The following is a 269,242-nucleotide window of genomic DNA, read 5'->3' on the forward strand; positions in this document are numbered from 1 at the left end:
TTCACTCTATTTTTCTCTATTTTTCCTACTCTAATGTTACATTGTGTACAACTAATCAGTGTTGAAATTGGCAGGAGGAGAGTTAGTAATGTTACCTGTTAGAAGCCGGTGGGCAGCACAGTTCTGCTTGGCTAAATAATGGAGCTACTTACGTTACATTATGATGCGTTCAAGCTCTGTTCAGTAAAAATTAGTAGTGGGCGAAAGTAAATTATAACGTTATTATGATGTTTTAATCAAAGCAAATATTAAAATAAAAATACAATAATTTATTTCCTAATCATTTGAATTTTGTGTTTTTATGCAAATAACCACTATAGATGACAAAAAACAAAGTACAATACAGTACTGTGTACAGTACCCTCCCACCAACAAAAAAATAGGGCTCCCCCGGAAGCTAGAGTGTAATTTGAACACTGGAATTTAATATGCATATAATGTTTTTTTTTGTGTGTAAAATATATCGAACATTGAATGACATCGGTTCTAAAATTATTCCTTAGTGCATGGATTTCAAAAGTGGCAGATAAAATGTCTGAGTGGCAGACAAAAAAAAATACTTGCGTGCCACAGTGGTAGGCTCTGAAAAAAGTTAATTTCAGACCCTGGCTGGATTCATGCAAGGTAGTATCCACAGTGGAACACTGAAACAAGCACTGATCCCACTTCCCAATTAATACATATTTTATGAGTTGAAATACCAACTACTCATATCATTAATCTTTTTGCTTGTCTAATATAGTGAACCCTCTGCATATGTTGTATTCATAGTATGCAGGTACTACAAAGCTCTTTTGAATAACTCTGAATTATGTTTAGTTTTGCACAGAACACTGTAGATATGTACAAGTATCCGATACTTTCAAAAGAGTTTACAGAAATATTAAATCAGCACTTACATATAGACTTTGATACAGGATTCTGTAATATCTAAAATATTGTTTTTTGTTTTTTTAAGTACAAATGTACTCAACAGGTTTGCCACATGCCAATGGTAGAATTAAACTGAGTGGATCAAACTGACCAAATGGTGGTGTCAAGTCATATTCAGACTAAAGTTTTAATGAAAACAATCGCCTTTAAAAGTGTGTCTCATTGGCATTTGCATAGAAACTAATCACAGTACACTTCTGCATTTAAGTGCGTGTGTCCATAGTGCAAGGACTGCAAGACCTCCCATATACTGTAACACACAAGTGTCTTGCAAGATATATGCTAGGGAGGTACATTCAAGTCATTCTACAATTATATATTCAACAATCAATCACCAAGTGAATCCAGGCAGCATGACATACGCCATAATTGCAACTGTGTGCGAGATGTAGTGACTGAGCAGTACTCAGCATATCATGAGGTAGTTATACTGAATAGAAAAGGGACACATGAAATAAATTCTGAGCATTGTAGAACATGGACATAATTCTTGGGCCTGAAAAGTGGCATTGTGTGGGAGGACTGAAGTCCCACAGGGCAGCCGATGATGTGAATAGTGACAGATTGTGCACATGCACATGACACTTTGTTAATAATACCCAAGTGGGTTTTGTAGTCTGAGACGGAAAGGATGCTAACCACCTCACACTTGATTCTTCCTATAATTCTAGAGATTGTAATGTCATTTGACAATAATAATGGTCCCCTACAGTAAGAGCTGTAGTTAAACTGTAACATGTGTGAAAAGAATATGATTGAATGGAATGCATCCAAGAACCTCCTTGAAATTGTTTTACGAAGCATTTGCCTCAAAAGGAACAAACAATTTGGGTTAAAAATAACAAATAGTATTTTTGCATTCATACGTATATCACCCTAAGAAGGACTAAATGAACATTTGTTTTTCAAAACAAAGGGAATCATTACAACCAAACTGGAATGTGCACTTAAAAGTAAATCCATTTTACCTTTTACAATTCAACCAAGAGTTGTATCTTAGGGTAGACAACATTGGACAACATTTTGTGGTTAAGGACAGCTTGCATTACCTGACCCTAATTTCTGTCTTGACTTGTCCAAAGTGACAAATTGTCTTTTTCACACTCCAACACCTGTCAACAAAAATTCAACACATTTCTAATAATAATCGGGTTTTATGAAACAAAGTCAGGAGCAAAGAACAGCAGTTAAACCGTGGAACACCCTCTAACAGTAGGGGGCAATGATGCTCCATAATGACACTACCGATGTGCCAGTCCTGAAAACGCGTCTGTGACCCTTTTTACACTTGGTTTTAAAATGCGTCTTGGGCGATCACATCACAAGTGGACGGCGCTAAATACAAGTATTAACCACCAAGACAATGTGAAGTGTGATCCAATCACTCAAACCACTTGCCGAGGTGGCCTGGGACGCATTTGACCACATATCTTTTGTAGTGTAAACGCTAATGTATCCTGATGCGTCCCCGATAAGGACATAAGAGTAAAATACGTCATCAAAACCACGGCTCTCCTTTTGATCCTCCTTTTTCTCATCGAACAGCTGATGGTTCTGATTTTTTTTCCAACTACAATATGGATAGATACAAAATCAGCTCAAAGGCATATGAACTACATGCATCTTTTGTTTGAGCTTACATGGAAACTTGTCAGCATTTGTCAATGAAAAAAATGTTGAGCCAACAGGAGCACTGAAGACAAGGCACAAAGGAAAGAAGTGTATTCCAGACTCCAACGCACTAAAGGAAATGTGTTTTTTTTGTCATGTGTCTTTTCAAAATGCCATTTTACACTGGTACAAGGTTATAGCCTTGAAAAGCTATGGACTGTCTTCCAAACAAAAGAGGACCCAGAATTGAGTATTAAATTCAATGCTCAGACGAATAAGTCAACAGGCTCACCTGACGGCAATCAAAAGAAAATATGACAAAGTAGGGCTGCACTGAATAGTTCGAATAGTTCTTCATTTATAACGTTGACGTTTCAATTATTGTTATTAATAACTTACAGAAAAATGATCTTCCACCTTCTCTTCCACCCTCTCTCTTTAACACACACATAGAGCGATGTAACTGCCTCAGTCCAAAAGTCAAAATTGATTGAAAAAAAGATAAATGTAATACTTTCCAAAATTCCCAACATCCTTTTTATCTAACGAAATATCTGCTTCAGTCCATATTTGTTGGCGTTTAGCCTGTCAAAAACAACATTTTCACTGCAGTCAAAAAACGTTTACTCTCCCGCAGGCAGCAAACGGGGTGGTCTAGCAGCAATCCAAAAGCACCATAAATTACATTTATATAACCACAATAACCCAACATCTTATTCTCCACATTTTTTAGGGTGATAATGTCATAAAATATGACAACAGACATTCGAAACCTATTGTGCTCTTGGGTTCACAGTGAATGCGGTGGGAGAGGAGGAGAGACCAGTGTGTATGTTATGTCTCAAAACTCTGGCAGCTGACAGACCCAACAAATTAAGAGGGCATTTAGAAACAGTACATCCCAGTCACGTCAATAAAAAAGTGGTTTGTGGTGTTAGGTTTTTCGGTTGTATTGGTGGGCTGCCAAAAGAATCAGTTGAGAATACAGCAAAATTATTTAAAACCCTACATTATACAATTTTGTTTCAAATTTCCGTAGACCAGGATACACCGATTGAAATCTTAAAACTCTAAACCACCTGTTTGCTTGCTATTGTGACTTGCAGTTCACAGCAACTGAGCACTGGGCACGTCTGTTTGTATGTGCAGTAACCTGTAATCACCGTATGTGCCGAAGACTCTCCTCACAACTCCCAGTTCTCTTATGACATTTCAATCTTCCCTCTCTATCAACACTTAGAGGCAGTACTCATCTTTAAACTTCCACTAAAAACATCTCTCTCCAGTCCACGTCTCTCTCCTCTTCTATAACCAACACATACTGTCTGTGATCCTGTAGTTCTTGACTGTTTTAAAACAATTCTAATCACTCTATGGTACCAGAATATTGATTCATATTTGATCAGCGCTGCCTAGTTTGACCGTTTGATCGGAGTTCGCGAGTGATTGACAGCTGCTCAGAGACAGCGGCCGGACAGCTGACTCCAGCTCGGCTCTGATTAGTTGTTTTCCTCCGGTCTGTCAAATCTTGCAGATGCCGTTAGGAGCAACGGAGGACACAGAGGCACATACTTTTTTTCAGATTACTTGTCTCATGCACTACTGTCAGGATATAGTGGCCGTTTTAGAAAAATTACTTTTTTTAAAATCATATTTTCTCCATTTTTCCCGCTGCAACTTTAACTTAAATTGCTGTATATTTCAAAACAAAATCAGAAAGAAAAATGTGTATGAAAGTTTGAAATTTAACGATGTTGATTGTGTGATGATGCTCATCTGTTAATTTTTTTTTATGTGACATATTTCACTTACTTACTAACTTTCTGTTACAATGGTAAGAATTATATCACAGTCTTTTGCACTTATGAGTCACTATGAAGTGAGTGAAACGTTTAACGCCTTCTAATTACAATTTTTTCATTTGGTGTTCTAACACCGTGCGCACTTTGCCACTTGCATGTCAGTCTTCAGAAAGCCTGTCATGTCTATGCATACGTTAATTAGAGTATAAGGATGTGCTTTCATGTGCAGCAATTTAGATTGTATGTGTACAATGGATCAGTGGGATTTTATGTGCAGACACTGAAACAATTGTAGTCAAAAGCAACACTCCTTACCTAAGGACGGCTTAAGGCCTATTGGTGCCTTTACAGGTTACTTAAGCCCTGCTATATAATTGATCAACTTTTTCTGGCCCGTTAGGGGCAGCGAAAACAAGCTGCAAACATAACACCGACATATCATCACCTTTTAAGATGGTGAGCTTGTTTGCAAACAGTTTCCCATTTATATATCCAGGAGATACGGAGTAACATTAGCATTCATATTAAGTCATATTTCTGGCAAACTAGCTGAAAAATTAAAAAGGAAAATTTGCAGATTTAAAACCTTTTCTCCATCTATCTGAGTTAAGGATATAGTGTAAAAAACGCCTGCCGTTGTTGCCGAGGTTCTCCGGAGCACAGCTGGGCGCAGCTGCAAAATCTGCTGTTCTTCCTGCATCCAGGGGCGTGACAGTGACGTAGTTGTAGGCAAGGAAGAACTACAAAGTGCTACTTCCACTTTGGTACTTTGGACAAGGATTTGTTACAGTGTACATTTTACAGTGTTTTTGCTGACTGGAATATTCAGCCGTATTCAGCCGGAGAGATGCCGCTCGAGGCTGCTGCGGCAGAGGGGAGGATATGGCCGGCTGGGACCCTCCAGAACCTGAGCTACCAAGACCAAACACCGATTGGTGGAGCCTTTGCTCAAATTGTGCTCCGATGCCAACAGAAACGGAATCATTCTGCTGTGATGAATGTCAGAGTGGGCCGTTTTTGTTGGATGCTGTCGTTGACGACAACCCCGAGAGAGGAAGCCGTGTGTGCGTTACTATGCATGAAAGTTTTCCTACTCACTGGAACAAAGGTATGCTGGAGACCTCCTTCAGGATCTCAAATATAAACTGGAAAAGGTAACCAAGACCAGCAGAGCGATTTTTGTCATTGGATTTTGCTAATTTAATGGTCTGCCTCCGTAGAAGGAGTGAGAGCTGCCGATGAGCCCCTGTAGCGGGGCAGCAGCTCAGCGGGCAGCCGGCACGACCGGAAGAAACAGCGGGGGGAAACAGCGTGCAGAGCCAGCACATCTCACTATGAAATAAGAATTTATTTCAACCAAACCAGAGTTGCTGATTGTTGGAACAGTGGAAAGACTAACCAAGATGTGTGAGTTATATTTTGGGTCTGTCCAGTTTGATAAAGTGTGTTTTACACTGAGTTAACAAGGCAATTAAGCCCGTCTTAGTTTGGTGTAAGAGAGAAACTTGAATTCAGAAGGTGTACGGTTGAATTTTTCTGTTTAGGTGTAAGAATATTTCCTTTAATGACATTTTGTGAGTTTATGTTGTTTATTCATCAGACGTAGCGAACTCGCCGTTTGCGTGCAAAGCATCCTGGTACATGTAGGCACAGCCGGCACGGCTCCGCAGCAGGATAGATCAGCTTTCTCGGTCAATAGAGCACGCAGTGGGGAATTCATTTCTTCAGTGGACTTCATTTACCATCAGCACTAATTAGACATCCACCAAAAAACGTGGCAAATGTTCCCTTTAAGTCCAATATTCACTCTCTTTTAGCTCTGGTTTTGGTCTCCACCATCTCCTGAGGGAAATCTCTGTCTCTTTAGCTGCTAAATGCTCCACTATGTTCAGTAGCTAGTCGCTAACTTTGTCTGTCTGCCATTTGGAGAAGGTTCTGTATAGCTTGTTTAGAGCTTTTCTCCCTGAAAACAGCTGCCTGCCTAGGGCTTGAATAACGTTACGAGAGTGATGAGTGTTTCCTTTTTGTTTAGCTTATTTCTTTCTTTTTTTCTCGCTTTCTTTTGTACTGGAACTGAGCTACCACGCTGTACCAAAACAAACCACCAACTCTGTTGCATGGCAATAATAAAGTATCTAATCAAATCTAACAGTAAAGGTGTGTTCCCAAAAACCTAAACAATGAGCTGAAAGAAGCTGTAAAGCTTCAGGTGATTATTTTCTGTGAGTTCATCACTACAAGCGACCTTTTTCACATTACACATGCTCATTTGATCCATTGTTACACAGTAAAGTCAAAAGAAATCAACATTGCACTGAGATCAAATTTGACCAACTGTGTGAAGATGAAACAACTCATTTTTCCTGGAAATCTGAGGCTTGCATAATTGGCTATTTGATTATTACTGACCCCCTGGAGGCCAGAAAACCAGTTAACTTTTCATTTGAAACTTCATTAGAGAGAGTAAAAGTTAGGTATCCTGTGCTTTGAACGCTGACCATCCACTACTATACATGTTAAAATCAACTTGTGAATTTTCTTTTTTAATTATGTTATTACTCGAAAACAGAACCCTGTAGTTTTCATTTATTTCTTTTATGTATTGCAGAGCAATGGTAAAACTGGCCCATTTTAATTTTGCACAAGCAGTATGAAACACTCTGGAGTGACTGGAGACTTATTAGTGCAGCCTCTGTCACTTGTTTGCCATGCATTTCAGTCGCCAATGTAAGCATCAATTAGAATCTGGATTTTCTTGAGTTGAGGGCAGTGCTGGATAACTACTAAACTGTCATTTCCCCAAAGTTACATTTTTATAGGTGAATGACAATGTGTCATGGTCTTTTCGGCCCCCTCAAAGCTCCGAATTAGGCAGCGCAGAGTAAATAATGCGCTGATAAGTGTCAATTGAGTTCTACCTTTTTCAGTAAAGGTCAATTTGTGTTGAAACTGGTATTTGCTACCGTGGCCTCAACAACACATTAATGTCAATTATCTGGCCACTGTGGAAGGAACTCACCTCACTGTCAAGGCCAATTTAAAGATTTACTTGTTGGAAATGAAAGAGTCTGTACTCTTACCAGGACTGGTCTATATATATATATATATATATATATATATATATATATTGGCTCAATAAACTGTCCAGCTTAGTGAAGACCATTTTCACTTGGTGGTTGTCTGGCCTTTCAATGTGTAATGTTGTACTGCTAAGTAATTCTGTCAGTAGTAACACAGCCATAACTACACCCTTGGGGATCACAATAAAATTAAATCATAATTGAAAAGTATTTTTTGAACACCGAGGATCATCAAATTACTCTAACTTCAACTGAATTCCTATTGTAGGTGGAAAATACTGAGAGAAATACTCACTATCCCAAGTTACAGTGCCATATTTAACACTTTAAAAAGGGTTACATAAGTATAGAGTGCCAATTCGACAGTCAGAATGGCTAGTAACAGTGTTGATAGATACATGCATTGTCAACAGCATGTCAGCAAAGCTTTTCATTCTCACGTCAGATCAGGGAATGCACCAGTTTTAAACGGCATTTATTAGTCTTCAAGCTGAGGCCTGCAATTGGCACTTGGATTTTGTAATAAAAGGGGCTATCTTCCTGTGCAGTCCTCAACATGACTCACATGAGTTTCTTATTTATTAGGATGAAAAATCTGTGCTTTTAGCTAAAGCAACAGAAGTATATATATATATATATATATATATATATGATTGCCCTTGTAATGTAATCTTATGTATTCTTCACATTGCAAGCAACATGATCAATATGTAACCCAGAGTTCATTCTGTACAATTCCTATAGGAGTGCAGTGGAACTTTGACAATTTCATCAACAACATTTTTGGCCAAGACAAGTTGTCCACAGCTCAACAGTTTCATGTCAAGATGTCATTCAGGTTTCAGCAGTTCCTTGTATCCATATAGCAATGATTTTTTTTTTTTTTTTTTTAAAGAAAAATTGTCCTTATAGGCAAGTGAAAAACGGAGGACATGTTGGAATCAATGAAAAGTTTTTGAAAAGAAATGTTTTGTTTTTTTATAGTCACTATGCATGGAATTTTATCCTCAATAAATTTGCAAATTAGGTTATGATAGAATGGTGTAATGACACCAAACGGACACTGTCACAAGGAATAGTTTATAGAAAGCAACACAGCATGTGTTTACTCTGTAGACACAGGTACATTTTAGAACCTAGTAGTAGTAATACATCCAGGTATTTGCACTTCTGACTATATGAACCTCAACCAATACGTCTTTGAGAAACATAAGAGCAGTATATCTTTTCAGAAACATTGTTCGGTTGCTCAGCATAATCCACAAAAACGGCTGTGGACAGTGTTCAAAGTTTAAAATGAAAACTGTTGAGGCTAACACATTTCAAATTCTGCTCTCATTGTCACTCGTTGTTACCTAATTGTCTCTTGCTTGCTTAGAAATGTTAGCTCATCACAATGATGTAACCTTAAAAAGTGTGCCCTTTGCCTAATCAACATTTTGTATCTGCAGACCACTGCACCACACTGCAACCATCGTCAGAATAGAGCAACACATAATCCTAGTTGAACAGGGGGTCAGCACAACATCCACGAAAACCCAAAAATACAATAATATAGAGTAATATTTTCTGCACAAAGAATGAAATTCACAGTTTAGACAGAGTTGTCTGTTAACTAGACCACAGTTTAGCGTTCTTTCACAAGGTATTTATACATGTGAGATGAGATCCTAAATGGCTGAAACGTGTCAGCTCTGCTCTTGACTTAATTTCACTTGTACATAGATCATTGATTGTAACATTTTGTATTAAACTCTGCACGCCTATTTCAGGAACAATGGCTTTCCACTTCTTTCAGATTGCAACATTTTCTTCACTGCTTTTGTTTGCTGGATATATGAAGTATATTACAGTATGTCAGTGTTTCTAACAGAAGCTCTGTTATAGCTTTTATTCTGAGTGAAACTGCATGCTTGTCTGTGTGGGAGTTTCTATTTACTGTATGAGTGAGTGTGTCTTTGTGTAGGCGTTCATGTGAGGGAGAGCATGTTCTCTAGTTGGGGTGCTTATTGCTTGACTTTAAATCTAGGACCCAGTGACTGTGAGACAGTTAGTCTATTGCCTCATTTACACTGCATGGTTCGGTTCAACTCGACTCACTTTTGGTACCAGGTGCTTTTCTCTACTCCATTTTCCACTGCGGATAGTTCCCCCTCAGTGTAGGTGGGATTCTCAGCTGTTTGCCATAGTGATGCCCGCGTGAAACTGCTGTGACATCATCTTCAACACAACATTGCTGAATCCTTTCATCGGCAACTTCGTCGACTGTACGTCGTTGTTTTGCAGTCGCTATTTAAAAATGGCGCGTTTGTGCAAGATGTCCCGTGTCGCACAAGTGACGATTCTCTCTGACCAGTCAATGCTCTGCACTCTGCAGTGTTTTAATTCCACCTTCTAGTATCAGCTCAGCTCGCTTGGAACCTCGACCAAGGTGGTACCAGAAAAAGTACCAGGTACTATCCACAGCTTTTTGCTAATGAGTCGAGTTGAGCCGTGCCGTACCATGCAGTGGAAATGCGGCATATGACACGATTTAGAAGTTTTTTAGATTTGAAATAATAAGCACGACCACATATAATTACATCAGTGTCATTCTACAAATGCTCATACCTATACTTTATGAATGCCGACTGTCTAAATGTATTGACAAGCAATACAGCAAAAAAGGCAGGACGTTGACGGTTTAAATGCCACATTTTGGCAAATTTTCCAGAGTTTTGCAATGGTAAATCATAAAGCAGTGGAAGTTGTTGTTGTTACGGACAAGTTGCTTTATTCAAATGTAATTTACAAATAACACAGGTGCTCTCCAATTATTGCATACTGAATATTGGTGGCCAAGCCTTTAATTCAAAGCGATCTGGCGCACTGCTTTGTCTGCAGGAGACGACGTCTGTGAATGTGGGTGGACATCACTAATCCTGGTATCAACAAGCTATTATCTTCTTCCCTCCTACCCCCATGAATATGTCTATATGCATAGTATTGTCATGAGGAAAATATTTTATTTGTATTCTTATGTGTACATCACATGATATACGCTTAGGCTTAATGAATCCCCTGTTGTTTGTATTCTCCCCCATCTGTTGCATGTGCCACACAGTAAAGAGCCCAACGGGGAAACACTGCAACTATAATTATCACTCACATGCAGACAATTCACTGTTGGCTACCTTCCGTTGTAATACTCATCGTCATTGTTTATTGCTTTCGGATCTATGTATCTAATTAAACTGCAAAGACAATTGCCCAATTACATTATTAAAAGAACACTCAGACATTTTGTGAAATGTATTTGTCTGACATCGTACATAGGTCTCAGGTGTGTTTGGCCTATCTTAAACAAGCGAAACAGCTTAGTTTATATTAGCCTACTGTATATCAAATGTGAGAAAATATGTCTTACTTAAATGTTGCACTCTCGGTGTGGGAGGATCCTCTCGTGGGACCTTTCCCCGGCGCAGGCTGGCCCTAGCTGGGCGGTGCACAGCAACCGGCTCCAGGTCGGCTTGGAAAGGTCCAGGGTTAATTTTGCTCTCAAAGTGCACCAGATTGATACATTCCACTTTAACTCTAACTACATTTTAACTACAATTTTATTTTCTCAAAATGTGCATGTTCCCCTCGACCCTGCATCTTGTTAGCTATAAAGCTAGCCACCAATACATTTACTTCACTTTAGTCAGAAGAACTAATGTTTGAAAGCTGGTAACTTTGCTGTGAGGACATGACTTATGAGATGCTGCATATAGTCACTACTGCACCCAGCTGTTAGAAGAACTCCAATGTTTCAATTTGTAAGGAAATCGTTCTTACACCCAGAATGGCTTGATTTCTATTTCTCCATGTGTTAAATACAAAAAAATAGAGTCTTTAAAGAGGACCTTTTATGCTCATTTTCAGGTGCTTGCTGGTCATTTGGGTTGCTACTAGAACATGTTTTCATGCTTTAATGTTCAACAAACATTTTATTTTTCTCATAACGGCTGTTGCCTTGGACTTTGTGCTTTGTAACTTTGCAGGCCTTTTACATCCACAAAAAAACTATATAATACACTAAAGGAAAGGGGGAAAGCACAAAAGCAAAATAGGTTCTCTTTAAGAAAGCTTTTCTGTTTGCCGCTGTCTTTTATTAAATCAAATAATTATTCATTTCTTACACTGTACTGTAACTTGTATTCTTGTATTTTATACCTGTCATCTTCTATTTTAGCTTGTTTTAATTTTCTATTCTCTTGGCTCTTTAATTGTATTTGAATGTCCTTTTGTGTTTGTGTTGCTTTTGCACTTTGTCTGGATGCTTTTGATGTTTTATGTAAAACACTTTGACTTGCCTTGTCGCTGAAATGTGCTATATAAATAAACTTGCCTTGCCTTGCCTTTGGAGATGTTGAAAGGAACTGCTGACGAAGCTACACTAACCATTTCCTCATGCTTACAGTCCTTTGCTAAGCTGAGCTGTACTGAAAGCATTCCCCAAGTGTTGGAGTGTTCCTTTAACAGCAATGTTCTATCTCTAATGCTGTAAACAACGATGGTACAGACCTGTGTCAGAGTTACAAGGGTTTTGTAGAACATCTGTGTCATTATGGGAAAAGCACCTAAGATCAGAGGACGGCTGTTTGGCCTTGGGAAACACAAAACTGCCAGGCAGCATCAGTGTGAGGCAGTTTGGAACTGTATGGGTATAAATCCAATCTAATCCAAATGTATTCATAAAGCACATTTGAAAACAACAGTTGACCAAAGCTCTATACAACACAACACAGTAAAAACACAAAAGACATGTTTAAAAGACAAATGGCTATAATATAAAATGGCAACTCTAGTGAGTTAAAAGCCAGGGAATAAAAATGTGTTTTAAGACAGGCAGTGTAGGGGGCAGCCTAACATGCAGAAGCAACTAATGGTAGAGTTTGGGGGCTACAACTGCAAAGGCCCGGTCACCACTGTGCTTCAACCTTTCTCTAGGACACAACAAGGAGCAGCTGGTCAGCTGACCTGAGTGACCTTGATGGGTCGTATGGTTGTAAAAGGTCAGAGAGATGGGTTGGAGCTAGTCATTTAATGATTTGTAGGTAAACAATAACATTTTAAAATCAATCCTATATCATACAGGGAGCCAGTGGAGGTAGGTTAGTACGGGGGACATGTTCTCTCGCCTACATGTTCCAGTTAAAATATGCGCTGCGGCATTCTGGACCAAATGCAAGCCTGGGAAGGAGACCTGGCTAACACCAACATAAAGGGCATTACGGTAGTCAAGTCCTGTCCACATTAAAGCATGTATAACCCTTTCAAAATCACGCACATGATAAAAAGGATTTGACCTTAGCTAACAGCCTCAGCTGGAAAAAGCTACATTTTATCACTGTATTTATCTGCTTGTCCAATTTAAAATTGTTGTCCATTATCACACCCGGATTTTTAACGGTAGATTTCACATATGGTTCCAGTGAACACAGGTCAATATGATGGGCATCACAGGCACTTGGTTCAAATATCAGGATATATGAGGAGAGACCACAGCTTAAATCAAATGGACCACCTTCTTTGAAAGGTGATCCATTGAATGAGATTGGGTGTTTGTTTTAATCTACTGATGGCCAGGTGACATGGCACATATCTAGTTTGCTGCTTGAACTAATGTGATGGTTTCTTCCTGTCTAAATGGTTTTTCATGTTGCAAAATATAAAATGCCAACAGTTTGACCCTGCCTCTGCTATGATCCCAGCAGTAAAAATCAGTAATGTGTTGTCGGTTAGTCATCTCTAGCACGGTGCACTACTAAATGGTGCAGTTTTGTCCTTTTAATGTTCATCTACAGAGCACAAATGACTGCTTATGCAGAGAGTGATCCATTACAACATCCTCCATTCAAGGTCGTTTTCAGCACACTTGGCTTCAGTGTTCTGATATCCATCTGCATGGCCTATAATGGATGTCATTTGATGTTTTGTATTGCATTATCCTCATCTAGTTTGAACCTAAGACCATAGCTTCCAAGGTTCTGGTCTAACAACTGCTGATTTCCAGTTGTTGTTGGAGCTAAAGTAGTTTGTTGCTAATTAAGTTACAAATATCAGCCAGCGCAGTTTCTTTCTAACGGACATAGGCTCTTTTAACTTGAAATGAATATGTTTCTTAACAAGTAAAATGGAAACTAATTAGCTATTTTTAACACCACAGAGGTAAAAAAGCTTTTTTCTCTCATCCATTTGACCTACATTATTTTTTTTTTTTATAGCTGTAGCCTGTTAAGTGTCGATTTGACAAGCATATAACGTCTGCATGGCCATACTTCACATCTGCAGCACAGTTTACGTACAAAATGCTTTTGACCTCTCTTGGCATGAGTAAGAATATTGATCTTTTCTTCTTGATGACAACCAGGAGTCAGCTGTAATTGATCCAAATCAATTAGAGCACCAAGTTTCCTGATAGCCATCAGGAAACTTCACAGTGTGAAAGCCAATAGTATCTGAGAATGCACTCATTTACTTGTGTGCACACACAACTCTTCGCTGATGCCAAAGCACTTGAATTGATAAATTATCTATAAGGAGGGCTCAGGTCTGAGCACACAGGGCAAAATAATTGTTGCACCAAATTTGATGCAGGAGATCAGAGATTACAGCAGCACTTGTACATGTATTGAGATTACTGCATCGTATTCTTTTTTATTTAATTTGAAATGTAATGTTTCATGAATATATTAGATAAAATTGGGATCACCACTACCTGTGGTATATGGTATATCTGGTATATCATCATCTACAAACAGTATATGCCTGGACAAACTTGTTTAACTATACAAAAGGAGAAAGAAAAGGAGGAACCAAAATGAATCATAATTGGATATTGCCTGCTGTAAAGTTGCTCTCTATAAAGATACAATCCATTAACGTGATTCTTAATATAATCTGTGCATCTGAGCAAGAATTGAGAACGTTTTTTTCTGCTGATGCTCAAAAATGTAACCAAGCAGAAGTCTGACATTTCAGTTAATTACATCCATTAATTGCTTGCTTTGTGTCTTTCCTACATGGATAAAGTTTTTTGGGGTTTGATTGCCTGTACAATATTACTGAAATATCCCATTATCCCATTAGGCCACCTTTATTTGACTATATATTAAATCATCCTGTTTTATCAGAATTGCATCTAATACCTTGAAACAGGCCTTTTTAGATGGTTAGATCTGCAGTAGCACACTCTGTAGGCTACAACAGTATGAACCCAAACAGTATTTTCTAATTTCTAAAAGCACACAACAAAACCTAGTGATTCACTGCCAGAACAGACGTACTCTGTTTATCATTGCCAAACTGTTTTTGGTACCCTGATTCATCCTTCCCATATGTTAATAAGGTCTGCTTGCACACACACTTTAACACTTACTAATATTATTTTTTTGTGTTCACATTACTGTGGGTTCACAAAGGATTTGCTGTATTTCAGATATAGGGATTGGCTATAAAACATTTACGAAGAAAAAATCTCTCCCCATTCTAGTAGGATCAACGACTATGTGCCACACAAGCAAAGATCATTCCAATGCAGCAGAAGCATCGGAGGCAGAGGCAGACCACTACAGGCTGTCCATTATCATTGTTTTTGGCTGGTTTCACACGTCTTCAGGCACGAAATATGTTTACAGGGTCAATCACCTGCCACCTACTCAATCTGAGTAATTGGAAATGACAACTGTTACATATTGCATTTCCAGCAGAGAGGAAATTTGGTTAGTGGTTCTGTGCTTCAGTAAATACTTATTGCATCAGCTGGGTCCTTTGCGTTTTACATAAGCAGCTGCTCAAACGACCTCAAGATGTTGTTGCAATAAATTTACATTGCATACTGCGTCTAAAGGTGGCCAATGAAAAAGCTCAGAGGAAATCTTGACTACATGACAAGAAGTGGCTGACAGGATGCCTTCTTTCAAAAATCTATACCTGCAAACCAAATACTTTGTGAAAAATGACACTGTAAAATGTTATTGTTTTGGACACTTTATGTCAAGTATGCTAAGCTAGCTTCAGCTATCTCTTATTGCCTCTAAATGAAGCAGTTTAAGTAGATCAGCATATTTGATAAAGATTACCTTGCGTGATTCTTGCAATCTGTATTGTTGTACGCTACGCGCTTGTTGTTGTACTGGTTGAATGCACTTATTGTTAGTCACTTTGGAAAAGTGTAAAAAAAAAAATGACAGTGACTAAACTAAATAAGCAATAAAAAGTCTTATATGACGCCAAAATATGGTCTGACATTACATTAAGAGTCCTGATTGCTTTTAGAAAATGTAGGTAAAGAGGAGCAGCCAGTCACATCTTTCAAATTCTATTGTCGCTGTCACTGAAGGAAGTCTATCAGTCCAATCTGTAAAATTTAAATGATGAATGAAAATAAATATTTGCAGGAGCCAGAGTGTCTCATAAATAAAGAATGAAGAATTAACGGAATGCAAAATTACAGAGCCATTTGCCTAACATTAAAGAAATGACTTTGAGCGAGTAGTTCAACACAGCATTAACAAAAGCTTTGGTACACGCTAGTTCAGCTTTTAGAATAATGAAAGCTAATCACAAAGATTGTGTGTGTCCTTCACTTTGCTCCCCTCAAATAACATTAACAGCCCCGCCCAAAGTGAACAGCAGTGCTACTTGTTTCAATTAGTGCTGATGTGCACATTAACAAAAGCAATGAGAAGCACTCTTCAATTTTGGTCCATATGTACTGTAGGTTAACAATGAAAACATGACTTTGTTAATAAGCTAATGAAATTAAATTTATTGGTAGAGTTATCTTTGTGGGAATTGATATTTAAACAAAGAGCACAGAGGCAGACAAGATGTTCACGCTCACTGTTCACAGAAATTATGATGTCCAAAACTATCTTTATTACATATGCTTTTTCAATTCTCGTGTGTGAGCTTTGCTTGGAAGCTCCTGCCAGCAGAAGTGGGCGTGTTTCAGATGGTTAAGCATGCATGGATTAAACTGTGTCAATCATTTGATGCACTTTAAGTAAACAAGCTTAGACACTATAATAACAGCAGTGCTATCTTTATGCTGCAGGTTAGTTTATATAATAGAAGTGAAAATTAAGAGAATTTACTGTAAAGTGACTAGTGTTTCATTAATGTATGGAACAGAATAGATTAAATGTGGGTGCAAACAAGGCATTCAACATTACAGAAGTTAATGTATCATAAGATGTCACAAGCTATTTTTATACTAGCTTCTCTCCACTGGACTGCAGTATGCGTCAGTAATCTGTCATCATTTCACTGCTCCATAATATGTAGTAAAGTCCTGTCACGTAATATAATTTGCTGCTAAAAGAAGAAAAAAAAAAAAACCAGGACATCCTTGTGGCCTGGTTGTCAAAGGCAGGCACATGTCATGTGAAATGTGAATCAGGCCAGGGAATTTTATTTTATGTCACTGTTCTTTCTCTACATACATTTCCTGTTTTTGTCGATTGTCATCTATCCAATTAAAGGGCGGGTCCATCTGTGTTCTTTTCAGGGGTTTACAAATGGAAATGCCTAACTCAGCGGTTAACAAAAAGCAGGAGTTTTTGAAGTGGGGCTGTATGTATGTTGTACTCCCATGTTCTGCAAGTAAAATTACTGTTTTTATTAATGGAGTCTAATGGCTCTAAAGAGAGCGATATAACTGCTTCAGTTTCCCAGTTGGAAATGGCTGTCTGACAGCAAGATGAAACAGCTGTGGACGGGAGCAGCAGCCACCTAAAAAAAGGCCCACATAAAAAAATCGTCATTTTAAGTGTACACTATATTCCGAATATTTTCACCGCTTCACCTTGCCATCATCAGCCATTTACGTCAGGTAACTGAAACTGTTATCTATGCTCTCTTCAAAGCCACCAGACTTCATTAACAAAAACAGTCATTTTACCTCGCAGAACACGGGAATTGCCGGTTTACCGCTGCATTGACACAGCAGTATATTGCTCAGCTGCCGTGGCGGTACTCCTGTCTGTTTCTCCAAACTTGGAGCATGCTGACCACCTTTTAAGTTAATATATGCAATGCACCGACTATACGGATGTATACTGTATATGTAGCAGCGTCATCATGCAGAAACCTACGTCAGGTCACATGGGAAAAAGGTTTTTGAAGGGCCTGGGGAAATAGCATTTTGATGCTAAAACATACATACTAGAATCATATTAAAAACCTCAAAAAACAAAAAAAATAATGGACCCGCCCTTTAAAACAAAAAATATCTCCACAAAAAGATTACATCACCTAAATGTCTATGGACAAGTGCAGCCATAACAGACAGTAAGATGATCTATGTTACTAAACTATGCTTACAGATGCCCGCAATTTAGAGGAATGTGATTTCCTTTTTAGTCTGGGCTGTTAAATGAATAAATTACACTTAATATCTTGAAATTCATTTGTTTGAGGGAGCATTTTTCACACTGCAGTGATGAAAAAATGCAAGATCAAATGAGGATTTTCTGAAGTGGAAGAATAATTATTGGTGCCTGTGGTGAGCAGAACTGAACGCAAAGTATATACTGGTATATTCCTCCATTACAAGTGTATGATTTCTGTATTTAGTCATTTGATAAAAGTGTGACAGTGCTGCCTGTTTCACCTTTCCTTCCACGTATGCCTAATGAAAATAAAAATGAACAACATGACAATAAAAGGACCTTCATGGGACAATAAAAAAATGGCAGATTGACTACTCAGGATATTACAATGATAAGTGGAACAAGAAGAGAAAGAGATATGAAGGGTAAAGGATAGTAGGACTTGAAGTTATGGTATTCAAGTATGATTTTTAAGTAATATCAGATGATCCCTGATATATTGTAAAAAAATAAAAAAAATAAAAGTGTATTCTATAATGCAGCTTTCAGATTGGAATCAGGCTGTTAAATAGAACATGTGGTGTGACATATTATAGTTATTACAGGAGTAATATCTTATCTAACGTTAATATCAGCACAAGAGTAATATTAACATCAGTAATTTGGATGAACCAGATCTGAGGGTGGACAAGGTCACAGCAACCTTTTCAGCTGAATCCATGCATATCGAGTTTTTATAGCAGGGCTGAGTCAAAGACAGGTGTGAAATTTTAACCAGCTGTGTCAAGGGCCAAGCTCCCCAGCTAAAAAGTCCCTGTTTTGTACCATCAATGTGTTGCTTTGAGCGCTGCTGCTAATTTCACATTTAAAAACATAAATAGTAAGCAAAACTATTTCACTAGGATGTGTTACTTTATGTTTTGTTTTTCCAAACTGTTGCACAACTCATCATCCACAGTTTTGCCACTTCGCTCCTACTCTGAGTAGCTCTTTCATTTCAGTTGTGCACCCAGTTGTGAGACAGCAGGGTCAATCAACACCACACCCACACTCAAAATATATGCAGGTAGGACAGAGCTTTACTTTATATTCACTGGTATTAAGATTTTTCTCCTTTATTGTTAAACTTACACAACTGTCAGCAATACACTTATGTACACACATAACCTACTGTCTTACCATGAACTTATTTATGAATATATAACTTACATATTATGGCCTTTATGTACATCTTTTCAGTCTTTATAGCGAAGAACATTTAGTCTATTGTCTATATTTTGTGCGATGCATCCTAAAATACAAATGCAGATGTTTTCCAGCTACGGTTTTGTATTCCAACCACCACTGCTGGTCAAACATACAGACGTAGGCAAAGTTGTTGGTAACGTTCCGTTAAAGAAAGAAAAACCAACAATGGTCACTGAAATAACTTGAAACTGACAAAAGTAATAATAAATAAAAATTCACTGAAAATTAACTAATGAAAATCAGATATTGTTTTTGAATTATGGTTCAGCAGAATCATTTAAAAAAACAAACTAATGAAACTGGCCTAGACAAAAATGATGGTAACATTAACTTAATATTTTGTTGAACAACCTTTTGAGGCAATCACTGCAATCAAGTGATTTCTGTAACTCTCAATGAGACTTCTGCACCTGTCGACAGGTATGTTGGCCCACTCCTCGTGAGCAAACTGCTCCAGCTGTCTCAGGTTTGAAGGGTGCCTTCTCCAGACTGCATGTTTCAGCTCCTTCCACAGATGTTCAATAGGATTTAGATCAGGGCTCATAGAAGGCCACTTCAGAATAGTCCAATGTTTTGTTCTTAGCCATTCTTGGGTGTTTTTAGCTGTGTTTTGGGTCATTATCCTGTTTGAGGACCCATGACCTGCAACTGAGACCAAGCTTTCTGACACTGGGCAGCACATTTCGCTCCAGAATGCCTTGATAGTCTTGAGATTTCATTGCACCCTGCACAGATTCAAGACACCCTGTGCCAGATGCAACAAAGCAGCCCCATAACATAACCGAGCCTCCTCCATGTTTCACATTAGGTACAGTGTTCTTTTCTTTGGATGCTTCATTTTTGCGTCTGTGAACATAGAGCTGATGTGACTTGCCAAAAAGCTCCAGTTTTGTCTCATCTGTCCAAAGGACATTCTCCCAGAAGCTTTGTGGCTTGTCAATATGCATTTTGGAAAATTCCAGTCTCGCTTTTTTATGATTTGGTGTCCTCCTGGGTCGTCTTCCATTAAGTCCACTTTGGCTCAAACAGTGACGGATGGTGCGATCTGACACTGATGTACCTTGACCTTGGAGTTCACCTCTAATCTCTTTGGAAGTTGTTCTGGGCTCTTTGGTTACCATTCGTATTATCCGTCTCTTCAATATGTCATCAATTTTCCCCTTGCAGCCACGTCCAGGGAGGTTGGCTACAGTCCCATGGACCTTAAACTTCTGAATAATATGTGCAGCTGTAGTCACAGGAACATCAAGCTGCTTGGAGATGGTCTTATAGCCTTTACCTTTAACATGAAGGTCTATAATGTTCTTTCTGATCTCCTGAGACAACTCTCTCCTTAGCTTTCTGTGGTCCATGTTCAGTGTGGTACACACCATGATGCCAAACAGCACAGTGACTACTTTTCACCCTTTAAATAGGCAGACTGACTGATTACAAGTTTGAAGATACCTGTGATGCTAATTACAGGACACACCTTAGTTTAATATGTCCCTATGGTCACATTATTTTACATCTTTTCTAGGGGTACCATCATTTTTGTCCTGGCCAGTTTCATTAGTTTGTTTTTTAAAATGATTCTGTTGAACCACAATTCAAAAACAATGTCTGATTTTCATTAGTTCATTTTCAGTAAATTTTTATTTATTATTACTTTTGTCAGTTTCAAGTTATTCCAGTGACCATTGTGGGTTTTTCTCTCTTTAACGGAACGTTACCAACAACTTTGCCTACGTCTGTAAATGAAAAGAAAACAACTAATTTATGCAAATGTTCACGTTGTTAGCAGTCTAATGAATTTTAATGCAGGTTATCAATTCTAGAGCAAGCAATTCACGAGAAAATAAGAGGCTTTGCCTTACTAAGCTGCTGTCTGCTGTGCAAGCTATCAGTCAAAGAGGATATTAACAGAGCATGGGGAACCTCTTTAATCAAATTTTGTCCAAAGAAACACAAATAAGATCATCTGCTGTCTTTCTTTCAAACTTTCATACTATCCTTGAACCAGTTATTTTGTGTGTTATGCATGGGAATTTGACAACTGCATACACAAAACAATTAATGGATTGTCCTTACCATTAAGATGAAAATGTATATTTATATAAATTAGCATGACAATAGGGGATATATGATAAAGGGTGAAAATTTGTCAAGCGCACTAGATTAAATCACCACAATACTGTTTTAATGGGCATAATAAGGGGGGAAAAAACAAGCACTAAACACAAGAGCTTTTCCCCCTCCTTAGACGTTAGCTCTGATGTCTCTGTAGATATAGAACTCTATCCTAAGGATACCCTGAAGCATGTAAACAAGCAAACAATAACTCATTTTCTAAACAAAAAGTACTGATTACTAACTGTAATTAACTTCATTTTTTCTGCTCATAAAGGCCACAAGGGAAGTCAAAGTCTTTCTTGTTTACCCAGTAAAGACCAAAAGAAAAGGAAAATGTTTGTTATGGAGGTTATGGTGCAGTGGTCCAGAATATTTAATGTTAATAAAGCTGCCAACCACTTAATCCCAGGGGAAAATGAAAAGTGACTTAACTGCTGTGGGGGAGGGAAAATGGGCCCTCGAGTTGTGACTATGCATGATTATCAAGTGTGGATAAGGAAATAAATGATTGGCCTAGGGATAGGCTCTATTATTTATGTGGATTAATTATCAGGTTTGTAATGGGAACACTCACTTAATGTTATTGTAATAAATTGGAAAATCACTTATTTAAATCTTCGGCTTAGGAGTGTGTTTTATACAAATACTAATTTATCAGAGGGTGAGGTAAACTTCATGAATGCATCAGTTCATAAAGGAGGCTTTGTAGACAAAATAAAGTCATGACAACTCTTGACACCGGTGCTGCTGAGAAAACAGGTAGAATTTACACACGGGTATAGTCCCAGCACAATACCTCAAAATATTATTAAAATGTCATTTGAGGTAAAGGATTTTTTTCCAATTTGCTATTAGTCTCTTACTCTTGGACTGGGTGACCTCTAGCCTTTAATCTGACCACTCTTCCAAATGAAAGACTTAAGTGATATGATGGCTAAGGACAACAGGCTAAAAAAAAAAAATGGGATAAATGCACCAAGACAGAAAGAGTCCTCCAGTAGTGAAAGAGTCCTCCAGTAGTGAAAGAACATCTACAGTGTATTTCAAGCTACAGTAGCTTTTCTCTATGATCTTACAAGCTCAGCAGGTTAATTTAGTTTATATGGCTGTAATTTAATCAAAGAACTTATGTTGCTAAGAAGTGAAAGTCAATTGTTCGTTACATTGCAACATCAGCGCCCAGCAGCAAAGCTACGCTTCCGCCATTTTGGACTGAAAGCGACTACCGGACACCAGAAAAACGTCCGCTTTCAAAGTGCTGAACAAAAGTAAAACAAAATCATTTATATGTATATGTGTCTCTACCGAAATGGTCTGTTGAACAATAAAATATTTTAAATATGCATACTATTATAACTATTTATTCACTTACTTACTTATTTATTAAAATGATTTGCCCAGCCGCATCCCTAAGAAGCATAAAGTGAACGTTGGACATAAATGGAAGTTAGAAAAATACAGCTTTTCCCATTTCAAGGACCTCCAAAAGCGATCGTACAATAGACCACAGACCATGGATGTACAAGAGGTTGTGTCCTGTGCTTTTGCCCTGCGTTTTAGTAAATAGCCTACAACTACTGTACATTAAATTCTGTTTATGTCGTGCTACTAGCACTGCTAGCTACTGGCCGTTAGCCGGTTTTTGGGGAAAAGAGACGTTAATACATCCACCACAGTACAGGCTTACAGCATACAGCCCATGGGTGTATTATAAGATAATAAAAGTGATGAATTGCAGCCAATATATCCATTATTACAGCTGCATACAGCTAGCAGGAAGCTGGCAGAACTGGAAATGTCATATAAGCGTGCAGAGCGGTGCAGTCCCGTGGGTCTGATGCACGTTCATTATACTGAGGAAAATAACTCTGGATTCGGCTATTAGTTAATTTAACACCTTTTAGGACATAATGATTTAAATTAAAATTCTCTTCTGATTTACAGACGTCTCTTTATACATCCATGGCGATGGACTCATTGGCGTTTTCAGTCCAAAATGGCGGCAGCACTACCGCAGCGCCATCTAGCGGCTGTTGTCAAAAAAGCAGTTTTTCCTCTTGGCTTCTATACTCTTTGGTTTAATTGTTTCAAACCATTCACTCTGAAATGATTTCCATGACAACAGCAGACATGTCCATATATGTGGTGCACTGATTGGTTTGACTATTTTGCATAATGCAAGGCAGCAACACCCTCTGAGTGTGGCCAGACATATCTTACGCTGTGATTTAATGGCACTGCTATGCCAATGAGTCACATGTTCAATCTGAGATTTACCACTCTCTTTGTGTTTGGAGGTTACTCCACTGAAGCACAGCCACAAATAAAGAAAGACACAAACACTTTTCTTCTTCTTGTGACATAGTACTCCCTCTCACTATCTAGTCTCTCCTCATCATCTCTAAAGACATTGCTTCAGTTTTATGTTTCCTGAATTGAGCAGTGGCATGGGGGCAACATCTTTGTTTTGCACTCTAAATAATGAGGCCAGGACAGATGATTGTGCTGATACCATAAAAAACCATAATGCTACTCTTCACTCGATTAATACTGTATGCATTCCTCATCTTGACAAATAGGGTCGACAAAGATTTCTTCCTATATTTGTTAAGTGTGCCTATGCGAATAATTGTATTTGTCCTTTTTTTGAAAGTGTAGTTTTGGCTTGTACTGTCCTATCCTTTCTCAGTGGAGATGACCTTTTGGTGTATGTAAAGCCATTCATCTGTAGCGCCCTGCTCTGACACGAGAGCCGAATGATAATGCATTGATGCTGTCAAGCAGAACCTTTTATAATAAAGTTGAACCACAGTGCAGTGATGATTCAAGTTATTTGAAGTTACTTTCAACTTGTATGCAACTATGACACTGCTTATACTACAACATTCCCTATTATGGTTGTTGGTTCGATACGGAGACAGTCACTATAAATTTACTTACATTAAGTATTTATTCACTGACATGACTGCAGTCCGCGGTGGTGTGATGTTATGGAGAGAGGTAGCTACTGTAGCTGTATTTAGGGAGCTAGCAGACAGGCTGTTGACCGGTGTTTTCAGTAAGGTAGTGGGGCGTGTTTCCAGAGCGTGAAAGGAAACATCCTGCACTCCTTACTTGGATGGTCCCGGCTCCAAAAGGAAAAGATGACACTGACTGTAAGCTACAACTCTGGACTCCAAACCGCCTCCAGTGCAGTGCTTGAAGTGGAAAAAAATAAGTGCCAGTACTCCTCTTATTCACATGCTGGCGTGTGTATTGGCCGGTATCAGCAATCTCTTGCGACTTATTCCTATTTATTCATTATTTCTTTCAGCATGTTATACTGTGTCAGTCATAATCAGCTGTGGTTTTATTGCTATTATTATACTTCATAGTAGGCTTGTAATACTCCAATATATATTCATATCATCTATATTCTTATTTATCATATTTATATATCAATATTCCAACTGGAACATTAAAGGATTAAGGTGGTGTGTTTAGTACTAATAGTTAAAGTGCTTTCCTGTGTTATTTGTAGCCTATAGTCGGGGATCATTCAGGTTTTAGGAGTAGTGTCCCAGTCAGGATGCTCCTACATATTATGCAGCAGGATAAAGAGACACATTTTGAATTTCAACAGTGAATAAAAGATACCAGGAGTTATTGGATTTGGGGGTCCTCCCCCAAGAAATTGTGAAGGTTTTTGACTTAAAACTATGCAATTTTACATAATTTTGGACCATTATTATTACTAGTTGAATTATTATTTTATTATTTACACATATCACAGTCTTCGTCTGAACATTCAATTCTTCTGGAAAGGTTTGCCCAAAAAGAGCAGATTCAGATAACTGTTAAATAATGTTCCATTAATTATATTTGTTGACAAATAAAGAAAAGTTATGATGAACAGTTAACTAATTATTTTGCAAAAAGGACGTCAACATTGTACTGATGAATTACAGCACCGTCGTTCTTACCTCACCCACCCACCCACCCTCCTCCCCCAATGCGTTGGCTCGTCCAGATGCTCCCCACATGGTTTTTATGTTCATACGGCTCATGAGGTGAGGCGCAAATACGCTGGCGCTGCGCCGTAATGAATCGGCATAATGAATCTCCCAGAGAACCTGAGATTGAGAGGGCAGAAAAGAGTACCGGCAGCTCGTGAGAAGTGCCGGTGCACAAGAAAAACTCACGGTACAAGGAGTAAAATGAAGAAGTGGTGGGACTGCGTACCAGTGAGTTTCGGCCCAGTTGGAGCACTGCTCCAGTGCAAACCGGTGGGTGACATTACACCTTCCTACGTCCATCTTTGTAGAGTCTATGGTGAGCAGAAGTGGCACATAAAAAACTATTTTCAACATTGTCTTTTATTAAAAATAGATTTTACAAACACACATGGAACGTGCCATGTAGTGCTGGCACCTTTTGATAAACTGTTGTTGTTCACACAAAGTCAAGTCCTCTGTCTTATAAAAACTGTTCTTAGGACACAGAAGGTGCCATTATTGCTCAATCTGATGGATGAGCTGTTGGCTGGAATGTGAAACTGCCCTGGCCTCCGCTTTGGTTCAAGAAAGTGCTATTCCTCGAGGGGAGACATGCTGTGATTGAAGTATTTACGACAAGACAGAAATGTGATGGCACAAAGAATGTGGGTGACAGTGACGCATGACTGAACAGATTACTGTGTACAGACTGTAGAGCGGTCCTTTGAATTGTGATGCCTCACTTTATTGTGCTGAGGTTAAAAGGCTCACCTCTCAGGGAGCTGCATTACTCTACCCCCTGCTCCTTTTGATATAGCAAACCAAAGAACAAAGACCATATCAGCAAAGTCAGACAAACCCCAACGGACAGTTTGGTAAAACTAAAAATGCACTGTGACAGGACACTGACCAAGACTGATAGAAAGACAGTTTCTCTAACATCTAGACTAGAGGTCGTCTAGTTCAGGATAAAATATGCCTGCCTCAGAGCACTCATTATTTTGCACAACCACCAACAGCCTGTGTTTAATATAGCCAGTGGAGAGAAGTGCTTTCCCCAGTACAAGAACCTGTTATAAAAGCAGGAGATACTACTTAATGCAATACAGCGCTTTTAGCAAATTCAGATGACTACTTGAATAAGTGCAGTTTCTCCAGCTCTATGGTTAATATTAATCATGATGAGTAGCTTAAGCTTTACTGAAAGCAAACAGAATAACCGGATGGAAAGTCTTACGGTTTCTCCAACTCATAATTCTGCATATTCCCCTCTCCTTAATTCGTTGTGCTCTTAGAATGATTTAATAAAGAATAATGTTTCACTGATATCCAGGAGAGTTAAAAAAAAAAAAAAACTACATTAGCATTAACCAAGTGCAGGAGCTGATCCAATATCTTGGCACTATAATCATCAATATGACTGAAGAGATACGTGACTCAGATGTGCACTCCTGCTCTAAAATATCCTACCAAGAATACCAAGACACACTTATGAAAATTGCTTGTGGTACCTTGGTATAATTGCCAAGGGGAAAACAACTGATAAACCATATCTTATGCCAGTTCTATTCTTTCTCTGGAATGTTTTTTTTTTGCTTTTTTTTGCTTTTTTTCTTAGAATTAAGACTGCATTTCCCATAATGTTGGTTATTATTGGTGTCATTTTCTATGCACCTTTGGTTGGTGTCAAATGCAATTTTTGCATTTTCAAAAAATAAAGCAAATAAGCTGTCCTGCACACATTTTGTGCAACAAGATAAATCCCTTTTACCATATATTTGAAAGACAAGCATTTAATACAAAGAGAAAGCTAATTTTCTACATCTTCCAAATTCAGAGTTGAGACATTACTCATTAGGAAGGAGAAGTAAATGGTAAATGGACTGCATTTATATAGCGTCTTTCTAAACTTCCAACCCCTTACAGCGCTTTACACTACATGTCAACATTCACCCATTCACACACACACTCATACACAGATAGCAGAGGCTGCCATGCAAGGTGCAAAGCTGCCCATCAGGATCTAATCTAAATACTCATTCACACACTCCAATGGCACAGCCTTCAGGAGCAATTAGTGCTCGAGTATCTTGCCCAAGGACACTTCGACATGTGGACCGGAGGAGCCAGGGATCAAATCGCAGACCTTCCGATTGGTGGACAACATGCTATTCCTCTGAGCCACAGCCGTCCCAAAAAGTAGAAAAGGCACAAGAATAAAAGGCACAAAAGTCCCATCCTCTCACTGCAACATGCGACACTACTTATCAAGACAACTGGTCGCACCTTCACTCATTCACTAAATGTTAACAGGAGATGTTCCATCCGGAAGATTTTCTGTGAAATCTTACCTGGTGGCACACAATGTAAAATCACAAGGAGAGGAAGCTGATCTTCTCAATATTGGTCTGCTTTGATTGTTTTCTCAAGGTGAATATAATAATTATTTATTGGTGCTAAATTACATGTGGCACCATGAAACAATTTTGTTATTGCATAAATAGTCAGATCCCTGCTCTATTTGACGCAAATACCACCTAACATTTTACCTGATGACATTCAAGCACTGTCCATTCCCATTATCAGACACACAGTAACAATACGAGACAAGAGATTAAATACTTTCTGACATTACATTTGTTTCATCATTATAATGACACTGTTATTTGGACAAGCGAGAGGGTCATTACTGACTGATTGGCTGTCCTGTCCATTAGTGACAAGACAAATGGACCCGGCAATTTCAGTTCTACATCTCAATGTCTCATCTGTCCGTGGGACCCCTATCTTTCTGCTTCATCTCCTGTGTCATAAAGATGTGTGTATAAAATATACTACCTTTGAAAGAAGAGCACTATCCTCCCTTCAAGAATACAAGTGCACTTCTTGTGGAATTTGCACAGCTGCAGACACATATCCGTCTGTTCCATTTCAAGGGAAGCTGATACAGAATGATGTACATATCAGTGTCAGGATATAAATCCTGCTGTCAGTCTCAGCTGTTGCTATCAGTTTATGTCCTGTGAAAATGAAATGGTTACCTGAGCAGATCATCACTGCTTACACTGATTGTACACACTGTTACGCAGCTGTGATCTCTCTCCCTTATTGCAGGGCACATTTTAAATACACTGGCAGTAAAGCGTTTTCAGTATTCGCCAAGGCCACGACGACTCTTGACTTTATAGCTTTTACTTCCTGTACAGCATAAGCTTGTGACGGACATTGCTTATTGGTTTCGACAGTAGGAATGTGACGGTACACAAAAGTCATGGTTCGGTTCACACCCCGGTTTAGGAGTCACAGTTCGGTGCGAGTTCGGTACAGCAGGGGGAAAAAAAAACAAATAAGGATACGTTTTTTTTTAATTTATTTTGTACAGACAGACAAGAATCCTCTTGCTGGGGATTGAGGTAGCATATTGCCTACTGGATACTTTGGTAAAATAAGAAACATTTACTCTATGAACACTGAACAAGCACTTTCCCAAAAGGCAATAGGTCACAAGAGCCTATAAAACTGAAAAGCATCTCTTATACTATGAAATGCAAAATACATAGAAAAATAAAAGTTGCTATATTCAAATATTCAAGCACCCAAACATTTATTATCCCAGTGATCGGCACCATCTGGGTGAGGGGGTTGAATGTGCGTTAGCATGTTCGATGCGTTTCCATTCACAATGCCTACAAGAGTGGAGCAACGGCAACACACAGTCCCTGTTTTATACACCATTCTCTCTCCGTTGATGTTGTAACTGACTGGGACTTCCAGTTCCGTCATTTCATTTGCACTCATCATAGTGTGACTGACTCGTACTCCAGTCAGCTTGTTGTGCTATCCTCAGCATATATTGCTAACTGCGTACGGCTAAAAGTGTCCAAGCTGAGCTTGCGCTTGTGATCTTTGGTTCCGCATGACGCACATCAAGCTACATACCGTGTATTCTGCGTGCGGCTGCGTGCACCGGACCGTGACCCCTGTGCCGTGACGGTTCGTCACAAATACATGAACTGTTACAGCCCTATTCGATAGCCCTGGCTGCTATAATCATATTTCTTTCACATATTTAAGTCTATTTTATGAAATAGAACAAGATAAATCATTGGGTGCAAGTCACACTCAGCAGGATACTGAATTAATAGAGCCCATGGCAACTGATTTATCAAATGGACAACCATGTCTTGCTGACCTGTTTTACTTTACTATCCCTGTATAAAAATAATTCCATAAACAGATACTCTTACATGGTTATACATCATCGACCTGTGATGCTCAGTGCATTTCAGGGGTTATTTTGTGATGAACGGTTGTAATTTACTTTTTTCTTGGTATACCCCCTTTTCCTCTACCTGCCTTATCTACTTCAGTTAGTGATTTTGTACATCTCCCAGACTATTGACGACCTCCTGTGAACTTAGGTGTAGTTGGGGAGAGTGATAGTGATAGCGACAGCGACAGTGATAGTGAGAGCAAGAGATCAGATTTTTCCAGTGGAAAAAAAAGTAAGAGTCATATCCCTTACTCACACTGTATCATATCTTGTGTCTGTATTGCATTATGGTCTATTGAAGCTACTGTCAGCAGAGAAATTGGTATCTCTGCCTCTCCTGCCATGGATTTCCTTCCTGCATGATAGCTGAACATCAGTGCAAAATAGTGAAACGAGAGAGAAGCCCTTGGTATTTGATTCAATCTGACGTTCACCATTTACTTATTTAAATAAGCTCTTAAACTCACTTTACGCCAACTGCCCAGCGCAAAACAGCAGACAGACAAGGTTGGCGACTACCTGGTGAACATAGTGGAACATTCAGCTGCTAAGAAGTCAGATATTTCTCTCAGGCGTAAGTGGAGAGAACAATATAGTAACCCATCTACTGTGCTTATGGGCCCTTCTGTCGGTCCTATCAGATCTGGGAGGGAACTAAAAGATAATGCAATCTGTCATGTTACCTTGCGATTTGTCACCGTTCTCTTTTTTCCCCCCTATTTCTCACATTGTGACAAGCTGACAATGATATTTTTGGCCCCGAGACATATCTCTAGGTAATTGGTTCCTCACCTCTCACCTAATGGGAGGTGTGAGCTGTTCTGCTGCCATCACATGCTCACAAGTTTAAGGTGAGCTGCTGTGGGTCAGGAGCACCTCATGTCCTCAGATTTAAAGCAGGGGGCCCAGCTGCTTATTATCTGTTGACAAGACAACAATGTGAGTGACAGCCAGTGATGGGATTGAAATTTATTTAATTATAAAATGAAAACATCTGTGATCTTGTCCTGTGTGTATGTATTTCATTCTCCCTTACCAATAACTAATACCAACACTAGTATTAATACTGATAATACCACTGGAAAATAAATCAAAATCTGTCATTTGTCTCACTATGAAATTATCTACATTAGAACAGTCATAGTCATCATTTCAGAAATCAATCAACAAAATCATTAACAATTCTGCATATCAAGAAAAAAATACCATACCCATGCCTATTCAGGTGATCATCTAAAAATGTATTCAACCACCTACCTAGTACAGAAAATACTCACCGTTCTGCAGTTTATATTTAACTGCAGATTCACTTTTAATTCAATTATAAGTTCAGTGTGTTATCTGTAGCTATAGCTGGGATTGGTTTGGACTCAGAGGCAGCTGAATTCAACATGTGTTTTCTCCTTTCCTTTTTCATTAGATTGCTTTCTTTCAAGAGTAGACAGGCAGTGAGGGGAAATGCATTACCACTGCAAGATGAGTCTTCAAAATATATCCAGTGAGGGTTTCCTGGGACGGATACCTGTTCACGTTCTGACTGCAGAATTTGTTTTGAAAATCTGGGGTAGGCACCAGGATCTGATCAGACCTTTGGTGAACGGGTGTGAATGGTTGTTCTACTCTTATTCTGACTCTCAAGCATTGCAAGGATTGAATAATGCATTAGCTCTCAACAGGATGATGCGATAGAAACCACAGTCTGCCGAAGCCATGTCTGGTAGGCTACAAGCCTGATTCAGACTTGGTTTTTATTTACACATATTTTTCAATCAATATGAATACTAAAGATAGCCTGATATACAGTACAAATCCTAAAACTACATTAACTCTTTAAGCTAAAAAGGCAGAAAACTAAACTAGTGTAAGATTGTATATACTGTATTTATCTATTTTAGTTAAGTTTCCAAATAAACTAATCAACTTGTGGTTTCAAATCTTTAATTATATTTCAGATTACAACATTTTTTAAAGCCTAGTTATACCTTGATTTAAAGTTTTTGTTTATGAATGAATTTAACATTGATAAAGATAAAATGATAAGAGGAAGGTGCCATCAGTACATGCAGTGGCTGTGAATGCATTGAAATCCCCAGTTTGTTTGAGTAATGCCGCAGTAATTGCATCAATCTGCATCTCATCCTTCCTTCTCTAATCCCTTTACAACTGTTGTCTTGTAATAACATTCACTGACCCACTCATGCCTGCTCTCCTTTCCCCAAGATGCCATGTTTTTTTATGACTGTTTCATTACATACCCCAAAGTGAATATAAATAAACCATAAAATATAATAAATGTAAGTTAGTAAAGACAATCCCACCAGTGGTTCCTGTATAATTTAAAAACACATCATACAAATAACTGACAATGATCATAGACTGAAAATACAATAATAGCACAGCAGATAAATATTTGCTAGAGGTGCGCTTGACACAGAAACGGTTGGCAGCAAAACGATTATACTATCAGTAAATTCAGGAATTTTAACTAGCTGTTGTCCAGCTGTGATAACAGATAGAAAAAAAGCTCTGACTGAAGGCATTTTGTCTTCCCTAGCATCCTGCCAGTTTTGTTCCACTGCCCATTTGTCAACAGTGATGTCCAATCGCTCAGTGCCAGGCGGGCAAATCAGCACCTTGTCACTTTCGAAATGACAATTTGATACTCAGTCAAGTCTGCAACCAGTTTGTGCCTTACAGCCACTCACTACCTCAAAACAAGCACTAAAAATAAAGCCAGCCAATCTGAAAGCGCAGGCTTGAATGCAATCTACAAAACTGACCACATTAGAGCTCGGAGGTGACTTTGAGATTGAGGACATTTCTTTTCATTTATCAGCAGCAGTAATGCAAAGTTAAATCAGAAGACTGAAAACCTTTATGGGAGCTTATTGCACGGCTTGACGTAATATCGGTTTCATCTCATAGCAAAATAATCTAAGAGCTAGGGGATCTGTCATGGTCAATCAGCCATGTAATATAAGCAATCTAAGATGAATATGGAGCCCCAGTAGTGTTAATGCCCAAATTGAAGACATACACTATTTTATATGATGCAAAAGCAGATCTCATTGTGGCAATTAATGTTGAGGCCATCCTATGATTACCATATCAGTCATTCCATAAAGTCATTTTGTCACTTATAGTTTTCCATGTCCTACTGTGATTGTTATCATAACTTGTAAATATTTCACAAACTGCTGTAAGCACGTTCAGTAAGAGTCAGAATTAATAGACAGTAGTGCTGAGAAGAGGATAGATTCAAACACAAATGCTAAAGTCTGTTATCTAGAAGAGACTAAATGTGCAATTGCCTGGTGGCACAGTTTTTTGATCGTCTGACAGCGAACTCATTAAAAAGCCTCTGGATGTAATATATGTTGCAAAGAAGCATTTCAACACTTCTTTTGTATCAAATATTGTTAATAATGAGCTGTTGTTACAACAATAGCAGGAATCCTTTACAACCATTTGAAATCAAATAGCTAAGCTCAGTCTTTTATTTCCCATCAGTAGTGTATAAACAAAAAGAGGATCTATTGTGATTGCAGGCTTTTCTGTAGTCTTCCTTTGATCGTCTCAGTATGAAATTCTGATCTATAGCTTTACTCCTGCCCTCCCCCCCACCTACAGATACATGTACTTTGTATGATATTTCTGAAGCAGCTGGTGTCCACATTGCACACAGTGATGCAGTGAAAATACAGTGGGTGTCATTTTTACCACCTACTACAGCCCTGTGCTTGCTTTGATGAGTGGTCTCATTTTGTTAACAGAATACACTTTAACTCCCACTCCACATCAGGTCTGACTCTCTCTTGACCGCTTTCTATTGTTTTACATTTCCTCCTCTTACCTGAAAGTTAGAAATATGTTCCTCACAGCTCAAAGCGGTCTATGAATCATTGCTAAAGACTACCGATATCAATGTCAGAAGTTAAACAACAGCAAACCACAACGATCTCTAGGCTATGTTCACATTACAAGCAAATGTGGCCCAAATCCGATTTTTTTTTTGCTCTCATGTGACACAGATCAGATTCTTTCAGAGTAGTTTAGACACAGAAATCAGACTTTTTTTTCCAATCAGATATGGGCAGCTTTCATATGAGGTCCCAAATCCAATACATATCCGTTTTTGGTCATTCGACTGCTGTGAGAACGGTCATATTTCACTGTGCAGGTGCAGATCACTAAATGGCAGTCCGTCATTGTTTATCAGACACTGATAATGTTTGTTACCTGACAAAAAAAGACTTTTTCTATATTACTGAGTTATTCTGCTAAATTCGACGTCATGTTTCACTCAGTAGAACTCCGATTTAATAAATCAGCAATCATAAAAATGTGTAAACTGCATAGTTAAGGCAGACAAACTTTATCTGGGAAACATCGCATTTATTCACTTTACATGGAGCTAAAATTAATACTGAATTATGTTAAATCATGTTCGCCAAATGAATTAGTGTCCGTTTATGAGTCGTAAGAAATCGTAAATGAACTTTAAGAAGGAGTAGAGGTTTTCTGGCAAGCTTGAAAATGTAAATTAACTTATCAAACAGACTTTTTACAACTCACTCAGTTCTTCTAATCTTCATTAAACTCTGATTTAATGAAATCACGTTATAAAAATTGCGTGGACGTGCTAACTGGTGGTGTTTCGGGATGTCAAACAGTTTAGCTTATCTAACTTGGTTCACAGAAGAGCTGTTAAAGTTAAATATCGAGATGAAAAGTCTTTCTTTAGGAGTCATACAAAGTCCTACATTATGATTCAGGAGTATCACCTGTGTAATGGGGAAACCAGATCTGTTATTATGCGTTAACGGAGTCTGGCAGTCACTACTCTTCAACAACTCCAGTGTTTATTTTCGGACCAATGGGCTGTCCTCCGTGTGTGTGTGTGTGACGTTATTGGTTGCATGTGAGGCGTTTCAGGGCAGAGATCCGTTCAGACTGATGTCAGATATGGGTCACTTCAAACATGAATGTGAACAGTCTCAGCGGAAAGACTGGATCTGGTGAAAAAAATCTGAATTGAGCATTGAAGGGACAGTTTGGGTGTTTTTGAAGTGGGGTTGTATGAGGCGCTTATCCATAGTAGGTGTATTACTTACAGTAGATGATGGTCGGTGTGCCCCCCCAGCATAAAGAAACAGACAAGAACACCAGCACCGGAAAAAAACAATAGAGTGCTGTGGACAAGGACGGCAGAAAACATATTTTAGCTACCTAAAAGAAAGGCTCACCTAAAAAAATGTATATCAGTGTACACTATATTTAGAATATTTTCTGACGGCGAACTGAACTGAAAGAGAAATCTATATATATAGAAATAATATCTATACTGTTTATGTCATCTGAGCCTGCTGGCTTTGCAGAGAGCATACTGTTGATTAGTTTTACTTTCAGTTCAGTTCCCCGTCGGAGAGGAGAAGGAAAGGGCTGTCTGACGGCAAGACAAAACAGTGAAAATATTCTAAGCACTGTTTTGCTTTGCTCTGGTGCCGGTGCTCCTGTCTGTTTCTCAATGCTGGGGGGCACATCGACCATCATCTACTGTAAGTAATGCACCTACTATGGATAAGTATACAACCCCACTTCAAAACACCCAAACTATCTCTATGAACTATAATGCTCAATTCCAATTAATTCACCAGATCCAATCTTTCTGCCTAGACTGTTGACATTCATGTTTGAAGTGACCCATATCTGACATCAGTCTGAATGGATCTCTGCCCTGAATGAAGTAATACACCTACTATGGATAAGTACCTCATTCAACACCACTTCAAAACACCCAAACTATCTATAACTACACGGAGCCACAGGGCATAGTAATTAGGTTGAGAGGACATCATCTTTCATTATCCATACGGTATGTTAAGTGTCAATCAAACCTGTACTTACTGCACATTTGCAGAAATTGAAGGAAACAGATGTTCCTATTAATTTTACATATATGTAAACCATATTCAAACCAAATCATAACATGACCAAAGCGATCCTACAGGCTTAATCAAAATAATACAACCTACATCCAATCAAAACAACTCACCCCAACTTTAACTAAGATTATTTTACCTACGGTGACTCTTAGAAACAAAATATCTATAAGAGTAATTTTGTAGCCATTTGACAAATATACATAATCATAGCATTGTCACAAGAATGACATGGAAATTAGAGCTTGCCTTAGGAAATCATGCGAATCAGTGTGAGTAGGATCAGAAATGTTTCTCAGATATTGTTAAATATATGTGTGAGCAGTCAAATAAAGCCTGCCAACCCCCTTTAGTCCCCTTCGCTAAGCACTCAGTGGACGCGGTTGTTCCACTCACAACATAAGGACTGAAGGCTGTCTAGGGGTAAAGGTGAGCTTTGAATATTTCACCTGAAATTAGATTTATGTAAATGCAAAATGGGTGCCAAACACTCTGCCGGGCTGTTTATTCATCAAGTAAATTGGTTGAAAATGAATGATGACATGTGCTCTAGCGGTCAACAAGGACCCTCGAAGAGACCAGATGATTGATATGCTCAATCCCACTTTATTTGATTAACTTCTGTTCTCAGTTTAGAGAGAGACATTTGAGACGTCCCCAAATTTACAAAAAGGAAAAGAAAAAAAATGATTAATTCTGTGATGTATTAAAATGACCGCTGACATCTCATAAAGTAGTATAATCCATAGTTTGACATTAATGTGATAGGTAAGACCTTTGCCGAGCATCCAAATCAGAGTAGCAGACAAGAAGGCAAGATTTCTCCATTTCGCCAGCCTGTCAAGCTTATGTTTGCTAGTTTGTTAGGATTTAGAAATAAAAGTTTTTCTTGTCTGAGTTCTCAGCTGGTAACGGAATTAGAATGTTTTAACTGTTGTGGGAAATGCCTGACCATGTCAGCCTTTTCTCAGTCATAAATGTATGGTATTCTTTTATGTTTCACATTGTTAAATCATAAAGTAGCTGTATGATAACACAAACTGTCTTTCACCAGTCCCACTGTTTATTAAAACTGTTCATTTCAACATGGGGTAATAATAACAGACAAATTCATATTATTAATACCATACTCCTATTTTGCAGACTTCGACATGGCTTTTTGTCATGGCAATAATCAGTGATATTGCAAGATACTCTCTGATCTCTACCAGAAATATAGTTTAGGATAGCTTATAATCAAAGTAAATTATTATTGGGAAGAAGATTGACAGTTGTGAACAGGCTCCAATAAAAAGATTGAGCAATGTGATTAAGAGAATGAACATAGCTGAGCAAAATTTATTCTAAAATCCCCTGAAGACATTTATAGTCAGACAAAATTAATATAATCTAACAAGACAGCAGACATTGATTACTCTGTTGCACCCAGCTATAATGTCCAACTTCCTTCACAGAGTTATGTAAAACATCATGTAGCAAAAAGTATGAGATGAGCACAAGATGTTTGGGAAATGAATGTGATTATAAAGGGCATATAGGGCATTGGATAACTTCTACTTTTGAATGACAGAAACTTACCCATGAGAACATGATATTATCCACCAAACTCCAAGTCTATCATCCTCTGGCAACTCAGTGTCCAAAACCTGAAATCACCACTGACCTACATACAGAAAAAGAAAACACATTTGTTAGTATTTAAGTATAAATGTATGTATTGTTTTTCCATATAATCATGACTTTAACTTGAAGGAAAATATTTTAAAGAAGCAAACATTTACAGATAACAGCTAACTTTAGCTAACCTATATCATTAAAACAACAGGTGGAAAGGCTGGATGTTGCACTGCTAAATACACAATATATAATTTAGTTTTCAAATATGACCAAGGCCATAGAGAAATAAATTATTCTAATGTTCCAGGAGGTTTGCAAACATACAATACCTTGCGTTATAGTTAAGCTAGCTGCTGTTTATGCCTCATATGTTTTGTCATGTGGAGTCACAGACAGCTAGCTAATTCTCGTTAATGCCACGCACCTGTTTTCATCAAACACAAATACACAACCATCTTTCAGAAACCCAGGAGGGCGTTAAACAACACGTACTGCTGTTTTGAAGGTATTTCCAGAATCTTTAAAGACTCTTCTAACCACCTAAATCAAAAATACTCCATCTGCTAAACCACGAAAAACATTTATAACCCGTTTCCCAAATTGTGACTCTCCAAACAAAGATGTCAGCCAGAAGTAACATAGCCCCTCCTGCGCATGACCTGCTTGCGTCATAAATGAACTGGAGACAAGTAGGCTACAGCCAATTTCATTTGGATTAAGAAATAAAAAGGAAGTAATTTACTTGCGTAAGAACCAATTTACACTTGGCTACTGTACAAAGATAACATCAATGTGAAAATGATTCATCTTTTACACATGTGAAATATAAAGTTCACTATTGGACAAGTTGTTAGCTTTAGGTAGCCTACTCCGTTTTTTCAAGGTTTTCTGTTGCTTAACAAGATCTTAAGAAATATCTTTAAGAAACACAGACTAACCAGCCACAGACAAATAGGCTATTTTCATATTATTATAAGTTGAACACATTTAGACAATATAAACAATGTGAGCTCCTGGCAATTGGAGGCAATTCAGTTCAGTGATGTGTTTTTAATGATATTTCAGGAATGGGCTGTTAAGGTTACAATTTCCACCCTCATTGCCATGCACTTTAAGCTATTTTATACAGGACAGTGTAGAGTGGTGTACGTAGTATGTAGTATGAATGTCCATTTTATTAACTAGGCTGTATAAACTGGTCAAAACATGGGAGCCATACTGTATATATCCATTTGCATTACATTTATTCTCCATTTATATTCCTACAATGAAGACATGTTAAACACACATCATACCAAAATATATCGACAACAAACCAACATTTGAAAATGAATACATTTGGCCAAAGATCTCTCTTCACGGTAAATGATTTGATCTTGTACTTTATGATGGTACCTTGGGTCAGTGTCTAAATCATGGCAGAGAACATCCTTCCAAAGTAACTTTGATGTTTACATTGTGGTGCTTTGCCCCAGCAAATGTGATTCAGAGAAGGATTCATAGACCCCTTGTGGCATGGATAAAGTCTCCAACTAGAACTTTCTGGCCCTAATGAGGCCAGTCTCACAGCATATGAGTATTAGCATCCTTGATCTATGAACACATCACACTTCAGTGTGATCGTGCACATCAGAGTGGAGAGAAGCTCTAAAAGGAGTCAAAGCACTGGAGCCAAGTCGCCTGCTCATATGCTTGTTATGGCTGGGGCAAAGAGGTAATCCTTATCACCCAGACTGCGAGGGATGGTAGCTTGATGTTTTCATTGCATAATTCACAATGTCATTACATCAATATTCAATTTACAAGTCTTATTTTGTTTCCAAACTGAAATGACAATGTTACCATCATTGCATGTAATGGTCAGGTTCAATATTACAATGAATGCTTGATTTAGTTATGACAAACTGATGGTGATAACAAGATGATTTCCTCTGTCAGCAGGCTAGTATGTTGTTCTGCCATTACCATGCATTTATTCAGTACCAGGTGTTCGGGATTTCTTTTTTTCAGCGAGGAACTCAAATGAGAATAGCATTTCTCTCCCTTGGAGCCAGGCTCATTAAAACATCACTTTGTTAAATTGGAGAGCCACCAGACAGGCCCACAGCCCTGGTGAAGGCCTGCGTGGCCTGCTATGGCTGTTCGCCTAAATAAATAGCCTGTTGAAGTGCCTTATATCCTTTTGAAATTCAGCTCTAATTTTCATTTCCACAGCATAGTGATGCAGTTAACGCCCACAGAGGAACACTGAGTATTTACCTGTGAAGGCTCGAACCACATTTTGGATAAATCTGTTACAAATCATCCACTTATGGTGTTCATACAACATAAATTACTGTCTTAATGCATTTTACAATAAGCACCCGCATCTTATTAGGTTTTATAAAAAACCATGGAAAAATGTGGATCTCAATATAACATATTATTGATATGCTTTATCTGGAAATTATATCAAGTCTGATGAGAGAACGGGCTAATGTTTTTCATTACATTTCTTGATTTAGCTTCTCTTTTTTTCAAAACCTCGCAGTAATTGGTACATGCAACAACTGAAATCTCAGAAAAAGGGATTGACAGTCAACACATGCTGCATACTATAATAAAGGCATGCATATGTTTAACTTGCACAGATGGAATTACAGGGCAGAAAATAGGCTTGTCAAGGTGAATGACACCTCATATTTCTATAATTCACAGCAAATAAGCACCTGAAGCTTTACTGGAAATGAAGACAGGGTGCCTCATTCCCTCTCGTATGAAATTTACATTTGCTTCTTTTTCCAATTGGCCAAACATATCTCAAAAAGTCAAAATATCCAAGAGTGTGTCTTATAATTACAATAATTATTATTATAACTTCATGGATTCTTTCACTAAAACTACAAAATGAGATGAATTTGATGTCTAACAACAACAAAAGACAAAGCAAACAGAGCAGAAAGTTTTATTTGTGTGATAGTTTTTCAATATTGATTGTTTAACTGCTAATCTGGCACCACAGCTTTTCAGCAAATGCACAGATCTGGAGTGACACCACAATCTGTGCTCCATGACTGTCACATCAACATGCTGTCAGTCAGCCTGTCAGCAGTGCAACAGTGCCATCTATGGTGGTATGGCAAATGAACCTGGTCATCCATGACATAGTGATGACTTGATTGGACTGCACTCAGTTCCCAAGTCATTACCATGCCAATGAAGAATGGTTTGTCCATATTAGTAAAATGAGTGTTTTTATGCCTGACAAAACCTAATGACATAGAGAGGTGTATGTAATGTGCTGGAACCCCATTATGTCTTGGCAACACATCTTAATAATATCTGGACATTGCCCCTCTCTTTGCAAAAAGGACGTTCACCCTCACCACCCTTTATAAAAGGCTGCTATTAACCCCAGGATTACAGTGGCCATGAGCTCTTTTTATGCCTGGACATAGTAGGAAATGTGAAAGGCTGTGATGAGATTGGCGGCAACTACAAGTAGTAATGGAGCATACAATTTTGCAATTTGCATGCTGTGATAGGTAAAGAGACATTGTCATTCACTTATTTTCAAGGTCATGGAGTACTTCCTGAAATATGGGTTGGTGAACTCTGGAATAATCATGCTCATGCAGGGTAAGAAATTGCTTTTACGCCCTTGCACACAAAAGGCAGTCAAACTATGCTCCCACTAGGGAGGAAGGGTATTCTTAATTAAAACAAAGTTACACAGTTATGTAATTAAAGTCAGAATACTAATACGTTCTTTAATTATGAAGTTCACTCAGTAAGGTCTCACTGATAAGATGCCCAAATATGGATGAGATTAACAAGATGTGACACAGACAAAATAGACACTGGATGTGCTGCAACTCTATCAGGAAATATTCCTTCTCTGGAGTTTAAAGGCTTACAAGGATTTGAGGGGATATTACTCATTCAATTTTAGAAGAGTGTGAAATCCCTCTGCAGGTAAATGAAACAATTAATGTAAAATGAATAAACCTTTTAAAGGCATATTTCCTAATGATTTCTTGAAATTCAAGAGAAAGAGCAAAATGTAAAATCCATATAAAATGCATTGTATAAAGCCCCTCCTCACACCTCAAATCCCCGTTTTCAAATCCAATTTGAGGTTTAATCAGAGATTGTTCCATAACCTAGTAATCATCAAAGACGAACAAAAAGCAATTATCAGCCATTCATACGCACTGCCTTTTAAAAAAATAATTTGACATTGATTACATAAGAAAAATGGAAAATGCTTAGTTGATTCAACATCTTTCATTATCACACTCATGGATATACAAATACCAACTGCATGCAGTTAACTGAAAAAGCAGGAGACAAGCGCAGGATATATGTGCCGCTCGTCAATGCTCATTAACCTTTACATATGAGGTCACATGTACACTCAATTTATGATGGCGATGAAACAAAAAAATATTCCAGTATTGACCTTATAATGGAATTTCAGGGCCATTGGGGACTGAATGTTGCCCACCCTACGACAGCATAAAACAAATCCTTGACCAAAGAATGGGTTTGCTTTAATTCAGTCCCATAACATACTGAAATCCAACCCAGATATTGCTTCCAGTGGGTGAAAGAAGTCCATTAGGCTGCAGCAGATGTATTCCAGCAGCTTGGAAACCCCACCAAAGACATCTTTATAAGCGTACATTTTTGCAGTGCATGCTTTCTACCAAATGACCTTCCCTTCACACTGTATGAGTCCATACTGAGCAGCAGCTTTTACAATCATATTCATGAGGCCTGCTTTATGGCACTCATAAGGCCACCTTCATCCAGGAGCATAATATGTTTGTGTGAGGGATATAAAGCGCATAATGTGCAATAAAATATGTCCTTTAATGAACTTTATAGAAAGATTGAAGCGCCCACACTGCCGTAAGTATGGGGCACATAAAATATGGCTAATGGCAACTTCCTGTACAACTGCTATTAGGGAAAGTGATCTGTCTGGTCTTCACCTCTGCACTGCTTTCCCATTTAAAAGATTAGAAATCCAAATGTGATGCTTGTCAAGGATCATGCATCCGTTTTACAGTAAAGGGTGTCAGCGGTTAATTGTTGAAATGTTTGACTTCTACCACAGGTCCACACTGAGGCTTCAAAATTTGCATAGTAAAATTATTCATAATTCTAAGTTGATGAACATGACTGGCCCAAAAAAATAACATCACATCACATGTTTAATTTTGAACTCCATTTACAGTTTGCTTGAGTTTGATCTGAAGTGAAATCTGTTGCATGCCGTGAATCTGGCCGGCATATGATGGATGATAGTGGCAAAGGAGCTGAGAGGACCGGTGGACAGGGCAGACCCTTACACCTGAGCAGCCAGGGATAGCTTGGCCACATGCTGTTCGCATCATTACACAGCCTCAGCCTAGACCTCTGGTGCCGCCCTGATTGATGGGCTCCACCAGGCCAAACGGCCCAATGGAGGCGTTCCATCCAGACTATAGCCCAGCCCATCCATCTTGAGTCCCTAGTAGAGAGTCACGTTACTGTAGCCTACGTCTCGTCTGGGGCTGGGCTGCTCAGCCTTAATCCCACTCCCTGATTAAATGAGCCGCTGGGTGCAGTGAGGGCAGGATTCAATATTGTGCGCTAAATTGCCAGTGACAAACCAGGAAGTGGGAATGAATGCAACACAAAATGAATAAAACACAAAATGACAGTTTATTGTGAACATCACATGCACCAAGCAATTCATTGTATCAGAGAGGCTGGTGTATATATTTTAGGATGGCAGTGATCCACAATACTCTCAAATAATTAAGATTTTCATTTAAGATCATTTCCAGACCTAAAAGTCTGCTTCAAGGATAGTGGCATAATGTGGATAAGAGCCATTCAAAAGAGCCTGATGATGGAAACAGATGGGAATGCAATGTCTTTGGGGAGAAAAAACTGTTCCAATTTGTTCAAAAGAACAAAAAACAAACTGTTGTTAACGAGAAAAACTTTTAACTAATTAGTTGAAAAGGTCATTTTGAATTTAATTGTCAAATTGTTTGCTCCTGCAGATGTTCAGGGCTTGGAACCATACATAGTTTGTTATTGGGTACAGTATAAACATAAAAACAAATGGTATTAAATGAACCTGATAGATTTTTCTATTTGTTATTTGTTTTTTATAAGCAGCATGCACTACATCTGTGGTTGAATGTATGGAAGACACTGAAATGCTAATGACAATAGCGATGATAAGCCAGTTTATCAAATCAAGGGATATGATATCAAGCATATTAACTGTATGAAATTCACAGTGTTGTGTATTAGATAGCATAATGTGTTTTGAAGCAGCACATATGCTCAAAATACAGTTAGGTTGCTGCCTTAGTTGAAATAATACAATTTCTGCATTGTTTTAATGCAGAGCCAAGTTTGGCTGCTCTCTGCGGCTGATTTTTTTAGTTTTTTGTTGACAAAATAAAATATGAAGATTTGAGTCTGTGAAAGTAAATTAGCATGAAACATTAACAGTTATCATTTGATACTATGTTCTTAATTTTTTTTACTGATAGTCAGACACTTGGAGTTATATATGGGTGCTGGAGTCTACTGGTCTGACTTCGGTCTTTTTAGGAGTCATAAATCGGCGCCAGTGTCAGGGCCTTATGGAAAATGCCATATTTGCGGGCCATGGTGGGCCAAGATACACGGTGCAAGCATGATGCTGAAACTATCAGCGATTGATAATATCTATCTTGTGCTCATCTCTTAACACAGAGGGAGGGACACAAATTGCCCACTGAAAGTCATTCCCTCAATTTACCCTAAATGACATCTTCAAAGTTTCTGACAGTGCACTTAGTATCCATCGCAGTGCACGCATCAATATGCAGCATGTGAGATCATTTTCAGAACATGACAATTACTGACAAGCCATTTCTCCATCCACAGGGAAGGAATGGCTATAACAAATGAATGACTTCCCGCCTGCCCCTTTGGATGTTCTGCCACTGCAGCCAGATGCAGCAACCAGATGCACACAGCTTGTCTGCTACCTTGCCGCTTCAATAACTCTCATTACGGTAATTGTTGCTTAATGTTTTCATAATCTGCTGCTTACAGGAAACTGTTTTCCTTTCTCTAATACCATAGCTGCCTCCCCATGGTCCTATTCGCAATGCTATTTTTTAAAGTTCTTTATCTATTTTTTGCTTCTTTTTTTTTCCCATGCTAATAATGAATCGGGAACTGTCCCAGCTGGCTGCTTTCCCCAATGGAAGAAAGTCTCGGGCAGAATGGCTGCTGCTGGTTTGAATGAGCGACAGAGCCATCAGAGAAAGGCCAATGGATTTCACTCTTCTGATTTAATGAGTCACTCACATGCCATGTTGGCACCAGCTCACAGCATCTGGCACTTGGGTGGCCGTGCACATTCACAGAGTTTACTTACATTTCACCTCTGCCGTTACTCAGAATGAGTGATTGCCTACTTAGCCCTGCTCTACAGGGCGTTTCCATCCTAAACACACACACACACAAGTGTTTGGTTGGAGTGATAATCTCAATATCACAAGGTAGGGTTGAAGTCTATTACAGCCTGCATGAACGGCCAAAAAATGCTTTATTTTCATGTGAAGATTTGTGTTCACCCAGGAGGGTTAATTAGTGAGCAATTACTGTTAAAAACCTCTTTGCAGTACTGACAATTACCCACTTATCAGCTTCATAATCTGTGATTCTGAACAGAAAGTTTTGCCATATAATAAAGTATATTGGAGCTAGAGCGACTGATGCTTTGCTTTTGCAAAACTAGTGGAGGCTATTGTGTAGCACTGCATGGCAAGGCCATAATACTTTGATTTCTTACTCTGAATTTACCCTTTATTTAAAATTCAAATAGACACCCAACATACACGAACATCAGCCAGATACCAAATCCATCTTGATTTTCTAGATGGATGTATAGAATGGACAGCACTCTGTTATGTACACCTTGCTTACTGTTGTTTAATTGTAATGGTTATTACAATTACTCCTCACACATAAATATAACTATATTTAAACAGTATAGTCTCTCTGTCAAAGGCATTTACATGTTCCAACTGTCAGATTTAACGCGATAATAATGCGTTAACACAAATTCGTTTTAAGGCCACTCATTTTTTTAATGCATTAATGCAATCAATCTTTCAGAGGTTGTAGCGGGCTCAGTTTCAAGGCTAGAGTAAAGATACTGGTATCATATGAAACTAGAAAAACCTAAGAAATCCATTGGTACCATGTCATACTAGCTTGGGAAACAGGAAAATGACAGGAAAAACTGGCATGGCCATTTTCAAAGGAGTCCCTTGACCTCTGACCTCCAGATATGTGAATGAAAATGGGTTCTATGGGTACCCACCAGTCTCCCCTTTACAGACATGCCCACTTTATGATTATCACATGCATTTGGGACAAGTCATAGTCAAGTCAGCACACTGACACACTGACAGCTGTTGTTGTCTGTTGGGCTGCAGTTTGCCATGTTATGATTTGAGCATATGTTTGTATGCTCAATGCAGTACCTTCTGGACAATATTTGTCATTGTTTTGTGTTTTTAACTGATTTCCAATAATAAATATATACATGCATTTGCATAAAGCAGCATATTTGCCCATTCTCATGTCGATATAAGCATTAAATACTTGACAAATCTCCCTTTAAGGTACATTTTGAACAGAAAAAAAAGATGCCAATAATTTGTGATTAAGCATGGACAATCAAGTGATTAATCGCGATTAAATATTTGAATCTATTGATAGCCCTAGTTCCATCATTTCAACTCCAACATTTCAACTCTTGAAGCTTTTACATCTGTAGAATTTCCACTCAACAAATTCTACTCTGCGTGCCTAATGACAGCCTAGCTTATTAACAAGGATTAAAGCATGAATAGTGTGAGATTAAACACTTACAGTAATTGTGTGTTCTTAATTAACGTCAAATGGCAGCTCTGTGTGTACAATTGAATACAAGTGAATACTTTGCCTGCTCAGCGTTTTGTTCAGTCCAGAAACTATTATTTGGGTTTTACTGCAATTACCTCACACAGCAGGGCACCAGGGCTGCGGTTGTAAAGTTTGCAGACTTTTGGCATGTGTTAGTAGCTCTATTATGTGGTGCAAGTTGTAGTTTAAAAGCCACAATTACAAAACATATGCAGGTTAATGTTAATTCGATTGGATTTTTCAAGTTTCCAATAGTGCCAATAGTTTTACTTTTCTAATCATTACATTTGAGCATCGACCTGAATATTTTCTGAGGATGGTATTTGAAATCGGTGCTATTGTTTCCAAGAAACCCCTGAGTTTGCTAACAGCAATAATGATGACTGACCAATCCATCTGCGGATCATTCATTTCTCTCTAATTATCTCACATGTGCATTCTGCCTGCCCGTGATATTTAGCAAGGGCTTTTTCAGTAAGTCACAGGGTGGGCTGAGATGCCATTAGGTGATAAGGTTCATTTATTGTGGGGCTCTCATCAGCACATTTTCCTGCCTTAAGGCGTAAAATACAATCCACACTGATTAGCATCAGCCCCATATCAGGAGAAACATAATAGCCCTGCTCTGAAGGTGAACCTTTTGAGGGCACAATCTTTACCCAATGCAGACAATTGCCACAGATTTTTTGCAGTTAGTGGATTATCTCTCCGGCTTTGTGTCCAGAGTGTTGCTCACACACATGGAGGGGGTGGAGTTATTTTGTATTCACATAATGTCAATGTAGAATTCTGTAATTAAACCATTCAGTAACGGCATGTCCTTCATACTTATGGTTTGTACCTTGATGTAATGTTGCTGTCAAGGTTTATTAATTGATATAAAGACAAATTAGAATCGAGCCAAAGTCTTTCAAAAGACTCAGTAATTGAAATGACCCAGCCCCCCTGTTTGCCCTTGGGAACCAAGACCTTAAAAATAGCTGTAAGTATGTTTTCACCTGCAGCAGCACTGATAATCTTCCTGTATCTGTATGCCATTCAAATATGACATTACAGAAGATTTAATGATACAATATGCCATTTTCTCCCACTATGCTTTGCTGGCTTCAGATGTGATCCATTACAAGCTGCAGTGACACAGTCTAATAATGAAGTTTATTATGTAAGAGAAACCACCTCCAGCGGTTGTTGGTGGATGTAATGGTTAGGATAGCTAATTAGTTGGGTTGGTTGTCTTTGATTTATATAGTCTTTCCTATCATTCCTTAATCAGCTGAAAGCAATGATCCATGTGAAGACAAAACCCATTTAATTACAAAGCCTGCGATCGTGACAGAAATGCCAAGCTCCGAGAGGGGTGTTTAAGACTCACGTAAGATTGTCACATTTTCTTCATTGATAATTCAGATAATTGAGTTGTAATTAGACATATCACATTCTTTAGGGAGTATCAGGACAAACATGCGAGAGAATCATTTACTAAGGGCAGGATATAAGATGACATCTATAAGATGCGTTTACAGCAAGTTGAGTATGTGAAGAACATGAGCCAGCCACTGTATTGATAAACAAACTCAAACTTAATCATGTGATCATAGAATCATTTTTCCTTAGACCTGGAGATACATTTGAAAATGTACTATTTTCTTGTTTAATGTCGCACAATATGGATTTAAAAATTGTGGGATGCTTCAATGTAAAATGCAGTTGATTTACAGTATACACTGACATATGGCAAGTGGCAATGTTACATATCTGAAATCATTATGCCACTGCTAACACAAAACAAACAGAACCGGCTGCCTGGGAGGGTCTAAAAAGAGAAGTCAGGAGGGACATCAGTTCGATCAGTGGTGAGTGAGCAGAAAAAAGACAGAACATGAAACTGAAGGGATGTATTGAAAAAACCAATAAGCAAAAGAACTGCTGTGAACAAGTTATGACAGATGGACACACTCTCTCACCCAGACTGTGCAAACATCTCACTGTTGTGTTGTTGAGCCAAGTTTGTTTGCTGTTATCCTTTTGGAAACCATAACCGTACGAGTACAATATGTTGGTTTAGATACAGATTTGTTTTTAGAATGTTATGGAAGGGGAAATAGATTCTTTCTTTGAAGGGCTAAATCATTAGAAAATAAAGCTTGCTAATTGGGACTCACAGCACGAACATGATCTGTGCATGCTATGTGTAATCTATTTACAACCAAGACAAATGCACATGATAAAACTGCATATGCTACAATTCAGTTTGCAGCTTGGATTGTGTCTGATTTCTGACAAATAATTGATGTCTTTTGCTTTTATCACTGGAAAAATAATGCTTCTTAATAATGCTTCTTAACATCTTATCTCTAACACACAAAAATGGTGTTGAATATGCACAGAGGCTTTTAAACTCACAGCTCAGAACAGTTGTAACCATAGACTGTATATACCATAAGAAGTGGACGTAGTCACCGTGATGTCACCCATTGGTTTATGGACTGCCATTTTGAAGCTTCGAGTTCAGCATTTTGGCCGTCGCCATCTTGGTTATTGTCCATTGCCATCTTGTTTTTTTTGCAACCCGAAGTGACACGAGAGGGTGGAGCTAAGTACAAACGAATGCTGAGTAAGACATTTTTAGGTAACCAAAATGTTACAATTAACTTTCATGAACTGAAAACACACTGTGAAAGGGAAAATTCAGACTACTCCCAGACCGGACAACGCCGCGGTAGAGACCTGTCAATCACAAGGTAGCCACGCCCTAAAGCATCCCCTGCTTTATGGTCTATTCGACTCTAAATGGGACCATAATTTACTAAATGAACATCATGCTGTATTGAAGAAGACTTGAAACTAGCGATTGAGATCATAAACTCATGTTTACAATGTTTACTGAGGTAATAAATCAAGTGAGCAGTAGGGCCATTTTCTCATAGACTACTATACAATCAGACTTCTTTTTGCCAACAGAGGAGTCGCCCCCTGCTGGCTATCAGAAAGAATGCAAGTTTAAGGCACAGCCTCACAGGCTTCACTTTTCAGACCCAATGGTTGTAGCCTAAAAACACCAGAAATATAAAAACACCTGTATGATGCAATGCAATGCAATACACCCTCATCTGCAAGTGATCAATCATGTGATTGGTTGCTTTTTCAAGTTCCTGTGCTTCATATTTCCAGTTGATTCTCTCTTTTGGGGAGTTCTTTTCACATCTGCTTCATTAAGTTATCCACAAAGTGTAAATCCACAGTGTGCTCTCATCGTTACTCAAACTGTAAGCTCCTCCAGGTGTTCAAGTCAAAGCCAGTAAAGCAGCATTTCCTCACCGTGCAATATCCGACAGCTATTCGACAGCCACATCAAATTAGATTTTGCTTAGAGTATATCACCGGGGTTAATCCACTGCAATAACATTTGCTAGATGAAATAAATAAAAAGATGTTTCACATCAGGCATTCCGGCATTTTGAAAACAATTGCCCATTTTTTGCCTAAAGGCTAATTTCCTGATGGCTTACGGAAACAAACCTTTTTTTCCTGAGCAAGTAGTGACGGCTTAGTGTTGGTCTGGTGGGAATAAACATATTTGTTTTTCAAACAGTCAGTAACCATGGCGAAGCAGACATCATCACCCTCATGCCAAAGCATCTCTCATTCCCCGCAGCAGGAAGCAGCAGGGCATAGGAAGACCAGCAGACCACGAGTCCTCCCACTGTCTCTCTGCTGCTCAGAATACAAGGGCACCTCTGAGCAGAGGACAGCCTGCCTGTACAAAGGAAAAACCCAACAGAACACATTGTTAAAAACACACCCATTGGCAAGTGTTCACACACTCCTTTTTGGTATTCGCTCTTTGTAAACGCGATGCTACATTGAGATATTTATAGTTTGATTTATTCAACAATAAATGAGCATTATGTTTGCTAAAACATAAATGCAAACATCAGGTTTTGATGCCACAGCCTCAGAATCAAGGAGCATGGGCTCGTCTCTATCATTATCATTGTGCACTGACGCAGCCACAAGACCCTGTGTTTTGAGTGGGGGGTGTGGCTGCAATCACACAGTGGATAGCTAGCTATCCTCTAAGCCCATGCAAACACCTTTGATTGAATGTAACAAGTTCACTCCAGAGGTTGTTTGAAGTTCTGCAAGAACCGTATGAAATTACAGCTGAAGTAGTAGTTGATGAGGAATGTTGAAGGAAAGTGGGTTCACTAAAAATAGTAAACTCCAACACTTCAATACACTGAACTACACAAACTGAAAAAATGTTAAGAGTATCACAGGGTGGATATTTTTTCCTCCCATTTAAACCAGCACTCAGAGCCCGTTCCCTTGATCATTCATTTTCATCCACGGAGTTGATGAAGCATTATTTGTTCATGCTATTATTAGTTCACGCTTTCAGTTTCATCAGTAACTCCAAAGCTATTTCACGATAATCTCTGGGATGACATTGAGATGATATTACGCAGTGTGCTCCACACTCGCACACTGCCAAAGCCTCTATGGCGAAGCAGTACAATGCATTACAGTGCATGTAATATAGCCTGCACAGCATGGGTATCACGGAGGGGATTACATTCAGAGACATGTGGCTCATTAAATTGTAATGTCATATGTATGTGTACAATTCATTTCAAGTGAAAATGTCCACCTTTGATATTGTCTTCACCTACTGCAGCAGAGGTTTGTGGGAGAACACTAATGGTCCGTTACTTTGATTTAAATCTGTGACAAAAGCCCTTTTCCTGTTATTACCTTTTCTAGAAATATGCAGTGGAATTGTCCTCTGTCTACTATAACTGTGTAATTTCTATCAATCATGATAGAGAGGGTGTCAAGTGAGGCAAAAGGATATGAGAGAAAGGGATCAGGCAAAATCCTGGGAGGACAAAGTCATGTTTATTGGTTTTTATCTTATTTCTGTAACTCATTACATGTCAAACATCACCTGCAGTGACATACATTACAGAAATACAGTGTGTCTGTTGAATTGAGTTTGTTTTCTAGCGTTTGTACTTCATACATTATTAATGCACAATCTCTTGATTTTCATTAAAGGTGAGCGTGTTCATTTGCCCTGCCCCCTGCATTTATCAGACAAAGAGTGATAGCGGCGTGTCCCATTACAGTTTTAAAATAGCCCTTAATTAAAATCAACGCAATTCAATTAAGATGAGCTTAAGATTCATGTATGTTAATTACAAAATTAAACGGTAGGTAAGCATTGTCTTCCCAAAAAAGGAAGAAAAGCCTCAAGTGCTATTCTGTTATCACTGCCTGTACTTCAATTGTTTCTGGAGACATTAAATGTCATGATAACACCCACACAATACGAGAATAGACAATGTGCAAATATCACATCGTCACATTTTCAAGCACAGGACAAACCACCACAAATGATTCCCCAGTTTTATAGGAAAAATATCATTTTGATGAGGTTGATATTTTACCAACATAATAATTACATTATATATATATAATGTCATCATATTATTACATCTCTAAATCATTCAGTACACTAGTGGAATTACAACACTTAGTTTAGCTTAAAAGGCAATCTCATGCTCAGGCAGAACTCCTCAAATTAAAATGAATAGCAGTAGAATATGTCTCCCATAACACCTTTGACTGTGCCATCACAGTACAGTTAATCCTTTTCTTCATGAATGTCAGCTACTTAGAGAGCTTTCTTGCAAGTTTACTAATCACTGCTACATGAACGCAACATTTTGCATCCAGTCGTTACGTGTGAATATTCTCAAATAACATGAGCTTTATATGCATACCCAGTGAATGGTGACAGAAAAAGTGACTCATGCTGTTATGAAAGGCAAGTGCAGGTGTTACGAATGTGACACACCTCTGAAGTCATAGAAAAGTGGCACGGTAACTGTTAACTAACTACTGGCCCAATAGATGCCATCCCACTGCAGATGGTAGAATAATGGTGGTGATGTATTGCTGCATTTCACAGTGATGTTAGCTCTGTAATTGTTTTTCATGGCTGAGTAAGAATGGCTATAGAGTAGATCTTCAAATATAGTCATATCATATCTGACTGTAGTGTAAATTTCATTGTTAGATGATTGCAACTGCATGCAAATACTCGAGGTTGAGTTTTGTTGCCTAAACCTGTTTTTTTTTTGCCTAAACCTAAAGAAGTTGTTGTTTTGTTGCCCAAACCTAAAGAAGTTGTAGTTTTGTTTCCTAACTGTTTTTGTTTGCCTAAACTTAAATAAGTTCCAATTTTGTTGCCTAAAACTGTTTTTTTGCCTAAACCTAAAGAAGTTGTAGTTTTGTTGCCTAAACCTAAATAAGCCTTTTTGTTTGTGTTATAAACATAACATTTCATTCAGTTCTACAACATGTTACAATGTGCTGCTTTTAAGTTTCACTTTTACAAAGTATACAGGCGTAGTAGGCCCCTATTGACCCACATCTATGGTGCTTATAGCAACTGATAATGCCTATTTGATGGCCACACTAGAGCTTCAATACGGACTACAGAGACATTTTGGATAAAAGTGTTGTGTGTGACGGTTATGTGACCGACTGAGCCTGACCCAGTTATTAAATGGTTTTGGCCTTTCTACGGATTTTGGATGTTCCTCACATGTCTAAATGGTTTCTTCTCACTATCCACATACAAGTGAGTGGAAGTGTGTTGGGATAGGCTGGGGCCTTCTTAGATTATAACATAGAATGAAGATGTATAGCTAATGGATGGATGGTTATACAATAACCCTCATTACATAGTCTTCTTTTTTTGCTGTTGTAATATTTTTCTTTCTGAGTATATCACTGATAGACACAGGCAAATTGAAATTCATTTCACCAGCCCTTGGGTTTTCTTTCCATATTTGTATTACATTTGCCCAAATTCACACCAGCAGCCTATTCAGCCATGGTTTTGCAATCAATAGAAAGTCCCAGAGAAATTAATTAATAAGGTCAAAGCTGGGGTTGTTTTGAGTTCAGCCTTACCTGACCAGAATTAAGTGGCTGAGGTGAGTCAGAGCTCTCAGTTTGCTCCATAGCTGGAGGTGCTGCGGGCAGACATAAAGGTATTTGTAGGGCAAGAAGCCGACAGTTAGTTGAAGTAAGTTTTTAGCCTATTAATGAATCGGAAAATCGAAGAAAAGAAAGAAGGAAAACAAACCGTCAGTGAGATGATTGTGCAGTCTTGATACTAGTTTCTTTCTATAAGACTTCAAAAGAATATACAAGAAGAATTAGGCAGATTTGTTCTTTTTTAACAGAAATTCAAAAAATGTATAATTTAATTTCAAGTCATCAATATGGCCATACAAGGAAGTCATGCAGGCTGCATATAATATTATATTAAGATGATTGTTTTAGTCAGTATGTCAGGAGATCAAACAAAATAGAACAAGGTAAAGTCTGCTTTGACATTTACAATTCATGCCCATTTGTAGCTGTATGATTTTAACTGGCATGTAATAGGTCAAAAGTGCAGTCTCCGATAACAAACTTAGGCTTCTGTGGAGTGTTTATGGGCCTTTCCTCATCAGTATGTTCATCGGTACTTCCTGTAATATCTAAATCAGAGCAGCTCACACTGTGCCATCCCCCCCCCTCGCTACAGAGAGGACACTCGCTGACCTTCTCACTGTGTTCACTATCATAATGCGATCTGAAAAGGTCACAGAGGACTACACTCATACTAATGATCCTGATTGATAGGATTTGAGCTGTAGTTACACATGAAGCTAAAATGTTTTCCAGTTAATATTTAATGAGAAAAGATTATCTTTTCTCTAAAAAGAGATTCTATTATGTACATAAAAATCAAAGGTAGGCTGTCAATTAAACTATTCACCATAATGAGGTCAACTTTTATGGCAGGAATCCTATTTTGTTTTTGTAATTGTCGGCCTCGAGTGAACCGGCTTTAATTTGGCATCATTTGTATGCAGTTTTGCACGCCTGTGTTAATGTCAATAGAACACATTAATGCGCCCTCATGTTGAGGATCAGATGCTGATGGTTCGAGGTTTTATTTGATTAAGCGTTTGACAGATTTACTGGTTTGGGATGAAGGTTTATTGATGAGTCAATAATGTTGTTGCTGTGCATGTAATGCCTTGTCTTACTCCTCATAGCCATTTTTATATTCATCACCCCTTTGGCTGGGTTGTGCTTCTCTTGAGGTGACTGCACCCTTCATCCACAGAGTTTTGTTAGATGTGTTTGTTTCATTACAGTGAGAGCTTTAGGAATAGGTAAAAACATGGGCATCGAGATGAGTTTCATTTTCAATTTAACTAGTGCAACATCTGTTAGATTTACTTCATTAAATAGAGCCCCGAAGCATGTCACAACTGGCAGTTGTTTTACAATAATAACCTGGGATCAAATCCGACTTTTTAGCTGGGACCAGCAGCTCTATAGCTCACAGTTTTTTGCCCTAGGAGGGTGAAATTTGAAATGGAGGTCAAGTGTGTGGGTGTGATGGTGTGCGTTTGTGTTCACGCCATATGGCAAAAAGTGATGTGGCAGTGAGAGTGGCCTATAACAAAAAGGCGCATACCTTCTAAATGGATTTGCGTACCACGGCCAAACTCATGAACCGTTTGTCGCAGACTCTTGTGGGAGGCATTATTGCACTCAGCAAAGAGTTCCTCTTTCATTGGTTTGGGTTAGCCCAGTTCCCTATACTTAAGCCACGCCCTCTTTCATAACTCAAGAAATGTTTCTCGTAGACGCCTGTGGGAGGCATCAAAGGCCGTTTTTTCACTATCGGGCCATTGTGAGCTAGGGTGATCTTCGAGCCAGCCGGTGTTCCTTGGGCCTCTAGCTGTGAGAACAAAAACCTTTTGCATTCCTACTATTGCCCTAAAATCCGCCCCTTAACATGCCGCCTCAATGTAAAAGTCACCCATCCCACTCCGCAGATAACATAAACAGTCTTGTCAGACTCCTGTAACCTAAAATAGCCATACTGATGGGGGAGATGTCAGCGCAGCAGCTCATTTCACATCAACCCGGTTTTATCGCTGAAGAACGACGGAAAAACGCAAAATGTACAACAACCGACAGTATTGGTCAAACGGGAACATTAGACCGGAAGTGACAATGGAAACTGGCCTTGGCACGCACAAGCTCGCCCAGGTTTGGCGCGATAGTGATAAAGCGACTACCGGTATCAGCAGAGAGTTTCTGTTTCAATGGCGTGGGTTAGCAACTTGTCCTGCCCCCTATCATTGCATTCAGATGCAACTTTCTATCTATGAGGCTGATATTTGCCATGGAGGTCAAATGTTAGTGAGGTTATGTGTGTGTGTGTGTGTGTGTGTGTGTGTGTGACTGCATACACACATGGATGCATGTGCATATCTGGTCGCAGCTATTGGGAATTCACGCTTGTTTTCCTGCAAAGTGAGCATCTGGTGTCTTGTTGCAATGAAGATAAGACACCTTTAGAAACTGAGAATGACTTTGCATACTGGTGACAATGAGTTTCATATAGTGTATGCTGTATAACTGTATCTATATATGTAGATTTTTACCTTTAACAAGTTTTCTTTTTATTAAAGGCCTTGGTACTTATATGTCCTGAAGGAATGACTGTAATTGTAAATAAATAAATACAAAAAGTTAAATAAAAAAAAAGAAAGAAAACATGTTTGATTGAAAAACACTACGTCAATCTTTTGGTTTTCCCGGTGAATGTAGTTTTATTCTTTTGAGTGTATCATTTTCTTCAACAGTCTTTTTCTTTTCAAATGTTTTCCTTTGTCTGTTTTATAAAACACTGCCATCACAGGCAAGCCTGCCTACGTGTCTTTTCCAAGTTGATTTCCAGCACTAGTTCTGACTGAAGTGTATAGCTACGATGAGTCAGCCCAAACCAGCCCTATCAGTAACAGAGACAAAGGGGAACATAAAACTGTGTGAGGTACCGCCCTATATCAGGGAACTGTTTTGATAGATAAACACCATTTTGATATGCCTTGCCACTACTACAAACCCCTGAAAATATCTCTTCATGGTTTTGGATCTTAAGGTTTCAAAATATTGAAGTATTCACATTTTGTGTAGCTCAATATTCTACACACAAGGGGCTCTGCTAAAATGAGCCCTGTTCTTGAGTTTGTTCCAGTTAACATTAGCACATCAGACATTTAAGAAATATGAGTAAATTCAACACAGACTCTCGGCAGTTCATGAAATAGTCACAAAATTGAATCTATTTGATTCGTGTACATAGACATGAATTTCCCTTTATTTAGTGACGCTCAGCACGACTTTCAAGAGACGTATTTTTGTGCGTTGTCCTACGAATGTCCAGCAACACGTGACGCATGTGTCAATATCTGCTCCAGTCTTTTCAAAATAAAACTACTTAGATAGGTTTGGGAAAAGATTGACTTGGTTAGGCTTAGGCAACAAAACTACTTAGTTAGGTTTAGGAAAAGATCGCAGTTAGGGTTAAAATAACTCCGGAAGTGGCCTAACTTAAGTATGGAAATTACATGACAAATAAATCAACTTTGAACTCTGGTTTCACATGGGACACAAACACCGATCTCCTGGACAAAAGTCCTGTGTTTTTTTGAGCCACCCATCCATCCCGACCTCCAACCTACGCAGCGTTTGCCGCTCTCTATACTTCCCGGTTAACAATTACGTGGATTACATACGAACTGATTTCGTGCTGACCATCACAGAATTTTTTTTAAATTCGTGTCTATGTACAATAATCAATACATTAAATTTTGTGACTATTTCACAAACGACTGTGCAACTGGGCTGGTAAATTATGATGCTAGGTCATTTTCAGTGTGGCCTCTATGATAACGATATGCAGTGCAGTGTTTGGTTTGTGTGTTGTGGGTTTATTGGTTGTGGGAGAGTTAGATAGCAGAATGCATACTGTATACAGAGGATGGATACAGTAAATGAAGGAAATGCACCTACTGAGAATGTGACTGTAATGCAGCTGTTAGTCATTTGTCTTTGTATGGTCAATGAACCAGTATCGAATGCAGCTGCTCGACACAATTTCACCTATTACACATCTGCTTTGGAGTCGGTCTTGCACTTGGTAAGCCAGCATAGTTTCTGTGGAAGAGTTTGAGATATTTGTTAACTTTTGAGAGAGGATGTCATCAGGCGCAGAACTCTGCTTGAGGAAATTCTACTTGTTAAATGGCTGTTGGAAAGAGAAATAAAATAAATAAAGTTGATTTCCTTTTTTTTTTTACACACACCTCATAGAGGAAATATTCTCTTGCGAACTGTATTCCACAGCACTGAGCACTTATGAAGCATATCTTTCCAACATGTAATTGTGTTGTCGGAAACTAGTAATAATTATTGATATCGCTGGAGAATAGGCTGTCTGGTTATTTGGAAAGCCTAGAATTATTTTTTTTCGGAGGAAGGCTAATGGAACAATTTACCAGACGTGGAGAAAAACTTGGCTGGTCTATATGAGTTTTTTTGGCCCCAGAAATACAATCAGTACACGCAGACATCTCCTGGGACAGAAATGCTAATGTGCTTAATCTGCATACATTAGCATATCACAAAAACGAACAAGGACATTAAGAGGCACCGTGTCTTTATAACTTTATTGCTTTAACTCTGGATGGAAATAGTGATTGAGTAAATATGACTAAACAACTATGACTTTTGATTAATTAGTTTACCTGAATATCATATTAGAGCCAATAGGCTTCCCTGTAAGTTTTGATTTGGTGATTTGGTCAAAACTGGTCTAAATTTGGTTGAAAAGTCTCCAGATGTGAGTTACATTAAACCACTGCTTCAACAACATTTAAATATCTTTTGAATTTTTTATATAAAAACAGGTCCTAGATGTTGAATTATAGCCATTAAAATGCTGTTGAATAAATATATGTAACCTACTGTACATATTCAAAGACATTTTAAACCAGTTTTAAAAATATTTATTTGAAAAGGTCAAGAGGAGTATTTTCTGCAGGCATTAGAAATGCACACTTTACAAGAACACTTTAGACCTCATTATTCAAAGGCAGAGTTAAATTGTTGGACTCAATTTACTGCTTTTCTTAAAGGTATTTAACAGTACAAATTGTGTTCTTCATCACTGGACTGTAAGCCATATTTGCTGTTGCTGCAATGACCCGATTTCTCCTCGAGGATCAGTAAACTTTATTTTAGGAGAGACACCCCAGGCAAAAACATAATTTTTCATGCACTGGTCAATTTTAAGATTTTGGGCTACTTTGCTTCCATAACATGTCTTCTTTCAGACTAGTGGAAAGAAAACTATAAAATACACATTTAGGTGTTTATTTCACTGCACTGTGACTATTTGCATCAGTAGATTTCTCCTTAATTCACCAAAAGTTAGCATTAGATAATACCTCATTTGTATATTTAAACATAACATTATAGAAAACTTGTGTTTTAAATATAAGTAATGAAGAGGGGGAGTTTCATGATGATATTTAATTAAAGATCTTTACCCTGTGGCCTGTAAAATGTGTGGAATTTTACAATTTATACCTTTAAAGGCTGTGTTTCTCAAAATTAGGTTTTTCCTCAAACGCTGATCCAGAAATCTCCACTTCAGTAGCACTTATATACAAACTTTCCAGTTTCATTCCTATCGACATTCTGAAGGTTTTCATTCGAGTGGTTTGTTTATATATCCTTCATAGCCTGATTTATAGAACATTTTATTCCTAAAAACATGGTGAAAATGGATTTTGTATGGCTGTTGATGGTATTTTGTGATTTGTGTAGTGATAGAAATTCATTCAGTAAAAACCTTTGACTCTAACATGTCAACAAAATGAAACAAGAATTTTGGACCTGGCGGTTTTATCAATGTTCAGATTTCTGTTCTGTAAATGTCTGCAAATTGGCATAAATTTGATTAGATAATTTCTCATTTGCATGTTTTAACATAAATTCTCAGAAAACTCGTAATACAAAAAATATCCGGGGAAGTTTCATGGCGATATCTATTAGTTCAATTTTTGTTACCGTATTCACCTGGGGTGTCTCTTATTATCTTATCCCAGCCCGTTCTCATTCCCAGGGCGTCAAATACCGACGCTAAGTCATGTCTGTCGCCGTTAGATACCGACGCACAAGCATAGGCGCAGTTTGAATTTTAAGCTTGGGGGTTCACAAAAAAAAACGTTCAGATCGCCTGAAAGTTTACATAGGCTACTGTTGGCTGTATTGTATATTATTTTCTTCTTAATTTCTGTCTTGTTGGTTTCTTATTCTGTCAAGAAGACACATCAAGGTCGATATTATTCATCATTATAATAAATTATTAGTTCTGCGTTATTATAAAAAAAATATAAGATGCATTCCTAGGGGGTTCAGTGAACCCCCTGAACCAACGCAAACTGCATCTATGCGCACAAGGCACCCTTGAGCGTCGGCATGAGATGCACTGAGCTTTCCATTACCTACAATGTAAACCCATCCGCATCCGGAAAGTGCATCGGGAGTGTGGTGATGTAGTTTAAAGAGCGAAAAGGACACAGGGTGGGCGGGACGGGAGGTGGATGGGTCCAACAAACACAAGGCTTTCATCCAGGAGACCGCTGTTCATGTCCCGGGCGTCAGCTGTTCGTTCGTGTCCCGTGTTCACAACGTTCAGTGTCATTTTCACTGTACAAACGTGGTAGTTTTCAGCCCAACCGTGTTGTTTTTTCCTGAACCTAACCGTAGGGGGTTTTATTGCCTGAACCTAAGCAAGTGTTTTTGTTTAATTCACAACATTAAGTACGTGTTTACTGCGACCGAAAAGTGAGGGCGAGGGGTCGAGGGACGAGTTGGGATGAGAACGCGTTGCTTATATCCTGAAGGAACTGTACAGTATCACATTGAGAGACCTTACTTACGGGGGAAATCACAAAAGACACAAACACAACTCGGTACCCTCAGAGTTGATGTCTTCGATAGTCAGAATCCTATAAATTATTTGAGATCATTCCTCCTTTTATCTTTTATCGCTCTTTTAATAGTGTACAGAAATCTACATTTCAAATGAGACAACACAAAATGTCACAAGCAGGGGTTCTCTCTCTCTCTTTCTCTTTCTCTCTCTCTCTCTCCATGAGCAAACATCAAACGTTGACGCAAGAAACAGACACAAGATAAACAGTTCATTAAAAACGGGGGCATGCCATCATTCAGAGAATCGCTCCGCTCAACCTGCACCACGGTGCAGAAGAAATAACAAGGCAAACAAACAAAGCAGTCGCATCCAAGGATACACCTGGACAGAAGAATTTCTTGGACATTTGTCAAATCATCTAAACAGCTGAGAGGATTAAGCGATGAAAGCCAGAAACAACAGAAATGTGCTCCAGCAGAGGACAAAAACAAAACTAAATCCTAAAAAAAGAGGCCGTGTTGTTGCATGACAAAAGCATAAGATGCTCCAATATGATGTAGAACCACATTTAGATTTTAACAACTTGATATACAGTACATTTAATACATATTTATTCTTGTGATGAGACGGAGGCTTATATAATGTCTGTAAGCATCTCGCAGATGAATAATTTAGTTTTCAAAGGCTAAATATGCATCTTATTTCTGTTGAATTACAACCAGATCTTGTTTATTGTCCTAGCAGAGTGGACAAGAGAAGACCCCAGGTATTTCAATACTCTGTAATTGGGTTGACTTCGATGTAAAGCTGAACAAACGGAGCTGGGGGAGTAGAACAAACCGCTGTCTGGACCGTGTGATCTTTGGTGACAGAGAGTATACGACATAATGTCGGTCACAGGCTTTGTGCTGCTCCTGAGGGGAAAGTGTTTGTGAACCAACGTGATTAACATCACCTTGTTTGGCCTGATGTGGTGGAATATTCTGTAATGTGTGAGGTTTGCTCCTTTGGTGGTTTCTTTATGTAATTTGTGTGTGGGTGTGAGATATGGGCCAGTACCAAACACAGTTGATGCAGTAGGGCTTGCCAGTCCTCACTGGGAGTTGGCCCCATCCATCATACTTTTTGGACTTGCAGTAGGCTCATCGCTGTGTCTCTTGGGTGTCTTACACTGCACCAAAAGGTCACCCATAGGTGACCAAAAGAGTGAGATTGTAGATGCACATAGCCAAAGTGCTTCATAGGATATCTGGGTTTAGAAAGAGGGTTATGCCTAATTTATACTTGGGCAGAAAAGCTTGCGCAGAACTCCTGCAGAGCCTCAGAGCTTGCAGCAGGGCCGGCTCTATAGCCCTTTTGGTGCCCTAGGTGAAATTTGGATTTGGAGCCTATCAAATAAAATCAAAGACCGCCTGACAAAGGATTTGAAAACTGCAGGTTCTATTCAAAAAGAAATTACATGCTAAGCAAAATCCGCTGCAGTACTGTATACATGTATGCCTACACCAGCCCGCACAGACCGCGTAGGCACACAGCCGCAGGAGTATAAATCAAGCATTAAGAGCTTGAGCATCCAGAAGGAGCCTGGAGAAGAACCCCTGCTCCTTCACATCGAGCCAGTTGAGATGGTTCAAGCATTTGATAAGATGTTTTCATGAGCCCTCCCTGTGCAAGTACCTCAAATATCTTGGGCAATTACAATTAAGATGAAACACATGTCACCTGGAGTCCCCGATAAGAGGTTGACTTTGCTCAGCTTGCTCCCAGCATGACCTGACCCAGATAAGAAAGAATGGATAGATGTATGTATTAGTCAATAGATGGATAGATAGAGCAGGGGTTCTCAAACTTTTTGGGGCCAGGGGCTTCTTACAGGGGGGACAACTTTCCAAGGACCCCCTCATAATCGTAACACCAATAAAGCATAATGATTACTACCATTTTGCACTCTTAGATGACATTGGAACTATTTGAATTCTAAATCTTTTCAACCTAAATACTTCAGACATGTTTGATAGTGATTAACAGAAACACATTTCAGTTTAAATCATGTTAAGATAAGATAATCCTACATTAGTCGCACAGCGGGGAAATTTGCGATGATATTGGATGTTAATACCACTTCTATACTTTAAAAAAAGAGGGTGATTTTATTCAAATTGCATTTGGACTCAACTGGACAGCATTTATAGCCTCCCTTTCAAGTAATTGATCCAAAAAGCGTTTAGAAAATGAACAGCAGCAAGACTGGCATAGTCCTAATACATCCAGATATTTAAACTCACCAGTCTAAAGCAGACTTTCAGTAAGTGCTTCAACTTAAAAATAATGAACTTATTTCTGTGTGTCACAATCATATCAGAGTTTCTATTGGCCCAAATCTAATTTGAATGGGCGTAATGGACACACAATGCTTGTTTTATTGGTGCAAATGGTGCCCATCTGTAGATATGCACTTTTTAATGATACGTCGCAGCTTTATAATTATAGAAAACTATTTCACGGACCCCACTTTGAGAATCACTGGGATAGAGGGTCAATGCCAGAATCCCATACCAGTCTAATATGTGTTACCTTTAATCAGAACATTCCCACCTTAAAAGTTAATGATTTAATTTTTGCCAAGAAAAGGATTTTTTTTTTTTTTCAAATCAGAGAAAGTATTTATGATCATATTAAACTTAAACTCATGAAAAATGTCATACTGATGAAACTTGTTTTGGGTTAGTGGCTCTTTAAATGACCAGTTATATTTTGGACATCCAAATTACAGATATATTGGCAGCAACTGGCCAATGCTATATCAAAGACAGATATTAGCAAACCAGTATTTCAGTCTAACACTAGTTTACACCTGTAAACAAGTGTGGTAGCTGTGAGTACACGGCCTCAAGCTTTGTAGGTCTTTAGCATCAGATGATGGTGCAGTGGTGTCATTGCAGTAATGTTTTATATCAAAACTCTTTTTCAAGGGTTGAGAAAGGCCAAACCTTGCTATGGGAGTGACAAGATGAAAATAGATGTCCCCTAGATTTTTCCTGAAGATAGTCTGATATCAGCGTGTCTGGCGTCCTTCACCCCCCCATCCCTCCCAAAGGGGAGGCTTCAGCAATTATGAGGGAAGAAATCGGTGACAGGTAATGGGATTTTCTGTGCTTTTAAAGATTATAATGCTTCTCAAGGGATGTGCAGGTGGTATAATACAACTTCCTCTCCTTCAGATGATAGGCACATCATTTATATCTTTAGATCCGATCCTGCCCTCGGTATGATACAAAGACAGAGAGGCTTCACAACGTACTTCCATCCTAACATCCGTGAACATTTGCATCTGGCAGTAGCCAGGGAGGAAATTTATTTTACAGGATGTTATGAGTCATAAGTCAAGACATTCAATAGAGAGATAATTGCAGCAAAAAAAAAAAAAAAAAAAGAAACCTCCATAACTGAACAGCTCTGTGTACCTTGTTGGCAGACAATTTTAATGATTTTCACAAAGTAACATCTATATTGAGGTGAGAATGTCACGTTCCCATTTTGCATGAAGACAAGCAGAATTCACAAAAAGAAGTGTTATCATACCGTGTGCAGTGGCAGACTTGGCTGCATTAAATTACCACAGACAGGCTATACATATCCAGCCCTCAGCGGAGGTGTTATGCAACAACCTTGTTTCTTGAGTCTGTTGCTATACCTAAAGCCAGTAAGTGATAATAATGGAAATGAAATGTCGTGTTTTGTTGTCTGCGCTAAAGGTATTTGACACAACCATAGATGGAATGCATTTCAGATTCAAATCTGAGTGTGAGAGGGTGCAAGGGCTCGAAATGGTATAAAGAGGAATGGGACAGCACTTTGTGACATATAACGTTCAACATGTTAAGTACAATTATGGGTTTGGCACTTTCTATTTGACATTTTTTACCTTATTCAGAGCCAAGGCAATTACAGTTTTTCTCATTCGCTTTGGCTCAATTCTCGAATGAAAATTATTTTTTTCAAAATAATGAGCTCAAATCTCTGAACAATTAGTTAGTGGTTCACAACAGATTATAATTTCTCATTCATTCAAGCAAATGCACGTGTTTTTGCACATGTATGCAAAAAGTAAGTACAATTGTCTACAATTTGCACAATAACCACTTGCACATGTTTGATGAAAACTGATGAGTTGACTCTCAGTGAGACTGTCGTACTCTTCGCAACTTCTAAACACCCTTTCATCATCGAAGCCATCACATGCAAAAGAATCCATTCAATTATCAAAATTCAATTCAATTTATTTTTCTATAGGTCGAATCATAACAGAAGTTATCTCGAGACGCTTTTCATATAGAGCAGGTCTAGATCGTACTCTATATTTAGATACCCAACAAGAGATCCTCCATGAGCATGCATTCTTATTAATTTCATTCTTTGTTGTTTTTTACTGAACTACTGCAGCTTTTTTCATTGTTGCAGGGTTTTTAATTTGTTTGTTATTGGCATGGATGCCATTTTGTGGCAAATTTTCTGTTCATTGGATATGACTTTACATGAAAGCTCAAATGTGAATTTTCTGTTTGCAGTACATGTAACACATTACTACACGAATACTTTTACTGTAAACACAAATGTGCATATCCTGTTTCTGTGTACTACTGTATTGTAGACTACAGTATTGACTTTTCCCAGTAAAATTTTACCTGCTGTTGAAATGGGAATCTAAAAAGCTCTGTGCGATACACAATAACCTTCAGGTAGACAAAACTGGTGTAGTACAGTAAATAGTCAGTGTCAACAAAAAGTAGAACAAAACAGATTTGTATAAGAAACATTTCCAGGGTTGACTGCCATTATGAAAAAATGCCTAAATGTCTTTGACAAGTACGGCTCACACGATGACGAAACAACATTTCATTTTGGTGGCATTGGCCAACTTACTGACACAATAACTAGTTTTTGAAGCATGTATGTAAATGTTTTGGGTCAGTTACTACCTTTTGCAAACATGCAATAGAGTTGTGATGTCCCATCAAACAGTTGCGACAATTGCCCTTTCAGTTTAAAGAAAGTTAAGACTGTTTCAAAAAATGAGTCAAAGCGATTGAGAAAATCTGTAAGGGGTTGGTCCCTGATTTGCACATCTTCCAGGATCTTGCCTTACCGAGTAGATGAGAGGTAATTGTGAAATAATGAATTTGCTCGTTTTTATCAACACCATCATTAAACAAAAATGAAAAGAAATGGTTGATGAATAAAATAGGTGTGATTCCATGTGTTTTTAATGTACCATCTTAAATCCTTGTGTTTCTTTGCAAATGTAGGCATACCAGTGCACCCAATAGGCCAGGCTGAACACCCATATGCCTTGTTTAGCCTACTGTTGTTTTTTTTTTACCACTTCCGGGCTTGCCCTGGTAACCTCGTATTTAACGTCATAACGCTATGAATGAATTCCTGCAGGCAAAATCTGCAGAGATGCAGACTTATGGAAAGTGTGCATAAAGGGCTCAAAATGTCTGCAAGAGAGCCCTCATACACTTGATGACTTGACAGTGGGACAGCCCTAAGCCCTTGCGGACTTTGCGGGAACGATCGGGTCTAAGTGTCCCTGCTAATTTTGTTTGCCGTTGGCAATTAGAATGAGTGCTTTTTTCATCACTCGCTTATAATTATAAACATGATTTGGTCATCATCCATCAGGCAGGTGAGTGTGAAGCAACAAGGGAAAGGACAAATACAGACAATTGAGAAAGTACATAAGCTTACCGAGAGGCAGGCAGGCAGGCAGGTACAGGTTCCAGATTTCAGGGTAAAAGGTTCAGGTTGCAGGTTCAGGGACAGATGACGGGAAAACAAAGGCACAATCTGGGAACTGAATGAGGAAAAGGGGCTGATGAGGGAAAGTGGAAACAGGTGAGCTGGTGGGCGGGGAAGGTCAGGTGGTGGGAATGGCTGGACAGTTACTGCAGGGCAGGAGGGCGTGGCTGGATGTGAGTGTCAGGTAACTGGGACAGGTGGAGAAGTCTCAGGGCATCTGGTGGGCAGTAGTAGAGGAGGAAGGTTGTGAAATGAATTGAGTGAGAGGCATAATGTGACAGTTATGTGCATATTATTTTGTCAATATGTATAAGAAAAAGAAAGAAAGACTTTTCACCACTGTAAATCTCGTTGTTGTGAAACTGACTCTGAAACACTTTAAGCCTTGGTCTTAAGTAGTCTTTTTTATATATTTATTGTTATTTTGTTATTATATATATCTTGTTCTAATTGTTTGTCATCACTTATGTAGTCATATTATTTCTGTATATTAATCTTATGTTCTCTATAACATTGTGAAATTTGAACACTATTAAGGTGGAGACTTCAAATAAGTCCAGTGGGTTTTCTTGCCTCTTCCTGCACTGTATGTTAGTTATGTTTGTGTAGTCTTAATTTATGCAAAATAAATAAACATAAACAAAAAGTCAACAATATCAGGCACCAATTGTTTATTCATATTATAACGAATACAGTTATTTATAAAAATCCTTATTTTTGTCTTAAAACCATTGTGATGTGTGTTGCAATTTGCAGGGCTTGGGTTACGGTTCTGGGGGTTGAACCCTGTCCCTAGAACGACGCTGACGACGGCAGGGAGTGGTGGCTCCAAATCCAAATTTTGCCTAGGGCACTTAAAGGACTGGAGCTGGCCCTGGTACCGGGTGTGTAATGGCACATGCAGAAGACGTCACGTAAACAATGTCAGTATAGTTCGTTCCACAACTCATGTTGTTGTTGGAAGTATCTGGATGGAACTTGGCTCACTGAGCCACTGGACATGCCTCCCAAATCCATTTCCATGCAGTTAACACCAACCACTGCCACACAGTGCTGGAATACAGCAGAGAAAGAAAACAAACAGACAAGTAGATAAATAAGCAGTCACAATTTGTTTTATCCGTAAGCACTCGGGCGAGGCATCAGGCAGTGCACAGTTGCTTGGACTGAAAGAGACATTGCTAATTGTTAGTATGTTTGAAATTCCCTTTGCGCTCGCTGCTGTCACCTGCTTAGCTTAGAATCCTGCACTGTTGGTTTATCCACAGAAGGCCAGTGCCAAAATGTTGGGAAAAACACTAAACTTCACATTTCTGCCTTGCTTATGCAACACGGACACGCTTTTTACCCTCATGAAGATAATCGGGGGCTTATGAGAATATGCAAATCCTGTCTACATGTGTTTGGAGGATTTGGAGAAGGCTAATGACCGTGTTCCCTGAGGTGCTGCAGGAGTGTGGCGGGCTGAGATCACCAATAGTTACGCACTGTCCCCTTTCCGGTTTGTCATATTCAAAGACAGGAAATTAAGAAAGTTTGGGAAATCAATACACGGCAGCAACATAGTGAAAAAATAATGCTGTGCTGCTGTTTTGCAGATGATGTCATCCTTCTAATGTTAACCATCAGTTTTGCTGCTGAAAGTGGTCAAATCTCCAGTCCCCAAATCTTAGGCAGTGGTTCTCTCAAAGGTCACTTGCCCCATCCAGGTGAGAGAGCATGTAGCTATGACAAGGTTAAGAAGGTTTTGGAGTTTGACTGTTAGGAACATTAGTAATATGAGCACTGTATTGGAAAAATAATGAGGAAGCACAATGCAAAGCTCTTGATTTACCAGCTGATCTTCTGTCTGACCTTCAACTGTGGTCACATGCTTCCGATAGTGACCGGATGGCAGTGACAAATGGCAGAAATTGACAGGATGAGGGGGGTCATCAATAAGAGTTGACCTTGGTAGGAAGCCAGAGTTACCTCTCCTTGGAGGTGCACACAGACACGATTTGATGGGGGGTGAACCTTGAATAATTCAAGGGACCCAGAGGTGGACAGGATGTGTTTAGAGATATTAGATATTCAGAGTGTTAAAGCTTCTCTTTAGCTGTTGTCAGGGGGCCCAAAATCTCTAGCAGTGGCTCTCGTGGAGCATGACCAACTATGAGGAGAGGAACCTGAGGAGGCTGCATGGGTAAAAGATGCCTTGGTTACTCAGCTCACCCAAGCATGGCTCTGACTTAGATAAGCAGAATAAATATGGATGGATGGATGGATGGCTTGCTCATAGTGAAAGAGACTCAAAAGATAACATTCAGGTAAAAAAGAAAAGTACTAAGAACATGATAAAAATATATTGTTTCAGAATCCTTAACAACAGCAATGGATCATCATCAGCCACTTCCTACAAATATCAACATCAGATTAAGTTTATTATAGTGACATTTTGCTTTGATAGTTCAGGTTTGTCCATTTAATCATGCTGAAGTAAAAGGAGTTGTTTTTCTTGAAGTCATAACAGGAGCCACTCCACCTATTAAAGTCTGTCATCTGAGTAGGGAATGGCTTTTAGATTGATATTTATTAATGTGATTTGCATGAGAGAGTTGTTGTTTGACAATATGGGAAGCATCTGTTAGAGATGAAAACTCTCCAGCAGTATTGTCTTTAATCTATTCAAGACTTTTTGTCATCTGCACAGTTTGCAGTTGTTATCACACTGACAAAAACACACAGATGTAAGCAAGCATACCCACAACACCCTGAGGAAGAAAAACAGTGCGTCGTAGCTGCTGAAAATGAATGCAGACTTAAATGGAAAGCAGCGAGACATGAAATGCATATGGAAAGAAATATATTGTGCTGTAAGCAAATTGTCTTTTTTTGGGTAATCTCAATACCAGAAAAAGGATCAGGCAGGGATACATTATTAATTTGAAATTAATGTTCAGAGATACTTACTGCTATCACTGGTTGAGGTCTTGCAGTGCAAGATGTGAGAAATGTGCCGTGAAGTCATATCTCTCTGCACTGACTTTATTTACAGCCTTTCAGTAGGAGGGCCTTGAAAGGTGGGAAGCAGCCTACAACACCCTCTGTGATGAAGTAACATATCTGGAGTTAAGGATTTAAAGTTTAATTTGGTGTTTACAAAGGACCTATCTGAAGACTTTGATAGGAAATCTTTGGGAGGACGTGGGAGGAAGAACCAAAGGAATACATCTATTGCTGTGCGGGCCGATAATAGAAAAGCACTATTTGGACATTGAAGCACAGGGAACGCAACACATTCTCGTCCCAAATTGTCACATACTGACGCTTTGTTAGACCCCTCGGCGTCATTCTTTTCAGTCGCAGTAAACACGTGCTGAGTAAAGAAAAACACATGCTTAGGCTCAGGCAATAAAACTACAGCAGTTAGGTTTAGGAAAAAAACAACATGGTTGGGCTTAAAACTATACTACATTTGTACAGTGGAAATGACACTGAACGTTAGGAACAAGGGACATGAACAAACAGCTGATTGTAATGTGACGCACAGGACACGAACAACAGTCTCCTGGATGAAAGCCTTGTGTTTGTTGAACCCATCCACCTCCCTTTCCTCCCGCTCAGCGTGTGTCTATTCATTCTTAAAGCTACGTCACCACACTCCCGGCGCACTTTCCCTGAGCGTTAATATTGATGCGGATGGGTTTACGAAGCTCGGTGTCTCATACCAACGCTAAAGGGTGCCTTGTGCGTCGATATCTAATGCTGACGGCTGTGACAAAGCGGTATTTGATGCCCTGGGAATGAGAACGGGCTGGGGGACATTATCGGCCAATATTAGGTTATGACAGATATAATGTATGTTGGCAAATATGCAAAACAATAAATGGAATCTTTACAAGCAGATAAACTATAATAAGCAGATACCATGAGCCACTCACAGCTTATTTTAAGCCAAGCATGAACCTGTTGTGATGTGAAATTTTTCCAGCAAAGCATTTAATTAAAGATAATGGTAATGCCATGCTTCGATAACCTACATGTGAATTCTTTCTATCATAGTATTTATTTGCCCCTCCGTAAAACAAACATGTAAAAATGATTCTTTGACTTGAGCTCAGAGACAAAAGTTGCATGTCACTGAGAGAGGCTAGGCTACAAAGGCTTGTGGATATCATCTGGCACTGTGCTTCCACCCCGGTGGCGTTAACAAGACACGAGGCAGACTAGCTGTGAAAGGTCAGTGAGAGGGCAAGTGCGGATGGATACTCAATTTCCAGTGTAGCACTATGAAGCAAACAACTCTAAAATATATAACTTTACTGCAGCACTGGTTGTGCTGCTGTGTTACACTCCTGTGTTTTCATTTGTTATACGTGTGTGCATCACCGTATATTTTTTTTTGCATTATAGGACATCACATACCATGCCAGAGAAAATCTGCTGAATATTATCTAGTTTACCTAGGTATCTGGCTCTTGATATTCAGGTCTGCGCCAGCACAGATCTTGTTAATCGCTTTGACAAACACTGCATCCTCAGTGTGCCATAAATCAAAGCAGGATACAGTTGTGGCTCCATCAGTAGGGTCTAATCTGAATGTATCAGCCAGTGTCAACTCAGGGACAGAAAATCCATACGCCTTCTGTGTGTGTAGTTTGCTGTATTGCAAATTGCCAGCTATTGTTTTGTCCTGCGTATGACACATAGGGTATTGTTGACCAATCTGCAAACAAAGCCAGCTGGCAGGAGGAAAGAAAAAAGAGCCTGGCAGACAATATTAGCTTCAAAATATATATATTATGATGAATATGTACACCATCTTATAATATGCTTACAGGAGTAAACGTCTTCACACTACTGAGTGGAAATCCATTTAAACCAACTCTGAAAAAGACTAAAAATCATAGTTTGCAAGCATTCATTCTTGCAACATACTAAATTCAGGACAGATTAATTTCATGGAAAGACATCTGAAAAAGCACACAGTTTTTACCGCACAAGGCTCCAACTTCATACATCATCTCATACATCAGATACAAAGTGCCTTTCTGGGAGTGGCGGACATTAAGTTTTCAATGGATCATTACTGCCACCTAGTGTGTTTGTTGAGCAACTGCTTGTAGGCCTGAGGATACATCACTGATGGACAGATTTGTGGTGCTCTGACATTTTATATTGTTTCTTGATTGAAAATAGAGAAAAGCAGTGAGCTATGGGTCAATAAAGCGTGGGAAAAAAAACTGGAAATTGCTCTCGCCTTCTTCAACAACAAGCCGAGACACTTGACCCCAAGTAAACTTCATCTGAGCTGCCAAAGTATGAAGACTGCTGGTCAGTATGAATGTGTGTCCACTGAGCCAGACCATGGGTGTTTATTCAACTGAAAAGCTAAAGTAGTTGCATTATATTTCTGAAAGTTTTGAAAAAAATTATAAAGTGTAAGGACTTCCCGTGATTTGACATCCATCTTCTATAGTTCCTTGCCGATGCTGAAACAGCTGGATATCACAGGAAAAGTATCTTTGTGTTATTAGAAAAGACTTAAAGGAACAGTGTGTAAAAAATTAGGGGGATCTATTGGCAGAAATGGAATATAATATAATAAGTATGTTTTCTGTAGTGTATAATAACCTGATAACGTTACTCGCTCTCATCGCCCTCTCTCTCTTGCTTCACCACTCACTTCCCACGTACACACACACACACCACACACTGGCTCTGCCCCAAATGACCTCGATATACTCATACAACAACTGGCTCTAGAGAAGCAATCTCCTCACTTCACTGCTAGATACTGCCAGATCCTACACACTCGACCTTTAAATAATGTTCTTGTCAGAATGTCTCTAATTTTGTAACAGGAACTATGATGTTCTCATTGCTTTTACACAAAAAATACTCAGGCCCCATAACATGCCAATTTTGCTGTCGTTTAGTTTAGTTAGTAACTTTAAGGCCGCAGTCTCATACAATGTGACTATCATTTTTTTCCCACCCACTGCACATTCAAGAGCTCAGCATGCAGACTTTAGACGGCTCTGGGTGCGTTCCAAATCACATACTTTTTCTTTTTACTTTTAGTACGTCCTGCAGCTGCCCTTACAAAGTACATGCTGTTGCATGTAGTATGCATGCAATTGGGACATACTACTTCGTCATAACATTGCACTTTGAACTTTGACCCTCTCGGTCATATATCCGCTGCACAGAGGATTGTGGGTCAGAATAGCCAGAAAAGCATGCGCGCTCGCATACTGCAAAATGGGACCGGATGTAGTAGGACATCCTGGTATTTTTGGCATACTGCATTTGACATGCTATATATTGGGGCACACAAAAATATTTTCCGGCATACTAAATAGTATAGCATGAGTATTGGAATGTACAGAGAATTTCTGCACTATGATGAGGTTTGCCTCCATGTTAGAAGGTAAATGAATGAACCCTCAACAGCCAGCAGAGGGTGATATTAATGTATACTGTTAGTAGGGTATTCACATGTCCAGGGAGAGATCTCCTGTGAGAAGGTTATAAATTGGGAGGAAGTTTAGATCCCAGCCAACTTAATGTAAAAACTGCAGGAAATGAATGGACCCTCTCAATTATCAGCAATTATTAGCACAATGCCCATATAAACATTTAGCCACCAAATGGACCAGTGGAGTGGTGTGGTAAAAACGTGTGAATTTAATTTAAATGAATGTCACACGTCCTCCATCTTCGCTCATTAGTGGAAATAAGAACATTTGTTTGTTGAAACGTCGCAAAGTTAATTAAGGGCAATGATGTTAAGAGGTTTAACATTTACATGAACTTTCATTTTTCTAATCTCACAACACTTTGAGGTGTTTATGTCGCGCAGAGTGTTTACCAGCCGGCACAGTCCCAGAAGAGATGTAAAATTAATCATGCAGCGCTGAATTCTTTCCTTTGGTCCAACATCTCGACTAATGTGACTGGAATTCCAATTTATTGAACCAGACACAAACAAAACACATTGGTATAACCAGCATTGGGTTTACAGTAAATGGTCTCTTCAATACGAGTACACATATTAGAGAGAATTCTATATATTACATCATTTAAATACATTCTGTGACTAGAACAATTACAAACACCTGTATGATGTAACACAATGCAATGTGTCAGCCCTGAAGGAAATACTACTTTTTCTTTATTTGTTTGTGTGTTGAATCAACTCGGTCATAGTTTATTTGAAGACAGTTGCATCGGATTGCATTCAAATAGTAAATCTTCATTTATAAAGCACCATGGTTACAAAGTGTTTCACAGTTAAAGAAAGATGAGAAAAGCATTAAATAAATACAACAAACTAGCAAGAATTGTTAAACAGATAAGAACAAATCAGGGCAATGAAGCACCAATAAAAATATTCTGAGTTGTGTTTTTGCTTTGTACGCTCTTGTATTCTGATAATCACACCTCAACAAGCACGATTAGTGATGAACACAAAAATAGAGACTGTTGTCACGGTAATAAAGACCAGCTTTATTTTGTCCTCTTACAATAGCTAGATACATTTAAGGCTTTTCCAACAAAATGGATACAAGTGGAGAATCATTTCCGAGCTGTAAAATGTAGTAAAACAAACATAGCATCTCACCTTGTTGTAATAAGCATTTCAGCAGAATGAGTTTTCCCCTCTACACAGTACAGTTACTTACAGGAACGAAAAAGTGCCTCGCTGAGAGATTGTTGCAGCATGTTTTGTCAAATGTGACAAACAGTTCTATAATATAATTTTCTAGCAATCAGTGATGTTTAGTGGACTAAACCAACAACTATTTCTGCAGCATGTAAGTCTTCTTTTTGTAAAATATGTTAGAATGAAATGTCTTCAGATTAATAAGTTACATCCTAATGAACAGACTCACACAGCTGGCAAAACTGAAGCTTACCCCCAAAGTCAGATATATTTTCATTCAGAATGTCATTAGAAATTTGCCTGAGATAAAGAAAATAATAACCACGTGATAAACAGAACAGTGTAGTAAATGAAACTGGGATGGTGAAAAGTAGGCCTACATGGTATGCATTTACTTGAGAAGCTTTGGACATTTGTTTATGAAAGACAGCATTTTAAGTTCCTTGTTTCTCTCGGGGAAAGTGAAACACATTGTTGCTGTCGAGAGGGAATGATTCAAATGATTTAAATCCAGTTGCAATATTACTTCCACAACAGATAAAACAAATATGACACAGTAATATGCAACTCTCTTAGACTATTGTTAAACCTGTCACAGCAATTGTATCTGCTTTACCAGCACTTCTAAGAATTGTCAGTTTCTCATAGAGATGAATAATTAGCTCTGTTATAACCACCACTTAAATCATAAGTGACCTGAGGTATGGAGCAGTCTGTGAAGAAGTTGGGGAAGGCCAAAGTGCACAGTGCGCTGTCCTCTATGGACCCAGCAGCAGCCTCAGAGGGACAGTAGACCGGAGGCTGGGTTGGGCCTGGTTTCTTAGAGGGTCCTGAGCAGCTAATCCAGGGCTCAGAGTAGAGGAGACCACCGATTAAAGGGTGCCCATCGTAGGAAGCGGGATCCGGGCCTCCCATCTCTTGCTGCACCCGGACAGGCATACTTTGATAAAGGTCCTGGTCACTGACCATGTTGCTGTAATCGGGCCCTAAGAGCTCAAAAAACTCTGCAGCCTCGGGATTGCCTCGTTCCAAGTCCTTCAGGGTCATCCCAGATGTGGAGCTGACTTTGGAGCAGTTGGCAGGCTCAGTGAAGAAAGAGGGGGGCAGATTGCGATGCCTCAGGGGCGGCTTCTTGGCTTTTTCACCCCTTATATCCTTCACAGGGCTGAAGAGGGCTGCCAAACTCTTGCTCTGTAAGTTGGCCTGGACCCCATCACGTTTGGGCAGAGGTTTGCTCTGCAAGGGCTGAGCCAGGGGGGAGCCCTGTCTTTTAACCGGGGGCTCTGCTACGTTTCCCGGAGTTATAATGCCCGTGCACCTTTTGATCTGCTTCTGGAGATACTTCCGGTGGTTGACTTTCCTCTTGGATTTCACAGGCTTGTCCAGAGCCAGCTTGATATTGCTGGAGGCTGAGTCTATGAAGCTCAGCAAGTCCCTAGTGGTCTCTTTGTAGTCCTCATCATTTTCTGCCTCACCGAGGAGACTCCCATCCAGACTTTTCTCCACATCGTACTCCATCACAGAACCAGGGAAGCAGAAATTCATGAACTGAGGGTTCATGATTGCAGTCTGAACAGCCATTACTCTGTTGAGCCCGGCGGCTACACCTGTGGCATCCACTGTGATCCCTGAACCAAAAGTTTCTTCAGAGCATGTCTTTTTTCCTCTGATAAACACTTGGTCCTGATGCTGCTCATGAAGTTGCTGTAAACATTCCAGAGTAGAAGTGACGGGCTCGGAGGAAGGCAGGGAGATCTTTCGGGGGGCTGGACTAATGATGTCAGAACATCAAAGAGGAGGGGCGAAGAGACCGCAGGACTTAACTCTTTGCTTGTGCCTGACCACCTGCATCTAAGAGGGATTTGTCTGAAATTCCCTGCTGAGTTGAAGACAATAACCTCTGTCAGAACTCTCCCCCTCTAGTTTAACTGTTTGTGTGTGCTCTGAACTAAAAACGCTTTCATGAAACTGGAGGATATTACTGTAACAGGGAGCAGAAAAGCCTTTAAAATCCTGATGGACAGAGTATTTTTGCTGGCTACAATTGATATACCAAAATCTCTGTTAAACTTAAGTTAAGAAAATATTCTATTTTGTTATACATGATTATTATTATCCTTATATATATTATATAATTTGATTTTTGGCCCACCACCACCCCCCCCCCCCCTCTTCGGAGGACTAAATTTACTTATTCTTTTTCAAATTAGTAGCCAATGAAGGAAATACATGATTATTAAACAAACCACATTTAAACTCCAGGAAGAGCAGTTGATGTATCTGCATCAACTAATGGGGATCTTAATAAATACATTTGATAAAGTTAAAGTTAAATATTCCACTAAATCCTCAACTAATGAGTGTCATTATTCACACCGTTCCTGCTTGCTTTTCAAAACATTATTACGCTATTCAATCATCATGCCTACTTATGCGTTTCCTGTCTGGATTATCAAATAGAAGTTAACTTGTAATCTAATTATTGTTCATTTAGGCACTGAAACAAACCCAACTATCAAATGAAGGCTATAAAGTAGTGAGAAAGGCTTCTTTTCTGTGGGAAAATCTTTGTGCCCAAACAGATGCCACTATTAGGGAGAATCTTCCCAACTGCTTGCTTGTGTCTTAATCTGCTCATGGCAAAAGTTGATTTCTAGTGCATTCCCAGGCCAGTGGGAATTTCTGCCCTGGCCTGACAACTATTATGGGCTGCCTTTGACATAAAGCCCTACAGGGTCTAAATAGCCTCTATTCTTCGCCCGGCAGTGAAAGGGAGCTTTGTGCCAGAGATTCATTAAATTGCACCTCACAGCCCCTTCGTAAAATGGGTCTCAATAATGAACAGTCGATTTAACTAGAAAAGCTGCCGGAGCTGTTAAATTAAAGGGGAATAAAGTGCAGTTCAGGCTCAGTGTGCCAGAAGAAATGTTGACCTTAAGAAATCCTGGGTATGAAACTTCTGTTGTAAACAATAACGTATTTACAGGAAGTTTCTTGGCCAGCAGTGAATACAACGGAGGATGTGTCCAACAGCCAGACTGTTATGTTGCCAGCACTTATCCCAATTTAAGTGGAATTTCAACTGGATTTCAAGTGAATGGACTGTTAGGCATAGTTTACAATAAAAATGTGTAACTTTTTGCACATAATTTCTATTTGTGTGCCAGAGAATGCAGAAGTCTCCATCTGATCACATTCAAAATCTTCATTTATGATTTTAAGTTAAGTGATTCTGCAGCTGAATAATTGAAAGGAGATCCCTCCTCTTTCAAAAGTGCATGTTGAGGTGAGGCAGTGACTCATTTAAGAGTTGGAGCCGAGGGGATGAAAAGAAAAGTGTGAAGCAGCGAGGGAGTGAGGCCGTTAAAAACTCTTTCTTATGTTAATTCCTGGGGAGAAAAGGGGACAGTGAAAGTGATAGCGCTGATCTAATTATCTGTGGCCCAACACAAGTCTGTGACTGAAAAGAAATCCAGAAAAACTCAAATCTATGAGCAACAAATGGTTACAAAGTAAAGAATATCTCTGTTTATACAGCTGACCTTCTGATATTACCTAGAAAAAAAACAAGAATTCATGTGTGGGAACTGCAGAGTCATTTCACCTGCCATTACAGTCAGGCATTTATTTTTAAATTCAAAGCTTTTAGTTCATTACATGATAAGTGTAGGAGGGAAATGGAGGTCAGCTGAAACCATATCACAACATCTCATGAATTCAGAGGAGGAGTACTGAGCTTTTAACGCCTGCCCAAACTGATTCGGCCTCTCTCTCTTTGCTAGCAGCACAATTTTGGCAAAGTGACATCATCACAGTCGTGGCAGCTATATCCCCCTTTTTTTCCAGTCAAGGGGCTTTGGCTTTTGTGCTGGTGGGTCATTCACATCACAGAGCCTGACGCACAGACCCCGGAAACAAGTTTCTATTGTTGCATAAAGGCTGCGAGGGCGAGAGGGGATGGGCTTAGGCAGAGCAGCTCGGAAAGAAATATAGGAACTGAGAGCTTTGGATTCGTTTCCACTCTCAAGGCATTAAGTGTAAATTTAGTTTTTAAATTCCTATAATGGACCAGCGTTTATTTTAGCATTAATCACAGAGGTCAAACTACAGATTGAATTTTCAAAAACTCATTATGTTTGGAGCTTTGGAGAATTTTAATTTGGAGAAAATCATTAGTAATCTGATGCGCCTTTTCCCACAACCAAATTGTTACAGATCCATATTGTTGAGATATTGTTAAACACCAGGCAGTCCCTGAGAATTTACTTATTCAGCAGCACCCAACTCCAAGGGAGCGGGGTGCTCGGTGCAACGTGATGTGACACACACAGGCTTAATCTCTTCCTACTACTGTGTGGTCCCTGTCTGAGCAGGGACGTACTCGGAGTTTGGGGTCGAGAGAATACTAATAACACCTTTGATTGATGGCCGGTGTCAGAGACTAAGAAAAGCCTGGCAAAATTAATGACCTCTCAAAGTCCTGAGAAAAAAGTTTAAGGACGGCATTTAGTGGCGGAGACCCCGTCCTCCCCCATGTTTAGCTATGTTTCTTTCTACTGGGGCGTCTGAAATCCAGTCAAGCCTGTGACAAAATGTTGGGAAGTCAGGCTTTGTGTCGCCCGGTAGAAAATCAACCCACATACCAGTGCAGGACATGTTACCCCGTCTGCTTCACAAAGTCATGTCATGTCAGGAATGTTTGATTTAACAGAAGGGGGGAGGAAAAGAAACGGCCAGAATAGTTCAAAAGACATGTTTTCATTGCCAGTCAAAGTGTTTTAGTCTTAGTATTTCAGGAGTCTTTTAGATTGACTTAAAAAAATGAAAAAAAAAACTGTGACTTCATGGTGAACTACAAAAGACTTCTTGGTCCCTGCCGACTCCCGCATCCACTCTTAACCTTCCATCAACCCTTCTCAACCTCTCCGGCACCCCAGGAGTTGTATTAATAATATTACTAGCAGGGGGGAACAAACCAGGTCTATGGGCTGCCTCGGTGCCGCAATTTAGAGCTTTAATGGCAGCCAGTGAATGAATGCGTGCCAGGGGGAATCCCACAGGTTGGTCCACGGGGGTGAGGTCAGCAGGCGGAGCTGCAATAATCTCCCACCACTGACTTTATTGGCCTCCTCCGATTGGGTTTTTATTAAATCTCAGGCACATGCAATTGTTCCTGCTACATAGGAAGTAACAGCCTCAGTCTCTCTAAAACGTGACAAAGAGTCGGCTTGACAGAGCAACAGTACATCCATATATGATCAAAAGACAATTAGGAAGATTATATGACAATATCATTAGTAGCTTTTTTTAATTAGTTTCACTGGAAGACGTGTTTCTTGGGAATGACAGCATATTAAATAAAGGTGGTATGAGACATAAATAGAACACTTAAAAAACGAGGAAGGCACTGTTGTCTGTGAACAATAAGTTTAATATTACACTCTGTGCAGAGGACATTTACAATTTTTCTATTTGGTGCCAAACTTTTCTCCTGAGACTTCTTTAAGTGTTAAGAAGCTTATTTTGAAAGAGCAAATACACCTGAGTGATAACAACGGCTAATCAACAAGACTGACAACAACAAAGACATAAGGGGTGTCAATTTGTAACGATGAAACTAAAAGACAAATCTGAAAGTAAAGATGTGAATAAGTGAATGTATCCCTGATTGTAACACTGACTGACAACAAGCTGGGAAAAAAAAACTAAATGAGGATGATCCAGTCTTTTGATGACGATAATGTGATTACATGAATTAACAAAGAAAGTCAACCTCATTTGTTCTCATAATGCAGTACCTCTCCAAGCCCTTGGATATATTTATAGTTTGGCATAAAGAAATGGAGTTTGTCTCATTAGGTGAAAGAAGATTGTAGTCTGTGCTGAACATGGCTACATGATTAAGCTTAAAAAACACTCTCACATGATTAATGACATTATTAAAATCAAGAATGGTGTTAAAATTTTTAAATAAAAATGTCATCATTCATTGTTAAAAAAAATCATCCCCAACGTTCATTTAAAAAAAGGCACAAACTTTGGCATGATGATGCAGAGAGCACCCTGTGAAATACCGTGTAACGCTGATTAAAGCTATATATGCAACCCCGGTTGGGTCACACTGGGCTGCTTTTATAGAGGACTAAGGGGTTGATGCAGTTTGAGGTGTCTTTTTAGCCTGCCCGATCCACTCTCGAAAATACATCACCTCTAACGCCCGGGCCTTGCGGACTGAAGGTGGGTCATGGTCATTGCTGTAGCGGAGGTCCAAGTGGTGGGCTCCGTCGGGAATCAGAACAGAAACCAGAGAATCTGTTATGTTGGAAGTCACTCCGCCAGCCGACCACGGGTCCAGTCCTCCGTTACTGAAACACAACAGCAGAGACAGTGAGCACTGGAAATATATGATCAGACACCACATGTGTACCACATATTAGGCTGTTCATTTAGAGCCACACAATAACATCATTGGTGACTTTTGGTAGAATTGTTTGTACAAAGTATAAGTGTATAAAGTAGGGCTGGCAAAGTTAACGTGATAATACCGTATTAACGGAAATTTGTTTTAACTCCACTAATTTCTTTAACGCAACTTCTGATTTTGAGGTTGTAATTTTTTAGTTAGAGTGAAGATACTGGCATCATATGAAACTAGAAAATCTAAGGAATCCATCGGTACCAACCATGTCCTTCTAGCTTGTTGCGAAGGAGGCTAAATAACACTTCAAACTTCCACTAAATTTTGGAGAGGAAAACTGGCATGGCCATTTTCAAAGGGGTCCCTTGACCTCTGACCTCCAGATATGTGAATGAAAATGGGTTCTATGGGTACCCACGAGTCTCCCCTTTACAGACATGCCTACTTTATAATAATCGCATGCAGTTTGGGGCAAGTCATTGTCAAGTCAGCACACTGACACACTGACAGCTGTTGTTGCCTGTTGGGCTGCAGTTTGCCATGTTATGACTTGATCATATTTGTTATGCTAAATGCAGTACCTGTGAGGGTTTCTGGACTATATTTGTCATTGTTTTGTGTTGTTACTTGATTTCAAATAATAAATATATACATACATTTGCATAAGCAAGCATATTTGCCCACTTAATTTTCGATTAATCGTGATCGACTATGGACAATCATGCGATTAATCTTGATTAAATATTTGAATCGATTGACAGCCCTAGTATAAAGTAAATTAATTTATTATTCATTCATTTTTTATCTTGCCTACAGGGCTGCGTCAACTTCACAATTAAGTCAGTTTACTTAAATAGCACCTTTCAACACCAGAACTTCCCAATAACAAGGTAATGGACATAAAATACAGCCTTAAGAGGAGTAAAAACACCAAAAAATGTGCTTTAATATTAACTGACTAAACCACCGCTGCATATGGTTGTATGTCAATATCTGTCAACCTCCCACATGGTCTGTTAGTTACAAATTAAAACTGCTGGTCCTTTTTTGTCAGTGCTGTTTTTTACATGATTGGCATGTTATGACATTTTTTTTTTGAGTTGCTTTGAAAACTCACATATAAAAGTTCTGAATGCCAGACGTTTTTATAGCTTGACAAAAGCTGCTAATTGGTATTCAACCTAATCAGACCCACCTTAGTGTTTGTGATTGAGCCACACCAGAGTCGGTGCTTTTCATTTAAGTTTTACAAACTTGTGTCTACTACCTCCTGTGGCTACCCAGGTGGGTACTCTTAATAAAAAGCCAGTCAAAATCAGCACTTCAATAGCTTTCACTGCACCAGACAAACCCAGAAGACACAGAACATTTCAAAATAAACCTGCAAAAAGATACAACCGTCGCCTGTTACATCCGTTATAAAGTAACAAACCCAGTCCTGGTTCATCACATTATCGAGCAATGGGCAAAGTTCATGAAATATAAACTCATTTTATTACATTTGGACAAGCTCTTTTGCCACATGTCCAGCTGAAAAACTTTAGTAGGTCTACTATATGTAGCAAAGCATTGCTGGGATGGTGGAGTGAGTGAAATATACATTTCAGTCTTCATACATTTCTAATCCTTTTGTAAATGTATATTATCATATTAGATAGCACAATGTAGTCTAATATATGTTAAATGAGTGTCTGTATGTTTTTGCATACATTAAAGCTCCACATAACATAACAGTTTATCATTTTACAAAGGTAAACATGCTGTATGTACTATATTTACACCATATTATTCCAAAAACATGCATCATTCTGTGACATTTGACCTTTTTGCACACATTGATGATGCCACTATCATCCCCTCTCTCTGGCACTGTTCAGACCTGGTATTAACATGCGTCCTCAGTGATCCGATCACAAGTGGACAGCTTTAAGTACATGTGTGAACGCACTCAAGACGCATTGATTGAGATCCGATCAGTCAGACCACATTTTTAGCAGTGTGTACGTGAATCTGTCCTGGGCCACATTAAGGACCGCCTACTCAACTGACGTCCTGCTGGGATCCGCGGGGTCTCACTGTGCTCATCATGTAAATAGACAGGCAGACGTGAGGGCTTTTCTGCCTGGCAACAGGGAAACGCCTTCTGTGCTCTACTGTATTCTGTCGGTACAACTGTATTTTATTAAAATGTATTGTATCTTTAGGCTATATAGTCTACAGACTATCAGACTAGACACGGGAAGTGCATTATTATCATACTGTCAGAGATGTGTCGGTGTTTTTGTTCCGCTGCTTTGCACGGAGCTGATGACCGCTCTCATCCCCGGCTCTCTGAAGCTCTGTACACTGCTGATGCCTGGCAACGGCAGCGGTGCAGGCGGCACGGAGGTCCCCGGGGGCCGCCGGTACAATAACCTTATACTTTGATATTCATAAAATGTACCTGAATTCATGAATATGTAGAATATTACTACTGACATTCTTGTAACATTACATCACAAGGTCTGCTGTAATAGCCGTGTGTTTACTACGTGTTTAGAGCGGGGAAGTGAGATCGGATCACAAGTGGTCACTGGAGACGCATGTGGTGTGAACAGACGTACTTAAAGCTGTCCACTTGTGTTTCGGATCACTCAGCACGCATGTTAATAACAGGTCTGAACAGGGCCAATGTGGTCTGACTGATCGTCTCTCAATGCGTCTTGAGTGCATTCACACCTGCACTTAGAGCTGTCCACTTGTGATCCAATCACTCAGGACGCATTAATACCAGGTCTGAACAGGGCCTCTGTAGTCCGATAACCCTGGTCTGACCCTGGTTTTTGGGGTGAAAGAAGTAGCAGAGAACCTTCTGCCTAAGTCAAACAAACCATGTTTACCTGAAGACGATGTTGCTGTGCGCGGCGATGTCCTTCGCCCCGTAGACCGTGCCAGCCCAGTCGGCTCGTGGCCTGACGCCAAACATGGCGTTACACTCGTCAGAAAAGGCCTTGAAGTTCCACTCCTCAGGTTCAAACATGTCCTGGACGCCATCTGTGCACATGGGCATCACCATCTCTGTGCAGGCCTGGGAAAGAGGGATTGAACACATATTCATCGTGACAGGTAAAGCTGCCCGCTGACACATCTGTGCTGCGATTTATTCAGCGAGACAGATCCCCCGCGCTCTGCGTTACCGCACCTGGTAGAACCAGCCGAGGAGGCCGAGGCTGCCGGTCGCCGTCTGAGATGTGTTGAGACAGGAAGCGCTTCCGGTGTAGTTGTAGTAGACCTTTGCTGCTTGGGAGACACCGTGCAGCAGCTGGTAGTCGGTCACAGTGGGATCCAAAGCAAGATACTTGCACACCACCTTGAAAACATAACACGTTAACAAGCAAAACACAAAAGAATTAATTAATGACAACATTACAGTTTAGGAAAGCTGTTAAAGCTATTAACAGCTTCCAGCGTTTTCTTTTTAAATAGCATTAAAGAGAAAAATATAAATATCTAATTTCCTTATATCCAAGGTTGTTTACAAGACTGGAGATTGCTTTCTTGTGGCCCATAAAGTGTTTTTCCACATAAAACGTGGTGGCGCCTGATTTGCATATGAAATTCCCTGGAATGAACTGGAATTTATTGCTCTAATCTTGGCACGAGAGGAAAAAGCGTTACTTAAAGCCAATGATGTAAATGATTTAAATGTAAAGGTTTTGCTCTCCTTACTACCATTTTGTTTGACCACGGTTGATTTCTCAGAATTAATAGCGTGGATGATAAATATTTGCATTTGAGCTTGTGTTTAATTTCACTGCGTGTTGTTATGGTTGCAGCAGCAGAGTTGGCCGTGGCTGTTGTTCTGCGCTCTTTGTGAGGCAGAGAAACTGGGCTTTCTTGTTTGGAGGTTGGAGGGGAGCTGCGCTAGTGTGGAGTCTGTTACTAAGGCTTTTGTCTGCGGGCCGGGGAGGAGTTGGTGGTCGATGGATGAGGAGGGCCACAGACATGTCCAACCAAAGATTTATACCGTGAAAAAAAACACTGCAATTGCTCCAAAGCATCTTCTCCTTACTTTTCAGATAGGATTAGGCTTATACATTCATCTCTGCCAACAGATTTCCCTCCTCTAAGCCCTCAATACCCCGTTCTCACACTCACTCAGATAATCACATTAGCTTTGTCATTAAAAAAGCTCCTCTTTGCACCCACTGCCTAAACCGCTTAAACCACCCATAGGGGTCGCATACATTAAAGGCAAGGAGCCAAAAAACTCAAAATGACCATTTAGTGTTTATGTCACCTGACATGGTGCTGCTGGATCTATTCAGTAGCTAAATGATAAACAAATAGAAAAATGTATCACACTAGTTAAAGTTTTAGTGCGAGTCTGCTGTATGGGGCTCGTAGGGGTGTTGAAGCACCAAACAGAGAGTCGGGGGTCAATAGCAGAGCTTGGTTTATGCACGTGACGTGCCAAGGTGACTGGTAGAATACACTGCATCCAAGTCAATCAGCCTCCACAAAACAGCCGCTATACTGTCACAAGCTCTTTCACATGAAAACAAAGGACGTTTTGTTATGCTGAGAGTTAAAAAAAATAAAATAAATAGCCACATTACATGATTGCAGTTTTTTTTTTTTTTTTTTTCAATGTTGGCAGGTTATGCGATTATTTTTTTCACACATCAAGTGCCTAGTGAAGTATTTGTTACAGTCTCATTCAAATGAGAGTGGTGGACCTTTGTTTTAATGGCCTCATGAGCTGCTCTGGGCAAATGTCCTCTTTCTGCGGTGCCATGTGAGCGTCCTAAGAGGAACACCTCAGAGATCTGACGGAGTGTGCAAATGAAAGGACCATTGGTACGGGGAGAAGAAAAGAACGGTGGCTTACTCGTAGCTGCTCATCTAAAGAATACTTCAAATCGAAAAGAAACTAGATCCTTATGAATATTAATGAAGTTAATTGACAGCTGTTGTAAACAAAAGCTTGGAAGACCACAACAAACACTTGCAGCACAATCGGCTGAATCGTACATTCACTTCAATTAAAGGACAGGCTGTCAGGCCAAATCAGGCGCTTAACTAAAGACAAACAAAATTTAAAGTTGCAATACAGTAAAGACCTTTGACAGTCAATCTATCTGAAGTTGAACTAGAACTTTAAATTAGGGCTTTTAATCGATTATAATATTTAATCGCGATTAATCGCACATTTTTTATCTCTTCAAAATGTACCTTAAAAGGGAGATTTGTCAAGTATTTAATACTCTTATCAACATGGGAGTGGACAAATATGCTTGATTTAAGCAAATGTATGTATATATTTATTATTGGAAATCAATTAACAACACAAAACAATGACAGATATTGTCCAGAAACCCTCACAGTTATGCATCTAGCATTAGAAAATATGCTCAAATCATAACATGGCAAACTGCAGCCCAACAGGCAACAACAGCTGTCAGTGTGTCAGTGTGCTGACTTGACTATGACTTGCCCCAAACTGCATGTGATCATCATAAAGTGGGCATGTCTGTAAAGGGGAGACTCGTGGGTACCCATAGAACCCATTTTCATTCACATATCTGGAGGTCAGAGGTCAAGGGACCTCTTTGAAAATGGCCATGCCAGTTTTTCCTCGCCAAAATTTAGCACAAGTTTAGAGCGTTATTTAGCCTCCTTCACAACAAGCTAGTATGACATGGTTGGTTGGATTCCTTAGGTTTTTTCTAGTTTCATATGCCAGTATCTTCTAGCTTTAAAACTGAGCCCGCTACAACCTAAAAATCGCAAGCTGTGTTTATGCATTGAAGAAATTAGTGGCGTTAAAACAAATTTGCATCAACGCATTAACTTTGAACAGCTCTGTATTAAATGTTATTGGATATTTTTTGGTTTGGGTTTTCAAAATACTGTTTAGACTCTTAGAGGCAGTATTTTACTAGTGTCTGTTTGTACCTGGATCGGCCAGCGAGGAAGCGGCTGCAGGAAGTTTGCCTCGTAGGGGTAGTCCACCATAGCCAGATTCACCCAGGTCTCCTGAAGCCAGCTCTTGAAGGCGACGGCATCATTCTTGTTTTTAAGAGGGGCGCATAAACTGAATTCTTCTGACAGCCACTGAAGCCCAGACGCTTGTCAAAAGAGAGCAAAAAAGTATTCAATGTCACTACATTAGTAAATCCTTTTTCATGTGACTGCATTTATGTCTACTGCTGGGTGCTAAAATTTGACATTTGTCGTTTTATCCAACATAAAATAAAGGTTATTTTGTTAGCGTTTAACGACTACAGCTCCCATAGGTCTTCACAGGTATGCTATCAAAACCTCATGATAGGTTCAGCTGCTTAATGCTAATAAAATAATCATTTTCTTATCGTGATTGAAGTGACAGGGTGCTCAAACTTAAGGAGTAAATATTCATTTAATTTAGAATATGTACAGAAAACATTAATGTTTCATCTTTTCAGAAGAGCGTAGTGGCAGAAACCCTCATGAGGAAACACAGAAGAGAACTTTAGGTGGAGCAAATCCTCTGCTATTTACGGCTCTGCCATCAATTCAGTGCTCAGAATCTCCAGTTTTTGGGACAGATGCTCACAGGAAATATACACACAAGGTGACAACCAGCATCCATCTATTTCAAGCTTCTGGGTCGCCCAGATGTTTCCCATGTTTAATTGTATTTTGGCTGATAATGACAAATAATTTTCAATGCAGCTTCTGAGTGCCCTGGCTCCAATACATGCCTGGCCTATGAGTGGAGTGACATTTTCTGTACACAAATAATCTAAAACGTACAGCATGAGAATAAAGTTCTGATGTGGATGAAAGCGATGGGATAGATTGGTGCCACTTTCTAATAAGGCACCCTTTGTAAAGAATGTATAAGCTCTAACTAATGCCTTTATTCATCGTTGTTAATCATTCACTAATGTTTTATATAACAGTTATAAGCCATTAATAAGAACAACTTTTGGGTTGCCAGGTTGTGTAGTAGAGTTTATAGAACTAGATGTTTCAATCCCCCCCCCCTCAATACCCTCCTGTCTTCATCTTGATACCCAGTTGCTGTCTTTCCTTTTGATCCAAAGCCCTTTGCTGCTTTTTTTTGTTGCTGCATTTGACACCGACTTGATTGCTTGTTGGAGGGAGTGACCCCTCACCCCCATTTTATTCAACAGACTGGTCGTAGATGTTGCTACGAATTAATAAGTCCACTTATTAACTTGAAGTTAACTTATTTACTTAAAAGTAAAGATGCACTGATCCCTACTTTTAGTTAATAAATCCACTTATTAACTGGAAGTTAACTTATTAACTTAAAGTAGGGATGCACTGATCCCGACTTTTTCAGTCCGAACACCGGTAGCAATACCTGGGCTTTGGGTATCGACTGATACAGAGTACCGATAAATACATAGATTTAAATGAACTGAATTGATATTTATTATTAAAATAATAAATTTTACACCAGCAACTTGGTAAACAGGAATTAAAATGCTAGTATATAATATATATGGTATATAAACATAGAATTGAATTGAATAGATCTGCCCCATTGTCACCGATATCCGATCCAGCTATTTTAGTCAGTATCGGCCCGATATCCGATCCGGTATCGGTGCATCCCTAACTTAAAGGATCTCTGTATGGAATTCAGAGCATATCTATTGCCTCCACACAGCTCTCAACATGGCGACGGCTGAGCCGGCGGCTAGCAGCTAACGGTGCTAACAGCGCTAACAATGCTGACCGAGCTTACAGTGTTAACCTGGAAGGCAACGGGTAGTAACATGCACGTGCGGCCGGCCCGACTATGTCAACAAAGCACAGAGAAGCTCGGATTACAACACACACAGAGGGAGTGTGACTTCATTCTCTGCTCAGGTAGACATTACTCTTCTATATCATTACATAGCAAACAGTTGCTTGCTGCTATATTAATGCTCTATAAATCCCGCATATAGAACCTTTAATGTATTAAGTCATAATGAATTTAAGGGCTAATTTATGCTGGAGGAGGATTTTCTCTAACCTTGCAACCTGAAAGTTGTTCTTATTAAAGCATTAAATGATTTAATAACAATAAATCAAGCCATTAATTACAGCTGATAAACCCTCTATTAGGTGTACCTTATTAGAAAGTGGTATCAACTTTTTTTATTGGTGTACTATAACCACTAATGGTGTGATAGGAATAAAAAGTACCACTCAATTCAGTAAAGCTTACTCCTACAGTTTAAGCTGATGAAAATGGAAAAGGTACCAGGGGATCCTGTGGGCACACTTTCTTATTCAGATCTGAGTGGAATACTAAAGAACTAAGGTAGTCTGAGTTATAGAGGTTGTAAATTTTATGGATCCACACATTACAATCTGTCCTCTGCGGAGAGGCTCCAGACTTTATACCCACTTTATACAACAAGTTTTAGTAACAGCTGTCTGGTTGCAGGCTTTAGTAGACAATTAATCAAACTCACAAATGTAGACACTATGGACAAACGTGTAGGAACTCTTAAAATCCAGGGAGCCTTCCTCATATAGACGATGAAACATGGTTAATTTAGCATTCTGAATAATTCAAATATACAATATGACGGATAAGATAAATCATCTTGACCATCTTGACTGTGTGACTTACCAGTGGAAGAGACGTTGTTAATAGCCTTCCAAGACTTTCTGATGTTTGCATCACAGTTATAGCCGCTGCTGGCAAAGTCCTGTGTGACTATTTTGTAGAAGTCTCCACATGGCACCATACCAGGGAACTGCCATATTGGTGCGGAGGCTGCCAGAGCTCTGAAATACAATAGGAAGCAAAAACATTTCCACTTTGCATTTCTCAAAATTACACAAGCTGCACATCCACTATCCTGGGTCAGCTTTATAGAATTTGTGTAACATGTTTGCATAGTGATTACAAAGGAGTTGTAGAAGTCAATGGTTCGCTGATCATAGCATAGCAAACCCTGTTGTTTGATTTCTAGGTCATGAAGCTAAAACCTTTCCTTTACCATTTGCTATGGTTTGGAGCTGCAAAATTACACAAAGTTTCCTGCTACATCTTTGGGATAATCCAACCTGAAGGCCCGCAGACCTGCACTGATATCTTACCCAACAACTACATTGGGGTACTTCATCCTGAACCAGGCGGCGAGCATCCCTCCATAGGAACCTCCTACAGCGATGACAGGGCTCTGCTGAGCTCCAGGTAAAGAGCTCTTCAGGTTCTGAATCAGCACTGCAAAATCTGCCAGGGCCTGCTCTGAGGTCAGGTAGTTCAGGTGTTTGCTGTCCTGCAAGCGAATGACAAGTATTGTTGCAAAATTCAGTGTGAATGTCTGAAAAAAATAATAATTATACTAGGGCTGTCAAAGTTAACGCGATAATAACGCCTTAGTGCAAATTTGTTTTAACGCCACTAATTTCTTTAACACTTTAACGCAACTTGTGATTTTTAGGTTGTAGCGGGCTCAAGTGGAGATACTGGTCAAGTCAGCACACTGACATACTGACAGCTGTTGTTGCCTGTTGGGCTGCAGTTTGCCATGTTATGATTTGAGCATATTTCTATGCTAAATGCAGTACCTGTGAGGGTTTCTGGACAATATCTGTCACTGTTTGTGTTGTTAATTGATTTCCAATAATAAATATATACATACATTTGCTTAAATCAAGCATAATTGTCCACTCCCATGTTGATAAGAGTATTACATACTTAAAAATCTCCCTTTAAGATACATTTTGAACAAATAAAAAATGTGTGATTAACTATTTTAATCGATTGACAGCCCTAATATACATGTGAAATTATTTACTGGCACCGACAGTGATATTTGACACCTTTACCTAGCAAATACTGGAATTTCAGAATGGACACACACACCCTCTTTTGGAATAGATATCTTAAATATAAGGCATGCTTTTGTTAGTATTGTTAAATTTTTACTGGCTGGGAACAAAAAACATGTAATCAAACATATTTAATCAGATTTTAATCAGACTTAGATGTACTCCAAGTGTAACACTGCATCTTCACTTACGCTGTAAGAGTCTTGTCCAAATGGCAGGGACTCTCCATAGTAACGATGTTCTGCAAAAACCAGCATGGCGCCCAACTCCTCCGCAGTTTCCCACATGAAGCCCTACAGAGAAAACAATGACAGGCGTTGAATCAGAGTGAGAATCATGTGCAGTGTAAATACAAGGTCACACATGGGATACTTACAGTGTTGTTGCAGAACCAGGTGATGTCGCCTTCATTGCCAGTGTAGAACAAAATAGGTCCTCCAGGCTGCTGCCAGTGTTTGTCAGCCACGAGGTATCTCTGTTTGAACGTGCCATCCTCTAGGAAACCAAAATGGTCGATCTGGAACAAATAAAAAGAATAAAGCTAGTGCATAATCTTAACTGTACTCAGATACACAAAGCGAAAACAGACATCATAATTGCTCTCAGAGCAGCCGAACAGAGCAACTTACTTACTTAAAGCTGCAGTTGGTAACTTTCAGCAAATATGATAAAAAGTTATATTTATAAAACTGTCACTATATCCTGAAAGTAATGCATGAGACAGATAATCTGTGAAAAAAAAAAATCATGTTCCTCTGCCTCCTCCTAGTGCTCCTAATGGCATTAACAAGTTTCCACCACGCCCGCAGAGAAACAGCAGCTGTCAATCAGTGATGGCGAAACTCCAATTTTGTTAGATTGTCAAACTAGGCAGTGCTGATCAATTATACATCAATATTCTGCATATATTTCTCCTTAAATGTTTTCAGAAACATCTTGTAGTGTACTGTTTAGCTGTAAAATGAGAAAGTTTGTGACCTGGCTGCCATGTTGAGATCAGTTGAGGAAATACCAAGCACCGCCCGCCTCATTTTGCAGCTAAACAGTACACTACAAGGTGTTTCTGATGTTTTAGTCACATTTTAGTCATTTTTATCCTTCATAGTTTAAGTCGACGACAATTCAAAACGTTTCAGTCCAGTTTTAGTCATTTGATTTGATGAAAAACACAGGTTAAATGATTAAGAATGCAGCTTTGCAGTTAGTGTGAGTCCTCCTGACTCCTGCTCATTAGTGATGTTCAGTCACACCCACCGGTCCGTTAGGAGAGCCAATCTGCCCACCAAACATGTAAAAATATGTGTTACCGCTATAACCGCTAACTTTATGTATTTTAGTAGCACAATTGTCAGGATTGAGGTGTGAGACAAGAAGGACAGAGACAGCCTGAGCGCTGCTGCCGCAGCATGATGTTGGTCATCTCGTCATCGTCTCCTCTTAGTCCTGGATTAAAAGGTCGTTGATAAACATATTTCGTCATAGTTTTTGTTAACGTAATTAACACTGTTACATTAACAGAATATTGATTCATATTTGATCAGCGCTGCCTAGTTTGACAGTTTGATCAGATTTCACAAGTTTTGCTAGCAGCGATTGACCGCTGCTGTATAGACTCCTCGGCTGTGATTGGTTGTTTTCTTTCAGCGCTGTGAAATCTTGCAAATGCCAATCGGAGCACTAGGAGGAGGTAGATGAATATGATTTTTTTTCGGGGATTTCTCATCTCATGAACTACTATATAGTGACAGTTTTATAAAAATAACTTTTTTTTATCAGAATTTGCTCAAATTTACCGACTGCAGCTTTAAAAGTGCAACATGTAAACATCAAATGTAAATGTCTCCGGTGCATCGGTCACACTTGTTGAGAGAAAACTCAATGTGACAATAATTTGCTGATGTTAAAATCTACACATAGCACTTTAGAGGATGCAGTCCAGCACACATAAACAGCTCTGAGCTGGGTGTGATCAACAGATATCTGTCTCTGTGCCAACTGTGGCATTGTGAAACGACGGTCCCGAGGTTGGATTCGGGGGTAATTAGCCCCAATTTGTATTAAAATATGTTGGAGCCACTTTAAGGGATGCCACATTAGTTCCACTTTAGATGAGCTCCGAGATATCCCTTTCATCCAACCTCGGGGATTCTGGGGTGTCTTCCTCTTTAAACTCTATTTCCTGTATTCTTTATTAAACAAAAGCAGAAAGAAACCAACAACTTCACAGAGAAGACGGCCCCGCGAGGCTGCCGAGTGTTGTCCAACCCTTGAAACGGCACCAACGCTTAATACAAAATGTTTCTGTTTTGTTTTTTCCCCCCTCCTCGCTCACTTCCCTCCTCAGTGGACACAAAGGAGGCAGCAATTTTATGAGCCAGTGACACCAAAAAGATTCTGGGGCCTCAATGTGTTCATTCAAGCCTCGACTCCTTAGCGCTTGGCAGTGCTTTTAAGTGCGAGGGGAGCATGAGACAGTTTAAAGGACAAGTTCGGCAGTATGGCAGCAGAATAAGTTGCAGTGGTATCGGACATCCAAAGTGTAATGTTAGCATTTTGTGAATAAAGCATTTAAGTTGCCGAATGTCCTTTAAAAAGAAAAAATATATATTTGTCATATTAGTTATTTTCTATTCATACCAGGGTTGTAAAATGGTAGAGTGGGAGTGAAACTCTTCAATTCTCGAAAGTCAAATTCTGTTGCAATGCAAACAGAAATATTCCTATAAACTAAAATGCCAAACTAAAGTGGTGGCGCTTCTCCAACAGGACCCCTGGTGAGTTCTGTATCACTTTCACCCACTCAGTATTCACATCACAAAAGCTTATTCTAACAAATCCACACCCTGACGAGTAGTGCCACCATGTGGTCACTGCAGGCAGCACTTTGCTCCAATTAAAATTCAGTTCACACACTGCACATCCACTGGAGCAGAACTTTAACTATTCCACAAGAAAAGAGATTGCATCTGTTGTGTTACAGTCGAGCAAATGAAGACATGAGGGGGAAACAAGCAAAGCACAAGCTCCAGTAAACTACAACACTTAATTTGGTGGATGCTAAAAGGACACTTCCATTCATTGTCTGGAGGCAAAATGCATCCAAGAGGATTTCCTCTTCTAGATCACTCGGTGCTCTCCTCCTCACGGCAGCTTGTCCCACAGAGTGTGCAGAAAAACGCAGCATGATTTAGGATTCTTTTGTAAAAATAAAAAAAAAGTCAGACTTGTTGCTACTGCGACTGAAAAGTCGATTACAGGGATTTTATTTGTTGTACTTGTCGAGAAGAAGCGAGCAATTTCTTGTTGATTGGCCAAAGAAAGCACATCAGACAAGACAATAGACGTCAGAAGGGAGGAAATGGTCTTTATCTTGTTGTCAGCGTGGCTGATTAGGCAGGATGTCGTGGGTTGGACCAGGTGTGGAGTATTGTGTCGCCTAATCCAAACACTGTTTTGTGCATACACATTGTAAATATTATACTTAGGACTGCAACTATCTGTTATTTTCTGCCAATTATTTATTGATTAATCAATTCAACGTTTGGTCTATAAAACATCAGAAAATAGTGAAAAATGCTCATCACACTTTCCTAGAGCCCAACGTGAAGGAATCAAATGTCTTGTTTTGTCTGAACAACAGTCCAAAACACAAAGATATTTAATCTACCAACTATGTAAGACAAGGTTAAGCAGAAAATCCTCACATTTGAGAATCTGGAAGCATCACACTGACTTAAAAGGACCAGTGTGTAGCATTTCATCTATTAGCAGAAATGGAATATAATATTCAGAACTATGTTTTCATTAGTGTATAATAGTAGTAGTATAGAATGAGCCCTTCAAATCTACATAGGGAGAGGGTCCGCCATGTTTCTACAGGAGCCCAGAACGGACAAACCAAACACTGGCTCTAGAGAGAGCCTTTCATGTGTTTACGTTACCGGAAGGCCACCGTAGTTCTCCGACATGCTTGTGAAATTGCGGTAACGTAAAACCGTGGTACCGCCAGCCGCCGTCTGACTTTCGTAGCTCCTAAGGTTTCCAAATAATCCAGCCATGTAACCATCCATCCATTCGTGAAATTAACTTCAATTGCACACTTAAGGATCCCCCTTACCGCGGGAATATGAATAAACTCGGGCTCTATCTGGTAGGCGTGGAGAGGAGGTTGTGTTGCTCTCGCTCTATCTGTTTGGTGTGGAGAGGAGGTTGTGTTGCTCGAGCTCTATCTGGTTGGCGTGGAGAGGAGGTTGTGTTGCTAAGGCTCTATCTGGTTGAAGTGGAGAGGAGGTCGTGTTGCTCTGGCTCTATCTGTTTGGCGTGGAGAGGAGGTCGTGTTGCTCTGGCTCTATCTGTTTGGCGACGCCGGGAAGCTGCTTGACATCCTCCTGGATCCACCTTCTCACATATGTTCACATTACATATATTTGCTCGAGCTCTATCTGTTTGGCGTGGAGAGGAGGTCGTGTTGCTCTGGCTCTATCTGTTTGGCGACGCCGGGAAGCTGCTTGACATCCTCCTGGATCCACCTTCTCACATATGTTCACATTACATATATTTGCTCGAGCTCTATCTGGTTGGCGTGGAGAGGAGGTTGTGTTGCTCTGGCTCTATCTGTTTGGTGTGGAGAGGAGGTTGTGTTGCTCTGGCTCTATCTGTTTGGCGTGGAGAGGAGGTCGTGTTGCTCTGGCTCTATCTGTTTGGCGTGGAGAGGAGGTTGTGTTGCTCTGGCTCTATCTGTTTGGCGTGGAGAGGAGGTCGTGTTGCTCTCGCTCTATCTGTTTGGTGTGGAGAGGAGGTTGTGTTGCTCGAGCTCTATCTGGTTGGCGTTGAGAGGAGGTCGTGTTGCTCTGGCTCTATCTGTTTGGCGTGGAGAGGAGGTCGTGTTGCTCTGGCTTTATCTGTTTGGCGACGCCGGGAAGCTGCTTGACATCCTCTTGGATCCACCTTCTCACATATGTTCACATTACATGTATTTGCTCGAGCTCTATCTGGTTGGCGTGGAGAGGAGGTTGTGTTGCTCTGGCTCTATCTGGTTGGCGCGGAGAGGAGGTTGTGTTGCTCTGGCTCTATCTGGTTGGCGCGGAGAGAAGGTTGTGTTGTTCAGGCTCTATCTGGTTGGCGCGGAGAGGAGGTTGTGTTGCTCTGGCTCTATCGGGTTGGCGCGGAGAGGAGGTTGTGTTGCTCTGGCTCTATCTGTTTGGTGTGGAGAGGAGGTTGTGTTGCTCTGGCTCTATCTGTTTGGCGTGGAGAGGAGGTCGTGTTGCTCTGGCTCTATCTGTTTGGCATGGAGAGGAGGTCGTGTTGCTCTCGCTCTATCTGTTTGGTGTGGAGAGGAGGTTGTGTTGCTTGAGCTCTATCTGGTTGGCGACGCTGGGAAGCTGTTTGACATCTTCCTGGATCCACCTTTTCACATATGTTCACATTACATGTATTTGCTCGAGCTCTATCTGGTTGGCGTGGAGAGGAGGTTGTGTTGCTCTGGCTCTATCTGGTTGGCGCGGAGAGGAGGTTGTGTTGTTCAGGCTCTATCTGGTTGGCGCGGAGAGGACGTTGTGTTGCTCTGGCTCTATCTGGTTGGCGCGGAGAGGAGGTTGTGTTGCTCTGGCTCTATCTGTTTGGTGTGGAGAGGAGGTCGTGTTGCTCTGGCTCTATCTGTTTGGCGTGGAGAGGAGGTTGTGTTGCTCTGGCTCTATCTGTTTGGCGTGGAGAGGAGGTCGTGTTGCTCTGGCTCTATCTGTTTGGCCACGCCGGGAAGCTGCTTGACATCCTCCTGGATCCACCTTCTCACATATGTTCACATTACATGTATTTGTACATATGGATTGTCTATGTTGTATTTTCATTATGTTGTTACTCTGTACACACAACATCTATTACACGTCTGTCCATCCTGGAAGGGGGATCCCTCCTCTGTTGCTCTTCCTGAGGTTTCCTCAACTTTTTTCCCTGTTAAAAGTTTTTTGGGTTTTTCCTTATCAGATGTGAGGGTCGTACTGTAAAGGACAGAGGGTGTTGTATCCTGTACAGATTGTAAAGCCCCCTGAGGCAAATTTGTGATTTGTGATTTTGGGCTATACAAATAAAACTGACTTGACTTGACTTGATTAAAGTAGTGTTATTATGGTAAGGATGGCCTCTGAGCGAGGCGAATGGCGTTACCGCGGTTTTGCAATCAGCGGCTCACGTTACCGCAGTCTTGTAAAGGAAGGAGTGAGCAGATAGGTACTCAGTTGGTTGCAATCTGCAATCATACCACTCGATGCCACCAAATCCTACACACTGTACCTTTAAATTAGTAATCCATTATCAAAACAGCTTCAATGATGAATCAACAAATCATTGTGGCTCTAAATATACTAATATTCTGTGTTCTGCTAATATAGGCTACACTTAGTCTGTGTGTTATTCTAAAGTATTTATTAATCCTCTCATTAATACGACGTTGTTTGAAACAGTATCAGGGATTGTTTGACTTGATTGACTTTCTTATGGACTGGATTATCTTTTCTCAGCGTCAACAAACATGGATCTTGGAAAGTGCTTGCAAAGCTGGCCAATGTCCAACTTAGCAGGGAAACAGGTTTAAATATTCAACAGGGTTGAAAGTTAAAGGATAAATACAGACAGATACTGTGACTCTGTGAAGTTTGACTAAACATGTTCAGTCTTTAAATGATGGTAACGTAGTTGAGTTTACCTTTCACCGAATCGCTGACTACAGGAATAGCTCGGAGAGTAATTAAGACACAAGCACATTCTTGTGACTGGATGAGTCAGGTTCACATGTCACTAAACATGATGCTACGCTGCTGTACGCACCACCACATACACTCAACATGCAATCTGATTCTCCATGAAGTAACAGTAAATGGAAAATGTAAAGGCTGAATGAAGATCTGTCAACCCCCCCGAGGTAAAGTCTTTAACATTCACTGGGCCCTGGAGACCTTTTTAGGCAGGAAGCCAGAAGGGATAGTTACACTCTGCTGGCAGGAACACGCCAGCCAGTTGTGCTGGTTTTCCCTCCACTACAGGAAGCCCGAGGGAAACACCTATTGTTTGCCCAAACAACACATGAACAACTTCTACACAATTAAGTGCATTCATATTTTAGAAAGAGCAAGTGATGCAGATAACAGCAAACAATGAGCCCAAGTAATGTACAGTAGTGGTAAATAAAAAGGTCATAAATAATCAGTCAATTATATTTTCAGATGACTTTATGTGTTTTGTTTTGTAAAGATCCATACTGACATTATAACACCAGTCTGATCATATTTACTGTATTATCTTATTGTTTCAGACCAAATATGGTGATTATTTGTATCTATTTAAATTGTTACTTTTCTACATCACTAAATGCAGCCCTTATAGGGTACAAACTAAACATTTAAAAGGGAAGTGAAACAGAAAGAAGTAAAAGAGGAAGAAACCAGTGCAAAACAAACCTGTAAAATACAGTTATAAGAAATGACAGAAACACTTTTTAAACTCACCTTCTGGTCCAAATATAACGTGTCATAGCTGATGGGGGTTTCAGTGGAGGAAGGTGAGCCACCGAGCCGGGTGAGGAGTTGTGGTTTGAGGGCGATCACATGTAAAGAGCCCAGAATGATGGTTAGGATGCATCGAGCTGCAGATCTGCTCTCCAGCAGCTGCGTCCTGACTCCAGCTCTCATTATTACTGCTACTGTCACACACACAACACACAGATCACAACACAGATCACAACACACTGGTCCTCAGCACAGCTCGCCTCATCATCTCTCTTTCTCTCTGCTTGCTCTGGGGAGAACAGACCTGTCCCGTCACAGAGAGGAAGTGAGACTGTCCTGTCAGCAGATCAGGAGGTGTTGTGAGACAGAGTGTGACCTACATGTAGCAGCAGAGCAGAGACAGGAACAGGAAGCATCGGGCTCAACGTCTTCCCAATGTTTCAACAACTTTAATATCACTGTAGCCGACCGGCAGGCTAGCAGTCAGCAGAAAGCAGATGGTTCCTGTAAATACAGTCGCAAGGGTTGATGGGAGTCTGAGTTCCATAGTGTGCACATTGATTCTGCACCGGAAACTGCTTTAACCATGGAGGTATCTGCGGCTTTAACACACCCAAATCATCACTACCGAGCAGCTACCGAGGCGTTGTTCCGTTTGCTTCGAGCGCTTTTGTGTTGCCACGGTGTATAGCTATACTTCTTTGGTGCTTTTATTTTGAAAGAATATACTGGAAATTTTAAATCAAGCGTCAAGTAATAAAAACTAGTCTGGTTATTTACCTGTTTATTTAACAAATAATATAACAGCAACTAGCCTGCTTATTTACCTGTTTATTTAACAGTTAACACTGATTTACCAAATATTTATATTTTTAATTAATATATGATTATTATTATTATAATTATTATTATATGGTTCTTGTATTATTTCTTAGTACATTACATGATGCAGGGCTTTACATTGTTTTATAACAAAGTATACATTACCGATACTATTATCAACACATAAATGCCTTATTGATACCTCAAAAGAATATAATCAGTATTGATAACTGTATTATTCCTACTAATTGTTAAGTCTGCAACGGTAGTTTAACTATTGCTATAAGGCAGTTCCTACATGTGACCACTGGAGGGCAGTAAAACTTGTGATTTTAAATACACAGGTCAAGTTAGCAACAGGTTTACATTTTTGTTTAACAGTTGTTTAATAATGAATAATGTTTATTATATTTTTTTAAGCATTATCAGTTCCTGAGTCTCCCTCCATGGTGATGCTAGGAGATGTTGATCTGTGTATTTAAAATCAGGTGTTTGCTGCCCCCTAGTGGCGACAGCAGGAACATAGAATGAGTCAAAGTAGCGTCGATGCAGTTATAGCATACTCACACTTCCGGTAAATCATTTCAAAATAAAATTTTCGACGTACGCAGAGATGTAATTAATCGTGGTCACCACGGGAGGGCAGTGTATAGTCATGGCAACAATTGTCCATAAGCAATAATAACATGACAAATGCACGATATTTAGTGTAATTATTTAATGTTATACAGAGTATTTTTTAGGGTTTATTTTGTACACATAAAGGAAAAGAAGCACAACATCCCAATAGTGTTTTCCTTTGTATTTCCCATATTGTGTTAACAAGAAGATGCAAAGGAATAACAATAAATCACTGCTGTTAAATCTAAGGTAAAAGGCAAAACAAAATGCTCGCCAGTTGTACAAAGGGATTACTGAAAATATAAAGTATAAAAGCAAAGTGCCAAGATGTACTACAAGTCTGTACAACAAAAGACAAAATGTTACAATAAAAATAATAAGTGTGCAGTATATGGCATTGTGCAATACAGTACATTACAATTATGGCAAATATATGAAAGATAAAGTTAGACACTACAAATTATGGCAAAACATGCTGGACAATCAATAAATTCCACAATAAAAGCATATGAAGTACAAGTCATATACGAAACTACATGAACATACCCCTTCAAACAAATAAGAAGTGATACAATTTCATGGCTAGGCAGCAACAACAAAGGCAGAAATATTCACGTCTATGGATAAAAGAAACAGCTGACAGTCAAATAAAAGTCAATTGATTAAACGGTTTATAATTTCTACTGATGACTGACAATATCTGAGGTCTTTCCAACTGCTTCATACTATATCAACCGACTAATTGCAAGCACTGCAAGTATGCTAAAAAATAATAATAATGGCGTCACAGAATACTGTTTCAATGTAGTATTTATACGTGTGTTTCAGTTTATGTTATCTGACACAAAAACATATTTTAGCAGCAAGTAAAAATCTTCTATCGGGAACAAATATTTCACAGTTCGTAATGACGGGTGCAAAGAACTACTCAGAAATGAGATTATGAAAGTTAATAAAATTTTATGCAATTCTCAGAGCAGAAGAAACTAGCGGGGGAATAAATGATTGTGCAACAGATTTTAGGGTAAGTTTGCAAAACTTTTTTGCAACTTGATCAGACTTGGTAATCTCAAAAACCTACTGTGTGTAAACATATTGTTACCATTTACTGATAACCTCCAATGATCACGACACTTGTTGTCAGCTATGTGGAATCTGTAACAAAATACCTGGTAGAACTTTTTTACTCACGTAATACTGCTGGTGAATATTGATGTTTAATGGAAATGGATCATAAAGCCCAAACAGGGAAATTCTACCATTTCACTATGAAGAGGAGAAAAAATGGAGCCCTACTCAGATTCCTGGATGCATCAGGCAGGCATACTTTACATCCTGTTGCATTGAGGACAAAGTTCTCCATACTGGCAGCATCTAAAATGCTTGTTCCTGGAAGGCCAAACTTTAGTTGACTAACTCCCTTGTACAGCTTAAAAAAGGCATGGGACTAGAAATGACGGGACTAAGAAGTGGCTTTGTGCCACTTTAGAGGGACGGAGGCATTGGGGCTCGGCCACCTGCCCTCTACAGTCAATGGCTACTGAGTTACCATGGCCAGAAGTGTGAGCTCTCTCTAATTGAGGTTGCAGCAGCTCAAGTAACTGATGGTTTTACCCTCACCGGGCATTGGGGCAGTGTCATTGTTATCCAGCTTGTTCTGCTTGGCCTCTCGAATGAGTTCGCAGGCCAGGTCGAGGAAAAGTTTCTCAACATTGTCGGACTCTTTGGCCGAGGTCTCCAGATAGAGCATGCTCTGAGCCTCAGCGAAGTCTTCAGCCCTCTGTCTCAGAACCTCTCTCTTCTCTGCCAGATCTATTTTATTACCTGGAAGACATGTAACATTCATCTGTCAACATGTGTAACAAGTAATGCTGAGTTCAGACCAAGAGCAAAGCAAATTTCCGCCTCGCTTTACTCGCACATGTTGGACCGGCGGTATAATTTGTGTTATTCACACGAGACACGCCGGAGAGGAGAAGGAGCTTGTCTCCATAGATACCAACAACTTTTCTTTCCACCATTTCAGCCATCGACTGTGGAAGAAATATCCACTGTTGCTGCTTTGTACATGTTACATGTTGTACATGATGCAAATTTTGCGTGTTTGCGTCACTCCCGTTGCCCGACGCAAATTCGCATCTATTGGCGTCTTTGCATTAACTTTGTATGTCATCGCGCCGCGCGAAAAGTTTGCATCGCTCTTGGTGTGAACACAGCATACATAAGAATGTGCATCACAGCACAGATTGTCTTTCTGAACGGTGGTGGGTGTACGTGTGACATATGGAAGTGGAGGTGTAGGTATGTGCATGCATGTTTGGGATGGATGTAAGCAAAGACATCGCGTGAGCTTTTTATTCTAGACAAAAAATTATTTCTTTCCTGAGAAGTGAAATCACACAATAACAACACTGGCTTTGAGTTTTGCAAATCTATTCAGAAGCAGCCTCTGACATCAGCTCGGTGATTCATGCTCACATTTAAGTGGGCTCTGAAAACCAGGCCAGTTCCAGTAAAATATAGTGCACACTATTATTCACAGTGTTCTCATAATGAACAATGAGCCTGATGATAAAAGAGGTCTATCAGTTATTAAACAACAAGGTAGAGCTTCTTACCGACTAATATAGTCACCACCTGGTTGTTGGCGTACTGCTCAATCTCCCTCAGCCACTCTGGAAGGCACCTGAAGGAGTCCTCACAGGTAATGTCGTACGTAAGAATGAGGGCGTTGGCACTACGGTAATAACTCTGAGTAATGGAGCGAAATCGCTCCTGTCCAGCTGTGTCCCATATCTGCAGCTGGAAAACACAATATATGAAATGAGCAACTTTCCATCCAAATTATTACAAAACATAAAGACATCTGATTATATATTTAAAAATAGTTTAAAACTGTGTGTACCTTGACCTTCTCCCCTTTGATTTCCACTGTTTTAATCATGAAATCTACTCCAATAGTAGCCCCTTGTCCAGGTGGGAAAAGGCCCTAAAACAAAACCATAAATATACAGTCTGATACTATAATACTCTGTCATTTAATAACTCCAAACTCATAAGCTCTGACTTATACAAACCTGAGTAAAACGCCGGACAAGGCATGTCTTCCCAACTCCGGCATTTCCTATCAGAACTATTTTGAACAGGTAGTCATAATCTTCCATACTCATGCTAAACTGTGAAGAATAAAGGGACAAAAGAAACAGTGATAAGTAAATGCATTAACATTAAATCATTGCAATTGACCAAAGTGATCACATTTGTCTCTGGCAGATGTTGATGCTACTGACACAATTCTGAAAAGTCCAGAGGACAGATAGTGAAGATGATGAGGAAACTACCAAACTGTTGTGAAACTGGTGAACAGGCCAGCATCCACAGCCAGGAGGATCACAGCTGACATCTGACCTCAATAATCTTCACTAACACAACTCAGAGGAATTTTGAGTTCACTATGCCCTGGTTCAGAGCTTCAGTATATAAATTTGAATTCAGATCTAGCTCAGTTGCACAAATACCATGAACGCAACGGTCAAACTAGGCAGCGCTGATCAAATATGAATCAATATTCTGTTACTGTAATGCCTATTTCCCACGTAAAATGTTTTCAGAAACATCTTGTACTGTACTGTTTAGCTGTAAAAATGAGTATTGGTATTTCCTCAACTGATCTCAACATGGCTGCTGGGTCACAAACTTTCTCATTTTACAGCTACAACAGTACACTACAAGATGTTTCCGAAAACATTTTAGGCAAGAAATAGGCATTACAGTAACAGAATATTGATTCATATTTGATCAGCACTGCCTAGTTTGACTATTTGATTGGAGTTTGCGAGTGATCGACAGCTGCTCAGAGATGGCAAGGCTCCAGCTTGGCTCTGATTGGCTGTTTTCCTCCAGTCTGTGAAATCTTGCAGATGCCTTTAGGAGCATCTGAGGACACTGAGGCAGATGATTCTTTTTCAGATTATCTGTCTCATGCACTACTGTCAGGATATAGTGACCGTTTTCTAAAAATAACTTTTTTGATATGGTCCAATTCTACCTACTGCTGCTTTAACCTCCATAGGCTACTCACATCAAGCACAAAATAGGCCTACATATTGTATTAAATAGTATTTTGTCATAGATGCTCCATCATTAAAGCCTCCAACACTGAGCACACTCTGAACTTTGGGAACAACAATATGTAGTTACACAAAGGAAGCGCTTCTATTTCACTTCTCCACTGGTTTTTCCTAATTTTCACATCATATGATGGGCTCTATGTGCACATTGCACAACCTGAGAGTCCTGGTGTGTCTTGCTTAGCGCAGTTTTAGGGGGCCGTGCACCCTTTAGGAGGGATAAAGGAGCCACGGAGCCTCCAAACACTGTTTGAGTGAATAATCTGCAACATGAAGCACAGAAGTCTAGCTGATGGATCTCTCATTCTTTTGTCAGCGTCCACAAACAACACAGCGACGTGTGAGCTGCGTGTAACCGGAGACAGTGATGTATAATATTAGTATTCTCTGCAGCACCGTTATATTCGCTCTGGTTGCAGCACTGAGAGGCTGGCCTAGACGGGCGTGAAAACTACATATCTCGCTGTTAAAAAAAAAAACATTTAAAGAAATCAAACTGTTGCTTGAGAGACGAAATGAATCCCTGAATGCCAACGTGGATCCGATGAGCCAGATTTGAGGGTTTAATTCAGATGAAATCGCTTCCATACAAATTGTTCCCTGTGTCGCATTTCCTGCTTCGCCCTTCTATCTGGTTTAGTAATGTAAAGTAACATTGTAGCATTCTGCACACACTTCATCTGAGTTACTGCTACATTTCTTCCTCTTAATGCTTCATGTCCAGTCCGGGTTGATGCTTGATGCCATTAGGGCGCAGCTAGCAGCAGTAGCAGCTAGCAGCTACCGGAGGACTCTAGAGCCATCTTGGTTAGATACTGTCTGCAGATGCAGGAGAGAAGATCTAAGTCAGCCTGCGGATCGAGTCTGTAAATAGTTTTCACTTACCAAAAACACGGGGAGATCCCCGGACTGAGAACTACTTGGTATGCATAGGTCACCTCATCAAACAGGCAGAGCCACTGCTGGGCAGGGCATCATTCCTCTGGCTGGGTCTCCTCAGCAGCAAGGCAGCTCAGCTCAGCAGCCTGTCTGATGGAGGAGGAGGAGGAGGAGGACTGCACTCAATGATGTCATCAGTTCACGTGCAAACTAACTCATACCCAACTGGGAAATGCACAAATTGTAATCAACCAGAAACTGTCGACCATGTACTGATACACTGCAGGAATTACAGTATCCAGAGGAATCACCTTGTACAGTCACTAAGGAAGGCAAAACATCAAGACTTTGCATTGTCAGGTCTATTGGGGAATACAGCAGATAACATATACTGTGAAATTATTCAGTTTTTAAGAGAAACTGAGAAACTGATTTAGTTAAACGAATCTAGAGTTTTCATCATTATTATTATTATTATTATTATTGTATTATTATTTTATTTTATTTCATTTTATTTTATTTTATTTTATTTTTAATTTTTATTGTATTTATTTTGTTTCTGCACAATCTCCTGTTCCACCCTCCAGTAGTCCAGATGGTGGCGGTAATGCACCTCTAAGATGGTTTGGCCAACACTAAAGAAGAAGAAGAAAAGAAACTCATACATCTAATCAAGTGCTGCACTTCAGCGCTATTCTGAGTAGTTTTAACTAATGCAGTTATACGTTGTTAAATGTTATATTATTTTTATTCCACTGCATTTCATAAAGAATACACTTTTTATTCCATAAAGTTTTGTATCTGTCGGCTGTGCAGCCAAAGGTAACCATGGCAGCAGGCTGCTCAGCTCAGAACATGTTGTAGAACTTAACGTTAATATCTAGCCTCCTTTCCATAGGCCTTGTACAGTACTAGCCTACAATAGCTTCTACTAATGCTAACTGTTACTAGCTAAGCTAGCTAGCAACATTAGCTAGGCTAGTGGTAACGTTAGTAGTGGTTCAGCTGCTGACAGCGAGCCTAAATATTCCCTTTAACATGCACATGTATAAGAGTGTTATCTTTATGTTATTTTTATAATACAAACACATCAATTATCTGAAAGTAATAACCATTGTTAAATGTAATGTATATTCTTCTGGCGTTGGTTGCTAGGAAACAGAATAGGCGGAACTGAAGCGCTTCTTGTTGCTTGTGCCCGGACGTTTCATTCGGTTGCACACCATGCCCTTGACTTCCTACGAGAGGTGATAGCCGAGAAGTAAACGCAGGCAGCAGCTGGGAGGTCACTTAGATTTCTGAATTGAAGTGTGAATCTGTCGCCATGGGGCTGGTACCAGACGAGGGAAGAGGTCTGCCTCCTCCGGGAGTCCTCAACAGGAACTCTGTGTGGCTGGCCGGAGTCGGCTGGTGCACCGCCATGCTGCAGAACGCCATCAACCACAGGCCGCCGATGAAATCAGGTCAGCTTGTTTATTATCCGTCTTTCACACTTCATCTGGTCTACGGAGCTGCACTTCTCTCTTTAAGCGTATGTGACATTTAATCAAAATGCATACAAACTGCTGCACTAAGCATATAATCAATAAGTTGTGTCATAACAGAGCAGTAACTTGTTATGACATCACGTTGTGATAGCTGATGGTGTCCTTTATTTCCTCTAACGTTAGACAGACATAGAGAGTCGCTTAGTAATGTTAGCATGCATCCTATCAGCTTTATTGAACACAGAATGAATAATAAACTCACTCAACAACATTTCCAGACTATGTTTTATGGGGATTATTTTCATTTAAGAGCTTTTTTTTAATATCCAAACTGTACATTCAATCTGATGTAGCCTATTCTACTTGCCTCGTTTCTTTCTTTATTATAGTTTTGAATTTGACATCATTCCAGTACCTGGTAGCACCAGTAAAAAAAAGACCTAAATTGAACTTTCTGAAAATTGTTCCCTCTTATTTTGAAAAGCATGGTGCAAGCCTGTGATTCCACATGAGCACAATGGGAGCATTTATTTGTCCTTTCATTGTAAAGCTCTTATTATGGTACTGTCATGTTGTGTGCTAAAAACACAATCATCATTTGTCCCCTTTTTTCATTTTTAGGTGTTCACCGACAAGTCCTATTGGCAACAATTGGTTGGTTCATCGGCTACCACATTTCAAAATATGAAAATTTCACTTTCGCCAAACTTGATCGAGATATGAACGAATATATCAGACTCCACCCAGAGGAATTTGCAGCAAAGGGTAAGTGCATTTTCTGTGTTTTTGCTCTAACAAGAACCCAACAATACAGCTGTATTCATGTTTAATGTTTGATGCACTTTTCTTCATATTTAATAATTATTCATGTTTGGGGAGGGACACTGATTTGCCCCACTTCATCCACCTCTCTGTGTAATTGGACATCAAACACAGGGCAACAATAGGTCAAAGAAGGACCTGCAGTGCTGGAATTATTTGTTAATTTAATAATAGAAGCATGCAGTGTTCAGAATATATATATATATATATATATATATATGCAGAATATATTTTAGTATCCAGCATATTTGTAATACTTTGTTTCTGTATGTTCTGTTATTCTATTGCACATTATCCTATGTGCCTTATTTTATTTTTCATATATTCTACCATCACTAACCGCTATCACATGCTGATAACAGATCTTAAAACATGCTCAATATGAGGGAAGCCCCATGCTGTGTAGTTTGTTCCATACTTTCTGTCGTGTTTGAAGTACAATTGGACATCTGTAAGTCTTCACATAGAATTTGACAACATGGTGGCCTATGTATGTGTGTAATAAAGTGGTTTCTCTCTGTTTCTTTTATCTCCCCAGAAAAAAAGACCTTTGCAGAGATCGTCGAGCCTTTCCATCCTGTGCGTTAAGTGTCGGCGGCTGATGAGATGGAATAGGGAGGAAGAGAGAAAACACTTGCAGACTACCATCTGTCTTGAGTGGTCTTTTTGTGAAATCTTTCAGTCATTTATTGTGTGAAATATTGTTATGTAAATAAAAAATACCTGAATTCAACATTTTCTGACTAAAATTTCTGTATTTGTGAGCATGATGATGATTTTGTGTTTAATCAAGCCTAGAACACTTGTGTTGTTTCATGATCATTTAATCAATCAGCATTTGCCATATCTTCAAACCATAGTTTCCAAGGGACTATTACAGTAAGCAAATGAAGAGATAGAATTGATCAGTATTGACAATGTACTTTTGTTCCATATCCATTAAGTTAGAAGCATTGGGTCACTGAGCATAAACCGTTCAGACATTTGACATGTTCAGGTGACTTTGTTACATATACAGCACATGTACAAACCAGATATATTGCTTGATGTCCATTTATCATGCATGTTTTTTTAATTTGCCACTCCGATGATGTCCATATATTTCCCAGTGAGGCTCTGGGTCTTCTTGGTGAGGTCACTCATCACAGAAAACAGTCCTGTCAGATGGAAGCGGAAGAGAGCTTGAGGATCTGTGTCCAAGAGAGGCTCCAGGGTCTTGTTGAGCGCTGTGTTCTTGGCCTTGTTGTCATCCAGGAGAACCAGGCTGTTCTCCACTGTGTTTCTTATGGCCTTGAGCATCAGATAGTTGCCATACAGGTCTCTGCAGGACTCCTCTGCTGTTTCACAGTCCCACATCTCATCAGAGGGCACATCTCGCAGCATGCTCGGCAGGAGAACGGTCTGCTCCATGTCACTGACAGCTGAGCTGTATCGTCGCAGAGCCAAGTGTAGGCTGTTTCTGTTTAGTGTGGCTTCGGCAGGCTGCATGGTTCCAGTTGGATGTGGTTGGCTGTTCCTGTGCTGTGGTGGCTGACAGTAGGAAGCAGTGTGCAGTGCAAAGCCACAAGTGCAGACACCGGAGAATTTATATGATGAGCACAGGTGGGTTGATCAGTACAGTTGCGTAATTGCATCACCCGATACATTTAGGAACGCTTTGGGTGCTATGTGGAGTCAAAGTCTTATCTTTATTTGATTTGCACAACCTGTAATTTCTCAAAGGTCATAACAATGTCTGACCAGTGTACACCAAAATGTACCTCTGGCAATCATTAACCATGCAGACCATTATGTTTGAATGGCCTCAGTATAAAGGGATAATATGGTTTTGTATTCATTTATGTTCTAAAATGAGCTGAGGGATTTTGACCATCAAAAAGAACCTTAGTGTTAAACCAAGGCTAGCTGTGTTTACATTTGCAGGTTATCTTGGCTTGAACTCCTGTTTCTTCTGTTGTCTGTTTGCACATTCTATAATACTGCAAAGGCAAAGAGAACTTGCATGACCAGCCAGAAGATGAAGCTTTATTATGGTCTTTCATAATTATAAAAATAAAGGAACGGTCCAGGTGGGCCTGGGTGCAAACATTTGTTTCTAGGTCTGGTTGCCCTCAAAATGAAATGATGGCAGATAATAAGGTTCTTTCATGTGTGAGAAGAGCTCTGGTATTTTCTGCACAAATGGAAATGAAAGCTCTGCAGACAGTCTGTCCCTTGGCAGACTAATTCAGAAGAGGAGCCAAGCACAACCCTGAACACAAAATACCAGTTTGCGTCACATAAAAAGGACAAAGATTATTGTTTAGAATATGATAGCTGCTCTTGGCATCAGGTAGGATTTGAAATATATTTACATGCAGTAACAAAGAGTAAGTTTGCATTTTGAAACAGTCTGGTTATTTTGGACACCATGTATGCATTGGCTTCCACTTTACATTTAAAATAAGTTTTTATATTAAAATAGAATTCAGATAATATTTGAGCTGATGGATTTAATAGACTCTATAGACAATAATTACAAAACTTGTATCCTTTCAACAATCAGGTCTGCTTATCAGAACAGAGTTTCTTGAAGCATGCTGTCCCTCTCTTTGGACCATAAATTGATATAGTAATAAAAGGGAACAACCCAGCAATAAAACCTCAATGAAGAAGGTCCTTGAAATATGAGAGTTTATCTCCCATTCCTGTATCTGTGTCCTACACATATATATAATAGAACACCAGGTTGGATCACTTGAGCTCTTGTGCTCACAAGATGACGTCCTTGAGCTCGTTCAGTGCTCAGGTGTCTAGACTGCCTTTATTAGTTATTGATTGACCCACAAATAATAATGCCTCTACATATGTGCATATATGCATACGTACTGTATATGTGATTTTATGGTTTTATGTACTCTTTTACATAACTTCTTATAACGTTTCTCACTCCTAATTAATAATAATAATAATAATAAATTCAACTTACACAGTATAGCGCTTTTCAAGGACTCAAAGACGCTTTACACTATAATTGTTTAACACAGCCTCCACTATTTGCTACTGTATACAGTACTATGCATAATCATGTACTAAACATAGACAATGTTAAGGCACCCATGCAAGGAAAAATAGTCCAGTTTGTGCAATGTAATACACATTAAGAACATGTTGTATTACTTTTACTCCTGCATCTTAATCTGATGATGGAAGAATGATTTAGTAAACTGCCAGTGTGAAGATTATTTATAAAAAAAAAAGGTTTTTAACAAAAACATTGTATTGATTTTTAAGGCAACAATGTAACCTTAATTATTGCAAAATATAGTAAAGCATTATGTCAAATGTTTTTACATTCAGTCACTACATGGGTATTCAATTACCATCCAGTTTGTATAAAAGCAACAGTGTAGTTTACATGCCGATCTTACATGAGCAACAACACAATACAAAGAACAACATTTTGATTTAGATTTTAACCTATAGTGTTACAATTTTAACGCCCAAATGCTGTAATTATGTCATAGATGGCAACAGGAAGTGCTTTCTGTAATGAAGTTTTGTAAGAAATTCCCAAAGAGTTTGTCAGTTGTCTTCTTTTGCCTGACAGTTCTGTAAACCAAGAGTTCCATAATATTTCCAGCTCAGCTCTTAATAAAGTAAATCAAAGTGATTTCGTCACCTTGATTTGCATCTTAATTTGCACCATCTACTTGAATCATGCTGAATGCAGTTGGGCCTCCCTTCATTGAGACTCTCCAAACACATCTCCTGTTTTTAATACTTAACAAAACTGAAGGGCCACCGTTGAAGAAATGTGAGAGCACAAGCAGAGGGAAGACGACCAGTTCTCTGCCTCCCTCGGTCGACTCACAGAGAGATCATATCTGCGTGGGACTTCTCAGTCAGTTCAATCTGTGCAGTTTGAGACGGGACTTGGCTCTTCACCAATCAAGCACATTCACTCTTTCCTCAACACTGCTGCATTCTTAAAATCCTCCAAAAATGATCCCAGTTCTCCACACAATCCAGTTTGTTGATCACCGATTCAGTTGATAGCTTTCTTCTTTTGACCATTAAGAATGATTTCCAGGACGTTGGTAAGATCCATCATCTTGGTGAGCATATCCATGATGTCGGGATGATCCCTGGCTCCACTGATGAACTCCTCCAGTGTCAGCTCACCTGAAGAAGAAAAGATGAAAACAGCATCAACACATTTCAAGCAGGTTTGTCAAAACAGGGATTATTATCTTAAAATTATAAATGACACATTAGGAAATTTCACGATGCTTCATATTCATGCAATATTTCACTGGACATGGTTACATTATTTCTAACCACGGACACTGTTGTTATTTTCAGGGCTAATAAATTATTCTATTATTACATTATTCCTGGATTAAAAATAAAATATTCCTTACCTTCTCCGTGGATATCAATCTTCTCATATATAAGAATTACAATGTCTTCTGGAGGCACGTCGTAATTTCTGGTGATATCTTGAATAGCCTGATGGAAGAGTTTACACAGTTAATTGTTAGTTAAATGGACACTTGCAAACACTGGGCCTTTCTCAAACAGCTGCTGAATGCAATAACTAACTGGGAGACCTAATAAGTGAGTATGTAAAACTAAATATATAAATAAAAAGTATGAGTAAATGTATATTGTATCTGTTACACCTTTTACCGACACTAAAACAACTACTACTACCATGACATAAACTAGCAACCTGAACTGCATGGCATTCCACAGTGTATAGGCCATGATTTGACATGACTGGTGAAAAGTATTAGTACCTATAGTTATTAATAGAAAGGTGATAAGGTCAAAAGTTGTCATGTAATCTGCAGGGTGATTACTGTACATTGTACTGTACGTTAGTGACTGAATTAGGTTATATAGGCATGGCCAAATTTAGAATTGCGTTCGGATAAGAAGCCCTCCAGGATTAGTTGTCACGTCTAGTTCATGGCCCATTTCTACCCTTTGTGAGTGAAGCGTCTGAGCTTTAGGACTCAGGAAACTTTGAGCTGCTCAGCTCCTTAGATCTATGAAACTGGAACATTCAAAGAAATTATTCTGTACCTTGAATATAGTCTCAAGTTCCTCCTTGTCAATTTTCCCATTTCCATCTTGATCAAAGAGCTTGAAGTACCACTTTAGTTTCTGGTTGATTTCTCCTTTCAGTAATAAACTTATTGCTGCGATGTATTCCACAAAGTCTATATAGCCATCCTGCAAAAAGACACATAAAAGATACAGTTAGGGGAAAGACTTTGAATCCATTTGCTTGCAGAGCAACACCAAAAGGTATTATTTCAATTAAGATCTTCAAAATAAAAAGGTGCATAATTTAGCGTTTTATTATTCTATGCAAGGGCTATGGGTGCAGTGCAATTCTGAGGACACTAGATATTCACAGATACTGTAAATTGTGTTGTTCACATTCACAAGCTTTCATCCTAAGCTGTGTGAAAGACGTGAGGACTCAGAGTAGAGAAGAGGTTAACCTGAATTGATCCAGAGATATCTGCAATCTCTGAACACTCAAATGTTACACTCTTCGCACAAAAAAAATACATTTGAAATAATGCAGGGAGCTGCTTATCTTCCACTGCAAAGTTTGGTTCTACAATACTAAGACTGATTGATGTATTCAAAAAGGTGCATCAGGAATTCACCAAACTGTCTTGTCAGTTTGCCAATTGCACAATCCATTCTTTTTTTCCTCAACAGGGAAGAAGAACTCAGTTGCAGGTGTTTTCTTACCCCATCCATGTCAAAGGTGAAGAAGACTTGGTCCACATAGCTGCTGGCCTCCTCTGTCATACCGCTCATTTCAAGCATAGTCTTGAGCTCAAAGAGCGTTATGAGTCCTGAAGGAGATTCCTTCATGAATTTGGTGTACCAGTGGTGCATGTCCTCCTCCATGATATCATCCAGGGTGGCGTTGTTGGCACCCATTATTCCTCCAGAGTTGTGATTTGGGCCAGAATCCTGCGGAGAGCCAGTGGTGAGGTTGATGTTGAGTGGACAGTGTTGGTAGCCTACAGAGCACTGGCCGCACTGAGGTCTGGCTGATATCTCGTGCAACGACCACCTTAATCTTTAAATCTTGGCACAGCCAAAAGGAGACATAACCCTTTAATAGGATAACTGCAGAAGTCTTCCTAGAACCTCAGGACACTGTGCAGACTGAAGTGGGCTTCGAGGGAGGGGAGCTAATAGAGACATACAGGGTTTAACTGAGGACTTCCCCCATGGATCTGGCCTTTAGAGAGGTGTTTTCATAACTACCATTATTATTATTATTACCATTATTGTGTATTCTCAGCTGCATAGTCACATGTCTTAATGCATACAGATAAAAAAAAAAATTATCTAAATTTGCCCACACAGCTACGCCCACTCTCTAAGGTTGTCACACAACTCTGGGAACCTCAGGGAATTAACCAAGGGAATTCCTCTTGGAACCAACTCATCCTCTTTACAAACAAGAACAGACACACATTAAACATTAAGCCTCTTACATTAAATATTACATAAAAGCTATTAAAATGTATTATAAATATGGTCATACACAGTATGGGTTGTTAAATAGAAGGAGAAACGTGTATACGTGTGCATTTTTTTCCAAAAGCTAATTATTTAGAATTTTAAATTGTGTGCTTATGGGTTTCGGAGGCATCAAACAACAACATGAAAATATAAAGGAGCGATAATGTTATAATTGCTTAATTTCTAATATTGATAACAGGTCAGGAGTGAAAAGGCTGCTGCTGCTGCTGCTGCTCAGGCCAGACACTTATGGCTAACATCATTGTGGGATGCTGCAGGAGAGTACATAACACTGCACATACTGTACTGTCAGTTTGTGCTGGTTTGCAATAATTTCAACAATATGTCTGGGACACAAGGAAAATACACCAAAAAGTGTTTACTTTTCACTGAAGTGAAAATCCAGTGAAAGTATAGTGTGGAGTCAGGTAAAATGGGCCTTTTTAATTGCGTGAAATGTATTTATGGTTTTGGTACTATGGCACACCAAAGAATACTTAGTGTTAATCTACTGTTAAAATTCAAATGATTTCAGCTGATATTATTGTGTTGCATGCCCTCTTTTTATACTGGCCCATTTTACCTGAACAGCTGTCCCATTTTTCCTTGAACATTGTGTCGTAGCCCAAGAGGGAACTTGCTGATACTCTACAAGTGTAGTTTGTCAAAGACTTTTGCAAGGTGGGTGTCAGCTTTGTTATTCTTCTTGTATTTTATTTATTATAATAGCCTATAATGTGTTCCTGTATATGCACTTTGATATAAAGCATTGAGTTTACCTGTTATGAAATGTTATATAAATAAAATTGACTGTCCTTGACTAACATTTTTGCAAAGAATTAAATCATTTTCAACCCTTTCTGGCCTTAAATCCCACAACCGGGTGAAAATAAGTCAAACATCTTCTGTGTGATATCAACATGCAGGGAGTCGGGGGTTAATACGTTGTCTCTTTATCTCTCAGTGACAAGCAAAAAAAGGTATCATGCTTAAACAACTGTCTTTGTCACTGACTCTAACAACAGGATAAAGGTTATTAAAGAATTTCTTAAGATACAGTACATAATCATCAATCTAATGACATCAACTCAAGCCTTATGGTGAAAATCAGTTTTATTTATTTTTATAGCATTTAAGAGTAGATTTGATCTGTTGAGTTTGAGTCAATAGAAATGCATAAAAACCTTGCACACACATCCAGAACGGATAAATACATGTTTAACCAGCACTGGTGACCCATGACTGACCTAGTGGCTCTGCATGACCAACCTCAGAGGATCATGAGTACGATAAAGGATAGAGAGTAGTGGTATTTAAGCCAACCAGGCTATCGAAGGTCAGGGGGCTTATTATAGTAAATCTGGCTTGAGACGATTAACAATTCTCAAAATAGGATTGAGGAGATGGACCACCAGTGGGTAGCTAGTATCTATAAGGTAACCAGGATCCATACTGCTGTACTGTGTCATGACATATGATCTCTCACTGCCGCCAACAGATAAAGAAAAGTGTTTACTTTAACAGAACAGAGATGGATACATGCAGAACTCCCCCCCCCCCCCCAACCCTAAATACAGTAAAGAGCAGCTTAAGTTAATCAAAGCACTATAATCAATAAATCCAGTCCAAATAGAAATGTGCAGGTTTGTTCTCGTTTATCAGAACATTTGCAATATTTGAGGGTTTCAAAGAGCAGGTGGTGTGATTTGGTTTTATGTACAGTAATAAGCTTTCGAAATCTCTTAGATCGCACTGCTGTTTAAACTTGATCTTTTGACCAGCATGTGACTGTCATGCTGCAGGGGACATTTGAGAACTGCACGTGCAAACATATTTCCCCTTCAGGAAAAGGTGGCCCTGGGGGAAAACATGCTGAATAATTCATTCTGAATACAGTACTATTAAGAATTTATGTCATACACAATCATATTTTCAAGTGATTCTAATCGTGTCTTTTCAGAATAGCCAATATTAGGTCCTTTATAAAGCTCAGCTGGTTATGTGTGGGGTTAAATCTTTTTTATGTGCACCGCCATCTGTACTCCCACAGACAAGAACAGAAAAAACAAACAGTCTCTTAGGAGCAGAAACAATCTCACACAAGTCCAGTGCAGAACAAACATGCTGCCTACAGCAGTCAGGTTGTACCATACAGAACTGAAGGGAACAAAAGATGGATAGCTGAAGGTTGTGGGGTTTGTTGTTTGTTTTCTTATTAGTGTGTTAGTTTGGTTTTAATATGTATACATGGTTGTATGTAAGGGTATGTTTGTATTTGTAAATGTGTTTGTATGAGTATGTATGTATGAATAAATGTATAGTTTTTATTTCTTACGACATGCATAGATTTCTATTTTTAAATTCTGCTTCTATTCAGTTCATCTGTGAGCATAAATGCAAATAAACTCAAACTCAAAGATAATGTATTGCTATTAGGGCTGTCAATCGATAAAAATATTTAATCACAATTAATCACACATTTTGTATCTGTTCAAAATGTACCTTAAAGGGAGATTTGTCAAATATTTAATACTCTTATCAACATGGGAGTGGACAAATATGCTTTGAGAACTGCAAATGTATGTATATATTTATTATTTGAAATTAATTAACAACACAAAACAATGACAAATATTGTCCAGAAACCCTCACAGGTACTGCATTTAGCATAAAAAAATATGCTCAAATCATAAACTGCAGCCCAACAGGCAACAACAGCTGTCAGTGTGTCAGTGTGCTGACTTGACTATGACTTGCCCCAAACTGCATGTGATTATCATAAAGTGGGCATGTCTGTAAAGGGGAGACTCGTGGGTACCCATAGAACCCATTTTCATTCACATATCTGGAGGTCAGAGGTCAAGGGACTTCTTTGAAAATGGCCATTCCAGTTTTTCCTCGGCAAAATTTAGCGTACGTTTAGTGCCTTTCTCAACAAGTATGATATGGTTGGTTCCAATGGATTCCTTAGGTTTTCTAGTTTCATATGATACCAGTATCTTCACCCACTACTACCTAAACATTGCAAGTTGTGTTAATACTTTAAATAAATTAGTGGTGTTAAAACAAATTTGAAGTTAATGTGTTATTATCGCATTAACTTTGACAGCCCTAATTGCTATAAAACCCCAGAACTTATATTCAAGTAAATTCTTTGCCAATTTAATACTTGTTCACACCCAATCTATGTATTTTTATTATTGAGTCCATTGTAAAAAAAGGTAGATCAACTGACTCTGAAGTTATACTGTAACCGAATGACTAACTCTTACAGTGCGTATGAGCTTCACATTAACTGCACAATTTCAGCAGTAACAAATACTGAAATACTGTATCTGCAAAAATATTCTTTATTTGAGAAATTACAGGCCTTATACATATCTTACATGATTATTTTAATCAATCCATTACAATCAACTTTACTCAGATGAGTTCTTACCACAAAAATTAAGTGAAAAAAAAATTACATGGAAATTAGTGTCTTAATTGGCTCAAACTTCATCTCTTTCCATGAAGTCTTGTACGGAGTGCAACCAGCTGAAGGGAGGACTAATTAATAACCATCTGGTGCATGCGAAGACTGTCTGTGACCAGATAACTTGGCACAAACATTAATGACAGCTGTAATCTTATTAGAGGACAGACATGTTGACATGATCACTGCCAGGAAACAGACTGCAATCTCACACACTGACACGGCTCTAGTTGTGTTACATGTGATGTGCCACCGGTGCTACTAAATGCAGCAACCTGCTGCTAACGCAACTCGACAGGAAAATATCAGTGCAAATTATCAAGTGTTTGCTCCAAACAGAGACAGAGAAAGCCTTGGAGACAAAAAAAAAAAAAAACAACAACAAAGGGAACAGTTACTTGCATATTTGACATGCACTCCCTCTACTGTTCAACCACAAAACAACATTAGAAATACAGCAGGTTAATTCTTTGTGTATAGAATAGAGTTTCATGTGGGAAGGCATACCCTTCACTTACAAAATGATCAAAACAGCAGACTCATTTTCATGTACAGTTCTCTACAGCTTATTTTCCTACAGTGTTTGTTGCATCATAGGCAAATGTTTTAAAAGAGCGTTCCACAGTTTTGGTTTGCAAATCATGTCTGGTGACGGAAAATAATGGCACAGATATGCAAATATAAACACTTATTCAGTCCCAGGTTTTGTACAAATGGTTATGAAATCACAGTGATAGTCAGGGAATGAATAGAATTAATTTATACCAATACTCTTAGCCTGAAAACAGCACCGCCCACCGGCCGGGTCGAACTTTCTCATCCGCTCCCTAGTTTGACCGAAGTTGGCAGGTGATTGACAGCTGCCTCCGTTGAATGAACAGCCAATAGGAACGCTGAGGTGCAGAAGTCTAGTTTTCTCTCAGAACACTTGAATTACAATATACTGAAAGGTTATTATGGAATTTTCGCCCAATGATGCCAAAAAATGTTTGTCTACTGAAGCTTTAACCTAACTCAGTGGTTTTGTTGCTCCCAGCTGGTACTACATTTTCATACACACGTGTAATATTCATGCCTCAGCGAGGCAAAACATGACACTGAGACACCATCCTCCGGTGGACAGGCAGGTCTATTACACGCTTTCGCATGCTATCGGGTTGGAGAGGTCATGCACTGTTGATTGATTTGAATTAAGAACAATCTTAAAAGCCTATTAAACAGAACACACAATGAGATCATCCATATGACCTACAGCCATAATGGGTTTGTGTGACTGTGGCCATGTAGGTTGCTGTGGTAAAGATGCATCATATGCAATATTTCTACAGACTCATGGGAGAATCACACGGAAGTCTGACACAAACAACTACCTTACTGTAGGGGGTTTAGTGTTTGCTGAGTGTCACACTTAAATGACACAGAAAGCAAGATACACCAGTTTTCCTGTCTGGTCTTGTTTTCCTAGTGTCTTAAAAACATGTTTAGGGAAACTGGATCGATGTAAATCGGCCCTGACTCATCTTGCTCTTGGTCATATAGAAACTGTCTCAACACGTTGTACACCATCTCCCTGCTCACAGTTATGTTTCTCAGCTGATCCTGCTGCTCTTCAGGCATGAGAAATGTCAGCTGGTAGTCAGCGATGACTGAACCATTCCTGTGGGGAGAGTAAAACAGAAGTTCACACAGTTTCCCCTTCAAAATGTTTAAATGACAAAAGGCTAAATCCAGTTCATGTAGCAGAGGTGTAAACACTGTGTGTAAGTGTAATGTGTGATTACCTGAAAGCATAGATCTCCGCTTGGGAGAAGTATCGTCCAAGAGCAGGGGAGAGTCTGTAGAGGTCTGTGAGCTGGGTGGGGCAGGTTGACACATGCAGAAACAAACAGGAAGTTAGATGTTTTTGGCAGATACTAACCTACTTTCCCTTTAGAGGGCTTTTAGCAACAGCAGCCATGAACAGGTTTTGTTTTGTGAAGCTTGTGGCATTACTGTCTCAGTTTAGAAGGTGTTTTTCACTTGGAAGTGATGGATTTTACATCTATATAATATGCAGTTGTCATTGTTGCTGTATGCTGTAAAGCCCCCTGAGGCAAATTTGCAATTTGCAGGCAAAGTGGCGTTGGACACAAATACACCTTAATACACCGTTACATCTTTTCCAAATATTTTTTGTTGTATTGTCTTACATGTTATTTATCATATTCTTCTGTACGTTACTTGTTAATGTATGTTTTTAATGTAAAGCCCATTGATGTTACTTGTATCCTAATGAAATGTGCTATACACTGTATATACATTTACCTTACCTTGCCTTAATAACATAACTATTCACTTCTACTGCTACCATTAATTCACTGCCTTACAGTGCACAATGCCCCTGCATCTTTTCCCCAGTTATTATATAATAAGCCATTATACAGTATGCATCCTGTCAGTTCTCTATTCATGATGTTTATATAGGTGTGGTTGCTAGGAGACAACTGTTGAATTAGCAAAATAAGGGGGAAAAAACACTGTATACGAAAGCAATTCATACAATTGTTGTCAGCATAGATCATTATTTGAAATACAGGTGATAATTGGTATAAACCTTTTCTTGAAGTTCAGCAGCAAGTGCTTGGCTTTCATTGGAGGAGAGGGTGGAAAGTTCCTCTGTGAAGACCAGGTTGGGCAGTTGGAAGCTCCCATTGAAATATTGAGGAACTTTAAACAACGAACGGTCAAAGTTCTCATCCACGTCCTCATGGATCACTGCTCAAAGAGAAAATTGGTCAAAACTGAAAAAGTAACTGCTGTATTGAAACGGTAACATTATGTTATCATTAGCTTTGCATTGTCCTCTGAAATAGTCTACAGGCTCATTGCACAAGTGTTGATGTTATGTTCTTGCATGAGCACTGCATGACAACTTACACTTTGACCTTCAGCTGGCCATGACCTTGTAATACTTGTGCTTTAAAGTATGATAAATTGCCTTGTTACAGATCAAATTGAATTAAATCTTCACCTGACTTTTCACTCTGTTTATGCACGTATTCTTTAATAAATATAGCATCATCGAACACTCCACAATATAGAACATACTCATCATGAAACCTTACCTGAGCACACGGCCAGCGAAATTAGAATCACAGCAATGATGAGGAGGAAGATGAAGATGATGACCATCCATAGTCTGACTTTCCAGAAGATGACCTCATGCAGCTCTCTCTTTACCCTGCACACGGCACTTATCTAAAAGCATAATGAAATTGCTTTGTCAATAGTGCTACAGTCTGGGGGTTCTAGTTTGATACAATAAATAGATATTAGGTGGAGCATCACCTTAATGAGACATCATTTAAAAAAGAATATTAACAGAGCATAAAAACACTATCCAGTTATTTGTAGCTGCACTGACATGTTTGGTGTCCAAGGGATGGATGTGAAATAACTCAGTGAGTTATCACATGAAAACAGAAAAGTTACACTTCCTTAATTCGAAGTGTAGGAGGAAATACCCCAGGAACAACAAATTTCTAACATTTTTTTTTTGTTTTTTTGTTACTAAAAGTCTCCATACCTCTCGAGGAGTGTATGTATTTCCCTGATTCCTTTGAGCTTCTGCTGCATGGCCGGAGGGCACCGTGTCCCCATTACAACCAGTAGTCTGACAAAAACACAGCAGACATATGTCACGTTCCTCCCCTTACTATAAATGGAATAAATCATCTAGGGACAGTGTAGAATTATTCACTTCCAGGAGTGCTGAAAATAAGTGACTAAATCAAGTTGTTGCCACAGAAACTAAAGCTCCCTTTTTTGTCTTTTACACAAAAATGGAAAATCCAAGCCAAACAGAATATGTGAGTTATTGTAATATCTTGAACAGACTGTAAACCTGAACAAAGCAGCACAAGATTTGATGGAAGCTCACCTGTACAGAAAGCAACCCATCTCTCTCTGTTGCATCAGGGACCCTGTAGGGCACACCATCTCCATTACCTGCTGTCACCTAGGAGCAGGAACATATTGGGGAATATTACTATGAAATGCTACAATGGTGGCATGATGATATATTTTACATATAACAGATTAATTTCATCAGTTAGTTACCTAAGAAAAAAGTATATATAAATATACACACATATATATATATATATATACTGTACATATATATATATATATATATTAAAATATATATATACTTTAAAAAATATATATAGTGCTGAGTTTTAAAAAAACTCAGCACTATATCACTTTCGGCACTATATTCACATTTTTATTAGTCTCGTATCTCAGTTGTTACCCTGCACTATATTCAGTTTTAACAGTTTCTTCATCTCCCGTTATTTTTATATCTGGTATATATATGTTTTATACTCTGTATTACTTACTTGTGTCTTTTTACTAATATGTTATCATGATATGATATCACTATCATTAATGTTAATATCTATCATTTATACTATCTATCATATATATATATATATATATTTATCTATCTATATACATATATATATATATATATATATATATATATATATATATATATACATATAGATAGATAGATATATATATATATACTATCTATCATGTATATATATATATATAGCATTATGAACTCACCCGATCATTAGACAGATATGCTGCTTCATCGTTCCCATTCCTGTTGATGGGCTGCAGCTCAATGTCCATGCTGGTTTGCTGGTTTCCCAGAGCCAAATGGGAGTTCTGTTTGTAAGCCTGGCTGAAGTCCCAATCCGGAAGTGCCTACTATAACTTTTTAATAATGAAACTGCAGCGACCGCGGGGCCGTAAACGTCTCAGATGCGTTCAAAATACCAACAACTCCTCTAAAACAACAACAGGTCAAGAGTTCACATGGTTAGACAGCTGACAGCTCGTGGGAGATTCCTTTATTCGTTTCTTCTGTCTCTGCTCGTCCTCTCACAGCCAGCCAGGTGAGTAAACCTACGAGTCCTCCAAGTTTCGGTGCAGCTGACGTCTGAAGGCGTTGTCAAGTTACAGTAAGTTAAGAAAGCGGGTGGGAGGAAACATTTACTGTCAATGTCATGACGACAGGACGTGACACTACTCCTGTGTTCCTGTGAATATAAGTAGTGACTGTTCTGCGATCAAACTGCGTCCTGTTGTGATTAAATATAACGGAGACTGCGTGTAAACACTTGTTCCTACTGCCTATCCTGAGTTATCTGAAGTATGCACACCACGTGATGCTGTGTTTTCCCAGGTAGCCTAAAGGTCTCCAGGATTTTACAACTGTTTGTTTAACCTAATGTGAGCCAATAGGTGATGATGCTAAATGCCTGCTGGGATGTTTTCTTGCTGTTTGTCAAATTCAAGATATTCTTCAGGCAAGATGCCTTTGATGATGTGAATTAATATTTTAATTATTTTATCAGAACTTTACATTGCACCTGCACTCACCTGCTGCTACACTAACAGTTTTAAAAGGACTTCGAGTAAAAATAAAACATGAGCTTGTGGATAAAGAAATTAAAGTTCATTTTTGACATAAGATACACATTCAAGATAAATTGCACTTTTGGGGTAGAGTATAGCCTTCCAATTAGGCTACAGAGGACACATGTTTACCCATATTGCAATTTCTGCAATTCTAAATAGTCACCAGTAGAAGTCTAAGAGATTTACAAGGTTTTCATATTATGCTAATAATGCCCTCAGGAACAAGCACATTTTGTCCTAAAAGATCAGATCATATGTAGAGATATTAAAGTAATATAATTATATAAATACTGTGATTCCATTAAATTGAATGTTCTCTGGCTGTCCACACAGTTGTTTTCAGTTATTCCGATTAAACCTCTGTTCAGGTTGAAAATGGGCCTCAGAGCTACAGTGGGAAAATGATGTGACTTCATGTACTAATAAGAATTATCAAGGTGTAAGTCGTCCTACCTTAACAGGTGCAATAAAGCTGTTAACCAAGCTCAGTTTCAAACTGTCAGTTTGTTCACGCAGACACAGCCCTGAGAAGAGGTCTAACCAGGGAAAGTCATTTAAATCACCTGTGTGGGTGTTCCTATGTGTGCAGGGTTTTTCAAATCTGCATTTCGGCAATGCTATCCCTTATCATCATCATTGGTAACCTCCAACTATAAGCCCAGTAGGCTATATTAAGCTTTGTCCTTGGCAAACGATTGTCTCAGGAGATGATACACAGCATGAAGTATTAACTGACAGGCATACCAGAATGAAGATATTCATCAATGTTGATCATTTTGACTCATAATGATTCTTTCGACCCTAAAATTTGATGAAATACATGCAATGTCAACATTTTTCTTACAGAAGAAGGAAGCCATTTATTTTCTTAACATTTCTGTGCATAATTGCTGAGGGCCCGAGCCACTCCACAGTAGCACTGGAATATAGATACTGTGCAGAATACAAAATGAAAGACACGCAGAAAATTCGACTGACATACATCAAAAGAAATCTATATAAGTAAAGTACATGATTTCAACCTAAGGTGATAGGAATTCGGTATGATCATACCCATCAATGTCAGAACTTTTTATATATCTGCTAATATATATATATATATGAAGTCTAGTAATATTTTGCCTTTTGTCAACCCAGCATTCAGTATTTCAAAAGTCCTTTACATGACAGATACTTCTGACATGGAAGTGCACTCTTATCAATGTCTTTGATTTGCAAAGAAAAAAATGCTATTTGTCATAAAAAAAACAGGAGTCTGGTCGTGCAGACTTGACAGAATATGACACAAATTTCCTCTGGCTGATAATGGACACAGTATCAACTGTGATGCTTATTTCCATGTGCAGAGAACAGCTGCTTCTCGAATCTCTCCAGTGTTTATAGACCTGTTCTGTAGACGGCCAGGAGAGGGCGGCAGAGGGACTTAAAAAGAGCAGGTACCAAGAAATTAAAACGGATTAACTTTTTCTGAGGAGTATTTTAAGAGTTCTCTTAATCAAAGCATTGAATAACTTATTCAAATATATGTATGTTCATAAATATATGTATATATATTTTCTTAAAGTAAACATTCACAGTTCACACCATGTCAGTTCCTCCTTGGTGCTCCTCCCGAGGCATCTCCTCCTTCCCATCTGAACATTGCCCTCTATCTGCTTGGCAGGTCAAGGCTCTGATGAAGGCTGCTGTTCCCCCTCCAAAGCCTCCAAGTTCTGGGCTTGTTCTGCGTCCTGCTCCTCCCCCACATCTCCCCTGTCATGGGGGTCACTCTTTGCTACGTCGTCCTCTGTTTTTTCACAGTCCCTGTCCTTCTCTTCAGCATCTTTTAGAATTGCCGGCTGTCCATATTCAAAAACCGGGTCCATGTCCCCATTTTCTTTTGGGCTGTACAGTTCACATGGGGACAGAGTACTCCCGAAGGCTCCCGCCTCCTCTCCAGCTGACCTCCTGTGCTGTCTCGTGGGTGGGCGCCTTTTGATTGATAGCCGTGCACGAGTCTGAGTGGAAAAGATGAGTAAGAACCAGAAGAAATCATGTTTTTTAAACAAAATTTTAAAAAATCAAGGCAACTTAGATCTATAAGACAGCTAAGCTAATCTATATTTAATATCAATTTATTTATATCATCAAATTATTTATGTTAACTGTCCAAGTATCAGCATATGCGTGAGAGCACTGGACAAACTGGTACCTATATGGACTCTAACTAGGCTAAGGAGATTACATCTTCAATCCCCCTTGCAGAGCACTACAGGGGCATCTTGCTCCAGCTTATCCAAGGCCTGCTTAAATAGAAGATACAGAACACCCGCTGAGAAACACGTCAACGGGGACGGAGACCATGTGTCCGGTTGTGACGTCACAGCTCAGTCGGCGAATAGCGTGAGGATCACTTCAGGGGCCTCAATGTGACAGCAGCTCATGTTTGTCATTTAGTGACTGAGAGCTTGTGCAAACAAAAACCCATGCAAATATATCAAACATGAGGGTACTAACTACTCAAAAATGCTTACAAATGATCTCTAATCAGAAAAAAATTTAACTGGAATAAGATGATCTAGGGTGTTCTTCAACATGATACTTACAGTAATACCACAAACTAGACTAACTGCATTATAAGGAGATGTAACAAATAGCTTAGCATGAGTCCGTATGTTTACCTTGTTGAAGCTCGGCAGCGGGGCGCCTTCAGGAGGGCTGTCGAAGCTGATGGGATCCTCCTCTTCACTGGACTGATGTGAGGGCCGCAGGGTGGGGCTCAGGGGGCTCTGCGGGCAGCAGGGTGTGTCGGGGGACGACGGCGCCGGCTGGAGCTTCACCTCAGGACTCTTGGGTGAAGGCAGCAGAGCAGTGGGTGACAGAGCAAGATTGGCCTACAGGGGAAAGGAAGATCCTGAAGCCTGGATACTATAATCTCCTTGGTACATTCTGTTCTAATGAAACTTAATTGTAAAACAAAGACCTTAATTAGTGGAATTAAATGTACTTAAACAGCACTTTTCAAAATGACCATACGACAAACCTAAAATGAGAGTAAAAGCTGATAATGAGCCATAAATTCAACATAAGAGTCATTCTATTAGGGGATATGATGAAATAAGTGAACGAAAGATTAACCAATGTCATGTTACTTTAAACATGGGTATATTATTAAAATATATATGCATTAAAAAGCAGGGATTATTCCTCCATAAAATGTGCAATTTTGTTTGAAAATGAGTATTATACAGGTGTGCACATAGGATATTGCTCTGCTTGCACTGGTCACGTTCTTACTTTGAAAACTCGCCTGCTAGAAGTATGGTCTGAAATAACCTTTTAAGTGTCACAAACAACACCTTTCTTATCCAGTCTGAGAACTAAGGTACATCAAATCTCGAGTTAGTCCCCAAACCTCTGTTCACGTATAGAGGAGAGAATCCTACCTGCACTGGGGAGAAGAGGAAGAGGGAGAAGCGGCAGCCCTTTTGTCCCATGGCTGCCCACCGTGTGAACTGCTAACTAATGGAACGTTGGTGGCGAGTTCGAGCCTCGCTGGAGGCTGGGTGTCCCATGATCCCATTAGCTCATTAATCTGAGCCGATTGTGGCATCAGGGACAAGCTCTTCCTCTTTTTCTCAGTGTGCAAACAGATCGTGCACCAGTGTCAACTGAACAGTGGGTGGCAGTACTGCTCTACATATCTCAATCTCCTGATTATACAATCTCCTGACTACTTCTGCCTGTATACTACATCCTATAATAACACATCATGGGAGAGGCTAGCATTTGTTTGGTTTCCTATTCGCAAAATATTCAAATGTTGTAAGATGCATTTACCTGAAGTTTCTCAATGACGGAGGAGTTCTTCATCTTGATTTTAAAGGGATTCGGTGAGACGATAGTTTTCTGCAAGAGAACACAGTCAGAGCAGAGTGAATGAAAAGACAAATTCACAAAATCATCACAACATACAAGCACGTCCCAATGAGTATTAAGCCTAAATAATATAGACTAAATAGTATTAAATAAACAAAACAACTTTTTGTTGTACATGCTTGTGATGTACACATGTTTGCACTGATCTGCTTTCATAATGCAAAGACAGGTTGAAAGACAGCAGCACTAACACTTCCCTAATGTTTAGGCAGAAGAAAGAATAGATAAATTGTCGATTTGGCAACAGTACACTGTCTACTGTGTTGAAATTGTGAGGTTGCAATGAAAATTTACAGTAAACAAATCTAAGTCTGTTTTCTTGAGACTTCCTTTGTATATCAAGGAGACAGATTTGAAGCACATGGGTCAGTAAAGGAAGAAAAATACTTACATCTGATTCTTCATTATCATCTTTTTGATTTTGTAACTTCAGGGAACACGGGGGTCTTCTTCGAAACGGCAACTACAAACCAAAAGGAAGAGGGATTCTGTAAGTATTCACCAACGACTGTATTTAAGTATGAAATAAACAGAATGTGGAGTGCTGTTCTTCTAGGGTAACTCAACACAGTTATTTGCACATTTTTGTATGGATAGTATACTATATAAGATATAAATAAAGTACCTCGTCATTTGAGCTGGGCATTGGTAGAATGTGACCTTTGAACCTTCCAGCCAGCTCAGCCACAGATGGCTTGGATGGAGAATCCTATTGGAAAAGAAAGCCATTCAATCAAACAACTGACAAATACTTCATGTTAACAGTCTTGACATTGTTTGTTACATTTTAAAATATTGCCTTGAGACAAAAGAAATGCCAGTTTTACTGAATGTTAAGATCCATGCATGGCATGCCTTTGCCCTGTTAGATGAGGCATTACAAACTGAATGATGTTATTCAAGGCAGTGACTTTCTGAGCAAATCCATCTTAAAAAACAACAATACAGTCTCATTAAGCATGGCATGTGCAGAGAACCATTTTGCAGCTGAACAAGGAGATGTTCTAAGATAAGGACCGTGTTTCACTTCCCTCTCCTCAACAGGAAAATGCAGACGGGTTGAGAAACAGCAGAAAGGATGAATATGCAAACAAAAAAAACATCTCCATCAGTGTGTTGAGTTGAATGCTGTCCTTGGAGGTATTCATCTCTTCTGCTAAAGAGTGTATTTTGTGGGTTTGGACACAGGAAGTGAGCCCCTCTCTCTCCACAGCTGTTTAACATCACGCCACAGCCTGTGACAGGAGGGACCTGTCCTTGCAGCCTCACACTCTTATCACTCCTTGGCCCCTTCACTTTCTGTCTCTCCCACTATTCCCAAGCTGATTGCTAAACTTCCCTCCTCCGCACTGCCCTTTCATGACCATTAACTCACTCCACATATCTGTGGCCTAAGTGATAAGTTGGCTGGCGGCTGTGATGTGCACGAACGTGAGCCTTGTAAACAACACTCCAGCATTACTCTGTCTTCCAGGCTCTAGTCGTTTTTGCGTTGGGTGTGAATGGGTCGAGACGTTTGTTTACAACACAACGGGGCAGCCTGAGCCGTGCCGTGCCAGGACTGTGCAGATTTTCATCCATCATGTCAGCAATTAATGATTTGCATTGTACAGTCACTGCTTGTGGTGCTCCTCCCTTTCTCTTTCTGGCTTTGATGCTACGTGTCATTTCCATCCTACTTTTATTGACCACTAAAAAGCTCACGCCTCTCTTCACACAGCTGCCAATTCTGTCACATTTTCCTGGTGTGTCCACCTCTCGGTTCCCTCCCTCTCTGCACAGTTTGAGCCCATGGAAACATGGAGATCCCAAGCTTCACAGATACACACATTCCACATTTTAATCACAAGCTTTATTTTCCTTTTTCCCCCCCTTGTTCTCAACATGACCTCACCACCTTGCTCCCTCCACCCAAAACGTATTACAGCATCAGCTCGCCCTGCAGTGCCTCTGTTAATGCTTCCCTCTGTGTCCTAATCCACGTCCCAACCCTTTTCCTGAGTTCCCTTTTCTCATCCGTGATAAATAGTAATCACCCAGGACCACCCAACCTCCACACCATTATTTTGTAACCTCTAATTGTTTAACTCTTTCCTGTCCTTCAAAAACAAATGCCTCCTTCAGAGCACAAACTCTCAGCACAATAGTGCAGGCAAAGGAAGTGAGCTTTGTTAGATTAAATCGCTGCTCAGGTGTTTTGGGCGAATGAAAAATCAAGGTTTCAGTTTTTTCTGTAACTTTATTTAAATGACACACAGGAGGATGTCTACCAGCCCCCTCTACCAAACAATCAATCATTTCTTTGTTCTTTCCACTGAGTTAATTCTATTCCTGACATGTGGTTTAGTTGTATTCAAAAAGTAAATTTGGAGAAAAAATATTTAATTTCAACGGTATGTTGAAGGTGATCTCTGCGCTTTTACTGTTAATTTTGGGAAAGGAATATGGTCATGTACAACGAAGATAATATTTTTCAGTTACTTGCATAAGTGACTTAAATAAAAGCTGAGAGCTGTATTAAGATTTAAAGGCTTCCACCACATTAACTATTAAACAACTTTCTAGTTTTAGAGGAAGTCATTTCAGATCCATTAATATTCTTCCATGCGTCTTTTCAAAGCGAGCCCCTTATCTTTAATGAGCTTCTTCATGCAGAATGAAAATAACGTCAGACTCAATAGAAATACCTCCCTGACTTAAAATACACTGACCATGCATACAGTATGTAAGTTGATAGATGTAGTTTTATTCATGTTTAAAGTACAAATGTTGTTGAAGTGTATTACAAGTATCAAAACTTCCACAGTTTAGCATGTTGCAAGCTTTTTATCTGCTATCAAACAAGAACCTTTTACAGAGTCATTGTCCGCAGCCTTATGTAAGATATACAATAAATATAGTACACTAATCTGAACTAATTTAAAGGTCCCATATCATGCTAATTTTCAAATTCATATTTGTATTTTATGTTTCTACTAGAACATGTTTACATGCTGTCATGTTCAAAAAACACTTTATTTTCCTTGTACTGTCTGCCTGAATATGCCTGTATTTACCCTCTGTCTGAAACAACCGTTTCAGTGCATTTCAACGGAATTGCATTGCTAAGCAACAGCTTGGGTACCTGTTTACTTCCTGTCAGCTGATGTCATTCACATACACTGCAACTGGAAATAAACTGGGATACATTTAGAATGATTACATTTAAAACTGTAAAATGGTCTAAATATTGTAGATTTGTGACATCACAAAATTACAGAAATCCTGACGGCTTGTTTCAAAGGCACAGTTTCTGAATACGGGCCGTGTGTGTTTCCCCATGGATTGAGTGATTCGATACTTTCACAGTATTTCTATAGCACGTAAACTAGCTTTATAATAAAAAAAAAACAAACATGAAAATCTCACTTTTTACAATATGGGTTCCTTTAATAATTTGTTTGTCTTGCCTTTTTAATTGAATATGTCAAAGCAAACATGTTTTCCTCTCAGTAAACTGAACTAAACTGTTTTCACTGAGATGACAAAAGAGACAGATTATTTTAATGAGCCATACAAGGCCTTCGGTTGGTTAGCAGCATTGCGCATGTTTAACTCAGCTGGGACCCCAAGCTCTGTGGAAGAGTGGGAAACTTTGGTTCACTGCAGGAGAGAGCAGGGCAAAACTCTATTTCTGGGGCTCTCGGCCTGGGAAAAAGCCTCAGATCTGTGTAGGCAGCCTGGATCACAGCTCTGCGCTGTAACCCCTCAGCTCCTAAGAGAGAGTGTCCCTGGATATGCGAGACCACATCTGAAACATACTGTAATCTAGCATACAGAGTGACTGAGCATGTCTAAACAAGGAAACGTTGAAAAAAAAGCTTCTTAAAGCAGCGCCTTACCCATGTGATTCAAGTTTTCCAAAAACGAGCCTGTGTTGACGCTAAAAAGAAACAAGCTATTTCTGAACTCTGACTTCCATGGAAACCTTATATGTTCCTTGCTTACATTTACACAATACAGTACAGCCTTCATACACTGTTATCGAAAACATTTTACTTGGAAAAATCAGGCGCTTTTCTGTTATTTAAAGCAAATTATGCTTGTTGTAAACTGGCATTTAAGGGAACAGTGGTAGCCCAGAGGATAGTAAAGAGGTATAAATGAAATCATTTGATAGTTTGGATCCCCAGGCCAGTTGTGATAAATTCACTGACAATACTTCATTTGCAGCTCAGGACATAGACACTACTGTGTCGATGATATAACAAATCTTTTCTTGGGTTGTTTTTCCTCCCCAGAAACCAGTTAGTTACCATGGACAGTCTGCAGCCCTGTGAACACTGTTACCTCTTGAGTATGCATTAATACTGTTGAGGTACATTGGAGCAATGCAGTGAAGCTGCTAAGTGGCAGACTTTGGCGTCCCTGTAGTGGTGGTATCAAAAAGGATACTGTGTGGGGCGCCTGGTTAGCTCAGTTGGTAGAGTGGGCGTCCATGTATCAAGGCTTGGTCCTGACCGCGCGGCCCGGGTTCGAATCCGGCCTGTGGCCCTTTCCGCATCCACTCTCTCTCTCCCCCTTTCCAAGACTCTATCCACTGTCCTCCCAATAAAAATGAAAATGTCCCCCAAAAAATAACATTAAAAAAAAAAAAAAGGACACTGTGTGCGGACAGCAATTCATGCTTCTTCCCCACCAGTGTCACAAAAATAATGCTGCTTCATAGGGGTGTAAATCACAAGTTTCATCACAATGTGATATTATATTGATTCTTTGGATAATGATACGATATTTGCTGATATCACAAAGTCCCCACGATACGATTTCGATTCAATTCAATTCAGGGGCCCTGCGATCGATACTAGATGATATCAATATGCCCATTAACCCAATCAGTTACATTATATCAACTCACAAAAAGCAACTAAATATGATTTGACAATTTTATTACTGTGCTCTACCAGACATTTAAAAGCAATCTATTCTTTTAATAATAAAAAGAATAAAAAAAGAACAACCTCTTGTTGTTCACTATAAAGTGCCACATTCTTATGTTTAAGCACTGTTTGAATGTTTAGGAAGGAGGTGCGCTTGGACGGAACTGGTGACACAGACGTGCCCTGGGATTTTCAAAATAAAGGCGTATAAAGATGACGATATACATCACTGTTTCCACTTTTTACATTCTACAGAAAGTGTTCTAAATACCTGACAAATCAAGGTATCGGTATCGTACCGTTTGTAACTTCTTATACTTACACTCTTATAAATCATTGCGGGTCGGTGTCGCATGCTCGCTTGCGTGTGGATATGCTGTTCCAACACAAACTACACAGAAAACCGCAAAGTTCTATCTAGTGAAGCCCGTCTTGCAAAAACAGTGTCAACTAATCCTGCTTCCCGCCCCCCGACCGCGGCCAGAAGACCACAGGGGAGACCGTAGCTTTGGTCTCCAGGGCCGGAGTCTCTGCTGTACTCTGCTCCTCTGCTTGCCTTCACTCACACCACCGCGCTGTTCTCACATGCATGCGCGCACACTACACACTAGAGAAGAGTTAGTTTACCTCTGAGAATATCTAGTGAATGCACAATGGACGTTTGTGCAGAAATAAATGCTGCAGCTCCTCCAGACCAACAGAGGTTTCCCGTGTCGTTTCCTGCTGCTGCGTGAATAGACGGGGCTCTACGGAGCGAGTAACGTTATCGTCTCCGACCAAAACTCCGGTGTCTCCCCTCCAGTTCCTTCTGACCCCGGTCGGCATTGATTCATGGAGAGACCTTCGTCTGGTCAGCTAACATTACTGTCAAGCAGCTGAAATATAGAGTGATATTGTGCTTTTAGCTGACGTGTGTCGCCTCACTGTTTTGACCGATGCTCGTTCATGTCTAGGTAGAGCGAGCGCAAGTGCGAGCAACAGGACACTGACTTTCGTTGACTTAACGGCCACAGGTGTCGCTGTTAACAAACAATTTCTGATTCTTACATAGAGTCCCTTTAACAACATTGATGCACTAATTTTGGAAACCAAAATACTAGGTTCTACTTATTAATCAGCAACACTGCCCACAACCTTATGCAACGATAAATATTAAATGATAGACGCCTTGGAAGGGGTGAACAACTCTCTATCATCATGTGGTATACTGTATATAACCATTCCACCAGGCCCTACTGAATAGTAGTTTCAAGATGTAATCAGCTCTTTTGAGCCATCGTTTCTAGAAAAATAAAACCGTTGACCTCCAATATGGCTGCCGGTGCACATGACCACACCTGAAACCCCTCTATAGAAGACAGTGGACTTCAGTGTGAATGTGAAGCAGAGTGTTGCAGGAAAAAAAGCGTGTGCATCCTCAGTGATCTGTGTTTGGATAAGTAAAGGTTAATCCCAACAAGCATCTTAATTTCCATGCTGTGGATGAAGACACGAGGTTTACTGTATGACCGGCAGATGTGGAAAGAGAACACAGAGACAAACAGATCACACAAAGCCTGCTATTATCTGTTCCCGTTATTCCTATTTCCAGAGGCAGGGGAGAAGAAGCACATGATATTAGTCTCAGCAAATCCTAATACATATATCTCAGCGGTGGTCAGAGAGCAACAGCCATGTAATCTACCACGGAGCTGATAAAGACGATGTCGGGCTCAGGATCTTTAACTGTTCTCTAGGAACTCTCAATCCTCATAAGCTCTCGCTGGTGAGCCCCGCACACTGGGAATCTGTGAAAGTGAAGATAAATAAAGCTCACCAAAGCACAGCTGTTGAGCAAGCGCTTGTTCAATAACATCACCAAGCGGTAGTGGCTTCGGTTTGAGTCTGCAGACTTTGTTTTCACAAGTTAGCGTGTTCTGCCAGGGAGAAAAACTACCATAGTGAGCAGCTCCCTTCTGCCTACACTTGTTAAGTGGTAAGAGAGCAGACAGGCACCTTCTCGCTCGCTGCCTTTCCAGGAAAACATGATGTGTTTTTGGACTGGACCTCATCTGAATATCTCACTTTTCCACTGCCCTCTGTGTTTGTGTGTTTTCCCGTGTGTGTGTGTGGAAGTACACTAGAAAGGCCCAGGATCAGAGGGATGAGGTAAACGGACACCCTCATCTACGAGATGTTGCTGGCCCGGCCTCAAAGGAAATGGGAGGTGCCGCAGACACAGACTAGGGTGGGGAAACAAATATGTAATAAAAAAATAAGCATCCAGAGAGAGGGAAAATAAATCCAGACGACCTGGAAACAGAAAGCTGCTGATATAGTTCGAATTCCACAGAAAGACCTCAAATATGTTTTTTTCTTAAATGTGACAAATGCAACAACACATGAGGCAAGACCCCAAGAGGCTTTTTATGCTATTTAACTGCAATTTGACTGGCAAAAGATGAAGATACGAGACCAGATGATAGAGCCAGGCCTGTTTCGTGGAATGCACCGTGATATTTCAATGTGATAACAGCCCGTTTAAGATAATCTGAATTGTGCAATGAGAAGGCAGGGAAATGGAGAGTGAATGATGAGTAAGAAAAGATATCAAAAAATGTAAACAGCTCACAGCAGACAGTACGTCCACCAAATGTTTGAACCTAAGCAAGAAAACATTGATACAAGCATCTGTTGGGGATTCTACATGGTGTTCTGGTATTCTCATCCACTCTGATCCAGCAATCACAAAGACAAAAACCATCTGGACAGTGGATCAGATAGTTGACGTGGAGGCGGAGTATAGCACAGACATGGGATGATTTCATTCAGTGAAGCCCTGCACATAGCTGATCTGGAGCCTGCCGTCCAGCTACCGTCTATGAGTCGGCTGTCAATCACTCGTGAACTCTGATCAAATGGTCAAACTAGGCAGCGCTGATCAAATATGAATCAATATTCTGTTACTGTAATGCCTATTTCTCGCCTCACATGTTTTCAGAATCATCTTGTAGTGTACTATTTAGCTGTAAAATGAGAAAGTTTGTGATCCGGCAGCCATGTTGAGACCAGTTGAGGAAATACCAAGCACCGCCCACCAGCCAGAGCACAGCCAATAGGAACACTCAATAGAAACGTTCTCTCTCTGAAATGACCTGTGATTGGTCAAAGTCTCCCGTCACGTGCTATCATTTTTTAAAGCCTGAAAACAGAGCCATGAGGAGGTGCAGAAGTCTAGTTTTCTCTCAGAACACTTGAATTACAATATGCTGAAAGGTGATTATGGAATTTTTGCCCAATGATGCCAAACATATTCTGCCTACTGAAGCTTTATGTTAAGGATCTGGTTAGATTGGCTGTCCTATAATGGAAAGGTCACAGGTCACAGTCCAGTTTCCAAGCCACTCTACTACATTGTGGACTTGTCTCTATAGTCTCTATTCTGATACCGAGTTGCCTTGGTTTTACCTAGCAGTTAATGTTAATTTGATTTTTTTTCTCATCCCTTGTATCCTCCAAAAGATTAGTGAGTTTATAACATGTTCAAACTTGCAGTGTGCACCTGCCTTCTGAGCCTAGAAACCTAACCTAAAAATCTCAACATTTTGCAAAAAGAAAAATTGGGTTTGTACAAAGTACAAGCAGCTTGCAGCACTTATTGTGTTTGCACTCCTTTCTGCCAAAAAAGGGAATAAAGAGCATGGCTGGATGCCAAATTTAGAAGAGGCTGGTTGAGGAGGTGCATGCCGTATGGGTTAACTGTTCTGCAGGGAGACTTGAAAGTAAGTTATAAAGTCATGATGATATTGTTTTTTTGGAGTTTCCACTTCCTCTGTCTGGCTCGCTGTTCTCAAAATCCGTCTGCACGTATCTCACGTTTTGCAATCTGACTAAATTCAACATGTTTGACAATCTGCAGATGTCTGAGACAGCGTAAAGCCTGACTCAGGCTGCCTCAGTCTACATGTATCCATCCATGACAAAACGTCCTTAGAAGCCAACAGCATGTGTGTTTTTCTTGTACAGATCACAGTGTCCTCCTCACTATCTTGTCTAGTTCCCACCCAGGCTATCTCTCTGCCCCATGCTCTGCTCTAGACTCATGCCTGATAGCATGACTCAGAGAAAAACACACAATTTATGTATAGTGTGAGGGTCTGCAATGGAAACAAATTGTAAACAATGTTTAAGATAATAACAACCACACTGCAATAAAAGCAGTTAAAGAATTATGAGGCTTTACGAACCATTTGATTGGTCGTAAAGGTGCACGTATCCTCCGACGAGCCAAGCTCCCACACAACTAGAAGTCAACAAGGAGATGTAAAATACAGGCAATAAACCAGAGAGTAAAACTATCCCACATGACGACACAATATGACATTTTAGAACGAGATTTTAGATTAACTTCAGATGATCACACATTTACTGCAAACTATTGAAATGCTTTAGCAAGTCTGTGCACACTACAATCTCCAAAGACAGAGAACTGCTTATTATTTTAAGCAGATATATCTTCTGAGTTTAAGAGCCAGCTGATAATGTTCCAGCTTGTACCATTATGTCATCAGCTTCAGGGTACACAGCGCGACAGAACCAGATAAACAGTTTCCTTTACATTCAACATTTGTCCACCAAAACAAATCGTGTGTGTCCTTCAGGCCTGACAAACATGTCAAATGCATTTCCCACAATATAAAACATTTGCAAATTTGTCTGAAACCTGCATTGTTTACATCGACCACATGTCTTCTACTTATTACTACTACCAACTGTCGATATGCATTAATGCCCCACTGCGGTCAACAGAAATTAATATCACCAGAGTCTTTCTTGGTGCGAGGTTAAGTTACTTTTATGATGAGTGTAGCCTGTAACTCCATGGAAACAAAGAGTTAATTTTGCCCCAAAACACTGTTACTGTTATCACCTGGGAAACTAAATATGTTGTGAAACAATGAAAAGCAGTAATACAGCGGAAATATGAATATTCTGCAGAAACTGTGCACTTCCTGCTGTTTGCTTCTCTTTTCCAACTGATTTAGCAAATACCGTGTTTTTGGCATTGTAAAGTACTGGTTTCAAAAGGATGCTAGAGTTCAAATATGTGGACAGAAGGTAGAAAAACAGCTAATGAGACAATATCAGAGAAAGTGATGATGTGGTTTGCAAGATGTTATAAATAAACAGGAAGCATCAGTGTGATCGGAGCTTTTAAATCACATGAGATGCTGCTGGTTTGTCCCATCAACACTATGTGCTCTTCATCCAGCAGAAGCGCTTTAATCACACGACTTTATTGACTTGTATAAGCTAATAAAATCAGATTATTAATTTTACTCACACTCTGAACACAGGTCCAACCATAACTACACGGTGACTTTGTGAACGGGATAAAGTTTCATAGGCTTTTCCTTGATGCTGATGCTTTACATTCCACTGAGCTTCACGGTCAGTTAGGTGTCTGTTTTATGTTAAGGACAGAGTGAACCATTCATACTGCCCTGAAACACATACAGCCTCAGCAAACACCTCACACTGGATCTGTCACGATAATGTCCAGTTCTGACTGGCTCTGAACATAATACCAGCAGATACTTTTACCCTGTGGCATAATCACACAACGCTTTTAAGACACATCAGTACTCTATTTATTACCGTGACACTGGACTATATACTGGTTCTAGTGGTACAGACTGTAGTATAAGCAGTAGGGAGAGAAGTATTGGTTCATAATAACAATAATAATAGTGTGACACTATATAAATGACATACTGTTCTAAAGCAACATGGGGAAAAACAGACTCATTAAGTCGTACCGTCTGGCTGGTACAGACTGAGTTCCTCTGTTATTGGTCTCTTAACTTTACTATGCATTACATAATAAATGTGCACACCATATGGTTGGCAAGGCAATTCCAAAATACTCACTCCTCTAGCTGTGGTGTTGTTTTTCCATCAAAGGAAAACCTCCACCCCCCCACCCCACAACCGACACACACATGCAGCACAAATCCTCAGGTGCATGCACACACACACACACACACACAAACGCTATATTTCTAGTTTGTCCACTGGATATCTTGTCGATGCAAAACAGGAAACACAACATTTAAGAATTTCCATGCATCAATCTCCACTCAAGGCTTGCTTGAGGCAGCTGTAAATCAATGTTTGCCCACAGCTCTTTCCTAAAGCCAGAAGACACAGACAAATTTAAACTAATAGGCAGTGTCATCAAAGCACAGCGGAAGCAGTTTAAATGACGGTGAGTGTGAGACTGACCTTACAGGCTAGTTTGCTTGTTTACAGGTGCTTTAGGCAAAATGCAGCATGAAACTAGAATTACCGCCTCGCAGGTGATTTGCTCCACCGACGCGGTCAATTTGCATTTTACATCCTACTTCTGTCCAAAATGTCATCACTTCATCGTTTTGATCCTGTTAGACATTTCTGTGAAATTATCATAATTAGCATATGAATTCTTGAGCTAAAGGGACTGTTTGTTACTTCTTACACGTATAAATCGGGTCGGTGTCTTATGCAATGCTCGCGTGTGGCTACGCTGTTCCAACACAAACTACACAGAAGCACCATAACCGCAAAGTTCTATCTAGTGAAGCCCGTCTTGTGAAACAGTGTCAACTCTTCCTGCTCCAGCCCCCCCGACCATGGCCAGGAGACACAGGGGAGACTGTAGCTTCGGTCAGCAAGCAATTTCTGATTCTTACATAGAGTCCCTTTGAAGTCAAAAGCTTGTTCTGTGAGGTCATAGTGACCTTGACCTTTGACCACCAAATTCGAAAACCCGTTCATCCTTGAGTCCAAGTGGATGTTTGTGCCAAATTTGAAGAAATTCCCTCCAGGCGTTCCTGAGATATCACATTCACAAGAATGGTACGTACATACAGATGGACGGACAACACGAAAACATGATGCCTCCGGCCACAGCTTTCACCAGCACAGAGGCATAAAATAAACATCCTCCTATCAAACCTCAAACTGAGGCTGCAGCAGACAAAAAGCATCCCATTCCCAACAGCTAACATCTGGGAGAACTGATCCATTTTGCCCAAATTCTCAAGCGAACAGGAATTGACTGAAATCAATTCAGTCACATCAATTTTATCGTCAATAGCAGCAAAATACTGCACAACACCTGAACCTGACTGGACTCAGTAGACTTACCACAGGTTTTACTTCACCGCCGCTGCCATGGAAGTGTCACATTTTACCTAAACCATCAACAGAAATCTGTTTCTGAATAACTTTGAGGTGAGAAATCGCCCATGAAATCACTGAGCAATGCTTCAACTTAAATAACAGCACCTTGGTTCAGTAGTTGTTCACCAAGATCAGATAGATAAGAAGCAGATCGTAAGCATTCAGTTTAAATTTACATTACAGCACTGCTCATTGTCATCAACCTCTAAATTACACAATTAGCTTGTAATGAGAACTGAGCTTGTGAGTTTTGGTCTTGGTTTGTGAGGTTTCATCCAGAAAACGCTTGAGTCACCAAATTGAACCTGCTTCCTCTATCTCAGTGTTCAGCCTGCTCGTGCAGGTTCAGGTTTGTTATCTCTCTCAAAACAGCTTTAACTCACAGAAACTGTAACTATATCAGAAAAAAAAATGTTTACCTAAGGTTAGAAAGCCCCCCCTCTATGTTTTTTTTATCATTCTTTCATCTTTTCCAGATTTGGGGGGGAATTCTTTTCTTTCAATATTGGCAACAGGGGAAAGAAGAATAAGGTTTTAAATCCAAGCTGGTCTAGAAGCTGCTAAAGCATATCTGAGTCCTAACGTTGGGTGGTGGAAGTATGTGAGAGTAGTTCTGTGGCAGATTACTAATGTGCTCCCTCACGTGCTGTGGGGGGAACAAATGGGCGTTTCTCTTCCTATTTGCCACATGACATTAAATAGCTGAGAAAGATGTTAAAAGTCAGAGGGAACAGCTTGTTTTGCAGGGAGGAGGCCACAAACCTGTGAGCAACAGGAAAAACAGACATAGACGGGCCTCTTATGCCATGAAGAAGCACACTTTTTAAGCTTAAAACCAAAATGCAGATTTAAGAAAAAAAAATAAACTAATAGCATTACAACTTCATTACATTTATCACAGTGCACAAACACTGGCTCATGATGACATATGTTCTGTCAGCTCCATTTCCCTCCACTCACTCTGTGGTTTCTTGTTATGAAATTGTTACCACAAGAAGCTCAAACACACTGAGCCAAACAGTTCCCATTTTAATGTTGAGGCGTGTGTGTGTTCATAACAGAACAACTACACCCTCAGGAAAGAAAAGTACAACCATCTTTTCGTATCCTAACTTTGTTTGTCATAAGTCAAATCTTGTATTATATCACATATAATAATATAAATACTGTAAAGATCATTAGGAACTTTTATAGTGAATGTGCATAGTACTTCATAGGTGGAAGCTATTGACACAAATGCATTATTATTATTAGTATTTGTTAAATGGTTGCACAGAAATGTCACAATAATAACACACACCATTAAAAATACTCTACAGTTAGTCACTATGATGTCATGTTTTAACTTCAACCACACAAGGCTGCACAAAACCACATTAAATGGTAAAAACATCTGCTCTAATGGCCTAAAAGTACAGGCTAAAACAGAAAACCACAGTAAGAGTCAGAGAGTTGTTACCTCCATCCTGAATGGGCCACAGATCTTCACCTCCTGCTCTTTTTCTCCTGTTTTTCGGCCTCTTGGATCAGACTGTGCTGGTAGTGAGGAGTCTGAGGAGCATGAGGAGCCTGAGGAGCGCAGCGGCCACAGACAGCAGCTCTGTGTTTATATCTGGAGCCAAACGAGCCTCATGGACGAGGAGGAGGAGTGGACAACTTTTACGCGCATTTGGCTCCGTCAGCGCTGTCAAGTCAGTCAGGTTGAAAAAAATACGGCTTCTGCTACAGACTTTCAAAATAAAATAAATGGTTGCACTGAATTATTAAAAATCTGGGCCTATATACAAAAATGTTTTTGTATGTAGGTTGGTAGGTTTGGCTGATGCAGACTAGAATTAGAAATTAGATGGCATTTTCAACCACAAACTGTAGGTTCAACCCAACAAGCAACTAATTGACAAATAATGTAAATCATCAATTAGTGTTTCACCATTAGATGGATACAGTAACAGTACAGACATTTAAAAAGTCTACACAAATATCATTGCTAGTGGCCGTATGGAGCTTTAATGCTCAATACACACCAGGAAACATAATTGCATGAAAATGGGGGCGACAACTTTGCTATTCTCACTAAACTTTTCAATCAATTTACCGATCAATCAAAGCTGCAGGACAGCTTTCTACGAGCCAAAACTTACAAGCATGTGTGTTTTACTCCTGGCCACAACCAAATGAGTTAAACCACCATGTTGCCCGCTGATGGAAAACACCTGCTGCTTGTGACATCATGGATTGAAAAGTGGCCAGATCCACAGAGTGCAGTGTAGCACCAGTCTTCTGCCCAATGTAACTTGTGGATAACAAAGAAACTTTGTTATTTATCCCTTCAAACCTGGAAAGTAGGCTATGTGTATATAGCTAGAATTTCCCTCCATGCTTATAAATATGTATACTTTTATTTTGAAGGCAGTATTTTCTGACTGGCTGTCTCTGTCTTGACTCAGCTGTGTGAGGTGAGGTGAGGTGGGGCATCACCAACTACAACAGTGTGTATACTGTCATTTTTCTGTGTATAAGAAATTGGGTTGAGTTTAGCTATTTTTAGCTAGTCCTCCACCCACAGTAAGTTCTCCCCAATATAAAGCATCTTTATTATTCCTATAGGCACTTGTGGCACCTAATGGTTGGTTTATTTTTCATATTCTATCATCATAACCTCCCTACAATTCATACAGAGTCTATAAAACTTAATTTGGCTTAATAGGAAAAATTAGACCATCTTAAAAACATATCATCGGCAACATCTACAAGCAAAAAAGCAGGAGGTCAAAGGTCAGACATCCAGTCTTGATAATAGTTAGATGCAAATTATTCCACTCAAGTATCATTTAATGTAAAAAACAAAAAAAAAATGAGGATAAAGGAGTTTTTTTTTTCTTTTCAAGTAAAAGTATCTATAGGCTGGATAACGAATTGTACTTCATGCATGGACCATATGGCTGCATATAGGGTCTGAAATTAAGTTATTTCCTCACCTGCCACTTCTGAAATCGATGTTGAATGCTTTAGAAGTCAGTGGTACCAGACACTAGAAATATGTAATATATTATGTATAATCCCTGACTATTTCAAATTTAGGAATTGCTTTTGAAAATAATCTCTCTTGATATGAGGAAAAACTATCTGCCATGGTGGCAGGTGACCTGAAATTTCTACCTGCCACAGCAAACATTTACCCTGTATTTAGCAGGTGGCAGGTGCTCATTTCATTTCCTGGCTGCAGGACTTTCATTAGGTCCGGGCCTAAATTTGCATGTCAGAAATGTCTGTATTATTATTATTATTATGCCTGTAAATATTACTATTAGCTGCTTTTTAGTTCATTATTCTCATTTTGAGTTTTCATGTAAGGATGAAAGATCTGGGAGTAACTCTGATGTCCTGCTCGGGGCCAGGAGGAAGGAGAGTTACTTAAGTGGTTTGTGGTGTGGAAATGTAGAGAAGCCATCTAATGGATTGGTTTCTAACTCACCAACAACACAACTGCAAGAGAGGCTGTTCCTCTTACTGCTGCTGTATTGACCACACAATAGTCTTTACATTATCTTAGTCTATAGTCATGATGGAAATAAACAACACATGCTGTCCTTAAGTTTGGTAAATTAACGGCTGAATCTGTTCGAATGAAAAATGCATTCTGATCGTAAGCCTAAAATGATTATTTGACTCACGTCTTTTTGTTGACTTGTCAAATAAACAAAAGCAGGTTGTGATCTGGTTTCACAGACAAACAGGTTCTGTTGTTTAGAGAGTTTACATTTCTCTCTCAGCGGGCCTAATGTCAAACACTGTTCATGAACAAACACTTCACACATACCAAGTAGATATAAATTAGCCTCCAAATTGCAGGGAACTCTAATTTGGGGGGTTGGGGGGGGGGAAACAGGACATTGATATCAACATGGTTCATTAAACAATGGAAACTGTTTACTAAAAGCTTTAGAAGACGAGGTGATTAGTGCTTTATAAATGAAGCTTATTATCATTATTACTGCCATTAAAGGCATTTGAGAACACTGTGGGAGTGCCTGATGGTTTGTAAGAGCCAAAGACACATTTGTGTTTGTTGTCTTACTGTCATCCAGCTGGGACAACAAGAGCACAGAGTGAAAGTGAAGTGGCGCTGGCACACGCCTGGCAGAGAGACATGACTGCCAATGGGTGAACTAGATTAACCATTTCCTTTTTATGTTCGCACAAGATACATTACCTCACAGCCACCAGATTCCCTGGGCTCTCCATTAAAGCAGCATTTGCAGATTGGCCACACAGCTCGGTTTGGTAAAGCTTTGGGTTTGGGGAGGAGGAGAGAGAAAGAGAGAGATGGCCCCAGAGGCCAGAGCAGCATGGCTACAACAGAAGCCAGCAGGAAAGATAGTAAGTGATCCCCTGCAGACTTTGTAGAAGGAGTTGTCACGCAGACCCTTAATTCTCCTGAATAACCTCCATTTTAGTGCAGCTTCCTGTGGCCACATGCATGGACCAGCAGGCACAGGGAGCCAAACAGGAAGCGAATATGCGTTACTGATAATTTGTGGAAATGGGCTGAAAGGGGAAGCTGATAAAGATTTCATACAGGGAGGCGTGAAAACCAGAAGCTTTAAACTACAAGAGCGGTGTTTATGTAGTTTAAACGCAATATTTGACCGATCTAAATCCCAGGAGATGTTTGATATTGCTGTGATTGGTCTTTACCAATGCATAATACATACACAGTTTATCTCTCCTGACAGCAGCAGTCTTTGGCTCCCCCCTCTGGGGGAAAAGAGCATTACACTGAAATGATGCACTGTGCAGATGTGTCAGAAAAGAATCATTTCCCAGAAGAGATAGACTTAAATTGCAACAAGTTTCATTGGGAGATGAATACAAATTAAAAAAAAAAAAAATACTGCAAAACAGTATGGTATGGCATTACAAAGTTCTATATGTGTAAATCCATGTAATTGCCAATTCAACACATTCCATAACTCCCTGTCTTGTTTGTGGTTTAGTATTAAATTAGGTTCTTAATCTCTAAAGGCTGGTATATTTCTTTAATAATACAGAAACAATCATAAAACACGTTCCAACTGTTAAAATGAGGCAGACGCATTCAAAGGCATCCAAACTCTTTGCTTGCAAATCAGTTTAAATATGTTTAATGCGTGAATTAAAAACGTATATATTGTCATCTCAGTAGCTTAATAACAGGCCTCAAGACTGATACACGTTTTGAAAACAGCCTTGAGATGAAGGAAACACTGATTACACCGTAAACAGCAGCAGTAATATAATATATAATATAATATTGTAATAATTGTTTGATTACTTGTCAGTTTTGAAAGAATAATATATTTTGCTCAGGAGTTTATGTCCTCATTAACTTAATAAATCTCTCAGGAAATATTTTATCACATTTTATCTATATTTATGATTATTTTTATTATTCAAATAAATCACTGTCTATATGTTAAAGATCCCACAGATGAGAGGAAGAGGTGTGTTCAGTATGTTCAAGGTTTGAGAAGAAGTCATGACCTGAAAAGTTGAGTGGAAACAAACAAACTGTATATTTCTAATGCTGAATGATTGGAGGTGGTGTGAAGAAGGCCTGAGGGAGGTGTTGACAGCTCTGGACGAGCCGCTCACAGACACTCTCTTCATTATCAGTAAAGAAAATAACCATCAGAGGAGTCGTGCTGCTGCTTGCTGATCTTTCCCCAGGTGATGGCAGGATGCTCTGTGGCATATAAGCTTTTACCCGCTGCCTCAGACAGAGATGAATGGCCCAGTGAAAAAAAGAGTGTCATGAGGATGAGTCAGCCCAGAGCGACTTTGTCTCTTTGTATTTGTGCAAACCAAGGCCCGATGATTCATGGGCAAAAATCACGACAGTTCTTTTTTTAAAGAACAAGATGTATGCTAAACAGAACCTGGAAAACTCTGAGTTTATTTTGGGATTAGACCGTGTTCAGGTTAAAAAATACATAACTTTGACGTTACCTTTCTTGCCAGAGTGCACGAGGTACAAAAGTGTACAATTTCTAATCCAAAATGCAACATCACAGACGAATTGTACCATGGTGTCAAGATTATGCGAGTGGAAGCAATAAAAGCAATAAGCTTTGCCGCTGCTGACAACCTAATATCTTTATTCCTCTTTGAAATGCACTTAGTGCAGCCATTACTTTGAATATGGTGATGCAGGGACGTCGGTCGCCAGCCTAAATCTAACTCAGAGCCTAGGTAATATAATATAGCTGTGTCAGATTACATGATGGCCGGCACGTACGCAAGCCCCAACACCTCAGGGCTCAGGTGGCCTCGCTATCACACACACAAACATCAACTGTCCCATTTTCATAGTAATCTGCTTTTATGAAGTTTATGTTCCATCTATTCACTGGAGAGATGGTACACAACACACACACACAACACACACACAACACACACACACACACACAAACCGGAATAGCCAATTTCAGATCTTCACAACTAATGGACCACAGCTAATAGGTTTACTTGTGTTGTTTTTCTTGATTTATGAGAACAACAAACAAACCGTATGATAGCAATTGTTCACCATACATTAAACTAATTCAATCTACAATACAATTAAACATCATAAATGAACAGTCATTTCAAACGTCATCTGTCATTAACAAAGAGGGACCACTTATTAATCAGTGCCGTGGATTGATGGTAATAACTGTGAACTGAAACGGTGTGTGTGTGTTCAATAAGCACTGACACCGAGCAAGAAAAAACAAGTAGCAGCACATAATGTAGAGGTATATATACTTTTGCATGAAACAGGAAAATGTAAACTTTTTCGCTTGGAATCCACTGAATTTCTATTTTCTTGACAAAGAAAATAGAAATGTGACATGGTTTAAAATCATCACCCAGTCTCTGTGAACAAAATGCCACTGAGTAGTAGTAAATCTGATTTTGCATTGAAGTGCAGTGGAGCTCTCAGCCCTGCTTCCCCCCCCCCTCCCCTCAGAGATAAAATGGAACAAACATTCCTCTTCTACACATCTTCATTAAGTTTCCTGTTTAGCTGCAACTCCTGAACTTTAAAGAAGCCTGCAAACTCTCCCTCAGTGATGAAGTCAAACAAGCCTGTCAAAACACCGCTCAAGAGTGTGCTGAGGCTCCTCAGACGCCGGTCAGGCTTTCGTTCATGGTGGAGGTGTGGTCGATGACGCAGAGCTGTCTCTGGCCGCGGAGGGCTTGTCTGGGCCGCTGATGCAGCAGGAAGAGGCGTTTGGCGGCGGCCCTGTACTTCCGGGACATGAGGTTGTAGACGACGGGGTTGATGGAGGCGCTGAGGTAGCAGAGCACCATGGAGGCCATGTTGAAGTTCTGGCTCAGCATGGCCGTGTCGTAGTCGTCCACCTGGGCAAAGAGGTTCCTGCCGATGTGGTAGGGCAGCCAGCAGATGATGAAGGCCAGCACCACCACGACTGAGGGGGAAAAAGGTTAGGAGGGGGAAAGGAGTTTCATTTAAGAATTGGATTTAAAGGCATAGTGTGTTGGATTTAGCGACATCTAGTGGCAGGGTTGCAGATTGCAACCAATTGAGTACCCCTCCGCTCACTCCTCCCGTTCCAAGACTGCAGTAAAGTGAGTCGCCAAGTGCAAAACCGTGGTAACGCCGTTTGCGTGGCTCAGAAGCCATCCTTATTATAATAACACTACTTTAGTCAGACGGCGGTTGGCGGTACCACGGTTTTGCACTCTGCGGCTCACGTTACCGCAGTTTCACAAGTATGTTGGAGAACTACGGTGGCCTTCAGGTAATGTAAAAACATGAAAGGCTCTCTCTAGAGCCAGTGTTTGGTTTGTCCGTTCTGGGCTACTGTAGAAACATGGCGGAGCAACATGGCAGACTCCATGAAGAGGACCCGCTTCCTATGTAGATATGAAGGGCTCATTCTAAGGTAACGAAAACACAACAATTCTTAGTTTCAGGCGATTAAACACTAATGAAAACATAGTTATGAATATTATATTCCATTTCTGCTAATAGGTCCCCCGAAATGTTACACACTGTTCCTTTAAGGAATAGCTTGACATTATGGAAAATATGCTTATTCCCCCTTCTTACTGAGGGTTAGATGAGAAGATTGATACCACTGTCATGTTTGAATATGAAATATGAAGCTACAGAGAGCAGCTGTTAAGGTAAGCTTATAACATAAAGACTGGAAACAGGGGTAAACAGCTAGCCTGGCTCTGTCCAAAGATTTAAAAAAAAAAAAATCCTGAATGCGACTGGATACGCAACTATTAAAGTTATAGTCAGAAAATAATAATAATAAAACAAAAACATTCATAGTTCAAAAATGAATGAAGCAATTTCATAAAGTTTCATAAACACTCAGCTAATCTCGAGTACTTCATTAGGACTGTGTGGGAGTGGTTTGATACGATTTAATTGACAGCTGCATCTTTCTAGCAACAACCAATTATGTTTCTTATATTGTTAAATTCAGATTTTTTTTTTTCAACAGAGCCTTGTCCGCTTCAAACCAGTGAGAGGATCAATATACACACAAATCCCACATGTGAAATGACCAGTGTTACTGAGCTCATTCATCATAAGAGGCTAATCAAGAAAATTGGTTTTCAGGATCTTTAAGTAGGCTAACATATATGACCTATGGTCTATGGTAACCTTTGAGATTTATTAATGACCAGCAGCAATTAACATCAAAAGAGCTTCTCCTCAAACCCACGCACAAACACACACACACTCACACACACACACAAACACACACACTCACACACACACACACACACACACACGCTCGACCTCCCTTGTTCCCTGAAGTGACGTTGGCCTGTAATTGGACCCAACAATGAAGTCACATTTTCACAATACAGACAAGTAAGCCAGCTGATCATTAGAGCATACATGAACGCCACTGAGGAGAAAATGTGTCTCAAATAAAAAAAAAAAGAACAAATCTTCATTTAGCTTTAGAAAGCCATAAATCTCCGTGCTGGGTGAGGTAATCACTGAGTCACTGATATTGATCAAAAAGCCCCTGCAGATCAAATTACCATCATTTTGTCTGATGGGGGTAGTAATTTCTATAATGACAATAAATGCCAATTCAATAATTAAAAGAGAAGTATATGTGGCCTACATAAGCTTAATTATTTGTCACCCATAAATTGAAGACCTACATGGTGGACTCACTGAGTGAACAGAATTGATCGTGTCTTGTCATACGGGAACAGCGGCAGATTAAAAAAGGAGCCCCGGACTGTGGGAGCATGTAAATTTCCATTATGGTTGATTTATGGAGGCCTCTGATGACAATCCAATTTGTGATTCAACAAATGTGGATACAAATGGCAGCGAGTCTGACAACACGAGCTCTGCGCACTGTGTGCTCAGCTAATGAACAGCATTAATATCCTAATGGATGCCTCTTGATTAAATATTTGGGTAATACAGATTGGCCTGACCACGGTCCTTTACTGTAAAACAGGGTTTCCTGCACAATATGCCAGAGCTGCGAATTAAGCCAATCAGTATGTGCAGTGGCAGGACATGATTAGCCTCAGACAAAACAGAATAATTACCCAGCTGATATCGACAGCAACACACATGGCACCCGTCCGCTATCCTCAAACTTGCAGGATAAAAGCAACACAATGACCTGAAAGCACTTACAGAGAGCTGGATTTAACAGAATAGGTTAAACTGCTTTAGGTTTTAAATGCAGTGCAAATCAGTTCTTTAAATATGTGTGAAAAGAAAAGTTACATTTGTTATAGCAAACACACAGAGCAGAGCCGCTGCAGGAAACAAGAATTTCCACAGTAATCTGTCAGCCTGTTTTTTTGCTTCAGCAACAATAAAAGGCAGATTGATTGTGTGAAACAGATGGATTTCTGGTTTAAGCTTTTTACCTACAAAGAAATTTTACATGCTGTCACTCCTGAATCTGAATTGTCTGCCTTTTTTAGCTCTTGGAAAGCAGAGAAAGGTTTTAGAAAGCATAAAAGAAACATATATCTGTCGGCACTCACCCAGGATCTTGACTGTTTGCCTGTGTGACCTTTCCCGGGCCAAAACACAGGTGCCTTGCAGGTCATTTTTGCTTTTCCACAACTTGCACCCGATGGAGCCGTAGAGGAAGATGAGGCAGAGCATTGGGCAGAAAAAGTAGGTGGTGGACACCCAGAGCATGATGTGCAGCTGCCCGGAGCTGATGGCGTAGTTGGTGTGCTTGCACTGCCCCGTATTGTAGTCTGGGTGCGTGTCATTGTCATACTCCACCCCAACCAGGAAGAGCGTGGGAGCTGCAGAAACCAGAGCGAAACCCCATAGGGCGAAGATGATGTACTGGACCCGGCGTCTGGTCAGCAGCACTTTGCTCCTGAGGGGGAAGCTGATGGCCAGGTAGCGCTCGATGCTCAGGGCCGTGATGTGAAGGATGGTGGCCGAGGTGCAGCCCTCGAAAATGTAGTGATAGAAGCGGCACACCACCTCCCCAAACAGCCAGGGCACGTACTTCCACAGGCGGTAGAGGTCAAAGGGCAGGCAGAGGAAGATGATGAGGTCAGACACCGCCATGCTGGACAGGTAGAGGTTGGTGGTGGTCTTCATGTCCTTAAAGTGCTGGATGATGAGGATGGTCATGGTGTTGCCAGTCACCCCGATGATGAAGATGAGGATGCAGATGACAGTGACGGGGATGAGGGTGGAGGTGGGGAACAGGGAGCCCTCGTAGTGGTGGTCGTCTATGTTGTACTGGTCCATGGCCTCTGCTCCACCAGCATGAAGGTCCACCTGGGGTCTGGTCCAGGGCATGCCAACCTCCACTAAGTGCCGGCACAGCAAAGTGTGAAATCAAGACTCAACAAGTAGCTGAGGAGAGAAAGAATTGATCATTTCAAGTTTTATGTCTTTTAACTACATTATGTAGACTTTACATTTCTGCTGACATGCTGTGGAGATTGTTTTAAGCATTTGTTTTAATTCCAGGCAGCTGTTTCTATTCATTTATGTACATTATGCACATCCGTTAGCACTAGCAGGATCTTGAAACGTGTTACTATAGATAGATAATTCATAACAGTGAACATAAAGTCTGCATTATTACTTTTTTTCATTATTGTTTCAAGGTAATGTAAGTGATTTTCAATTATTGCACTGCATTTCCTTGTAGCAATAATGTAAACTCTGACAAAGATAAATACACAGTTTATCATTACACAACTCAAGTGTCTCCTTCTTCATTTTCATACCACACAGAAATGAATGGAAATCAGTGGATACCTGGAAAAATATATAAAAAAATGTGCAACATGATTTTTGAAAAATTGTTAGCTTCAATAGAAAGTAAAAGCAGCTTATAATAAAAGGGCTACAACATGCAAAAATCACTGGTGTGATACTTTAACTTCAACTCAAAAAGCAAAAACTGGTGACTTTACCTTTAAAACTGAGCTGGATCTCTCAAACCTTTTGACTTTCTTGGTCTCTGTTGTGTTGCTGTGTGTCGATGGAGAAGCAGCAGCAGCAGCAGCAGCAGCAGGAGGATCTCATGAAGTGGCAGAGCCGGTCCCTGATGCTCAATAACCAGTTGAGCTCTGGTGAAAGACGATGAAAGGAGCACCTCCTCCAGAGCACCCTGAGGAGTCACGGAGCAACAGGGAGGTTGTCTGCTATGTGTGTGTGTCTAAGTAATCTCTGTAATCAAATGATGACGGGACGGATGACGGTAAAAGGCATAAAATGGAGGGAATAAGGTTTGAGGGAACCCCTCCACCACTGCTGCTCCTTTGGGAGAGTAAATGCAGATTGAGGATCATACTAATCTGGACTGAGAATAAATTCATTAACATATATAGAGGGATAGAACTGTATTAATTAATGCATCAATCACTGAAATCCCAGCGTGTTTGCCAAGCTGTCTGGAAGTAGTCACTGAAAAATGAGTTCTGTGTTTGCTTGTCCACCAGCCCCATCTGTCTCTCTGCTTGGCTTCATCACTCCACACACCCACCAGCTCATCGCTTCCTCTTCACCCTCACGTTACCAATCAGGCTTGTTATAATAAACCTAACTTCAACGATGGAATGCCATTCTAAGAATTTACATAAAGTTTAGTCAGTACTTAGGGGTGTAACCAGGGCCTAAAAAGGTCAAAAGTTGTGTGTCTGGTCACGGTTTACAGTCTGGTTTCATTAGATTACAGGCTGTGACCTCCAGCGAGGCAGTGCACGGTGTGTTATTGACTTCACATCCCACTAATCCACAAATTCTGAGGTTTTCAGTGTGATAGTTTTGGTGTGAGAGTGTTCTAAGCTCTGCGGATCAATATGACAACTGGATAGTTGTGCCTCTGTGTGTGAATTGAATTTTTTTCAAAGAATGGCATTCCCCAACTAGTGTGTTGCAAGAAAAAAGGCCATGAACATGGACAAGTGTGTGTTTTCAGTTCCTGATCTACAGGTTTTGTGTGTGTCCAAAGAAACATTAGTCACCAAAACCTGGATGACCTGCTGGATGACCAGCCGTGTGCTCTTTTGGTTCAGAGCCACCACATCCATTAGATCCAAATGAACCGTTGCAACAAGAGTCACACTGACATTGGGGCTGTATTTGTGTGTTTACTGAGCTGATCCACAGCCGGATGCACCATTCGGACCTCGGGAGAGCCAGCAGGAATGTCCCTCCCCTGTCATTGTTTACTTCTGTCAAGGCAACACGACAGGGAAAAGCTTGTTTGTCCTTTTTTTTTAATGGGTTTCCAGTCTGTCTCTCAACAAAAGCCAATGTTAACACAGAATGGTGACCGAGACGAGTAAGCCCACTTTCACCCTCATTAATCATGGCTCTCCTGCTTACACCACTTAGGTGTGCTTGCGCAGCGAACAGGAACTCTTACAGACGTAGGCAAAGTTGTTGGTACCCTTCCGTTAAAGAGAGAAAAACCCACAATGGTCACTGAAATAACTTGAAATTGACAAAAGTAATAATAAATAAAAATTTACTGAAAATGAACTAATGAAAATCAGACATTGTTTTGAATTGTGGTTCAACAGAATCATTTTAAAAAACAAACTAATGAAACTGACCTGGACAAAAAATGATGGTACCCCTAGAAAATATGTAAAATAATGTGACCATAGGGACATGTTAAACTAAGGTGTGTCCTGTAAATAGCATCACAGGTATCTTCAAACTTGTAATCAGTCAGTCTGCCTATTTAAAGGGTGAAAAGTAGTCACTGTGCTGTTTGGCACCATGGTGTGTACCACACTGAACATGGACCACAGAAAGCTAAGGAGAGAGTTGTCTCAGGAGATCAGAAAGAACATTATAGACCTTCATGTTAAAGGGAAAGGCTATAAGACCATCTCCAAGCAGCCTGATGTTCCTGTGACTACAGCTGCACATATTATTCAGAAGTTTAAGGTCCATGGGACTGTAGCCAACCTCCCTGGACGTGGCTGCAAGAGGAAAATTGATGACATATTGAAGAGACGGATAATACGAATGGTAACCAAAGAGCCCAGAACAACTTCCAAAGAGATTAGAGGTGAACTCCAAGGTCAAGGTACATCAGTGTCAGATCGCACCATCCGTCACTGTTTGAGCCAAAGTGGATTTAATGGAAGACGACCCAGGAGGACACCAAATCATAAAAAAGCGAGACTGGAATTTTCCAAAATGCATATTGACAAGCCACAAAGCTTCTGGGAGAATGTCCTTTGGACAGATGAGACAAAACTGGAGCTTTTTGGCAAGTCACATCAGCTCTATGTTCACAGACGCAAAAATGAAGCATCCAAAGAAAAGAACACTGTACCTAATGTGAAACATGGAGGAGGCTCGGTTATGTTATGGGGCTGCTTTGTTGCATCTGGCACAGGGTGTCTTGAATCTGTGCAGGGTGCAATGAAATCTCAAGACTATCAAGGCATTCTGGAGCGAAATGTGCTGCCCAGTGTCAGAAAGCTTGGTCTCAGTTGCAGGTCCTCAAACAGGATAATGACCCAAAACACAGCTAAAAAACACCCCAAGAATGGCTAAGAACAAAACATTGGACTATTCTGAAGTGGCCTTCTATGAGCCCTGATCTAAATCCTATTGAACATCTGTGGAAGGAGCTGAAACATGCAGTCTGGAGAAGGCACCCTTCAAACCTGAGACAGCTGGAGCAGTTTGCTCACGAGGAGTAGGCCAACATACCTGTCGACAGGTGCAGAAGTCTCATTGAGAGTTACAGAAATCACTTGATTGCAGTGATTGCCTCAAAAGGTTGTGCAACAAAATATTAAGTTAAGGGTACCATCATTTTTGTCTAGGCCAGTTTCATTAGTTTGTTTTTTTAAATGATTCTGCTGAACCACAATTCAAAAACAATGTCTGATTTTCATTAGTTCATTTTCAGTAAATTTGTATTTATTATTACTTTTGTCAGTTTCAAGTTATTTCAGTGACCATTGTGGGTTTTTCTTTCTTTAACGGAAGGGTACCAACAACTTTGCCTACGTCTGTATATCTTATTCCAGAAGCTTTCATTCAGCACATGCACACACAATACTGTGAGGTGTAGCAGCAGCAGCAGCGCTGAATTCTGACATCACAACAAAAGAAAGAACAGACAGAAGAATTCTCTCTGTACTGACACTAGGATCAGAATTCTTAATGCTTTGGACACACGTTTTCTTGTCCTGAGAGACCTATTGAAAGAGGAGAAAAGGAGGTAAACAAAAGGTAATAGACCTGAGGACAGAAAAGGATGAAAGCTTTTTCCATTGGTTTAGAGGGATGTTGTTGCATATGCCTGTCTTTATCATCTACTGTGAAAAGTAGGGCTGTCAATCGATTAAAATATTTATTCATGATTAATCGCATGATTATCCATAGTTAATTGTAATTAATCGCAAATTAATCCCACGTTTTTATATCAAAATGTACCTTTAATGGAGATTTGTCAAGTATTTAATACTCTTATCAACATGGGAGTGGGCAAATGTGCTGCTTTATGCAAATGTATGTATATATTTGTTATTGGAAATCAATTAACAACACAAAACAATGACATATTGTCCAGAAACCCTCACAGGTACTGCATTTAGCATAAAAAATATGCTCAAATCATAACATGGCAAACTCTGTAAAGGGGAGACTCGTGGGTACCTATAGAACTCATTTTCATTCACATATCTTGAGGTCATAGGTCAAGGGACCCCTTTGAAAATGGCCGTGCCAATTTATCCTCTGAAAAATTTAGCGTTTGGCGTTTGGAGCGTTATTTAACCTCCTTCGTGACAAGCCAGTATTACATGGTTGGTACTGATGGATTCTTTAGGTTTTATAGTGTCTTATAATGAAAAGGTGTTCAGCAATGTAGATTTTCTTAATACGATTAAAGCAGTCGGTCCATAATGTGGAGCTCATCTGATTCCTGTTTATGTCCCTTTGTTAAACTGAAAATAGTTCCCTTACATTTCTTTTCCAACAGCTCTATTTCTTGGTTGGATTTGAGGTTTTTAATGATAAACCATACGACTATTTTAGACCAGGCAGAAGCCAACCATGGTGCGGGGTATCCTTGTTCATACTTATGCCACCTACCACCTAAGATGCTGGGGTCCCTTCTTGTTTTCTTTTCTGAGTTTGTTTCTAGTCAGTTTAGTAGTTTAGCAAGTAGCAGCTGAGGCAAGTACTGTTGCTATCAATTAAGGCTGCAAGTAACCATTATTGTCATTATTAAATAATCTGTCAATTATTTTTTGCTTAATTGAAAGTCTATAATTCATCAGAAAATTCTGAAAAATGTCCCATCACAGTTCCCCAGAGCCCGAGGCATCTTCAAATGTTGTTTTGTTCGACCAACAGTCCAAAATCAAAGAAATATTCTATTTACAATGATGAAAAAGAGAGAAATCTTCACATTTCAAACATATTGACAATTCCTTATTCACCTGAAGTCCTGTTACTTAATGACTGCTCCAACCTGGAGCTCTGTGTTAAGCAGAGACGTCTCTGGTTAGCCGGCCTTACAGCTGCAAAGCGACTAATAGCTTGCAGATGGAAATCTCCACATTCTGTCAATATACAAAGATGGATCTTGACTTCTTAGATATAGCAGGTATGGAACACTGGGCTGCAAACATGAACTTGGCAAAAAGAGAATATATATCACATTGGAAACAAGCAATCACTACAATTAAATCCTTCATATAATTGTTCTCCGTGTCCCAAAGGTCTAGGGTGGGTGGGATGGGAGGGAACCATAAGGGAGGGATTTGAGGGTGAGGGGAGGGGGGCGTAGAAGTTTATATTTAAATGACTTTTTGTTATTGTTTGTTGTTATTTTTCTTCTTCCTGTTTGTTTGTTTTTTTCGTTTTATTTTTTCTGTAGCTGCTTGCCAATTTTGTATTGATTAGTACATGGACATTTGTGATTATATTTTTTTGTACTCTATTGGTGATCTATCAACTGGTAACCCCACCCTATATCATTTTGCTTAAATACCAATAAAAAATTGATCAAAAAAAAAAAGAAGAAATCTTCCCATTAGAACAGCTGGAACCAGTGAATGTTTAGTGTTTTTGCTTAGTAAATCACTTAAACATAATGGATTATCAGAATAGCTGATAATGAATTATCTATTATTGATATAAATATATAAATGTGATTAAATTGTTGATTGGAGCTACGTTTGCCTGGCAGCCAATCAAAACCAAGTATTTCCATGGTTATGATATAGTTGATGAGTAATCCAAAGACAAACAGAACTTCAAAAATGATTAAGAATTATAAATCTTTTATTGTGCATGGATCCTTTGTAGATATCATGGCTATACAGATACACTTTAGATACATATCTATGATTATACATTTTTCCCATAACGAACATTTTAAAGTGATATGTCTGGTAGTATGTATAGTATAACAAATTTTCATTTTGGAATGTACGGTGTATGAGGTAACTGCAAACATTAAAATTACATAAAAATGGTCTCTATTTTTGTGCATATTTTACTCATTTTTGTAGCATTTTGTTGATCTCCCCAACCAAAGGTAGTAAGCCCAGGGTGAAGAGGTGTTAAAATGGCACACATTGCAATCGCTATCAAAAATAGGAATTTGAATTCTTTAAATGACAAAGAGGAGACATTTGCAGAATGTCTGAAAGACCAAATCATGTAATTATCCAAGACGTTTTGCAAGGTACCTGTATTTCATTTTTAAGGTTGCAACAGCAGTTATCTGCCCAAAACCAAACAACACTAGACCCTACAGCCAGATTACCACTGAAAACTCAGCGTCAGAAATCTGTTACGAATACTTAACACACAGAGAAAAGGCAAATTTAGATTCACAGGAAGTACATGATATAACACATTTTGTATCTGCCATTTGCGTTCCATGATTCATGAGTACTCAGGATTTATTATTTTCTCTGGAGAGTATTAACTTATATTACTTCAATATTATAAAAAAATATACTTCACACATGTATGACCTGACAAAAGAAAAATCAAAAGAAATCATAAGTAATACATAGAACTACTTTTCATTTCTCTCCCAATTACGTATGTTTTACTAACATCAAATAAATGTTGCAAAAATAAAAGTAAATAAAACACGTTTTAAAGTTTTCTAACACTAAAAGAAAAACATCAAAACTTAAGAGAAATTAAGAAAATTCTCCCGAGATTTTTTTCCTCTCCAATTAAGGCCTCTGAAACAACTGGTACATACTTTTTTTTTAATCCTCTGTTTTTTTTTTTTTCCTCTTTTTTTGCTGAGATCAGATCAGCTGTTTCAGTGACACGTTATGTGGTACTACAACTTTTAAAACACCCAAAACACAAGTAGGGTTGCACAATCTCAAAATGTGTTCTATAAAATGCATCACAAGACCAAGACGCAGTCAGTCGAGGTTTTCTTTCACTAAGGTGCAAAATCAATTACTGGGGGGGGGGGGGGAAACAAAATAAAACAAAACATACAGGTAAGCATACATTTTTTGTGCTGAACAACAATATTTCGGAGTAAAGCAGCAGTATAACTATATGATAGTAAAAATAATTAGAATTCACTGTTAGTTTGGTTTTTGTTTGTTTTCTAACTTTATACTGAGCATTTTTTTTCCCTCAAACTTACAGGTCCTTGTGTCTTCACTGTACAAAAATATACTAACATTTCTCCAGTCATTTTTGCATCCTTAAACATTCTGAACATCAAAAAGGTTGGAAAGTGCTAAATGAACGCTCTATAGTGTGAACATGATTCTCATTTAATTTCTCATTAGACCCCCTTAAACTCCAGCAGGGGGTTAAGTCCCTTCATCTGGCCCTGAAGCCCTCCCAGCCGTGTACCTCTGTGGCACCAACTACATACAGTATACACATCTGAACACACACCCCCACTGTGCAAACACTGGCCCACCAGGTCCCAGGATCAAATAGCACATAGGCTAATGACACACCTACATACTATTTTTTGGAACACATCTATCAAAAACAGTTTCATACTGGACACATAAATGGAAATATAAATAATGACTATTTCTATACACATATATATATATCTATATATACTGTAATCAACAAGTACATGAGTCGAAGCGCACCTCCCCCCCATTAATAAACCATATCCCTGCTCTTTCGGAGTTCCTTTTGCGCAGGAAGCTGATCATGATGAAACAGAAATCTGAACTGAACAACAGATACCACAGAGTTGGGACGGGGTGACAAAGGCAGGAGAGTCAGGAAGGTATCACAGGTGCCAAATAAGGTGTTATAGCCTCGAGTTTTAACTGCTATTCAGCGGTCACTCACCAGCCCCCCCACCCCCCACCCGCTGCACCCCAATGCGGCTAATGCGATTACTCTGTTGACAGCAGGAAAAGAAAAAAAAACAAGAGGTACAAAACGAAGAAATACAAAACAACAGAAAGAGGGGGGAAAGAATAAAGCTATAACCCTGCAGCTGGGTGGCGCAAACTGCTTATTTAATGACAAAGTACTGGATGACGAAAGCGATGAGGATGGCGATGACGGCAAAAACCATGAGGAGGAGGAAAGCGCACTGCTCGTCCGTCAAGCTCCGTCTGGCTCGGTTGGACTCCGTGCCGGCCCTGGACCCCGAGCCGGCCGCGCCGCCGCCCACCGCCACGTCGTTCCGCTGCGGGGAGAGGGTCACTGTGGGGCTGTATGGGCCGCTCAGCTCGGGGGCGTCCTGGCACTGCCTGATAGCACACACCCGGAAACGGTAGTCGCTGTTGGGCTGCAGGTTCTGGACGTGGAAGGATGTGGCAGAGCCTTTGTAGGCCTGCAAACAGGACGGGAAGAAAAGAAGAAGAAGTGTGATTAAAAATTGAAAATAAGACAGGAAGAGAGCAAAAAATATATACTTGTTTGTGTATTTTGTAAGTGAGATATTGTAGAGGAATTATTTGTGTCTCTTTCATCTTTCATCATAATGTTTATGATAATATGTCAATGAGGGAAAACTGTTATTCAGCTGCTTTTAGGAATATTGGAGAATTGAAGTTGATTTTTTAACTTGTACTGGACAGTAGAGCTGACATATTCCTTCCCATCTTACTGCTTCTGCCTAATTGGATGAAATTATGTAATAACTAGACAAAATGACAAAATGTGGGGAAATTCATTACATATTATGTTCAAACAGATTATTACAAAATGAGGATGTCATTACATAATGCCGTGTTATTACATACTGTTATGTATCCCTCTTTCAGCTTTGACTATTGATCAATTTACAGACTAATTCCTGATTATTAAGTTATGTTGTTTGTTGCCTTGGATAAAAGGCAAAGCCATCTAGCTGTTTGCCTCTGTTAGCTGACACACCCACAAGTTTTTAGAGAAGACTGAAGCAAACAGCCTCGATCAAATTGCTATCCTCCTCAGCAAATGAATAATTCCCATTTCTTAAACAATGGCTTTGGAGTCTAGGCCACTGAGACTGACAATGAGGATGGAAACAAAGTCAAGCAGGATGGCAACCACATATTTCAACATCCTGATTCAATTGCCATGTATGATGCGGTGAGATTAGCATAAGCCTGCAGTGGCCATTACTCCACGTTAACATGGCTGGAGGCCACTGAGAGGGATGAATGTGCTGGCAGGGGCTAGACACCTGGGAGACCTCATGGATCAATGACCTTTGCATAATGGGCAATTTAAAGCCAGCGGTGACTAATACAGGACACCGCAAAGCCATGGTGAAAACATTAAGGCCCTGGATCCGCCTGTGGCCTGATCTGCATAAAAAGACCGTTGTGATGAATGTCAGGTCAGCCGCAGGTAAGGACACAAAGTAGACGGAGTACCGAGCCTTCACACACCGACGTCAGTACCTGTTTAAACTCAGAGTTTCCCATCATGCACTGCAAGGTGTAGATGATCGGGTCCCCCTTCATGGGCGATAGGGCCTCCCATGTGACTTCGCAGGAGTTGTCATCCAGACGCTCCACTTTAGGGACTGGAGGGGTGGAGGAAGAGAGAGCAGATGTAATGGAAAGTACTGCTGAAGGTAGGTGATATCTGCAGTAACTCAATGTCTGCCACTTAAAACTAAAGCCATCAATCGATTTGATCAAGAAAGGATTTCTAATGAGGAGGCAAAAGTTATAGTTTGAAATGTATAAGTGGCACACACATGCCCTCTGTGAAGGGCAGTGCGGCATTACTGGCACTGAAATGTGTGAAAAAATACCCACAACTCTATTTTGGTTTGAGCGTAACCTACAAAACCTCAGGGTTAGAGTTTAGAAAAACACATTTGCAAAAGCCGGTTGTAGCTTTGAATTCAAAAAGGCAAAATAAAAGACACCCAACTTCCAAAATAATTTTCATATGTGCTGTGAACTTTCTGTTTTGAATCAGAGCTTTGGAGGATTTTTTCAAAGTGGGGCTGCTACAGAAACCATTCGCTTTAATACGAGAGAACGTGCTTTGAGATGTGCAGTGAGCTCAGCTGATGAATTAAGAGTGAATTCTAGACAACGGACATGTAGCTTTTACAAATTAACAGAGCGCCATAACTATGAGTCATGCTCCTCTTTAGGTAGGTGGCATTTTAAGCGAAAACAACAGAAATCAGTGGTTGTTTTCAACCAGTAAAGTGGTGGTACCCTGGTGTGGTAATCATGACAACACACAGCGAGAGGGAGGATTTGAATCCTTTTTGGCATTATGAAAATAGGCTTTAAAAGGGCTAGTTTGGGTGTTTTGAAGTGGGGTTGTTTGAAGTACCCATCCGCAGTCTACGGCGAGCTGTCTTAACATTCAATAGCTAGACTGGATATGTATCGCAGATATCTGCAATTCAATTCTTCCTTGTCAAAAAGAACATTTCAAATATCTACAATTAAATTCTTCCTATCCACAATTGTCGTTTCAGATATCCACAACGTCATTCATCCTAGGAAAAATGACATCACCTTTGCCATCCATGTGTATCAGGCTTTCAGTGATCCACAATTGCGTCTTTGATATCTCAAATGAACAGTCTGGATATCTGCAATACAATTCTTTCAGATATCTACAATCTAATTGTTACTCGTCATCATTTTAATTTCAGATATCCAATGAATATCCAAAATACATTATGACTAGTAAAATGTCATTACAGATATCCACAATTATGACTAGTAAACATGCAATTTTAGATTACAATTAGATAACAACTAGATTGTAGATATCTGAAATGGGAGTTCTTCCTAGTGAGAATTCTATTGCAGATATCCAGAATGTTCATTCTAGATATGAAAAACGCAATTGTGGATATCTGAGACAGAAAGCCTAATACACATGAATGGCAAAAGTGATGTTATTTTTCATAGGAAGAATGACATTGTAGATATCTGAAATGTTCTTTTTGAAAGGAGGAAATAAATGACAGATAGATGCAATACATATCCTAGCTAGCTAGTGAATGTCAAAATGGCCACTTGTACTTTTTAAGGATTTAAAGATAACTTAAATTTAGTTTTGACAATTAAAGTTGTAGATATCTTGAAATACAATTTATACTAGTGAGAATGTTATTGTGGATATCTTTGATTACCATTCTGACTAGTGAGAATACAATTTTGACTAGGAGAAATGCCATTATGGATATCTAACATGTAATTACAGACAGGAGTGTGGTTCGGTTAAATGTTAAAACGGCGTGTCATAATAGTTAGAGCATCACCTATGGTAGACAGCGGTTGACATGCCCCCAGTTTGGAGAAACAGACGGACAGGAGTACCGGCACAGCAGCAAAGCAATGTAATGCTGTGGACGGAGGCAGCAGCAAAATGTATTTTAGCCACCTAAAACAAAGGCCCACCTAAAAGTATACAATGTATTTAGAATATTTTTGCTGGCTTCAGTTCCCCTTCGGAAACTGCTGTCTGACGGCGAGGTAAAGTGGTGATAATATTCTAAATATAGTGTACACTTAAACTGATATTAATTTTTTTTGGTGGGCCTTTCCTTTAGGTGGATAAAATACGTCTTGTTAACGTCCCCGTCCTCAGCAGTACATTGCTTTGCTTCCGTGCATTCCGTTAACTCCAAGCTGGGGGGTTTGCCGACCGCCATCTACTGTATATAATACACTGACAACCCCACTTCAAAAGACCCGAACCATCCCTTTAAACTTAATGTCATAACGGTTAGTCTGAATTCAAACAGTTAATGGTGGAGAGTCCACTTCACCGTGTGGGGAGACAAACATTGTTGAGTAACACTGACAAACTGGCACATGACTGCTCGAATCAAAAGAGGTGCCGCGCTGAGAATAAAACCCACGTCCTCATTACTGACTTCAATGTGTAGGATCAAAAGAGGCTTTGCAGAGGCTGGTTGAGACCGGAGCACGGCGCTGAACAACCCGACTCATGATGACAGCCGACAAGTGAATCTCTGGCTGCTGGGTCTTAATCAAATGCGAGTCAAACTTGGGTCAACTGAGGTTAAAAGCTGAGCACACTGGCTGTCTGTATGTCAGCAGTGAGTGTTTGTAAAGATAATCAGAGCTGATCTACATCAGGTAGAGAGAGAGAGAGAGGGGGAGAGAGGGGGAGAGAGGGAGAGAGAGAGAGAGAGAGAGGGAGAGAGAGAGAGGGAGAGGGAGAGGGAGAGGGAGAGAGAGAGAGAGAGAGAGCAAGAAAGAGATAGCAAGATAGACATGGATATATAGAGAGAGAGATATAGAGACAAAGGAAGAAAGAAAGGGCTGCCACTGTACCTTTCACAGGGGCTGGAGGAGAGCGTGGGGTGGTGAATGTGTAAACATTGGAGAAGGGCCCTTCGCCCGCCTCATTAAAGGCCTGGATGCGGAACGTATAAGAGGTAGACTCATTAAGCCTCTGGACTTTGTGTGTGTGGCATGGTCCTTTATACGAGGATATAAATCTGCAATGACAGGAACATGAAAAGGAGAGAGAGAGAGAGAGGGAGAAAGGGTTTAATGAGCAAAAGATGACAAAAAGCAAACGAGACGAGTGACTCCTCTGTCAGGAAATATACAGTGGCATAAAGCACATCATCAGTTCCCGTCTCCTTCTACTGTAAAGACACTCCGTCTGGTGCGTTACTTCCTATGTACCCCGCCCTCCTCGATACAGCTATCTGAGGCTTTTTGCTCAAACACCGGTCCTCCTCTCCTATCGGTTCATCTCTCGTCAGGTCACTTCCCCTCGTCTGGCTAATGGGCCACTGACCTGCCGCTCTTGTCCCCCATCTGCAGCTGATACTGGAGGGCGTCTGAGGTGGCGGCTTTGGCTGGGCCATCGCCCCACTTGAGCCTGAGGGTCTGGTGGCTGAAGGCAGTGCACTCCAGGCGGGGTGGCTGCGGGGGCAGGGGCTTCGTCTTCAGCTTAAAGGTGTGACTAAAGGGGCCTGCTCCCAGGCTGTTCAGGGCTTGGATTCGGATCCTGAGGAGAAGAAAAGAGATGTCGACATCAGAGAGCTGCGAGGACTGAGCTGACCTGAGCAGAAAACACTGCAGCGGCTGTCACAGTGGCATTAACGGTATTTTATCTGGTCGGCAGATGTTGATGTTCAGCCTCTGTTAGCAGTCAGACTGTGGCACATTTTTATGTTGTCTTGGCTTTTTTTCTGGTTCTGAACACACTCACGCTGGCCAAAAGCTGGAAGTCAGCACTTTAATTCAGCCTCAGTCTTTGTTTCATTGCACGTCCAATGTGTAGAGCCAAAACAATGAAAAATATGCCACTCTCCTACAGCTTCCAAAATGCTCTGTAGAACTGCCACAGTTCACTGCATATAATTAAACCAGTATAAAATACATCCCTGTGCGGATGACTTTCTTAAAATATTAATGCATGACGGACATTTTATTTAGTTTTACTCTGCATAACCTGAGTTACCTGAAAATATACATAGGTTTATAATCTTGAATCACAAAGAAATACAGACAGCGTGATACTAGTGGAGCTATAGTAGGTTTGTGAAAAGAATGGTTATGGTGTCAGGTCTGGACACCCAAATGTTTCCCAATGCCTAGTTCACACTACACAACATTAGCCCGGATTTTCCGCTCCCCGACAAAAGCCCCAGATCAGAGGCAAATCGGCGATGGCTCAACGCTCGCACATCGGGGCTCGAGCGTCATGTGTGAACTGCTCAAAGATGTGAGCCGAGAGGCTCACCAATAACTCACAGACACATTCCAGATATCTAGCAGGCTAAACATCTACAGCTACAGTCAATGAGAGCGCAAGATACGGGTTGAGGGGAAACCTGCGGGAGATACAGAGCAACGATAGGAACTTACTGTATGTGCTGCAAATGCAACACATACAGTAAGTTCCTACTGTTGTTGTTCCAAAGTTGTTTTTGCTCCTAGAGGAATAAATAGTAAAGAAAGGAGTGTGGAAACCGGTGGAAACAGGCTATTTTTGTGAACACATGTGCCAACAACAACATCAGCAATGTGTCTTGCGTAAGGTGTCACGTCATTTACTGTGTATTTCTCACGTGTGTTTTCGTGACAATAGTTAGTTTGGAGACCTCATCGGGGATTCCTCCTGGTGAAACATCTTGTAGTGTGTGACCTCCTGTCGCCGGTCAGTCATGTAGTGTGAAAACCACAATGACTTAAAGACTCACGATTACAAGACAGCAAGTTGTGTTGTGTGAACAGTACAGTGATCTGACGACTTAGTCGTGTAGTGTCAACTTAGTTTAAGCAGCTGCCAGCTCTTGCCAGAATAACCTGGATTTACAAATGTAACCAATTCTATTTTGCTTCAGTTGTCTCCAAAACATCAAAGACCGAGTTAATATACGAGTGTGGTGTGTGTGTGTGTGTGTGTGTGTGTGTATCACATTCTATGACTTGTGAGCACTGAGATCTAACAGTCTCAAAACTGTTCGCTGTTGTTGACATCTGAAAGGTGCAAAGTTGTGTCGTACAAGCGTAATGCAGCATTGTGTAACCACTTTGAGTGTACGATGAGTCAGCACCAACCTGTAGCTGGTGTCGGGCTGCAGATGCTGGATGATGTGTTTGGTGACGGGACCAACGGCAATGGGCTGGCGCTCTCCGAGGTCAATCAGGTAGGACGTGATCTCAGAGCCGTGATCACATGGGGGGTCCCAGCTGACGCCCAGGCAGGTGGACGGAGAGTAGAGTGGCGGCGGCCTGGAACCGCCGTCCTCATCTTCCTCGTCTTCATCTGCGTCCACCGGAGTCTCGTACCTCTGCAGCTCGGATTCCTTCAGCGCGTAGATGTTGCTGACGGCTGCAGGCACGGAGCAGGGCGTCTGGCACAACACTGCCTCGCTGAAAGGCCCCACGCCAGCCACATTCACAGCCTGCACAGCAGCCAGACAAAAGAGCCAGCTAATTAAGTCAACTCTCACTTGTGACGTGAAAGGACACGTGCAATGTCCTTGTTTGACCACAAGGTGGCATTCCAATGTAAACATATCTGCTTAGGGTTTCAACAAGTCCTAACAAGTATATTGTTTTTATATTCTAGCCAAGCCATAATGTGAAAACATAATAAATAAAATGACATATTTGAAATACTAGGCCCATATGGGTTAGGTTTTTAATCAGCTTTTATGATTAAAGTCTGGTTTTATAGCCTGACCAGAATGTGTGGTATTTAGGAATGGTCTCAGGGTACGAGTACTGCATGTACTGTGACCAATCAAGGCAGGGGGGAAAATAAGCACACTGCAGGTGTTATAACCCATAAACATCGATCCATTCCTCCTCTGTTGGACCACAAACAAGGCTACAAGAGTACAGCACGGCCTGAGATTTCATCCTGAACCAGACCCAAAGGACAAAGCCAATGCTGTCATGCCAGAATCTGTCTCTTCTTTTACACAAATGCTGGCTTAACTGTTCACAGTCTAAAAATGCATTCAGTGCAACAGCATAATAGAGACATGGTCTACCTCGCTGCTATATCAGCCCATTCATCATGATGAAGTAACTAACTGTAATTACGATTAGAAACAGTGGTAATGTAGCTCTTAGCACGCAGTAGTTAACCAATTATCACAGGCAAGCACACAAAAATCAAACCTCTGCCCACCAATACAGCAAATCCTAAAAAGCAAGCATCGTGATAAATTAAAACTGACTCATCACTTTGCACTGATGTGAGAAGAACATGACGTCAAAAATCAAGTTCACCAAATGTTCTCCTAATCATCGCCAGCCAACTAAACCCACAAAGAAGGAATCTTCAAAAGCTGACAATCTGGAGACGTACAACTTGTCTCTTACATATTGTATTTCATTTTTTTACATTCTCCATAATTACCAACCAAAACACAGCTCCTACCTATTGGTATGATGTCATTTACCTTGATTGCAATGTTTTTGGATGATTCCGATCACAATTATGAGCACTGAGGTGTGACATATGAATTTATGAGTAATGGATTTTCTAGTCCAACTGAGGCAGGACTGTTTCTCCAGATCTAATTTTTCCAGATATTTCCTACTCAGCACAGGACTAGAAACAATCCACATAGTTTAAATGAGGGTTTCTCAAACATCATCATGCTTTAGTGGGGTTGGATCTTTAACCCTGACAGTGTTAAAATCACGCTTTATCAATTGAGCCACAATGGCACAGACAGAGAGCAAAAAGCTGGGAGAGTATTAGATGTGTTGAGCTTTTTCCCCCTTTGTTCCCCCCCCCAAAAAAAAGAAAGAAAAGAAAATGAGATCACAAGAGAGTGAATAAATCTATTTCCATCAAATGATGATGAGAAGACAGATTTGCATATTCTTATTACTGACCTTGCTGTAAAAATCCCCCACAAACCTGTAAGGCCAACAAACCCCCTCATGTAATCAGATTTATTCTCATAGACCCTCATGGAAAATTCTTTGTTGTTTCACTGATCGTTGCTGTTCTTACCCAGCAAACTCTAGTCAAGATACCTTGTACTAATCAAATTATTGTGAAATTAAACTATTCTTCATTTTATTGGGAGCCACCTGGATTCTTAAGACAAAAATAATCATACTGAAATAATTAAAATAGGATTTATGAGGTGAGATCTGATTCTGTTTTTAGGGTGTGAGAACAGATGAAAATCAGCCTAGGGCTTCATGAAATAAATAAAGTGTTTCTTAGTGCTCACCTGTACCCGGCAGAAATAGTTGGTTGCAGGCAGCAGCCCCTTCATTTCATGGCTGAGCCCTTGTCCACTGTAACACATCTGCATGCTGCCCTCAGCAGCTCCCCACTCCAGACGAAACTCTGTCACCGCAGCTCCGTTGCAGGGTGGGGCCTGGAAGACAAACACCAATTAGAATGCCCACCAACATTTAACCTGATGACACAGTTTAATAATAATAATAATACAGCTATATGCAAGTTTTCCAATATATCCTCTGGATGATGCATGTGATATTATACTTTGTCAGTGGGGAATGGAAGTGGAGCTAGTCTTACCTCCCAGCTCACAACAACACAGCTGGGGGATTTGCATGTGGTGGAAGGAGTCTTGCACTGCTCAGGGGCCCCGGGGCCGGTTGTAACCTCACAACGCTCCGATAGAGGTCCAAACTGTCCGCACAAAAGAACAAAAACAATTTAATACAACAAGAAATAATCATTTTAAACGTTTTTAAATCAGATTTAGTGAGAGAGGGTTGAACGCATGTAGCAGAAAAAACACAATCCCTTCTCTCTTTTATTGATAGATCTGTTTTGACAGTCTTTCTCACCCCAGCCTTGTTCGCTGCCTTGAGCCGGAAGCTGTAGGTTTTGCCAGGCATTAAGCCTCCCACAGAGCAGTCCAGCTCTGGACCCTGGTAAACCTCCCTGCTCTCCTCAGACTGCGGCCCACTCACTTCTACACTGTAGCAGGACACTGGGCTGCCTCCGTCTACCTGAGGGGGACCTAGGAAATATGTGCAGCCAGTGCTTATAAATCAATATGTGCTTTAAAAAAGGGTTTTCCAAGAAAGAAATGACACAGTATATACACAAAGGCAAATGTACAAACAGCTAAATAATACAAACTGCATCGTGAAAGCTTACTGCTTTGAGGTAGTTTGCGAGACAAATAAAGGCATCAACAGAAGCTAGAATACATCCCACACAGATCTGAGTTGGAGAGGAATGACTCACCCCAGCGCAGTTGCACCTCCCTGGCTTTGGGCTTGCCCACCAGCCGAGGGGGCTGGCAGGGCCCTGGGGGCACTGCGGGAGTCTGGACCTGCAGGGTCTCCGACAGCTTGCAAGGGAAGACAACACACCAATTAAGACCCAGAGAAAATAACAAATTGACAATCTCCCCCTCCCCCTCCTGTTTTTCTCTCGAACACAACGCAAACACAGTGGATACAAATTGTCATTTTCACCAGCTTATCAGACTGATTCAGGCTACAGAAAAGGAGACAAATGGGAATGCATCATTGAAGGTGCACCGGCGAGCCGTGGATAAAGTCAGACAGACTGTCTGGCGAGTGAAAAAACAGGTTTTTAAATTTTCAGACTCTCAACTTGTGTGACAAAAGGCAAACATGTGAGTGTTATGTCACATTGTGCTTTACCGAAATGCAGGATCTCGCCACCATGACTCATGCTTCTTTACAAGCCCCATCATGAATAAATGCATGCACTAACAGCTGATGAAGAAATTAATGAAGAGTGTCTGTGAACTGAACTAATTAAGAAAAACATCCTCTGACACATGCAGGGAGGGTTAATCGATTAGCGGGCTTTGTCTTGTTCTTACACACCAGGAAGCATAGTCTAATCTCCCAACATAGGACACTGGCTGAATGACAATTTCCTATTAAAACTCCCCATAAATAGAGTGCATATCTAGAATTATTCATGTCAAATTTATCAGATCAACCATGGGACGTGTGGCTACCTACCCTAGCAATTATAGTACATGTAACAGCCTAGATATGTATCAATAATAATAAGAGAGAAAAACATTGCACAATAATCAGGTTTTATACTGTATAGCTACATTGTTGTGGATTGCAGTAGTCGATACGCTGAGAGTGTCTGTTTCCATATTGCATGTGTATATGGAGTGATGCATGCTGCTTTGTAATTTTTACTTAAGTTGGACAAAAGATGTTAAATTAATTCAATTTGTGTCATAGATTCTAATTTTGATAATAATATTTGCACTTGTGTATCGATTTCAAAAAGCAGGTGCAATTTTGTGATCTCTTTCTACCTGCGACCGAATAAAAATCGCAACTTGTCAGCAAACTCTTAGAATCCCTGTGGCAAAACACAAGGCTGTGCGCGCGGCTGAGTGTGTGTGTGTGCACGTGTGCTGATGCTGAATGACTCACCGGGCTCTGCCCCCCCTCGCTCATGCAGTAAACTCGCGTCTGGTAGGAGCAGCCGGGCTTCAAGCCTTCGCACACGTGCTCCATAGCCGGCCCTGAGTACACCAGCTCCCATGACAAACCTGAATACAAACACATTGCAAATACATTCAAACATATTTAATGAAACTAACGTTTTTAATGTCCAAAACATAATTTTCACTTGATCTCAATGCTTAAACATTTCTAATATCACCATTCAAAACTCACCGCTTAAGCCCTCGGACAGCTCCACGACATACTTTGTGACTTCTGCTCCACCATTTTCTTTCGGGGGCTCTAAATTGCAAAACAAAAAAAAATCATTATCAAACTGTACTAACCAAGTTCTACAGCTAGGCAATGCCAGCAAGCTCAGTTTTCACTAATGCTATGTCTGGAAATCTACTTGATTCATTGCAGTAAGACGTGCACTAAAGCAAATTAACAAACTATTGTGGAGATAATAGAGGAAGTTGCTGCCTCTCAAAACTCCCAAAACTCATTAATAAGTATTATATCTAAGAAATGTAAATGGAGATGAAGCGTGACTTGCCAACACCGTGGCCTTTTTCACCCCTCAAATTTCTTCAGAAATTCATTTTGGCAGAAACACAGAGAGTGTTTTCAGAGCTGCAGACAATTTTTATTTTTTTCATTTTAAAAAACTGGAAGCAGAGACCAAGTACAGCAGTGAGTGATGTGTTTGTCCAGTGAGGTGTGGGAAGGATTCATGCTGATGTCTGAATGAAGGAGTAAACTGTCAGTCATCTACTGTACAGACTACTTGGAATGTCATCTGTCTCTAGCAGATTCATATACGGTCGGGCAGAGCTCAATGAGGAAAGTGAAATTGTAAACTGGCCTTGCCAGGCTGTCAACTACACGCAAGGCCGAGGAGTTTTGATAAGGGAAAGGGCAAACGGTAGGAAAACTACTCACCCCAGGCCATCTTGAAGCTGTTAGGCAGGACTCTTCCTCTGATGACAGGCCTGCAGGGACTGCCGGGTCTGTCAGGGTTCGTGATGAACTCCACCACCTGGCTGGGGTTACTCTTCCCCTCTGTGTTGTATGCTGCCACCTGGAGGAAGTGCATGAATACAGGCAGAGAAGAGTCCTATTATTCCTCCGTTAGAATATTGGCCACTGTTTGCATAGATGGTCAATGAGGGCACATGTGTAAAGGTCATTATGTTTCCTGATGACGAGCACACTGACTAGACACAGAGGAGGATAATGGAGGGATAACACTCTCCGCCTGCAACTAAAATGGCCACAGACAAACACCATATTATCCAAAAGATTCAGCTCCTTAACAAAACTGACACCAGACACCCTACGCACTGCGATGAAAAAAAACGAGGCAATGAGCATTAGTGCCATTTGCATTTCAGTGCCGCACATCTGCGAAGACAGCGATAATACTGAAATCTGAGTGAGCCTGCTGAGTACAGCTCATCCACATACAGTACCAAGACAAACCCTGCACAGCAGCCTGCCTCCCCTCACACTGCGCAGCTGGATAATTGGAAAGAAGGGAGGGAGGGAGTCTTGAGAGGGACTAATGAACATTTCTATCATTTGGGCATATGGTGGTGTGTTCAAGTAATACAGTACCTTTATGTCAGTACCATGTATAGGTGTGGTGCCGCTTTTTAGAACAACGGAGATCCATGGCACTGATAATACACATAGGCAATACAAAATATAAAATATTACCGGCCTTATCCTTTAAAGATGATAAAGTTTCATTTTCCTTTTTCATTTATAATAGCCTACATTATATTAAAGGCCCAGGCCCTAGTATGAATACATTTCAAACTCGGTCTGAATATGTCGATGCCCTGCAGGGCTGCCAGTCGCAGGCAGAGCTGCAAATCTCAAGGTACTTTTATCCTAAGTGCCTTAGAATATTATGACTGCATATGTATTTAGTATGAATGGCCTTGGTGGGAACTGAATCGCTAACTCTGGCAGAGTTAGAAACACATTTCTAAGAGTCCTGTATGTATGTATGTAGTTATGGTCAACTGCCCGAAAATTGAACTGATATGTTATTAGATGTTGTGCTTTTCTCCCCTTCGTTCTGACCGAGTCAAACTCTGATTGCACACATTACACAGAGGGCGACATTCAAAACCTTTACAGATCTACCTGGAACGGATCCATGACTGATTTAAAAACCAAAGTAAGGAGCAAAGCTGTCAAAACCAGTTGATTTTTGTTTGAACGCTGCTAATCAAAGCTCTGAAACACAACAAAATAGAAAAAAAAGATAAAATGTCTAAGAAAACGAAGAATAAATATATTAAATCAATCTATCTCCAACAAAAAGAGGTGGGAAGAAGGCAAGGGATTTTTAAAATTATTTTTATACTTCGGCCTTCATCTTACTGTAGATAATTTATCTATTAATCTACACCAACTTTTCTTACTGGATTGACACTATTCAGTGTATTATCAGGAGCATCATGTGTCCTCCTTGCAATGGGCTCTGTCTATAACAGGTGAAGGATGGTCACCTGTGATTCATCAGAGCCATTTAGTCAAAAGTCAAACTGCCAGGAGAGCAACGATTTAGAGGAGAATGTCAGAATGAGAGAGGGGAAAATGAAGGAGAGGCTGAGAGACAACGAGAGAAATACAGCGACGTGGAGAGAAAGACACTTGTCAGTCCATAAACTCGGTCACATTACTGCCGGCCAAAAAGCCACTGTGGCTCAAAAGCTTTGCTTGACTAGCTTCTCACTGGGGCCCCGCATGTGATGAGCCGTGGAGTCCTCCTGTTTATGCGGTCAGTTGTTGCCCACCGCCCTGCTGGCAGAATCCTGCAAATGGATGAGTCATAGGGCCACTGTGGGCCTCAGCTACCCCCCTGCCTGAAGCCTGTCCCCTCCACACATACACACTGCACTGCAGCCTGTGGATCGCCAGCTTTGACCGCAAACATCACAGGGCTCCCTTACCCTAAACTTGTACTTGGTGCTCCTGTGGAGATTCCTGACGGTGCAGGAGAGCTCGTCGCCGTCGTAGCTTGGCTGGAAGCCATATCCCTGGGACAAAGACAAATGGCAAAGGGAGAATGAAAACAACCCAGAGAGCAATGACTTACAAGACACCCATTGTAGCACAGAAAATAAAGTGGTCTGCAGGAGACAAACAGCTGCAGGGGACAGGGGAGCTTTTCTGTGGTTTCCCTGGCAGGCATTATGTCTACAGGTATCTGCTCGAGGCGGAGCGGACGGAGGTGACATTAGGTGAAGTGTTGCAAAAAGATTTTTTTCCTCTTGGCTGGGTTGAAATGAATAATTCCTGAATACACCAAGTAGCTACACAAGGATGCACATCAACCAGGAAAATGGATGTCTATTACTGATTGATTATAATTGTGAAAACTGTAAGTGTACTGTGTTAATAGTGTACATATTTCATGCTGTCTGAAGATGAACGCAAGTCAAAGAGATGCACTTAAAAATACTGCCCTCTAAGTAGTAATGGCACTGCAACTGCAGCACCTAACATAGAAGGGAAACAATATGTAGAATATTTGACAGAAAACCTTTAGTTGCAGATATTGCTGTATTTCAATTTCAGATGACCAGATTCTTCTATTTAAAAAGAGAGTGAGAGACATACCGAGCCTTCCTCCTCCATCTCCAAAATATAGTAGATGTCATCCTCCTTTGGAGAGCTAGTGGGCCTCTGCCACTTCATACACAGCCAGGTCACCCCTGCCATCTCCAGCTCTGGAGGGAAGGGTGGCAATGGCACACTGCATGAGGTGAACAGGTCCACCACTTCACTGAACTCGCTGGGGAGGGCAGAGAGAGACAGAGAATGGGAGAGAATGGGAGAAAGAGACAGGAGAGACAGAGTGAGAGACACACACATGCACACACAGATGGAGACAGTGAATGGAAGAAACAGTAACATAAAAATGGACAACAGGGAGGGTGCCATCCAGGAACTAATAATCAAACGTGATCTTGCGTGCCTACCTTGCACCCATGTCATTTTTAGCTGCAAGGCGGAAGGAGTATCTTGAAGCTGGTGAAAGCTTGGTCACTCTGTACTGCTTCTGAGGTCCATAGTAGCACTGGTCATAAATCCCAGTGCCCTTCCCCTTCAGAGAGCAACATTTGAGATTTAAGAACAAGTAACTTGAAATCTCAGTGGCACATAAAACATCAACGATTCCTTCATGATAAATAAAACAATACCTCATCCCATTGAAGAATGTAGTTTTGGATTTTGGAACCGTTGTCACATGGAGCCTGTAGATAAACCATGCATAGTTTGATTATTATATCTTAATCAGATAAATATATAAAATACTCATATACACACCAATGCTCAGTTATTATTATTTAACTTTAAATTAGGGCTGTCAATCGCTTAAAATATTTAATTATTAATAATTTTTTATCTGATCAAAATGTACCTTAAAGAGAGATTTATCAATTATTTAATACCCTTATCAACATGGGAGTGGACAAATATGCTGCTTTATGCAAATTAATATATATATATATATATATATATATATATATATATATATATATATATATATATTTATTATTGGAAATCAACTAACAACAAAAAACAATGACAAATATCGTCCAGAAACCCTCACAGGTACTGCATTTAGCATAAAAAATATGCTCAAATCATAACATGGTAAACTGCAGCCCAACAGGCAACAACAGCTGTCAGTGTGTCGGCGTGCTGACTTGACTATGACTTGCCCCAAACTGCATGTGTTTATCATGAAGTGGGCATGTCTGTAAAGGGGAGAGTGGGTACCCATTTACATTCACATATCTTGAGGTCAGAGGTCAAGGGGACCCTTTGAAAATGGCCATGCCAGTTTTTCCTCGCCAAAATTTAGCATAAGTTTGGAGTGTTATTCATCCTCCTTCACGACATAATAGTATGACATGGTTGGTACCGATGGATTCCTGAGCTTTTTCTAGTTTCATATGATGACAGCTTCTTCACTCTAGCTCTAACACTGAGCCCACAACAACTTCCGAAAGATCCATATCGCAAGTTGCGTTCAAGAAATGGGTGCTGTTAAAACGAATTTGCGCTAACGCGTTATGTGTTAACCTTGACAGCCCTACTTTAAATGCATGCACAGAGTGAAAACGATAGCATTTCATCGCCACACTAACATTTTTTAGATGGCTCGAGCCCCACCGCCCTTCATTCAAGATCTAGTGCTAAACATTTCCTATTACTGCCGCTAATTACAAAGAAGCAATCTTCAGCCCTACTAATAACAAATAAGGTGCATCCAGGTGTGCACGCTCTTCTATGGTTTAATTAATTCAGTGGTGTTTGCTGAGCATGCATGCTTGTTCTTGAAGTGCCTCGCTAAACTCTCGCACATTTACACTCACACCTGGGAGGTGATCTGTGTAACTGCTACCTTTTACTGCTAGCAATAAGCAACTTTAATGAAGCCACAGAAGGTAAAGTACCACACTGAATTGGATCTCAGCAACGGTTGTTGGAAGGGAAGATTGTTTCTGAATCACGTTTTTCTCTTTCTCCCAGCCAGTCTGGGTGATCATTAATACATTTTCTCCTACCATATGGTTACTTAAGAGGACAAGTATGTGTGTGGCAGGTATGACACACAAAACATGTATTAAAGGTGCTATGGCTACCAAATAAACCCCTAGGTATTATTACTGTGCACAAAAGAGACCATGTATCAGTTAATCTGTTGCTTGCTTTCTGTCACTTATTGTTCTCCACCCTTAAAACTGTGCTTTTAAATCCCAACTCCATCAATCATCACTTGTTTTTACCTTCCACTGGAGTACTAGTGTGTTCTTGGTCCCACTGGCCTTCCTGGGAGCATTGGGAGGATCCGGCTCAGCGCTTAAAGTGGTGAAGCTCACAGCCTCCGACGGGCTTCCCTGTAAACAGTTACACATAGCCTGGACCCTGAGGAAAGAAGACCAAAGCGGTTACAACATGTTCCTCAGTGCATTAACACTGTGGTTCAAACAAAAGCAGACAGAAGGTTATGCCAACCTGACATGATAGTCTGTTGCTGGTCGAAGGTCTTCTAAAGTAGCACTTAGTTCTTCTCCGCTGCATCAAACAAACAGAGAAAAAAATAATTGTTGTTTCAAAAAAGTGTTGATTTAAAATCTGGTTATAGAAGTTGGTGTTTGTAGCATCTTGTTGCTAGTGCTCACCAGTACATGGTCGTGTACTTCCCATCTTTGCCGCTAAATGAGATGGAGACCTCGTAGCTGAGGGGCTCCGGGGGGCTGCAGTCATCCTCCACACTGCCGTTCTCGCTCTCTGGCCTGGTGGGCGCACTCCAGCTCGCTACTATTCCCCTGGCCTGGATGTCTGACACCTTATGATATGAAAGTTTCACGGGTCACAATCAAGTCTTCATAAAACCATCAAACCTGGACATGGACCGAAAGCTTATATTCCTCTAACCACAGCACCTGCCTTATTTCAACATTTTACTACACTAAACCAATGTCCAAGGAGGGCCATGTCTGGTAATCAGTCCTGTAGTAAGTTCTCCAGAACATTTCTTATTCTTAAATTTCCAAACACAAACATCTCACTGCTTGGTAGAGGAAAAGAGACGGGGGATCAAAATATTCAAGATGATGCCTCTTTGGGAGAAGGTTTTCAGCACTTGGCAGGGATGTGTTGTGCAACCCTAAGATTTTTCATTCTGTTTTGAGAAGGCTTAAAAATAGCCCAAGCTACACTGCAGGGGGGATTCATATGTGGAAGAACTCAATCAGGTCAAGTCAGAACCTCCCCCTCCCCTCTGCCCTGGGGGCCCACCTTACTCCTTCACTTCCCACAGTTCGATTCTCAGTCCTTTAACAAAACAGTGTGGCACCAAAGACGGAAAAAAAAATCTTCTGAACCTTCCCTGTTATTAGACATCCTTCCTTAACTTCATCCATCATCTTTCCAATTGACTTGGTTTGGTACTTTTACAAGGAGTTCAGACCTTAGCGACAGTGTATGACAAATCCCATCTTATATGAGGTCAAGGAAATTCTATTTCTAGTTCTACTGATTCCCATCCAGCTGCTGTTAAAACAGCTATTCTCCTCTTTATTCATCCACAGTGCTGCTGTGAGCCCAGCACCATTAAATCAGGGCTTTTCAAGGGTTATTTCAAAGAATAAAACAAACGGGTCTTTTGCATACATGTATATTTCTATCTGATTATTTCCCGAAGTCTAATATGTAATCTAAATCGTCGTCTACGAGCCACCAAGCATAGCACCATGAAGATCTGAGAGCTTGGTAATTGCTTGGTTAAAAATCAGTACTTGTTTCAAAGAAAAGCTCAAACCTTTTAGTAACTGCTAGCATAGTTGTTTGGCGGCACATTTGGGAATAGAAATCCCCACATGGATGCTAGTCAGCAGGTCTGACTCCATTAGCAAGATGTCAGCAAGAATTCATCATGGATGTTAATAGAGAGTTTAATGACGCAGCACATTTGCATCATTACGGGTTTTCATTAACACAGCACTAATAGAGTCACATAAAATCATGCAAATTGGATTAATAAGATAAAGAAAAACAATAAAATAAGATGGCAGAAGTGAATACTAACCACTGGTGTACTGATGGTACTCAATAGTGCTTGCAGGGCCTGAGCTTCCTCATCCAGCTCTGAGGAGAGAAATACAGGTAAATATGGATAGAAAACACCACCGTCTTTATGAAATAAAGACTAAATTAAAAAGAATTAGGGCTGTCAAAGTTAACACAATAACAACGCGTTAACGCAAATTCATTTTAACACCACTAATTTCTTTTTAGGTTGCAGCAGGCTCAGTTTTAAAGCTAGAGAGAAGATATTTACATCATATGAAACTAGAAACTCTAAGGAATCCATCGGTCATCATCGTCATACTAGCTTGTCGCAAAGGAGGATAAATAGCACTCCAAACTAAATTTTGGCGAGGAAAAACTGGCATGGCCATTTTCAAAGGGGTCCCTTGACCTCTGACCTCAAGATATGTGAATGAAAATGGGTTCTATGGGTTCTATGGATACCCCTATCTAGTCTACCCTTTACAGACATGCCCACTTTATGATAAGCACATGCAATTTTGGCCAAGACGTAGTCAAGCCAGCACACTGACACACTGACAGCTGTTGTTGCCTGTTGGGCTGCAGTTTAGAATGTTATAATTTGAGCGTATCTTTTATGCTAAATGCAGTACCTTTGAGGGTTTCTGGACAATATTTATCACTGTTTGGTGTTGTTACTTGATTTCCAATAATAAATATATACATACATTTACATAAAGCAGCATATTTGCCCACTCCCATGTTGAGAAAAGAATGAAATACTTGACAAATCTCCCTTTAAGGTACATTATGAACAGATAAAAAATGTGCAATTAATTTGCGATTAATCGTGATTAACTATGGACAATCATGCAATTAATCGCGATTAAATATTTTAATCGATTGACAGCCCTAAAAAGAATAGAATTAAGGAATGTTATAAATGATGTGCCAGTTTCCTTCTTAATATGCAATACTGACTTTTTCTCTGCCTGCATTGTGGGTACTGTAATGTTTTTCTTGCTATTGTCTGAACGTCATGTCTGTGTGCTTCTTGGACAGTGTAGTAATGGATGTAACGTTGAACCATCTATCCAACATGTTATCTGGTGGTATAACTACATTTTGAATGCTCAGCCAACACTGAGAATATCTCAGTGCATCTACAATAATAAAACAGAACATAACTATCAAAAGGAAATGTCGTTCAAATTCAAAGCTGTGAAATGTCTTTGTAAGTTCAACATTGCAGATCAACATTTAGAATCAGCAGGTAAACAGAGGGTTTTACTGTGGAAAAAGTCATGGTAAGAATTTATGTTACTGACAGTAACCTCACCAGACCTGTATCTAATGCATTGCAGCTAAAATGAATGATGCAATGATGCAATCATGAGAGGGTTGCTGCCACAGTCATAGTAATTTCCAAGTTCACAAACTAGTTTGCTAATGAGGCATGTCTGCATGCCCATCTCCAATATAATGCATTTCTCTAGGAATTATCAAAAGTAAAAAAATAAAAAAAGGTACATACTTTTTAAACATCCCATTACATTTTAGTGGTCGACTGCTCATGTTCCTAAATTTCAACAACCTTCATGAGGTCATAAGGTGAAATTATTTTCCCTTCCACTTTCAAAAGCAGTGTTAAACTCCATGATTAATGAGCAGTCAGAGTTCATGTAATCAAGAATAATGTTGGCCGTGTTGCTGATCCCTCACTGCCACCAGCTGCAGCAGCTAATGAGGCACTATTCTCAGCGCTTAAACACAACACACTCCCAACATCCGGTAAATGCTCTGAACGCCGTGTGTGAGCCCGGTTGTGAGCCTTGACAAACCTCTACCCTTTAACCTCCTTACCTCCTGACTCTCCATTTTTCCCCCTGCCGGTTTGCTTGTCAGGTCCGGCCACTGCGTGGCTGAGCTGCCCCTGCTCCGCCTCCAGCCCTTTCCCTCCGACGCCGTTGTGAATGTCCACTAACGGGGGGCTGCTGCAAGTCTTCTGTGGCGAAGGGGGAGGGCTGTCCTTCACCTGCCCTCCTCCACCGCCTCCCTGACGGTCCTTCAGTTTCTTCTGCAGACGCTCGTAGGTTTTGCTAGTTCTGTCGTCTCTGTGAACGAACGGCGGGCGTCCATGTTGGGAGTGAGAATCTGCAGAGACTGAAGGAACAAAAAGGCAACACTTGTGAGTTTGTACAGACAGGAAAACAAAAGAAGAAGGCAGCCAAAGAGGCAGGTCAATAAATGGCAAACTCACAGCTTACTATGAAATATCATACAAATAAACAGGGCGATACTGAGGTAAACCCCCTATAAAGAAGACAAAGAAACTGAAAGAATAAAAAGTTTGACTCAGGTCTTGATTTTACAACTCAACCGTGCAAATGAAGTGCTGGGGACAAATAAATAACATCTTAATATAACAATATAGCCCAGACACTGCAGGCTCCAACTCACCCTGCTCTGAGTAGATATGAGCTGGATGGTACTGGGAGATGTACTGAGTGCTCATGTCGCCCACGCCCCCCGCCATGCCCGTGTACAGGTGGGGTGGAGGTTGCATCATGGCAGGGTGTGGGATGAAGGCAGGCAGGTGGGCATGGGGTGGAGGTGGAGGGTGGTGGAGAGGGGAGGGGGCCCCTGGGTGGAACTCTGGTTGCTGAGGTAAAACCAGAACCCGCCGCACTCCGTTCTCTTCTATGATCTGAGAGGAAATACAGAAAGCAGATATCAAAGCTGCTCTGATATCGACCGGATGCCAATCGGAAACATTACACTGGAAGTACTCAGAGAATAAGTACCTGTGAAACGTATCCAGGAGGCACATAGATTGGAGGCACTGAACCATTTGGAGACATCATGGGAACCTGAGCAGGACCTGTGAAGAAGCAAGGAGCAATATCAAACACCTTCCTTCAGGGCGAACAGCTGTTTCATCTGCTGTAAATGTGTTGAAAGTAGTAGTGCACAGGGTTGAAATTTCAGCCCGAGTCTGACCTGATTCATGCAAGCTCGAGCCAGTAGGGCTGTGTATTGGCAAGAATCTGGCGATACGATTACCATTCAATATATTGCGATATATTGGGATACAGCCAGGTGATGTATTGCGATTTTTTTAAATAAAATTTTAGGAAAACTGTCATAATATAAAGAACCATATACCACCATTTGCATAAACCATTTCTGCAATCAGAACAGGGGCTGTATTTGCATTTATCAGTCTCTGTAACATCCAACATCATAGCACCACTTTGAGAGGGCACATCTCTTTGCAAATGCAATAAAGTATTGACCCGAGTTAATCTTTGCATAAACTATTAATTCAAAATCGATGTTGTGTTTTTTGTGAATCGATACAGTATTACAAAATATAATACGTGCTACTCAATATTTTCTTACACCCCTACCCAACAGCTAACAAATGTATTCATAGCAAATAGGGATGCGCGATTTTTGCCAATATGCCGATAATTTCCAACTCATTTTGTCCGACTGTCGATACCGATATATGCACATATTGTTTTCCCACCTACTGCAGAGAACATCAAGTCTCTCCTTTAGTGGAATTCACATATTATTATGCCTACTGTTATCGTGATGACCCACTGGAAGATGCAGAAATAAAATACAATGCTTGTTAAAATGTACGCATTCGCTGAGCAAAATTAGAAAACTACTTCAACTTAGGTGATGTAAAACATGCCATATTTATTTTTTTGTAACATATCGGAGGAAATGTTTATTTCTGGCCGATGCTAATATTTCATTTTAAAGCATTTATCTGCCGATACTGATGACGTGCCTATAGCATCGTGCATTCCTAATACCAGACCCAATTCTTAATGCCAAACTAGAATAACGGACTCGCGGTTGTATGCCTCCGCCAACCAGTCAACCTGCAGTTTACATCCATGACATCATCACTTCCTCATTTTATCCTGTTAGACATTTGTATGAAATTGTCATAATTAGCATATGAATTCTTGAGTTATGGACAAAAACGTGTTTTGTGAGGTCACAGTGGCCTTTGACAACCAAAATCTAATCAGTTCATCCAGGTGGACGATTGCACCAACTTTGAAGAAATTCCCTCATGGCGTTGAGATATTGTGTTCACGAGAATGGACTGGACGGACAGATAACCCGAAAACTCCGACCACGGCTGTCGCCTGCGCAAAGGCAACAAAATGTGTCTCGCATGTGTTTATGCATAAACATAAACAGAGCTATATTTAAAGCTCACACCAACATTTGAACGTTTTGTTTAAATAAAAACCTCAATGTGGCTCATCATAGTATTCATTGCCTGAATAATGTTACTACATGTTTATGTTAGAGCCATGACTTTCAAATATTTCAGAAAAAAATATGATTTTTCCATCAGTTTAGTAGAGCAGTTGACTCTAAATACTACAGTACCCAGGAGTCTTAGTTGTGGTTGCTATGGAGAAGCAACAGACACCAGAAGGACAAACCAGAACACATCAAAACACCACACAGTAGTTGATGAAATGATTCAAAGTTGAACTATAATCCCAAATTTGCAAAAGAATTTTAAACTTAGTGATTAAATGAGGCTTTGTTGACTCATCTCAATGTTTTTATAGACAGAGCCTTTCGACAGTACTTTTGACTTTCTAATTAAAGAGACTTATTTCAGCACAGTTGCTCATCTTTTGTATTGTCCATCCAAGCCTTGAAAGTCCTCTGACCTCCTTAAACCTTCTACAGACATAATAAATGGACTTTCTGTAACCCTGGACAACCATAATAGCTCCTCCCATCTTGCCACCATGTGACACTTGGCAGGTTTTTACTGGAGCTAACCTCAAACATTACCTCTGTAGGGGGACAATCCCTACAGTCGATTCCCTCTTCTTATCCAGCTGCATTTTCAATGACCATTTCATATTTTAAAAAGGCAGAGAAATGCATTTTTTATAATACTGGCAAATGCAAGAAGACCACTTAAATAAAAGTGCTGAGAAACAACAAAGTTCCCTGCATGGCTCTGTTGTAGGAGCCAGTGCAGCGGCTTAGCTCAGCTCAGAGAAGTGACAGCTCAGCAGAAAGCCTGGGAGAGAGAAAGAGAGAGGGACCTCCGTGCAGAGTTTGCACATTTCTCTTCTTACAAACCTAAGACATAAACACTGGGGGCCCCCCCAACGCCAGATGTCATGCAGGAGAGCAAAAAGATCCACAACACACACTGACCTCCCGGCAGCCTGCTCGAGGATGAGTTTTCCTTCATTTTGTCAAAGCTGGAGGAAGCAGAGAGAAGGCACTTCTAAATGAGCAGCCATATTGGGTCCACGACTACAGAGGCTGGCTTTGTATGGATGGAAGTGAAACCTCCCATTTCTAACCTTTAGTACCACCTCCCCAGGTGCTGAAGTCCAGGCTCCACCTCTCAGGGGAGAGTAAGATCAAGTGAGCATTGATATATGGACAGATGCCTGTCTGTTCGATAAAACTAGTTAAAGCTCATACATTTATCATGCAGTAAATCCTACCATTAGGAAGATTAGAAGGTTTAGTTATTTTTGAAACTCAACTTTATGGTCTTTTTTGGGGGTGGAAGTTTGTGGTGCTGTTGGATTGTATTGTGTTACACTGAGAGGTGTTTCTAATATTTTGTCCAACCCATTTATACCGAGGGTGGACTAAACATTAGAAACACCTCTCAGTATAACGTAGTACCTTTCAGCGGCACCGTAAACTACAACCTCCAAATGATCATACAGCTTATCGTAGGGCTGTTGCATTAGCTTTAGCTAGGTGTATCTAATAAACTGATGACTGAGTGTACACCTCAACACAGAATGACTCAGGTCCGGAGTTCACTGCTGAACTCAACAGCTCAATACTGAGAAAGGCGATATAGCGAATTAGTTTTGCAGTTAAAGTAGTGATGCACTACACTCACCCTGTTCATATCAATGGATCATAGTTGCTTAGTTCATGGCTCGACACAGATATCGCAACCATACAGACAATGCCATTACTGAACTACAATGACAATCATTTATTTAATATTTACTAGGGCTGTCAATCAGATATCCTATCACCATGGGAGTGGTCAAATATGCTTGCATTATGCAAATGTATGTATATATTTATTATTGGAAATCATTAACAAAGCAAAACAATGACACATTTTGTCCAGAAACCCTCACAGGTACTGCATTTAGCATAAAAATATGCTCAAATCTTAACATGGCAAACTCAAGCCCAAACCTCTCTCCCTTTGTTTCTCCTCTGATGGAGAGACTATGTATGCTCGCTCCCTATTAGGAAGGTTTACTCAGCTCATAATGGAGGGCCGGTGTGGGAGCTCAGTCAGACAGGAGTAAGGAGAAGAGCTCCTGCGTGAGGAAACTGTATGATGGCTTGACTATGACTTGCCCAAAGCTGCATGTGATTATCATAAAGTGGGCATGTCTGTAAAGGGGAGACTCGTGGGTACCCATAGAACCCATTCTCATTCACATATCTTGAGGTCAGAGGTCAAGGGACCCCTTTGAAAATGGCCATGACAGTTTTTCCGTTGCAAACAATTTTGCATAAGTTTGGAGTGTCATTTAGCATCCTTCGCAACTACAATGACATGGTTGGTATCAATGGATTCCTCTGGTTTTAGCCCTAATACTGACTGGATCCATGGTACAGTGGTTGGCATTGGTCAAGTGTGAATTAGGTTGACAGAGCTGACCTGAAGTAAATAGAGATGAAATGTTTGACCTGAAGTCGTGTCCTTTTAATGTAATGTATTTGTAAGCGGCAGTTAAGTTATTAAGTATTTACTGTTTCATTTTTTCATGAAAATAGTAATAACCCAATAAAATGAAAATAGTCTCAGAAACTTAAAAATTAATAGGTTCCACGTTGGCGTAGGCCTGGATTAGATATTAAAACTGGTTTTCATTTTAAAATAAATTCACCAAATAGACATTTCCCTAAACTGTCATCAGAGCGCTCCAATCACTGCAGGCTGGAGGATGCACTCTTTTTAAAACTTGTTTTCACCGTTCTCTTGACTCTAAGGCCAGATAGTCTCACAGTTTATCACTTTCATTTGGCACATAAAGCATTGGAAACAAAGTGTACTAGTCTACCTGTTATAAACTAGACTAATTGGAAAAGACAGATAGGAGGTAGGCCTCTTATTCCGGTATCAAAAGAGCTTTGAAGCCCCTCTGAGTACACCGAGCCAGCAGGCTGATCGGTAGGGAAGTGACTCACTGCCTAAGAACACAAGGTGTGCAAGGACAAAAATCGCAATTCAGGGAGCATGGGAGAGCTCAGCCTGAATGAAGGCAGCCACACCGGCTCAGTCCTCATTGATTTCAGATTACAATATCATTTGAGTGGGAGTTCAAAGTGTGCACTGTTAACTCCACTCACTTTTAAGACTAATAAATGATGTCGTGCTTATGCCAAGTGCTGCTGTGCACCTGCGTGATGACTGATTAAGGCAATCTCAGTTAGTGCCGCCGACGCTGACTCACAGAAAATCTGATGAATCACATTAGAATTCAATACGCCATTGTTTGTCCGTTTGGAATGAAAGACTTTGTGTGTGCCGACTTGGAGAGCGAAGGGAGAAGAGGACCTGCAGAGGGTGAGGGAGGTAGGATGAGGAAGCCACACACATCTACCAGAGAGAGAAAGAGAGAAGAGAGGTAGGGTGGAGAATGGTGGGGGGGGGAAACACCCACTCTTTTACATCAGACTGACGCACGAGTGCTGACAGATATCAGATAGAAAAGGCCACATCCCCATCCCCCCCTCCTCCTCCCCTCCCCCTGAGTCAACTGGGGCATTGGTTGTGCTGACGTGGCCGTGGAGTGCCAGCCTTCCAGAGGAAGCAGCCACGGGAAAAACATCAGTCCTCCTCCACAAAACGGCAGGCTGCCACTGAGCCAAGAATAGCCACAAACAAGCTGCCCGTTCCGGCAGTGTAAACAGAGGCTAGGCAACACTTTGGGAACGCCATCATCTCCCGTCAACATCACATAACCCGGCTTCACCTCCACGCCTCCTGGGGCAAGCCGACAGGATCAACTGGTGCGGCGTGTCTGAGTCGAGAGGGGGCTGTAGATTACCGTGGGGAGATGGGGATGATCGTTGAGGTTGGGTGAAAAAGCTGAGGGACAGACTTATCAAAGGCCAGACACATGTCCACACACATACATACACAGATGCGCAAGGGGTGGTAAGGCCACTTTGAGCACCCACCTGCTTCCCCTCGTCTGAAAATGGATAGAGATCATAACAAACTAACTCAAGTGGGATTTGCGCAGGCCTTCTGTGGCATACAAACCGAGGAAAGTTGGCAGACGTGCCTCTGAAATAACGGCAACAATCCAAACTGTCGGGTTTAATCGGATGTGCAAATGAACCCTCAATTAGATACGGAGAGTAAAAAAGAAGAAGAGAAGGCGAGCTAGATGGAGGCTGGCTGGGCTGAGAGAAGGAGGTGAAAATCAAGAACGGCACACGGACGGAGAGGACAAGAGTGAGACAGGTAGAAAGACAGAGCAGAGAGACAGGGCGGTTGCATATGGGAGCGCTCAATAAGCTCTCGATGGCAACATGATGAACTGTAAGCCTATAAAGATGGAGCGGGCTTGATTATTAATTAGCGCTAATAAATTGTCTCCATCCACAAATAAAGAGGAGAGAGAGGACAGGCAAGAGAGGGCAAGCAGACTAACTGACAGAGGTTAATAATTACAGCCAAGCAAGGGAAAGAGGCTAAGTACCGAACTGTCAATAAAGCAGAAAAGTACTAATTGCGAGTTAAAACCCTAACCTTGATTCTTAGTGATGACACTGTGGTAAATGGTTCCCTTTTTGCATGGCACAGCACACTTTTCTTGCGGGCAGGAAAGATCTTCCGTCAATTAAGAGGATAGTAATTTGCAATAAGCGTAACATTCTATTAGCAGATTAGGAAGCCACGGATGTGTACGCTCATCCTCGGCCAGGCTATTTCTCCACAACATGCCATTTAGCATCAAACCCCCCCACCGATCCAGGCACGTAGAGGAGGGGAGACAGTGGAAAAAGAGGAAAAGGGCATTCTGGAAGAAATTAATAAGAATAGCATTCGTTTTTTTTGTAGGCGTTAGTAAACTTTGTCTGAATTCCTGATATTTTAAGGCATCCGCATGGTTCTTGCAACCCCACCGGCGGGAATGACGTTTACAGGAGGGGAGGGAATCAGTAACCTTCATGCTTGTGCTTGTTACAGAACATCACGCTGCTGCTGCTCTCAGCCAGACAAACCCAGAACGAGACAAGAGCCATGACCACAGGGGCCGGATTTGTTTAAATAATGAATTATTTGGATCCGTTCAGGATATGAAGATTCCACTCTAAAACCACTGTCTCCTCCTGTAACGAGAAGCTAACCTCACAAACCCAGTGATGTTGATAATTTAACAGATAGAAAAACAGCTGAGTGGACATGGAATCGCCCTGTCCCTCCGGACATTCCACCCCGACTAAACTTAAAAGGAAAAACAAAGGGGTTTTTTTTGTGTGTAAAAAACACCCCTCCCTCTCATCATCTTCTTTCATCCTCTTTACCTTTCCTCCCTCCCTCTTCGTATCAACGCAGCAATGGGAGAATGAGTCACAAGCTCAGTCATTCTTAGAGCTACTCACTGCAAAAGCTGTGAATGAACCTCATCCGTGTGTGTGTGTCCGCACGCACATGTTTGTGTACATGTACTTGGAGGTGGCGGGTATAAAAATAATGTGCTAATGTGGCTAATGTGTCTGATGTTTGCGGTCCAATTATGTGAACCATATGTGATGAGCTTTGTTTGGGAGAGGGTGCTGGGGGTGAGGAAACATGCAACCGCCCCACAATTGTGCACATGGGCTTTGATCTTAATGGATACGACCATGCAAGCCATGCAGTTTTATACGCAGTTAAAATAATGGACTGACCAGCACAATGCCTGTGCCATCAGCCCCCCAGTGCAAGCCCACTGTTCCATGATGGTTACGGCCTTGAATAAATAGAGGTGTAGTAAATGAGGAAAGGGAGGAGGAGGGACAGCGTGTCAAAGAACATAATGAGAGACAGCATGGCTAAAGAAGGGATTTTGAAAGATGATACTGATATTTGTTCTAGTGAAGATGCGGATAGCTCCTGCTGATATTTTCCGACTTTAAATCTAACCATTTAGTTAGAAATAAGTTGGAAATACAAATTCATGCCTGGATGATTTTTGCTCTTGTGGGAAATAACCTTATTTTTTCAGGATTTAATCTACAAAAATTACACTTTTAATATATTTTTTTGCTTTATTCATGTGTAATTACCAGTAAATCCTTCTGAAATGTAAGGCTGCGGAAAGGATGACCAGATCTGAGGCATTTACAGATCATATTATTTATCCTAAAGACAATGTGACGGATACTTTCTAGTGCAGAACGTCTCAGGTCGGGGTGATTCTGCATCTTAAATGTATTTGGAATCTTTGTCTTTAGTAAGAATTAAGACTCCTTCATCTCCATTGATTGCAAAACACTATCATCTAGATTTTTTTCCAGACACTTTACTATGTCTATTGAGAATTGTGAAGAAACGTTTTCCAATACTGATACAGTCACATCTTTTAATTCTAAAGGCGCCAGTATAGTCCATTAAAACTGCTTGTTAGACAGTCGAATAGCTTCTTAACCCCACACACCTTTCCGACATTAGGAATGCACCAATACCGATATCGGTCCGTTACTGACTCAAATAGCTGGATCGGGTATCGGTGACAACGGGGCCGATTTATTACATTCAAATATATGTTTATATACCATACACATTATATACTGAATCTCCGATTCCTGTTCCAGTTTTGACCAACTTGTTGCTGCATTAAAAAGGTTTACAGTTCAATTCTAATTCCTGTTAATTTGGATTTTTTTTTAAGTTGCTGTAGTACGATTTAATAATAAATAACATTTAAATACATTTATATCTATCTATTTGTTTGTTACATTCTGTTTTACAACGTTAAGAAAGAAATGTTTAAGTCAAGCCTGATGTTGTCTTACACATAAAAGAATGATCCCAGTCACTTCCACACAGTGAGGCATACAGCTGATTAATTAAACACTGGTATCGGATCGATACTCGGTATCGGCCGATACCCAAAGCCCAGGTATCACTATCGGTATCAAGGCTGAAAAAGTTGGATCGGTGCATCCCTATCCAACGTCGGATTAGGGTGGGCTGCGTCCGACCATTTCTGCACCTTTACGAAACCTACAATCCGACATTCACACCCACTTCACTTTGTGATGTAAGCTGGGTTTGAGCTTCACTCTTGAGATGCCTTTTTTTCCCATTTGTTAAACATCAATTCGTGGCACTTTCCATGTGTGCAACCGAGTGCAATACTGTGAAAGCCTTTCAGGAGAGACTGTCTGAAAATGGGTGTTATACCCATTTTAAACAATATTGCGTCTTTTCGTCTCTCTGTGACAGCTGAGATTTCACATCGCCTTCAATTGTGGCCGTACGGATCAGGCATAAACATTTTGGGTTGGATAACACGTCATACGAGCTGCTTCTTTCCGATCATAACCAGACCCTCACAGTAGAAATTCAATTTAATAATGCCGCTTGGACTGTTTTCACTCAATCCTAAAAATCTAATTTGTCATGAACAGAATCGTGATGGGAAACATCTATTGTAACAGAGGAGCTTCCTAAAAGTAAAGTCCAGTGGAACTTCCCTCCAAGACAAACTATACTGGTGTATTGACAGTATGAATACCCCCTAAACCCCTCACTGCACAGTGTCAGATGCTCAACAGTGCACATCCTAGCTCCTCAGTTTCAGGCACAGGGGACATGACAGCCTCGAATCCCTCTGATAGAAAATAGACTAGCACCATCAGGAATGAGATGAGGTGTTTCACAGCTATGGCATCAGAGATAAGGGACAAGTAGGCAGATGGGCTGACTGACCAACCGGTATCTAACGGAGAGAAAAGGCAGAGGACACTGGCTGCAAACTGAGCCAGGTGTACACACACACACACACACTCACAAACACACACTCTTTAGCTCCCTGTCGAGATGCCAGAATGGCTGTCTTGGCTTTTGTGGGAAAAGGCACATCTCTATCAGGCTCAATAAGCCCACTGGAACTAGACGGTCCTTTCAGCCATCAACCAGAGACTGAATCATCCAAAGTGATGTGAATCACCGGCAGGCCAAGTCAGATAAAGGAGTGGATCTAATCAACCCAATGGTCCTGATGCTGACTTGCCTCATCAGCCACCAAGCTTATCAGGTGGTCTATTGCCTGGTGCCAGTGATACGCCTTCAGATCTACAGTGGCAGACGCTGAGAAAGGACAACTCCGGGAGCGCTGGGGGTCACGAGGGCGTGTCCGGTCGCGTACAGAACTCCCCTTATGGCAAGGAGGACAGCTAGCAGGAAGACACTAAATGGCCGCTCTAATTAGCGTCTCTCGCTAAAGGCCCCTCCTCTGAGACAGATATCAAAAAAAGGAAAATGCCTTGCATGAACTGCATTTTATAAGAATGTCCGTTCGTATTGAGCAGGCTGTCATGCGCTAACACGCAGCAATTACACACACATACAGCTGCTAAAAATACACAAGTGAATATACAAATTGGTGTGGGACGAAGCAAATCCTGAAAGATACGTGTAAACCAGATCATCCTGGCTTTGCGACGGTGTCACGCCGTCCCCGTCGGTACATACTAGGGTAAAAGGTGAAAGCGTGCATATGCACAACTGACACTTAAGTGAACGAGGATAATCTGTTCATCACATGAGAAACCAAAACCAACCAACCACATGCGCATACATGCCCGCACGCACACACTCTTCTTCCTCCCTCCTTGCACCGCAAGCGGTGAGTCATCCCTCTATTCACGTCACCGAGAGATGAGTGCACCCTGTGACAGGCCAGTTAGTAGCAGTCACACTGATCTATGTGGCACCTCTCTCCCTTTGTTTCTCCTCTGATGGAGAGACTATATATGCTCGCTCCCTATTAGGAGGGTTTACTCAGCTCATAATGGGGGGCCGGTGTGGGAGCTCAGTCAGACGGGAGTAGGGAGAAGAGCCCCTTGCGTGAGGAAACTGTTTGATGGCTTTATATCACTGCTTTTGCTCCTGTGTCATCTAAACCTGGATGCCTGAGGCCTATTGCACAGGCCCATTGTCTCATTGTTACTCATGTACGTCACAAGGCATAGTCAAAGGCTACAGACAAGAAATACCGGTGTCTTTCAGCAGTGAGATACTAAGCACCGGTCCATACAAGGGTCATTAAATTTATGCTAAAATGTCGAGCGCCTGCCTGCTGTGGTCACAAAGGGTAGCAATCATTATTCACTCGCAAACCTTTATTATGCTGACATCCTTTATCTTTCTTTATTAAATCAAATTGAACATTTAGCAGAAAAAAAAAAAGAGTGGCAGTGAGCCCACAGAAATGTCAATACACAGAGGGACGTCCGCGGAGAATAACAAACAAAAGCAAATCATTTTCAGATCTATGTTTTCCTGGGCAACTACGTTTTATCATAATCGTTTACAATTATGGCCCCACAGCTCTACCTCCTACTACTCCAGCTGTCTTCCATTCACAATGTCAGCGACGTGTTGGAGCCAGACTTCATTGTTGCTGTCACAAAGCCAGCGCAATCACCAACAATTGAGGAAAAGGAAATGACTGCCATCAGGACAAATAAGAATGTGTAACACATCTTACTCAAACATCGCCTTTCTGCCCTAACTCCTCTACCAACACACTATAATCATACCATATGCTTATTTTACATTATGATAGTATATTGCTGCACAGTTCATTTTATCATCTGTCACATTAAACAGGAAGAGCAGCATGCCAAATGACATTCGGGTAGCAAAAATGGAAAAAAAATGTTTTTTTGGGGGGGGGGAAGAGTATGACAGTTCGTGGACAAAAATACAGGGGTGACACATTCTGTACAACAGGAAGTGTTGTAATAAAAACACTGATAAAAATCAAAGGGGATGTATTTATGTGCACACAACATCACAGTTACTGAACTGAAGAATGAAGATAAAGGTACATTTTCTGGGGTCAGGAAGCATTTTGTGTGTCTGTTTTTAATCTATTATCTTCTACATGTATCGCCTATTTTAAAGTTTGACGTTTTTTTTTGTCATGTTAGGATACATGTTTTATTTAACTAATTTTTTTTTGTCAGTTACTATGCATATCAAGCAAGTGGAAAGTGAATCAATGTGGTCAAGCTTGATCAGCTCAGTGTCACTTAAAAACATCTAATTGCACTAAAACATATTTATTCACTTACACAACACATTCTTCTTTCAAGCTGTACTATTCTCTACATTGGCTGGAACGGCAAGATGCAATTATATCATTGAGCAGCCTGGGAGCCTGTGAGACATGACTGTCATCCTGTTGTCATTCCTGTAAAAATACGTCAATGCGTGTCCTGGCCAATCCCCTCCCTTTATCACTGCACACAGTGGAAAAAACTGAATGAATCCAGCTGAAGGTGATTGCTGGAAATAAAGATGTTAAGCAAAAATCTAGCTCTGTTCAGATTATACTCACACCTGTTATAATCTTACACTTGTTAAAATGATCAGACTTAAGCACCGATATGAAATGTGCTTGTTAGCTGCGAGAACCTTTAGCAATTTCATGATTAGATGACAATTTTTGGGGATTCAACATTGGATTTAAAAAAGCCTCTTGATTCGTCATAATTGTCTACACGTACAGGCAGAGAGATTCTGAGCTCTCATTTTAATTTTACAGGCGAGTACATTTCAGAGGGGAAAAAATATTACATGCAGGGTCTCAAATGTACTTTTTTCACTGCCTGCTACCGTGGGAGGCAAGCATTTATTTTTTGTCTGCCACTCAGGAATTTTATCTGCCACTTTTCGAAACAACTGTATTTATTCAAGTTTCTCACCGAAAACTAAATGTTTTCAAGATTACATTTGTATACGTCATAATGATGTTATAATTTACCTTTGCCCTAATTATTTTTAAGCTCTGAATAGAGCCTGAACACATCAATGTAACTCAATGGAATCTCCATTAACGTTAGTAGCTCCGTTATTTAGCCGAACAGGACTGTGCTGCCCACCGGCTGCTATCAGCTAATGTTATTAGCTCCGCTCTACTAGCTGCCGATTTCAACAGGCATCAAGGAAAAAAATAAATAGATTGCATCCCCTCAGGTTTATGAGCACTACATTGTTAAGCTTTTTTTCTTTTTCTTACCGCCAAGGCTCTGGTCCCAAACAAACTGAAACATTATACAGCGTGCGTCTGGCATTACATCATTGTGCATGTGTAACTGTCTGAAAGCATTGATAAGAGAAATCAATAGTCACAAAGCATGCAAATCCAAAGAAATCGGACATTGATCCCTGCCAACAATTTACCCACATTTGGCGGGTGCTAATGTCAGACCCTGATTACGTGTTCATGTACATTTTATGAATCAGCCAAACACAAATGTACAGTAAAAACCTCTTCTGTGTTGCCTGTGATAATGCTTTTGAAAAAGTGCAATATCATCAAATGTTTTCTTTCCACAATCTCTTTGTATGGGTTTGCATTTTAACAGACGACAAAATGAAAGATTCCAAGCTAATTTGCGGTTGAGAAATAAAGTTAAGTTTCTGTTTTGCACTTGTCAGAGAGTTGTCAGAGGTTATGCATGCCAGAAGAACACTTTATTGACATTGATTTTCTTCCCATGTGATTTTACATATTGTCGTGATATAACTTAATATTAGGATGCTCTGATTAATACGGAGATATTCACTTTGACTAGGGATGAAACGGTTCAGGTAAAAAATCGGAACTGTTCGGTTTGCTAGTCACGGTTCGGGTCATGAATGAATTGTTTGGTTCATTTATAATAAGTTATGAGGCCGATTGTGTATTTTTTCATGTAGAGTTTGGATCCCATTTATTGTCACACTAGAAATCAAGGCCTATGGAAGGAGGCCGGGACACGGACGGACATGTGTCTTTAGGTATGGGGTATAATACATGCGCAGTGTAACTGAAGCTGCGGTCGTGCGTTGCTATTGGCACAATTTCGGCGAGTGCAAACCAGATTTTACTGCGCGTGTGTTGTACCCCAAAGATATGACGCGTTGATGAAGCGTGACCCAGCCTCCTTCACGGATGAAGTGGCGAGTGCGGCTGTCAGTCAGTTTTGGAAATGGCGAGTAGACACGATAAAGTCCAGTTAGAGGATCCACCAGCATCGTTTCGCTCTGCTGTATGGGAGCACTACGGTTTTAGTGTTACCTATGAAAATGACGGAAAAAGGTGGTGGATACAATGGCGACTGTGTAAGCACTGAGCAACACGTGTGGCTTATGTGGCCGTCGATAGCGCCTTATGCAGTCGTGGACAGCGCGGGATTTCAGCATATGATTAACGTAACGTTACTTGAGCCGCGTTATACGCATCACAGTAATTCCTGAAAAGACACAACTAGGAATCCCTATAATGTGTTTTATATTTATTAATTATTTTTAAATAACACAGGGGCACAGAAATCCAACCGCATTCCAAATACTGCACTTTTTGAGAGGAAAAACAAATCTTTCAAATTAAGAGCTGATAATCAAGGAATTGAGACATGTGTTTTTTGTATCGCTCTGATTGAGCTTATGCTTCAATTTATGTTGATGGCCTAAGTCTATAATTACATCGTATTTATATGAAAATAACAAATTTATTTTGCCAAATAAATGAAAAGCATGTTGAAATCAGAACATGGCCTCCTCACCTCACTGTAACATAAATGTACCGAACCGAACCAAAAACCGTGACCCCAAAACCATGATATGAACAAAACCGTGAATTTTGTGAACGGTTCCACTTTGACTTTATCCCCCAGCCCTAGTTATCTTCCACATTCGCTGTATTAGTTTATTTAGACGAGTCTCTTAGCTTTCCATATGTCAGGATAAAAGCATTTTAAATGATACATACATACATACATTTCCTAGAGATCTTTGGTGGCACTGTGAAGAGTGCAGCCAAGAAAGCATTTAAGTTGCGGTCACAATGCCCTGAAACTCGCACTCAATATGTTGTCTGCTCTCACTGGAGCACTCTCTGCTGGAGCAGCAGTGCTTTGCCCATTGAGTGAATATACTGTACCTCTTCCAGCATTTTGCAGCAAAAGCTACTACAATTACTGGTTCTGTTAAGTGCAATAAGCCTGTGCACATGCTGCATGTCTTCATATTTAGGAGGTAATGCTAGAACTTGAATGAAACTTTGATTAAACAATATTATTCATCTTGTTGCTTTTGGGACTGGCATATCTAAGCCATATGTTTAGATCCTGTATAAAAACATACGGTCCAACCATATTAATTTTGTGGAAAGGGTGCGCTCTGAAGATGGACTAATAGATGTCATTATATAAACATGTTTTGTTTTTTCAAGGCTAGAAACACGGGTGTGCCCCAAGGGACATATTTATTTACAATTAATTTGTTCTCCTGGCATAAAGGGGTTAATGAATGGGTCCAAACAGTATATCCATATGTATTATATGTATTGTAAAATCAACATTTTCTATGACTGGATTATTAGACAACAAATATTCAAATCCAGAATAACACTGAAAAGATATAATTGAATAACAGAACAGCTTTCTTACCTGTGATACACTGAAATTGACCATCCTCTCGTCGAATAGTGAAGGCCTCACCTGGGTTTACCTGCACCAGGATTACCTGTGGAGAAACAAAGCAACATTTCATTTGACTATCTAAGTTAACTTCCACACTAGTTAATTAAAACTGAAGATAACTTTGCATGTCAACATGTGTAAACAGAAGCTACAGTCGCTCTGGTGTTGTACAAACTCACAGTCTTGTAAGAGTTCTGTGATTTATTTCTCGAGTGTGAATAAAAGCAGCAACATTTGCGTGAAGAGCACGCAACAGTTTTAACACCAACAGTGTTTGGTGTTACACCGACAATATGGTCACCTGAAAATCCTAGTGGGGGGGAATCAAAACCTCTCTCTCCATTGAGAGGATTTCTGTGATGCCAATACATGAGCAACACTGACAGAGGCTGCACAATTAATCGAATATTAATCACAATCACAAATTTCCCACAATTAAATGAACATGATCGACTGTGATATTGACGTTTAAAATGTGTTTAAAATGTAGTGCATATCATATCAAGCGCTTCCTAAACTAACAGCCAGCCACCAGGGGGCGATTGAGATGTTTTGGCTTCACTTTGGGGGGAGCTGTACAGCAGCAGCCTGGGAAAAACGTTCCTGAATGTTGCGACTGCAGTCCAGAGTACAACATTATTATACTGTTTATTACTCGTTTTTTGAGAGCAGACAGAAAAACGAAAACGCACTAAATTCAGATGAAGAAAAAAAACTTATTTTATGACTTATTTTGATGCAAAGATGATGTCAATTAGCAGGAATGTAGCACGACGTGAAAGTTAAAGCAGTGCTCTGTTGATTTAATTCTGGGTAAAATGATTACAGTTATACAATTTCATTTTGCCGTTTATATAAATGTGAAAGTGCAATAAAGATATTTTGTCCCTAAAGTCAATGAATAATCCTGATAAATAATTGTGATATTGATCAAAAATGTCATTATCATTTTGGCCATAATCGTGCAGCCCTACGTTCAAGCAATAGAATTAACACTGCATCGATAAGAACCAAAAGACACAAAGCTGTCTGCTATGGGACAAGTGCTCCAGCCTGCTTAAAATATGTGCAGTAGAAAATAAACTTTAGACAGGTCACCTTTAACTTTCAATCAAACCAATTGTTTTCAGTACAAAACAGGTATTAGTTACAAAATCAACAGGAGAAATGAACTGAGAGCAAGACGGAGGGTTGTGGAAGTGTTGACTGTGGTCCTCAATTTAGCTGTGGGGATAAACAATCATTAAACTGCAAAATAGTATTTTTTTAACCAATAATCACTGCCATACTTGAACAATTGATTCCATCAATAGTACACTTTATGTGTGTGAAAGGGGGTGTTGAATGTACACACACATAGTCAATAGACCAGCTCATGTTGTACACCAACTTTGACTGTCAATATCTTCCATAGAAACTGGGACTGTTTCTAAGAAGCAATACAAAATAATAAATACAACTTCAACTTCACATCAAATGGGTTGTACAAACCATATGGGAGTTGATAAGAGTTGGTGGATGACTTTAATGAACCATTAACTGGAACAAGGCGACAAAGGAAGAAGGAAAAATATCCGTTTGGTATGCAACCCGGCTAATCATCGTTCGTGATTAAAAAAAACAACTTAAAATCCTGAAATTATGGTTGGGGTGTTTATCACAACACAATATATTTAAACAGCTGCTCGTTTTGTAAATCGATGACATGAAATGGTTGATTTTTTTAACTAGATACTTGATAACTTTCAAAGTATGTGTTGATGCAACGCAATTACTTTCATCATTTGACTGTGATTATTAGAAGTCATTTTCCCCACTGTACGTATGATATAAAAGTAACCACCTGTTTCAGGAACATTCAACAGATGTTGCAGATGAAAAACTAGGAAGCACAGGTCATATTGCAACCCACTTTTAACATAGTTAAAAATAACAATTAGCCTCTATGTCGAAAAAATATTGATTTTGTCCATATTTTAAATTTAAAAAATCAAAATCAAAGGATTGATGATTTGTAACTGAAGTGCTTCTCCCCATATCTAGTTTTAATGTGTAGAACAACAACTTTAATCTTCTTGAGGTATCAGGCTTTATATGCATTTCTAAAGCTTTAACCGTAAACCTAACAAACTCGAAACTGTTAGAATCTCCATTTCCCATTCATGGAGTTCATCATGACGTGGTTGGAAACATCAGGTACACACTGTTACCCTACACTGAGTCATTCTGCTTCTGTCATTACAAAAGACTTGAGCATCAGAACTGAACATTCAAAGCCTCATATAAAAATGTGCATTTTGTCCAAGGAACAAACTTTTCAAACCATTCAACATTCCTGACAACGTCACCTTCTTTTCACAGCAAAACTAAAATTATGAACAGAACTGAAGAAAAACAATCTTTTTTTTTTTTTCATTCACCAACACTTCAGATTTTCTTAACGTATTATTCTTAACTCCAAAAGAACACACATAATTAGGTTTTTGTTGCCTGGCGCTGTGTGTGGGCGCTAGTTACCTCACTCTTGCGGAAGTCGCTGTTATAGAATCTACACTCCCCTGGCAAAGAGCTTTGGCTATGGTTCTCTTCAAGCACAGGAATCATCAGCACCTCCATCTCTGACACTGCTCCCATTCATGTGCTCAGCAGGGAGCGGAAAGAGCTCTTTGACTGTCACACACACAAACTCATATGTTCATACACACCCACACAGGCAGCGTCAGCAGCAAGTGTAGATGAGGGGGGGTGGGGTTTGGGAGGGGGATGCGGGGCAATGGAGGTTTAATTGAATCAAAGTCTAGGCACTTCACAGTCGGGTGCGTGTGTATGTTTGTTGTCCACCCCCCTCTGTGTGAAGCAAACACCCCTCCTAAGATGATGTCTCCCTTTTCCAATCTAATCTTAGCACGGTAAGTTACATTGAAATCAATACTGAGACATTCATGTTCAGGAAATCAAACGGAAGGTAATTTAGCTTGCAAAAGATCTGACTGCTACTTACTGTTGCCCGCATTGCTTTTTCTCATTCAGGCGTCGCTATTCACGCAGTCACAGAGAAAAAAAAAAGAAAAAAGAAAAAAAAGAAGAAGATGCTCCAGGGTCTACCAGACCCTCCACCACTTCACCCAACCCTCATGAGAAATCACATGACCTGCGATGCTAACACATCTGGCTGGGCTGATCCTTCACACCCTCCACTTCCATCAACTCCTGCACAAAATCCAGGAGGAAACCGGCGAGAGGCGAGGAGTGCAGCAGGAGCTATGTAGGCGGACGGGGCTTAGTCTCTTGCGCTGGATGTAGCCTTCACAGAAAGTGTGGCGTAAATCTCATGTTTGCTTAGCATGGTTCAGCCTCATCTGCTCCATAGCGGCACTCTCTGCAGCAGGCAGGTTGTTCAATCTTGCCTCTGGCTCCAGTGCAGCCTTCCCTACCGTCAGTATCCACAGCAACCCCTCCAACAAAAAAAGCCACAGCGATGTCCGCGCCAAACCTTCAGAGAAGGGATTGAAACCTTATCAGCAGTGGCCACTCTCTGGAAAAGGAGGCGGATGAACCCGAGAGAACAGTACCAAATATTAGAAGGATGATGCCTATTCAGTTCCCTTCTCGCCTCTGTCACTTACTGTGTGCCAGCTCAGTTAACGCCGGCTGTGCTCCTTAATATGGATAATTTCAATAGCATTCCATCAGGGCGTGATCATAACACAGCTAAGCCGGCAAAGGTAGGGTTCCACAGCGTGGGGAGTCCTTTGTTCTGCCTTTTTTCACAACAACAACAATGGCGTGAGGGAGCTGAGCGACCCACGCAGCTTCTGAGGCTGACATATACGACTACGCTACAGTCCCTCTCCCTCCCCCCCGCTTCTCTCCCTCCCCCTCATACTCGCTCTGGCTCTCTCTCCCATTCACAGAGCGACATGCCATACACCCTCTCTTAATACTCCGATCGATGCGAGAGGAGATGAGGTGGTGGGAGTTCAATTTCAGAGCTCCAACCTTCAGCGACAATTGCACCCTCGACTTCTCTATTGTCTTCAAAGATCACAAAGCAGCCCACTGACAGTCAAAACAGAGACACTATTTGTACGGCGACACAATAAACAAGAGCTCGCGAGTATTCACTGCTTCTGTAACATCTGTCCTCATTCATTCGAAATGGATCGTTCCTTAAAGAGACAGTGCTCATCACTGGATCAGCATGTGCCAAGTTAACAGATAGTCTGCGTCACTGATACTGCTGCGCAAGGGGTACACCTATGGCACATCCTCCACAAAATGAAATCCTACGCTTCTTTTTACTCCGTGTAAAATGGATAGAAAAAGACGGATTTAAGGAATTAGATAAATATAGCCACTAGCGGCAATGATCAGGGATTAAGTATTTAAGTATTAAGTAAGATGTCTTTAGGGAAATATTAAGTAAGAATTAATTTGAAGAAAGAAAGAATAAAAAGAAACAAAGCACAGCACACACTGTAATAAGAGGAGAACATTTTATATTGATCAAATGATCTGTTATGGTCATGATGCTGAGAATGTGTTGAAATAAGTATATATAATAATATTATTTTGAAACTACAATCAAGGAGTTATGGACCAAATCACAATGAAACAAGGATAGCGCCCCCTTCAGACTGATCATTTAATTTATAGACGGATTGATTTTATGCCTTTTTTGCAAGGAAAAACGTATTATGTGTCCACATAAAAATGATTCCCACAGCAAAGCCTTGGAAAATCAACTACTGAGATTCTATTTATTGAATTGTAGACAGGTAAGATCGCGGTCAGCAGCCTCAGCAACTAAATACACAAAATAAAATCACCTTTAACCCTGCAACACCATAACAAGCAACCCGATGCAGCAAGCACATTTTTTTTTTTTATTCCTTGGTGCCTCTCCACATATTTACTGCAAAACTTGAGGCTGATGTTACAGAACAATTTCTATAAACAGCCTAGAACTGGAATGAGGTCTTGGCCAGAATGGTGTTATGATTTTTTTTCCTTTCAAAGTCAACAACTGCATAATATTGTTTTGTACTGCGTGATGTGAATAGTGTTTTGGGCGTTTAGAATATAAAGACGGGTTACTAAGATATTTTCATAATTTTATGCTTAGACTGCTTATATTCTCTTGAATATTTTGCTTTGGATTTGAAAGGATCGCCTCATAATGTTACATCAATGTCAGACATTCAACGGAGGCAAAACCTCTAGTTTTTGAGTACGATTGTCTACAACATATTTCGTACAAATATATACAGTAGAAAGGAAGAGATTAATACAGTCAAGTTCCTCTTCTGATAACTCCACTTGCTTGAGGCAACTGCCAATCATAGTTACCCTTAAACCAAGCTCTTACATCCCCCTGAAGCTCAGCTCTAATAAACCTAGGAATGCTGAATTAACAGTGCTAATGTCAAATACATTCAAGCTCTGCCCAAGCCAAGCCATGCCCCTGCTATAGAATGAATGTGTAGCTGCCATCACAAACCAACTGTATGCCGACTTCATTTGGAAGTAGACAGACTCAGAAACAGCGATAGGATACTGCAAAGGTTACTTTCCGCGCAGATGACTAAGCACTGTAATGTGAAATGGTTTCCTGGTCACATTCACAACAGGGATGATCTTTTTAACAGAGCTCTGGGTGGAAGAAACCAATGCATTAAGAGGAGGAAGCACAATGAACACAAACACATAGAACAGTATGTCCAGGCAATAAATCTTGTTCCCACCATTGTAAAGATTTGTGTCCATGTATGAACCCTATGCAAAGAGAGCGTGGATCAATTAGCACACACTGTCACACAGGTGGCCACTGCTGTGTTTTATTACCCAGGAGAATAGGCCTGCTCTGTGCGTTGATGGCTGTTAGCTCTGACGTTACTCTGCCGCCGGTGACTCAGAGTTCGGGTTTCTCACTATTTGTTCCTCTTAATTGTTTACTGTGCGATGATGTGAACTAGCAGCTGGGTGGACAGGAAACAGGAGCCAAATGACACAGGGAAAATCCTGCCAGTGGCGGAACTAGCCAGGAACTAATGCAGTCTCCCTGCAGCTGATGTCATACGCTTACATGTGCAATGATAATTCAAGGCAATTTGATGATCCCGCACCCTCCTGAATTCCCTGGAAACGCTGGATGACGGGTAAAGTAGGATAGAAACAGACGGAGGAAAAAATCTTTCCAAGAGGTGTTCATGCGGCAGCAAGTCCTTTTAAATATTAGTAGTATCTTTTTAGCAATGTTAAATCACAGAGGAGATAATCTGTTAAATGCATTTATCAAAGCACATAGTCAACCTGTACAGTAGGATCTGAAACCTGAGCCACACAGTGTTTTCCACCAGCTTTCTGTTTACTTATATGTCTCCACTCAATGTCTATATTCATTTCTATGAAATCAACAGTCACCAACCACTATTGACTGATGATGAGTTAGGGCTTTCATTAAGTGAATATTATAGTGTATAGTATATTATGTTGACAAGGGGCAATGTTACATTGATGGTACATGGTGATGTCCGTTTCAGGTACATAAATTAATGATACTAAGAATAAAATAAGAAAAACTAAAAATTCCTGACAAAATGTTATTTGATTTTTTTCCAGTAACTATTTAACCACAGAGACAAAAGTCTTTATAAGCACCTATGTTGTCTGCATCAGTTTGGTCCACCTGGACTTTGTCATGTCTCCACTTCATTTCTAAATGTGGTGACACTTCATTCAACTCATTTTAAATAGGATTTATTATAGAATCAATCAAGAAATGAAGCCACTCCAGTATTGATCTGGGTGCATGGTTAGGATCATTGTCCTACTAAATGTCAAATCAGCACCCAAATAAATAAGGATGCCACTGTGGAGAGGGTTTTACTCCTGACTTTGCCTGTATTTGGCTCCCTTTAACATCTCCAAGGCTAGGAGATAGGCTATCATAGTCCTGATACTGAGATCTCCACTACAGCTCAACTATTCATTTTTGTTAAATCAGACCACATTATTTTTTGGCTTATGCCCCGCTGAAAATTTCACATGAATTTCTGCAAACTCCAGGCATGCTGTTATGTGCTTTTTTCTCCACGGGAGTGCTTTCCATCTGGCGCCTCTACCACATAGTACAGCACTTCACAAGTCTGGGCTGAGTGTAGTCCTTCCAGAGGAATCTCTCATCATAGCTACTTTAAACTACAGTAATGTTAGAGTTGTCATCGTGTTCTGGGTCAGCTTCCTGGCTAAGGTCCTTCTAGCTTGGACCATGGATGTATTAAGAGAACTGAATATAGTGTTGGAGGCGGGACCCCGTTCATTCCTATGAAAGTTGCTCGGTGGCACATGATGCCAAAATGGCTCGACTTTCGCCTGGAAAAGTACCCGGATCTTCCGGCGATCTTCTGCATCCATTGGGCCCATGGAACATGCGCAGTAGCGTCCGCTCGGTCACATGGCTTGGTCACGGGGTCCAACGTCACGCTGTCGTCGCGGCTTGCGCTGTCGTCGCGGCTTGCGCTGTCGTCGCGGCTTGCGCTGTCATCGCGGCTTGCGCTGTCGCCACGGTCTGGGTTTCATTCACATGAATGGAGGAAGGGAAATAACTCTGGATTCGGCTTTTAGTGCGTTTTACAACTTTTAGGAGCTAATGATTTGAATAAGGGCTATTAGAGTGCTTGTACTGGGGAATTCATTTACCTCAAAAAAGTATCTGCTAAGTTACAGACGTCTCTTTCCCAATGTAAGTCTATGGGGCCCAATGGCATCACGTGACGGACACGGACGTTGTAGTACCACTGTTTGGCCACTACGAAAATTGGGATCAACACCCGGCGCTCTTCCTGGGGGCTTGGCTTGGAAAATATCGATACACATGAGTATTGCAATATTATGTTTTGTGATACTGTATCCATTCTCAAAAGAACTGTATCGAGTTTTATTTAATAGTTTACATGCAAAGATTCGTGGCAGACAGTGGCTCAGATTGCACAAAAAGTAGTGCAATGATGTTAGATGTTACAGGGACAAGGATAAATGCAAATGCAGATCCCACTGTTGTGATTGCATAAAAAAAATTACTTTTTTTTCATAAAATTGGATTTTTTTAAAAAAAACGGCATATATCGATTTGCTTACAGTATTGCAATATCTTGAATCGTAACCCCTGTATCATGAAATGTATCGTATCACCGGATTCTTGTCGATACACAACCCTAATTTTTAATGATGAAGCCTTATGTGCTCCTCCACATATGTAAGTTTTACTCTTTTCCACAGACAGTTTTCTCACAGATTTCTGTCCCTCCATTTAGCTAGTGTTAGCTGTAAAATACCGATGAGGAAATTCTGGTTTCAAATTTTAGAATTTGAAATGAACAATACAATTACAACTACATTTATCATTGTAGTGCAAAAAAAAGGAATTAAGTGATTGTGTTACAACCATGATGTGAACACATTTCCTACGCTAAAATGTATGATAAAAATCACCTAACAATCTCCGCTTATTCATCCAGCCGCTTTGTATTATAATTTTTCCTATTATGACATAAAATGCTATTTTAAGCTAACGAAACATTCTGCTAAATATCCGTTTATCTAATGTTAGGACTGTTTACTTAATATGTAAGGGACCAACAATATTAAACATAAATGTTGATGTATTATACCAGAGTTAGCTTAAAGCTTTCAGTGCATATCTTGATCAATGCAGTACTTGGACTTGAACGGTTATTGAGTGGAGCTCAGATCAGTATTTGTATCGACTGATTTACTCTTGGGTCTGTTCTGAATATTGGTGCAGTAATAATGGTATGGTTTGTCTCACTGGCTTCGTAGAGAGTGTCCTAAACACCGCTGAGTCACGCACTGTCCACCTCCTCACAACAGTTGACAAATAGTGGGCTCACCCCCTTCTCCACATGATGATTCAGTGGCTGACCAGGAGACAGGCAGAGTGGGTTGCGTTTTTGTCACATCTCGAGCCCTCCAGCTACTTGTGAGGGGCACATGTCCAAGGCCCCGTCTCCTGTGTCTGGCTACAGCGTACAGGGCCAGCAGCGCTATCGACGGCCGAGTCGGGAGTGAGGTCTCACTATCCCACAGTAACATTAGCCCACACATGGCACGGAGCCACAAGCAGACCACACACTCATGGCTGTGTGCTCCCTGTTCAATTTGTTTAGTTACTATTTAACGCTGTGTGTTCTCTCACAGAGTAAACAGTGTTTTTTCTTTATTTTTAAATCTCAGCTCATGTTTTAGAAGACTTAAAAACAACATGATTACGTTTGTATAATGTTAAAATAGAAAAGAAATTTAAAACAACTGAAAAACATAACACCTACTCCTCCGTTCACTGTTCTTTCCAAGCTATCCCTCAAAAGTCCTGCATTATCTTGAAAGATCTTGTAATTACTAGGGCAGTCAAAGTTAACGAGATAATAACACGATAACGCAATAACGCAAATTTGTTTCAATGCCACTAATTGCTTCAACGCATTTACTTGCGATTTTTAGGTTGTAGCGGGCTCAGTTTTAAAGCTAGATCCAGTGGCATTATATGAAAACCTAAGGAATCCATTCGTACTAACCATGTCATACTAGCTTGTCACAAAGAAGGCTAAATAACTTACTTAGCGTACGCTAAATTTTGGCAAGGAAACCTGTCATGGCCATTTTCAAAGGGGTCCCTTGACCTCTGACCTCAAGATATGTGAATGAAAATGGGTTCTATGGGTACCCACGAGTCTCCCCTTTACAGACATGCCCACTTTATGATAATCACATGCAGTTTGGGGCAAGTCATAGTCAAGTCAGCACACTGACACACTGACAGCTGTTGTTGCCTGTTGGGCTGCAGTTTGCCATGTTATGATTTTAGCATATTTTTTATGCTACCTGTGAGGGTTTTTGGACAATATTTGTCATTGCTTTGTGTTGTTAATTGATTTCCAATAATAAATATATACATACATTTGCATAAAGCAGCATATTTATATTATAAATGTATGACGATGTCACGATTAACTATGGACAATCATGCGATTAAATATTTTAATTGACTGACAGCCGTAGTATATATACTGTATATACAGTATATATATATATATATATCCCAAAATGTTGGATGATTCCTGGGTTTTTGACAGTAACGGCAAGCACATAGATATACCAAGGAGTGATACTCTGAGAATATTTTGGAAAATAACTGCCAATGAACCATTTCTACCAGTTGAAATGTTTCTAAAAAGGTGTTTTTATCACTTTCAGTCTGTCAGGTTACAAACACAGACGTGAAAAAAACCCAGAGGAATATAAAAACACAAGCACAAAGTCCATGAAAACATTAAATGGTAGGTCTAATGAAAAAGGGTAATGAACAAAATGGAAGAAAATATACATACCCATCAGCACAGACAACAGCTAAGTACATACGCCATTAGCTGGGCTTAAACATTGACAGAAACAGACTGATTCATCCGTTACCAATATAGCTACAAACCAAACGGCAGGAGCAGGACAAACTTGGGAGGGGAGGGGGGGCTTAAATGGATGGAAGCAGTGAATCATACTGTAGCCAAAGTCATCTCTAAAAAGGAATCATCTCAGGTAATAACCCCAAGACAACAGCTTCCTCCATGACTCAGAATAATTGGTCCAACAGAGCGTTAATACCAAGCCAAGACTGGGATAAAGAAACCAAGAACAAAGAATGAGGTGTCCTTGCAGCTTCTCCGACTAAAGGTCAGAAACGGAGGGGTCAGCCATCGCTGTGAATCCTCTTCACTGTCACCACAGTCCTGCCTCGCTCTGTCAGGGCCCAGACCCCTCCAGTGGTTCCTGCTCCTCACTCTGCAGCTGTCATGATATTTACACACCTCCTCAGACACACAACACACACAAGCAAAGTCTTATTCACAGCGACGCTCAAACAACAGTCCTTAAAAAGCCCCACATCGAATAATGCAAAATGGATGTCTTTTTTTGCATCGAGATCAGTAGTCAGACGCCATGAAATCAGTCACATCAAACCGCCTTATGTGCCATATGTGCTTTCACAAGTTACTAAAAACTCCCATAATAACACTGTGTTTAGTGCCAATTTCCAATAAGTAAACTAACATAGGTAGGTACAAGGTTTCAACGTTCTTCTGATTCTGCAAACAGTGAGGCAAATCCCCAAAAAACTGTAGAACCATGCAAAATGTGAAACAACCATACAATACTTTAAAAATATATTGGTAAACCCACTCACACAGTAGAGGCTAGATTCTAATGTTATCTGCAGGGGAAGTCAATCTGAGGAAAGCTAAGCATGCTAGCATTAGCAGCTGCACACTCGCACCCAGCTCCTCTCGGTCAAAGGTAATAACTGAAGTAATAAGCCATTATATTTGCAAGGACATGCACCTATATAGCGTCGTTGAAAATGATGGCTGATGGATGATACTGACCCTGAAGTTGCAGCGCATAATATCCAGGATCTGGCAGCATTTCAGTGAAAAATACATACATAATGGGGGCTGCCCAAAAGGTTTGGCCTTGTGTATCACTGCCCATTGTTTGCTATTGTTGATGCAGCAGTAGGCATCATTTCTTTTGACAATGGGACCTCTTAATACTTGAAATAAATTATTCTATACTGATTTTTGCTATTTTGTCCATAATAATATTGGTTTTTAGCTACCATTTATTTAACGTAAAGTTTAAAATACCAAATAATATCAAATCTTAACTCAATAGCAATAGATTGTCTCTGTATCATGCATCTGGGTATTGTCTTAGAGGGATACACTAAAGCTTGACTTATGCTTGCCGCATCCACGAGGGTCGCGAGTGTCCGTACGGCCAAAGCGGCATCATACCATCAGACACGGCCCTTCGCAGGGGTTCCGTGCGGCAGGTTTTCGCTTGTCCGTGCACATCCAACATTTTCTAACCGCGCGGAAGCAGATGTGCGGAGAAAATGGAGAACTTTGAGGAGCTCTGAGAATGTCGGTTTGCCGTGAGGAGAAACCTGCAAGGAGTTCAAGATCCAAACGTTTCCTCATCAGGGTTGCACTGATTCATCAGCTAAACATCGGTATCGGTCGATATTCGCCTTGTTGACTGCCTACCGGCAAATAAGATGACATTCGCTGATGGCAGTGGTCGATGTTTATCTGTTGTTTTGTATTAATTTTGCGCCAATTCGCTCCCTGAATATTCTACTAGTCCGGTAGTTAATCGCACGCGGATGGCATCCTTCTCTAGGATAGATAAAAAAATTAAAATGCTGAAATGGGTCGCCAAATATAACTGTGCGGGCGTTAATATATGGGTGGCCTGCCCAAGTAAAGTCTATGTCTGAAAAACACTGCTTATGTTTCTAATCACTTTAAAATTCAGGCCTACATTTACAGTTATTTATGTTTTACAAAACATATTTTTGTTTGGCTATATAAGTACTGAAACATTCTTCTCATTGAGTAGGCAGCTGAAAAGGCTTTTGAAGCAGTTATTTTAAAAAAAGAATATTTTTCATGTGAAAGAAGGTTAAAGGTTGTTTCATAAATTTGTATGATTTAATTTGTGCTCATTCAAAGACAGTGTAATGAAATGCTGAATGACTTTAAAACAGCTCAGTTATTTTTTTAATAATGAAGAGGTCTTTGTTTCCCTGGCGCAAAAGGGAAATAAATAACAGTAAAAACAATATTAACAAAAACATCTGTATTGGTATCGGCCAAATTGTTATTTTAAACATCGGTATCGCCCCAGAATTTCCCAATCGGTGCATCCCTAGATTCCACATCAGCTCATGTCCGTACGACCATCCTTGCGGAAAGCATAACCGAGACTTGATACCTCTAGTGCATAAACAATGTCATCATGCTATAGTTCGAAAAACACAGCAACTGCTCTGTGTTATCTGATACTTGTTATTCCTCCTCATAGCACATTTCAGCGATCATGAACATGCAGTGTCTCAAATTGGTGTGAGCAGCAGGGTGGTAATGATGTAAGCCAGGAAGGATCTGCAGCAGCATTTTACTCCTCTAGCTCTCATAAAACACTGTAAACACTGACAGGGGACGAGTACAGGTAATCAGGTAACCTTTGTGGGAGGTGGTAAGGTAAGTAACTGAATTCCATGAGAACAACACCCTCACAGCCCAACTCAACCAGCAAAATTTGATCTCTGTGTGAACAAAGCCCGATTCAGGCGAGGGATTTTCCACTGTGGAAAATGACAAGATGGCTGGAAAGGCATGTTTATAGGGCAGTGCTAATATTAGCAAGTCTTATCTAGACAAACTGCATAAGACTGAGGAAATGACGGATATCACTGTGGGTTCTACGCTCTCCCCCAGGAAGTCACGGAAACTTAAGCAAATCGAACTGATGACCATCAAAATGACAGGGAAATCACCCGGGCCTGTCACGGCCACTCAATCTCACTCTGATACTGACAGGAGATGATGGGGAATATCACCCCATATCCTGTACCCATACAGCGAATCAAAACTGCTATCAAAACTGAGAGAGATGTGGTTCCAAACAAACAAGCACCTGTTGCCTATGAAATATCTTATATGCTGAGTGAGGACAGCAGATCCGTTTGGGTTGTTTCAGTACTTATCTGAGTAGCAGCCATATGTGCATATTTGTTTAAGCATCTGAAACAAGCTACTTAACGCATCAGGTTTCACAAAAGACACGTACTGTACGCGGTTATCAATGTAAATGTATCAGAAAACAGTTACGACGATTACAACAATGAGATTGAGTTTATAGCAACGGAGTGAAAGGCTTTTCTCTTTCAAATACAGCTGGTTTGAGATATTAAATCTTGATTATTTTATAAAATTAAACCAATTCATACAGTGGCATCTCATTTTTCTACAGTCATATCAACCAAATCTACATGCAGGGTTTCAGACACCTTCTGATTTATTATTGCCTGACACAACACTGGCTCCAGCCTCTGCTGGACTACATGTCAGGCCAAATACCACATTAGTGTTTCCCTGCTGTGCTGGTCAAACCATACACTATGCCACTGCCTCTAGTGTTACTTACTACCTAAGTAAGTGCTCAAGTGCTTTAAGTGCACCTGCCAAAATTTCTCAAACTCACTGATTACGTCTGTGATTGTAATGCATTTTAAGGCATCAATATTCATTGCTTTGCAAAGCAGCCAAGTGTTATGCATGAAATTGTACAAATAATTCTGACAAGCACAAAAAAGCTAGCACAAGCTATTAAGGCTTTGTTTTCCATATCGTAGGCTCAGCTACATGGACTCAAAACAGTTCAACAAAGGCCAACAACAGAGAAAATAAGCCAGAGGCACCACTTCTAACAAATCCCTTCAACTGTAATTACAAGGCAGATTGCTAAAAGTCTATTTGGGAATAACAGACTTGATTAAGCGACTGTGACTAATAGCAGAGACACATGAGGGCGGAGGTGTCTGAGCGTACCTGCTGGGGGCCCTCCCCATTGACCATGGCTGGGGGCGGTGGTGAGGCCAGAATTGGGAGATCAGGGCTGAGAAGCTGGCCGGACTCCAGAGGTGGGGTGTGGTCTGCCATGTCTCCCTCATTCACACCACTGAAGAGGTACTCCTGCAACAAAGAAACTGCGGTCAATGGAAATGCACAATTTGTGGTGTCATCGTCTTGAGTCTTTCAGCCAGCCATTAGACCTGTGATGAGAACTACATTTACCCTGTGTCCACAGGATGCGGCTTCTCTCTCCCATCCCCTACTATACAGTATGAGTGAATACTATGATGGGTTTATATTTTGCAGGTATATTCATTGAATAAAATAGAAAATAACAGCGAGCACGTCTCCAGATCTTGAACAGTATCGGGTGCATGGTAGTCGTAAGAATAGAAGAAACAAATAACCGGCCCTCACAGATAGTGTCTTTTTTCATTTATTCTGGGCAAACAAACGAATGCATTTCAGCTATAAGCCGTCATCGGCGTGGCGCGACGCTGATGATGGCTTATAGTTGAAACAGGTTTCTTTCAAACGTATTGTTTTTGGCTTTAAGACTTAAGCAGGTTATGAAAATCAAGGATGGATGGATGAAAAGATGGCTAGATGAAGGGACGGGTGGATGGATGAATGTGCATATTCGTACTGATTACTACAAATTGATAGGATAATATTTATCACTACAAAATATCGATCAATTTCTAGAGATGTTGAAATCACTTTTCATTTAAACATTACAAACAATATGACAGTGACAATTACTGTATATAAAGACACTGTATTTAACTGCCATAATTCTGTATGTCATTATTTAACATGTTGTGTTTGTTTACATTATATTATTTATGCGATTTATTTTCATGAACATCAATTTGTTTGTTTTTTACACATAGGAACTATGTTTACGTCTTGTGTTCTGCGGGGACACATTTAGTTGTGGCAATTTCCTTCTAGACATACATGTGAAGCATTCATTTTAATTTTAAGATGATTGCATTGCCCGTTCTTGAAGATTTAACGGTGTTCAGGACTCATTCCCTCTCGGTTGTGTGCAGCCAGCAAGGTATGTCCATTTCATGTTATGTTTCGGAGCGCACATTTACATGACATTTACATGTCTACAGTTTGTGTGCCATGCAAACATAATTATTCGGTTCATTGTATTGTATTTTGAACCGTTCGATGGTGGATTTGATGATGGTTATGTTGACTGAGGTGCAATTAAGAGATGATTAAATCCATCAGTAACAGAAGAACCACGGTGTTGTGTATTTCCTGGAGGGAGTGATACTGTAGCCTAAATTTTATTTGGATATGATTGTTGGGCAATAGGACACGCATCTGCTATCCTCCACTGCTGGTGGATTTTCCCCCCAGTTTTATGATGATATTAAAGTCTATATTTAGTGATTTAAAAGTGGGAATTTGGCACACATCATAATTAATTTCAAAACACATCCGCTGTTTTCCACTGCCAGTCACGCACTGGCAGCATTTTCTGGCACAGCAACCCAGTTGCTGAGTCTGAAAGATATTTTCTGATGCCATCAATGAGCGGCCAGGTTAGACCAGTTGTTCCATCCAAACTAGACAGGCCTGATCACCAACCACAGACAGGGTTGATCGGATGCATTTCCTTTTATAGGATATAAACATTCTGTTTTGGTAATTGGTACTTGGTCTTTGCCAAATGTTGCTTGCTCCACTTACATGGAATTTGTGTTGTTGAGGTGATGCAAGCTAAGTTACTTAGTTAGTATTATCAACAATAAATCACAGCAAGATTGAAAAGTGGTTATTGGTATGCCACAGTTCAGAAAGTTTTTCCTTCCTTCAAAAGTTAGATACACTAAATAGTTTTGTTTTTTTAAAGACATACCATTATACAAGCACACCTGCCTTAGGTAAAACAAAATGTGAAAAAGCCAAATGGATAGGAAAAATAGAGAAGATAAAAATCTTTTTCAAAACCACTGCACCCAATTATCCTATCAGAGGATTAAAAAAAAATGTTTCCCTCATGTCACAATGTTAGAGGAAAAGACAAAGCAGCCATCAGGTGGCATAATGTCTTGTGCATGATGTCTGTCAGGTGACAGGTATGGACAACTTACCTAGCACAATAGTATAGTGTTAGAGTTTAAATAATGGGATAATTTAAAGGGAGGGGGTATATGAGAAGAGAAAAGGAAATTGTTGCATGTGGTAAAATGCTAACCCCTTCAATTGAAAAATAAGGCTGCAATGCTGTTTGCTCACATCTTCACATTACAAACAAACACTAATATCCAAAAGCTGGCTGTGGTTGGAAGCATATAATGTCTTGTCTACTAAATTCAAGCAATCAACAAATGCAAATCAACCAAGAGGGATTATAAATAAGCTCATGTCAAGTCAAACCCTATGAGAGTATCCAGGGAAGATACGGTTCCTTTTAAAACACTGCAATGAAATAAGACTATAAAGAGCCACATTGAGGTCTGACCACTTGTGGAGAAAAAAAAAAAAATTAAACGATTACATGGCTTACAAAAATTCAGACACAAAACAACAGAACACCATGAGAGAAATGTAACATGTGTCCTTGAACCTAATTACAATCGTGCGCATGCGCCCCTAAACCTCACAGTGATCTGGCTTATCTGTCAGCTTTAGCCCCTCCCATCCTTAAGCTTAAACAACAAAGTCAGTTTACAGTGTGATGGTCAATGAACTGGGTTTGAGGGAACCGTTGCTACAGTGCAGGACCGGCATGTGATTAGCCTAGTATTACTAGCAGGCATTAGATGATGGCAGGCCCCTTCTGTGGTCACCAGGCCTCCAAGTCAATCACTGCAATCACCTTGTTATATTACTCTATAACACAAGACAATTTCAAGTAAATGAATGTTCAAGTCTAAAATGATTTGCCAAGAACACTCATCAGCTAGCTAAGGGTCAGTGAAAGGAGAAGTAACAAAGGGAAATCCCTGACCACCCACGTTTCACACACATAATGAAGCTCCAAATAGCATTCTATACTCACACTGGAAATTAAGACAGTTGATTATTCATTTTCCCAAATATGACATCATTGTGTGGGTGATATTAAATATTTTGTATACTTTAGTCAGTACCTGTGGAGGCTGCATGAGTGACACAATACCTGAGCTAAAAAAAAAAAAAATGAACAGTGCAGGTACTTTCCCCCCTTTGCTTCTTTGCCTTCTCTAGGAAAAAAATGTGTCTATAAAAGTTACTAATAAATAATCAAAAAATCACCACAAATTCCTGTTAAACCCAGTTGAAAAACACCAGCTGACACTGGTGTTAAACTCCTGTTGTGGCTGTATTACACTAAAGCCTGAGCACAGCCTTTTTTTGTAGCAACACAATAAACATTAGGGCTACTTCTAAATCGAAATTGTGGTAACATCTGTTGTTGACTGTAGATAATATTTGACTGTGCATTCAATAAGGAAACAACAGCTGTCTTTCAGTTACAGTTTTGGTGAGATGGGGGAAAACACCCTGAATGGGTAGAATAATAGCTTAACATTAATAATTAATAATAATAGCCAACATTAATAATAGCCAACACTTCTGTTTATTCCTCATGGATAGATAGATAGATAGATAGATAGATAGATAGATAGATAGATAGAAAGGTAGAAAGATAGAAAGAAAAGTAGATAGATAGAAAGAAAGGTAGATAGATAGATAAATAAGATAGAAAGGTAAATAGATAAATAGATAGATAGATAGAAAGGTAGATAGATAGATAGATAGATAGATAGAAAGGTAGATAGATAGATAGATAGATAGATAGATAAGATAGAAAGGTAGATAGATAGATAGATAGATAGATAAGATAGAAAGGTAGATAGATAGATAGATAGATAGAAAGGTAGATAGATAGATAGATAGATAGAAAGGTAGATAGATAGATAAATAAGATAGAAAGGTAGATAGAAAGGTAGATAGATAGATAGATAGATAGATAGATAGATAGATAGATCCCAAATTGGGAAATTATTGAAGTTGAGTATTAAGTAAGTAAGTATTGTTAAGTATTAGACAAAGGCATAGACAAAATCATGATAATGATAAATAAAAAACATAAGGCTTCACGTGTATAATGATTTGGAAAAGGTCAGTTTGTAATAAGGACTATAATGGACCCAGGTTTGAACCCTGATGCGGTAGTTTAGCTGGAACACCTGGAGACATGTCTTCCTATTGCCAGACAGCTTCACACGGTGTACAGTAACAGCTGCTTCTCCATTTAGTGCATGTTTGTATTGGACTTAGCCTCACCGTTAGCCACTTAGCTAACCCATCTCTGCTTTCTTACAAGCTCTATCAACTACAAACATGTCTAACATGTCGCACTAGTAATACTAAAGTCAATGTTTAGAGTAATGCTCTTTATTTGCCAGAGCTAGGTCCATAACTAGGTTAGCTACCTTGCAGCCAGGACAAGTGTTGACTCTAGCTACAGGTGTGTGTGTAAGTGTGTGTGTGTGTGTGTAAGTGTGTGTGTGTGTGTGTGTGTGTGTGCTTAGCGTTATGTCATCATAGCTGCTCGTTATCTAACGTTAGCTGCAGCAGTCAGCTAATTCACAACGATCAACTCACAGTTTACATCGAGTTCCCTCAACAGACACAGTTAATAAAGCACAGACTGTATAAGACAACAGACTAGGTTCTTAGCAGCTATCGTTACTCACTCAGTCAGTGTGGACGGACACAGTGATGATGCTCAGCGGTGGTTCCTCTGCAGCTCTTCACCAAATGTTCAGCGAGCTCCGATGACTTTCCTGACACACCTGAGCCGGATACCTGGCTAGCTACCGTTACCTAGATCAACACAAGACCAGGCTAACTGTGACATGCTAGTGTTAGCTGCCTAATGCTACTGAGCTAAGAGTTAGCAGGATGAAGATGGTGCTGTTCTCGTAATGTGAACGACGACTGCTCGTATTGACTACACCTGAAACAGACCGAAGTGACTACCGAGCGGTAGCGGTGATGCTATGTATCGATAGTGTCAGCCTGGTGCTGGTTTTATCGAGCTAACTTTCCATCCAGCTCTGCTGCTCCGCGCACTGAAGTCAGGAATGTAGCCATCGCTCCAGAGCTCAGAGTGCGCATGCGCTGTGTGTTCATTACCAATAACACATTCACAGATAGCAGATAGAAGAGACACATTTATAATATGGTCATATTGTTTTACTATTCAGCTTGTGTTGTGGTTGTGGACAGTAATCCGTACAGTTATAATAAACTTCATATGTCAACCTACATGTTCATGATTTTAAGGAAAGACGTTAAGGTTGACGTGTCTGTGATCGGTTTGCTGGATCAATTCAATCGCAGAGAAACATGAAACACATGTGATTGACGTGGATGTGATCTTCAGTTTCAGTATTGCCGTGCTGAGTTATTACAGAGGTCTTCAGACAATACTGAACCGAGGCCAGCGTCTGTTTGGAAATTTCCGATCTACCTTAACAGCATCATGTCGCCTTTAAAGGACACTGTTCATTCATCTTTACTGTTTCCTGTACGGGAAATAGAATTGTTATCTATCTATCTATCTATCTATCTATCTATCTATGTTATATTCAATTATAATGTCTTTCATGTGTGACATTTTATATTGAAAGGTTGAAATAGTGGTTGCACATGGGTGTTTTATTTCTAAGGCTCTACCTCCTGATCATTAGACTACAAAGTGTCAGGAACTTGATACTGAGGTTTGACATCACAGACAATCCATCAGTCACAATCCAGTATCACAACACCTCATTTTAAGCAAATTCACTCAAGAATGTCTTGGTTTCAGAAGCCCTTTTCATTTCATGGCATGCTGCTGTGCCAAACTCGAACTTAGACTTACAAACCAATTGTTAAACCACAACCTTTGGTACAGCCAGACAGCAGGTTAAGGGACTGTATTAAAATTAGTAGTATTAAAATGGCATATTTAAATATCATGCTTTTATTTTACCCCAAAAACAAACACACGCACATTACACAATTGTAGACTGTGAGCTACTGTCCATCCATCAAAAAGTGCACATGGAATTGGGAATGGATGTATTCGAAATATACAATATATACAATAATGCACAATATATTACCTCACAGTTTACTTATTTACTTTTGGAGACACAAATTATACTTACCAACACATGTGAATTTGTTTTCAAATAAAATATGAGCATGTCAAATTAGGGTCTGTAAAGCTTTGGCACAAACAAGTGCAATGTGTCATACACTGACATGCACTAAGGCTAGGCTATCCATGGCTCCACCTGCTGGTTGCCATGTATTACATACAGTTTCACTGATATTAGTATGTTAGTTAAACATTTCAGTTCTAGCTAGTAAAGCAGGTTTGTTCTCCTTGTGTTATATTGTTTTGTACTGTTTGTACATTACTGCATAATTGGTGGCCTAGCTTCATGTGTAATTTGCACTTACTAATCATTTTCTCTCTATGACACCAACAAACATAAATATCTCTATACTGTTTTCCTGTGAATAACAGTGGATCCTGGTTGATATATTCTAGCATGTACAACAATTGACTCTGATCTGAACATTTCAATATCATAGTACTCAGTCACATTACAAAAACCTGTTTATTTATTAAACCCTTATATTCATGTTGTTAAATGCCTTCTTGCATAAATTGTGATTATAAATCCCCACAAAGAGCATTCTAGGGTTTTTTCAACACAGTATTCAAGACAGGATGATGATGACGGTGCAAGTCAGTACACAGAGAGAAAGTGCTTCTCAAGTGCCAGGTTTGTTCACGAAGTCCTTTGCAGCCCACAACAAATCTATATTTCTAAAAGAAGAGGTGGGTTTTGTAGATGTGAAAATGCTACAAGAACTATGCAATTATTTTATGAACAATAATGAATCTCCCATGTAACAATTGGCTTGGATCATTGGTTTGATTTGGTGTTGAAAGAATACAAGGCGGGGAAATTAATCTATAGTCTAATAGAATAATAAGTATTTAGATCCGATTTGTAATCTGAAACATCAACACAACAGCAGAGTTTGTGGTTAATCCTTCACAATCAAAAGGCCAACCGCTTCTTTGCATTTTGCACAGACATTCTGCAGTCAAACAGAGAGAGTTATGATTTTTGTTCCTATGCAACTATTCTGCGATATCCATCTACATTTTGGACAATGTTTGCCAGAACATTTAGTGCCAGTGGTGTGACAAACATTTATCACAGAGAAATGGAAGTGAGATCTGGGTGGTGGAAGTGGATTGTGTAATACAAGCTAACATTAAAATGTTACATACGAAATATAATCCAATAGTTAACATGCTAACTGTATGCACATTAACATGCAAATGAACATTAGCAATAAATTCTGAGCACAGCTTGGCCCAAGTACAGCTCAGACTGATGAAGGCCGAACCAATTCTAACAAAACAGATGAGACCAAGATGTACCCAAAAGGCCACCATACAGAGAAGAAACCCTTTTGATTTACAACATGACCTTTCTTCTGGCACCACCATCAGGTTAAACTTTACACTTGTGTCCCCATTTTTAATCCATCCAACAATTGTTTTTTAGTGTGTGATGAGCATTAGAGCAGCATGGAGCTGTGTCACATTTGGTCATGTTTGTTTTTCACTCAGCTGACTTCAAGGCAATCACATTTTGAGCTGTCATCAATCTGTGCAAAACAAAATGAAAGCAAAGTGACTTCAGTAAGCAAATAGGTTGGATATGGTTGAAGATACACAGATAGACCTATGGAAATATAGAAAAACTTTCATGCAAGTAGCACCTGCATCAGTTGCATATGAGGACATGTAAACAGAACATGTGTAAATATTGTAATTATACTCATTATACAAATTTTTCAAATTAAATACAGAATATAATATTAAATGTTGTACTATTAAAATCAATGTAAGTGCATCCAAATTAAACAAGCTGCAATATACTTATCACCCTAAATATTTCAAATCTTGATTTAATTGGGGTTAGATATCAGTACAAATGGAGATATCACTATCAATAACTTTATTGATTTAATTGATTTTTGTTTTATGGATTGTATAGCCCTTTTTACTCATTTTTAATATTCAAAACAAATTGATAAAGTATTGGAGTTTTATTTTTTTTAAATGATATATGTATTTGTTTAGCACTTTTCAAAAGCAGATAGCTGCGTCACAAAACACAATTTAAATGTTACAAAGTCTATTACTAAGAGATAGTAATTATTATTTTGCCCATAACAAACATTAGAAGCTCCCAGCTCCGACTGTCTGTGAACGCACCATCTCACTACAGGAAGTACCGTGGTGTGTTTGTGTGTTTTCAGTCGGTAGCGATCATAGCTAACGATAACAAGATGCACCCACAGCTGCTGATGTGAAGCTAGCTCCATACCAGGCTGTCGACATGATCCCATTAGCAACTTGAAACGCAAATATGTTGTCTGACAACCTGTCATTGTTTCAGTGTTCAGTGAATAGAAAACGACACCGCGGAGGAACCAGTAGCTAGAACAACAGCAGCCAGGTACCGTCAACAGATTGACCCGCAGCGGCTCCAGCAGCACAATACTCCTCATACTCCTTAATGCTAATTAGATGAAGTTAGTAGGTTTGTTTTGGATCGTTTAGTTTGATAGTCAGGCTTAGTTAATGGTAGCCTAGATGCTACATTAGCCACTGTTATGTTGCTACTTTGTAAACCAGGCTGTAAGTCTCACAACGCTGCTGTGTACTGCCTTGTTTAACGTCATGTGGATCCTCTTTAGCATCTGTTGATTGGAAGTATTGGACATCTCCTAAGCGGTGAGTGGGTGTACTGTAGTGTACAGTAGGTAGGGAGGAGTGGTGTTGATGAGGTCTGGGTTTATGCTAAGTGCAACTCTGTTATTGCTCATTGAGAGACAATCACTGTAGTTTTGCCAGATATGACAGTGGGGTATTGGTGCTCATATTTCAGCTGAGAATTGCTACTAAATGTCAATCATATTAAATGATATTCCCTTTCTATGTATTTGACCTAATTGTAATGAGTTTTGGGAAAGGCAGCTTTACTCAAGGAGACAAGGAGGCTTTATGGACATATACTGATTTTGAAAAAAAGTCAAGATGATAAATAAGCTCCATTAAATACAGAGGCCCAAGTAACCTATTTCAAATCTATTAATGTGAGCTGGTTATGCCACCTGAGAACATCATGATGTAAATTAAAAAGAAGAGGACATCCTTCACACATGGTTTAGTTTCCATTGCACTGAAAATATCTCATCAGGCTTTAGATATGGTAGAGCAAAAGCAAAATGTGTAGGGGTCATAACCTGGGCTTCACCCTCTCTGTCAGTAAACACATGGTTAAAGGGTTTACCTCAGGCAACACCCATACATGTTTTAATCTGTCTACAAAACTGGGCTCAGTGCCCACTTTCTGTCTGGCCTGGGAAAACCTTGGTAGACCATTTATTCTCTCAGCTTTTATTGTGTGCAATGGTTGCTACAGACTGGACAATACTTCATCTCCAGTTTACAGTAATTTCCTTTTTTTGGCATAGGCTATTACTGAAACGGTGTAGTTTGACCTTCTTTTGGTCAGATTTTTGCCATTTGCCATCTTTTGATAACTGTATGATAAACAACAACAACAACAACAACAATAGTAATTTGTATGCAATCATTTATTTACTGGAGCAGGAATGGCTTTAACTTGACAACTTCACCGCATTCCTGCTTGATTGTGACACTACATTTTACTTTACCCTATGAATATATTCTTTCTGTCAAAGATACCCAAAGTACAATGCTTAGGGAAAGGAACATGCACATGTTGAAAGAGCATACTTTTTTAAAATCTTTCCATGAAGGCCTTTTCCAACATTTCCTGCTTTTGTACACTGTATTTGTTAATCACAAATTGTGGATGACTCTCATTCACATCTGTTTAACTGTGTCTTCTCCTCATTTCACAGCTGAGTAGTATGCTGGACGTAGGGAAGTGGCCAGTGTTTGCGCTCCTTCCTCCTGAGGAACTACGGCTTATTCGTCAGGCTTGTGTCTTTGGCAGTGCTGCAAACGAAGCCCTCTATGTCACAGTTAATGACGAGGTAACACTTTGGCTTTAAGCAACGGTGCTCTAATCCTTTTGTTTACATGAAGATGTGTTGCAAGATCTGACCGACTTAATCTCCTTTCATAATATTGGTTTGATTATTGTCTATTTCGAAGTGGATAATGTTGCAGGCCTCTCACGTTGTGGTTGATGCAGGTTGCAGTTGCAGGCACAGAGATAAGCAGATAGAATGAGTCTATCTTTAGACGTACAGGCCTAATACCCGAGCAAGCTCCATCTTTATCCTGGTAAAGGTGTAGGACGTGCCTCGTCTTGCCTCCCTCGCTCATTTGTTTGTCCCTGTGGCCCAAACAGGTTATTTTTTAGAGCAGTCAATCGTGATTAAATGGTCACATTAAATGGTGGAGTATATTTCATTCTGCCTTGCCTGTGTGCACACACTGCACAGTTATTCCTTTAGTTGATATTATTTCATAAAGCTTACAAACATTCTGGGAAATCAGATTTCTGAAAATGGAATCTCACAAAAAAGATTATATTTTGGTTGCAGGTGTAGTTTTAAATATGGTGAAATGATTAGTCCATTGGTTATTTGGTCAGTTGACACAAAATTGATTTTTGAGACTTTTTAGACAATTGATGAAAAAAAAAAATTGACAGATTAGCAAAAATGAAAATCATTAGTTGCAGGCCAGTTGTAATTAAAATCCAACTAACAAAGTGATGATATTATTTAGTCTACTCCCAGTATTTTGTGTTTACTAGGGTGTCCGTATTTATCAGTAAACAACAGTATTTATGCATCATGTATTAATATTCATCAGTGATGTTTGGTCTTTTTGCAGGTCTTTGCTCTGGGCACCAACTGCAGCGGCTGTTTAGGGCTCGGAGACCTTCAAAGCACTATTGAGCCGCGCCGGATTGATGTCCTGTGTGGAAAGAAGATTGTGTCCCTAAGCTATGGAACAGGACCGCATGTGGTTATCGCTACTGCAGGTAATCCAGTCCAGAAAACTTTTGTTTGTCCCTGAGGGGATGATGCAAAGTTCTGACATCACAAACAACAAGATGATGCATGCAAATGTCTAGAATCTGGTTTTATGACGATGCTGTGTCATTGCTGCCTGTACACTATCAAATATCACCTAATTAGAACAAAACAGTGCAAACAAATAAGGTAGTTATTAGAGTCTAATAACTTGTATTCATATGAGTATGATCTGAATATACTAAATGTTCTATGAATTATGGTAATAAGGCTTTCAGCTAAAGGCAATTTTCCGGCTTGTATGCTGACATTTAACAGTTCACTGTGTTTTGGTACAAAAGTGGCCTTCTTGTTATTTGTGGGTAAACTAGTCACACAATGTTGCATCAAACAATAGACAATTATTGTAACCCTTACTGGTCCAATCAGTGCTTAGCCATAGAAATTAGACTTCTATTTACATAGATAATGTGATTGTAACATAGATGTGAAAAAGGTGCTTCTTGTTTCCCAACCAATCAGATTTCAGATTCTAGTGTGTTTTACTCCAGTCAGTGGTATAAACACAACTTTTACAGCATCAAGAAACAAACATTGATTTACTAGTTGTCATGTGTCAGTTCTTGTAGTACAACAGACCTGCCAGTTAATTTCAGAGTGGTGGCAACTTTTTGTTCACATATGGATCACAGATTTTGCCTTTTATCCAGATGTCTTTGAGTCATATGAAGTCGACTGCTTCTTATCTATTAATAAAATATTAACCACTGAGACAACATGAATGAAAGTTTGCCCGCTGCTCCGTAGATGGAGAGGTGTTTGCTTGGGGCCACAATGGCTACAGCCAGCTGGGCAATGGCACCACCAACCACGGACTGACCCCGGCCCTGGTTTCCACCAACCTCCTTGGCAAGAGAGTGACAGAGGTGGCCTGTGGCTCCCACCACACGATCGCCCTCACAACTGATGGAGAGGTAACCTATCATCCGTTGTGTCTTTCATTCTGCTTTATCTCTGCGTTGCTTTGGACAGCGAACATTTATCTCTGTGTTCAGGTGTTCGCGTGGGGTTACAACAACTCAGGCCAAGTAGGTTCAGGGTCGACTGCCAACCAGCCGACACCACGCCGGGTCAGCAGCTGTCTGCAGAACAAAGTGGTGGTTAACATAGCCTGTGGTCAGCTCTGCTCTATGGCTGTACTGGACAATGGAGAGGTAATGTGTCTTATCCATCTGCAGACGTTTAGCATGAACATGAAGTGAATCAGTGCTCTCGGTAGGTCAACTTTTTTGGCAGTGGGCAGTCCTCTATTTTGAAGGGGGTTGGCTAATGCAAATGTGTATCACACCTAAACATAAGGTGACATGGCTAATCATTTTATGTTCTTATGTATTTTTTTTTAGAAATATACAGGGGCCGATCATTTTAAACACATTTTTACCCTAATTTAATGTCCCAGTGTATTCAAAAGTTGTTGTGTTGTCTCCACCAAGAAGACAGTGTTAGAATATACATAGTATATGCACTAATGATTATGATTATTAATATTTTCTCTATTAATCGATTAGTTATTTGGTCTATAAGATGTCAGAAAATGGTGATAAATGTCGATCAGTGTTTCCCAAAGCCCAAGATGACGTCCTCAAATGTCTTGTTTTGTCCACAGCTCAAAGATTATTCAGTTAACTGTCATAGAGGAGTAAAGAAACCAGAAAATATTCACATTTAAGAAGCTTTTTTTCTTGAAAAATGACTCAAACTGATTAATCAATTATTGAAATAGTTGTCGATTAATCGATTATTTGTTGCAGCTCTAAAAGAATGTGAAGAGAAAAATTGAGAGAAAACGCAAATCAACTGCAGATATTTTCTTTACAGTATTTGATATAGGTGAAAGATAATAGAAGCTCAAAACAATTACAGAAAATCCTCCCCACCAATGTCTTGATAGAGTGTGTGCGTAGTCTGAATCTGTCCCCTGTGTGTAGATCTATGGTTGGGGCTACAATTGCAATGGACAGCTAGGTTTGGGCAACAATGGAAATCAGCAGACCCCGTGCAGGATCGCTGCTCTCCAAGGTGTCAACATCGTCCAGGTAAGAGCCCAGGGAGAGATAAATCTCATAAAGCTCTGTTTTGATCATTTATTTCAGTTAACATTGAGCTTAATTCCTTCCATATACAGGTCGCCTGTGGATATGCACATACGTTAGCACTTACAGATGAGGGGATGGTTTACGCCTGGGGAGCCAACTCGTACGGGCAGCTGGGAACAGGCAATAAGAGTAACCAAGCTCTCCCCACCCTAATAAACACAGACAAGGAGAGGTTAGTACTTGTTTTCTACTTTGGCCTCAATTAGCAGCGACACCTCATCGCCATCACAACAGGTCACTGAGGGCCGCATGACGGGATCCTGACAGATTTAATCGCTAAATGCCTCAAAGGCATAACTTGTTAAACATCGTAGAGTAACAAAAGACTGCTTGCTGACTAGAAATATATTTGTCTATGATAGACTGCCTTTTTTGCCTCTTTATTAGACGTATTTCAGCATACAGTCTGCTTAAGAAGGCTGTACATTAGCAGGACGTTAAGGTTTGAATAGTGCTTTTGCCACTAGGATGGTGGAAGTGGCTGCGTGTCACACCAGCCACACGTCAGCTGCCAAGACCCAGAGCGGCCAGGTTCTGATGTGGGGTCAGTGTCGAGGTCAGGCTGTGGCCAGCCCCCACCTCACCCATTTCAGCGGCACAGACGACGTGTTTGCGTGCTTCGCCACACCAGCAGTCACGTGGCACCTCCTCTCAGTAGGTAAGAGTTTTATAGGAACATAAATATTTTTAAAACTGACGAGGAGCCCAAGAATTCCTATAGCATCCTCAATAATTATTTTTTGTTAACCATGTGACATTGTCCCATTTACCCTGTTACTGGTCAGAGGTAAACATACCTCAAATTCCTGGAAGTGGTCTAAGAAATAAACAGGAAACTGTGTTTCCCGTCCACGTCAAACAATCCTATCATATTACCGACTGACCTCATTTGAACTCAGCTCAGATGGATCAGAATTTATTTTTTTGTTTACACTCCATTTTGTAAAGTTAATGACATCGCTCTGAAAAATGTGTTTAACTAACAAGCCAGTGAAATCATCAGCGCTCTCATGAGTGCAATATGTTTCTGTCAGTTACCTGTTAACTGAAGTGCTACAGGACTAAATAGTGACTCCAATTAAATTTGTGATTCCCTAGAATGTCCTTTTTTACTAAGTGTACCAGAGAGAGTCATATCTGTAGGGTCTAAATGCATCTTTTTAAATTTATGGGATTTTAATAAAAGAATGTATTCCTGTACATAATGTCTTTACAGAGAAATATGGAGGTTGTTACAGGACTGTAAAATAGACATAACACTTACCCAGTTTCAAAGACAGGCCTCATTTAATAGAAAACATTTAGTTATTTACTAGTTCCTTAAAAACAAACATACTTTTCTTTATTTTTTGCCAGATGGCGATGACTACCTGACCGTTGCCCAGTCTTTGAAGAAGGAGTTTGACAGCCCGGAGATTTCAGACCTGAAGTTCTTGGTTGATGGGAAGTGTATCCATGTTCACAAAGCCCTGCTGAAAATCAGGTACGAGGACCCTCAAAGTCCAAAGGCAAAATATGAACTGGTGCTACTTGGTTATTGGGATTATTTAGTGATGTGATGATTTTTTCACCTTTTAGTTTTTTCAAATTAATATTTACTTTTTTTTTCAGTGCAACATAAACTCCTTAAAAATTAAATGGAAGTCTAGAAAGACTAACCAAAAAAACACATTTCCCATCCAGTCACATGACATTTTGAGTAGCTGGTATGTGTCTGGTGAGCTGTGCAAACCTTTTGAGCTGTACTTGCTCACATGCAATATTTATTTTTGTTTAGACTATCTTTTTATTGAGTTTCTTATACACAAACCAAATTAAGAATGACCTTTGGATGCACATGATGGTCCTTTATGTAGGAACTGAAACATTGTCTCCAGGTTTTCCTCTCTGAAGTCGAGCCACTGCACTCTTTTCTTCTTTGCTCGACTGTTTTTAAGCGATGGTTTTCTTTTCTTCCTCACCGGAACAGCCTGCTTCTCCATCCTGACTTTCATTTTGGTCACATGAATCTATTTTTCACATTTAGAGGTTGTGCTCGGTCATGAGTAAAGAGAGCGTTTGGTATACCATTGTGGGGTTTTCAGGGGAACAGAAACACACTTTGATGTTGCAGCATTGTGGGATTGTTAATTATAGCAACATAAAAAATCAAGACAGACAAACCATTTTGTTAATTGTGCAGCCATCATGATAGCAAACACACTGATCTTTCTATGATAATGAATTTAACATGCTGACTGCTGTGTTGCCTGCATTTGAATCTGTTAGACAGCGTTTCCTCTTCTTTCCTGTTAATGTCACGGGGAAGCCAAGACAGACCTATTGTTTCCTGCTTTTCTTTTTATAACCACACTTGGACACAAAGTATCTGCGTTCCGGCTCCTTGCTCTTTTGCACTGTCAGGAGGAAGGAGCCAGACTGTCTGCGATGTCAACCCTAGTGCACGCGCTCACGCGAATATATGCAACAGAGCAAAATGTGCGCTCTGGCAAGATCACATGCAAATGACACGTTTGAGATGCACATTGAAGAGTGAAGACTCGGTTGGTTGTTTAAGCGTGTCCTGAGAAGAAATGATAGGGAGGCAGTGTTTTTGAGTCAGCAGAGATTAGCAGCCAGTGAAAATGGTAATCAGTATTTATAATGCAGGAGGGCCAGAAGGTACAAATTAAGGAAAATACTGTGGGCTATAGTTGTTGGCAAAGTGCCTCTGCTACGCCTCAGGAAGTGTATTATGGCATTAAGAGTGAATTTTAAGTTAGATCACAAGAATATATGAATATATTTCATTTTCACTCTGACACCGTGTTACAGTAAGAATTCCGGTATATTACCCACAGATGTATATACTTATTCAGTTATAAATTATGTAGTCCTGGGATTCAGATAAAATGGTATAGGAGAGAAAACATGATTTACATCCAAATCAGACAAATAGAGAACACAAATTATTACAAACATGTATAGAAATTATGGCTGTCAAAGTTAACACGATAATAACGCGTTAACGCAATTTCGTTTTAAGTGCTTTAACACTTTAATGCAACTTGTGATTTTTAGGTTGTAGCGGGCTCAGTTTTAAAGGTAGAGTGAAGATACTGATATCATATGAAATTAGAAAACCAACCATGTCGTACTAGCGAAGGAGCCTAAATAACACTCCAAACTTGCGCTAAATTTTATTTTATTTTTATTTTATATATAGTACACTATATACACATAAGTATATTTATATTTACCATACTTGTGTCTATAAGTCCACATAATGTTATTTAAATAAATCCTTGAATGGATTGACCATCATGTACAGAAAAATTACAATATTAATCCCCATGAAGGAAATTAAGCCTTACAAGAAACAGACGAGAGGGACACAGGACCAGGACCCAAATAACACTAATTTGTTTTAACGGCACTAATTAAAATATTTAACACAACTTGCGATTTTTTAGGTTGTAGCGGGCTCAGCTTTTAAAGCTAGATTGAAGTTATTGCATCATCTCTTGACCTTTGACCTCAAGATATGTAAATGAAAATGGGTTCTATGGGTACCCAGGAGTCCCCCCTTTACAGACATGCCCACTTTATGATAATCACATGCAGTTTGGGGTCAAATCATAGTCAAGTCAGCACACTGACACACTGACAGCTGTTGTTGCCTGTTGGGCTTCTTGAGTTTGCCATGTTATGATTTAAGCATATTTGTTATGCTAAATGCAGTACCTGTGAGGGTTACTGGACAATATTTGTCATTGTTTTGTGTTGTTAATTGATTTCCAATAATAAATATATACATAGATTTACATACAGGAAGCATATTTGCCCACTCCCATGTTTATAATAGTATTAAATACTTGACAAATCTCCCTTTAAGGTACATTTTGAACAGATAAAAAATGTATGATTAATTTGCGATCAATCACGATTAAATATTTTAATCGTCTGACAGCCCTAATAGAAACAAAGAAATATGAACTATTAACTACTAACCACGTATACTTAATATTACTTCTGAGTGGTTTTAAAATGATACTGTGGTGTTTCAGATTTTTGCAGATACATTGTTCATTTTAACAGACAACCACTGTTTCCATACAATATGGAATTAATTAGCAGTTTCTTGCTTGAGTTGTGTGATCGATCACAGCGGACCTCAAGTCTCTTTTTTTTTCTGCAAATTTCATTTTCATTGGTTGGTAATGCAGTTTGCTGTAAGTGCAGGCTGCACTGCGTTAACCTCACAATGATAATATAACTTTGACAACAAACCTTGGCTTGAGTTCTCTGAAAGTAGGATGTTGTTTTTGAATCACTTACAGCACGATTTGCAAAACAGCAGTAGTGTTAAGTACACTTTAAGGACAGGCTAACACATGCTAAATCACCGGTGTGGTATCTTTTACCCTGTCACTGGAGCAGTCGGCTTATTTTCTTCCCTCTCCAGATGTGAGCATTTCCGTGCACTGCTCAATGAAACAGATGAGGATACCATAGAAATCCACCAGTTCCCACACCTGGTGTACCGAGCCTTTCTGGAGTACCTCTACACAGACTCTATTAACCTGCCACCAGAGGATGCTGTTGGTAAGCCCACACATGGACCACAGTCCTCTTACACACTGAAAAAGTCAGGGCAGAAGTCCTAAACACACTCACCTGTGTGTTGTCCTTGTGTGTGTGTGTACAGGGCTGCTAGACCTGGCCACGTTCTACCGGGAGACGAGGCTGAAGAGGCTGTGCCAGGAAACAATCAAGAGAGGCATTTCCGAGGACAACGCCATCACTCTGCTCTCTGCCGCTGTCAAGTATGAGGCGCGGGTAAGCTCATAGCCCCTGACACACAGTCAGGCACCGTGGTGGCGGGGGGCCTTCTCAGTAGCTAGTCAGTTATACTCCTCAGCACTGACCAGACAGCCCTCTTCATTTTTAGGACCTGGAGGAGTTCTGCTTCAAGTTTTGCGTCAACCACCTAACGGCTGTCACGCAGACCCAGGCCTTTGCAGACATGGACCACGACCTGCTCAAGAACTTCATTAGCAAAGCCAGCCGCTACGGGGCCTTCAAAAACTGACTAGAGTGCCCCCAGTAGTGACGGATTCAACACGACGAGGTCTCAGCTCACTGAGAGTCGACCCTAGACCAAAGTAAACACCAGGCTGATCAGCACTTCAAAGCCTTGTCGCCGGGGATGTTAACACCGGAGAGGCAAACGGTTTCAGGTTTCACCGTCAGACCGCTGCTTCTGTGTTGCTGCCCTAAACCTAGCCCACACACACACACACACACACACACACACACACACACACACACACACACACACACACACACACACTAGTTTCTCGGGGCGTAAATATTGGGTTACCTCACTCGGGGTCAGTCACAAGCAGACAGTGCAGAGGATGAATAGAAAGATGTTCCACAGTGATCGTCTTTGTGTTGCTGACAATAAGCCTCAGGTATCTGGTTTGTTTGATTAAGCTAGTCATCAGACAGACGGGGTGCCTCACAGTGACAAGCAGCTCAGACAGGATGCCTGGAAATGCAGTATGCTAAACTTAATTCATTGCAGTATAAGCGTTGAGGTGTAAGTACTTTTTTTTTTATAACACTGCCCTTTTATCAGTTAGTAAAACAAAATATCAATGCGTATATCGTACTATAGCCATGAACTGACACTTCACATTGTGCTGCTTTTTATGAAGCCTTGATTCTCAAACTTCCTGGATTGAGAAGTCATATTTAATGAGGAAAACACAAGCCGTTCTTCTGTTTTTAGAAAACGGCAACATATGTTTGACCCCCTTTTTTTCTGAACAACTATAGTTTGTATCTGATCAGTGATAATATCCGTTCTCTTGCATATAACAATGTTAAATTTTGCCACTTTGTTTTATATCGTAGTTATTCACCTTTGCCATCCAAACTTGTGGTTCAATGTTTTTACAGACTAACATTTGCACTGTTTAGCTGTAGGCAGTTACGTTGGCCGCTGACATAAAAAGGTGCAGTCAGTTCTGAGAGATCAGGACATCCTGCTGCATGTTTACTTGTGTTCAGATTAACCCTCCGTGTGCAGCCGGAAACGCTGTCTGACTTACACAAAGCATATCGGTTCCTGTGTAGCCTGTCGGTGATGTTACACTGTAGGTGCAGCTCATGTTACAGTTTTGTTTCATTGCAATTTGCTATGTTTACAAAAAGTTTTATTTTTTTTAATTATTTGTATGTCGGCAGCAAACTTCTGGATGTTTTTACAAGTCTTTCTTTATATCTCGCCCCCCCTCCTGGTAGCACCTTGTGGTAATGAAATAGTGCTGGCTTTGTGTAGTTGCCAACTTACTGTGTTGAAATTAGCCTCACATATAGGACCACAAGGTCTTAAAATGTAGTTACCAGATAATTCCACATTAAATGTCTAGATCCGAGCAAAAATACTTTTACTTTAACAAGCCAATTATTGTATTTTTTTGGAACATTTTGATAATTACTAAAAAAATGCCTGTGTGTTTTCATTTTGTATGGGAAATGCTGTAAACTGCTGACACCAGAATTAATGGTAACATTTGATAATCTAAAATGTATTAAAAGGAGTAACTACATGATTTGATGTATGTGTTATTTCTGTGATTGATGGAATAATTTACAGCTTTGATATGTATACACAATTTAAAATACTGAAGTCAATATTTAGCACATACAACATGTTTGGGTAAATGTACAGTTAGCTACATACTACTAATACTTAAACTGTGGTATACAGTCTGTGTGTTTTACCAATAGCAGCTCTAAGCCATTGGGGGGCAGTGTGTTGTACTTGAATATCTTTTTATATTCCTGCATTTGTGTGCTGAAAACCTGCTGAGTACCCAAAATACATGTTGAGGTTTTCACACCTGCTTCACTCTGCTTCACCAAAATATCACACTTATCTGCATATTGCAGTTGCACCGTCCGGTGAGTGAAATGCAAGCAAATGAAACTTGCAACATTCAAAAGGCATGTAATACTTAATACGCAACTCGTAATATTGCCGGTGTTATGTCATTTATACAGGACGTGGGGACAATGATTTGAACAGGTAAGATGTAATACAATCTGACTCATGTCTGCACAATGAGAAGCTCCTGTTATTCTCCACATATGCAACTTCACAGTATTACATCATCCTGTCAGACTTCTTACAGATTCCAAATACCTACCAGGAAGATTCAGGGTGTGGCCATAAGAACAAGATAATGCAATCCAATATAATTGGTGTGTAGTAAATATACAATTTGGGAAGTTTACCATTGTTTTTAAAAACCTTTTTTTCAGAACGGCAAAATAATGTGTTGATTCTACTTTCATAAAGTCTCGACAAAAATGAAACTTAAGCCTCACAGTATGCTGAGCTGAGCCCTAACAGACAGTATGTTTGGGCATATTGTGATGAAAGCCAGATCAGCAGCTCACAGACGATAATTCAGTTACTTGGTTCCAGCTAATGGCTACTCCCAAAATAAATGATGTTGAATTTATGTGCACATGGCTTTGAGGATAACACACACTGTGATATACAGCATAGAAGACTATTTGGTGTAAGCTTCTCTGGTGATTTGAGCTTTTTATTTCCTTTCATTTTGCATTACAGTTGCCAGAAATCACATTATACCCTATTGCGTTTCTCATATAAGGGGCCTTTTAATAGTATAGTATGCAGAATTAGGCTGTCAGTCAAGTTAATATGTTATTCCATGAATAAAGCCTCAGACTAAACATATGTACACTGTCACACGAAATGACTCAACACAGCTGACACGCAAGTTAAACGGTCTTACACAGAAAATGAGGAAATGCACACGGCTGCCAACGGTAACTGGCACTCTGCCACATACAAAACCCCCTACACTGAGACAATAATGTGATCTAAATGATGGATTCATTTGATCCCAACAAAAGCCCTTTGATTTTCCTAAAAGAGATGTGGTGCAAGAAGTATTCTGATCTCTTATTTAAGAACGGCAGTATGAAAATGTAAAAATAGTTGCAGGTAGTTCTGCATTCAAAACTTGAGTGGAAGTTGAGAAATATTCACACAGCAACATGAATTAATGTGTGAGAAACATTTAACTGTTGCACCTGGTCAAGTGGAGGGGATTTTTATAGTATCTTATAAGATGATCATACATAATGTAAGTAAAATCATAATATGCAAAGATCCTAGAGCCATCAGAAAAATGTAGTGGAGAAAAAAGTCCAATATTTCCCTCTAAAATGTAGAAGTAAAAATATAGTAACATAAAATGGCTGTTCTGAAATACCTCAAAATTGTGCTTGAGTACAACCATGCTTATAATTAAGTGCTTTCTATACTTTCCAACAGCGTTATTTTCTGTAATTCGAGATAAAGAGTCACCTATAGTACTTCTATTCTGAGGGGTACTTTAGTCAGGCCTAAGAATAAAGCATCAGCCTCTGTGCTGACAGGAAGTTGTTGTTGATAGAAGAGAGCTGTAATCTGCTCAACCTATTGGTAACTTTGGCTTTTCTAAACACCCTCTTGCGTATCCTGTGTGGCTGGCTCCCTCTACTCTCGCTCTTAGATCGGTACAAAGTTAACACCACATCAAATTTCTGGCTGCAAATACTGGGTTAGTTCCCTTTTTAGAGTTTCATGCACCAGTATCTGTGAAACCTGTAAACAAACATCGGCCGGCTTCCCTCTAAAATAACTCGAATACCACACTGCATCGCTATTCAAGCATGCAGTATAGCCTGTTTTACCCTCGAGACAAAATTAAAATCAGAGGTCAAACAGTCACTCAGGATGACGGTAAACATGTAAATGAATGGGGAAAACCACCTGCATGAAGAATTGTTCAGTTCAAGCTTCATCCAGAAAATGGAATGAAACATCAGCCGAGGTCTTTAAATTCCAAACATGGTGTTCGGGCCAGCGGTGCCAGGAGGCCGCACAACCCCGTTCATGTTTGTTTTTAGTGAAGCAGAGCTTAACTTAAGACTTTTGGTTTAAGGCACATACCATTTACTTACATGCAACATTATATGCTGAATGGAGGACACAAATACTGTAGGTAACACTTTACAATAAGCTACACAGCATCCAAAATCATTAGTTACTGGCAGAAACACTGCTTATGATTCCAATTGCTTTTATACATTTAATCTATGTTTCACAAAACAAATACTTTCTTGGACTAGGTAAGTACTGAAACATAGATAGATAGATAGATAGATAGATAGATAGATAGATGAACTTTATTGGTCCTAATTTGGGAAATTATGGTGTTGCAGCAGCAGGTTATCCAAACAATGCACAGGAACAGTACTTAAAATGTACATGTCAACACTAGAGAAATACATCCATAGTATACAAAATATAAAGCATATTGAATACACTACAAATATACCCAAATACTACAACTAGCATAACAAAATTAATCTAAATTAAATATAAAGAAGGAAGTAGTAGTAGTATTATATAGTAGTTGAAAAGGCTTTAGAAGCAGTTATTTAAAATATATATATTTATCATGTGAAAGAAGGTTATATTAAAGGTCGTTTCATTAATTTGTATAATTGAATTTGAGCTTAAGACAGTGTAATGAAATGCTCAATGACTTTAAAACAGCTCAGTTATTTTTTTTTATAATGCAGAGGTCTTTGTTTCTTTGTTTGGCACAAAAGGGGAATAAATAACAGTAAAAACAAAATAAACAAAAACATCGGTATCAGTATCGGCCAAATTATTATTTCAAACATTGGTATCGGTGCATCCCTAGTTACTGCATCACAAACGATCTGGTCTCAAGTAATTTATTATCTACTATATTGTCCCTGATTCAGAGTTGTTCTCTGTTTGTTATTCAGTCAGTAATTAGCTGTCCAGATGTGTTCACTAGTCATTCATTGGTAGTTTAGTGTTGTTGATAGCTGATGGTTGAGTTGTTGGAGCTTTGGCGCTACAAAGACTGACAAGTAAAACAAAAGTTGTGAAGACAAGTTGACACTGAGTTTGTGGTAAAAGAGCTTTTACTGTACATGCAGTCAGTGGTTGCAGTGGGGGAGGGGTCAGTATTAGTGGGTGGGGAGTATTTGTTTTACAAAGCAGTGAAAAGCTTGAAGTTGATAAGGCAGCGTGGGGGAGCACGGCCCCTCAAAGACCAGCAGCACACTCTTTTCTTCTGTTTTTTAAAATGTCAGGACTATGATTTAGTTTTCATTTTGCCACACTTTTTCCAACAGAAGATGGAGATAAGATAATAAAGTTAGGATTCTCACTATCTTTGTATTGCTCATAGCTCATGCAGGCCTGGGAAGGTTTGTTTAGTGTGTTAAAATCTGGAGAAGGATAATACAGCCTCACTGATGGGAGAAGCTCTTCCCTTTTTGTGTCTTCTCTCTCAACTGTTTTTTTTTTTTTAATTTGTAGTCTATTTGGTGAAACATTTATTTTATGTATTTTACATTCTTACAAAATGTGTGAGATTTGTGTCAGAGCTTTGGTCTATACACTCACTGAGACTTTGTTGTTGTTGTGGCAGTCCTGGAACACTTCCTTGGCCTCAGTGGTTCGTGTGTGGACTGCAGTTCTCGTTTGGTTGTGTCGGTTTCACTTGTCATGTGTTTATTTGTGGACGCCAGCACAACATTTGTCCAGTCTCTGTTTCCAAGGTGAACATGAGGGAATGAGCAGAAAGCCCGTTGAAGCTGTGCGTGGTCCAGAGTGCCCTTTTGCCAAGTTAGACATTTGTTCAGCAGTTTTCATTTGGGCTGAGATCAAACACAATGAGTTTTGGCGCTGAAGGATATGTTATTGTAGATACGTCTTCAAGAGGTTGGATTAAATCCTTGTTTTGAAAGTCACATGGGAGTCGCAAGTCTTAACTCTCAAGTTTAAAAGTCCACGCTTTTTCTGCTTTAGAGTCCTAAACAAATCAATTTACCTCATCAAATTTAATGACATTTTAAAATGTGATACACCAACCTCATAGTATTGAGCAAATAGGAATATTGTGAGTGTTTGATATATGTTGTGCTGCTGCCACTGTATACCTACTGAGGTTTTTTCCATGCTATACCAAAAACAAATTCTCGTTGCGTGACCATTAAAGTGAAGTGAAGTAACTACCTGCTTTCTATTTAAAGGAATAGTTAAGCATTTTGGGAAGTGCTGTCATTCCCTTTCTTGCTGAGAGTTACATGAAACACCGCTCTCATGTTTGTATGTTCAATATGAAGCTACCGCTTGGACCCAGTTAGCTTAGCTTAGCACAAAGACTGGAAACAGGGGGAAACTGTTAGCCTGGCTCTGTCCAAAGGTAACCAAACCCCCCCTACCAGCACCTCTGAAGCTCACTAATTAACACTTAATTAACTTATTAACTACTAGCTGCATAAAACAATAGCATGCATTTTTACATGCCGGATGACTGTATGTGTATCAAAGGGGGTTACCCAGTGACAAACCCAGAGAGGACAATTATTTCATTTTCTGGCCTAGTCTAACACATCAATTCAGAAGAAACATTAAAGGAAAAGTGTGTAACATATTCGAAGGATCTATTAGCAGAAATGGAATATGATATTCAAAACTATGTTTTCATTAGTGTTTAATTGCCTGAAACTAAGAATCATTGTGTTTTAGCTTAAAATGTGCCCTTCATATCTACATAGTGAGCGGGTCCTCTTCACGGAGTCCGTCATGTTGCTCCGCCATGTTTCTACAGTAGCCCCGAACGGACAAACCAAACACTGGCTCTAGAGAGAGGGTTTCACGATTTTACGTTATCTGAAGGCCACTGTAGTTCTCTGACACACTTGTGAAACTGTGGTAACATGAGCCGCAGATTGCAAAACCGTGGTACTGTCAGCCGCCGTCTGACTTCCGTTGCTCGTAAGGTAGTGTTATTATGGTAAGGATGACCTCTGAGTGAGGCAAACGGCATTATCGCCGTTTTGCACTTGGTGGCTCACGTTACCGTATTCCTAGAAAGGGAGGAGTGAGCGGTACTCAGTTGGTTGCAATCTGCAATCACACCACTAGATGTCACCAAATCCTACACACTGTACCTTTAAGTAGGTTTAAGTCACATTCCGGTTGCATTCTTTTCTTTTAGATTTGGTCATCATCAAATTTTAACCCATGTCTGACTACACTTCTGACTGCCACCGATGATCGTTACACAACTCTATTATGTCACCTGCCATCTTTCTCATGCATTTTTCTCTTCTATTTGAAGCCTTCAGTCTTGGCCTTGGGGGGTGCCAGACAGTTTCCTGGCATTGTGAGAAATTTAACAGTCGAGGGATTTCAGGCACATGTTTTTGTTTAGCGACTACATACTCGCATGTGAAGAGCTTGTTTTTATGTGCTGGATGGAACTATTTTGCGAGTGGAAGACAATAGTTCAGGTTTTTCTATTTTCTTGAACATTTCATTCTAGCCTTGATGATGTTTATTTTGCGGCGGACTGACAAAGAGAGGCACAGTGGCCATAAAACACCCACTGTCTCTTTGATCCCTCATTTGTTTGGCTATTGATGGTTACTCTGTGAAGTCCAAATGAACCATCTTTGGATTAGTGTCACATTACTAAACTACAACACATAAGTTTGTATCACTGTGGAGTCACTTCCAAATGGGGAAATATTATTATAACCAATCTGAATAAGCTCTCTCTGCATGATTTTATTCAGATGTGAACTACAAAGTGTAGATTTGGCAGAACGACACTTGTTTTACCTGCCAGACAAGCATTCGTTTACTGACAGGAAAGCCCAAGCAGGTAGTACACTTCCTATTTGACACAGTTACAGCCACCCAACACAAATACACTCAAACGGTTTACAGTATTCAGTGACCACACTGCTGATCAAGAAGCTGAGAGCACTTTCAAGTTGTCTGAGACTAATTATTTATAAACTTCACATTCCTCCCTGCTAAGCTACTTCGCTCACAACAAAGGCCTCAATGTTTTTACTGACTGCCAAGTGGGGACTTTCTACTACAGGAGAACTTGAATGCTATTTCACAGCGCTGAGAAGAGAAAGCTGTGGGCATGGACTGACAAGGGCAGCTGAAAACCACTGAATAGAGAAAGCTTTCTGTTCTGTGTCCCTTGCAGAATAAAACAGTTCTTCTTTAAGCAGGGCTGCCGCCCACACAGGCTGTCAAAAACAACAAGGAGACGCTTCGATTTTTGGTGCACCGCCCATCAGACCTGTGGAGGCAGTCACCTCTGGCAATTGCAGGGTTTTAGTGAACTTCTCAGGCACTTTTGACATCCTGTCTTCATTAACAGCTTGACTGATGAGGAAAAAAACAAGTCAAACCGCAATCCAAGAACTTTATTAGCTAGATTTTTTTCTGATATTTTTCATTTATGTCATGCTGTACAGTGGTGGAAGAAATATTCAGAGTCTGTACTTATGTCAAAGTAGCAATACCACAATGTACTCCATTACAAGTCCTGCATTCAGGATGGTACTGGAAGTGGAAATACAGAAGTAAAGGCAGTAAAACAGACTTGTCAAAAAGTAAAAGTACTTGTTATGCAGAAGAATAGCTCCTGTCAGTTTTATATTTTTACCAAGTATCATATTATTGGACTATTATACTCATACACAAATATGTAAACAGCATTTTGTAATGCAGCATGTTCGAGATGGAGCTAATTTAATTTATATGCTGTTGGGCAAATTAATCTATTGCAATGTATTGTATATATAATATCATCACAGGTTATGTAAACAATAATTTGATCTGCAAAGTAACTAGTAATTAAATAAATGTAATAAAGTAAAAATAAGAATAATATTTCCCACTGAGATGTAGCGAAGTATAAAGTAGCATAAGTGCAGTATTTGAGTAAATGTACTTAGTTGCATTCCACCACAGATGATGTAAGGGGTTGTATAGGATTTAAGATGTCACAAAAACACAAAAGATACACTGAGAGGCCTTTGATCTTCACACATTAGCCAACATTTAGTCAGGAAGAGCTTAAAGTTAACGTGATAATAACACAAATTTGTTTTAATTTCTTTAACGCATGAACATAACTTGCGATTTTAAGGTTGTAGCGGGCTTTAAAGCTAGAGTGAAGATACTGGTATCATATGAAACTAGAAAAACTTAAGGAATCAATTGGTACCAACCGTATCATACTAGCTTGTTAGTGGAATAAATAAAGCTCCAAACTTGCGCTAAATTTTGGAGAGGAAAAACTGTCATGGCCATTTTCAAATTGGTCCTTTGACCTCTGACCTCAAGATATGTGAATGTAAATGGGTTCTATGGGTACCCACGAGTCTCCCCTTTACAGACATGCCCACTTTATGATAATCACATGCAGTTTTGGGCAAGTCATAGTCAAGTCAGCACACTGACACACTGACAGCTGTTGTTGCCTGTTGGGCTGCAGTTTGCCATGTTATGATCTGAGCATATTGTTTTATGCTAAATGCAGTACCTGTGAGGGTTTCTGGACAATATTTGTCATTGTTTTGTGTTGTTAATTGATTTCTAATAATAAATATATGCATTCATTTGCATAAAGCAGCATATTTGCCCACTCCCTTGTTGATAAGAGTACTAAATACTTGACAAATCTCCCTTTATGGTACATTTTGAACAGATAAAAAATGTGTGATCAATTTGCAATTAATAGTGATTAACTATGGACAATCCTTCAATTAATCACGATAAAATATTTGAATCGATTGACATCCCTAGTTTCAATTCATAATGCAGCTCGAAGTACTTATTATGCTTTCATATCTAAAAATATATTCGTAGTAAACAAATGATTTAACCAGAGATTCTTGCCCTTATAAGTTCACATTTTTAGACTCTAGTTGATATGGAAAGTTGCTTTATAATAAGCTCAATATTGGTGGTATTACACTTAATATTGCCTTTTTTAACTTGTGATCTCTCACTGCTCCAGTAAGAATACCTCAAAACATGCATTTTAAATGTTTATCCATTCATCAATGTGTGTTAGTAGCTGATTATGAGCATGTGTTGTCAACTTTTGATGAATTCCCTCACAATGCTGAGCTGTTTTGGTTGATTCTGTGAAGCAGACAAAGGAGAAGGAGGAGTTAGATGGGAGGCAGTGGGAGGAGTAACCACAGCTGCTCTCCCTTGCAAAGTACAAAAACTGCCTGTGTGTGATACCGGCACAAAGGAGAAGTAGAGCTCTGTCTGAGTGTGATGCGTGCTGAGCAAAGGCTCGTGAGGCTGTCAGAGAGAGAGACTGAGGAAAAAGAGAGAGAGAGAATAGTAGACTGACTGAGTGACTCAGTCAGTTAGGAAGAGAAGGAGAAAGAAAGAGGGGGGACAGGAAACAGACCCTGAGGACAAACTGTGAAACACTCACATTGTGACACACAGACGGAGAGCAGGAGCTCAACTCAAGCTCCAGTGCTCCTTTGAATGAGCCTGGTGGTTTGTGGTGAGGACCTTGTGAGAGGTGGAAAGCTAAATGACAACTTTGCTGCTTTGGAGCTGAAAAAGGACAAAAACACAGGACTGGGGTTTTGACAAAGACAAAGGATTTTGCCATGAGGACATCTCTGTAACGGACCTGACTGTGGATATGCCATCATTTCTTTCGTGGCACTCAGCAGCTCGTGGTAACTGAGGACTTCTTGAGTGAAAAGGAGACACGTTTGTGTGACTGATTTATCAGTGAAGCTCAGCCTGCTACTTGTGGGGTGCAGCCTGGTCGAGAGACAGGGCAGGGGGAGGGGAGGACGCTCCGGCCTGGATCTCTGTCCTCTGGGAGGGGTCTTTTCAATATGAGGTAACCCCCCCACAAGATAACTACATCAAGATAGGGGGAAGAGAGTCATGTTGACCATGTGCTGCAGTCCTCTCTTACATGGACAGTTGTGTTGGAAGGAAACCTTTGTACCAATGGCCTATATTATCAGATGAGTGTCTTTACATGTATCCTGGTTTAGGACTGTGCTGTGCTTTACTCTCCATTCATGGTGAATTCATTGTGTAGAGCAGCCCCTTCATTATATAGCTATTACATAACAGACACCCCTCATCCCTCCACTCTTTGTCTCTCAGAATGTACAACAGTACCCTCCCGACTGACAGTTTCACCCAGCCATGGCCTGGAAATAGCTCCACAAACAGCTCCACCTGCGACAAGAACGATGGCTTCAAATACCCGCTGTACAGCACCGTCTTCAGCATTGTGTTCGTGGTGGGACTGATCACCAATGTCGTGGCTATGTACATATTCACCTGCTCACTGAAGCTGAGGAACGAGACCACGACCTACATGATGAACCTGGTGGTGTCTGACCTGCTGTTTGTCTTCACGCTGCCTCTGAGGGTCTTCTACTTCATCAACCAGAACTGGCCTTTCGGAGGCATGCTCTGCAAGGTCTCCGTCTCGCTGTTCTACACCAACATGTACGGCAGCATGCTCTTCCTCACCTGCATTAGCGTGGATCGTTTCCTAGCCATCGTGCACCCTTTTCGCTCAAGGACGCTGAGGACCAAGCGCAATGCTAAGATAGTGTGCATTGCCGTATGGGTGCTGGTGCTGTCAGGGAGTCTCCCCACGGGGTTCATGTTGCAGACAACCTCACGTGAGAACAACAACTCCAACGCCATTTTCTGCTTCGAGAACTTCTCCTCCAAGCAGTGGAAATCTCACCTGTCCAAGATGGTGATCTTCATAGAGACAGTGGGCTTCGTCATCCCGCTTCTACTCAACGTGTGTTGCTCCATCATGGTGCTGCAGACCCTGCGTCAGCCCCAAACCATCAGTCGCGGGGGGAAGCTGAACAAAACAAAGATCCTGCGCATGATAGTTGTGCACCTGCTTATTTTTTGTTTCTGCTTCATCCCCTACAATGTCAACTTGGTTTTCTATGCTCTGGTCCGCACTAAAACTTTAAAAGGCTGCTTTGTGGAGTCGGTGGTCCGGACGATCTACCCAATAGCCCTCTGCATCGCTGTGTCCAACTGCTGCTTTGATCCCATCGTTTACTATTTCACCTCGGAGACCATCCAGAACTCCATAAAGAGGTCCAAGTCTCAGGGCAGCCGCTCGTATGAGGTCAAGTTCTCTGAGGCCCTGCAGTCAGAAAGCGGCTCCAACCTGCAGTTCAGCCTGAGGAACCTCAAAGCTAAAGTCTTCCACAATGAGTCTTCAGTGTGATGATGGGGTTGCTACACTCACCATGAAATCCACCCTTCCATAGAAAAATAAACCTCCTTGAGACAATGGGAATGGATTTTTTTTGGAGTGCTTTATGAAGCACCTGCCAAAGAGGTATTATCTTCATCTCAGGGCATATGTTTGGACTTGTCATCGACAGCCTCGGCCCTGCAGTATTACTCTTTGTTCTCATCTGTGGATTGCTTATTACTGCTTGCTACTTTCCGTTTCCTGTGGAATAATTTGTAATTGTGTTAAGCACAATTACTCTGCAAGTGACCTGGAGGGTAATGTGATCACTGTGCAGCAGCACAGCTGATGATACTGAATGCTAAATGTGCCTGTGTATTTGTACATTTCCGTGGTTAGATGTGGTGCTAACTTTAGAATAGTATTAAATTAACATAAAGTTATATCAAGCTATAGATTGTACAGGGCTTTTTTTTTTTATTGTGAATTACAAATAGGTCACAGAAGTGCCTTTTTTTGTTCTGGCACCATTTCATTGTAGTCTTTATTGTCCATTAAATGCACTGACACAGATTTCCACATACTGCACTCGTGCCACAGTAATGAATAAAAGTCATGTACTGTTCAAATCAAATGATTGCACCTGAAACCTTTTTTCATTTCAATGAAGGAAATGCTATATTTCGATACTTTAATAGGAATGGTTTTAAATGTTGGACTTGGACATAACCTAATGGACCAAAACTCAAAATTAAATGCCGCTACAATACCACTTTATTTACAACATTAAACCTCATAAGACTTCCAGTTTTACACAAGTAAAGAGAAAATTGTAGCATCAGCAAACAGGTTTGACTTCACACCATTTAAATGCAAAAATTCTTCTTTAATGCTTGTCTTCCATGCAAATGAGGAGGTAAAGAAGTGGAAGTAGAAAGTCTGATGGAGTATGTCTGACTCCCACTGGGGAGTGCCAGCTTCCTGTGAGGCAACCATTGGTGAGGGAGAGGAAGTCTTTATTACTGCCAACTGACAAAAAACGACTATTCACATGTTCAGGCAAACATGAAATACACATGTGTGTATTTCATGTTTGCCTGAACATGTGAATAGTATACACTATTATATATATATATATACGGGGGTTGTGGTGTAAGAAGCACCAGGTCAAAAACAGCATAATTGGACTGTATGCCATAATGATGTGTGCTTAAACATAGTGAGCAGATCAGTTGGTACTAGAAAGGAGTGAAAGCAGCTTAGTGTCTTTTTAATGTTGAACTTAACCTAGATAGGAATTCCATTTTATCATCCTGTAACATTTTGTTTTCCTTCTCTGCAAGGACGTGGTGTTTTTTAATATCGTCACTGACAAGGCTGCTCCTTTGATCAACAGAGAATTACAATTCTAACAGTCATGCGACATAATTTAACCGCCTTATGTGTATAAAAAACGAATTGAAATGAAAACAAACTATTCATAAGTCAGTCCTGTTTGCAGTTTGATGAAAAAACAGATGTATGAAATATTTGTCCTGCTGTGGACAAATTTTACGAGTGATATGGCATCAGTGAGGAGCGAGCACAGCGTGAGAGTGAATAACAGAAAGCAACATGGTGCTCTAACGTTATTGACATAGCCTGAAGGTCAGTCAGCGGCACTTTATTCATACCCCACCTATAACTCTGGTTCTGAAGCCATGTGAGCGAGTCAAGGTCAGGGTTTAAAGACCCGGGCTGTTATGAAAACAAACAAGTACAATTTAACTCTGAGGTAGTTCACGTCATCTGCAACAGGAGGCCGTCTTAAAGCGGCATCCTCATGTGAGTGGCTGCAACCTGGCTACATGATTACTGAGCATCACAAACTTGTTCATCTTTCATTGTTTAATCACTATGTTAAACTTCCTGAATGAGTCGGACGGTGTGTATTCAGCAGATACAACGGTTATCTGAACACCAGGTGTTCATGGCTGTTGACATCTGGGCCAAAGGTCAGGGCAGAGACAGAGAGGGACAAACAGAGGAAATAACAGTTTCATTTCAGTTAAGATTTGTGAATACATTGATTATCTAAACGAAATAAAGGAAGTAAAAACAGTTTTTACAAACTATTTCCACATATCCTCAGAAAATGAACCTTCCTCATAAACGATGACTGATGTAACTTCTGGATATTTCTTAATTGTTCCCATTTCACACACACAACCGTGTTGCTTAAAGGATATGAAGTTGTGTATACACTAAAGCTTATGGTTGTATAAGCTCTCCGTGTCATGGATCGGACCCCCCCACGTGAGCCCAGCAGGCTGCTCTGCATACACAACAGTTATCTAATCAGCCTGACCTCTCCTTCCCAGCAGGCTGCAGGGTGAGAAAACACAGACGCCACACTGCTTGTCATCACATACACTCTGTCCTGCGTTGCTCTGGTGATCTGAGATTGGAGCGTACATCAAAGCGTTCTTGTACAGTACAAAAAAAAATCACACTTGTAAACATTTATATTTCAAAGATTATGACATTCAGAGAAGGTTTGACATCAAATAGATCACAATGTTTTGGCTGAGTAGATGCAGGGTCATCATAATCAGTGCCGTCCTCGAGGTCTTAGTGGAGACAAAAACAAGTCTGGATCCAGCCTTTAACTTAAAGCTTTAGGTTCCTATTCCCCAGTGGCAAACCCAGCATGTTTCCTCCAATGAACCTCTTAATGGCTGCTTTGAAGTTCTGTCAGTCCCAACTGACCGGAGATCCTCTGGCGTGTTGAGAACTCGTGTCAGGAGTAATTTCTGTAACGGGGACCTCAGTGTGTGTGAGTGCACTTTCGGGGAAGGCGAGGTTGGGCTGGGTAGGGGGGGTGAGATCGGGGTGAGGTCCTCGGATTCACTCCACAGCTCCGGATCACATGACAAGGGAAGCGCCTGTCCCACTAAATGGATCTAGGGGGGAAGGGGGTCTCTGCAAAGGATAATCACCCATTTTCCCAGCATGGCTCACAGGATAAATTTAAGGAGGAAATGGCTGTTATTACCCTGATACGGCCGGGGCCCATTTAGATATCTGCAACATTTTCCCACAATTACACTAGAATCTCATTCCACATCTCTGGTATTTACAGTCCCACCTTGGTTTGGGAGTAAACAGGTATTATTATCCCTCTATAAAAAGTTTGCCACCCTCTGGGGGGGGGCAGACAACTTTCCAGACTGGGAAGGAGAAGGTAATAAAAACACACAATGCGGGAGACAGAACATTGCATTAAATAACCATTTGTCAGGATGTGGTTTGACGTAGAAAAAAAAAAAAGCAGGTTGTTTTGCTTGTGCTATAGCACACAGCCTCACTCAGTGTAAAATCAGAGGCAGCACTGAACTAATAACCAGCGGTGGAATGGACTCAGTGTCTGCGAGGAGGGAGGTAGGCTAAATAAGTGCACCAACCAGTCACATGTAATCCTCCCTAACTCCCTGTCGCCTCGGACCATAAACAGGCCTTATCAATCCCTGGAGGAGTTATTTGACCAGCTCTTAGTTGCATAACATCTTAGGAATGAAACAGAAAGCATAAACAATGTTGATAAAACCCTCCCTTCATCTGGGTACGACGGTGTTTACAAAAACACGCATGCAACATGCAAGAGTCCGGCCTGTTACAGTTTTTCTCAATCGCTTTAGCTAATTTGTCTTAACTCTTAACTTTCTCTAAACTGTAAGTGCAAGTGTCAAAACTGTTTGATGGGACATCACAACTCTATTGCATGTCTGCAATGACCCAAAACACTTCATGCATGCTTCAAAACCTAGTTATTGTGTCAGTAAATTGGCCAACGGCACCAAAATGTTTACATGTTTTCTCACAACGGCAGTCAACCTTGGAAATATTTCTTATATGCAAATCTCTGTTTTGTTCTACTTTTTTTATTGACAGTGACTGCTTACCGTTTACTACACCAGAATGTCAGTTCTGTCTAGCTGAATGCTGTTGTGTATCGCACTGAGCTTTTTAGATTCCTATTTCAACAGTATAGGTCAACAAGTCAGCAAGTGGTGCAAGTGGTTATTGTGCAAGCTGTAGACAATTTCACTGACTCTTTGCACAAGTGTGCCAAAACTATGCAATTTGCTTGAATGAATGGAAGATTCGAATGAACAACAAACTAATTGTTCAGAGATTTGAGCTTAAATAATTCTCATCCAAGAATTGAGTCAAAGCGAATGAGAAAAAAACTGTAAGAACAGGAAAGCTCACGCTGGTCTCATATATGTTTCAGCAATGGAGCCAGGAAATGAAATTGGGACATTTCAACCACTTTTGACAAACAGTGTGTGCACAATGCCCGTCATTGTTCTTCTCCTCATCGACCGGATGAGTCTTTACCTTAAGGCAAGAACTCAGAGCCTGTTTGTGCCATGTGTGACATTTGTATTGGAGCCAAGGACTTCCTGTGAACTTGCAAAGTAAGATGATTCCTGGAAATAGACTGCTCTGTGTAAAGTCATGCTCGGAGCGTTTTGATTGTAATCAAAATGCTGGCATGAGGACATCCTTAAAAATGTAGAAACACCTCAGAAGTATCTGCTGTTTCGTCTTAAACAGAGCACCCACACGTCTCAGCATGAAATGGGACTTGTGGGAAGAGGAGGTAACAGTTCTGACTAAATCCATTCTGTGGGAATTCCCATACACACTCTATCACACACTTATACACACTGACACGCCCTGCATATCCGGGAAACACCCCTATCTATTAAAGCGCTACACACTGCAGGTTATCTCTGTCCCCAGTGCATACAGATACAACAGTACATCCAATCTTCACGCCTTTGTTTCAGTCTGAGTGTTTCAGCCTGACTGAAAATGGTGTTACAGTCTGTTGGAGTAAAAAAAAAAACATTATGATGAGGTGTGTTCTGCTTGATGGGACAGGTTGGGCTTTCCTTAACCGAGAGTCCTTCCTCTGGAAACTCCTGGGGATTTAAACAATGTCTGACCAGCCAGTGTGGACACATTAATCCTCCCCCAGTAGCTACAGCTTCTAACCAGAGAGGACAGCCCACTGGTGCAAATGACACTCTCATGGGAGAGAGGAAAGGTCACGGGGTCAAACCCCAAACTGCCACATGTCCTATACATGGCCAGTCAAAGTGCCCATATACCACATGAAAACATAAAAACTGACGAGCCATAAAATGTACTTTTAGAAAATATAATATGTTTATGCACTGCTACATATAACATCAAATTATTACATTCAAAAGTGTTTGTATTATAAACACTTTAATAATCATGTAAATTTATATTACCGAGACAACTTATATAATTCTGATAAGTTGAGTTGCACTTTATAAGATAGTATTTTATTATTTACCTTTATATACTTTACATAGTGTTTTACAAACTGTTACACCTCTGTGTATACACATATATATTCATATTTACTACTTCTCTATACTACATGCCTGTTTACCCCTCTGTGTACACATATTACTTCTCATCATACATATACCTGTACATACTACATCCTGTTTACATTCAGTTTTCCCATCTGAAATACTGTCTTTAGCAAAATTACAAATTTACAAATTTACATTTGCATTACTATTTTATATTGAATTTATTTTATGCCTTACATTATCATTTTGTTTTTACTTTTACTTGTGTAATTTCCCCTTTTATATATATATATACATATTTTATGAGCATTGTTGAAGGAACCTGAGACCAAAAATTCGTCATTGCCAATGACTGCTTTGCTCAAATTGACAAATGGCAATTAAATAACCTTGAACCTTGAGGATAAATTAGTTAATAAACCTCTTTTGAAGAAGAAATTATCCAATTAATGTAATGATTTGGTTTAGTGTATTACATTAACAGGTTTTTTTTGTAATTTAGAGGGATACATTGTCACATTTTAAAAAGTTACTACCTTTTTTATGACCTGCTGGCTGTGACTGCAGCTCTTGAGCAATACTGAATCCTTATCTTCGTGTTCACTCTATACGTAGCTGTGGATAAGTGTAAAAGAAATACCTCAAATTTAAACTGAACTGTATAGTAACTAAAGGGCTGATCAGCAAAACTTGTAGTTGTTTAACATAGCGGCTCCACTAAGCACATGGCAGGATTAGTGATACCCGGGCCTCGCTAACGCTACAGCACAGACCCATAAACAAATGCCCATAGCACACTCCGCAGCACAACCCCACATAAAAGCTGACGCTTACAGGTCAGCCTTGAGGTCAGCGTGTTCCTCATGAGGAATTTCTACAGAGCCTCTCAGACCACACAATACTTTCCCTCTCTTCCTCAGCAGAACTCTGTCTCCTTTAACCACAGAAAATCACTCTTTAATTCCCCAATGAGTCGATGTCCTCATCTTCTCAACCCGCTGTTGTCTGAAAGCCACAGCGCTTACTAAGACTGAATCATGATTATTTTTTTCTCTCTAAGTTCCTGTTTTTAAATATCACAACCAAAAGAACATTGCTGGTTCAAACTTAAAGATGACATGCTTAAAATATGACCTCCACATCCTTTTGAACCAGGCCCCCGGAGAGATACCTAATTTACTGACACTGTGGCCTGGGGGTGGGAATGACATGGCTCATTGACACCCCCAAGGTTATCTGCATTGCTCCAAAAACACACACAATTAGCCCAAATGTAACAGACCAAGATAAGACCAAGATAATTCCACAGAGGTACCATCAAGCAAGAGAGACATGTGATATTTAATCATCTTATATTGATTGTATTCCACTTGTTTTCCATTAATACCACATTAAAGGGACAAGTTTTAGCTCCTTAACAAAAAAAAATCATGTATTTTTTATCACTATAAACCCTTTTGCTAACCATCCTCTGGAGTTTCAGGTTGTTTTTATATATTTTCCCCTACCTTACATCCTTTTCTTTCCATTAATTTCTTCATGTTATGATTTAATATTAAAAGCTGCTGTAAAAACAGATCATATCTCAAACACCAACACAAAACAGTAAAAAGACTCTGATCATCACTGTGTGGAACATTTCCAATGATGTAAACAGGCGGCATTATGCGTGTTTAGAAAATCCAAGTGGCATGACTGACAAAGATATTAATCATTAACTCGTCACTCTTTCCTGTTTTAGATCAAGGAGGTAACTGCTAACTGTGCCTCTACACGGAGTCACAAGACTGGATGATTTGATTGATGCTGGGGCCTGGACCGCTGCAGGATCCTTTTTCATGTGTTGCATGTCCAGCAGTTTGAATGAATGAATATGTGCTTCGTTGATAAACAAACATAACATACTGGGTTATTTAAAAGTAAAACTTTACGGATTATCCGATGATACCAGACCTATTTCACCGTGGATGTGTTCATTGCGGGAGTTTCTCTGCATCAAATTAGTGCAGGCAGTGTGGCAAATCAGACTCATTTCAAAACCAGTGTTACTTTTCACAGGATATGAATAGAAATGGCAGGGGTGAGATGTTTCACTGAAAAAGCTGAAGTGGAAGGTGGGGGAGGACTGTGTGTGACACAAGATTCATGTTTAGTTTAGATCAGTGTGTAGATCTGTGAAGTGATTAGAAAGCAGGCGCTCAGTTTCAATCTCTGCCCTGACATGAAAAGAGAAAAGATTAGTTCAAGAGTTCGAGCTGGATTGCTGTGCTTTATGAGAAATATACTGAACTTTTGAACCATGAGATACTCACAATTTGTTTAGTTGTTGTATTTGTTAAAATCTGAAAATTTGCTGCTGCCAGCGTCACACAATTCTCCTCTGTAGGAGCTACTAAAGAGAAAACTGTTTTTATAGCATTTCTCAGGAAGGATGAGCTAAACTTCAATATGAGATTCAAACAAAAAGATACAACCACATAATGTTTAAATACACTTAATAAGCAGCAGTGGGTAGAACTGGAGCAAATATGATTTTAAAAAGTTATTTTTTATAAAACAGTCACTATATCCTGACAGTAGTGCATGAGACAGGTAATCTGAAAAAAATCATGTGTCCTCTGTGTCCTCCGGTGTCCTCGGGTGCTCCTCATGGCATCTGCAAGATTTCACAGACCGGAGGAAAACAACCAATCAAAGCCGAGCTGGAGCCTTGTCGTCTCTGAGCAGCTGTCAATCACTCGCGAACGCCGATCAAACGGTCAAACTAGGCAGCGCTGATCAAATGTGAATCAATATTCTGTTACTGTAATGCCTATTTGTCTCCTCAAATGTTTTCAGAATCATCTTGTAGTGTACTGTTTAGCTGTAAAATGAGAACGTTTGAGACCCGGCAGCCATGTTGAGATCAGTTGAGGTAATACCAAGCACCGCCCACCAGTCCGAGCAAACTTTCTCATTTTACAGCTAAACGGTACACATTTGATCATACATACACATATTTGATCAGCGCTGCCTAGTTTGACCATTTCATCGGAGTTTGCGAGTGATTGACAGCTGCCTCCGGTGAATGAACAGCAAATAGGAATGCTCTCTCTCTCTGAAATGACCTGTGATTGGTCAAAGTCTCCCGTCACAGGCTAGATGTTTTAAAGCCTGAAAACAGAGCCATGAGGAGGAGCAGAAGTCTAGTTTTCTCTCAGAACACTTGAATTACAATATGCTGAAAGGTTATTATGGGATTTTTGCCCAATGATGACAAAAATATTCTGCCTACTGCAGGTTTAAATGGAACAATGTACTTCTTACTTCATTCAAAAAAATCTGATTTCAGTAAACTGCATGTAAGGTACAAGAGGATATCTTTTAAAGTCTGCTATTGGTGTATTATCAGCTCAAAGGAAGGATGGCAAAGGGACAGGCCAGCAGAGCCTGTGACCCTGCCTCAAGGTGGACCAGCCCACTAGGAGTCACCAAACAATAGCAGCGTTTAAAACTGCAAACGGCCCGATAACCTGCACCGAGCTGGCCCTGTCCCACTTCATATATCCAGATTTAACTGTTCCTGACCTTTTTACTCTGAGCGGACGAAGGATTGTGGAGCTCCACGACAAACCCTGCTTGTCTATTGTCTGATACAGAGCAACAAAACACTGGCGGGAGACAATGGCGGGTCAATTCAGAGGGCTTGAAATAATCATAACAATGACAGCTCTCATATTTATAGTTGCAAAGAGACTCCCAACTGTAGCGCCTAAGTGCTTTGTTATTAACAGGAAGAACTGCTCCCGTGAAGAATAAACAGCACTCCTCTTTACTGGGTGAGTCATGGTAGCAGGTTTCATTGTTTCCCTCACTGAGTGCTTGATACCACTGAGGCTATAAATGTCTACTTAAAATGTGAATACAGTACAGAATCTAATGTAGCTGAACATCTAAAAGTATAAATGTGAACGCTAAGGTTCCCTCAGTTTGCTCTGAATAAGAAAAGTGAAAGAGGACTTTGGTAGAAAATGCCTTTCTAAGCCTCGGTAGCCAGGCAGAGATCATTGGGTCATCGTGCATCTGCAGCGCTCTTCCTGCGTGAGGCTGGAGGCGCTCAGAAAGCGGGCCACAAAAACAGGCACCGTGACAGGCAGACAAAAGGGGAACAGAGATTGTTGCAGATAACAAGCGTCAACATTTCATCAAGGACGATGACAGAAGCTGCAGGTCGAGGTGTGCAGAAAAAGACAGAATAAGAGGTGTTTTGAGCATCGTTTGATAAGAGGGGAAGCTACTTGATTGTATGCTATCAGGTCACGGGGATGTAGCAGGAAGAAAATCAATGAAGATCTTCAGATTAGATGTCTAACCAGTAGCCAGAGCTTCAACTTCGCTGTGACTCTGATACTGAAACACAGGATGTAGCACGTTTTCAAAAGGAGTATGACTTGGAAGAAAGGCGAACAGAGAAAGAGAGAGACAGGAAATGCTTTCACCCTGTGCCTCAGGTTTACTGATTTTTCACTCCTGAGCTGCTCAGCTCGCACGCGATGTACAAAACCAAGGCGTTGTGGTTTTGCTTGTACTTTTTTTTTTTCTCTTGGCTTGTCAACAAAACACTGAGGTTTAATCACCTGTGAGGTTTTATCACCCCTGAAAGTGACATCATGATATTGTAGCACATTAGCTCCTCAGTGTCCGTTCCTCTCAGTGCAATGAGTTGTACCATCAAACTGACCCCACTTTGACCTCCCAGCCCTACTGTTAACACTTAGTGTAGGAGCGCTGCACAGAGGAGCAATTCATCCAAAGAGAAATGTATTTTTTGACCCATTTATAGCCATTGAGATACAACAGACACCACTTCTCATCCTTCCTGCAAGAGGAAGCCGCCCCCGTTCATCTGCTCGTTGGGCTCTATATTTTCTGAAGTACAACTTCAGAAAATTGTTCAGTCAGGATTTTTTGGCACCCTTGACCCAACACTAAATAACTAAATAACAGGAACACCTGCACAATTTCATGCAAACCTATAGGCCCTTTTCACAGCAGCCATTTTGACATGTCATAGCAGGGTAAACACAGGTATAACTGATACAATTATTTATGGTCTCATTCTATTTAGTATGTCACAGCCATTCCAATGAGCCAGCATGCACATTACCAGGGTCCTGGCCAACCTCAATGGAACAGGGCCATAATTACTGATATTAATTACACCTGTGTTTACCCTGCAATGACATGTCAACATGGCTGCTGTGAAAAGGGCCTATTGTCTATATATCGTCTGATATAACGTTAAGTTTGTCATGTTTCTTTTGTTTAATTTTTGTTGAGGCTCATTTCTGAGACTTTATGGTGTTGTTTTATTAAACAGCTATATAGTGTGAGATGCTGTTATGTATTAATGACATACTCTGTCCATGTATGGTTTCCAATGGTTTCCAATGACAAAAGAAAACAAAGAAACAAAAAAGGAATTTAGGACCACGCTGTGACTCAAGGTGGCCATATTTTCTTTCTTTACAAAAAATAGAAAAAAGTGAAGAATAAATAAGGAAATTGGAGTATAGCACATGTATACTGTATATACTATAATGTTCTGTTTCTTGTACCACCCCCTGTACACCAGGGTTATTCATTGTAGGACAAAAAGTATTATGTCTATTAAAGCCAATATTACATTTTGTAACAGAAAACCAGGAATCAGGACTGGGTTTTAAAATGTTTACATTGGTGCTGATATGATATCAGCTACAAGTTTCATTTTTAATTCAACACAATATGCCAAATAATTCAAAGCATTTGTGTCTAATAAAGAACTTTACCTAATTAAAATACAGTCTAAAGATAGAAAAGATTCCTGATTTTGTTCATAAATTACAAAATTACAACTTACAAAATGGGACATTTTTTGATTCTCTAGGTCAGTGATTCTCAAAGTGGGGTCCGTGGCACTCTGCTAGGGGGCAAAATAATTTGCCATGAATTATAAAAAATGTGCTGTATCATTAAAAAAATGCATATCTACAGACTACAGATTACTCCCACACACGTTAGCTTTGGGCCAATAGAAACTCTGATATGATTGTGACACACAGCAATAAGTTCATTATTCTAAAGTTGAAGCACTTACTGGAAGTCAGCCAGTAAGTCTGACTTTATTAGGGCTATTCCAATCTTCCTTACTGTTCATTTTCTGAAAGCTTTTTAAGATCAATTACTTGAAATGGAGGCTATAAATGCTGTTAAGTTGAGTCTAAATGCAATTTGAATAAAATTATCCTGTTTAAAGATATAGAAGTGGTATTAATGGTCAATAATATTGCAAATGTCCCTGCTGTCGGACTAATAAAGGATTATCTAATTTTAATATGAATCAAGTCGAAAAATGTTTTTATTTTAAAAAAGTTATTACCGCCCTTAATAATACAATCCTTAGTACACCATAGACTCCTCGGTTTACATTAGATGGCTGAGCTATAAAGATGCTGTCTAGTTTGACCCTCCTATCTGCAGGACACACAGCTCAGCTATACTACACCACTTTATCTGTATCTTGCTAAACATGGACATCTTTGGACGTTCAAGGGGACATATAGTAATAATAAAAAAGCCGGGGGCTGTGGTGTGAGCCCTGGAGGGGGGGATTCAGTGTGTCTTCAAGATAAGGGGCGAGCTGCAGCCCCGGGCTTCCTCAATAAAACACATGGAGGGCAGATATCTGGAGAAAGACTCTCATCAGCCAATGGGAGGCTCCAGTCACTGGAGGAACGTTGGCAGCAGGATAATCCATCCCTGGTGTGACTGTTGGTGAATCAGCACCATTATGGTTTTGTTGACTCAAGGGTCTGTTGTATCTATATCCTGTTGAGCCCAAACGGTCATGGGCGAGGCTTTGTTTCTCTTTTACTTTTGCCAAGCATGTGGTTAAGCTGTTGTCCGCTTTTACTCCATATTGTAAGTACAGCTTCTAATTTAGCGAAACAAAGAGAGTAACAGGCCCTGCCTGTTCCCTCATATTAAACGTCTTTATGCTCTTCAGGGTGCCAATAACCAAGAACACAGTCCCTTAAAATCACACATAAGCAGGGCGAGCACTCCCACATTTATCTGACTATATCTGATTCATAATATCAAAAAAGGATTTCAACAAAGGTTTAATTATATCTCCCTCCTACCCCCACTACAATAGGTTCACATCAGTGATTTCAACTCCACCTAGTGGTACATAATTAACACTCACTGTGGGAAAGACCAGCAGTCATCTCTCTGTGTGTCTGCACCATTGTGCACACAGCAAATTAAAAATAACACAACAGCTAAAGAGTCCAGATGTAGGCCTGTGTTTGTTAGTGTCTCGCCAAGAGGATAAAAGACAACGAATACCAATGACTGAACATGTTTAGTCTGATATTGCAGAGGAAATGGACATGAAAAGGACTCTAAATGGTGTGACCTGATGGAGACCCAGCTGCTCTGAGTCTAATATTTCCTGCTTCCCCCGACAAGCCAAACAGGAGCTTCCAGACGGCCTCAATCTACTGGGAATGTTACCACTGGGAACCCTGAACAGTACACAGCAGATGAGAGGCAGAACACACACACACACACACACACACACACACATCTCAAACATCTTTATGTAAAAGAGGTTTTTATGGCAACAAGTTGAACAATATTTCAAATTTTAGTGTTTTCTGCAGCAGTGTGATCAAGTTCACAAAAATCTGTGCAGAGCCTGAAATACACGATATAAGAAACGTACTGTCTCACTATTACTGTCTGAGCTTAACTGGGTTTTTGAAAACTTGGATATAAGCTGCTATAAAAATTGGTCCTCATTTATAAGATCAAGACCTGGTCTTATATACATGAAGTGAAATGATTTAGTGTCTTTGGTGACTGTAAACATCAATGACAGCCTTGTGAGTGTGCAGGCTCAGAAGAAATGAGGCTTTAGTGTTCCAAGAACATTTTCTCAACTTCATCCATCCAGTCACATGGAGATTCTTCCTCAAAGTCTCTGTGAAGAGAAGACAAACAGTACTATACATTTGAACTTTGTTTTCATATTAAAGGTCATAAAGAAACAGTACATTAGGCCTGCACGGTTTTGAAAAAAATATCAAATTGCGATTATTTTGACTGATATTGCAATTGCGATATGATTTGCAATATTAGAGGGAATGATGTTTTTTATATCATTAATCTCATTTTCATTGCAAAACATATTAAAATGATTATAGTGTGATTTTTTGAAGGGATCTGTACCAAACAAAGATGTTTTCTTAAGTGTAGAATATGATGTGTAGGCCAGGACATCTCTGCAGCACAGCAATATGTCATTTAAAATGGTATTTTGACACACATTTAACAAATATTGTGCCTCTTAAAATAAAGTTAAGTAAATCATATTGCGATCAATAAAATTTCGACTAATTGTGCAGCCCTGCAGTACATTCCATATATTCAACAGATATCCAACATAGATTCACACACCCCTCTCTTCATACATTCATATTTAACGTTAGTAATGTTTATTTCTACAGGAGTTACGTTGTTTTTTTATAAATTTGCTTTACATATAATCTTTACTTTGGAAGCTCAAAAAGTGAGTCATACTTTTTATTATTATTCTTTTTTTTGGCAACATATCTTTATTTTGAAAAAAAGGACCCATGAGTATCATATCTTCCTCAGCCCATATACACATTAGCCATTTGTGTCTTTACATGATTTGTACATGAAGTGCTAAACCATGCAAAACCAGTCCTAATGACTCATTAGGGAAGTCAATCATCAGGACTTCTGAGTGAAACAGAAAGAAGCCTTTTTTGTCATGCTGATGTACTGTACCAGTTAGATTAGATAAATATGCTCATGCTTGGTAATATCATGTTAAATACTGTAATAAGTCAGGGTCACTTACGTGTCCTCATCATCAGAGCGAGGCTGCAGCCTGTCCTCATCTACAGCCACGTCAGGCTCCGGACCGTCAGTGTTGTCCCCCTGCGGCTGGGAGAGGGGTCCCACCAGAGGGTCCTCACCTGAACATGGAAACCACAGAGGATTGATTATGTGATTCACAATAGGTTAACTGTGTGCTACAGCAAAGTTACTTAAAACAACACAGACCTCCTGTGTTTACTAAAAAGGTGCTGAAGGCTCTGCTCAGAGGGGCTTTCTCCAGCAGACTCAGCAGCCTCTCAGGAGGATCCCTGTCCCATCGTCTCCTCTGTCTCCTGTCCTCTAGCTCCTCTGATGCACCTGGAGAAACAGGGATACAGCTGATGCACTCTGATGCTGTATTTCATTCTCCAAACTTGAATTTTGTACAAATGAAGAAGTGAAAACACTGCTACTGTTGTCATACTTCCATGAGTAGAACCTGCGAGGGTCTGGTTCGTTGATGCCGTGCTGTCAAATGAGACGAGGCTGGCGTTGGCCAACATCTGCAGCACAGTGTCTGATGGCTCAGCGGCCCACTGCCTTCGAGGAACCGGCTCTCTGCTTTCACAGTGGGCTTCAGGTAACGCCACTCCTGAGGTAAAGGGGTACTTAGGATACATTTTTTTGTTCTTGTTATCAAGAGGGTCCTGACAAGAAATAAGGTTTCTATTCTGTCGACGCTGCATGCATAAAAACACAAAGAGCAAGGAGGTAAAAAAAGCATCAAACACTAAACAAAGGGAAATGTAAAAGAGTCAGGAACCTCTCTTGCTACAAGCGATGTTCTAGCAGAGAGCAATGAAGAGGTGCTCATGGTTTTTTGTGATGATTTGTTTCAGTTGCAACAAGAATGGATTATTACCTCCGCCAAGGCCAAAGGCCTAGGAAGGAGGTTATGTTTTCACGGTCATGTTTGTTGGTTTGTTTGTTTGGACAAATTGTTTGGACGGATTCAGGAATATTTTCAAGGACTCCGATCAGCCTGAGCATTAAGACCACAGGGTATAACACATGCGCAGTGTAGCTGATGACGCGTTGATGACACGTGACCCCGCCTCCTTCAGAGAGCAGAGAGATATGTGCGTGGATGTGTGGCGAGACTCCGAAGTGCGGGAGCTGCTGGCCGTCCGCAGTGAGAAAGAGCAAATCGGTAGATGACGGGATGAGAGACAACGTAGTGTAACGTTATACAGACATAACAAGGCTGCTTAATGATAAAGGCATCCGCCGATACGTTACACGGAAACACACAGTGTTAATAACAAGCCGACCACCTCACGGTACCGCCAGCTGTGAGCTGTGATCTGTTTTTAAAGTCAGGCGCCTTGGCGGAGGTCTGCGCTCTCCGAGTGACATTCTAGTTCATTTTTTACTTTTGCTCTTAGCGCTAATTCCTCCTTCCTTTACCTTTCTCAGGTTTTCATAAAATAACGTATCTGTAAGTATCATAGAAACAACTCCAATGATACTTTTCCTATGTTTTGGGAATGGCTGTGTTGAGTAGGTATAGCTGGCTCCTGTCAGGATGATCAAAACATAATTTTTCATTGTGTTTTATATAGTTTGAAGGAACAGAATAAAATCATCTAACATATATGACAGTGCTTGTTTTTTCACTGACAACCCCATGTATGTTCCTGCCAGTTTTCACAAACATTTCTGTGATGTGGTTCTCCCAGAATCGCAGCAGCACACGCCTTTTTTCATTATTACGTAGTTAACCTTAACTTGGACTCTACCTTCAAATGTTGACGTTTTTATTAAACTCTTCTCTCCCAGAAGATTAGCCACCTTCTTTCCCTCTTCTCTGTCCCATCGACCCGTCCGTCTCCCCTGTTCCTGCGTCTCCAGCGCCTGTAAAAGATTCAAAGCACCGCTGTAAATCAAACACATAACATGAGCTGCGTGGCCATCTGAACCAACAGCAGCTTGTCAAAGGTCAGATTCCACATAGGGTCACCGCAGCTGGGGAAATGGTGTGAGAGTTTAAATTCTGACTTTGACACCCTGTTGTGACAACGTGTCGTACTGATGGATGAGCAGCCATGAAATCACTTCAGGTTCAACTGTTTGAGTGACTGTCACCACGCGGGAGGCTCAACTGCACTGCACTTTTGAGTGCACAGGTGTTGACTGTGTGTGTGTACCTGGGGGGGCAGATGGGTACGCAGGAGTCTGGCAACCCGGTGAGAGGTCAGGATGCTGCGCAGGGACGGACGGTCTTTTGGGTTTGTCTTGAACATCTGCTTGAGCAGATACTGCAGCTCGTAGGGCAGGTGACCGGGGAGGGGAGGGTACGCACCCCGACACACCTTAAGGATCAGGCTCTTCCAGCTGGGTGCCTGGAACTACACACAAGAGTGAGGTGTGAGGATCTCCGGGATAATGAAACACACCGCAACAAAAAAAAATACACAGCAGATAATGTGACTCAGCTGAAGATACTGGGCCTCCATCATTCCACAACAATGCTCAGCAGTATCTCACTGTGCAATAAGAATATTTTATATAAAGATTCATTGAGGCCCCACAGTCAAACCCGTGGAACATGCGGAGAGAGGAGGGAGGGGAAGTACCGGGTGTCGCAGGGTGCACAGCTCGTAGAGAACGCAGCCCAGAGACCACACATCACTGCAGAACACATAAACAGAGAGATGGTCATTCATTCACACCAGACATTCGTCATGTCAAAAAGATACACGGACGGTTAACCCACGCGTGAGTTACATAATCACTGCTGAGCTGAGAACACAGGCTGTTTTGAAAACTCCTCATTGTTGGTGCATTTATTGACACTCCAACAGCCAAGACTGGATAATGAAAAGCATTGTGTTCACAAGCTATGTTGAAACCCAGCCTGGAAGGGAAACTGTAAGCAAACATGGAAATTGAGGAAAGATTATGGGATTTTAAAAAGTTAAAATGTCTGTCTCAGATATTAGAGTGTCCCTTTAAAGTACAAATGATGGGAGCTTTGTGCTCATAACCATGCAAAACTGCTCCCAGTAGACCACCAGTTACACACCAAATACTGACAATAACTGCACTTTACTGTATAATGACTGTGCAATATCATTATCATTATTACTACTCAGGTGTAATTCATACTGTGCAATATTTTCAGTTGGAATTTCATTTCATTCTCACTGTGCAATATCATTTTCCACTTGTGCAATTTTGTTAATAGTCTGTTTATTGTCAATACTGTATGCTCCTATTTTTATACTTCCTTCTATTTAAATGGTTCATATTTTCTTACACTTTGTTTAGCTCTTTTTTTTACTGTGTTAGCTGATGCATCTTGTTTTTTGCACTATCCCCTTTGCTGCTGTACACTGAACATTTCCCCACTGCGAAACTAATAAAGGAATATCTTATCTTATCTTATCTTAATCATAATGTAAAGAAAACAGAGCATACACAATATTTATGTGTTGAGATGTTTTATCACACTTTGGGTCAACAAACACCAGGAGATGGAGCCAGAGCAAGGGGCAGAGGCCCTATAGGAACAGAAACCAGCTGGGGATCGCAATAAGGAATCAGTACCTCCCCCGCCACATGCTACAATCATGGGGAGAACCAGCTGTAGCTCTCCAACCTCAGTCAAGGCCTATTGAAGGAGGCTGGGACACGGGTCAGTGTGTTCCAATCCGCGTACTTCTGTACTTACACTTACTATTTTGAGTGCATAAGTGCGTTCACACTGGGAAGTACGGCAAAATGCAGTGCACTCAAAGTACCCGGATGTTGTACTCAAAACGGTCAGATTGTTGAGTGTAGAACGCTGGACACTTTCCACACTCAACTGTCGCCATCTTGGCTACGTAGCGGATGGGGCAGAGCCACGACCACTATTCATACATACGTAGATAACAGAATAAAACAATACAATACGTAAACATACCGGTGCATTTTCAGCCAACAGGAGGACACGTCGTAGGCGGCGACGTTGGAAACGTAATTTCCACTCTGCTTTCATTTTTTTCAGAAGATATTTTAGCGGGTAGCGAGCCGCGGTCAAATGTTGCGATCGTCATTTCCGGTCAGTGCGCCGCAGAGTCCTACCCTGTTGAAATTTACGCACTACTCAAGTGAGTACAGAGTGCACAAAGTGCACTACATTGAAGTGTACTTCTGGAAGTACATGGACTGGAACTGCAGTTGCAGTGCGTTGCGATTGGATCAATTTTGGCGATTGCTGACCAGATTTTACTGAAAATAATTGTAACATAATTGCCACAATATGTTTTATACACTTGAACAATGTGGTACATTGTCTGCATGAGCTCTACCTCCAGTATTATTAAAAATAAATACACTGCATACACTGGAATATCAGAAAAGTTACAAACTTTACACTGGGTAACGTACTGTATACAGATGTCTAGCTTTGATTCATGTGTTATTTGTATAGATTTTTTCTAGGGCAGTCAGTCAATTAAAATATTTAATCATGATTAATCGCATGATTGCCCATAGTTAATCGTGATTAATCGCAAATTAATCACACATTTTATCTGTTCATAATGTACCTTGAAGGGAGATTTGTCAAGTATTTCATACTCTTATCAACATGGGAGTGGACAAATATGCTGCTTTATGTAAATGTATGTATATAATTATTATTGGAAATCAATTAACAACAAAAATCAATGACAAATATTGTCCAGAAACCCTCACAGGTACTGCATTTATATGCAAATATGCTCAAATCATAACATGGCAAACTGCAGCCTAACAGGCAACAACAGCTGTCAGTGTGTCAGTGTGCTGACTTGACTATGACTTCACCCAAACTGCATGTGATTATCATAGAGTGGGCATGTCGGTAAAGGGGAGACTCGTGGGTACCCATAGAACCCATTTTCATTCACATATCTTGAGGTCAGAGGTCAAGGGATGATGCAATAACTTCACTCTAGCTTTAGAAACTGAGTCCGCTTCAACCTTAAAATCGCCAGTTGCATTAATGTGTTAAAGAAATTAGTGCCGTTAAAACAAATTTGTGTTATTTGGGTCCTGTTCCTGTGTCCCTCTCGTCTGTTTCTTGTAAGCTTAATTTCCCTCATGGGGATTAACATTGTAATTTTTCTGTACATAATGGTCAATCCATTCAAGGATTTATGTAAATAACATTATGTGGACTTATAGACACAAGTATTAATGTTTATATAGTGTACTATATATAATAGTCTTCCTCAATGCACCAACAGAAGCCTGGTTACTGTCTCTCTATATATATGGCCCTCTGTAACACATTTTATGAACTATTATATTCATATATCAGCTTTTTTATGTTCTCCTATGTTTGAGGGTATATAGTCTTTGCTTTACCCAATTAATACTTCCTGTTCCAATTTCCCCACATGGGAATTGATCCAAAGGCATTAACCTTATTTTCATTTGATCTCGTGCCATATACTGTAAAATGGAGGAACCAGCCAAACAAGCTCATGGTAACATACCTCTTGTTGTTGTATGGCTTGTTGTCCCAGATTTCTGGAGCCACATAATATGGTGTCCCAACATACGTATGAGCGTATGCCTTTGAGCTGCAATAAACAATTACAAAAAACAATAGTCAGAGCTGAAATGTAACAGCAGCAAATCAAGCACCGAGCATTGACTTTAAAAAAAAGGTAAACTATAAATGGCTGCCGTTCTCTTCCTGCCGTACCTGTTCAGAATACACGCCGAGCCAAAGTCCCCGAGCTTGATTGTCCCATTATCTGTAAGGAAAATGTTCTGGGGGAGGAAATGAAAGAGAAGTGATGACTTAACACGAAGCAAAAATAAGAGCAGCCAACCGTGGCAAAATGATGATATTATGCATGAGTGGGAGATAACGTGTGATCTTATCTCAATCAGCAATTTCATCATTGTTCATTTCACTCCACAGCGCTCACACTGATGAGATTTTATCAACATGCATCCAACCAATAAACTAAATTATCGACTTCTTGCTCTGATTCAGAGAACAAATAGTATAAAGAAAATATGATCTTCCTCATGAGTTCATAATGTCGGTCCTATGTATCTATGTATGTTCAACATGAATTCTACTAACATGTATAATAATTATAAACTATAATGTCCAGAGACTACTGTACCTTGGACTTCAGATCTCTGTGCAAAACCCGTTTATTGTGGATATGCTGTGCTGCAGCACACATTTGAGCAAACCACCTCAAGATCTGGAAATAAAAGATTTCAATGAAACAAAATGTAAAAAAGTGGAAAAAACAGTAACATCAAATAGTGGGAATAGTTGCAGGAAGTGGAGGCCTACATCATCAACACAGAACTGCGTAGTTTTCTGTTGCCGGATCCTCTGGAGCAGGTCTCCTCCACTGCAGTACTCCATCACAATACACAGGAGGTCATCAGCTGAACAAACACAGTCACACTGCCTATTCCGCATTCCAAACCATAATAACTGTATGTCTTGTAATAAGAGAGTTAGATTTATGAATACCTTCGAATGCCTCCCTGAAAGCCACGATATTAGGATGTTTCATTCTGGACAGCAGGACGGCTTCTCTCCTCGAATTCTCCAATTTGGAATGATTCTATAAAAATGCAAATACAAGCATGAATGCATTCACTATTATGCAAAACAAACAGCCTCCACGTCTCTGTAGGCAACAATCTGGTAGTTTATCAGCACAGAGCAAATAACATTTCCATATCCAACCCCAGGCTGTAAGAGAACAGTCTGAATTAAAATATAGTCTGCAGCAGTGTAGTTCACAGGGTGGCAAATACAACATCTCTTTTATTTTATTTATTACTAATGGGATTTTTTTTTGCAAGAGAGGCTTGCTGTGTTGGGGGGGAGAGAATCCAGTTCAAGTCTAGTTACCTGTTCCACCACACAGGTGAGGGTAAAGCAGTAGTAGTTGGATATATCTTTGTTTGCACATACCTTTGGCAGCTGGATTTCCTTGACCACATACTTCTCCTGACTGCTTTTACAGCAGACTAACAAAGCCCGACCGAAAGAGCCCTCACCGATGACTCTCTGGAGTGAGTATCTGTCCATAGAGCTCCTTCATGAACCACAGAGACACCACAACAAAGCATAAAAACAACCACTAATATAGCTGCAGCAGGCTGAGAGCAGACTGGGAGGATGGAGGAGAGAAGATGCTCTTGTTTTGGTCTTCAGTTCTCACTTTGAGACTTATTTTATATTTACAACGCGTAATAAAAGACTAATGCACCAACAAAAATCTGACTGGTGCTGTTATGGCTGTTTGGCCGCTACTTCCTTATTATTGTATGACGTAGGCGACACACACCTGTACTGCGCCACGTGGCCGCTAGAGAGCGGTACATTATAGATTATAGATTATAGTCTAATCTCTACAGTTTAGCTCAAGACTCATAGAAATGAAACCATAATAATGTTATAACAATTTGTCCTAGTATTGTAATAGTCTAGTTTTACATTAGAGTATTCTGTTTTTCAAGTGCTTATATAATGTATATGTTTCCTCTTTTATTTTATGCATGAGTTGTTCCAATCCATGACGTAATGTTATTATGGCTACACTGTAGGTTCTGTTTATAATGATGCGACTCTTTTGCTGCCATGTTTGCCCTTCCTTGTCCACTAACCGGATCAAAAGACTAAATCATATCTATAGCAGTAAGCGTTTGGAGAGAAAATCTTTAAAGAACATACGTCACTGCGCTGTCAGAGCCCGGATAGCTCAGTCGGTAGAGCATCAGACTTTTAATCTGAGGGTCCAGGGTTCAAGTCCCTGTTCGGGCGAACAACTTTTTGATCAGTTTTAAATGGTGTGGACTGGACCGAACTGTAAACTAAGGTGTAACTTGCATTTACAGCTACTGTGACACAAGTAAAGTTGCTGGAGTAACAGATGACAATCTGCGGGTGGAGCTGATAAAACACTGCTTCCTGACCTGATGCATCCGATATGAAAATCACATGAGTTAATGCTGTGTGCAACGATCACGGAAAACCGATTAAAAAGTAATGCAAACTTGATATAACTGTGACGGATAACACAATTTAAGCAACTTTCACACAATATGGAGACCACCAAAAACATATGCAATGCATTTGTAAAAGGTCAGCACTACTATAAAGTGTAGCCTATCTATGTGTTTTGTGGTTAAGGAGCTGAAACTTGAAAACACACTGGTAGCCTATAGGCCTATATATCCTACTATGCATCAGAATTCCCCTAACGTATTGTGCAGCACAAACCAAGTGCTTCATAGCCAAACGGTTGCATAGCGGCTCCAAATGTCTAATATTTGCCTCATTAGCTCCTCCGTTTGGCTCTCTGGCAGTGCTCTAGTCCTATCAGCCGGTAATCTTCCACAGGAGGAAAATAAAGTCAGTAATGAGGTAAATATTGGGCTTACATGGTGCAACAGTTTGTCTACAGCTCCTGGATTATGCTGCACAAGCTATCTGGGGAAGCGTGATGGGCATTTGCTGCTTTTCCTGGAGCTGAACAAGATCCATCCATTATCTATAAGCGGTCACCGGGGGGCTGCAGGGCTGGAGGGATGGAGCACATCCAGGCTGACAACCATTCACAGCAATTTTAAAGTTGTGAATTAATCTAACTTGCATGACTTGGATGAGGCCAGAGGACCCGCAGGAAACCCACGCTGACACGGGGAGAACATGCAAACTCTACTCCTGAAGGGCCGGACAAGGGGATTCGAACCCGCAGCCCGCCGGCTAACATCTACATCACCCAGACACCTGCTGTAAAACAAGATTTGGTTTGCTTGGTTTGGGAATAAAAATTGAGCTTCTGCTGACAGATGAATGATGAGTGTATTTTCATACAGATTGGGTGAACTGTTCCTTAAGACAAGCCAGCAATGAGCTCTTCACTTGGCATTATAAAATGTAATAGCCTACCAGTGTAGAGGTAAATCAGAAAGTGGGCCAACTAGCCCAGTGGTTCCCAAACTTTTCCATGTCAACGACCCCTAAACTGACACAAATTAGACTCTGGACTATATTTGGTTTTAGTTGTTTTATTACAGAAAGCATGTGGAACCAATGACCAAAATAGTCATACATACTGTCATGTGTTATTTATGAATGGAATTAACGTGACAATAAATGAATCCCCTTTTTACTGGGGACCCCCTAGTACACCCTCAAGGACCCCTGCAGTTCCCCAGACCCTATTTTGAAAACCACTGAACCAGCCCACACCCTCCAGCTGGAAAGTAAAGTAGAACCACAAGTACAGAGATCAATACTTGTATTTTCAGAAAAAAGGCTAAACTAAACACATTTTAAAAACACACACTTTGTGACTGTAATGGGAAAATCTTCATACAAAGCTTCATACGGCTTGATTTGACTTATTCCAGTAGTTCTTTAAGGATCTGTAAAATATGTTTGAAAAAACCCTGAATAAACTGAGAGTGAAGGCATGTTCTGTGTCTTTCATCCATGGTCTAAATCTTGTTTTTAAGCCTAAATTGCAGCCTGGCTGCTTGTTTATTAGTGGCTAGATAGAATACAATAGCTTATACTGTCCGGCTGTTAGTTTGAGTCTACTCTGCTCATAACTGAGGAACTTTCACATGGTCTACAATCTAATCATTCATTACTGGATATTAAAGATGGAAACCAAATGACCATGCTGTGCATGTGTGTGTGAGTGAGAGTTTTTACCACACATTTGAAACTATTCAATTAGTGAGGTGATACCTGTGAGATGAAGATCATGTTTTTCCAGGAACGGACATTTCTGTTGGTGTTTGTGGTGCTGACAGAGCATTTAAATGCAGATTCATAACATATGGTGTCTGTCAGACGCTGTGACACTTCTCTTAGTTTGTGCTGACAGATGACTGGCATGAAGCAGCTGTGGGGCAATAAAACATTAAAACTGAATGACATTAAGAACCTCTCTAGTGACAAGTTTTTTCAATCCTTGGATCGGTCCCCCATGTGGGCCTCCTTGACGCACGGAACAATTTCTAAGACTTATTTTGTTGATATGAAAGAGAATATTAAAGTATCTATTATTCACATGGCAGCTTGATAATAACTCTCAAACTCCTGGGGCCATGAGAAGTTTGAACCAAAAAACTGAGTCCAGGGCCAAAAAAGGCAGAGAAAGCTATCAGATGGTCCTTCATGGGGACGGGTGGAAATCCACTGCCTGAGAAGGAGAATACATAAGTCCATCAGAGGCCCATTAAAAACCAGAGAAAGATAAAATACTTAGTGGTTAAATATAAAAAATATATATGTAGGTTATGGTATACTGTTCCAATATATATAATGTCTCGTTGCCCAGGTGATGCATTTTAGCGTATAAGGAAAATTAAGACGGCAGTGTTAAATGTGAAAATATATGCACTGTGAGAAATGACTTAATGAAAATGATAAAGAGCAAGGATTTGTGTTCAGTTATGCCTTTGATATAATAAACCAGCTCATAGGTAACATTAAAGATGCAGACTGATTCCAAACCTCATCTTAAAATTGTTCAGCGATTCAAATAGAGTGAATGAATGAGCTGAAACGAAATGGCAATTCAGTTTGATTATCAGTCTATTAAAGATGGACATCAGAGAAACTAAACTATCATCTGTTGTGCCGTGTCAGTGGAGCTGCTTTGTGGATGGTGAAAGTCACTTTGTAAAGTTTATCTAAACTTTAAGGTCCATTACATAACAGAGGTTTGATCACCGTTCTTAACCCGAGAGCATATGTTGATCCCCAGATAATTATCATGGATTCTGTCACCTTGTCCCTTTGTTTCAGTTCACTGTCGTCAGTGCTGTTAATCGGTTTATTATCCTTCACAGGCTTTAGGGAAGGATCAGGCTGCCTTTTTTCCTTTTTCATTTAGAGACAACAGTTACAGTTTACTAATAGAGAGGACACATGACAGTTTTATTAAGTGCTCACAAATAGGATGACATCACCATCCCAGATGTTAGCGGCTTACAGCTTCAACAGCAGTTTCAGTGAGCACATATCAGACCTACTCTACAGGAAGTGGAAAAAATAACCTAACATTATGATTATCAGTTACCTAATAATGTTCTAGTCAAACAGCTTTAATCCTTACTGGAATGCATCAAAGTTTGGACCTGTGTTTGGTTGCATATTGGACTGCTCTACAACAATAAAAGCCTCTGATTATTTGAGGGATGATGAAGTGAACATTATGGCTACGTTCCAAATCACATACTTTTAGTACATACTGCAGCTGCCCTTACAAAGTACATGCTGTTGCATGTACTATACATGCAATTGGGACATACTACTTCGTCATAAAATTGCGGCTTGACCTTTGACCCTCTTGCTCATACAGTATATCCGCTGCACAGAGGATTGTGGGTCAGAATAGCCAGAAAAGCATGCTGGCTTGCATACTGCAAAATGGTACCAGATGTAGTATGACATCCTGGTATTTTTGGCATCCTGCATTTGACACACTATGTATTGGGACAAGCTAATTATTTTTCTGACATACTAAATAGTATGGTAGTATGGGTATTGGAATGCACAGAATATGTACTGCTTCTCTAAAAGTTTACAAAAGAGACATAAGATTGGAAGAATAAGCATAATGTGAACAAATCCTAAATACATTCACTTTTGACAGTGTGTAACAAGAGTTACAACACTCCTTGTGATAAAATACCATACGCTGGTAACCCATCTACCACAGTTCCTATATTTGCTATGTGTTCATGTGATGTTTTCCAGGGGTACTATTCCAGTACTCGGAGACTTGTGAGGTATTCTGATACATTTACCACAGGCCAGTAACACATGCAGAACATGTGGTAAATTACTCCAGAGCCTGAGCTACATTCCTGTGGTAAATGTCCCAAAATTCCACACAAGTCTCTGAGTACCACAGAAATACCAGAGGAACATGTCACAGGAACATAAAAAGTACCAGAGGAAGTTACCTCAAAAACTCGGGGTACCAGGACAGCAGAACAAATTATATTTTACAACTGGGAATGTTGTGTTTTGTCTTCACTTGTTCTTCAGAAAAATATTTAGCTCTTTAAAGGTGCAGTGTGTAGGATTTAGTGGCATATAGCTGTGAGGTTGCCGATTGCAATTAATTAAACGTTTTCCTGTGTGCCAAGCATGTAGAAGAACTACGGTGGCCTTCTCTAGAGCCAGTGTTTGGTTTGTCCGTTCTGGGCTACTGTAGGAATGTGGCGGCCAGCTCTGTTAAACGTACACATTCTAAATATGTCCTAGTTTATTCCTGGTTGCAGTGTATGTGAATGTCATCAGCTGACAGGAAGTACACATGGACCCACCTGTTGCCTAGCAACGCAATTCTGTTGCAATTCTGTCAAAATGCGCTAAAACGGAGCGTTTCAGACAGAGGGTAAATACAGGCATATTGAGGCTGGAAGTATGAGGAAAACAAAGGTTATTTTTCACATTACGGCATGTAAACATGTTCTAATAGAAACACCAAATACAAGTATGAACCTGAAAATGAGCATAATATGGGACCTTTAAATGCCATGCTATGTTATTTAGTGCTGGACATGTAGCAGGCAGTGGCTTTATCAGAGCTTGATAATTTTCTGTGAGTTTGTCACTTTGGGCAATCATTTTAACATCGCACATTTGATTCAATGTAGGGCTGCCAAAGTTAACACGTTAATAACAAAGGGGTCCCTTGACCTCTGACCTCAAGATATGTGACTGAAAATGGGTTAAATGGGTACCCCCTTGTCTCCCCTTTACAGACATGCCCACTTTATGATAATCACATGCAGTTTGGGGCAAGTCATAGTCAAGTCAGTACACTGACACACTGACAGCTGTTGTTGCCTGTTGGGCTGCAGTTTGCCATGTTATGATTTGAACATATTTTTTATGCTAAATGCAGTACGTGTGAGAGTTTCTGGACAATATCTCTCATTGTTTTGTGTTGTTAATTGATTTCCAATACTACATACTGTATATACATACATTTGCACAAAGGAGCATGTTTGTCCACTGCCATGTTGATAAGTGTATTAAATACTTGACAAATCTCCCTTTATGGTACATTTTGAACAGATTAAAAGTGTGTGATCAATTTGCGATTAATCCCGATTAACTATGGACAATCATGCGATTAATTGCGATTGACTATGTTAATGAATTGACAACCCTAATTCAATGTTATTATGAAACACTGCAGCTTCAAACCCTTCAATTACAAATAGAAGTTTGACAGAAAAGGTTGTGGAGTGATCTTCGTCTGCAGTTCAACAAAGATGGACTTACTTTGTGATGGGCTGTCTTAGTTTAATAGCTCTCTAAAATATATAATTTATCAATAATGATATCAGTTGGCTCAAAGTTAACTTGACAAAAACAGCAGTTTAAAGTTAGGCCTATAGTTACTGAGGATTAAGGGATCATGGCTGGATTCTTAAACAGGAGCTGAGCTACTGTCTGCTTGAAACTGGATAATAAATGCTAAAGGCCAGAGAGCTGTTCATGACTAAGAAGATGCTGGGATTAACTTGATCAAAGACCTCCTGGAAGAGCTCAACTGGGACAACACTTAGACCAACACCTCTTTAAAATCATGACAGGAAAAAAAGAGTTGAGACAATTTAAAACGGCGTTAAAACAGCAGCAGATATGGAATCCACTGCTCGCGAGCTTTTGATGAAGGATAAAAGATTCAGCATGTTTCTCCTGGGAGGATGCTGTACAGCAGAGTTGATTACACCGAACGCTACCTCAGTGTTGTGACAATTATTAGATAGTAGCTCGGAGAATGCTGCTCTTGCATCTTCTCTGCATATCTCTCACATTACAGTAGGACTTCTTCCATAGGGTCCTGAAATATTTGCACTCTGTTAGGTTCAGTATCTATAGGGGTTTATGTTCCCAGAGTATAGAGAAGAATGTGAAGCTGGATTTTTTTTTTTTTACTTTAAATAGTGCAACAGAGCTCCATTCAGGGACTCCATTCAGCACTGAATGGAAACTGTGCCATCTCTGCAAAGCTTTGAGAAGCTCAGTGTTTTTTTTTCTTTGAGACTGTGCCCAGAGGTATGATTTCAGTTCTCTGGAAATGTGCGCGGCGTTACTTTTGGTCTTTAGGAAGTATAACGTTGCTGTAGCCAGGTCTCACCCAGGCTTGGAAATAATGCCACTGCCTCAGCTTGAACTTTAACTGAAGTAGCTTGAAAGGTGATGCCAGCCTGCATCCTGCAGTTTCTCATTGATGCTAGCTGCTAGGGGAATACATCAGTGGGAGGATACCAAAAGTTTTTCATCCCCCAGCATTCTTCTCTTACCAGAAAAAAATAACTTGGAGGAGATAATAGGATTAAGTGGTGAAGAGGAGGAGAAAGAAAACGTGGAGGTCATTTGGAATTTGGATGTTTATTACTTCTCTATCATGAAAAATCAACATGTGTTATTGATGAAGTGGTCCAGACGTATAGCTCATAGGTTTACTTTATTACTGATGTCTGAGAAGGGAGGTCAATTTGCTTTTGGAAGCAAATAGGAAACAGCTACTCAGACATCCAATTTTAGATGTAGTCAGAGGTGCAACATGAGAGGGCAACACAGAAGTAGTCTTCTGTCCTCTGTGATTTTATGTCCATTTTAAAGAGGACCTATTATGATTATCTTCAGTAATTGTATTTTAGGTCTGTACTAGAACATGTTTACATGCTTTAATGTTAAAAAAATAATTTACTGTTCTCATACTGGCTGAGCTGCAGCACCTCTTTTCACCCTCTGTCTGAAACGCTCTGTTTGACCTCCTGCCCCGCCCCCTCCCGTAAAGCCCAGTCTGCTCTGATTGATCAGCTGAGCCAAACTCTTCGGACTCTGCTCCAGCGCCACTCGAACCAGCTTTGTTTGAGGGCGTGCCAAACAAGCCGCTAGGCAAAGTATGTTACTTGGTGACATCACCACGTTACGGAAGAAAAGGCAGGACTTCAAGCGAGGCGTTTCAGGCAGGTCAGGAGCGGTGTTTCTGTGGGGAAGAGTAACTCCCTTTGGCATGGACTTTGGGCTTTGTAACTTTGCAGACCTTTTACTTGCACAAAAAACTCTATAACACACTAAAGGAGAGCACAAAAGCATAATAGGTCCTCTTTAAATAAATAGATAAATAATAATAAAATAAAGTGATGAGCTTTCATCCTGCATGCAGATGACAATAACCTTGTGCTACATACTGCATTTTTTTCCTAATTGGTCTGTTTCTTGATAATCACATTTTACTTTTTAGGCTCTGCAAACCCACGTTAAGCCCACACAGGTGCTTTTAATTACTCTGGCTGATTAGACGTCTTCTCATGAGCATGCATAGACAGTCAGCTTTATTGACATCTCTCTGACTCTTGTTAGCTCTGTTGCACATGCTAGGGTGGGACAAATTACACCTTTATCATAGAGCTTTTCCACAGAAGACATTTTGACTTGTCACAGATGGGACAGGTGGACAGACATGGCTACGTTCCAAATCACATACTTTTTCTTTTGACTTTTAGTACTGCAGCTGCCCTTACAAAGTACATACTGTTGCATGCAGTATGCATACAATTAGGGCATACTACTTCGTCATAACATTGTGCCTTGAACTTTGACCCTCTTGCTCATATACTGCGTTGAACTGGGAAGTTAGAATTCCCGAGTTCCCAGTCTAGAGATTTCAACTGGTACGCCCCCTGAAGACGGATTTCCGACTCGGAAAGTCGGACAAACCTCACCAACCCTGAGTGATGATATACTGTTTATTAGCAATTCTGTCTTATTGTGTCTCATTAAATCAGTCGTACACACAGTAGTTTCCAACTTCTATCTGTGGACATGTTGCTACGGTGTTTGTATGCATTGTTATCTACTGGTATTACTCTGGCTGGAGTAAACCCCATTGAGTTTTACGACGTGTTGTAGTGGAACACGGTCAACTCGGGTGTGACGTCATTCCCAGCTCCGACCTCTGATTTCCGAGGTAAATGGAGCGCAGCATTATCCGCAGAGCACAGAATTGTGGATCAGAATAGTCAAGAAAGCATGCTGGCTTGCTTAGGCCTGCTGCAAAACGCATCCGGAAGGACATCTTGGTATTTTTGACATATTGCCTTTGACATACTATGTATTGGGACGTACACATTTTTTTTATGGCTTACTAAATAGTACGGTAGTATGGGTATTGGAATGCACAAAATGTCATGACTTACTGGGACACCTGAATAGAACTAAGCCATCATTAATGTTATTACATTCACCTGTGCTTTTCCTATTATGAAATATCAAAATGTCTGCTATGAAAAATTCCCAGCATAACTCAGCCTTCTTTGAACCCGAGCAGCGATGTAATGAGCCAGAATTGGAAACACCTGTGTGTGTGTGTGTGTGTGCATGGCCTTTAAAAGGTAAACAGGGTGGCACTATTAATATTGAGGAGACTTGACATTTTGTCTTATTAAAATACGCCCTCCCAGTACGAGGATTACCTTTTCTGAGTTCAAACAAACTGCTAATTTAGAAGCTGTGCTAACTGCAGCCTCTCTGCATCCCTGTAGGTGGACCAGTGAACCGTGAGCTGTAATCCATATATATATACCCCCCCTCTGTGAGCAAGGAGTAACAGCCTCTGATCCTCTTTGTTGATGCAGTTTGTCTGGTGCATGTTATCATGAATTCACTTTATTTCCCTGTCCATATAAACATGATAATTGGCATACGGCTAATTGGCAGTTCCTAATTACAGAGGAGACTTGCAAAGCACAGTGGGAAATAAATAACACAATATGTGGGTGGAGTTTTATTTTAAATCAATAACATTGAGTCTAAACCACTCCACTTCCTGGGCACACTGATTCTAGATAATGTGAAACACCTGCGGAACTGTCTGTTGTGCTGCAGATACTTTAGTCCATGAAGTTCTTCTTTTCCATACAGTGATTTTCTCCCCTGCCAGCACATCCACATGCAGTATATTACATAACAAAATAACTGCTGCTGAGGGATGACGACCACTATTTTGCTATACAGGCCCTTTATGACTGCAGCCATGGTTCACTATCTTGCTGTCCTGCAGCACTATCAATTATGCAATATCTTTATGGAGATTGGTGTTATAGTAGCACAAAACCTTTTTTAAGTAGAGTTGCTCTTAAGGGCAGTAATTATCTCGCCGGGGTACTGTCGGGGAAAAAAAAAATTGAATTAGAAAGAATTAATTGATGTTGAAGTATTTAACTGGCTGCCGAGGTTGAACTCTTTAAAGGTGATTCAGTGAATTCTCCCTTAAATAATCCCCGCTCCGACAATATTAAAAAATACACAGCACAATTTAGGTGTTCTCAGATGACGCCATGCGGTTGTGTTGCCTGTAACTTCAAAAGCATTCACTTTGTGGTATAATTTTCTTTGCTGATTTCTCCTAATGTTTTTGTCCTCTTGTGTCATTTTTATTCAAGGTTAAAGAAAATTAATTAGGATAATTAGGAAAAGAAAATTTTTGTACAGATTACTTTTTGGATCCAGCTGCTAATTTGCAGCCTCAAGAGCTAATCAAGAAAATGATC

The 269,242-nt window shown here is 40.1% G+C and overlaps 13 protein-coding genes, 1 long non-coding RNA gene and 1 other non-coding gene across 17 annotated transcripts; 5 read left to right on the plus strand and 10 right to left on the minus strand.

Moving 5' to 3' along the window:
• Positions 1 to 72,518: 72,518 nt before the first annotated feature.
• On the minus strand, positions 72,519 to 75,357 carry LOC119490867 (protein FAM181B). The gene has a single exon (XM_037774390.1). The coding sequence runs from the start codon at positions 74,810 to 74,812 to the stop codon at positions 73,874 to 73,876; it is 939 nt and encodes a 312-aa protein (XP_037630318.1). The 5' UTR covers positions 74,813 to 75,357; the 3' UTR covers positions 72,519 to 73,873.
• Positions 75,358 to 77,933: 2,576 nt separating this feature from the next.
• LOC119490862 (prolylcarboxypeptidase (angiotensinase C)) lies at positions 77,934 to 97,531 on the minus strand. Its single transcript, XM_037774384.1, has 9 exons — positions 96,980 to 97,531; positions 89,857 to 89,997; positions 89,672 to 89,773; positions 88,743 to 88,924; positions 88,270 to 88,427; positions 85,587 to 85,759; positions 82,831 to 82,998; positions 82,529 to 82,716; positions 77,934 to 79,596 (listed from the first exon to the last, which is right to left on the minus strand). The coding sequence occupies exons 1-9, from the start codon at positions 97,160 to 97,162 to the stop codon at positions 79,374 to 79,376; spliced, it is 1,518 nt and encodes a 505-aa protein (XP_037630312.1). The 5' UTR covers positions 97,163 to 97,531; the 3' UTR covers positions 77,934 to 79,373.
• A 973-nt stretch (positions 97,532 to 98,504) lies between these two features.
• rab30 (RAB30, member RAS oncogene family) lies at positions 98,505 to 103,595 on the minus strand. Its single transcript, XM_037774398.1, has 5 exons — positions 103,438 to 103,595; positions 101,500 to 101,598; positions 101,328 to 101,411; positions 101,041 to 101,224; positions 98,505 to 100,246 (listed from the first exon to the last, which is right to left on the minus strand). Exons 2-5 carry the CDS (start codon positions 101,590 to 101,592, stop codon positions 99,996 to 99,998), a joined length of 612 nt encoding a protein of 203 aa, XP_037630326.1. The 5' UTR covers positions 101,593 to 101,598; positions 103,438 to 103,595; the 3' UTR covers positions 98,505 to 99,995.
• Positions 103,596 to 104,617: 1,022 nt separating this feature from the next.
• ndufc2 (NADH:ubiquinone oxidoreductase subunit C2) lies at positions 104,618 to 106,475 on the plus strand. Its single transcript, XM_037774402.1, has 3 exons — positions 104,618 to 104,894; positions 105,540 to 105,683; positions 106,279 to 106,475. The coding sequence occupies exons 1-3, from the start codon at positions 104,756 to 104,758 to the stop codon at positions 106,326 to 106,328; spliced, it is 333 nt and encodes a 110-aa protein (XP_037630330.1). The 5' UTR covers positions 104,618 to 104,755; the 3' UTR covers positions 106,329 to 106,475.
• Positions 106,476 to 106,546: 71 nt separating this feature from the next.
• On the minus strand, positions 106,547 to 107,309 carry LOC119490874 (thyroid hormone responsive). Its single transcript, XM_037774401.1, has one exon. The coding sequence runs from the start codon at positions 107,226 to 107,228 to the stop codon at positions 106,812 to 106,814; it is 417 nt and encodes a 138-aa protein (XP_037630329.1). The 5' UTR covers positions 107,229 to 107,309; the 3' UTR covers positions 106,547 to 106,811.
• Positions 107,310 to 109,245: 1,936 nt separating this feature from the next.
• Positions 109,246 to 111,994, minus strand: guca1c (guanylate cyclase activator 1C). The gene is made up of 4 exons (XM_037774400.1): positions 111,495 to 111,994; positions 110,811 to 110,960; positions 110,144 to 110,231; positions 109,246 to 109,904 (listed from the first exon to the last, which is right to left on the minus strand). The coding sequence occupies exons 1-4, from the start codon at positions 111,687 to 111,689 to the stop codon at positions 109,768 to 109,770; spliced, it is 570 nt and encodes a 189-aa protein (XP_037630328.1). The 5' UTR covers positions 111,690 to 111,994; the 3' UTR covers positions 109,246 to 109,767.
• Positions 111,995 to 116,704: 4,710 nt separating this feature from the next.
• On the minus strand, positions 116,705 to 120,937 carry LOC119490869 (TPA-induced transmembrane protein homolog). 2 transcript variants are annotated; one of them, XM_037774392.1, is made up of 7 exons: positions 120,370 to 120,935; positions 119,678 to 119,755; positions 119,324 to 119,410; positions 118,863 to 118,995; positions 118,352 to 118,512; positions 117,540 to 117,610; positions 116,705 to 117,415 (listed from the first exon to the last, which is right to left on the minus strand). In XM_037774392.1, exons 1-7 carry the CDS (start codon positions 120,436 to 120,438, stop codon positions 117,220 to 117,222), a joined length of 795 nt encoding a protein of 264 aa, XP_037630320.1. In that variant the 5' UTR covers positions 120,439 to 120,935; the 3' UTR covers positions 116,705 to 117,219. The 2 variants fall into 2 exon arrangements, with proteins under 2 accessions (XP_037630320.1, XP_037630321.1); XM_037774393.1 differs by lacking the exon at positions 119,324 to 119,410 and having other exon boundaries at positions 120,370 to 120,937.
• Positions 120,938 to 122,070: 1,133 nt separating this feature from the next.
• On the minus strand, positions 122,071 to 138,999 carry zgc:153184 (uncharacterized protein LOC751652 homolog). The gene is made up of 6 exons (XM_037774394.1): positions 138,730 to 138,999; positions 125,774 to 125,857; positions 125,540 to 125,611; positions 125,050 to 125,118; positions 123,891 to 124,103; positions 122,071 to 123,227 (listed from the first exon to the last, which is right to left on the minus strand). Exons 1-6 carry the CDS (start codon positions 138,733 to 138,735, stop codon positions 122,895 to 122,897), a joined length of 777 nt encoding a protein of 258 aa, XP_037630322.1. The 5' UTR covers positions 138,736 to 138,999; the 3' UTR covers positions 122,071 to 122,894.
• Positions 139,000 to 142,326: 3,327 nt separating this feature from the next.
• On the minus strand, positions 142,327 to 149,221 carry mlnr (motilin receptor). The gene is made up of 3 exons (XM_037774389.1): positions 148,716 to 149,221; positions 147,306 to 148,146; positions 142,327 to 144,724 (listed from the first exon to the last, which is right to left on the minus strand). The coding sequence occupies exons 2-3, from the start codon at positions 148,087 to 148,089 to the stop codon at positions 144,417 to 144,419; spliced, it is 1,092 nt and encodes a 363-aa protein (XP_037630317.1). The 5' UTR covers positions 148,090 to 148,146; positions 148,716 to 149,221; the 3' UTR covers positions 142,327 to 144,416.
• A 4,829-nt stretch (positions 149,222 to 154,050) lies between these two features.
• fndc3a (fibronectin type III domain containing 3A) lies at positions 154,051 to 212,092 on the minus strand. Its single transcript, XM_037774365.1, has 26 exons — positions 211,660 to 212,092; positions 206,927 to 207,070; positions 192,423 to 192,498; positions 177,503 to 177,579; positions 177,159 to 177,405; positions 176,562 to 176,861; positions 174,736 to 174,794; positions 173,327 to 173,493; positions 173,160 to 173,219; positions 172,931 to 173,069; positions 171,335 to 171,388; positions 171,113 to 171,237; positions 170,751 to 170,925; positions 170,081 to 170,167; positions 168,057 to 168,195; positions 167,346 to 167,414; positions 167,100 to 167,218; positions 165,910 to 166,015; positions 165,504 to 165,679; positions 165,229 to 165,342; positions 164,915 to 165,064; positions 162,771 to 163,117; positions 160,999 to 161,211; positions 160,524 to 160,690; positions 157,641 to 157,765; positions 154,051 to 156,583 (listed from the first exon to the last, which is right to left on the minus strand). The coding sequence occupies exons 2-26, from the start codon at positions 207,035 to 207,037 to the stop codon at positions 156,260 to 156,262; spliced, it is 3,726 nt and encodes a 1,241-aa protein (XP_037630293.1). The 5' UTR covers positions 207,038 to 207,070; positions 211,660 to 212,092; the 3' UTR covers positions 154,051 to 156,259.
• On the plus strand, positions 177,586 to 178,884 carry LOC119490878. Its single transcript, XR_005207498.1, has 2 exons — positions 177,586 to 177,797; positions 178,751 to 178,884. It is a non-coding gene; the product is annotated as an uncharacterized LOC119490878 (long non-coding RNA).
• A 3,191-nt stretch (positions 212,093 to 215,283) lies between the features above and the next one.
• rcbtb2 (regulator of chromosome condensation (RCC1) and BTB (POZ) domain containing protein 2) lies at positions 215,284 to 226,787 on the plus strand. 2 transcript variants are annotated; one of them, XM_037774382.1, is made up of 13 exons: positions 215,284 to 215,500; positions 215,745 to 215,783; positions 216,941 to 217,075; positions 217,887 to 218,037; positions 218,837 to 219,003; positions 219,085 to 219,243; positions 220,018 to 220,125; positions 220,215 to 220,357; positions 220,653 to 220,843; positions 221,542 to 221,668; positions 224,630 to 224,769; positions 224,873 to 225,003; positions 225,116 to 226,787. In XM_037774382.1, exons 3-13 carry the CDS (start codon positions 216,950 to 216,952, stop codon positions 225,254 to 225,256), a joined length of 1,584 nt encoding a protein of 527 aa, XP_037630310.1. In that variant the 5' UTR covers positions 215,284 to 215,500; positions 215,745 to 215,783; positions 216,941 to 216,949; the 3' UTR covers positions 225,257 to 226,787. The 2 variants fall into 2 exon arrangements, with proteins under 2 accessions (XP_037630310.1, XP_037630311.1); XM_037774383.1 differs by lacking the exon at positions 215,745 to 215,783 and having other exon boundaries at positions 216,939 to 217,075.
• Positions 226,788 to 235,359: 8,572 nt separating this feature from the next.
• Positions 235,360 to 237,981, plus strand: lpar6a (lysophosphatidic acid receptor 6a). The gene is made up of 2 exons (XM_037774388.1): positions 235,360 to 235,997; positions 236,273 to 237,981. The coding sequence occupies exons 1-2, from the start codon at positions 235,993 to 235,995 to the stop codon at positions 237,375 to 237,377; spliced, it is 1,110 nt and encodes a 369-aa protein (XP_037630316.1). The 5' UTR covers positions 235,360 to 235,992; the 3' UTR covers positions 237,378 to 237,981.
• A 12,193-nt stretch (positions 237,982 to 250,174) lies between these two features.
• Positions 250,175 to 258,967, minus strand: nek3 (NIMA related kinase 3). The gene is made up of 13 exons (XM_037774386.1): positions 258,606 to 258,967; positions 258,156 to 258,249; positions 257,970 to 258,067; positions 257,791 to 257,874; positions 257,358 to 257,425; positions 257,146 to 257,232; positions 254,254 to 254,308; positions 253,825 to 254,025; positions 253,417 to 253,531; positions 252,102 to 252,269; positions 251,864 to 251,995; positions 251,658 to 251,775; positions 250,175 to 250,751 (listed from the first exon to the last, which is right to left on the minus strand). The coding sequence occupies exons 1-13, from the start codon at positions 258,720 to 258,722 to the stop codon at positions 250,685 to 250,687; spliced, it is 1,404 nt and encodes a 467-aa protein (XP_037630314.1). The 5' UTR covers positions 258,723 to 258,967; the 3' UTR covers positions 250,175 to 250,684.
• Positions 258,968 to 259,384: 417 nt separating this feature from the next.
• On the plus strand, positions 259,385 to 259,457 carry trnak-uuu. The gene has a single exon. It is a non-coding gene; the product is annotated as a tRNA-Lys (tRNA).
• Positions 259,458 to 269,242: the final 9,785 nt, after the last annotated feature.

Source organism: Sebastes umbrosus, chromosome 7, assembly GCF_015220745.1.
Source record: "Sebastes umbrosus isolate fSebUmb1 chromosome 7, fSebUmb1.pri, whole genome shotgun sequence".
Taxonomy (NCBI): Eukaryota; Metazoa; Chordata; class Actinopteri; order Perciformes; family Sebastidae; genus Sebastes; species Sebastes umbrosus.

Excerpts from the sequence above, each read along its gene's own strand:
- ndufc2 (XM_037774402.1), top strand. The coding sequence starts at position 104,756 with ATGGGGCTGGTACCAGACGAGGGAAGAGGTCTGCCTCCTCCGGGAGTC. Across the intron at positions 104,895-105,539 it reads CAGGCCGCCGATGAAATCAG|GTGTTCACCGACAAGTCCTA; the intron begins GTCAGCTTGTTT and ends TTTCATTTTTAG. Across the intron at positions 105,684-106,278 it reads AGAGGAATTTGCAGCAAAGG|AAAAAAAGACCTTTGCAGAG; the intron begins GTAAGTGCATTT and ends TTATCTCCCCAG.
- guca1c (XM_037774400.1), bottom strand. The coding sequence starts at position 111,689 with ATGGGTGCCAACAACGCCACCCTGGATGATATCATGGAGGAGGACATG. Across the intron at positions 110,961-111,494 it reads TCACCTTTGACATGGATGGG|GATGGCTATATAGACTTTGT; the intron begins GTAAGAAAACAC and ends GTCTTTTTGCAG. Across the intron at positions 110,232-110,810 it reads AACTTGAGACTATATTCAAG|GCTATTCAAGATATCACCAG; the intron begins GTACAGAATAAT and ends CTCTTCCATCAG.
- rab30 (XM_037774398.1), bottom strand. The coding sequence starts at position 101,592 with ATGAGTATGGAAGATTATGACTACCTGTTCAAAATAGTTCTGATAGGA. Across the intron at positions 101,412-101,499 it reads TTGTCCGGCGTTTTACTCAG|GGCCTTTTCCCACCTGGACA; the intron begins GTTTGTATAAGT and ends GTTTTGTTTTAG. Across the intron at positions 101,225-101,327 it reads TCAAAGGGGAGAAGGTCAAG|CTGCAGATATGGGACACAGC; the intron begins GTACACACAGTT and ends TGTGTTTTCCAG.
- mlnr (XM_037774389.1), bottom strand. The coding sequence starts at position 148,089 with ATGCCCTGGACCAGACCCCAGGTGGACCTTCATGCTGGTGGAGCAGAG. Across the intron at positions 144,725-147,305 it reads GCAAACAGTCAAGATCCTGG|TCGTGGTGGTGCTGGCCTTC; the intron begins GTGAGTGCCGAC and ends TTTCCCCCTCAG.
- nek3 (XM_037774386.1), bottom strand. The coding sequence starts at position 258,722 with ATGGACAGATACTCACTCCAGAGAGTCATCGGTGAGGGCTCTTTCGGT. Across the intron at positions 257,426-257,790 it reads ACAGAGATCTGAAGTCCAAG|AACATTTTCCTTACAGATAA; the intron begins GTACAGTAGTCT and ends TTCCTCCCCCAG. Across the intron at positions 250,752-251,657 it reads CGCTCTGATGATGAGGACAC|AGACTTTGAGGAAGAATCTC; the intron begins GTAAGTGACCCT and ends TTCTCTTCACAG.
- LOC119490862 (XM_037774384.1), bottom strand. The coding sequence starts at position 97,162 with ATGAGAGCTGGAGTCAGGACGCAGCTGCTGGAGAGCAGATCTGCAGCT. Across the intron at positions 82,717-82,830 it reads TCCTCGGCTGGTTCTACCAG|GCCTGCACAGAGATGGTGAT; the intron begins GTGCGGTAACGC and ends CCTCTTTCCCAG. Across the intron at positions 79,597-82,528 it reads CACAGCAACATCGTCTTCAG|TAACGGAGGACTGGACCCGT; the intron begins GTAAACATGGTT and ends GTTGTGTTTCAG.
- zgc:153184 (XM_037774394.1), bottom strand. Across the intron at positions 125,612-125,773 it reads TGCCCAGCTCAAATGACGAG|TTGCCGTTTCGAAGAAGACC; the intron begins GTACTTTATTTA and ends TTTGGTTTGTAG. Across the intron at positions 125,119-125,539 it reads ATGATAATGAAGAATCAGAT|AAAACTATCGTCTCACCGAA; the intron begins GTAAGTATTTTT and ends GTTCTCTTGCAG.
- LOC119490874 (XM_037774401.1), bottom strand. The coding sequence starts at position 107,228 with ATGCAGCCTGCCGAAGCCACACTAAACAGAAACAGCCTACACTTGGCT.
- LOC119490869 (XM_037774392.1), bottom strand. The coding sequence starts at position 120,438 with ATGGACATTGAGCTGCAGCCCATCAACAGGAATGGGAACGATGAAGCA. Across the intron at positions 119,411-119,677 it reads ATGGGTTGCTTTCTGTACAG|ACTACTGGTTGTAATGGGGA; the intron begins GTGAGCTTCCAT and ends TGTTTTTGTCAG. Across the intron at positions 118,513-118,862 it reads TTCGCTGGCCGTGTGCTCAG|TGATCCATGAGGACGTGGAT; the intron begins GTAAGGTTTCAT and ends CTCTTTGAGCAG.
- fndc3a (XM_037774365.1), bottom strand. The coding sequence starts at position 207,037 with ATGGCAGACCACACCCCACCTCTGGAGTCCGGCCAGCTTCTCAGCCCT. Across the intron at positions 167,415-168,056 it reads CAGCTTCAAGATGGCCTGGG|AGCCCCCGAAAGAAAATGGT; the intron begins GTGAGTAGTTTT and ends TTTGCAATTTAG. Across the intron at positions 161,212-162,770 it reads CAGCCCGACACCAGCTACAG|GATCCGAATCCAAGCCCTGA; the intron begins GTTGGTGCTGAC and ends TCTTCTCCTCAG.
- LOC119490867 (XM_037774390.1), bottom strand. The coding sequence starts at position 74,812 with ATGGCTGTTCAGACTGCAATCATGAACCCTCAGTTCATGAATTTCTGC.
- rcbtb2 (XM_037774382.1), top strand. The coding sequence starts at position 216,950 with ATGCTGGACGTAGGGAAGTGGCCAGTGTTTGCGCTCCTTCCTCCTGAG. Across the intron at positions 217,076-217,886 it reads ATGTCACAGTTAATGACGAG|GTCTTTGCTCTGGGCACCAA; the intron begins GTAACACTTTGG and ends GTCTTTTTGCAG. Across the intron at positions 220,844-221,541 it reads GTGGCACCTCCTCTCAGTAG|ATGGCGATGACTACCTGACC; the intron begins GTAAGAGTTTTA and ends ATTTTTTGCCAG.